At 40.0% G+C, this 288358-nt stretch overlaps 17 protein-coding genes and 1 pseudogene across 18 annotated transcripts; 6 read left to right on the top strand and 12 right to left on the bottom strand.

The window, feature by feature from the left end:
* Nucleotides 1–42370, bottom strand: part of LOC128516161 (histone H2B-like) — a 153807-nt pseudogene extending 111437 nt beyond the window's left edge.
* LOC128516129 (zinc finger protein 239-like) lies at nt 469–11940 on the top strand. Its single transcript, XM_053490438.1, has 4 exons — nt 469–493; nt 608–713; nt 4176–4214; nt 9290–11940. The coding sequence occupies exon 4, from the start codon at nt 9445–9447 to the stop codon at nt 10300–10302; it is 858 nt and encodes a 285-aa protein (XP_053346413.1). The 5' UTR covers nt 469–493; nt 608–713; nt 4176–4214; nt 9290–9444; the 3' UTR covers nt 10303–11940.
* Nucleotides 42371–69758: 27388 nt separating the features above from the next.
* Nucleotides 69759–76794, top strand: LOC128516127 (zinc finger protein 239-like). Its single transcript, XM_053490434.1, has 2 exons — nt 69759–71460; nt 75553–76794. Exon 2 carries the CDS (start codon nt 75656–75658, stop codon nt 76634–76636), a length of 981 nt encoding a protein of 326 aa, XP_053346409.1. The 5' UTR covers nt 69759–71460; nt 75553–75655; the 3' UTR covers nt 76637–76794.
* Nucleotides 76795–84214: 7420 nt separating this feature from the next.
* On the bottom strand, nt 84215–280910 carry LOC128516117 (zinc finger protein 850-like). The gene is made up of 4 exons (XM_053490420.1): nt 280631–280910; nt 278149–279297; nt 106473–107184; nt 84215–86588 (listed from the first exon to the last, which is right to left on the bottom strand). Exons 2-4 carry the CDS (start codon nt 279226–279228, stop codon nt 85660–85662), a joined length of 2721 nt encoding a protein of 906 aa, XP_053346395.1. The 5' UTR covers nt 279229–279297; nt 280631–280910; the 3' UTR covers nt 84215–85659.
* On the top strand, nt 129656–154231 carry LOC128516128 (histone H2A-like). Of its 2 annotated transcripts, XM_053490435.1 has the most exons (4): nt 129656–129948; nt 145945–145970; nt 149693–150037; nt 153874–154231. In XM_053490435.1, exons 1-4 carry the CDS (start codon nt 129656–129658, stop codon nt 154185–154187), a joined length of 978 nt encoding a protein of 325 aa, XP_053346410.1. In that variant the 3' UTR covers nt 154188–154231. The 2 variants fall into 2 exon arrangements, with proteins under 2 accessions (XP_053346410.1, XP_053346412.1); XM_053490437.1 differs by lacking the exons at nt 129656–129948; nt 145945–145970; nt 153874–154231 and adding an exon at nt 148491–148859 and having other exon boundaries at nt 149779–150691.
* On the top strand, nt 133656–134030 carry LOC128516158 (histone H2B-like). The gene has a single exon (XM_053490467.1). It carries the CDS (start codon nt 133656–133658, stop codon nt 134028–134030), a length of 375 nt encoding a protein of 124 aa, XP_053346442.1.
* On the top strand, nt 147350–147961 carry LOC128516141 (histone H1-like). The gene has a single exon (XM_053490449.1). It carries the CDS (start codon nt 147350–147352, stop codon nt 147959–147961), a length of 612 nt encoding a protein of 203 aa, XP_053346424.1.
* Nucleotides 154892–155468, top strand: LOC128516152 (histone H2B-like). The gene has a single exon (XM_053490460.1). The coding sequence runs from the start codon at nt 154903–154905 to the stop codon at nt 155275–155277; it is 375 nt and encodes a 124-aa protein (XP_053346435.1). The 5' UTR covers nt 154892–154902; the 3' UTR covers nt 155278–155468.
* Nucleotides 168500–169065, bottom strand: LOC128516151 (histone H2B-like). Its single transcript, XM_053490459.1, has one exon. It carries the CDS (start codon nt 169052–169054, stop codon nt 168680–168682), a length of 375 nt encoding a protein of 124 aa, XP_053346434.1. The 5' UTR covers nt 169055–169065; the 3' UTR covers nt 168500–168679.
* On the bottom strand, nt 169726–170096 carry LOC128516172 (histone H4). Its single transcript, XM_053490478.1, has one exon. It carries the CDS (start codon nt 170079–170081, stop codon nt 169770–169772), a length of 312 nt encoding a protein of 103 aa, XP_053346453.1. The 5' UTR covers nt 170082–170096; the 3' UTR covers nt 169726–169769.
* LOC128516132 (histone H2A-like) lies at nt 173274–175474 on the bottom strand. The gene is made up of 2 exons (XM_053490440.1): nt 175106–175474; nt 173274–174186 (listed from the first exon to the last, which is right to left on the bottom strand). Exons 1-2 carry the CDS (start codon nt 175472–175474, stop codon nt 173860–173862), a joined length of 696 nt encoding a protein of 231 aa, XP_053346415.1. The 3' UTR covers nt 173274–173859.
* LOC128516140 (histone H1-like) lies at nt 176004–176615 on the bottom strand. The gene has a single exon (XM_053490448.1). It carries the CDS (start codon nt 176613–176615, stop codon nt 176004–176006), a length of 612 nt encoding a protein of 203 aa, XP_053346423.1.
* Nucleotides 189899–190299, bottom strand: LOC128516153 (histone H2B-like). Its single transcript, XM_053490461.1, has one exon. It carries the CDS (start codon nt 190297–190299, stop codon nt 189925–189927), a length of 375 nt encoding a protein of 124 aa, XP_053346436.1. The 3' UTR covers nt 189899–189924.
* Nucleotides 201120–201537, bottom strand: LOC128516143 (histone H3-like). The gene has a single exon (XM_053490451.1). The coding sequence runs from the start codon at nt 201535–201537 to the stop codon at nt 201127–201129; it is 411 nt and encodes a 136-aa protein (XP_053346426.1). The 3' UTR covers nt 201120–201126.
* On the bottom strand, nt 225060–225467 carry LOC128516169 (histone H2B-like). The gene has a single exon (XM_053490475.1). It carries the CDS (start codon nt 225432–225434, stop codon nt 225060–225062), a length of 375 nt encoding a protein of 124 aa, XP_053346450.1. The 5' UTR covers nt 225435–225467.
* Nucleotides 232050–232811, bottom strand: LOC128516147 (histone H2A). Its single transcript, XM_053490454.1, has one exon. The coding sequence runs from the start codon at nt 232809–232811 to the stop codon at nt 232425–232427; it is 387 nt and encodes a 128-aa protein (XP_053346429.1). The 3' UTR covers nt 232050–232424.
* LOC128516133 (histone H1-like) lies at nt 232722–234071 on the bottom strand. Its single transcript, XM_053490441.1, has 2 exons — nt 233464–234071; nt 232722–232825 (listed from the first exon to the last, which is right to left on the bottom strand). The coding sequence occupies exons 1-2, from the start codon at nt 234069–234071 to the stop codon at nt 232771–232773; spliced, it is 663 nt and encodes a 220-aa protein (XP_053346416.1). The 3' UTR covers nt 232722–232770.
* LOC128516149 (histone H2B-like) lies at nt 239931–240305 on the bottom strand. The gene has a single exon (XM_053490456.1). The coding sequence runs from the start codon at nt 240303–240305 to the stop codon at nt 239931–239933; it is 375 nt and encodes a 124-aa protein (XP_053346431.1).
* Nucleotides 280911–288358: the final 7448 nt, after the last annotated feature.

The following is a 288358-nucleotide window of genomic DNA, read 5'->3' as shown; positions in this document are numbered from 1 at the left end:
CTTGATTTATTGATAAAAGTTAATAGATAAATAAATTGTATCATTTATAAATTATAATTGTAGCTCTACAGCAAAAAATACAAACTAAAATTACACTTTGAATAAAACATTTTATAATAAATAAAACAAACAATAATAAACTGAAATAAAACCAACACTGTCATCTGCTGGAGCTTTCCAAAGTTCAAAATTTACCATATGGTCATTATAAATCATAATCATAATTGCCTCTGTGTTTTAATATAATGCATGCATACAATCCATGGCAGGGGGGCATTTCAGCACATAACAACGGCCGCCACTTGAGGTGACGTTAAGGAAACGTTATGAGAACGTTAGGGAAAAGTACAAGTAAATCCCCAAGTACCAAAACCCCTACTGTTATACCCTCCCGGACAGTAGGTGGCGGTATGCACCTGAACACATCGGTTTGCGACCCGCCAGTTAAATCAAAGAAGAAAAAATATGAGGCTGTTTAAAGAAGAAGCGGACGGTTGTATTTTCCTGCTTTATCTGCTGACACGCTGTTCATTCGCTTCAGCATTTTGGCTTTAATGTTTTCTCACAGCATTAATAATTAACGTCAGCTTTATATATTTTTCCTCAGGTTTTGCTGTGTCATGTCGATAATCGCCTGCACACTGAGATCTTACTGACGGATTTTTTACAGAGACTGTTTGATGAATTAAAACCCCAAGCATGTTGTGTCTGAGGTAAGTTCAGCTAAAAACGGGGGGGTACACAATTGTTTTTAGTTAATGGTTCAGTACACAATCATTTTAAATTTCCAAGTATTAGTTTTTCCAGCACAGGGTAAAATGTTAGAAGAAAATGACCGCGGTGAAGTTCGTTGGACGTTGGATATTCGAGCTCCGGCGACCAGATTTGTAGCGGCGATTCGCTAACAGAGTCCGGCAAAATCACGTCGCCTACTGCGCGAGTTAGGGACCGTCTGCAAATTACTGTACGACTGAAATACGGATAATATTAATATTATAAACATTGATATTTAAAACAAATAAACGAATTATTGCTTCAAAATCTAATCTAAAATGTGTGTCCACTTGTCCTGCAGAAGGCACAACCTTTTTTTGTCAATATTATGACTTTTCATTTTGATTAATAATGAATATGTACTAATTCTGCATTTTACTTCAATACCTTCCAGGTCATGTGACATATTGCCTCAAAATCCATTCTAAAATGTGTGTCCACCTGTCCTGCAGAGGGCACAACCCTTATCTTCATTCCTCTGCTTTCCAGAGCATACCTCCACCTCTCCAAATTTTCCTCCACCTGTTCCCTGCTCTCGCTACAGAGCACAATGTCATCTGCAAACATCATAGTCCATGGGGACTCCTGTCTTACCTCATCTGTCATCCTCTCCACCACCAGAGCAAACAAAAAGGGGCTTAGAGCCAATCCTTGATGCAGACCCACCTCCACCTTGAACTCTTCTGTCACACCTACAGCACATCTTACCACTGTCTTACAGCTCTCATACATGTCCTGCACCACTCTAACATACTTCTCTGCCACTCCAGACTTCCTCATACAATATCACAGCTCCTCTCTCCGCACCCTGTCGTACGCTTTCTCTAAATCTACAAAGACACAATGCAACTCTCTATTACCTTCTCTGTACTTCTCCGCCAGCATCCTCAAAGCAAATACTGCATCTGATGTACTCTTTCTAGGCATAAAACCATATTGCTGGTCACAAATGCTCACCTCTGCCCTTAACCTAGCTTCCACTACTCAGTGATAATATTGACAAAAAATGTTTGTGCCCTCTGCAGGACAGGTGGACACACCTTTTAGAATAGATTTTGAGGCAATAGGTCTTATGACCTGAACGGTATTGAAGTAAAATGCAGAATTATTCATTAATCATTTATTTATTTTAAATATGTGTATAATATTAATATTATCCGTATTTTAGTCGGACAGTAATTTGCAGACGGTCCCTAACAAGCGCAGTAGGCGACGTGCTTTGGCCGGACTCTGTTAGCGAATCCCCACTACAAATCAGCGAATCTCTGCTACAATTTGGAAATCTGGATGCCGGAGCTCGAATATCTAACGTCAAACTAACTTCACCATGGTATAAAAATGTGTATGTGAGTAAGGATAGCAGTTTATGTAGGATACACTTTGCAGACAATAGACAAAATGAAAGGGATTTTCATGCAACAAAAAAACTTAGCTGTTGACAAACAGCTGTGGGAAGTTATTTACAAGTGCAAATTAACATCTCCTGTGTCTCTGGCAAAAAATTTTCTAACATGTCTGCGAAACTACAAGCTAATTCTCTAACTTGCACTATTTAGTTTAAGAGTTTTCCCAAAACATTAACCCTTAATTAACATACTCAGGCACAACAATCAGAATAAGAACACAACTTGTATGTAATAATATTAAATTGAAATTATGGTTTTGCAGAGTTGGTGTTAGGTTTTGGTCGTTGAATGCAAACTGTAGGCCAGTGTTTCCCTTCAACAAAGATTGCTGGGATTTTGCTGCTACGGGCAAACTTGTGCAACCCAGTGGTGAACATGTTTACTAAGAGTGGCTGACTTTTCATTATTGCCAGAAGGTTTCTGGAAATGCGTCTACGGTAACAAACACTGGCAAACCTGTGACAATCTTTTAGCAAACAAAACTCTATCAAAAATTATCTGAAAGCTGTTATTTCATTATAAAACTAAAAAAAAACAAACAAAAAAAAATCATGATGGGTAAAAATGGACAGTATACCAAATCCTGACTTTGTTTTATTTATTACTGTATTACTCACCTGAAAGTGAAGCTTAGATGAATGTAAATTAATAACCATTTTAAACAAAGAATATAGTGTAAAAAAGTAGTTTTATTATTGCCATAACTTTATGAACATCTGCTCATGTGCTTAGTATTGCTATTCACGCTAACAACCTTTGAAGAGAGAAACTCATAAGCCCTATTCGGACGGGGATAGTTTTCCAAACGACGTCTGGTTTTAATTTTTTTTTAGTTGACGTCTGTCATTTCATTTCGTTAGTCGGGACTAACATCTCCGTGTTTATTTCGGAGGTAGGAGTGTCTGTGTTTTACATGTGGGCGTTGCACAAGATCACATGTCCACATCTACAACCATTATTGGTGCGCAAACTTGAATATCGGCGCGCTAGAGATAGTACGGTAGTTCACGTTGACCAAAACACACAAGAAAACGTGTTTTGGAAGAAGAAAAAAAAACGGCAATCACAGACATTCGCATTCAGACGGGATTAGATTTCTCAGAGGACCTCCGAGTTTGCTGAAAATCAGTAGGTAATTTGCTCTGGAATTTTTACAGACGTTGTGTGAGAGAAAGACAGACATGGCAGATTCGGAAAGGATTAAAATCACAAAGTACTTCTTTGAAACAGAAATTTCTCTAACGACCCCCTGTAAAACTAGTCCCGTCTGAATCGGGCTAAAGTCTGCAATAAAATACTCAACTCATTTGCTTTAACTCTATTTTGGCAGGGTGTAAAATGATTTTATGTTTCCACCATAACCATATAATGATAAAATCATATAAACCATGATTTTGTGACATTAGATGCAATTTCTCCAGTAGTGGTAAACAGTATTTGACCTGGACCTTCTACATTTTTGTGTTGATTTGGATGTTGTTTTTTTAATAATCTAAATAATGTTTTTATCAAGTGATCAAATGTCTGGAAGTTATCTAATGTACCTGATCTCTTGTTTGTTGTAATGGAGACACAAGTCCATGTAGAACTGATTGTTCATGCAGACATCCAGTTACACTACAGTTCATGGAAAATATGTTCCAAAATGATAAACCTGTTAGCAGACCAGTGGCTAGTTAATGCTTTTTAGCCTTACAGGTCTACAGGTGAGAGGTGAGCTGTTTCAGTGTTCAGTGCCGGATTGTGTGTACACATTGCTTCTCTTCTCATATCTGTGAAAACGGTTATCAGGTGGTTAGTTTTAATGAAATGGTTACATATATTCCCTGTGACTATGTATGGTGAGATCTCGCTGCTTTAAGGTCTCAGCTCCACGGTGGTGAAATTAAGTTCTCCGTAGCTCTTCACTACTTTTTTATTTTTATTCCAAGGCCTAGTCTCTTAGGTTTTGCAATTTACAAATAATTTGTACTTTGTGTCTTTATCTGTTTACAGGTTTTAAAATTACCCTGAACGTGGGCAGCTTCTGAGCAGGTAAACATAAATGTGAATGTGAAAACTTATTCTATTTAAAAAACATTACTAAAACATGTCCTCAATGTGAACAAGGTATTTGTTTTACTGGATGTATCCCCCCTACATAGCTGTGCTGGCATCTGTGCTCTGTCTGTATCAGACTTGCTCATTGGTCTTGGCACCATTGACATTAGTATGTGGGCTCTCAGATTGGTTATTTGGAATCTATCGTGAAGGTTCAATCAAATGATTAAATGTCTATTAAAGACACGGTGACTGCTGATTTAAGACTGACAAACCAAATGTGTGTTCATATGGGTGATTCCATCTCAAATCAACCAGTGGGTTCCACCACATGATCACAGATTTTGCTGATTTTTTTTCACCAATTGTTGATATTGCCATGAAAATAAAAAAAACCCAATTTTTTTGTCCCAACTCCCACTCGTTAAAGAATGGCAGCCATCTTAATTTTTGGCCTCAAAGTGCTTTAAGACATGCCCCTTTTTGAAATCCTTTTTTCCTTGATAACTCACTTGCTATATGTCATATGGAGATGAAACTTGGTATATTTCTGTAAGTTTTTATGTAGAGCAATCGGAATTTGGCTATCTGCTGTGGTTATGGAGATATTTCTGGAAAAATTTTTTTTGGGGGTACCCCTTTTCGACCCCCCAAAACCCAAGGTCTGCATGTATATATGTTACTCAAAAAAATAGGGGTACTTTACATCACCTTATCTTGAAAATAAATAAAAACCAGGGGTGTTATGCCCTGTTTTATAGAAATAATCAAAAATTAATTGTCCAGGTTTTGCAACATAAAATGATTTGACACACAGAAATGTACTGCAATATCTGTAGAATACTTAATGCATACTCATAAAATTTGCTGCTTTCAAAGTAAAAGTTACCTCAAGTTCTTCTGTAATGCATGTCTAGTCAAAGACTGATAATGACGTTATTCATCTCTCTACACTAAAAGGACTAATCACAGTTTTTTTTTTTCATCACCCTGGGTATCTGATTCTGAAAGAACAAAGCCCACAAAAATGAGTTCATGGAATAAGACAAAAAGGTACATGTACGAGACCTGTCAAGTTGCAGTGACACAATAATAATAATATTAACTAGGAAAGGCATGCACTTCGTATCTACCAAAGTCATTTTGATAGGAAATGCCTCCACAAATTTGTAAAAAAAAAAAATATAATTCTTGTACTGGCTGGCTGCACCATCTGAGAAGTAATGCACATGATTTAAATTTGGTAGAAGAACTTTCAGTGGATTCATGAGAACCTTAATAAACTTGTGAACAACAATAGCATTGTGTTCCCTTTCATTACTGACAACACAAAAACTTTTGCAACTTAGTGAACCATCGTTTTCACTACCATCCCTATAGTAAACCACGAAGGGTTCAGAATCACCTGGGATGTATCCCAATGAAAACCTTGAACAGCATCCTGACAAATAAAAAATAACATTCGGCAAAATCCATGAGGATAACAGCCTCCTTTCCAATGGGAAGTTTCTCTTTCAGTTCTTTCAAATAAGCAGCTTGGGCCTTGGCTGTATAGTGATGAGCTGTGCAGGAGTCACATTTTTCACAAAGTCTCATAATGAATTCCACTGCTTGAACTGAACAATGTCATCTGGGTCCAAATCAGCATTTTCAAATATACCATCAAGATTAGGGCTGGGCCAGATTATACCTTCCACGGTAATACCGGTACAATGTTAGGCAATGATAAGAAAATGAAATATTGCGATAGAATATGGGTAAAACACGCATGTGCAGTGCCTTTGTTTTCAAACGCTTATGGCGGAAAAAGCATGGCGGCGGCGGAAAATAAGAAGGGCGAAAGCCTGTGCAACATATAGTCACAAGAATCTAAATAACAGACAAGCTTTGCCATCAAGTCTTTGTAATCAGATTGTGATAAAGATAAAAAACTACATTGGAAAGCTTCAGTTAATAAATTAACATAAATTCTGCACTTAATTAGCACCAAGAAAAAGATGATGCAATCACCAAGTTCCTTGAGTGATTAGTATGAACCTGAATGGTTCAGTTACAGGATACTGTTTGACATGTAAATGACACATTTACTGGTAGATAAGGCCTATTGTGTAGATACATGTACATTCTCTGTATAGAAAATGTGTATCAAATCGTAAAACATTTGCAAAACCTGGACAATTGATTTTTAATGATTTCTATAAAACGGGGCATAACACACCCCTGGTTTTTATTTATTTTCAAGATAAGGTGATGTGAAGTAACCCCTATTTTTTTGAGTAACATATATACATGCAGACCTTGGGTTCTGGGGGGTCGAAAAGGGTTACCCCCCAAAAATGTTTTTTTTTTTAGAAATATCTCCATAACCACAGCAGATAGCCAAATTCCGATTGCAGAATCTGAATCTACATAAAAACTTACATAAATATATCCAGTTTCATCTCCATATGACATTATAGCAAGTGAGTTATCAAGGAAAAAAGGATTTCAAAAAGGGGCGTGGCATGTCTTAAAGCACTTTGAGGCCATACAATTAAGATGGCTGCCATTTTTTTAACGAGTGGGAGTTGGGACAAAAAAATTGGGTTTTTTTTATTTTCATGGCAATATCAACAATTGGTGAAAAAATCAGCAAAATCTGAGAGGTGATGGTGGAACATTTCTCTTTCATTGGTTGATTTGAGATGGAATTACTCATAAGTCAACACCATAAGACATAAACTAAAAATGTTTCACAATGTGTCCCTGAATGTAGGGAGGCTTAAAATCAAAAGTACCGGGCAGTATCTGGTTGGGCCACCAGCTGCTTGAAGTACTGCAGTGCATCTCCTCCTCATGGACTGCCTATTGCGGACAGTCTGGGCACTGATGGAGGGATTGTGTGTTCCTGGTGTGACTCGGGCAGTTGTTGTGGCCATCCTGTACCTGTCACGCAGGTGTGATATTCGAATGTACCCATCCTGTGCGGGTGTTGTTACATGTGGTCTTCCACCGCGAGGATGATCAGCCGTCCTTCCTGTCTCCCTGTAGCGCCGTCTTAGGCGTCTCACGGGGCGGTCATGGCGATTTATCGCCGTAGCCACATCAGCAGTCCTCATGCCTCCCTGCAGTATGCCTAATGCACGTTCACGCAGATAAGCAGGGACCCTGGGCATCTTTCTTTGGGTGTTTTTCACAGTCGGTAGACAAGTCTCTTTAGTGTCCTGCGTTTTTAGAACTGTGACCTTAAATGCCTACTTTCTGTAAGCTGTTAAGGTCTTAACGACCATTCCACAGGTGCATGTTAATTATTTGATTATGGTTAATTAAACATGCATGGAAAACATTGTTTTAAACCCTTTACAATAAAGATCTGTAAAGTTATTTGGATTTTTACAACATTATTATTGAAATAACAATGAATAAGTCCTGAAAAAGGACATTTCTTTTTTTGCTGAAAACTGGTTTTTTTTTTTTAAGCACAAAAATGTTACATTTCAGGGTTTTTAGTTCAGGTTAGGTGCAGGTCTATTATTCTTTGTGGCAATGTGGAGAGCCACTCTCTGTGGCTTCTCTGTGTGTTTCTCGACAGACAGGGAGGGAGGAGACGGACAGGAGAAGGAGAGATAACAGTTTTGTATGGTCACAGTCAAGTAATTTATAAGGTAAACGCATATTTAGTGCAGGATGCAAGCAGGTACTCCGGCAGGATTAACTTTGAAGTAACAGTCAAATAGGACACTTCTGGACACTTTGAATTGTATCACAACAAGAGTAGAGGTTTATTTAAACAGCGCTGGAAATTTGTTACACACACCGCAAAACGTCTGCAAGAGAGGGTTAACGGTTCCCATTCTCACAATGCCTTATATATCCTTATATCCTATATTCATCGTTACAACTCCTAAAACACATAATGTGACAAGCAACGGCTGTGCTGCTGTGTGGTGTGCTGGTTTGTGAGCGAGTTACATCTTCTGGGGCCGAATTTCTGTCAATGTACATAGATCAAGGCCATTACTCTCTGCGCATTATGTTCTTTCTTGAATGTACACACATTCCTAGTTCTGCAATTCTAACTAAATATGCAAAATTTTTGTAAGGCACACATAGTCTAATAAAATTCCCTACCAAGTGCAGCGCTACTGCCTTTCTAGAATCTTAACAGTATGAAATTGGAGCACAGTACTCCAAGGACAGTGAAATGTCTGATAGCACTTTGGGTGGGATCCATCAGCACAAATAAAGCGAGAAGGAAATTTACAGAAATGGGTTGAAAAATTTGAAAATGTTGTGCTGCATGCGAGCCTTCGGTATCATTACCACCACAACCAATGCAGATAGGTCAACGTTGTGTCAGATTTGGGCTGCTAGTGTAGGATTACACATTTATAAAATGTTGAATCTAGTTTCCAATGTAATTAGTATATAAACTGAAAAAGGTATGTACATTGGGTTTTACATTTGGAGTTAAAGATGGTGACATTCTTAGATCAAGTCTGGTAGCCCAGGTGTCTGAGACATTAACCTTTTTTGTCTTTATGGACTTCCTGATCACTGGGTAGGGTCCCAAAGTAAATGTGAATGCTAATCTCAAGGCCAGGCTGTGCCTTTGTCCCTATGATAATGTGAAGGTCTGGGAGATACTGTCAGGCTGATTAGATTAGTACCTACTGTATGCATTTGAAAGCCACTGTTATACTGATAAGATCAGGGCTGGGGAACTGCCATTATCAGGCTGACTCCTGTACTACACTATGGTTTGTTTAGAATGTCTCCAGCTCTTTGTATCCCTCCCCCTTAAAGTATAAACTCTCCAGAGCTGAGTTTTTAGTCAGACTTGGATGATTACAGGGATGCACGGCGAGTTTTCAATAAAGTGTAACTTCTGCTTAAAAGATATCCCAACGTCTCCTGGTCTCTGACAAAGGAAAAAAAAAGTTTCCAACACTAATCTGAACAGAGCCAAATCAATCTGACCAATTTCACATAACATCGTAGACAATCAGCTAAAAAAACTGAGTTGTGACACAGCATTCCTGACCTTGTTAATGAATAATTAATTAAAAATATATTTTTTTTGTCCCCAGATAAAACATCTTCCCAAGTCTTCTCTTGCCCCTGATGTGTACACTGCACTCAGATTTACCACCAAAAGTACTTTAAGATATGGCCTTTTAAAGGAAGGTTAAATATCACAAGTACTAAGAAAACATTATATAGTGAGAAGATATCCCATGAAGAGATGAAGAATCAAAATTACCAGTGCTCATGTTGTAAGAAGAGATTCAGTTACCCAAGTGATCTGAAAAGACATCAGCGCATTCACACTGGAGAGAAGCCGTATCACTGCACACAGTGTGGGACGAGGTTTTCTTATTCTAGTTCTCTCCAAAAACACCAGCGCATTCACACTGGAGAGAAGCCCTATCACTGCGCGCAGTGTGGGAAGAGTTTTGCACAGACAGGGTACCTGCAAGCACACCAGTATATTCACACGGTAGAAAAGCTTCATCAGTGCTTACAGTGTGGGAAGAGTTTTACAAGGCCTCGTCAACTACGAGTACACCAGCGCATTCACACAGGAGAGAACCTGTATTACTGCTCACAGTGTGGGAAGAGTTTTACTGCAGCCTGTTCTCTCCAAGCACACCAGCGCATTCACACAGGAGAGAAGCCATATCATTGTGCACAGTGTGGGAAGAGTTTTACACAGGCAGGGCACCTGCAAGCACACCAGCCTATTCACACGAGAGAAAAGCCTCATCAGTGCTTACAGTGTGGGAGGAGTTTTGCAACGGTTGGGAACCTACGAGCACACCAGCGCATTCACACAGGAGAGAAGCCATATCATTGTGCACAGTGTGGGAAGAGTTTTACACAGGCAGGGCACCTGCAAGCACACCAGTCTATTCACACGGGAGAAAAGCCTCATCAGTGCTTACAGTGTGGGAGGAGTTTTGCAATGGCTGGTAACCTACGAACACACCAGCGTATTCACACAGGAGAAAAGCCGTATCAGTGCTCACAGTGTGCAAAGAGTTTTAGACATTCAGCTCGATTAAAAAGACACCGGTGCTTTCACACAGGGGAGAATCCATAACACAATCACAATATGGGACATGATTTATCCATTGCTGTCACTCCTAAATATACTTTCTGGTCAAAAAACGGTCAACATTTCATCAGAAGGGTCAATTTATTGGGCTGCATCAAGCTAAGAAAACAAGAGATTTGAACTTACTGGAAAAGGATTAAGAAGCTATAAAGCAATACAAATACTTGGAATGATAGTGCTGAACCATCAACTTTTTGGAAGTAATATCAGTAAAAAAATCATGAATTGAGACCACAAACACTTTTATAAAGTTACATGGCAAAAAAAAATCAACAACAACAAAAAAAAGTATGTTTAATAGTGGAAGGAAATAAAGCATTTCCATACACACAGAATGTGATGACAACTCACAGCATTGAGACTAAACAGTTGTGTCCATAAGAAAACCACTTGATGGCGAGAACCATCAGATTTTGCATTTGAATTTGCTGGGGATCGTAAAGATTTGATATTGGAGCAATGAAAAAAGGTCATGTGGCCTAATGATTCCAGAGTGATGGGTGCATCAGGGTAAGAGAGGGATCATGTAAATTCAATTAAATTTTCAATTTTATTTATATAGTGCTTTTAACAATGATCATTGTCTCAAAGCAGTTTCACAAAAATGAAAATATTTGAAAAGCAAATTTATGGAAGTGTGTATGTGTGTCTAGATGATGAGATTGTCCCCTATATAAGCCTCTGGAGACAGTGTTGCACTCTAAAAACTGAACCACTGGGTCATTATTAAACACTATTGAAAACTAAACATTCCTGTGTTTTTTATTGACTTTTTCCCACATAACTTCACAAAGTTTTTGTGATCTCCATTTGTTCTGTTTTGTTTGCCATTGTTTAGGTGAATCTTTTGCCTAACTGCCATCTAGTGGTCTCTTTAAGAAACTGCTGATAATTTATAAAACTAGGAAGTGAGTACCTGAGCACATGGCTGATGTATATGGTTAAGATTGATTTTTGAGTAATCCTCATCAATCCTTGTTTTGAAAGAACGGAGCATGCGCACTTTGCGCATCACACACACACGTGAAGTGTAAGTCCACTGGAAAATGCATGAGTAGTAATGGTGGACTAGTGCTGCCGTTATTTGTTTGGACAAGAGAAGGAGAGATTACTGTGGATCATTTTCTTTCGAAGACTTTTAACCAGATTATCTTTGACTGGACATATTCCCCGGACTTCTTACCTTCAGTCATCAGCCTCTCGGACTTCATTAACCCCGGTGAGACCGAACCATACTCGGTATACTCCTCTAACACACATACAATAAACACGGACTTCGGCCATTTTCCACTCACTTGCACATACACATACCGTTTATTATATATAGTTTGTAAATATTGTTTATAGCTTTGTTAGTTTGTGGTGCACCTTTTTTTCATGTCCTTTATTTAGTTTTGTATAATACACGTTTGCTTTATCTACTTGTTTGTTTGTCCTTTTTTTTTTTTTGGTATGTACACACATACAATAAACACGGACTTTGGACATTTTCCACTCACTCGCGTTCATGCACACATATAGTTTATTATATATAGTTTGTAAATATTTTTTATATCTTTGTTTGGTTATTATGCACCTTTTTCGTTTACTTTATTTAGTTTTGTATAATACACATTTGCCTTGCTTGTTTGTGTTTTCCTTTTTGCTCACCGGCCTTTTACCGCAACACCGACACAGATAAAAGACCTCGATTTTTGTAGCCACAGTTAATATAAAATTAGCTGGTCGTTACGCGGTAAAACCGACGGCATCTTTTCTATGTATTGACGGGTCTCCAGAGCTGTCGTTCAGTTATGGTCATGGGCGTTTCGTTTACCGACACACGCTGTACCGGTAGACCAATCATAAATGACCGCGCCATCTGACCAATCACAGCAGTGAGGGCTAACGGAAAGGAGGGGTTTAGACAGACTGAATCTTCCAACTGCTTCACACGAGTCGTTTACGAATCATTTAGAAATGGGGTAAATTTAACTCTATTTTTGGAGAAAACTTAAGTGTTTTGTGACCTTGCATACATGTAAACCTGTTTTAAGAGACTCATTAAGCAATATTAGCAACTTTTGAAAATGGCATAATTGGGGCACTTTAATTTTACAGAACTTTTCTATTAAACATTTTCACTAAAAGGGCTTAACAGCAGTCTTGTAACCTGAGTTATTATTGATAATGTTTAAATAAACTTAAATTATGATTAAGAGATTATACAGTAAAACCACGGATTTCGAGTAACGTGGTCTGCGAGTGTTCCGCAAGATGTGCAAAGATTTTTAAGACATTTTGACTTGAAAAACGAACAAGTCTTGGTTTCTCCCCTTTTTGGTTTAAGTGCGCATCTCTCACTGGTATAATCATCTGTGCACCTGTGTATTGTTCACCATAACACTGTGACCACATGTGTGTGCGTACAACATCTTTTATTTTGTGTTTTATGCGGGTGTTCAAAGCGTGCATGTACTGTTTATTATAAGACGTTTGTAAAGCAAAAGAAAGTCTCATTAGAGAGGTTAAAGATCCCTTTTCTTTCTCTCCCTGTGTCAGCATGCCGTTGTTTGTGTGTGTAATTTGACGCCGTGCCCCTTCACACACACGCATGGTGCATTCATAAAGACATTTTCAATGGATCGTCGATTTCACGAGTCAAAATGGAAAATCAAAGTAAAAAAAAAAGAGCGCGCCATATTTCAGAGGTTTTAATGCACGCATATGAAGAATTCAATCCAATAATAATGAAAAAAGGCAATACGGCTGCACTGAATACAAAATAATTAAACACCCCTTCCGCACCTTTTTGACAGTTAAATGAAACCATTTACTTTTCCTGCCATTTTTTTCTTTAGGTTAAAATACCAATGTATATTGACCAGGAATTTATGGTTTCCTATTTAATAAGGTGTAATCCGTCTGGAACCAGAAGCCAAGTGAAAATGAAAAACAAAAAAGTTCTGCAAAAAGGTAATATTTGATTACACGAACACTGAACTATTCATTAAACATGATTTAGTATATTCTTTGTGTCATGTAGCTGATGGAAAGAAGGCTGAAGCTCATCTAACTGTCGGAGGCCCATCACCACCTCCCCTCACCCTATCTGAGGAGCTGGCTCTGTCCCTTAATAGAGGGCAACCAGTGACACTAACATGGTGAAATGTAAGTTTACCACTATGATTTGTTTGATTATATAAATTAATGAATTTCTATCTCTGTCACTTAAAGGCTTACTGTATTTAACTGCATATGATTTATAGGCTACTGTGATCTTGGTTGTATTACTTTGACATGTTTTTTCCTGCATTATTGTTTTTTTCTTTGATAATATTGAGAATTTTATGGGTTGTATTTTCTTATAGATACTGATAGAGGGATTGTATTATTGGACCCTACAGAAAGAACACAGTCTGTCACAGTTGTATGTGTTTTGTTGTCAGGAACCTTTAGTTGCTTTTAGTTTTTTTTTTGTTTGTTTGTTTTTTTTGTGGACAATGCTGGTAGATCCATTGTGGTAAGATACATACTATTATAATGCAGGCCCCCTGTCTCCATGCTCTCATCATTTAAGCCCAATCCCAATTTCACCCCTTACCCCTACACTTAGCCCTACCCCTCCGTTTGGCGCGTTCACGTGAAGGGGTAGGGGTGTCTTATTTCTCTTTTGGTTGGAGGGGTAGGGCTAAGGGGAAGGGCCAGATAGCCCTCCAAACGAAGATTTTTTAGGACCTCACTTTGAACGAAGGGCTAAGCGAAATTTTCAAGATGGTCGCTCACTCGAGCAAGCAGACCCATAAATGTAAGTCAATTTTTGCCATTAATAATGATTTTTATGACAAGTTTTCATAATATGTATATTAATTTTAGTCTTGTGTTTGTGTTTATTGTGATGTTTTGTAAAGAAACGTTTGCAAAAAATCTCTAAAGTTTGCTAGCGGATAGCACCGATTGCGCGATATTACAAAAATGTATTTTTATGTCATGTACACTTTACTGCATGCTACAAACAAATATAAAAGTTCAGTAGCACGGCAGTTTACCGAGCATTTGATAACGCATTGTTTTTGTATTATATTCTGTATAGGGACAGCTGAGGAAATCCGAAGGCTCATCCGTTTTCGTGGTGAAAATTAGCAATTTTTTTTAAAGTCAAAATGCGGCGCAAAAAAACTTTGGGAGTGAGTAATCGCTACATGCTACAGTGCTTGTTTTCTGTTCTATCGGATACATGCATTTTATTGCTGTTTATATATAACAGGACATTAATAAAAGACCTGGGGTTGGAGGGAATAGTGACGGGCCAACAGGCATCAAAAAAATTGGAGAATTTAAAGAAGAAATATAAGGTAAGTAATGTGGTGTTATGACAACTATAGCAATTAAATTCTTTGCAGTCATTTTACTGCTTGTTTTACATTATTTGTGTGTACACACACACAAACCACCACACAACCACCCACCCACCTACACACACACACACACACACACACACACACACACACACACCACCACCCACACACCCACACTAATGTAAAACATGCACTGCAATGAGAGGAGACAAATATAAATAATGTGCTTGTGTCTTTTCAGGATTTAAGAACACCTAAAACTGGTTCAGGAACAGATGCTGGAGAGGTAACAGCTGCTACATGTCAATATTTTGATGACATGCATGAGTTGTTGGGTGCCAGACCTTCTGTGGACCCTCCTGTGGTGGTTGCATCACTCACTGATGAGGAACCAACAGCAATCGTCATGGTAATGTTTTAAATACAATGTTTTTATGGTCTGTCATTTGTTGTTTTGAGGGCAGAATGTAGCTGTTTTACAGAAGGTATGTATCGCACATGATATATGACCATATTACCCATTTTTGGACTAAAGTACTTGTTTTGATCTTCTAGGAGATTGTTGAACCAGGTACTGCCACTGCAACAAGCACTGCAGAAACCTCACCTTTGCCCAATACATCTGGAGCCAGCGCAGCAGCCCCCACAGACATAGCAAGCCCCTTAAATTCTTTACCCAGAAAAAAAAAGAAAAACAAATCCCATTGTGGACTTCTTAGTTGCGGAGTCCCGGAAGGAGCAAAAACGCCACAAAGAGAGTGAGGCCAAGACTGAGAGGTTCCTTAATCTTTTTGAAAAAATGATTGATAAAATGTAGTTTTAAAAAAATAGTGTTTCATATATTTTTATTATAAGTTCTTCTAGTTCTGCAAGCTGCACTATTGTTTACAAGTTCAATAATTCTAGGCATTTGTTGTTAGTAATTTAAGTACAATTTTTTGTTATTATGCCATTTTATATTTTATTTTCTTTACGTTTATATACATTGAAGTGCAATATTTATTTAAGTAATCTGAAGGGCATTTACATATTAAAGTTTTATATATTTAAGGCAATAAAAAGCAATATTGACCATAAAAAAAGTGTGTCTGGGCATCATTAATGATACAAAGCGCCATAAAGAAATACACAATTCACCATATAATATTTTTGGTGAATTTTTGGGGTTTGATCCTGATGTGTGTGCTGTCTATTGCACCAACAACATTTTTAAATGCAGGGGTTCTCGACAGTTCAACAAATCCTTGTCCCACTGCCTGCAGCTCCTCTGGTCGTGGAAAGATGACATTCTTTAGTTTGACCCATATGTTTTGTGCCACTTTGTGGATTACACGGTGGACTGTTGCTTTTGGGACACTGGACACTACCCGGTATGATAGTCCATGAGCCAGCCAGTAAACATAGATAAGAGTTTCCAGCTGATTACCCCAGCCATGATCATGTTCTCTGTGCAAGAGTGCCTGTAAAGCATTCATGGCTCTTTTGCTTAGGTGAAAATCCTGCCTCAACTCAAGCTCCTCATCAAACCACAACCGCAGAATTGGCACGTTATGGTTTAGCCTGCAGTATGATACTGGACCATCAGCCTGTAACAAAGAAGTTTCCATCCCCTTATTGGACTGACATGTCATTTATCGCCCTAAAACAAAGTAAAAAAGCTAATCTGCAAAAGGCTACCATGTACGATTGTAAACAATTTACAGAGTAAAGTTAATACATAATAGGGTACAAACATATGAAAACAATATGCTACCACGTAACCATCAAACAACAGTTGTCTATTGTTATATGTATCTAACAAATGTATGTAAACGTGCGCATACAAAACGAAAACATTAGTTTACTTAACTTACATGTCCAGGTAACCGTTAGCAGTTAACGTTAGCGAGCTGTGTAGTTGCCTATGTTAAATTCAACAAAACAGTCTGCATTTTTGCAGTCATCGTACTTACCCCAGCCCGATCCACCAGCAAACTTAAGTGGCGGAGATATCGTCATCTCCTTCGTCTCACAAAATTTGCTGAAGACAAATGCCAAAAAATGGCTGCAATCCACACTGCTATGACTGACGGCGACATTCTGGAATGCGTGATAAACTTTGGTGCAAGTTCTCTGACGTAACATTAGGAACTAGCGACAACGTATGATGACGTATAACCGTGTTGTAGTGGTGTCCCATTTCTTAGGGGAAATATTTTAACCCTTCCCCTTTCCACTTCGTTTTAAGGGACTAGGGGAAGGGGTAGAATTGGGATTGGGCTTTAGTGTTTGTTCTTTCAGTACAGATCTCAGGATCTTTCTGACTGATCTTATCTGCCTTTCCCATATTCCACCGAAATGAGACCCAGAAGGTGGGTTGAATATCCATTGTATCCCCTTTTGCATGAGAACGCCTTAAATTTTTGACTAAATCCACTGTTGGATAGCTTTACGCAATTTGATCTCAGCACCTATAAAGTTTGTTCCATTGTCACTTCTCATGATTGACACCTGGCCTCTCCTGCACACAAAGCGTCGAATGGCATTCAAACAAGAGTCTGTTTCCAGTGACTGCGCAACTTCAATATGCACAGCTTTTGTTGTCAGACAAGTAAACAATACGCCATATCTTTTAACATTACTTCTACCTCGTCTGACATTGAAGGGCCCAAAATAGTCTACTCCTATGTTAGTGAAGGGTGGGTGATCTGGTGTTACTCTGTCACATGGCAGTTCTGACATCTTTTGTTCACCAGTCTTTGCTCTGATCTTTCTACATGTCACAACCGGAAAGAAACTTTCTCACAAGTAAGTTAGCAGTAGTAATACAGTATTTCTGCCCCAATTTTGAGAGCATATAATTCCTTCCACAATGTCCGACCTTTTTATGAATGTCTCTTAAGATTAAAGTTGTGATATGTGAATCTTTAGGTATAATGACTGGGTGTTTTACATACTTGGGCATTGCAGACCTACCAAGACGTCCTCCAACTCTCAGCACTCCATCCTGCAGTACTGGATCTAGTTTGAAGAGGCAACTATTCTTTTTTACAAATGCATCACCCTTTTGCAACATGGAAATTTCTAAATTTTTGGCCTTGAATGAACTTGATGACTTTATTTTCTGCTCTTGTTAAGTCCTGAATTGTCAGAGACTTGTGGTTTTCTGTCATTGTGTCAGCTACACATCTTTTAACCTTTTTTGTTCTCTGTTTGAGCATGTCCTTGATATGAAGAATCCAGGCAACGGATCTTTTCCACTTGTACCAGTCAGAGTGATAATTGATCAGTTTGCTCACGTCCTCTGTGCTCTCTGTAATACTCACGAGATTCACTGAAGCTGAATGTTTGATCTCATTATCGTCCTCCTTTATCGACAGGTCATGAATGTTCTTAGGCCATCTACACTCTGGTTCTTTGGGAAAAGAGGGACCATGGATCCAATTGACATTTTTCACAGGATATTCCACTGGATGCAGAATCACTTGGAGATGATTTTGCACCAAACAGATGAACAACCATCTTGTACTTGACCAAATCTTGATTTACATCTCCATTCGGCCACCATACTGTAGGAAGCGCAGCAAATCTGTGTCTTTTTTCGGAACTCTCACCTGATAGTACATGGGTTCCACATCTGCCATCATGGCAACTTCCTCTTGTCTAAAGCATGTAAGCACTCCAATGAGTGAATTCATCATACCTGGTCCCTGTAGGAGCTCGCTATTCAATTATACTCCCTGGTAGCTGGCAGCACAGTCAAAGACTGTGCCTTTTCTTCTGAGGATAATATACACCATGGTGAGGTATATACCACACTTGACCATCTTGTCGACTCAAGTGAGGTGTAGGCACCTTGACTGCATGACCTTTTTCAAACATGTCGTTCATGAAGTTTAAATACTCCTCGTGAAAAGAGCGGTTATTCTTGAATTTTCTTTTAAGATTCAGTGCGTGGCTGTGGTTGTTGGGCATTTGAATAGCTGCTTTCTTAAATGAAAGACCGATGTAGAAGTGATTATCGGTAAACTGCAGAAAGTTAGACACAGAGTCTAAAAACTGATAATCCTCTTGTGACAACTCGGCCTTATCACAATTCCGTTCAGGAAAATCATGGTTGTACTGTTGTATCAGCATTCGTTTCACGAAGAGGTCCGTTTAGAGTCCATCCAAGAGCAGTATTTACTGCATATGGCCCTTTGCGTCTGCTGTTAATTACTTGCCATGGTTCTAGGAGCTTATACTCTTTGGTGCCTATGAGAATTTCAACTCCAGCATCAATCTGAGACAACTTCACTTTGCTGAGGTATGGCCACTTATTAATGTCGTGCTGTTGTGGAATGTTTTTTACTGAGACTGGGATGCTCTTTTGTTTAGCTAGATCTGCTAAACTGTCATCTGTCCTTATCCTCCTGGACCTGTCAGCTGCATTTGACACGGTGAACCACAAGATTCTATTATCTATTCTTACAAGCCTTGGAATTTGTCGAACAGCGTGGCAATGGTTTGCTTCTTACCTAGAAGATAGGTCATATGAGGTAACATAGAGGGGATGTACATCTGCCCCACATAGACTCTCTACTGGTGTCCCGCAGGGATCAGTATTTGGTCCTCTTCTGTTCTCCCTCTATACCCGGTCTCTTGGTAAGGTCATATCATTGCATGGATATTCATACCATTGTTATGCAGATGACACCCAACTTGTTCTCTCCTTTCCTCCCTCCTACACTCAGGTTTTCACAGGATCTCAGCATGTCTAGCAGACATCTCATTCTGGATGGCTGCTCATCAGCTGAAGCTCAATCTCAGTAAAACCGAACTATCCCTCGTGACTCATCCCCAGGTCAAGACCTTGTGATATCCCTGGACAACAACCAAATCACTCCTTCAGCCACCGTCCGCAATATTGGGGTAACCGTGGACAATCATTTGTCATTTTCCCCACATATCGCTAACCTTACTCGCTCTTGTCGATTTCTTCTTTACAAAATCAGAAGAATTCGCCCATTTCTTTCTTCACAGGCTACTTAGGTGCTTGTTCAGTCCATTGTTATTTCAAGAATGGACTACTGCAACTCACTCCTGGCAGGCCTGCCTCTGTCCACGATTCGTCCTTTGCAACTGATCCAGAATACAGCAGCACGTCTCGTTTTTAACCTTCCCAAGTTCTCCCTCATTACCCCACTCCTTCGCTCCCTGCACTGGCTTCCTGTAGCTGTCCGCATCAAATACAAAACACTGATGCTTGCCTACAAAGCTAAAAATGGCCCAGCACCCACTTACCTCTCTGCGCTAATTACACCACGCACTGCACCACGTTCCCTCCGATCCTCCAGCACTGCTCGCCTCATCCCAATATCTTTTAGGGATCAAGGGCGGCATTCATCCAGGCTCTTTTCTGTTCTGGCACCTAGGTGGTGGAATGAACTTCCTCTAGATGTTCGTACAGCAGAGACTTTGCCTATCTTTAAAACCTAAGTAAAAACCTCTTCCCAGTTGTGTTGGACTAATAGCACTTAGTTATTAACGTAGTTAACCCAGTGTAAGTATGTATCCAATGATGTAAACATTAAAGCACTTTTTGTAAGTCGCTCTGGATAAGAGCATCTGCCAAATGCTTAAATGTAATGTGTAAACACTTTGGAAAGTTCAACAAAGGTGTTTTCTTCCAGGCAACTAACCTCCAAGTCAGTGAGCACATAGCTTTCTACTTGTTTCTTCGAGTTCATGGCGCTTAACATCATGTCAACTTTTCTGCCTTGAACTTATAAACGCCTCGCTAATGACTCCGTGCAGAAAGTAGCAGAACTATCTGGGTCCATAAAGGCATACACTTCTACTGTCTTGTCGCTTTTTTTGGACTTTATTTTAACAGGTATTATGGAGAGAAGGCAATTGTCTCCAGTCCCAGTACAGGCACTTGTGACTTCATGACTCACTGTAGCTGGCAAGGTATTTACTGTTTCAGTTTCATCGACTTTTACCATTACCTGAGCTGTGTCTTGTGCGGCAATGTGTAGCATGCGAGGGTGTTTCTTTGAGCATGACTGACATGTGATTCTTCTTGTGCAGTCTTTGCTTAAATGTCCTTTTACTAAACATCCAAAGCAAAATCCATTCTTTCTCAAAAAGTCCAATTTGTCTTTATATGTCTTAGCGTTGAACTGATAGCATTCATCTAAGGTATGACTTTTCTCACAGAATGCACAAGTTTTAGTGAAGGCACTGATAAATAATGCACTATTACTCTTACGCTGTAATTAAGTCTTTATGAATTTTACCAACCTGTTTTACGCCGGTTGCAAAGCTGCTGCCTCTTTTTGCTTCCTTTTTTAGCTTGGATCCTTGAGGAGATTTATTGCAGTGTTTCTTATCACTAGTCGGAACATCCAGGTCTCCAAAGAGTGGATTTGACAATACTTTTGATTGTCGGTTAACGAATTCCACCAACTGCACAAACTTGGCTCTTTTCCGGGCGCTCCTCGTACTCGTATGCATCCCATGGCTACACTTCCAGGCCTATTGGAAGTGAGTGTCTTAGACGCCACGACTGACACGCTGTCCATTGGTGAGACTTTATCCTTGAATGTTTGAGACATCTTAAAGCGGCTCTTAGTGTCCGCAATCCACAACTCCGCTTTTGCCATGAATTCTGTGCAGCACAACAATTTGGGCCGATACCAGTTGTACTGATCACATTCGTGTTCTTCTACATTTAAGCACAGTCGCACATCTACATTGCTTTCAATAAACTCTTCTAACAGCCCTTTGTACTCACAATACTTAGTTTCAACATCATTCAAATTGCAAGCATTGTCCATAAGCAACTCTATTTCTCCTTCTTGGTCTTCCTCTAGACCTCCTGCCTGGCAGTTCCAACCTCAGCATCCTTTTACCAATATATTCACAATCTCTCCTCTGAACATGTCCAAACCACCTCAATCTGCCCTCTCTGACTTTATCTCCAAAACATCTAACGTGGGTTGTCCCTCTGATGAACTCATTCTTGATCCTATCCATCCTTGTCATTCCCAAAGAGAACCTCAACATCTTCAGCTCTGCTACCTTTAACTCTGCCTCCTGTCTTTTTTTCAACGCCACTGTCTCTAAGCCGTAGAGCATTGCTGGTCTCACCACTGTCCTGTACACCTTTCCTTTCATTCTTGCTGATACTCTTTTATTGCACAACACACCTGACACTTTTCTCCACCCATTCCAACCTGCCTGTACCTGCCTCTTCACCTCCTTTGAACACTCTCCGTTGCTCTGGACCGTTGACCCTAAGTTCTTAAAATCCTGCACCTTCTTTACCTCTGCTCCCTGTAGCCTCACTGATCCTCTTGGGTCCCTCTCATTTACACACATGTATTCCGTCTTGCTGCGGCTAACCCTCATTCCTCTGCTTTCCAAAGCATACCTCCACCTCAACAAATTTTCCTCCACCTGTTCCCTGCTCTCGCTACAAAGCACAATGTCATATGCAAACATCATAGTCCATGGAGACTCCTGTCTTACCTCATCTGTCATCCTGTCCATCACCAGAGCAAACAAAAAGGGGCTTAGAGCCGATTCTTGCTGTATTATTTGCTGTATCTTTTTACATTTTTTTTTATTACGGTCAAAAGCTGGTGTTCTCCACAACTTCTGTATCCTAACAACTTCTACCATGCGTAATAGTCATGCAAGTACGCAGTTATGGAATCCTACCAACATGAGAATTGTGTTTTTACATTAGAGTAACAAACTGTTATTGTTCTTTCACAGTACATACCTGGGGATTTCTCCACAGATGAAGGTCCTTTAACCTCAATGCACAAACTAAGCAATGTCAGAATTTGTGTGCAGTTGTCCATATTTAAATTTCATTGTCTGACAATCTTGTAACACTTGGATTTAATTAAACCACTAGTTACTAGTTACTAGTTACTAGCTACGGGGTCGAGAATCAAAATACGGGTTTTTAAACAACACTTCCGGTATTGCGCAATCAAGACAGGACAAGTAAAGACGCGACACAATAACTATATATAAACCAAAACAAAGTGTATTAAACCAACAAACAAACAAACAAACAAACATGGTGCACCAAAAACCAATATATACAAAATATATACAAATATAAACAATGTGTAAGATGTATGCGGGTGTGTGAGTGCGTGTATGATTGTCCAGAGTAATGATATTGCAGTGTGTGAAATGATGCACGGGAGAGATTGGCTCGGCCTCACCGTTATAGATGACAAATCCGGGAGCTCGAGCAACGGAACGAGAGGTGAATTGTAAGTGTCTATGAGGAATAATCCAACCGGGGAAAAGTACTCCTTTAGAACCATCAAACAAACTCTCTCTCAGAAAAAACAGCGCGCTAGGTAAATCTCTCCGTACCGAGCCACTTGCCGGTTCCGGCTTTATACCGGCACACGTGACCCGACGCCGCTTCCGGGTTCTCTCGCGCTGCGATCGCGCCTGCTCGCGAGAGCTTACCCTGTGACCAACACTGTCAATGGGGACAAATAAAACCAGATCGGGCAATTTTACGAGCACAGGTGAGCAGCATTAGCTCCTTAATCCATTTCCCTGTTAGTTAAAATGCCCTTTTATGTGGCTGCGCTACATAGACCCCCCCCCCAAGCCTCCGGCGTCTGAGGAGACTGTCCGTAAAAGCGCTTTAGATTAACCACGTTCACTATATCAGTTTTTTGTGGATTGCCCCAAGATACAGTGTAGTTAATTGGTCCCTTTTTGTTTTTTATTTCTGCTGGTCCCTCCCACTTGGGCGCTAGCTTGGCAGAAAATCTTTTCGCTGCGGAGGAGAGTGGGTGAGTTTTTATCCAAACTAGATCTCCCGGTTGAAAGTGCGCATCTTTTCTCCGGGCATTGTAGTATCTAGCTTGTTTGGACTGTTGTTGTTTTACTCTTTGTCTCACCTCCTCCATGATAAGTCGTTGTCTGTCCAGTAGTGAGTAGGCGGTGTGATCAGGTGTTGGAGGGTGATTCATGAGCCTTTCGAGTGGCCCTTTTAGTTGCCGACCCAGTGTGAGTTCTGCAGGTGTCTTTCTCGTAGTTTCCTGTTGGGCTGTATTGATGGCGAATCTGAGCTCTGGTAACCATTGGTCCCAGTTTTGGTGATGGTCCCCGACGTATGAAGCGATCATTGTCTTCAGAGTTTGGCAGAGGTGTGCCAGTAGCTGAGACGTAAACTGGGGACCTCGATCGGAAACTAGATATTTGGGGACCCCCCATCTAGTAAAGATCTCCTCTCTTAGCACCTTCACCAGTTTTGGCGTCTTTACATCCCTGAGGGGAAACATCTCCACCCATTTGGTGAAATAATCTACCACAACTAAAAGATATTCATTTTGCCTTTAACTTCGGGGAAAAGGACCCATGATGTCCAATCCCACGGTGTGTCCAGGCTCCGGAACCTCCGTGCTCTGTAGTAGCCCACTAGGTCTAGTGTTTTCCGTTTTATACTGTTGACACACGCTGCAAGTTCTCACATAGTGCCAGACGTCTTTCCGCACCGTGGGCCACCATGCCACATTTAGTAACCTCAGCAGGGTTTTTAGTTGCCCCAGGTGTCCTCCCAAGGGATTGTCATGATAGTAGTGTAAAAAGTTTTTTATTAATGACTGGGGGACAACTAGTTGAAATTTTTCTCCGTGTCTTACCGGTACCCGGCGATATAACGCCCCTTGGTGATGTTCGAAAGAGACCCTCTGCTCTCTTGTGCTTCGTGGCTGGTCTTTCGAGAGCAGCTTCGTGATGGTGGTGTCCTCATGTTGAGCTTGAGTTATCTCGCACAGGTCGTTTGGTAAGTCGGATGAACATTTAGAGGTTGTGATGGCGAGACATGGAGCTGTGCCCACTTTTAACGGCGGGGGCGCCCGGGATAGCGCATCTGGTCCCAGATTTAAGCAGCCTTTTCTATGATGTACTGTAAAAACGAACTGTTGTAGGCGTAACGTCCATCGGGTGAGACGAGAGCTGGTTTTCGGGCAGTTGAAGGCCCATGACAGGGCGGCATGGTCGGTAAAGACCTCAAAAGCACGACCTTCTAGATAGTGCCTCCATTTTTCTACAGCCCAGACCACGGCCAAACACTCCTTTTCTGATGTGGAGTAATTCTGCTCAGCTCCTCTCAACATTCGTGAGGCGTAAGCTACTGCTCGTTCTCCTTCTGCTGAAGTTTGGGTGAGGATGGCTCCCAGGCCCACTTCGCTGGCGTCGGTGTGCAATTGGAATGGCAGATTTAGGTTTGGTTGCATTAGTACTGGTGGGTTTTGAAATGCGTGTTTGATGACATTCATGCTGTTCTGGCATTCGTTGGTCCACTCCCATTTTACTCCCTTCCTTTTTAAATTATTTAATGGAGCTGTTATGTCTGCAAAGTGGGGAATGAACTTGTTATACCAGCCGGCGAGACCCAGAAAACGTTAAAGAGATTTTAAGTCTTGCGGAGGAGGATATTCTGCCACCGCCTTTGTTTTCTCCAGGTCTAACTGCACACCTTCTTCAGAGATGACGTGACCAAGGAACTTCAGCCGCCTTTTGAAGAAATGACACTTCTTCATGTTGAGGGAGAGATTGGCTTGGGTGAGTCTGGAAAATACTGCGTTGAGATGCATCCTATGTTGTTCTAGTGATTGTGAGTAGATAATGATGTCATCTATATAGACAAAGCAATATTTTCCTCTTAGATCCGCCAAAACTTTCTCCATCAGTCGTTGGAACGTTGCAGCTGCGTTTCTGAGTCCGTAGGGCATGGACCGGAATTGAAACAGACCTTTGGTAGTGATGAAGGCGGTCTTCTCACAGCTGTCTCTCTCCATCTCCACCTGCCAGTAACCAGATTGCAGATCCAACGTTGAGAACCAGGAGACGCCATCCAGTGATTCAATGATGTCGTGTATTAAAGGCATTGGATATGCATCAGGTTTGGTCTTGCTGTTAAATTTTCTAAAATCTACACAGAAACGGTAAGTCCCATCGGGTTTAGGTACTAAAACAACAGGTGACGACCATGACGAACATGAAGGTTCGATGATGTTGTCCTTCAGCATCTGGTCGACTTGATCTTCTATAATTTTTTTCTTTAAGGGTGATACTCGGTACGCTCTGGATCTAAATGGGGTGTCGTCAGATAAAGTGATTCTGTGTCTCTCTAATGCTGTTTTGCCCAAGATGTTGGAGGTGGTGCGGGGCCAAGCGGCCATTAGTTTCAGCAGCTCCTCTTCGTTGTCGGTGTCCCATGATGTCACACTTTTTAAGTTTTCCTCCGCACATAGGAGATCATCAGGAGTCACAGGTAAGGCTAGATACAGGGTAGCTGTAGCCGGGAGATGAGTGTGTCTCCTTTGAGCAGACTTAGATGGCGCAGAGTGGGGTTGGGACATTATGAAGGGATGATAAGTGACTCCCTCCTCTGTTTTCAGCCCGTACTCCCCGCGTGCGACGTCCAAGGTGGCTTCTGTGGCTTTTAAAAAGTCCAGCCCCACGATCAGAGGGAACGCCAGGTGAGAGTTGCTCATGACGTATGTGTCCAGGTCACATTCGATAGTGTGCCAGATGTAATGAAGCCTTCTCTGGGTTTGCGCCTGGTGTGTTTTCCCATCAGCCATAACAAACTTCTGAGGAGAAGGAACATCACACCTGACTTCCTGTTCGCAGAGCTGCCTCCATAGATGTTCCCTCATCAACGTGTAGGAGCTTCCTGTATCGAGCACAGCATTCACCTTCCTTCCTTGCACTGTTACTGGAACCAGGAGAAGCGAAGGAGTTGCCAGAGGTTGAGCAATGGAGAGTCCCGCTGCGTGCTTTGCAAGAACTCGCTCACCTGCCTTCTTATGACTCTTTTCCTTGTTGTACTGGGAGTCCACCTTCTGCCAATAGTCTTTGGAGCTCTTACAGTCTTTTTCCACCCTAGAACCTATCTTCACCAGCTGTTCCACGGTGTTCACTGTTCCTCTCAGACATCCTGCCACTCTTGGGTTGATGTTGTTCAGGATTCGACCCACTAGTTCTTCCTCGGAGATATCAGGCTTCCACTTCATACAGAGGGCGCGGTAGTCATAGGCGAAGTCTCTAAGGCGTTGACTAGGCTGCTGTACCAGAGACCTTAAGTTTTCTTCCACTTCTGTGAGGTAGTCATCCGGTAAGAAAGCCGCCATAAATGCCTGTTTAAAAGACTTCCAGTCCTTCACCTTGCCTTTCTCTGCCTTCCACCAGCTCAGAGCAGGTCCTCGTAGTACTGTGCTGAGGGTTCCTAACAGTTCTGGGCTGGGCAGTGGTCTGATCTCCAGATAGTTTTCACACTGTTCGATGAAGTTAAGAACATCCGCCGTCTCTGAAGCGTCGCCAAAGGCTGGAAACTCCAGGCGGATGGGTGGTCGGCCATAAAAGGAAGAAGAAGAGGGTGAAACTGAGGAGGTAAGCTGAGCAGAAGCGTGTGGTTGGACACAAGGAGGAATGTCATATGTTTCATGACTGCTTATGTGCTGTACCTTTGCTGTAGATGCTGTGATTGCAGTGCTGGGAGAATGTAGAACAGGAGATTGGGGAGATGCAGGGGTGTAGGCCTTTAACCTTTGGATGGTGGGCGTACTTGTGAGCCGTATTTTTTTTCATCTGGTTTTCCCAGATTACGTCACGTCTCAGAAAACAGTCAGTGACAGTTCTTTCCAGTTTCTCCAGGGCCTCTTGGCAGTAGCGCTCCAGCCCTTCTAAGCTATCGTCCACTGCGTCCCGAAAACTGGTTTCCCTGTTCAAACTGCTGTTTACGGATTGTCTAAAATCCTGCTCCAACGTGTTCACTTTGTCAGTAAGCGCCCCCATATCCTCCTTGCATTGATTCAGTTCAGTTTGCAACGTATGCACAACATTAATATCAGACACAACATCATCATCATCATCATCATCATGTCTGTCAGATATATATAGTGAACTAATCAATGAGGTTATTTCAGCTGTAGGGTTACGGCGTGTAACAAATGCATCATCTACATCCTCCAGCACATTATTAGCTACAGCAAGGTCGGCCTGCACGGCACCACTAGCATTAGCATTAGCAATGTTAGCATCCATTTTGTTCTGCCAAGACACACAAAACCAGAAAATACCCGAAAATACCGATTCCCCGTACGTACGGGCCACCACTATGTAACACTTGGATTTAATTAAACCACTAGTTACTTTGCCACGAGGTCGAGAATCAAAATACGGGTTTTTAAACAACACTTCAGGTATTGCGCAATCAAGACAGGATAAGTAAAGACGCGACACAATAACTATATATAAACCAAAACAAAGTGTATTAAACCAACAAACAAACAAACAAACAAACAAGGTGCACCAAAAACCAATATATACAAAATATATACAAATATAAACAATGTGTAAGATGTATGCGGGTGTGTGAGTGCGTGTATGATTGTCCAGAGTAATGATATTGCAGTGTGTGAAATGATGCACGGGAGAGATTGGCTCGGCCTCACCGGTATAGATGACAAATCCGGAAGCTCGAGCAACGGAACGAGAGGTGAATTGTAAGTGTCTATGAGGAATAATCCAACCGGGGAAAAGTACTCCTTTAGAACCATCAAACAAACTCTCTCTCAGAAAAAACAGCGCGCTAGGTAAATCTCTCCGTCCCGAGCCACTTGCCGGTTCCGGCTTTATACCGGCACACGTGACCCGACGCCGCTTCCGGGTTCTCTCGCGCTGCGATCGCGCATGCTCGCGAGAGCTTACCCTGTGACCAACACTGTCAATGGGGACAAATAAAACCAGATCAGGCAATTTTACGAGCACAGGTGAGCAGCATTAGCTCCTTAATCCATTTCCCTGTTAGTTAAAATGCCCTTTTATGTGGTTGCGCTACAATCTTATTTTTTAATTATTTTTTAATAGTTATAGTTTCCTTCCTAGTTGCCAGCAAAGGAGCTGTATAAGGTCCATCTTCAAAAACAAATTAAAAAAGTGACATGGAGATGGACCTTATACAGTCTCAAATGGAAGAGAAAAGACTATCCATTAAAAAAGCAGGACTAGAAATTGAATTACTGGAGCATCGCCTTAAGGTGAGAACTTGTGCGGATATTAATCTGTTGCATGTTAAAAGTATTGTGTGTGTGTGTGTGTGTGTGTATATATATGGGGCCAGGGGTAGCTCAGTGGTTAAGGCATTGGACTACGGTTCGAAAGATTCCAGGTTCAAACCCCACAACCACCAAGTTGCCACTGTTGGGCCCTTGAGCAAGGTCCTTAACCCTCAACTGCTCAGATGTGTAATGAGATAAAAATGTAAGTCGCTCTGGATAAGAGCGTCTGCCAAATGCCTAAATGTATATAATATACATATATATAAAGCAATATATAATATATATAAATATAACGAAGATATATATAAAGCAATGTCATTTAAAAAAAAAAATCATTTTACTTTCATTGTTTTTCAGGAAATAAAGAAATGAACTGCACAGCAGACCAGTGCAAACAATTTAATATAAGTAATTTTGACAAATCCTGTCTCTCAAAAGTCTTCCATCTCTGTTGTGTGCAAAAATCTGTAGAGGTTCCTCTGGGCTATCTTCTTCAATATAAGGAGGGTGTCTCTCTCCTCTTATAGTGGCAATGTTGTGAAGCAAAACACAAGCCACTATGTCATCACATGCCCTATCTGGACTGACCCGTAGCCCACGCAGACACTGAAACCTAGACTTGAGGATTCCTGTGGTCATCTCCACCTTTGCCCGTGTTCGGCTGAGAGCCAGGTTAAAGCGTGTCTGTGGTCCAGGATCAGGTTTAGGTTATAGTGTCGTTAAATAGGGCAGAAAAGGGTATCCTCTGTCCCCCAGCAAGTAAATATTGTACTGTCCTGTAATGATATATATATAATGATATATTTTGCATCATTATTAGTAATGATGTGGGTTGCCTTACATATAACCTATAGTTCATGAAAAAAAGTAATGAGTTTAACAAGGCAAAAAATTAAGGACACAAAATTAAGTTGTCACCTGTACATCGATACTATGAATAGATTTCCTATTAACATAGTCTCCCTCATTTAATGAAGAAGCTTTAATAGGAATGTGGGTGCCACCCAATTACATTTGGAAACCCTGAAATATAAAGTCATATATGGAAAGATCAAGTGTGTGTGTGCAGAATGAATACATGTATACAGTAGATATAATAAATAATATGACTACATATTAAATATGCATCATCGATTTTACTACAAAGGACAAACCTGCCACTCTGTGGAATTCCTCTTTAATTACCACATGCTCTGCATCGGCCTTATTGTACAAAAAATGCCCTGACACAAAAAAATTAAGTGCTATGCACAGAATGTGTAAATTAACGATTTCCTTGAAAACCGATAGCGCTTTTTCAAATAATCATTAGGAAATGAAAAGACATCAATACGCGGTCTTATAACTCTCTCTAGTATAATCATATAATTTGTGCCTCCACGTCCACAGGATCATCATCAAAAGGGCGCGCCATGCTCAATAACCTTCTGAAACAAACTTGCCCTGGAACATAACCTGCTACCGAGCAGGTTATTTTCAGAGAGTAAGTTGCTATGGTTCCATACATACCCAGAAAGTTATCTCTGTTTTTGGAACCGAAAGTTGAGGTTATCCACTAACTTGCTCTTAAACTTACCCAGGTGTGCCACATAACCTGCTTTCTGGAATACCCCCCAGAATTATGTGTAAATGCTTTCACTCATAAACCAGACAGGAAATGTTGTCTTGCCTTTGGCATTAAGAAACCAGAGAGAGATGTAGTGGCTTCCTGCCACTCCTTTCCTCTTGAAGAAAGCTACTAGTCTTTGAAGAAGATGAGGGTGGAACTCCTTTCAGATATTAAGACGCTTAATAACCGAGAGACAGTTTGGGGTAAAATAAATTTTTAAAAAGTCATTACTTGTGCTATAGATGCTACAGTGGTTACTCAATGGGAATGTCTATAACTGCCGCGCACTCTGTCGCGGCCAAACGGCAACAGCCAAAATAAATCAGTCGCAATTCAAAGTAATTTGTGAAATGACCGCCAGGTGGCGCAAAGGGACATTTTGCAAAATGGCAGCAATTATTTTGGTTAGACAGACTTTCTGTTTCTATCTGTCTATTGTTATTATTAAAGAAAACAGCACAAACAACAGCTCAAGGGCTGTAAAAACAAGCTTTTATTGAATGTAAAATGTTTGCGTGAACCCGCGGCGCGCGTGTGCGCTCTTTCATTTTGCCAAGTTTTGATCTAAAGTCAGATGAATGTGTGTCGATATGAGAGATTTATACTAGATTTCTCTTTGCCAGAAATACAACAAACACACATTAATACGTGTTAAATAAGCGCTGTCTTTGCGACGCTGTGCGAAACGCACGCCGATGTGAGCGGCTTTATTTCAAATGGTTGTGTATCGAGCGATTAAAAACAATACAAGGCGTGTATGATAAGGAAATTTTTTATTTCTTCCATTCCAGTGATTAAAAAAACGGTAAAAATGATCATTTTGAAATCCACAGATGCTTAGTGGTCCGAGCACAACGTAATAATCTTTGTATAATAAAATGACTCATGGCATGAATCTACACGAGGCGCTTCAGTTTCAAATAATCATTTAAGAACATGATGATAATAATAATCAAAAATAAGATAATATTGTTCTTTTTGCTGTTTATGTACACCATTTAATAATTATTTAATTATCAATAATTAAAGCTGATCACATCGCGCGCACTATCACTTGATAATGCACAAAACACACAAAAAATGCAGTGTTTAATCAAGTATATGTCGCCTCTCTTTATGAAACAAAGTTGCTCGTGTCGACTCATATCGGGAGCATTTTGATCAAAGGGGAGATTAGAAGGGGAAAAGTAACAGTGAAAGCCTTTCTCTGAATCCACTAATCGTCATTTACAGACCTCCAGGGCCGTACTCTTGATTGCTGGAGATTTTAATATTTATTTTGAGAATCCAGAAGACCCTGTGCGTAAAGCATTTATGATCATACTAGACTCAGTAGGAGTAAATCGGTGTGTAGTAGGACCCACTCATAAAGCAGGTCACACTAGATTTAATAATATTCCTCAGATTAAGTATAAGAAATTAATTTACAAGACCATTGTCTGAAGTTATATCAGATCACTATCTTGTCTCAATTCAAGTGTGTCATAGTAATAACGTACACACAGCCTTGCGCTACCGTACTAAATGTACATTCACATTAACTACCACACAGAGTTTTATCAGTAATCTCCCAGAGTTACCAACTTTGATTAGATTGCTGTCTGATCCCACAGAACTCAATCAGGCGACTGAATATTTAGAGTCAACGTTCCGTTATACCTTAGATAATGTAGCTCCAGTTAAAAAAAAAATTATTAGCGATAAGAAACTTGCTCCCTGGTATAAAACTCATACACGCTCTTTAAAACTTAAAGAATGTAATTAGAAATTAAAATGTAAATGGTGTCAAACTAAATTGTTAGTATTTCAAATAGCATGGAAGGAGAGCATCCTGAACTATAGAAAAGCTCTTAGTGTAGCTAGATCAACGTATCTCTCCACTCTTATAGAAAATAACAAAAATAATCCTAGATTTTTATTTAATACCGTAGCCAAATTAACCAGAAATAAGACCACTGCAGAAATCTCCACCACAGGATCATGTAATAGTGAGGACTTTATGAACTTTTTTAATAATAAAATTGTAGATATTAGGCATAAAATTGAGGCTTTGAAACCAAACAATGTAAGGTATGCAGATGTTAAACTAGCCATGTTAGATCGGAACCTAGAATACTTTACTCTCCTTGAAGAGAATGAACTAATTTCACTCATCTCTTCTGCAAATTCATCAACCTGTATATTAGATCCTGTACCGACACATTTTCTTAAACAGATAGTACCAGCAATAACAGAACCCCAGTTAAGAAAAATTAATTCTTCACTCAGCATTGGGTATGTTTCAAAATCTTTTAAATTAGCAGTTATTGAACTGATTATTAAGAAACCTGACATTGATCCCTGTCAGCTGTCCAATTACAGGCCAATATCAAACCTTCCCTTTATCTTTAAGATTCTGGAAAAGATGGTAGCGGAGCAGCTATGCTCATATCTACATAGAAATGGCATACATGAACTGTATCAGTCATGATTTATGCCTCATCACAGCACAGAGACAGCACTCGTTAAAGTAGTAAATGACCTCCTATTGGCCTCTGATCAAGGTTGAGTAACCATGCTTGTATTACTTGACCTTAGCGCAGCATTTGACACCATTGATTATAGTATTCTTCTTCACAGATTAGAAAATGTAGTAGGAATTAGGGGAACAGCCCTCTCCTGGCTCAAATCCTATTTGACCGATCGGTATCAGTATGTAGACGTAAATGGTGATTATTCTGCATGTTCTCTAGTGGAGTTAGGTGTTCCACAGGGTTCAGTTTTGGGCCCACTGCTTTTTTTTCCTTTACATGCTTCCTCTGGGCAACATAATCCGTAAGCATGGTATTAGTTTTCACTGTTATGCTGACGACACAGTTATGTCTCAGCAAAACATGATGAGATAAACCAGCTTACCATAGTTGAGCAATGTGTGCAGGACATAAGGAATTGGATGCTAATTAACTTCCTTTTGCTTAATCCAGATAAGACAGAAGTTCTAGTCATAGGACCCCAGCTAGAAGTAAGATTCTAGATCACTCTGTAACTTTAGATGGCCTTTCTGTTCCATCAAGTGCAACAGTAAAAGACCTCGGTGTGATTATAGACTCCAGCCTTTCATTTGAAGCTCATGTAGATAATATTACCAGGATAGCATTCTTTCACCTCAGAAATATTGCCAAGATAAAAAATATATTATCGCTAAACGATGCAGAAAAAATAGTTCATGCTTTTATCACCTAGGTTGCACTATTGTAATGTCTTACTTTCTGGTTGTTCAACTAGGTGCATAAACAAGCTTCAGCTAGTTCAGAATGCAGCAGCAAGAGTCCTCACTAAAACCAGAAGATACGAGCACATCACACCTATCTTATTTTCACTTCATTGGCTCCCTGTGAAATTTTGCATTGATTTTAAAATACTACTCTTGACATATAAAGCATTAAATGGTCTCGTACCGCAGTATCTGAGTGAACTGCTAGTGTCTTACAAACCGCTACGCCTACTTCGAAGAAAGGATGCAGGCTGTTTATCAGTACCGCATATTATGAAAACTACAACTGGGGGCAGAGCTTTTTCTTACAAAGCCCCAAAATTATGGAATAGTCTTTCAAATAGTGTTCGGGACTCAGATACAGTCTTAGTGTTTAAGTTCAGGCTAAAACCCTATTTATTTAATCAAGCATTTTTATAAATAGATTTGCCCTAGGTAAAGGAGCAGATCTGGGGGACTTATGGTGAACTGGTATGTTTAGATGCTGTCCTCCCCACTCTCATTAATCACTCAGGTTTGTTGACGGTGAGGTGATTTGTTGCTTCACATCTCACGAAGCCCTCATGTCTGTGTTTCCTTCTGGCTCTCCCTTTTAGTTATGCTGTCCTAGTTAGTCCTGCCAGAGTCTCTGCTTGCACTCTACAGTAAATATACATATACATTATGTGACTGATATCTTTTTTCTTCTGCTCTCTGTCTTGCTCTTTCTCTTCCCTCTCTCTGTCAAGCTACACATGTCGTTTCTGAGCTGCCAGTGATCCAGACTCCCTCTGCCCTCCAGACCTGTCTGACCCATCCTGGTGCCCCGCTTCTGGTTGGAGTTCTTGTCACATGGATGCCCCTCGTGTCTGGGGATGGTTCTCTCTACCTATAAGACGGTTCTGGCCTCGATTGGGAATGGTTCTCTCTACCTAGAAGACGGTTCTGGCCTTGACTGGTGTTGGCAGCTGTTTCTCTGAGGACTTAACCGTTTGATAGTTCAGGACTGGAACTTCATACAAATCTACCTGAGTTTTTAATAACTAAATGGACTAATCAATTAACATCAACTATTATAGCTGAACTGCCTGACAACTAACACACAGTATGAATGCAGATCAATTCCTGCTCTCTGTTTCACCCAAATGAGGATGGGTTCCCTGTTGAGTCTGGTTCCTCTCAAGGTTTCTTCCTATTACCATCTCGGGGAGTTTTTCCTTGCCATTGTCGCCCCCGGCTTGCTCACCAGGAACTATCTGACCATTTTGATTCAAACACATTCAAATTCCATGCAAACTTAAATATTTTTTTTGATTGTGTAAAGCTGCTTTGGGACAATGCCGATTGTTAAAAGCGCTATACAAATAAAATTGAATTGAATTAAATACGCCGTTTTAACAGGGGTGGGGATAAGAAACACATCACTGGTAGAGGTAGACTAATGATTATGAATGCGTTGGGGAAAGCAGCAAGGAAACTGAATGGCCATTTTAATGATTCATTGATAAGTTGATGTCTTTTTGTTTCGGCTGTGAGTGGATGCGCTGTAGTAATCCACATTTTATAGGAATTACATAAGCTGATTTTTTTTTCTCCATTAGTTTATATAAAATCAGACATTTTGCTTTTTGTGGACATTTGCAATGCCGTGAACAAGGTATGAAAACAATAGATATTTCAAGAAAACTTAAGCGTGATCATCATACTGTGAAGACATTTGTGGCTGATTCAGTCTACAGACAGGTTCATGCAGATAAAGGCAGAATGAGGAAGGTTTCTGCCAGACAAATTCATCGGATTAAGAGAGCAGCTGCTAAAATGCAATTACAAAGCATCAAACAGGTATTTGAATCTACTGGTGTCTCTGGAGTCCCACGAAACTCAAGGTGTAGGATCCTTCAGAGGCTTGCAGTTGTGCATAAACCTACTATTCAGCCACCCCCAACCAATGCTCACAAGCAGAAACGGTTGCAGTGTGCCCAAGCATACGTGAAGACTAATTTTTAAACAGTCTTGGTTACTCATGAGTGTTGTGCAACCCTGGATGGTCCAAATGGATGGAGTAGTGAATGGTTGGTGGCTGGCCACCATGTCCCAACAAGGCTGTGACATCAGCAAGGAGGTGCTCATAAAGGAGTCATATTTTGGGCCGAAATCATGGGGAGAGAGCTGGTAGGCCCCTGTAGGGTCCCTGAAGGTGTGAAAATGACCTCTGCAAAGTATATTGACTGACCACTTTCTTCTATGTTAATAAAAGAAGAACCGTGCCTTCCGTAACAAAATCATCTTTATGCACGACAATGCTTCATCTAATACTGCAAAGAATACCTCTGTGTCATTGGCTGCTATGGGCATAAAAGATCATGGTGTGGCCACCATCCTCCCCTGACCTCAAACCCAAAACCTTTGGAGCATCTTTAAGCAAAAGATCTATGAGGGTGGGAGGCGGTTTGCATCAAAACAGCAGCTCTGGGAGGCTATTCTGACATCCAAGTCAGCAAAGAAATTCAAGCAGAAACTGTCAGAAACTCACAAATTCAATGGATGCAAGGATTGTGAACGTGATATTAAAAAAGGGGTTCTATGTCAAGATGCAACATGCCCTGTTAGGATGTTTTTGATTAAAATAGCTTTTAATTTCAGTAAATATGACCCCCTAAAGCTGCAAATTCAACAAAAACCCATTTTCAGTTCTTTACAGCCTATAAAATATTTTAACTCTGTTGTGCATAATAATTTGGAACAGTGCATTTTCAGTTTTTTATTTTTGAAATAAATATTGTTAGCAATAGGATGTTTGTTCAATAAAATTATACACTTATGGTTAATAACTAGAAAATTTTACTGACTGTCGTATGCATTGACTAATTATGAAAATCAGAGAAAGATATTATTTGCGTAATAATTTGGAGCGTAGTGTAAATGGAGTTTCGGTTCATTTTCTGATGCTTAAGTTCACAGAAACCGATACAGAATAGCGCAGTATTCCGTGTTTGCTTTCATTATTTTACATCATAACGTTTTCTTGTCCATGTGCGTGCACTTAAATAAAATTAAAGTCTTATAAAGGCTATGTAGCTTATATTGGTTTATTATATAGTTTTTGCTCATTAATCTGACAACATTTCTGGCTACACGAGTGTTACACATGATAAAATATAAAGGCTTACTGTGTTAACATTTACTTTGCTTAAATTCGATGGAACTAAGAAACCCCTATATTTAAGTTCTAAATTTGTACTGTAATTTTAGTACTGTGATACTATCATGTACTTTAATGTTTTACTTGTATTTGGTACAGCGCGATGGGGGTGCTGGGATGTGAAAATGTAATTTGGTAAAATATTTTCATTATTTATTAAAGAACATTATGATGATCATAACAACCTACTGCATTTAATTCTTATAATAACGCAAAAACACATCGAAATCTGCTGACGCAATAGCACGTCCAGACAACGTTTTAATTTTTATGGTCATTTATTTTCGTTTATTTCAGTTAATAAATCTACTACAAATTTAAAGAACACAAAATACAAGATGACAAAAAAACATACATGCAAAGCTTTACTAATTACACATGATAAAATCTAAAGGCTTACTGTGTTAACGTTTACTTTGCTTAAATTCGATCCTAATAAGATTTAATTAAAATTAAAATTTTATTTGTCACATACACAGTCATACACAATACGATATGCAGTGAAATGCTTAGACAACTGCTCTTGACCTAAAAATAAAAGAATAGGAATAGGAATAGGAAATAAATATGAAAATTTAAATAAAGGGTAAATTTAACTAGGAAAGAATAAAATAAAATATACAAATAAAAGTTAAAAATAAAATATCTTTTTAAAAAAGAAAATATATGAATAATATATGAAGAAATGTAGAAATGTAGAACAATAAGAGCAGGGGAATAAATGGTAATAAAAGAATGGTAATGTCCATGGTTGTGCAATCCACATATTTAAAGTGACTTATGCAGTGCAAATATGCTTAAAACTCTCATAATCTCTGCTGACTCGAATGTGGCTTCCCGGTTCGGGTCTGTCGATGGTTTAAATCTGGACTGGTCCCGAGCATGTTGATAGGGGTTCTGCTGCTGGTTGGGCGCTTGTTTTGCTGAAAACCGGCTCCTTCTAGACCGCCTTTTTCCTTCCCATGTGGCGCCACCCTGTGGGTTGGGAGGTGTTTGCGACCTGTTCCAGGGTCTTTCGGAGTGCCCCGTTTGGTGCTTGGGCGGTGCATCACCATGTCTGCGCTGCCCCCTGTTGGCTGGAAAGGGTCCTGCCATTCTGTTGTCATTGGGGCTTTGCTCGGCTCCCTCTAGAGCGAGTTCTACACTCTAATTAGAAACAGGATAGATGGTGGGGGTTTTCCCTGTCTTTTCAGAAGCAGCTCTTTGTTTGGCATAGGCCTTGTGGGCCAACTCTCTCAGCTGTTGGGTGGACATAGTCCGTGGGCATGCCAAGACCCCCAGATGGTGACTCACTGTGGGGTGCAGGTTCCGGAGGAACAGGGACCTAAAATTGAAATCGTCCTCCATTCCCGGCTCGTTTCGTGCTCCGAAGTAGGCCTGTCGGAGTCTGTTGTAATACGCTTGCGTGGTTTCCTGTCTGCCCTGTTCAAGGTCCATGGCCGTGATCAGTCCCTGCTCTGACTCGGGGTCGGAGAACTCCCTGATTAAGGCTTGCTGCAGTTGCTGGTAATCCCTTTTGACTGTCTCTGTCTGCCGGTCTAGAAAACTGCGCATCTCACGGCTAGCAGTGATTCTGAGCAGATAAAGTCTGTCTCGTGTGGTAGCATTAGTCACCGTTTGCAGGTGGAAGTCCACGTCGTTGAGGTATGAGTGGAAGTCATGACCTCCTGCAGGGTTGGGAGTAAAAACGGGAATGTTTCTAGCTAGCTTATCCAATTCCTTGGTTGACACGCCATGATCGGAAGATAATCTTTGGAAGGGTTCCCACCAGATGTCTTGAGCACTGGGCTCTCACCCCCCTTTCCAATCAGTATATTTTGACTAGGAGGTATTAGTCTGCTGGTTAAGGGAAACTCTGTGGTGTGCATCTCTCTTTCAGGATCCCCTTGCAGTCTATATGCGTGTTTAAGCTCTCTGTGAACTGTGTCAAGTTCTTCTTTTAAATAGTCAATTTGTTGAGCCAGAGTACAGACCTCAGTTTGGGTACTTCACAGGTGGCCTTCATAGGCCCTGGCCCTGGCTTCTCTTTCCTTTAGTTCTGTCTCTGCTCTCATCAGGAGTGCCTCAGCCTGCTGGAGTTTTTCGCTCAGCTTCTCTCTGGCGTCCTTTTCCTGCTTTTCTCTGTGTGCTGTATCGGCGCGGAGATCAGTCAAGGCGTTCTGGAGTCTATCTAATTCTTCCTGTAGCTCTGGGTTCTTTTTCGTCCGCTGTCCTGTCCTGAGTCTCTGACTTTAGTTGCTCCAGTTGCCTTTGACAGAGCACCAAGTTTTTCTGAGCTTCCCCAGCTTGGAGCTTTAGCACTGCAGCCTCCTGTTCCTTGTGGTGGATTGTTGCTTCACTCAGCTTTGCTAATTATGAGCCAGCAACCCGATGATCTTGGCCAGCTCTTTGTGGCTGTAGTCCTGTGTCGGATCGCGGGCCATCAAGGCACTCAGGTTGTCATCGGCTCAGGTTCTGCAGGTCCCCGGTGGGTTCAGGGAGAAGGTTACTAGTCAAGGCATTTATCCAGACCTCTAGACGATCCCAGTGGGCCTCAGGGCTGGATGATCGAGACATGTTGGCTTACTGGTGAAGAGAGCGAGGGAGAGAGAAAAGGGGAGGGACAGCACAAAAGTCCAATGCAAGTCCTACCAATGTTAACGACAATAGCATGACAATAGTAATTAGGTTGGACAGTATAATTTGTTTGGTGAATATAACAATTAATGGCGAATAGTCCAGGCGCCTGTTACCTCAGCCGTGAATGGTAGGGAGTGCCTAATTGTTGTGGGGGCACCGGAAAGGATCTAACTCCGGATTGTTGACAGCGTGCAGTTTGGGTCGTCAATCTATTGCTCAGCCTTCCCTGATGATTCTCAAAGGCTTGGTTTCTTAGTCAAAGAAGACAGAAACAAAATGAAAACAGGCAAACAAATACACAAAGCACAGAGGAAAGATATAGGAGCGAGCAGATTTAAGTCTTTTAGTCGCTTTACCGACTAAGCACTAGGGTGAATGCTACCTAGAAGTACCACAAAGGCCTAGAATACAGAGATTGACTCTAAACTTAAGTTCAAACACTGTTTGAACCAAATTTTACTGAGGCTGAACAAAAGAGAAAGAGGCTTAAATAGGACACAATAATCATGTTACTCAAAGTTATGTAGCACAGTAAGTGTCCGAATAAGCTTTCCAAATAAACTGACAGGGTTACCTAGGAAACCCACCTACAGAGAATGACACAAGGTGGAGTGGGTGAGCTACTATATGTTAGAAGAGAGGGGGTAAAGTTGAAACTGGGAAGTGTTAGCCACCTAGCTAGTCTGCCCTCTAGTGTTAGTCAAAGGTACTTTGATTAAATTCGAGCGATTGCTCTAGCGGCCGATCTACTGCGAGGTCACAAGTACACTGTAATTTGACTTTAAAGGTTTGTGCAAATTAGCTGCCCACAGATGTGTGTGGCAGGGTTTCTTCGCTGCCTGTTACACACTAACGATTACAAACAGGGTTTCTTCGCTGTTTGTTACACATTAATTTAACTTTAATGTTTGTGCGAATTAGCTGTACAAAGATGTGTGTGGCAGGGTTTCTTTGCTGCCTGTAACACACTGATAACTACAAACAGGGTTTCTTCGCTGTTTGTTATACACTAATTTGGCTTTAAGGTTTGTGCCTATTAGCTGCACCAAGATGTGTGTGGCAGGGTTTCTTCGCTGCCCACACACTTACAATTAAGAACAGGGTTTCTTCGCTGTTTTTATGATAATAAAAGGCCTTTAAAAGATAAGAGGAGCATCGCTCAAATCAATCTTTATCGCGGTGAAGGAAGATTTCTTCGTTCCAACAGGCGATCTTGATAATATTAAAATGTAAAGAGATTTCTTCGTCTTTACAAGGACAATACTAAAAGTGGTTTTGAACCACCCAGTCAGGAGAGTGAGTTAGCGCGTAATACCACACAAATAGATCGATACTGAGTTTGCTCACAAAACAAGTTTGAAATGCCACGCATTCTCCACCATAATTATGTAGCAAATGAGCTCAAAAGGTAATATTTAGAACTAATTATAACTGGGTATAACTAATAATAAATATTTAGATTAGAATTAACTGTAGCAGAATTAATGTACAATTATCTGATCTGTCCGTCCACCGAGCAGATACTATAATTATTTATCAATTCTAGAAAAGGTTATTTCCTGGCCAAGGAAGGATAGCTTCCCTACTTTGCAGTACTAGCAGTAATTTAGCATGTAACCAACGGATCAACAATTCAGTGACTTTGGATTGTGAGCAGCACAAAGAGACAATCTATTATGAAAACAATGAATTTAATAAAGGGGGCTATAGCTAACATATAACAACGTTAAACAAACACATACAGTACATACAGGGTAAAAGAACAGTGAGGAAGAAAGAAAAGAAAAAAAGAATGGCAGTATTTCACATCAATTAACCACAACCAAATGAGAATCATCAAAGACTTAAGGTTCACCTTAAAAGGGGCTAAAACTTATACACGCATCTAAAGAGTTTTAAAGGATACTTGCATTGGTCTTTGTTTCTGAAAAATAGTCCTGATTCAGTAGAGAGTGTAGATGGTCGACCTCAAGGTGTGCGTTGGAGATTTTCCTCTGGTTCCTCGAGAGGGAGGAATAGTCCACAGCGAGTTGACAAAGTTACTTGAAGGTAAAACTGCTGAAGGTTTAACTCAAGAGATGAGTTTCGCAGAGAGTAGAAGAGTGTTCGTCTCAAAAGAAGAGGTTTTTGAGCACCGAATAGCCTGGGTTAGGGACTTTTGATAGTGCCCTGACACACCCACTGTTTGGGTGGAATGGCCAATCAAAGGCATGAATTTTAAGCGGGAGAAACTTTTTTTGTCTCCTTTTATGGCCCATTGGAAATTTTACTGCTGGTCCAGAGGGTTGTTGCAGTTTATTTAAAAATATTGTAGAAAGTACATAATGTCTTTTGTGATCACATGGAATACATCATTGTTTGAGAAATAAGGATTAGATCATTTTGATACCAGGAAAGGCACCTTTAGGAGATAGGAAAAAGGAGATACATTCATACACTTGAATATAGGCAATTAGAGTCTAAATAAGGCAAATAAAAAGTTGTAACTAGTGTAATCAGATAAGGGAGCATACATACAATGCCTACATATACAGGATACCTTTATAATAGCATAATCATGGTATAAAATAGAGTAAATGTCCTTATGTGTGTGCGTGATGTGTATTGCAAGTGTGGAGCCAGATCCCTGGTCTGGTTAGACCTTTGGTGGCTGGCACAGAGGTGCATTCATAAAGTCCAAATGATCATCTGTGATCCTAAGCAGACGCTACAGCAGTCTGGATCTCCCTAGAAGTGATGGTGGAACGTTTCACCTCCGGCAATGGGCTCAAAAATGTCGTTGACAAACGAATTTATGATTCCCATCACCTTGGAAGAAATGCCGGTGTCAGGGTAAACCTGCTTCAGAACTTTGTACACTTAGATGGTGTAGCTCTCCTTACTGGATTTTCTGCGCTTCTTACCACCTTTGCTGGGAATCTTGGTCACGGCTTTCTTCGAGCCCTTCTTGGGGGCGGTCTTGGCTGGTTCAGGCATGGTGATCCATATATATCTATATATATAAATCATCTTTTCCGTATATGTGTATGTTTTTTCCCATGTAAGTGTTTTTTTCCCCTGTAAATGTATGCTTTTTCTCGTGTAAGTGTATGATTTTTCCCATTTGTGCGCAACTACTCTTTCCCGTGCTAAAAGCTAAAGCTAATTCGCAGGGGACTATGAGACTGAGGTCAAAACACGACTGAACACAGAACATCTTGCCGCATACAGATGGAGCCACGCCAAATAGCTGCGGCCGTGTGAATGGCGTATGAATGGCGTACGGCTGCCCTATGCATGCCCTAGTCCCCCCTCCTTTTCCTTCGAGAAAGGTGTGTCAGGATTTCACAGTAAACACGCCCATTCAAGCCATATTTATACATTTACCTGATTCCACCACTAGATGGCACTTCGTTCTTAAGGACACGTCAACACAAGCCAGCAATTTAGCTGCCCTGAGTTGCAATCACGTGATTTTAACAACCCGCTCCCACCCCCGCCGAACTGACGCTGCCAAACTGCACTAGAGATGAACATGGCGGTAAGTGGTGTTTTAATTTATATAATTTGTTTGGGATTAGTTTACAGTTTATTTCCCAGTTTAGTTTTTTATCAGCCGTTTTGAAAATCACTGGCAGCACCAGCAGCGGTCAGATGTAACTTTAGATAACTTAATGATCTGTTTACCAAGTCTGGAGTTAACATTACAGCTTACTGTCAGTGTCACAAACTCACAATGTCACTCCTCTTTAACTAAAAAAGACACTAAAGCTTAGAAAATACTATTAATGTCCCTATTACAAAAGCTGCACTACCGGATGAAGAGTGTTTGTGCTCTATAAAAAAGGCCTTTAGAGTCTGACCGCGTGTTGTCTGGATAAATTCAGCATTTATTTATTCTTTGGGTTAATCTGCAGGTTATTTCTGTGAATATAATGTGATGCAGTTCATGAAGGACACAAGCTGAGGATAGATGTACAGGAGCTCGCGAGCTAAACGCTCATAACCAGGTTTATATTTTTCTCAATTTGGCCATGACTTTGCGCGGTAGCGCGAGCGCTTAGTTACCGAGCTGGATAAAAACTCTGAAGTGTTTATCTGTTAAGGAGTGGGGGGAGGGGGAGGTGTGTGTGGGGAGGGGGAGGTGTGTGTGGGGAGGGGGAGGTGTGTGTGGAGAGGGGGAGGTGTGTGTAGGGAGGGGGAGGTGTGTGTGGAGAGGGGGAGGTGTGGGGGGAGGTGTGCGTGTGTGAGGGGCTTTAGTACTCGGGAAGTTATAGTTTGGCTTCAGAGATGAACTAATATATACGAGTGTTATATCGCCTAACTTATTTGTATGAAAAGCGCATTAAGTAAATTCTCAGTTAATTTAATGCAGACGATAATACAGACAGACCGGGGTTAACACTAACAAAGTTCAATGATTAAAGTTATCCCAGTTTATTTACATTCCAGAATTCCCCAAAACAGTATTTTAGACCCTCTGTGGTGTAGGTTTACTAATATCTTTTATATTTATAACAACTAGATATTCTGTAAAGTTTATTTATCTTTTAATCTATTCAAAGATAATAGGTCTATGAATCTATCTTTAAATGTCTTTAATCAGAGCTCCGCTGTGGAGGATTGGGGGGTCAGACGGATGACGGTTGGCCTTTTGGAGATACTGGAGGAGCCTGAACAAGCTGTTAAGGGAGCTGTAGGAGGGATGACGTCACAGTGCAACAGCTTTAGAATGACGTTTGGTCAGGTCTACTGTATATTCTGAACATAGAATTGCAAAACGTCTGATACTTTAGGGGGGAAACAAAGAATTAAACAGTTCCATCTTAAATATTTGTAAAAAATGATATTTTAATATAAAAGAACCAGATAAAGACTGATAAGCAGCTGGTGTTATCCGGGTATTTTAATGACCTTTAAGCAAAAATTAAACATGTTTTCACCCGTTTTATACAAATTATTGTTTTACCTTTGACTAGTTTTGGAAGAATAAATTGTATTTTTAAAGTCATGTGTGCGTGTTTTAATTGTTGGGGGATTGTTTGTGTATTTAAAAACACATTTACTTAAACCAACAACTTCAATGTGCAAAAAATGGGACCCGACGTTGTTTTAAATAGTCAAAGAGTTGGGCTAATAATAATGATAATAATAATAATAATAATAATTATTATTATTATTATTATTATTATTATTACTGGACGATTATTACAGCACGATAAACCTGCTACTACACACATAGCTCCACTCTGTCCTGTGCCTACTCCAACGACCGCTTGGAAAAAACTGGCTATTGATGTAGTGGGGCCCTTGAATAATGCTCCTCAAGGATGTCGCTTTGCGACAACACTTATTGATTACCACAGTAAATGGCCGGAGATTGCGTTCGCACCTGATGTTACTTCTGCAACTATTATGAAGCTATTGATGTAGTGGGGCCCTTGAATAATGCTCCTCAAGGATGTCGCTTTGCGACAACACTAGTTGCATTCAGTAACACGGTGGAACCAATAACTGTGCTTTTCCTAATCAGAGTTACACGGGGGGCATTTTGTGGTTGCCCCAGTTACACTCTACTTAGATATTGCACAGAGGGGAGTTCACTTCTGTTCTCTTCATCCTAGCTTAATTTCATCTCATGAAATAATAGTGTAAGGGTTAACCCCTAGAGAGCGCCAAAGCGCCCAAAGACTGGTTTTTGTTATGTTTTGTTTGTAGTTTGTTTTAGTTGGACTTTAAGTCCCAGACTGCACCTCGGTCAGGTGACGTAGGCATTCACCTGAACCGAGGGAAGTAATTAAGTTTATTATAAATAGCCTGACTGAACTTCAGTCAGGCGTCTAGCTTTAGTTATTTTGGTTGAAGTAATTATAATTTATGTCGGGTGTGTTTCTGCAAAAGGTTTAAATTAAAGCGTCAAAACGTGCTCTCACCAGAAGAGCTTTATTTTGTGTTTTGTTCATAAAGCTTCAATAAAAGCCTATAGTGAACCGCCAGCTCGCCTCCTGCTATTATTGCCACGTCCACACACACACCGGCTGAGAAACCGTAACAGAAAGCTAGACAGTAAAAGTGGCATAGCGGAGGTCGCTCCCCCAGATGTTTTTTTTGGGGGGGCGCTATTACCATCTCGTCCGAGCTGGCGGAATGGATACAGGACAGCGAGGAGCAAGGAGAGAGGGAGCTGTTGCAGAGCTAGGAGGGCTGCAAGCTCGCCGAAGCGGCGGACTGGCTGGGAGACAGCGAGGAGCAGCGAGAGACAGAGGCGCGGCAAAGCTGGGAAGGCTGCAGGCTCGCCATCCGGCGGACGCCGTTTAGAGGTGAGGCAGCTGAGGGAAACGGGTTCCCACGCTCCGACGAGGAAGTACGGGCCAGGGAGGTCGGGTACATCGGAGGCGAACGGGAACAAGAGCCCGAGGAGGAGCGAGGTAAAAAGGAGGATGGGACCCGGGAACTGCTCAAGTTCTGGGCAGAGGTGAATGGGGAGCGCATTCGGGGCCTGCAAGAGCAGGTGGAACAGCTCCAACACCTGCTCATCCGACTCCACGAGAGCCAAGCAACAGGCTCTGAGCCTCCTCCTACTCAGCCTCTGCTCGAAACAGAGGTCGACGGGCTTCCGCCACCTCCGCCTCTCTTCCTCGTTGAAGACGCGTTTCCTCCACCTCCGCCACCTCAGCACGACGCGGAGGACTACGCGCCGCTACAGTACGGCGACGAGGACGCGTTTCCTCCACCTTCGCCGCCTCTGCCCGATATGGGGGACGTCGCTCCCGCTCCATAGCCGCCCTGTGTAGCGCACGTCGCTCCAGCTCCTCAGCCCGGCTGCGAGGACGGCACGCTTCTTCCTCCGCCTCCCAGCTTTGAGGACGTCGCCCCCGCTCCACAGCCGCCCTGTGTAGCGCACGTCGCTCCAGCTCCTCAGCCCGGCGGCGAGGACGGCACGCTTCTTCCTCCGCCTCCCGGCTTTGAGGACGTCGCGCTTCTTCCTCCGCCTCCCGGCTTTGAGGACGTCGCGCTTCTTCCTCCGCCTCCCGGCTTTGAGGACGTCGCGCTTCTTCCTCCGCCTCCCGGCTTTGAGGACGTCGCGCTTCTTCCTCCGCCTCCCGGCTTTGAGGACGCCGCTCCAGCTCCGCCGCCGCCGCCCAGCTCAGCGCACGCCGCTCCAGCTCCGCCGCCGCCGCCGCCCAGCGCAGCGCACGCCGCTCCAGCTCCGCCGCTCCAGCTCCGCCGCCGGCGCCCAGCTCAGCGAGCGTCACTTCAGCTCCGCCGCCGGCGCCCAGCTCAGCGCACGCCGCTCCAGCTCCGCCGCCGCCCAGCTCAGCGAGCGTCGGTCCAGCTCCGCCGCCGCCGCCCAGCTCAGCGCAAGCCGCTCCAGCTCCGCCGCCGCCGCCGCCCAGCTCCGCGCAAGCCGCTACAGCTCCGCCGCCGCTCCAGCTCCGCCGTCGCCGCCCAGCTCAGCGCACGTCGCTCCAGCTCCTCAGCCGTCGCCGCCCAGCTCAGCGAGCATCGCTCCAGCTCCTCAGCCATCGCCGAGCGTCGCTCCAGCTCCTCAGCCGCCGCCGAGCGTCACTCCAGCTCCTCAGCCGCCGCCGAGCGTCGCTCTAGCTCCTCAGCCGCCGCCGAGCGTCGCTGCAGCTCCTCGGCCGCCGAGCGCCACTGACATTGCCCCAGCCCTGCTTCCGCCGTCAGGCTTTGGGAAGGGTGGCCCAGAGCCGGCTCAGCTACAGCTGAGCATGGGAGATCATTTTAGGCAGGCAGTGCGGCTCTGCTCGCGGGAGGGGATCGACTGCCTCGGTGTTGGGGGTCCAGACCGTTACCGCTGGGGTGGGAGTCCGGGACCTCCGGTGTCGCTCCGGAGGAGCGTTTTTAAGGGGGGGGTACTGTAAGGGTTAACCCCTAGAGGGCGCCAAAGCGCCCAAAGACTGGTTTTTGTTATGTTTTGTTTGTAGTTTGTTTTAGTTGGACTTCAAGTCCCAGACTGCACCTCGGTCAGGTGACGTAGGCATTCACCTGAACCGAGGGAAGTAATTAAGTTTATTATAAATAGCCTGACTGAACTTCAGTCAGGCGTCTAGCTTTAGTTATTTTGGTTGAAGTAATTATAATTTATGTCGGGTGTGTTTCTGCAAAAGGTTTAAATTAAAGCGTCAAAACGTGCTCTCACCAGAAGAGCTTTATTTTGTGTTTTGTTCATAAAGCTTCAATAAAAGCCTATAGTGAACCGCCAGCTCGCCTCCTGCTATTATGCCACGTCCACACACACACCGGCTGAGAAACCGTAACATAATAGTAAGTTTTGGAAAGTCTGAGTTCATCTCCCCAGCCAGTGTTGTGTATGGACAGGGTAGCATCATGGCAGAATTGGTGTCATTTTTATTATCTTCAAATTCAAATTCAAATCAAATTCAAATTTTATTTGTCACATACACAAACATACACAGTACGAAATGTAGTGAAATGCATTATACGACTGCCATTGACCCTAAAAGAGGATTAAAGTTTACAAATAAGAAATAAATATAAATAAAAGAATACGATAGAAATTAAATAGAAAAATTAAATTAAACTAGGAAAATATAGAACTAAAAATAAAAATAGAAATGTGCTAGGAAAAATAGAACTAAAAATAAAAATAGAAACATGATGTGCATAAAAATAGAAATATACTGTACATAGAAATATGATGTGCATAAAAATAGAAATATACTGTACAAATTGAAATATACTGTACTGGGTGTGCAAATATGCATAGAACAAAGTGTCTTTGTGCAGAGGTTATTAAACTGTCTTTGTGCACTGGTCCAGGATGTAAACGTAAACATGTAGTGTAGTTGTGAAGGTAGGTGTGCAAAGTTATTAAAGTGTCTTTGTGCAATGGTCCAGGATGTGAATGTACAACATGTAGTGTAGATATGAAGGAAGGTGAGCGTGTAATTTTCCATAGTGTTCATGGATGTAAAAAGATTGATAGCTTTGATCAATTATGAAAAGATTGTGTTAGTTCATGGTTGTGGTTGAGAGACCTTATTGCCTGCGGGAAGAAGCTCCTCCTTAGTCTCTCTGTGTTGGCCTTCAAGGAGCGGAATCGCTTCCCAGACCGCAACAGAGTAAACAGTCCGTTATTGGGGAGGCTGAGGTCCTTCACGATCTTCCTGGCCTTGGTCAAGCACCGCTTGCTGTAGATCGAGTGCAGGTCAGGGAGCTCGATGCGGATGATGCGCTCAGCTGATCGCACCACCCTCTGTAGAGCTCGTCTGTCCTGCATGGTGCTGTTCCCGAACCAGGTCGTGATATTTCCCGTCAGGATGCTCTCTATGGTGCAGGAGTAGAAATTCCTGAGCACCTTGGAGGGCAGTCTAAAGTCTCTCAAGCGTCTGAGGTGGTAAAGACGCTGCCGGGCCTTTTTTACCACGGTGTTGATGTGACAGGACCATGCCAGGTCCTGCGTGATGTGAACACCGAGGTATCTGAAGCCGTCCACTCTCTCCACTGGGCTCCTGTTGATGACGGGGGTCTGGTAGTTCCTCACCTGCTTTGTATGGAAGTCCACTATCAGCTCCTTTGTCTTACTGACGTTCAGGGGGAGATTGTTTCTCTGGCACCAGTTCTCCAGATTTCCAACCTCCTCCAGGTAGGCCGTCTCATCGTTGTTCGTGATCAGGCCCACCACAACAGTGTCGTCAGCAAACTTGATGGTGGTGGAGCTGGTAGTGGCCACGCAGTCGTGGGTGTACAGAGAGTACAGCAGGGGGCTCAGAACACAACCCTGGGGGGCTCCAGTGCTGAGAGTGAGGGAGGCTGAGACATGTCCGCCCATCCTTACTGCCTGTGGTCTGCCAGTCAGAAAATTGGAGATCCACTGACACATTGATGAGCTGAGTCCCAGGTGCTCCAGCTTGGTGGTAAGTGTGGAGGGAATTATGGTATTAAATGCAGAACTGTAGTCGATGAAGAGCATTTTCACATAATTCCGCCTCCGAGTGTCCAGGTGAGTGAGAGATGTATGGAGGAGAACTGTTTAGTTCTGTTAGTATTGTGTTCAAGTGTGTATGTTTATGGGGATTTAATCTGCTGCCGCATCTATTCACCGTAGTGATAAGTGATTAATGTCCCATCAGATCTTTGATGGGGGACGTTATGCTGGTTAAATCACTAAAGACAGACTAATCCGTATGAACAGATATTTGTTCCAGATATTATGTGTTATTAATCGATTTGTTATGCCAATTTTTGACCATCAGCGAAAAAAAAAACATCAGCGAAAACATCAAAAATATAACGAAAACAAACCCAAGCAGAAGTTAAATTTTAAGCTTTACTTTGCAGCAAAATATTATCTACCAGTGTATTAAACGGAAATAGATAAAATACACCATAATGTAAAATACTGTACATAGCCCGTATTTGTATTCCGTACCTACAACGACTGGTATAGATAAATTACAGATGTTACCGTGTCTTTAAGTATTATTAAGGATGTCGTGAAAAATATTGCAATAAGTAGTTTAATTAATTAATTAATTTAATCATTAATTAAAAATAGCATAAGCATCATGGATTGTGTATTGAGGGATTTAAATCTGTTTTATGAATCATTTTTTTATCCCTCTTTTTTACCACATCATCTATTTATGAAACTATGTTGACGTAAGTTATTTTATATATTAAATATAGTAACCGTCTGCTTAAACACTGCAGTTAACTGAAGCAGTCAATGCTCCATCTGGCGGAATTATACAGTATTGCAACCATCTTTTTAGAAAGCGCTTGGGGGCGTTTATGGGGCGGGGCATCGTTAACTACGTCATCGCGGGGGATCACATTCCGTGCACGGATCGATCATAGTCCTGTCACGGTCCTATCATGCTCCAAGCGGCTGTTTGACGTGGCTCCCACTGTAGTTTCATAAATAGATGATGTGGTAAAAAAGAGGGATAAAAAACGATTTATAAAACAGATTTGAATCACTCAATACACAACCCATGATGCTTATGCTATTTTTAATTAATGATTAAATTAATTTATTAATCAATTTATAAAACTACCTATTGCCATAATTTTCACGACATCCTTAATAATACTTAAAGACACGGTAACATCTGTAATTTATCTATACTGGTCGTTGTAGGTACAGAATACAAATGCGGGCTATGTACAGTATTTTACAGTACGGTGTATTTTATCTATTTCCGTTTAATACACTGGTAGATAATATTTTGCTGCAAAGTAAAGCTTAAAATTTAACTCCTGCTTGAGTTTGTTTTCATTATATTTTTGATGTTTTCACTGATGTTTTTTTTCCGCTGATAGTCAAAAATTGGCATAACAAATCGATTAATAACTCATAATATCTGGAACAAATATCTGTCCATACGGATCAGTATGTCTTTAGTCATTTAACCAGCATAATGTTCCCCCATCAAAGATCTGATGGGAGATTAATCACTTATCACTACGGTGAATAGATGCGGCAGCAGAGACAGATTAAATCCCCATAACCATTCACACTTGAACACAATACAAACAGAACTAAACAGTTCCAGAGAGTTAGCGCCTGGTATCAGGACAGGACTCACCTACAGGATACTACTGTAATTTTTACTGCTTATATATTTTTGCCATAGTTTCATTTGGTTTTACGCGATTTCATGTTTTATTTGTTTGTGTGTGCACTGTACGTGTGTGTGTGTGTGTGTGTGTGTGAGAGAGAGAGAGAGAGAGAGAGAGAGAGAGAGAGAGCGCGGTAAGGGCTTATATTGTGATTTATCCAAGGTTACTAAAGCCTGGCTTACTACTACTAATATAAATATTTAAATGTAACCCATGGGTCTCAATCAAAAAATCTGCCAATGCTGTAAACAGATGACAAGACAAATTATAAAGGCTAATCTGAAACGTTAATTTGAACATAAAAAAAAATAAAATTATATATATATATACATATACATATATAAAACATAAATATAAAAACAATCGACTATTATTGTCAGGGTCAAGTTTACGGGGCTTCTCAGTCATTTGTTAATTTTACCACTGACTCGAAACCAATGTGGCTTATTAAAGATGCACTGCTTTATTGGACATGGCTGTTTTGTAATGTTCTGCAGAATAAACACTGTCTACAGTTCGAATATACTGTGAACGTCTCAAAGTCACGTCTCTAGATCCTTCTGCAGTAATGTTATCGTGGTGTAAATTATTAACGTATCGATGTATTTCACTTGCAGACAAAATAGTCTAGTTACGAAAGTAATTAATTTGTCACTACTCTTCTCTTACGCAGCACGGCTAAAAAGATCATAGAAATGACACCAATCCTGCCATGATGCTACCCTGTCCATACACAACACTGGCTGGGGAGATGAACTCAGACTTTCCAAAACTTACTATTATTTCATGAGATGAAATTAAGCTAGGATGAAGAGAACAGAAGTGAACTCCCCTCTGTGCAGTATCTAAGTAGAGTGTAACTGGGGCAGCCACAAAATGCCCCCCGTGTAACTCTGATTAGGAAAAGCTCACAGACACCAAACCTGCAGCACTTTGGTGTAATTTTTATTATCTTTTTAGCCGTGCTGCATAAGAGAAGAGTAGTGACAAATTCGTTACTTTTAATAACGTGATGTTTGATTGGATATTATATTATTTCCAAGTGCGAAAAGGAAGTAAATAAACACGTAGCAATGCAAAGAGGATAGAGCTGCGAAATATTTAAGCAATATAAATTCAACAAAGTGTGATCATAATGGTTGTTGTTGCTGCTGTTTAGGTTATTGATTCCATCGTGTTACTGAACGCAACTGTGTTCACAAAACCGAGCGTAGGAAAAGAAAAAACACTCGCTAACGCGTTTGAACGAAAAGGGGCGGCGGCTTTTCTTTGAAGATAGCGATTGCGTAATGGGGGCAATCCGTGGCAGGGGGGCGTTTTAGCCTCACCTAACGTCACCTCTGAACGTCTTTTGTCTTGTAAATGATTATCTTCGTTCACCTTCCAATCCCCCACAGTGCACACACTGTTGCTATGTCTGTTGGGGCACTTGGTTATACAAAGGACTTTAATGTATGAAACACTTACTTCCTGGTTTGTTTTATTTTAAATATTGCTTATTACTTTTTCCCGCAAAATAAACATTAAACATAAACAACATGTTATCATTGTGTAAATTATTAACATATTGGTGTATTTTAATTAAGGACAAAAACAGACCCTGCGCTTGTGATTAGGACTGATGCTGAACAGCTGTGTTCATAGGTTTAATCAACAATCAACGAAGACAACAGTTAAAGCGTTTGTGGATGAGAGGTGTGTGTGTGCGCTCCTGCATTTCTCCGTTGGTTTAACACAATCATTTGCGCACAGACAAGTAAGTCTGAAGTACCCCTCCCCCCGCCAAAAACACACACACACAGAGCAATTAGCACCATGTCATAGTCAGTATTCTCCACTGAGGTTTCTTACCTTCCACTCCTTCTAAGTTTGTCTTTGCTCTTTTGATGGAGTTCTTAAAAACCTAAGTTCTTAAAAAAAAATTTATACTGAGAAAAAAATGATTATGGGTCACATAATCACAAACACAAACTAGCACAGATACATATGATCAAGTGTTTAACTGTTGTTTTCATTTGTTTCTATAACCAGTAATAATAATAATTATTATTATAATAATAATTATTATTATTATTATTATCATTATTTATAGCCCAACTCTTTGACTATTTAAAACAACGTCGGGTCCCATTTTTTGCACATTGAAGTTGTTGGTTTAAGTAAATGTATTTTTAAATACACAAACAATCCCCCAACAATTAAAACACGCACACATGACTTTAAAAATAAAATGTATTTTTCCAAAACTAGGGAAAGGTAAAACAATAGTTTGTATAAAACAGGTGAAAACATGTTTAATTTTGGTTTAAAGGTTATTAAAATACCCGGATAACACCAGCTGCTTATCAGTCTCTATCTGGTTCTTTTATATTAAAATATCATTTTTAAAAAATATTAAAGATGGAACTGTTTAATTCTTTGTTTCCCCCCTAAAGTATCAGACGTTTTGCAATTCTATGTTCAGAATATACAGTAGACCTGACCAAACATCATTCTAAAGCTGTTGCACTGTGACGTCATCCCTGCTACAGCTCCCTCAACAGCTTGTTCAGGCTCCTCCAGGTTCTCCAAAAGGCCAACCGTCATCCGTCAAGACAACAGGAGGGTTTAGTGAAGACAAAGATAAATAAACTTTACAGAATATCTAGTTGTAATAAATATAAAAGATATTAGTAAACCTACACCACAGAGTGTGTAAAATACTGTTTTGGGGAATTCTGGAATGTAAATAAACTGGGATAACTTTAACCATTGAACTTTGTTAGTGTTAACCCCGGTCTGTCTGTATTATCATCTGCATTAAATTAACTGAGAATTTACTTAATGCGCTTTTCATACAAATAAGTTAGGCGATATAGCACTCGTATATATTAGTTCATCTCTGAAGCCAAACTATAACTTTCCGAGTACTGAAGCCCCCCCCACACACCTCCCCCCTCCCTAACTGATACACACCTCAGAGTTTATATTCAGCTCGGTAACTAAGCGCTCGTGCTACTGCGCAAAGTCACGGCCAAATTGAGAAAAATATAAACCTGGTTATGACTGTTTAGCTCGCTAGCTCCTGTACATCTATCCTCAGCTTGTGTCCTTCATGAACTGCATCACATTATATTCACATATATAACCTGCAGATTACCTCTTACCCAAAGAATAAATAAATGCTGAATTTATCCAGACAACACGCCTCAGACTCTAAAGGCATTTTTATAGAGCCAAACACTCTTAATCCGGTAGTGCAGCTTTTGTAATAGGGACATAATCAAATTCAAATTTTATTTGTCACATACACAAACATACACAGTACGAAATGTAGTGAAATGCATTATACGACTGCCATTGACCGTAAAAGAGAATTAAAGTTTACAAATAAGAAATAAATATAAATAAAAGAATACGATAGAAATTAAATAAAAAAATTAAATTAAACTAGGAAAAAATAGAACTAAAAATAAAAATAGAAATGTGCTAGGAAAAATAGAACTAAAAATAAAAATAGAAATATGATGTGCATAAAAATAGAAATATACTGTACAAATTGAAATATACTGTACTGGATGTGCAAATATGCATAGAACAAAGTGTCTTTGTGCAGAGGTTATTAAAGTGACTTTGTGCACTGGTCCAGGATGTAAACGTGAACATGTAGTGTAGTTGTGAAGGTAGGTGGGCAAAGTTATTAAAGTGTCTTTGTGCAATGGTCCAGGACGTAAACGTACAACATGTAGTGTAGATATGAAGGAAGGTGAGCGTGTAATTGTCCATAGTGTTCATGGATGTAAAAAGATTGATAGATTTGATCAATTATGAAAAGATTGTGTTAGTTCTGCATAGTGGTGTGGTTGTGGTTAAGAGACCTTATCGCCTGCGGGAAGAAGCTCCTCCTTAGTCTCTCTGTGTTGGCCTTCAAGGAGCGGAATCGCTTCCCAGACCGCAACAGAGTCTTTGGGACAGGAACAATAATGGACTCTTTGAAGCATGTGGGGATCACCGACTGAGATAAAGAGATGTTGAATATCTCAGTGAACACAGGTGCTATCTGGTCTGCGCAGGCTCTGAGAATACGGCCTGAGATGCCGTCTGGTCCTGCTGCTTTCCTGGTGTTCACTCTCTTGAAGGCTCTCCTCACGTCATGCTCGGTGATGATGAACGCGCTTTCCGATGCTGGCAGTGACTTCCTGTCTGCAGCCGTTAGCGCCGATAGCATTAGCATCGCTAGCGTCTTTAGCTGCAGCCTCGAAGCGAGCATAGAAAGTGTTTAGCTCGTCTGCCAGAGACACGTCTGCGTTCGTCATACCGGATGTTGGTGCTTTATAATCCGTTATTGTCCTTAATCCCTGCCACAGGCTCCTAGAGTCATTCTGTTGGAGTTGTGACTCTAGTTTCCTCCCGTAGCGCTGCTTCGCCTCTTTCACCGCCTTCCGGACGCTGTATGACGCAGCCTTATATGGTTCCATGTCCCCCGACGCGAGTCCCGTGTTGTAGGCAGCGGTGCGAGATCTCAGAGCGTCGCGGATGGTTTTATCCACCCACGGCTTCTGGTTGGGAAACGTTTTAATAGCCTTTTTTTCTACGGTATCGTCCGCTAGTTTCCCGATGAATCCCACAACAGCTTCCGTAAACACGCTGACGTCATCGTCTGAGCTGTTTCTGAACATGTCCCAGTCTGCGTCATCGAGTGCATCCTGTAACGCGGCCACCGATTGGTCCGTCCAGCGCGCGACCTCCCTCTAAACCGGAACTTCCTGTTTCAGCCTTTGTTTGTATTTTGGCATGAGGAAGATGGCGGCGTGGTCGGATTTACCAAACCGTGGACAAGATTGTGCCTTGTAGCCGTCCTTGACCGTTGTGTAGCAGTGGTCCAGTGTCCTTTCGCCCCTGGTGGGGCAGGTGATGTGCTGATAAAAGTTTGGCACTGTTAAAATCCCCCGCCACAATAAGCGCAGCGTCCCGGTGTTGTGTTTGTTGTTGTGTGAGTGCCTCATGCAGCTCGCATAAGGCAGTGTCCGTGTCCGCTTGTGGTGGAATAAAAACGGCGCTGATTATGACCGATGTAAACTCCCGAGGAAGGTAAAAAGGACGACACATGATGGACAGTAGTTCCAGATTTGGTGTGCAGGAGCGTGTGAGAAGAACAACACTCGCGCTGTTGCACCAGCTGCTGTTCACCATTAAACACACGCCGCCTCCCCTTGACTTCCCCGAGTCCCGCGTCCTGTCCAAGCGGTGAACCGAAAAGAACTCGGCCGGCTGGATGGCGTGGTCCGGCACCGCTGGGTTCAGCCATGTCTCGGTGAAGCAGAGGATATTGCAGTCCCGAATGTCTCTCTGGAACTTTATCCTGGCCCTGACTGGACGTTGGCGGGCAGGATGCTAGGCAGAGGTGTGCGGTGTGCCCGGGCTCTCAGCCTGTTCCTGACGCCGGCTCATTTCCCTCGGGGCCGCCGCTTCGCATCGCGTCCTTTTTTGTCCCTCAGGATCTCACTCGGCCAGCTCGGACCCGGTGTTAAAAACGTCGAATTGTGAGTACATTGTATACCAATAGAAACAAGAGTGTCTCTATCATAACTAATGTACCCCATGGTGGTAATTTTGCCGGTTTTAAAACGCTGTAAACTAACTTAAAGAACAAAAACAAAGAAAAGGTGGTCGGAGCAGTCGTGACGGCAGCCGACCTCACCGGCGCCATCTTGAATCCAATAAATAAATAAATAAATAAATAAATAGTATTTTCGAAGCTTTAGTGTCTTTTTTAGTTAAAGAGGAGTGACACTGACAGTAAGCTGTAATGTTAACTCCAGACTTGGTAAACAGATCATTAAATTATCTAAAGTCACATCTGACCGCTGCTGGTGCTGCCAGTGATTTTCAAAACGACCAATAAAAAACTAACCTGGGAAATAAACTGTAAACTAATCCCAAACAAATTTTATAAATTAAAACATCACTTACCGCGAATAGTCCTTTAAGCCGCCATCTTCATCTCTAGTGCAGTTTGGTAGCGTCAGTTCGGCGGGGGTAGGGGTGGGTTGTTAAAATCACGTGAATGCAACTCAGCGCAGCTAAATTGCTTGCTTGTGTTAACGTGTCCTTGAGAACGAAGCGCCATCTAGTGGTGGCACCAGGTAAATGCATAAATAGGGCTTGAATGGGCGTGTTTACTGTGAAATCTTGACACGCCTTTCTCGAAGGAAAAGGAGGGGGGACTACGGCGTGCATAGGGCAGCCATACGCCATTCGTACGCCATTCACACAGCCGCGGCTATTTGGCGTGGCTCCATCTGTACATAACTTTTTGCTGTTCTATCGTGGTACTCTGCATGCAAGTATCAAGCTTATTTGTTGTTCCACTGAGAGCTCAGGACAAGCTTCGAGCTGCTTAGGCCTGCAACCCGCAAAGAAACTTTCCTACAATAACAGAAAACTCAGGTACAGCAAAGGCAAGTACGAGCCAAAGAACGAAACTTTTTGACAGAATCACCAGTGCTGGGTTGGAACTATGGAAGTGGTCCGAAATGGGTTCCAGGTGGATCCTTATATTCAAATTAAAATTTTTTATACAGTCATACACAGTACAATATGCAGTGAAATGCTTTGGCAACTGCCTGTGACCTTAAAATAAAAGACTATGAATAGGAAATAAATATGAAAAAAATATAAGGTAAATTTAACTAAGAAATAATAAAATAAAATATAAACTTAAAATAAAGTGTCTTGTGCTTACAGGTAACAAAACATCCAGGGGGTGTGCAAATATGCTTAAAAGTGACATATTTAAAGTGACTTGTGATAGGGTAATTGGGTAATTTAACTAATGTCCACAAATGTGTAGTTGTGCAGTGGCCACCAGTGTAAGTGTATGTCCAGAATGTACACAGTGAATGCAAAAACCATATGTGTGTACAGTAGTTGATCAATTGGAATGGTTATTACCGTCGCGCTCACCGCCGCGTAAAAACGTCAGCGGCCAAAATAAATCAGTTGCATTTCAAAGTCATTCGTAAAATGGCCGCCAGGTGGCGCAAAGTGACATTTTCGCTCGTTGCCGTAAATACAACAGTGACCGTTATACAGCGTATCTCTGTATCGGTTTATTGTTATTTAAGTTCTGGATTATTTCAGGTACTTTAAACACATTGTTGGGTTGCTCATGTTGGCTCATATGAGATGTAGTTTACAAATGAACACCTGGTTGGGTTATTTTGACCCAACAACTGGTTTATTAATTATTCTTTCCTTTCTCCAAATATCAGCCTGCAGAATGTTTGAAATATTACTGTTTATTGTGTAACAGGTGTAGTTTTAAGAGTTGTTTAGGCAGGAATGCGTGTGTATACAGCTCAAAACCTCCATCAGTTATTAAAGATAGCGGCTATTTAGAAAACATGCCCAGTGATTTCGGAGCTTCAGGAAATCTCCCGGCGCTCTGCGCATAACACCGGGCCATCTCATGTCGGAAAGAATTTATAAACGGTTTCTAAACATGGGCTATTGTTTTTTTTACTTATAATATTTGTTAATTTAATTTAAATGAGGTTTGGGCTCAGGACTTCGACTCGGCATCGTGATTCTCCTCTTTAATTTACTTATATTTAATTTAGTTTTAATCAGCGCTCAGCCGCATGCATGAAGTTTTCCAGAGCGCACCGGCAGAAGTAGACTAATGATTATGAGCACGTCAGGAAAATAGGAAGCAGACTGACTCTGACCATTTAAAAAATCATAACACTTACAAAATCACAACGTTTTTTCGTTATTGTGAGTGCGCTTAAATAAAAGTTGAGTCTTATAAAGGCATGTAGTCTTATATAGTTTTATTATATAGTTTTTTGCACATTAATCTGACACAGTTTTTTCAGCCTGTCACGGCGTGCGCCCAAATCAATATCGCTCCTCGCTCACTAGTTAGGCGGCCTCCCCTTCAGACATGCGAAGCAGCGGGACCGCAGAATTACACATGACTGGTGAGCTATCGTTGCTATCGTTGCCCGGGCTTGCACCCCGCGCTATAAAATACTCGGGGTTTGTTGGGCTACAGTGGATTTTACTACGCGCTGTGTATGCAGCGCGCGTGCAACAACGCGGAAGTGCGGCATGCAAGCAGGGCAAATGGAACGCGCCCCACGGACTTCAAAGGAGCGAGAGGTGGGAGGGGCCGGGCCGGCCATCTGCGGAGAGCAGAGTCAGTGCGAGCAGACGGATGGCCATTGCACTCACACCGCGTAGTAAAATCCACTGTAACCCAACAAACCCCAATCATCACCAGCCGTGCCTTATTCCGTCATGTCATGTGGGCATTATAAGCTTTGTATTGAAAACTTCTAACTAAAAAGTGGCAGCTGGCACGCCTAAAAATAGACGCAGGTTATTTTTTTAATAGTCTAAATAAAAACCCTCCGATTTAATTTCCTATAGTCTAACCAGCGCTCAACCCAGTTTTCCCGAGCGCGAGGAATTTTTTTGTTCTAAATAATGTTTATGCAGTATAAGAATTCCTATTAATCCTGGGTTGTTCTTATAGTGTCACTATAGTGCTTTACAATGCCAGACAACATTCAAATACAAATTATTCACCCTCCCCAGGTGTGAATCGGCTGTTCTCACCTATACATTCAGAGGAACTGAAATGCACTTCTCCCCACTTTAAAAACCTCTTGAATCTGAGGCTCTTCTGGAGACTTTCAGTGATTTCAATTTGTGTAATTTTAATCTCCTGGATTCTAGATTCTAAAGTTGACATTGTTACCTTTTTTAATCATTGGAATGGAAGAACTTGTTATTTTCCTTATGATAGCATAAATTGCATTGTTTTTAATCAGTCTATACACAATAATATTCTTTGGTATTTATTTATTTTTTTTTTTTTAAACGGGTATGGGGGCTATCTTGGTTCAATAATCTCCGTGCCTGGTTTAGGTTTAGTATTCTGTGCGCATCTGTTATATTACAACTATCATAACACTCAAATACCTTTTATTGGGGGTTAAGTGACTGATGTGCCTAACATTTTTTAGCTGAGCCTTTGTTTCACTGAAAACGACCGCGACACCCCTCTCTCTCTCACACACACACCACACACACACACACACACAGAGCCGACCAAATCATTAGCACCTCCCTCCCCCAAACAGCACAGACATTTACTTTCTATCCATTTACTTACACCTGAACTGAGTTGTTTGAGTAACATGGGTCGAACTTGTTACAAATCATAACAGTCTACTGCATTTCATTCTTATAATAACGCAAAAACACAAGCGGGGCTGAAAGACCGACATCTGCTGACGCAGTAGAACGTCCTAACGCTGTTTTAATGTTATGGTCATTTATTTCAGTTAATAAATCTACTATAAATTTAAAGAACACAAGAAATAAGATGACACAAATCCATACACGCTTTTTTTCTAATTACAAGTGATAAAATCAAAAGGCTCACTGTGTTAACATTTATTGTGCTTAAATTTGATCCTAATAAGATTTGATTTAATTTGAATTTTAGAACAGTGGCAGCTGGAACACCTAAAACAGATGCAGGATTATATTTTTATAATCTAAATAAAAATGCTTTTTTAAACGTGGGCTATTGTTATTTACATGCAATATTTGTTAATTTAATTTAAATGGGGTTTGGTCTCCGGAATGTTGAGCATCAGGATCCTCTTCTTTACTTTCCTACGTAGAATCAGCGCTTAATTGCACGCATTAAGTTTTGTAAATTCGTTTAATGTTTAATAGTAAATAATGACCCCCGTTGCGCTGTACCACCGCTCGGAAAACCTTATGAAATACAAGTTTAGGACAATTATGATGATCTGCCACGGCGTGCGCGTGTGATGGGTGTACGCCCAAATCTACTATAACTACTCCCTCACTCCGTAGGCTCCCTGAATAGGCGGGCCGCCTATTTGTGCCGGCTGGCGATAATTAACATTAATATGATCTCGGGCTTGCTCCGCATTATAAAAGCAAGGCGCGGAGGTTTGTCTGAGGTCTGGGAAGTACGTGATGTAATGGAGAATATAAAAAAAAGCATGTCAGTGGGGAGATGTGACGCGCCCCAGGGACTTTAAACAAGGGCACTAGAATTCCGCCCTTTGATCTCCGCGCTGAGGACAGCGCGAGAAAGAGCTGCGCGAGCTCCCGCGGCATCTTCACTCCCGCACCGTGCCCGCCCTCGCAGCCCTGCTGCCGAAAAGGAAAAGTGTGGTTAGGTTTTTGCGTCAGCGAGAACTCGCGCCGGCCATCGACAGCGGGAGAAGCGCCGTCACGAGGGAGCGTGCAGGAGCGTGCCCAGTTCTGCCACTCGCACCAACACTTAGCATCAGCTGTGTGCCCGCATGCCAGTGTGGCACAGCCCCCGGAACTGCACATGCACAACCTTTATCCCATTCTTTCCTTTCTCCCTCCTTCAACACTTTCCTTCCCCATTTTACCTAAATAAATTACCCTTTTCCCGTAAGACCTCGCCCCGTGTCCGTGCTTTATGGTGCCGCCCGTGCAACATGGGTCGAATCCGCTACAGATCATAACAGTCTACTGCATTTCATTCTTATAATAACGCACAAACACAAGCAGGGCTGAATGACCGACATCAGCTGACGCAGTAAAACGTCCTGACAATGTTATAATTTTTATGGTCATTTATTTTAGTTAATAAATCTACTATAAATTTAAAGAACACAAGATATAAGACGACACAAAACCCTACAGGCGTCTTTTCTAATTATACGTGATAAAATTTAAAGGCTCACTGTGTTAACATTTATTTTGTTTAAATTTGATCCTAATAAGATTTAATTAAATTTAAATTCTACAGTTGTATCGTCATTTTAGTTCTGTGATTATAAATTTGTTTAACTACAATGTTTTACTTGATTTTATCCGCTACTACGTGCAGTTCTAAAACTCTGTGTCTCATTAATCCAGCAGAGAATGAACTAAGGCATGAGGCGTCAGCCTGTAGTTATATAGCGCCACTCAACGGTAAAAGCCAGCAAACGCACAAAGCCAAACGGTACCGCCGAGCGCGGCGACGGTAGGACCTACATTCCGATTGATTAACCACTGTATGTGCAAAATGGTACTGTGTGGTGTACTGATTAAGAGACCATATTGCCTGCGGGAAAAATCTTCTTCTCAGTCTCTCTGTGTTGGTCTTCACGGAGTGGAAATGCTTTTTTGACCTCAGCAGAATGAACAGTCCATTGCTGGGGTGGCTGAGGTCCTTCACAATCTTCCTGGCCTTGGACCAGCACCGCTTGCTGTAGATCAAGTGCAGGTCAGGGAGCTCGGTATGAGGATGCGCTCGGCTGATCCCACCACCCTCTGTAGAGCTTGTTTGTCCTGCATGGTGTTGTTCCCGAACCAGGTTGAGATGTTTCCCGTCAGGATGCTCTCTATGGTGCAGGAGTAAAAGTTCCTGAGCACCTTGGAGGGCAGTCTAAAGTCTCTCAAGCGTCTAAGGTGGTAGAGACGCTGTCGGGACTTTTTCACCATGATGTTGATGTAACAGGACCATGACAGGTCCTGCGTGATGTGAACACCGAGGTATTTAAAGCTCTCCACTTTCTCCACTGGGCTCTTATTGATGACGGGAGTCTGGTAGTTCCTCTCCTGCTTAGTGCGGAAGTCCACTATCAACTCCTTTGTCTTATTGACGTTTAGAAGGAGGTTGTTCCCCTGGCACCAGTTCTCCAGATTCCCAATCTCCTTCAGGTAGGCTGACTCGTTGTTGTCAGAGATCAGGCCCACCATGACCATATACGATCCTGTGTCGTATATGGTTAGAACTACTGGAAACCTTCTCTGGAGGAGACATACTGATCAGTTGCTGATTGGAGGCAGTGTATGCACTGACCTCCCTGGAAGGACTGATGTGGCTGATCAAATATGTAACAACTCCTTTGCTTCTGTGACCTCCATCACTGATCCTATCAAGACCCGGGATTCCCCATCTACTAGGAAACTACCATCACCCGTTGTTCCGATAGGAAATGAGAACCAATTAGCCCGCCGATATCCAGTAAGGCAGCAGTGCCCACCTCAGAATTTCTTATAATAAGTAAGGAGCTACCCTTATAGCTTTAAGGCAAAATAATCCCCTAAAGGTAAGACTTAAGGTAAGATGGGGTTTAAAGTAGTCTACCCTCAATCCCAAAAATTATTTATGCTTATATACATAGACGTTTAAGGAGATTGAATGTTCTCAGTATATATATATATATATATATATATATATATATACTCTCCTATGGATTTTGCATGTTCCCCCCATGCTTAGTGGGTTTCCTCCGGGTATTCCGGTTTCCTCCCACAGTCCAAAGACAAGTACATTAGGCTAACTGGCATTCCCAGTTTGAAAACTTTATTAATTTAAACATAGTGTGTGTGTATGCCCTGTGATGGATTGGTGCTCTGTCCAGGGTGTACCTGGTCTCCTAGGCTAGGCTCCAGGCCCCCCGTGACCCTGTATGCAGGATTTAGTGGTATAGACAGTGAGTGAGCGATTTGCTAAACATAAATAAATAAATAAAAATTATCAAAGAAAGATGTCTTTATTTAAGAAAAGTCTTAAAATTATAGTATGTGTATAAATGCATGTTGTATTTTTTTCACATTATCTTTGTGCAATATTAAAATTTGTTTTATGATGAAGTCATTTAAGTGTGAAAAAAAATTGGAGGCAAAACCCTTTTCACAGCACTGTATATAGAATTGTATAGAATTTGAATTTAATCGCATCATGAGCAAGTCAGAGGTGAATGTTATTACGTAAACCTCCCAGAGACTGTAAATAATCTCTTCCATATAATTATAATATTGATCTTTAGAGATTTGAGATCTCATGTTCAAATTTACTTAAAAACAGACTCTAGCGGGACTTGTCTACTTTTATATTTAATGTGTGTGTGTAAAGATATGTGTTAAGCTGACTGAACACACTCTCCCCTGCCTGTACTCCCCATAAATTATAATAGTGCAGCAATAGTAAATGATTCAGGCAGACTCACCTCAAATCCTTCGGTGCGGCTCTCCCACGGAACCTCCAGCTGAGGATGAGACTGACTGTTCCTCGACATTCAGAGTGTAAGGTTTAAAACCTCAAAAGTGTCCTGACCTGTTTGTTCGCTTGCATGTCACGTTTATTTGTGCTGCAAGTCAAACTATCAGGAGCAAAGTTCAGCCCCGGAAAAGACAAAAGTCATGGTGGGAGTTTATTTATGATGTATCTAACTTCTGATCTTAGGTTATAGTGTAGAGTTTTAATCCCTCCAGTCCTTCTGCAGAAGTCTTAGATGAACACTGGATTATTTTATGTTAACTAGTTCTCACTGTCTCACTCTCTTTGATTCCGTAAGGATTTCTCTATAGAGGCTCATAACGCTGCACACGAGGAGTACACAGAGGACTTGGCTTTTAAACCTGATACTTATAGATTATTATTATTATTATTATTATTATTATTATTATTGATGTACACCACTCTGGTCAACCTTCTTTATCTGCTCTGAGTGTGATTTAAATAATTCTGATGACTTTAGCATTTGGAGCAGCAGGACATTTCCTGCTGACACTTTCCTTCTGTTAGGTGTGTGTGCTGTTTTAGATACACAACTAAGGCCAAAAAATTATAGTTATCATTAAATAGATTAAAGACCTTGGTCTGGGGACATTTCTGAAGACATAATCACAAACAAAGATTTTAAAGTTTAATTCTTAATCATGTGAAGATGTCATGATTTATGCCCTGTCTGCCTCGTATTTCTTTTTTTCCTCCACGCTGTTACTTTACCCATGTGCCCATGTTTTCCCCCAGCCTGTCATGCATCCTTTCCCACGCCCCCATTTCCGCCCCGTCTACACACCTGTTTCTCATCTCCTCCGCTGATTATTCCAGTGATTTAAGCACGTGCTGCACGCTGCTCAGATCGCTGGATTATTCTGTGTATTTATACCTCGATTCTCTCACGTTTTCTTTCATTGTCTTTTACGTTACGACCTGGCTTTGTTTTTTCTTGTTATAGATTTTTTTGCCTGCCGATATTGATTGTTCGCCTGCCTTTTGATCTCCCGGTTTCGACTCACGCTTCCCCCTATGATTTACGGCTCCTGTCTCTCGTCCTTTTGGTTTTGCTTTGCCTCGCTGCTTGTCTTCCCGGTTTTGACCTTGCGCTTTTCTTTTGACCACGGCTCTCGCTTCGTGTTTTCGTTTTGACGCTTCGCTGACAGACTTACGGCATTCGACCCTCGCTCACGCCTCCAACCACGCCCCACATCTCGATACAGTCATTATCCGCGCTTGGATTCATATTGTTCTGCCTTTCGCTCGTGACAGAATAATCCAGCCAGCTATGGATCCAGCCGCTTCTGACCGTATGAGAGCGGCATTGGAGAGTCAAGGTGCTCTGCTTGGAACTCATCAACAGGAACTGCTCAGCACAAAGCAGTCTCTCGCTGACGTCACGTCCCAGCTCCAGAGGCTCCAACTCTCCCTACCGCAAGGAGCAAACCCCCACGTGCAGCAGGAACCACGCCTCCCCGCCCCTTCCACCTACGAGGGAGATCCAGGTACCTGCCGCTCCTTCCCATCTCAGTGTTCCCTGATCTTCGAGCTCCAAACCTCCGCCTTTCCAACCGAACGATCCAAGGTGGCCTCACGCTTCTGTCAGGACACGCCCGGGAATAGAGCACCGCGCTTTGGGATGCCCACGACCCCTGCTGTTCCAATTACGAGGACTTCGCCAGAGAAATGAAGAGGGTGTTTGACCGCTCATGCCACGGCAGAGAGACGTAAGCTGGCCCGGTTTTCTTCACCCAGGACTCTGCCGCCTCTGCTCGGACCTCCACCTTTACGAGTTGAACCCCAGGAGGAACCCATGCAACTGGGCAGAACCCGCATCACCCCAGAAGAGCGTCTCCGCCGCCGAGTGGAAGGGGCCTGCTTTTACTGTGGAAAACCAGGACACCTGCTCAAGAACTGTCCAGCAAAAGGGTCGCTTGTTCTAGTTCAGCTGGGAGCACTAGAGGGCGGGACTCCAAGAAGGCTCCCAGAGCAACGTCACCTGCTTCACATTCTTCTCATTTATGAGCAACAGACCCACCTTGTGCAGGCACTGGTTGACTCGGGTTCGGATCTCAACCTGCTGAATGCGGCTTCGCAAAAAACTTTTGGTATTACTGCGCTGTCCTTGGAGAACCACCTTAAGGTCCAGGCCCTCGACGGGAGTCCGCTCCCATCTATCACCCACAGAACCCGTCTCATTGGTCTAAGGGTCTCCGGCAACCCCTTGGAACAGACGTCGCTGTTTATCATGAAGGGATCACATGCCATGGTTGTCCTAGGCCTCCCCTGGTTAACCCAACACAACCCGCACATTAATTGGGTCAGGAACTTGATGGTAGCCTGGAGCCCATCTTGTTCCACGTCATTTTTACGCGCCACCACCATGCCATGCCTTGACCCCGTTCCCACAGAGGAGCCACCGGAACTCACCCCCCCAAGGGCCGTCTTTACTCTCTGTCACCCAAGGAACGCCAAGCCATGGATCAGTACATAACGGAATCCCTCGCTGCAGGAATGATTTGCCCTTCTTCTTCTCTGGCAGGAGCTGGATTCTTCTTCGTAGGCAAGAAAGATGGTTCCCTTTGCCCGTGCATTGCTTATATGGGCCTCAACGACATCACAATAAACAATTTTCTGTAATTTTGGATATTAAATTTGTGACTTTATTCATATATATATATATATATATATATATATATATATATATATATAGAATGTCAATGTGAAACTTTGTTATACTTTCATTTTTTTAAAAATAAGAGGGGAGGAAATGTTGTGTATATCGTTAGTTGTATTTAACTACATCTTTCAGAATGCACCGTGTTATGTTAAATTTTCTGCAGCTGTACAGCCCTAAGCCCGAAGTTACTTTAGTAGGCACTCCACACCGGATAAGAGCGTCTGCCAAATGCCTAAATGTAAATGTAATAAGCTTGTTTGCTTAATGTGAAAGGAGAATTTAGAGTATATTTTGTCTAAAATGGTTTACTAATGCTTAGTTATAATGTCTCTGCTCTTTGCATTTATATTTGTATGTTTTTAGTGAAGGTTCTACACAAGCCACCTTAACCACGCCTCCGGAAAAACTTCAGGGGGAGCTATTCAACAAAAACATCTCGGAATATTCTGTATAACTCAATGAAAATTTAAAAGGTAATTTAATGGTAATTTTTAGGTTTTATTTTAATAATCATTACAGAATTTTTCAGCATTGAACAGTAGAATATAGCAATGCAATTTGAGTTAAGCATGCACTAATGACATACGTTTAAAAATCCTCTTTATTTTTATTGATGCAGTGATTTTTATCTAGAGGCAGCGCGGTTAGTGACAGTAGTTAGCACTATAACCTTGTACCTCTGGGGTTGATTACCAGGTCTGTTTGCATGGTGGGTTTTCTCAAGGTCCTCTGGTTTCCTCCCACAGTCCAAAGACATGCAAATTAGGCTACTTTGTGTTCCCAAATTTGTTTTGAGTGTCAAATATAAACGGCTTGTGTTATAAACAATTAAACAAGTAATCAACAAAACCATGGACTGATTATTTATTTTACAGACTGATTGTTTTGCTTTTGACTAACAATAGTTGAAAGGATGGATATGTAAAATAAATAATAAATTGAAGTTAAAACATCAAAAAAACATTATGGGAACATTAGCTGGCGCTGCAGATTGCACAGATTTAATGTAAGTACTTACAGCTTAATCTACTATGTGGCATTAACTGGTTTGTGAGTGGATCAAGATGAGCCAGGCAAAATACTGTAGCGTTTTACCGTCGGAAAGGATGTTGGAGAGATGAGTGAGCTTAATTGCTGCCCAATGCAATGGCTAAGAGTACTTTATTCACACAGCACTATATTGCATGAGCAACACATTCACACGAGAACCACATCCAATTCAGCCTTGACATTAACTGGAGTACATTCAACAGGTCACACACACTCCTTAACACACACCCCTGGCTGAAGCCACTAACCCAAACACCCTTCCCTAACAGGGTGAACACATTGAAAACCCCCCGCAGTGCATGATGGATGTCAGCCGCCACTCCGCCCACGCCACAATATGATAGGGAAGACATAGACTCGAGCAACTTGACTCAAGTCGCTACAAGAAGAGTACTCAAGAAAAAAGCTCATCTGCTAGCTAAAGTAACAATAGGGGATTGTAGAATAACAGCTTGGTTCAAGTTCAAGTTCAAGTCGGCTTTATTGTCACTTCAACCATATACAGTTAGTACACAGTGAAACGAAACAACGTTCCTCCAGGACCAAGGTGCTACATGCAACATAAACTTACAACATAAATTAACAGAGAAGCTACTGTAAACTAGCTAACTAAGAGGCCTAGTTAGCTGGCTAGCAGAGACAAGACAGATATTCCTAACATAAATTACAAAATAAATTAACAAAAACTAACTTAAGACTAACTAACAAAGACTATATACAGGTTTTTTCCAGACAACAGACAACATAAAGTGCACGTGCATATGTGCAAACGAGCAACAACAAAGTGACAGTGCGACAACAACGACATATTAGAACATAAAATAAAAAAAAACATAGCAGCAAGAATTGAGATTTGTGCAAAAAGTAATGAATATTGTGCAGAAGAGATAAACAGTGAGGCATTTACAGATGTGTGTACGATAGTTTGGTTGTGTAGGTCAGTGTGTCTGCGCTTGTGTTGATTAGTCAGTCCAGTCTCAATGTTTTGATGTATTGATGTAGTTGAGTTAAGCTGAGTGATAATGTTTGTGTATGTGTGTGTGTGTGTGTGTGTGTTTATCAGTTCAGTCCCTTTTTGTTGAGGAGACGGATGGCTTGTGGAAAAAAGCTGTTGCACAGTCTGGATGTGTGTGCCCGAATGCTTCGGTACCTTTTTCCAGATGGCAGGAGTGTGAAGTGTGTGTGAGAGGGATGCAGCGTGTGGTGTAGATGTCAAGGAAGGAGGAAGACAGACAGGTTTTTCGTAAGAAGGTTGAGATGGAAAAGTTTAAAATAAGTGTTAAATTGCAAAAGTTAAATAAACATATCTGTACTGTCTAGAAAACTGAAAAAGAAACTAGGAGAGGTCGAAATAGATAGGATTTTAAAGAATGGAAGCTTGTTGATAATATGCAAAACAGAAGAACATAGAAATTTGCAAGAATGTGAAAGCAAGAATATTGGAAGAAGTGAAATAAGGTGGGGAGTGACAACTGGAATTCCAAGAAACTGATTTAAAACACCTTAAGATCATTTAGGGCGGTGAGGTGAATAACGTAAAGAGGTTACGTAGGACACGCCATCTAGACATGGTTTAGATGACAGTGGATGTGGTGAGAGTTGCTTCTGGAACTTGAGTTTGTTGCAATTGCATTTCACTACTGTTATACCTGTACAACCATGTATGTGACAAATAAAATTCTTCAATATTAAACCTTGATAATTTACAGGGGAAAATGCTGTAACTTTACAGAGGGAAGAAAGCAGTGGAAATCCAGAAAGTAAATTTGGAAAATTAGATGAGCTGACAATTTTTTACATACAAGCCTTTGTCACAATATTTTAATTGATTAATTAATTTTTGATTTGGTTTTAGATTAATGAATGTAAAAACCCTGATTCATACTCCTTACCAGTTGGTGGCGGTAATGCACCATTTCGTTGTTTGCCAACTGTCAAAATACAACAAAGAAGACGAAACTGTTGCAGAAGAAGAAGAAGCAGAGGCTGTGTGTTTTTTACGTGTTACCCTGCTCTCACGCGCTGTTCATTTGCTTCAACGTTTTATTTCCTATGTATCCTAAGCGCTAATATTTTGCTTCTGGCTTTGCTGTGTGATGTCTCTAATCGCCTCTAAAGGAAGATGTTACTGGCGGATTTTTTTTTTACAGAGACTGTTTGATGAGAATTAGAACTGTAAGCTTGTTGTGTCTGAGGTGCGTTAAGTTGAAAGAGAGCTAGGTTTTATTTAAATATTTGTGAGCTTTACATAATTGTTTTTAATCAGTGGTTCCATACGAAATAATTTTCCAAACATTATTTTTTTCAGCATGAAATTAAACGTTAGCTTAAAATGTGTGTATGTAAAGATAGCAGTTTTTATTATGTAAGAAACCACATTGCACACAATCTCCCGTGTCTTTGGCAAACATTTTTAACGTGAAATAACACCATGTCTGCAAAACTACAAGCTAATTTACTAACTTACCCTATTTTATTTGAACAGTCTTTGCAAGACATTGAACCATGATCCACATACTTAGTGAAAATAGTGTTAAAAATGGGGTGGGAAAGAATTGATAAAGTGGGGTAGTTGTGTAAATGCAGAAAAGTAGTTAAATAAATGAATAAGTTAATAGAATAACAAGTGTTAATAAAAAGTCTCTGTTGCAAACTGTGAATACTTCCAATGTTGCCAGACATTTAATTCATGGGAACCCTTAGGCCAGTGTTTGCCTTTACTGGAAAACCTACCAGATGGCTGGGATTTTGCTGCTAATGGTGGTAACCAGTGGTGAACATGTTTATCAGTAGTGGCATTCTTTTCATTATTCATTTGAATGTTTTAGGGAATGTACCGCTAGTGGCAAACACTGGCAAACTTGTGACAACTATTATTGGCAAATGAATTTCGTTGCCAAAAAAAAAAAAAAAAAAAGATCTAGCTGAAATCTGTGGGATTGAAGCGGGAGCCGCTTGAAGCACTTCATGATGACTGATGTTAGTGCCACTGGTCGATAATCTTCGAAATTGATTTGCGAAATGATAGATTTAGGAACAATATCGTCAATGCACTAACTGATATAGCCTATAAAAGTGTTAGTCTATTCGTTGATCTTGCCATCAGCTCCATCCTTTGCCAATCAGTTGTTTCAAAGCAGTCCATTAGCACCTCCTCAGTTAAAGGTAAATGGCAAATATGTTCCATAAACATTAACCTGTTAGCAGACCTGTGACAAAAGAATGTTTGTTAGCTTTACAGGTCTACAGGTGAAAGGTCAGCCGTGTTCATCACAGGATTTCTTTTCACAGATATGAGAAGAGGAGAAATGTGTGTGAACAGTTATCTGGTAATGAGTTTGAATGAAACAGTTACAGATATTCCCTGTGCTGGTGTGATCTCACTGTTTTAAGGTCTCGGCTCCACAGTGGTGGAATGAGATTCTCCCACTACCCCAATGCTACTGTGTCTTCAATACATGAGTAAAAGTCAAAAAAAAAAAAGAGCAAATCTTTAGACTCTAAGGTCTGGTCTCTCAGGTTTCGCAGGTTTACAAATAATTAGCATTTGTATCTCTTTGCAGGTTTTTCCAAGTCACCCTGGATGTGAACAACTTCTGAACAGTTGAACATAAATGTCCAGGGTGTAAAGTGCCTCCATCTGCAAAGACGAAAGAAAATAAGAAGATCCTCGGTTACAGAAAGGTATTTTTTTCCCCCCTCCCTGATTTTTTTCTTTATTGTCAAACAAATATTTAATAATACACAAAGATTACCCAAGTTTTCTTCTTCTTTGTCTTTCGGCTGTTCCCTTTCTGGGGTCGCCACAGCGAATCATCTGCCTCAATCTAACCCTTTCCTCTGCATTCTCTTCTCTCACACCAACTAACTTCATGTCCTCTCTCAATGCATCCATAAATCTCCTCTTTGGTCTTCCTCTAGATCTCCTGTCTTGCAGTTCCAACCTCAGCATCCGTCTACCGATATATTCACAGTCTCTTCTCTGAACATGATCAAACCACCTCAATCTGGCCTCTCTGACTTTATCTCCAAAACATCTAACATGGGTTGTCCCTCTGATGAACTCATTCTTGATCCTGTCCATCCTTGTCACTCCCAAAGAGAACCTCAACATCTTCAGCTCTGCTACCTCTAGCTCTGCCTCCTGTCTTTGTTTCAGTGCCACTGTCTCTAAGCCGTAAAGCATTGCTGGCATTGCTGGTCTCACCACTGTCCTGTACACCTTTCCTTTCATTCTCACCGATACTCTTTTATTGCACAGCACACCTGACACTTTTCTCCACCCATTCTAACCTTCCTGTACCCGCCTCTTCATCTCCTTTGAACACTCTCCGTTGCTCTGGACCGTTGACCCTAAGTACTTAAAATTTTGCACCTTCTTTACCTCTGCTCCCTGTAGCCTCACTGTTCCTCTTGGGTTCCTCTCATTCACACACATGTATTTCGTATTGCTGCGGAATTCCTCTCCTGTCTTACCTCATCTGTCATCCTGTCCATCACCAGAGCAAACAAAAAGGGGCTTAGAGCCGATCCTTGATGCAGACCCACCTACACCTTAAACTCTTCTGTCACACCTATAGCACATCTCACCACTGTCTTAGCGCTTTCATACATGTCCTGCACCACTTTAACATACTGCTCTGGCACTCCAGACTTCCTTTTACAGCACCACCGCTCCTCTCTCCGCACCCTGTCGTACGCTTTCTCTAAATCTACAAAGACACAATGCAACTCTCTATTACCTTCTCTGTACTTCTCCGCCAGCATACTCAAAGCAAATACTGCATCTGATGTACTCTTTCTAGGCATAAAATCATATTGCTGCTCACAAATGCTCACCTCTGCCCCTAAGCTAGCTTCCACTACTCTTTCCCACAGCTTCATTGTATGGCTCATTAGCCTTGCACATCTCCCTTGTTCTTAAAAATCAGCACCAACACACTTCTCCATTCCTCTGGAATCCTCTCACTCTCCAAAATCTTGTTATACAAACTAGACAAAAACTCTACTGCCACCTCTCCTAAGCACTTCCATACCTCCACAGCTATGTCATCATCCTCTTCAATGCCCTTCTCACCTCACTTTTACTAATATTTGCTACTTCCTGTTCCACAACAGTCACCTCTTACACTCTTTGTTCTCTTTGGTTTTCCTCATTCATCAACTCCTCAAAGTACTCCTTCCAGCTTCTCATTACACCCCTGGCATCTGTCAGTACATTTCCATCTCTATCTTTAATCACTCTAACCTGCTGCATATCCTTCCCATCTCTATCTCTCTGCCTTGCCAACCTGTACAGATCCACCTTTCCCTTCTTACTGTCCAGCCTAGCATACCAGTCCTCATATGCTCTTTGTTTGACCTTTGCCACCTCTACCTTCACCTCATGCTGCATCTCCCACAAAGATTACCCAAGTACTTGTTTTTTAAAGATGATTTATTTTATTTAATAAGGGAATGAAGCTTGTCAAATTTACCTGGCCCTGTGATCCCACCAAAAAAAAAAAAAAAAACTAAGGAGGTGCATTTTTTTTATTTTTTTTGCTTTTTCAATTTTCAATTTTTTTGCTTTCATTATTACAATGTTCTCTTTATTTCTCTGTAAAAAGCAACATTAAAGTGCTGATGTAGCTTTTAATTCAGCATGATTAGCATGTTGTTAGCATGATGCTAACTATATTATGACAATGGGAACCAAAGTTAGGAAATGCCACTGTAAGCACTTCCTGTTTCAGCGGGGAGTACGTCGTATTGTCAGTGGAGCAAATTTGGACACCTCAAATTTGACCCTCTTGCAAGGTATCTTCTGACACAGCTTGCAAGCCTCTTTAAATGTAGTCAATTTTATATTTCAGCAAATTTCTTGCTCTGCCCTAGAATCTGTCAGAAGTTTGTCTCAATGTTAAGTCTATGTGGTTTTTGTATTGAAAACCCAAGTACACAGTTTAAAGTTTAAAGCCGCCTCTTTGAGACATACAGTTTCCATAAACACTTTTTTTTTTTTTTTTTATATTATATGTCATTGACATGCTGTGTTGCCGGAATGTATAATTTCCACTTGGGTTTTGAGGGTTGCAGGGTCAGGCATAATCCAGCGCCCCTGAAGCAATTAGGGTTGAGGACCTTGCTCAAGGGCCAAATAGTGGCAACCTGGTGGAGCTGGCGATTGAACCGCCGATCTTCCGATCAGTAACTTAGTGCCCTAACCCTTTGAGCTACCACTGCCCTTATTTAGAAGCGATTTCCTACTCTGCAATGCTTAGTAAATACGGGCCCAGATTTATTATTATTATTTTTAATATTTTTTTAACTTTGGTAATTCAGCTTTAAAGCAGTCCCAAATCGTGATGTTTCCTCCACCATACCATGGTCAGTGGCTTAGTGTAGCTCAGTGGTTAAGGCAATGAACTATGGATCAGAGGGCCCCAGGTACAAACTCCAGCACCACTAAAGTTGCCACTGTTGGGAGCTTGAGCAAGGCCCTTTACCCACAAATGCTCCAATGTTAAAAAAAAAGTCGCTCTGGATAAGTTCAAGTGTGTTCTTTTTTTAGTAAGTAGCAGCTTCCTTTGTGGTGTCATCCCATACACACCCTGCTTTTTCAATGTATTACGTACTGTAGACTCATGAACACCGATGTTAGCCAGTTCCAGTGTTGCCTTCCAATCTTTGTCCGTCACTCTGGGTTGTTGACCTCATTGATTTTACCTAATTTTGACTGGGCGCTCACTTGTTGATAGAGTAGCCACAGTCACAAAGTGTCTCCACTTGGAGACTAGTGACTGTAGACAAGGAACTTAAAATCTCTTTCTTACCATGTATCCAGGACATGGGCTACAACTGTCGCATTTCAAGCCACTCTTGAACCAGAGATAACTGGTCAGAGGCATCTTACCTGGGCTAAGGACAAAAAGTCCTGGACTGTTGCACAGTGAGGCAAAGTCCTCTTTTTAGACAAAACTAAATTTTGCATTTCATTTGGAAATCGAGGTGCCGGAGTCTGAAGGAAGAGAGAAAAGGCAAAAATCCAAATTGCTGAAGGTCTAGTGTAAAGTTTGCACAGTCAGTGGTGGTTTGGGTAGCCATATTATCTACTGGTGTTGGTACACTGTGTTTTATCAGGTCCACGGTCAGCGTAGCCATCTACCAGGAAATGTGGAATTGAACAATAGTCTTCTGTACAGAGGAAAGTGAAATGTCTTATAGCACTTTGGAAGGGAATATACAGAAATGTATGAGGAAATATCATTCTACATGAGAGCCTCCTGTGTCTGTACCACAAAGTCCACTGTAGATAGGTGGATAATGTGTCAGATTTGGGCTGCCAGTCCTAACAGAGACAAATCTGTTCTAACAACTTTAAAATAACACTCTGGACAGTCAGTCCTGATGATTAGATTAGAACAAGGCCTTATTTAGGAAAGAACAACACCCACTGGAAAAAAAACTGTTGCAAGCAGTTGCAGCTAGAGATACCTAGAAACCAGCTTTTGGTATTTCTTTTTGATGTCATGTAATGTGTACTCAGTGTTCCATACATCAGGCCACACCCCCTTTGATTGGCCCTTCAGACCCGCAAATGATACTTTTGTCAATTGATAGTATTTTATATTGCATATTACCAACTTATTGCCCATAAACAAACTGTAATCTTGCATAATGTATCATTAGATAATTATCTAATATGTTTTAAGTAAATTGAAAAGAAGTTTATTTTTATTGGGACAATGCCAAAGAATGTTATCACAGTTTTTTTTTTTTTCCACTTTGCTTTAGAGACAGACAACTCCAAACTTTCCCTGATGCTGGGGTGTCCAGTGCCCCTAAAATTTACCTTCACAATCACATCAAGAGATGGCCTTTTAAAGGTACTTTAAATATGACAAGTCGTAAGAAAGCAATATCTGGTCCGAAGGTAATTCACAAAGGAATGAAGAACCAGTGCTCAAGTTGTGGGAAAAGAAACTCAAGTAATCTGGAAAGACACCAGTGCGTTCACACTGGGGAGAAGTCGTATCCCTGCTTACAGTGTGGGAAGAGTTTTACCACTTTTCGTTCTCTCCAAACGCACCAGCGCATTCACACTAGAGAGAAGCTGTATCACTGCTTACAGTGTGGAAAGAGTTTTACTACTGCTAGCTGTCTCCAAACACACCAGCGCATTCACACAGGAGAGAAGCCGTATCACTGCTCACAGTGTGGGAAGAGTTTTGCTACTGCTAGCTATTTCCAAATACACCAACGCATTCACACGGGAGAGAAGCCGTATCATTGCTCACAGTGTGAGAAGAGTTTTAATACTGCTGGCTGCTTTCAAATACACCAGCGCATTCACACGGGAGAAAAGCCGTATCACTGCTCACAGTGTGGGAAAAGTTTTACTACTGCTAGCTATTTCCAAATACACCAGCGCATTCACACAGGAGAGAAGCCGTATCACTGCTCACAGTGTGGGAAGGGTTTTACCACTGCTAGTTATTTCGAAATACACCAACGTATTCACACAGGAGAGAAGCCATATCACTGCTCACAGTGTGGAAAGAGTTTTACTACTGCTAGTCATCTCCAAACACACCAGCGCATTCACACTGGGGAAAAGCCGTATCACTGCTCACAGTGTGGGAAGAGTTTTAACACTTTTGGTTCTCTCCAAAGACATCAGCGCATTCACACTGGGGAGAAGCCGTATCAGTGCTCACAGTGTGGGAAAAGTTTTACCAGTGCTGGTGACCTACGAAAACACCAGCGCATCCACACAGGAGAGAAGCCGTATCACTGCTCACACTGTGGGAAAAGTTTTACTACTGCTAGTTCTCGTCAAAGACATAAGCGTGTTCATACAGGAGAGAAGCCGTTTTAGTTCTGAAACTGTGGGAAGAGTTTTACTATTGCTAGTAATCTTTGAAACCACAGCACATTCACGAAGAAGAGAAACTGTTTTATGTACTGCAGTCATTCCTAATACAATGCCAGGCATTCAGCAAAGAAAACAACTAAGGAGATTTAGAATTACCGAAACTGAGTTAAGAAACCTTTAACAAATTATCAAAACCTCGAAGGATAGGGCTGAAATGTCAACTATGGACGAAATGTGGTTGGAAAACATCATTAATGGAAATCACTTAAACCTCGCTTGGGGTTGCATAAATTATTATTTTTTTAAACATAGCCTTATTTAATAGCGAAAGTGAGATCATCTCCATGCACACACTATGTGATGAGCCAATGTGAAACAGGATTGGGACTAAACAGGTGTGTGACTAATTAGATAAACAGCTTGAATTTGTTTGGGATTTAAAATATTGAACTTTCAATAAAAAAAAGGTAAAAGTTATGTGAAAAGAAAAGTGCATGAAGCTATGCACCGACCAAATGGTCACTGTACAATCCTGATGCTTCATGCTTAATAATTCCTCTTTTCTGTTTGTCATTGATTGTTCATGAATTTCTTTACTTGATGTATTTATCTGTACATTTATTAATTTAAAGCCAAAATCACAAAAGTTTGCATTTTTGTTTATTACTTGTGATTACCAGTTTGTTGGGAATATTGATTGTGTTCAAATCTTTGATTTTAAAGAGTTTTCTGTTCGTAACCTTGTTATTTCCCATAAATATCCTCACAAATATCTTGTTTAAATGTTGTGTGATCTGGTTGAAAGATCTCTACATCAGTGTTGATTTCGACATCAGGATGTTAACTCCTACCATGTTTCTGGTTGGCATATCCCCTGGGCCTGTCTAATAGAGTTTGGCCCGGTGCCTCACTATATTTTTCGGAATGTGGCTTTGACACAGCATGTTTAAAAGACTCTCGCCGAGTGGGGTCTTCTGCTTTAACCAAGTTTGTTTATATTTTCTTTTCTCTATAGCTTTGTAAGAAAAAGACAAAAATACTTCAATGGTTTGTTATATCAAGAAAAGTGTCTGAGTCGCTTTTTATTAAGTTCAAATAGCAAATGTAGTTATGGGGGTGGGAAAGCCTTCATGGTGCGCTGGCCTTCCTCTGGTAGCATCCACTCTAGGCGCCAATCAAACTTGAATGAGTGTTACAAAATTGTTTACAATCTTACATTTTCAATTATAGAGCCATGTTATTCATTTACACATTTCATAGAATTCATAGTACAGAGATAATCTACAGTACAATTTTACAAACATGTATCTCTATACCCACAAAAGTGTTGCATTAAAATTTCTCTTAAACAATGTCTGTTTTTTTTTTTTTGTTTTTTTTTTGTGATCTGCTTCATAGCAGTTTCAGCAGAGATTTGGCACTCATGAAAAACCTTTACACATCTTTTTTCCAGAGCTTGTACTTCACTAAGAATGTTATTAGCCCATATCAATTTTCCTTTTTTTTTTCAATCGGCAGGTAAATTTTTAAGGCAGCACAGTGGTGTAGTGGTTAGCATAGTCGCCTTGCACCTCCAGGGTCAGGGTTTGATTCCCAGCCAGGTTTGATTTTCAGCTCTATGTGCATGTAGTTTGCATGTTCTCCCTGTGCTTGGTGGGTTTCTCCCGGGTACTCTGGTTTTCATCCACAGTTTCCATTGGCACCCCATCCAGGGTGTACCCCGCTTCGTGTCCCAAGTCTCCTGAGATAGACTCCATGACCTCGTATACAGGATAACGACATATAGACGGTGAGTGTGTGAGACTAATAATTTTTTCATTTAAAGTTATGTCTAATCAAGTTTTTTCTTTTACTCAATGCCAAATCACTGCTGAATGAGAGCAGTGTAGCGGGGGTGTTCAACTGATTTATTGGTAACATTACTCTAAAGGACATTCTTCAATTTTAACCCAGCAGCTCCACCTGACTACACATCTTCCAATCTACCTACACACATCACATATTTTTAGAAATATAATGGCAGACACAATTGCAGGTAAGAGAAATGGCCTACTTAGAAGGTAAACATGGGTAATCATGAATGGAGGTTGGTAAACAGGCAGGGGTCGGTTGATTTACTAACATGTACTAGGGCAAATACAAACTCAGAATCGGAAATCGAAGCACACTTGTACACAGAAAAAAACAGTCAATGCAAAATGCTCAGTAACATCAGGAGAAACTCACAAGAGTGTACAGTTGTGGCCAAAAGTTTTGAGAATGACTCAAATATTAGTTTTCACAAAGTTTGCTGCTAAACTGCTTTTAGATCTTTGTTTTAGTTGTTTCTGTGGTGTACTGAAATATAATTACCACTTCATACGTTTCAAAGGCTTCTATCGACAATTACATGACATTTATGCAAAGAATCAGTATTTGCAGTGTTGGCCCCTCCTTTTTCAGGAACTCTGCAATTCGACTGGACATGCTCAATCAACTTCTGGGCCAAATCGTGACTGATAGCAACCCAGTCTTTCATAATCACTTCTTGGAGTTTGTCAGAATTAGTGGGTTTTTGTTTGTCCACCCGCCTCTTGAGGATTGACCACAGGTTCTCAATGGGATTAAGATCTGGGGAGTTTCCAGGCCAATTTCAAAATTTTGGTCCCCAAGCCACTTAGTTATCACTTTTGCCTTATGGCACCTTGCTCCATCGTGCAGGAAAATGCATTATTCTTCACCAAACTGTTGTTGGATTGTTGGAAGAAGTTGCTGTTGGAGGGTCATGGCTGTGTTTTGGGGCAAAATTGTGAGTGAGCCCACTCCCTTGGATGAGGAGCAAACCCACACATGAATGGTCTCAGGATGCTTTAGGCCTTGTTCACACAGGCGTTAAGTTTTTGGATAAATGAACGTGCTCTGAACGTCCTAGACGTTTATGTTGCATTTTGTGGTGGCGCTTGATTGACTTCTACACCGGCGTTGGTTTTTCTCTGTCTAACGTCAGCCTGCAGCCCAAATTGTAGTTTGTGTGTTAACCTGTGGGGGCAGTGTGTCGGGATCTGGATATGAAAGCCCGCCGCTTCCGGGTTCACACTCTGACTGCACAAAGTCGAATTAAAGGAAGTTTTTTTTTGTGGTATATAAAGAAATGCAAAAATTTCCGCGTAAGTTTTTCAACAGTTAATTTTTTTTATTTTGCCCTTTTCCGAATTTCCCTATGTATAGCATGTAGGATCATGGGATATATCCGGTCCTCCGAAGCGTAAAATGAACGTGAAGAAAACGCACTAGAAGCAGTTTCCTTGCGTTCGTTGGGTATTAAATGCTAAGAAAAAGCTGCATGCAACGTTTTTTTAATGCCGTATAAGCGCGCAGCCGGACAAACGTCTTCGCCTTACTGTGCGTGCAAATGCGCTCACACCTGCCTGCTGTCATTCCTGAGCAAGCTCTGCACTGGTGGCACTCTGATCCCACAGCTGAATCTTCTTTAGGAGGCGATCCTGGCGCTTGCTGGACTTTCTTGGACGCCTTTAAGCATTCTTAACAAGAATTAAACCTCCTTCTTTGAAGTTCTTGATGATCCTATAAATTGTTGATTTAGGTGCAACCTTAGTAGCCACAATATCCTTGCCTGTGAAGCCATTTTTATGCAATGCAATGATGGCTGCACGCATTTCTTTGCAGGTCACCATGGTTAACAATGGAAGAACAATGATTTTAAGCATCACCCTCCTTTTAACGTCAAGTCTGCCATTCTAACCCAATCAGCCTGACATAATGATCTCCACCCTTGTGCTCGTTCTCACCTGAGTTAACAAGTCGATTACTGAAATGATCTTAGCAGGGCTTTTAATGACAGCAATGAAATGCAGTGGAAAGGTTTTTTGGGATTAGGTTAATTTTCGTGGCAAAGAAGGACTATGCAATTCATCTGATCACTCTTCATAACATTCTGGAGTATATGCAAATTGCTATTATAAAAACTTAAGCAGCAACTTTTCCAATTTCCAATATGTATGTACTTCTCAAAACGTTTGGCCATGACTATATTTTGCAATGCTCCTGTTCCATTTGAGTTCTATTTGTATCGGCTGCTTATAGCGAACAGGTGTGGCTGATTAGTACTTAGGTGAGCTGGGGCATTCATGCTGGGAGTTGTAGTTAATTTACCTTATACTCGTTGGCTGTTTCTATTTGTTGCTGCCGGTTGCCTAACACTACACATTGCAATCTAAACTCAGAAGCTCCACAACGTGTCTTTACAAAGGCCTGCAATCAAATGGTGTGTTTCAAATTAAGTCTCATTTTGGTTACTCATTAGCATTTGAAATTATGCTGCATCTATTGTTTTTTTTTGGGCGGGGGGGTGGGGGGGGATTTGACGAGATTTGCTGCGATGCTAAAACAGTTTTGTCTCTTGAAAGAAATCATGCCTGATGGTCAATAATTACATAATTTAGAATGTAAATATGTATGTTTTGAGGCTAGCTCCAGCTAAAAAAAAAAAAAAAGAAAAACTGTCACACATGCGCTTCTTGTATTGCACAATTGCGGGTAATCTTTCCCCTATGCTTGGTCTCAGTGAGCGTGTGCCAAATGTATAGTTCACATCTGTGCGCGCATGTACTGTTTACTATAACGCTGTGACCGTGTTCACATAAAGTATCTTTTATTTTGTATGTACAACCTTTTATGTGCATGTTTACTGTTTGTTATAACACAATTGTGCATGTGTATAAAGCAAGTTTCTGTGTGTCAGAAACCATTGATTCTGTTAACGTAAAGTTTTTAAAGTTGCATAGTAGAAGAGGCAAGTTGCTCGGTCTGTCCGCTGTGCTTCGGTAAGCTTTTCTGGCGCCAGGAGAGACTCAAACACAAACACACGTTGTCTGTCAGACTCCATCCACACGAAGCCAGTGCGTTCCCTATCCGATCATTTTTTTTCGTGAACACGGCGTCGTCTCAAGAAATATCTGCGTACACACGAAATCACTAAAACGGTGTAGTATATATGTCAGACCAGTATGGGGCGCTGTAATTCTGCCATAGAGATACACTATACACGGAGAAGAAGACTTTGAGCATGCGCATAACCTTGCACGCTGTATATGAACCAAGATGGTGCTGTCCATTATCGCTTGTTGCTCATAACAGTTGCATAGAAGCAATAGATTTTGCTGTAATAAAGCTAGTAGGCTTTGTAGCAACACGAACACAATCATGTAGTCCGCCATTATTGTTGTTGCTGTTACGTGTGACGCAGCCGACACGTGATGTGATGACATCATCGTTTCACAAAATATACGGATTGGCCGTACACACGAAGACGCAAGGGTGTCATTTTCAGATTTATCCACTTTGGGACTTGGTTTCAAAAAATAGCGGTTTCAGTCTCCTAAAACGCCGGATCCGTGTGGACGAAACGCCAATACGATAAAAAATGTATACGTATACAGCAAAACGCGTCTCCGTGTGGACAGGCCCTCAGAAAGTCTGTTTATTAACAGCAAAAGATGGGGTTTTTATATGTTTGACCAAACGCCTGTGCCATCGACATATGTTACTACAAAGAACATGAACTTGTAAATGTCCTGGTGAGATCCTGAAGAATCAAAGGAGAGAAAGATAGAGAGGAGGTGTCCGTGCAAAGACGGATCACAAGATGTTGGCTTGAATTAGGGGGAGAGGAGGGAGATAGAGAGAATAGGAAGGTGGGAGCGTTAACACCTTTAGGAACAGATGCAAGAGGAGACAGGAAGATGGCAGCAGGGACGATTTAACACATTAATAGCATGTCTACGAGGAAGAGAGCAATAGAGTAAAAATAACTCCTTTTTAAATAAAAGGGGGTGAGCAGCACACTCAGGGTGAGCTCCTACTCAGTTCTCTCCTTCTCATGCACACACCTCCGCGGCGCACACACTGGGGAGGGGCGGCACCTCTTAAAAGGGCAACATACAGTGGGTACGGAAAGTATTCAGATCCCTTAAATTTATCAGTTATATTGCAGTCATTTGCTAAAATCTTTTGTTACATTTTTTTCCTTATAAATGTACACACAGCACCCCATATTGACTGCAAAAAAATTTCAACAATTCTGTGTTTTTCTGATTTATTAGAAAAAGAAAAACTGAAATATCACATGGTCCTAGCATGTCCTCAGTATTTGTAAAAGCACCATTTTGATCTAATACAGCAATGAGTCTTTTTGGGAAAGATGCTACAAGTTTTTCACACCTGGATTTGGGGATCCTCCGCTCCGATTTCAAATTCCTCCTTGCAGATCCTCTCCAGTTCTGTCAGGTTGGATGGTAAACGTTGATGGACAGCCATTTTTAGGTCTCTCCAGAGATGCTCAATTTGGTTTAAGTCAGGGCTCTGGCTGGGCCATTCAAGAACAGTCACAGAGTTGTTGTGAAGCCACTCCTTCATTATTTTAGCTGTGTGCTTAGGGTCATTTTCTTGTTGGAAGGTTAACTTTCGGCCCAGTTTGAGGTCCTGGGCACTCTGGAGAAGGTTTTCGTCCAGGATATTCCTGTATTTGGCTGCATTCATCTTCCCCTCCATTGCAACCAGTTGTTCTGTCTCTGTAGCTGAAAAACGCCCCCACAGCATGATGCTGCCACCACCATGCTTTACTGTTGGGACTGTATTAGACAGGTGATGAGCAGTGCCTGGTTTTCTCCACACATATCGCTTAGAATTAGGGCCAAAAAGTTCTATCTTGGTCTCTTCAGGCCAGAATCTTATTTCTCAACATCTTAGCAAACTCCATGCGGGCTTTCATGTGTCTTGCACTGAGGAGAGGCTTCCCTCTGGCCACTCTGCCATAAGGTCCCGACTAGTAGAGAGCCGCAGTGATGGTTAATTTTTTATAACTTTCTCCCATCTCCCGACTGCATCTCTAGAACTCAGCCACAGTGATATTTGGGATCTTCTTTACCTCTCTCACCAAGGCTCTTCTCCCCCGATAGCTCAGTTTGGCCGGATCTGTGCCTTGCCACAGTTCTTTCTCTAAGCTCTTCAGGCAGTTCCTTTGACCTCATGATTCGCCCCGACATGCATTGTGACCTGTAAGGTCTTATATAGACAGGTGTGTGGCATTTCTAATCAAGTCAAATTAGTATAATCAAACACAGCTGGACTCAAATGAAGGTGTAGAACCATCTCAAGGATGATCAGAAGAAATGAACAGCACCCCAGTTAAATATATGACTGTCACAGCAAAGGGTCTGAATACTTAGGACCATGTGATATCAGTTTTTCTTTTTTAATAAATCTGCAAAAATGTCAACAATTCTGTGTTTTTCTATCAATATGGGGTGCTGTGTGTACATTAATGAGAAAAAAAATAACTTAAATTATTTTAGCAAACGGCTGCAATATAAAGTGAAAAATTTAAGGGGGTCTGAATACTTTCTGTACCCACTGTACATACATAAAATGGTATACAACATTGTTGTGGCCGGTCATAAGATTTTTTTTTTTGTCCGTCTCCATCGTTGTTGTGAGTTTAGTGCATTTGTTCACCCGGCCCATCAATCAGTGCAGTGGTTTCCGGGGTGCAACTTCCCTGTTGCAATATTTTTATTAGTTTTAATTTTTCACTTATTTTTTACTTAGTAGCGAATATGATTTAAAATTTAGCAACAAAACATACTTAAGTAAAAGTAAAGTTACAGATTTAAAAAAACACTTTAAAAAGTAGAAGTACACAAAAAAACCTACTTACTCAATTACAGTAACGTGAGTAAAAGTAATTCATTTTACCAAAGTGCTGGATGTAGCACATTTTAAAATTAATATATTTTAACAGCAATCAGATTTTGAAAAAAATACAGCATACCAATGATAGTAAAAACGCAGAATGAACATCAGCCCTGATAATTGGCCAGGCCAATCTTAGTCTAAATGTATGCTTCTAACCACTATAGATACTGTACTGTCTGCAGCAGATAACCATTATTATATCTTGGTAAGCCCTAAAACAACTATTGATTAGTCAACTGAGAGACATACAGACATGTTAAACAATAGTACAGAATTAACAATACATAGAGCACAGTCAAGTAGCTCTTTTATTATTGATGAAATACCTTGCTTCTTGAAGCAGTTCACAACAATCGGGGACTGGGTAATGGGTAAAACTCAGTTCATTGTACCCCATCACCAATCCCCATCTTGATTAAACACTGCCTGGCCAAAAAAAAAACTTTGATTAACCACACACTCTGGTGGCCAGTTGTATTCCACTGGAATATTGCCATCGGTAAAAAAGACTTCATAAATGTGATAATTTGGTCATTCCGTACATTTAGGTCGTCAGCTGACATCATTTTATTGTCACATAATCATGCTGAGTCTAGACCTGAGCAACTGAAGCAACCCAAGATCATAACACTGCTTCCAGAGGCTTGTACAGTGGACACTACAGTATGCGTGATGGGTGCATCACTTCATGCACTTCCCATCTTATCCTGACGCCCACATCGCTCTGGGTAGGCTCAATCTGCACTCATCAGACGACATGACCATTTGATTCAAGTCCAATCTTTATTCTTCCTGACAAATTCAAGCCTTTTTTCAAAAAGCCTTTGTTTAAGAACAAGTGCTTTATGTCAATAAAAGCAAAGCAAGTCTTTTTTTTTTGTGTGATGTCCGATTGACTTTGGATGTTTTCATCTGCCTAACTCACAACTGTTTAGTCCTAATCTAATTATCACAATGTGTGTGCATGAAAATGCTTTTACTTTAACTATTCATCATACCTAACTTACTGTTGACCTTTTGCAATAGAACTTTAAGTGTGATCGCTATTATTATTATTTTTTTCTGACCACATTTTCTATAAAGTTGACGGTTCAGCACTATCCTTTCGGATTTTGATAATTTGTTGAAAGTATTTTTTTTTTCAAATCTTTGTTTTCTCTACTTTGCAGCCCAATAAATTAACCATTCTGATGAAATGACAACTTTTTTTTTTGCCAGGCAGTATATTTAGAAATGACTGCAAAGCACAAATCATTTCCCACACTGTAATGGTGTTAGGACTTCTCTCCTGTGTGAATGCGATGGTGTTTTCGAAGATTACCAGCAGCAGTAAAACTCTTCCCACACTGTGAGCAGTGATACGGCTTCTCTCCTGTGTGAATGCGCTGGTGTGTTTGGAGAGAACTAGCCCTAGTAAAACTCCTCCCACATTGTAAGCAGTGATACGGCTTCTCTCCCGTGTGAATACGCCGGTGTGTTTGGAGGTGACTAGCCCTAGCAAAACACTTCCCACACTGTGAGCAGGGATACAACTTCTCTCCTGTGTGAATGCGCTGGTGTGTTTGAAGATGACTAGCAGTAGTTAAACGCTTTCCACACTGTAAGCAGAGATACATATTGTCTCCTGAATGAATGCGCTGGTGTATTTGGAGATGACCAGAAGTAGAAAAATTCTTCCCACACTGTGAGCACCAATACGGCTTCTCTCCTGTGTGAATGCGCTGGTGTGTTTGGAGATAACTAGCCCTAGTAAAAGTCTTCCCACACTGTGAGCAATGATACGGCTTTTCTCCAGTGTGAATGAGCTGATGTGTTTGGAGGTGTCCTGGCTGTGTAAAACATTTCCCACACCATAAGCAGGGATATGGCTTCTCTCCAGTGTGAATGCGCCGGTGTGTTTGGAGATAACTAGCCCTAGTAAAAGTCTTCCCACACTGTGAGCAATGATACGGCTTTTCTCCAGTGTGAATGAGCTGATGTGTTTGGAGGTGTCCTGGCTGTGTAAAACATTTCCCACACCATAAGCAGGGATATGGCTTCTCTCCAGTGTGAATGCGTTGGTGAGTTTGGAGAGAGCTAGACGTAGTAAAACTCGCCCCACACTGTGAGCAGTGATACGGCTTCTCTCCTGTGTGAACACGCTGATGTCTTTTCAGATTACTTGGGTGACTAAATCTTTTCCCACAACCTGAGCACTGGTAATCTTGGTTCTTCGTTTCTTGATTGGATATCTTCTGACCAGATAATGTTTTCTTAGTACTGGTCATAGTCGACCTTCCTTTAAAGGCCATCTCTTGATCTGATTATGGAGGTTATATTGATGGCAGTGGACACACCAAGGTAGAAGAAGGCTTGGGAAACAGTGTTCTTTGTCTATGAAGAGAAAGAAAAAAAAAACAAAATCAAAACTGTGATGCTTAGGTATTGTTCCAATACAAATTACATTTTCCAGTTTAAGTAAAACATTAGAGTATTATTAGGTATATGATTTAAGATTGCACTTTGTACACAAGGCAGTAAGTTTGTGATGTGCTACAGTATATAAAATGCCATCATCTCATCATGCCAAACTGAAAAACGTCAGAGAAAAAAACAAGAAATATCAACAGCTGGCCACTAAATGGCTCTAGCTGCAATTGCTTGCTGTAAAATGTAGCTGGAGTTTTTATTTTATTATTATTAATTAACAAGGTCAGGAACGCTGCAAAATATATATAAAGGCCTTTTGACTGCATGCAAATTTGATTATCTTCATAAATCGGATATTTATCAATGACTGTCAATGAATTTAGCTGCATGAAAACTTCAAGGGTGTAGCTTTTACATATTTTGCAGGAATAACACAAAGTGGGAATAAAAAATTAAAATAAATGAATAAAAAGATCTTCCATGACCTCCTATAAAATTTATTGTTTATATCTCCATTTCTTCCATCATCTCCCTGTCCAACTTGAATTAGTTGTAGTTTTAACTAATCCCAAAGGAAAATTATGGTAAAATGATAAAGACTGCACATGCATGTGCTGTATGATGAACAGTGACTGAGTAAGAACTGAATCTTGTGGAAAAGTATACTGCAGCATAAATCACTAATTCACCCCAGCTTAATGTAAACCCTAGATTTGACCAATGATTATGTTTTACCCCTCTGCCCCAGGACCTTGGACTGTGTAAGTATAGTTCTGCTCTGTACTAAATAACTTTACTTTTAAGATTTTCTCTTGTCTGCTCAAATCCACCTTATTTGTCTTTGACCTGAACCTAACACCCTGAGAAGTAACATTTTAGTGATGATTAAAAAATTTAATTCATGCAAAATCGTGATGTTTTGTGATTTTTGCAAAAAGATGCTTTGTGGCTTTTCCGGGGAAGTCAGGCAGCAGGGTTTGTAAAAGACACAAAAAAGAAACATATAAGACACGACCCGTTTGTCCGTTTTAAATCAGCAGACACTGTGTCTGTCGATAAACATTTAAGACAATTAAATGCCATCTATTTGACTAAACTTTCATGATATTTTCCAACTATTCAATCTTTGAGTCCACATAGCACTGTCAATGGTGCCAAGACTAATGAGCTGAAACAGACAGAACACATATGCTAGCACAACTATGTAGTAAAACAATTACCTCTTTGGCATAGGGGACATCATCTGTGGTTTTCCAGATTGAGTGAGTTTCCACACTGGGATTTATAGACACATTTATTTTTAACTGTTCAAAAGCTACTTATTTCCAGGGTGACTTGCAAAACCTGCAAACAGATAAAGACACAAAACACAAATTACATGTAAACCGCAAAACCTGAGTGACCAATCCATAGAATAAAAAACAAAAAGGCAATTTTCCTTTTTTGTATTGAAGTATTGAAGAGTAGCATTTGGGAAGATTCTCATTCCACCACGGAACTTAAAGCAGTGAGATCTCACCATGCATACATCACAGAGAGTATTAGTAACTGTTCCATTCAAACTGAGCACGAGGTAGCTGTTTACACACATTCCTTCTCTTCTCATATCTGTGAAAACAGTACTGCACTGAATACAGCTCACCTCTCACCTGTAGACCTGTAAAGCTAAAAAAAAACATTACCCCCCCCCCCCCCATTAAAAAGTTTTACACCGGTATTATTATTATTTTTTTTAGAAGACTTTTATGTGCATCAATGCTCAATTTATTTTATTAAAATTAAAAGACTACATTTATTTGACATAGTAAAACAGGAATAATGTGAAATGTTAGAATTCAAAATAACTTTTCTACTGGAATGTACGGTACTTATAGCTGAATTTTCAGCATCATTACTTAAGTCTTTAGTGTCACATGATCTTCAGGATCCCTCTAATATGAGGATCTGATCATGTGAAAATCCCTTGACGGTTTTGTATAGAGAGTTATAACTTTTTGCCAATTTTAATAAAAATGTTAGCCTATAAAACATATTAGAAATAAAAACATTGTATTTTGCCCCTTACAAAAATGAAGATTAAAGCTTTAGCAGCCATAGAGCAAGAAAACAAAGTAACATTAAAGATTTCAGATTAATGCATAAGGAATCTCAAAAAATCTTGGATGAAACAAAACCTGAGCTGAACAGTGAACCTGAAGCTGGGACTTCACCTTGTGCACGTTTAGAATTATGAGAACAGATTTAATGCTGAGACACTTGAGCGCAAACTAGCAAAAAATTTTAATATGCAAACTAGGGCTGCAACTAACGATTATTTTGATAATTGATTAGTTGGGCGATTGTGTTTTCGATTAATCGGATAAAACCTAACCGTTTCTTTAATTTGATATTTTGCTTATAACTATAAAAAAAAAAAAAACATAAATCAGGGTATTATTTATGTATAAAAATAAACTTTTAAAAATGCAATGGCCACATATAGATTTTAATAATCTTTAATTTTGACATTTTAAACCTCGAATGAATGAATGAATGAATGAATGAAATGAAATGTAGTATATAATATATACAGTATATATATATATATATATAGTTTAAAAAATACACGGATATATTCAGTTGATAAGATATAAACAGTTAAAATAATGTAATTTTGTATAATAAAACTATGTATGCATAAGTAAAACCACAGTAAATTACAAGTTAACTTTGTAGTGGACTATAAAAAAAAAACTGTAGAAATGCAAAAAACTAATAGTGACAAATGTACTGTTATTTGCATTCGCCGAAAACCACAACAATCACTAAATGTAATATTCTACTGTTATTCGCACTGTGTAAATTAAGCTAATCTAAAATAGCGCCATTTAACTACTCACTATTGCTCATGAGGTGATTGCGCAATGTGATGCTAGCGAGTAGCGCGTGAACAGATCTAGCGCGACTGTCCCGAAATTAGCAAACAGTTTAAACAAAAGCACTTAAACTATACAACTTTTACGCGATGAAGAGATACAGTTTTTACTGACCCTGCTGACGTTTTGCCTTCCGTAACACCAACATGTTTTCTTTTTAAGTGTTCATGCATGCCATGCCATGAAAGCTCAGTCTTGCATAGCGTGCAGGTTACCGTCTTCTTAGAGGCGTTTAATGTAAATTGCTATCTCGAGGCACGCTTTTTCCTGCAGACGCTTCTGTAACCGCCATTGCGCGAGCGGCTGTGTATCTGTGTGTATTTGTGCATCTTGTGGTTGCGCTCCTCAGTGACGTGACCAGCCCAACTAATCGATAACGCCGTTTGACAACGAATTTCATCATCGATAATTATCAATTAGTTGTTGCAGCCCTAATGCAAAAAGTATTACATATTTTTAAATCTTTCTCTCATTATTAGAGACTTTCTAACATTGTACATTATGAATACCTGCAAGTGTATCAAAAGTGACAATGCATAACATTGGCACCCTTTTTCCCAGACTTCACTGGGAAATTGTGGCTCACATAAAAACTGCCCTGGAAGGTCTCGCTGTGTTTTTTCTTGATGATTCATCTGCACTATTCAGAACATGTCTGGTGAGTATGTTGCATTGATCTGTATGTTGCATCTGCAGGCACTTTGACAAAAATTATTCAAATATCTTAATTCTTACTCATTTGAACTCAGGCTCTTATTTTCTTACTTTAGCTGATCAGAGGCAGCTGGAGATTGTGCCAGCTTCAGTAGACAAAGGCCAACCCTGCAAGGATCCTGTGGCATCCAGAGAAGGACCAGCTGTAGCTGGATTCTGCTTTATTATGATTTGGAGCTAAACATGCTGCTCCTGTGCTCCCAGTGATCCAGACCCCATCTGCCCCCTGCACCTGCTGACTCATTCCTGTGCTGAACTTTACTTCATGTTAATTTAAATAACTTTTGTTATATTGAACTTTCAGTTGCATAATGCATGTGATGTTATATCATCTCTATCTGTTATCACTCAAATGAGGATGGGTTCCCTGTTCCTCTCAAGGTTTCTTCCTATTACCATTTCAGGGAGTTTTTCCTTGCCACTGTTGCCTTCACCCTTGGCTTGCTAATCAGAGACAATCTCATTATTATCTAGACACATTTTTCTTACACATACGCTAGGGCGATAGACACATCGATAAAAAAAATGTGTTCGATTAAACATCCGATGATTTTTATTCATTGTTGAAAGAAAACAGAGGTCGCGAAGCTAGTTTGGTTGCTGTCATGCGCACTCGCTCCGCGCACTAGGACCCTGAAGTAGTACGTTGGTCGCGATTCAGGAAGTATAAAAGGAGACAAGATGGCGCTTCACATTGCTCAGTCATTGAGTCTGCCCATGCCGTTTCCGACGCTTCGCTGGATCTTATGTGATTTTGGGTTCAATTCCTGATTGAGTGCGTGTTGCTAGAACGCGGTGTTAGCTTCCCCGCTTTATTTTATCGTTTCTCACGGCAGTGCAACAGCCCGTTAATTCATGCTCATGCATTGATGAGAAAGACAAACGAGTCGATGCATGTCCATTATTTTATTTTCTGCGTTGTCAGGCGATATTACAAACTTCCGGGTGGATTCTGTACTTAAATCATACCAAAAACTACTAATAGAAAACAGGCTGGACTGCATTTCCCATAAAGCATTGCCCGCACTAGACTACACTTCCATAAACAGCTGCCGTGAAAATCAACTTCTCTCCCGCAACAGCGGGTATAATTGTGTAAACTCTTGCTCTCGGCGTGAGAGAGTACTTACAATGACTCGCGTGCTTATCCTGCCTGTTCGCACTATTTCCGCGTTTGGATTTACCGTCCACGCTACAAGGGCTAACTGCTAATCTTCTTGTCCACTTCCGGTTGCCCATGACAGTTGCATTAACAAAGGCACTCGCTCTCTGGTAACCTAGCAACGTAGGGAGTAATACACTAACGTCAATCATGTAACAGTATCACAATTGGGTGGGTCACGTTGTTTTCTCATGCTGGTCTGCTGGATTCCTCTTCAAAAGCAGAAAATGCACTTTGCACTATTTTATTACACTTTATTAAGCATTTCTTACATTTTCTTTCATTTTGCACCTTAAATGTTAAGAGATAACTGTTAAGTGTTCATTGTGACTTTAGACTTATGTTTACATTTTAATTATTTTGAGTTTTCCATGGTTATTGACATTTATAATAACTGAGAGGACTATGATCAGAGGAAAGTTAAGTTTAAAAAATAAATTTTTAAATGTAACATATTTTTCTCCTGGTCCTTATTTTAAATGGGACATAAAAATATCAATAATTATCGATTTCGACCGATATGAAACACTGATATCGTGATACAGTTTTCAGCCATATCGCCCAGCCCTATTATACGCACTTCCATAAGTTTTCTTTTCAGATTTTCATTTAATTATTCTGAAGCTGCTTTGAGACAATGACCATTCTTAAAAGCGCTATATAAATAAAATTGAATTAAATCATCTTAAACTTGTATAGCTCAGAGACTGATTTTAAGGTTTTTTTTTCTGTACATTTTGTCTACATCACTCTAGTACGATCCAAGACTTTCATGGAACAAAAAGAGATATAACAACATAGAAGATGGATTTTAAAAAGTGATATTCTTTTGTCCTTTTCATTACACAGTACTCCTGATGACAGACAGACCAGAGGAATGAAAGTGGGCATTCCTATTGTGATTGAAGATGATGACTCCCCTACCACTTTGAACAGTGTTATAAACTTTGCTGTTGTGTTAGAGAAAGAGATTGTTTTGCAAGTTGCTCCAGATCTGCAATCTGCTGTTGATTAACAGTTTGGCCTTTGACCTGTTTGCCTTGGATTTTCAGTACCAAACAAATCTGAAGTACGCTTTTGAGGTGATTGAGAAGGTGTTCATGGAACTGGGCACTCACTGCTCTGCAAGGGTATAGACCCTTAAGACTTAACTTCTGCTATGAGCTGTTAGCAAAGTTACTCACAAAAGCAAAGTCATAGCAGGTAATCTTACAATTCACTTTACATGACTTCCTGGTTCTCAGAAGCTGCAGTTGATTTTTTATTTATTATTATTATTATTATTATTATTATTATTATGTACCATTTGCTTGTTTTGTGCAGTTTAGACTGCGGTAGCCATTTTGCCATGTTTCAGCACTTTGAATACAAATGCAACATTACATGATTCCCTGGTTCTGAGAAGCTACTGTTGAGGTTTTTTTTTTAATTATTATTATTATTATTATTATTATTAATAGTTTGTACACTTTTCCTTGTTTTGTGAAATTTAGACTGTAAAAGGCCATGTAAAATTTTGCCATGTTTCTTTTGGTTTAACTTTGACAGTCAAGGAATGTTGCTATTATGTGTTACTTTTGGGTTAAAATAAGTTTGGAAAAAACCTTTAAGCATGCAGTTACAGCTCTTTTCATTACATTGTGCCAAATGTTAATTAAAAACCAAAAAACTTGCTTCAGTAAGTTTAAACACAACTTTTAAACCCAGGATGTAAAAAAATGTGACAAGTTCACATTGATCAAATTAATTAGTCTTTTAAACTATCAAAACACTTTAAACTTAATAAAAGAATATAATTTGGGAGACATGTGACCTTACTTAGCAACTCAAAATTTCAAAGGCAACTTGCTGCACAGCTTTTTTGAGTAAAGTCACTTTTTTTTTTTTTTTTTTTTTACATTGTGCCGATTTCAGCTCCTGTCCTACATTTAACAAACTCATGCACATCACAAAACAGAAAAATGATTTACCTGGGAGGCAGCAGGAGCAGCAGCTTGTCTGTGACACACAAACACACACACAAAAATCCATTTTAAATCTTTGCAAACCTGATGAAAACCATTTAGGTTATTTAAAAAAAAATCCAGAACAACAACAAAGATGTATGAGGCTCAGGTCATTTACTATTTAACGCCAGAGGGGAAATACTGCCTTCTGTCTAAAAGTAATTTATACGGTTGTGGTGGAAGCATAAAATCATTTCCCTCCAATCTCAAAATATTAAAGTAAATGTATTCAGAGTATTTCTTTCTTTCAATATTACAGACCATTCTTTTCAAAGGTAGTTTCAAAGCTTCTTAGTGTTGTTTATCTTCACACAAGCTTCTCTTTCAGGTCTTTAAAACCAATTACAGTACGTAACATTCAAAACAAACACCTCAAGCACTTTTCAGCTGAACTTACCTCAGACACAACAAGCTTAGTTTTAATTCATTCTCATCAGTCTCTGTAAAAATCTGTCAATAATATTTCCGTGTAGAGGCGATTAGAGACATCAGACAGCAAAACCTGAGATAAAATATTAAAGCTGAGGTAAAATTGTAAATAAAATGTTAAAACTAATGAACAGCGCGAGCGAACAGTTAACGCAAGAAATATACAAATTCTGCATTTCTTCTTCAACAGTCTCTTTATCTTCTTTGATTTAACTGGCAGGTCGCAAACCGCCGTGCTCACGTGTTACCGCCATCTACTGTACGGGAGTGTATAAAAGAAGGTTTTCAGGAACTTAGGGGCTGTACTGTACGTTCCCCAAACGTTCCCATAACGTTTCCCCAATATTCTCTTAACCTCACCTCGTTATTTGTTTTACATAACCACACATTAAACGATTATTAATCTAAAGTAAAAAAAAAAAAAAAAAAAAATAGGCTGTAAATAAATAATCAGTCCGTGTTTTTGGTTGATCACTTGTTTAACTGTTTGTAAGTCATGAATCTACATTGAAAGCAGCATAATTTAATACCAAAACGTATATATTGCATCGTTAAAAAACTAAAGTAGATTTTTATAAATGTATCTGTCATTAGTGTATGTTCATCTTAAATCACATTACTATATTTTACAGCTCAATGGTGAAAATTTCCCTAATGGTTATAAAATAATACCTAAAATAACTACTATAGCCTAGAGAACGTTCTATATACAGTGATTTCTTGTCGGCTTATTTCGTGTAGAATGGCGCCCCCTGCTGTTCGTCCAGACCCTTGCTTAAGATGGTTTTGTGGATGAGCGCCTCTGTGGCTGTAGGGATCACTGCCGTTATAAAGTCTAGTGAAATGTCATCCAACCACCACTTTATTACATCTTGCCGCTGTCCTTTAAGCTAATTTATTTTAAAAAGTTGTTAATAAATCTGGCAGAAGCAGAATTTGCTACTAGAATGGAATGTTTTAGAGTCAATGGTCTAGCATAATGTGTTTCTCTAAACATTAAATTAAGGTGCCTTAAGTGCCAAGGTTGGATATACAACTGCCTTGCAACTAGGGTTTATTACAACTACATTAATACATGTAGGGAAGAATGCTGGAGTATGTAGTCTGATCCAAAATAAGAGCTATTGGGAGGGTGAAAAATGAGCAGTGTTTATAGCTGGTTGTAGTCACCCATTGTTCAACGTTTTCCCTTGCTGCCTCCCCATGGAAAAAGCATGGGAAACCCCGTATCAAATAAAAAATGTACCAAAGTCTCATTGCGGTAGAAACTTAATATAATGAATAATTATATTAATTATATTATTGTGACGGGGGGCAGGGTTTCGCTTGGGAACCATCATGCTTTGCGGGAGGGGCTGTTATGTGTTCACCCTGTTGGGAAAAGGTATTTGTTTTAGTGGCTTCAGCCAGGATATGTGTGATGTGGTGTGTGTTGTTATGCAGTTGGTTACCCTGTGTGAGTTAAATAAAATATTCCCAGCCATTTGCATTGGGCAGCAATTTAATTACTCGTCTCTCCACCATCCTTTCGGGCGTAAAAACGCTACATTATTATGACTTACTATCTTATAATTATGAGATCCTGATACTGGATATTAATGTCATTGGGTAATTTGGATGATATTATCATTATTATCATTATCATTATTATCAGTACAGGTATCTGCTTGGGACTATTCAAGAGGAAAGCACATTCTGTCCTTCTCTCTGTCTGTCTGAGATGCCGGCGAGAGAGAGAGAGAAAGAGGGAGCGGCACACATCAGTTCAGCGCGCGCACTCAGGTTAAGTACAGTATGAAAGTACAAAAAAAGCCCCCCCTCCCCGACATGTATATGGGTCAATGACGTGACGCCCCCTTTTTCTGTCCGGGTTAATTTTATTTTGCAGAAAAAACTAAAAAATACATAAAAATTTCTCATCTACTTGTTATACCTTCTTTACCTACCAAACCACTCTAACTTCTCCAAATTTTTAAGTTTTTCATCATTTTTCTGCTATCCGAAGTGCCAAAACACCATATGGGGCGACCGTCCGGCCTTGACTTTAGTCAGGACAACTGGTTTAAAAACACTTTAAATCAACTTAAATATATCCCTTTTCCTAGTTGGCATAATTTTAAACATGTTTTACACCCATTGGCAAAACTATAAAGCATTTGCTCATATATTTCTATCATGATATACAAACGAATGTTGTCCGAATTATGTTGATTCTATCCATTTTATCCGGGGCGACCATCAACAAACCACAATTTTGGGACCTTTATTTTAAAAAACATCTCAAGGATGGGATACTGCATCCGCCAGACACAAGTGAAGACCCCCTGGAAACAACTGTATAGTAAATCAGTCTCTCATATAGTAAGAAAAAGCTGTTTTTTAACTGCTGTGATGTCGTAGTCACTTTTGGTCATCATGTGGGGCAACCACCCCAAAACTGTAAATTATAATTTTTTTCCACAAATCTATATTTTAATGATACATTTGATAGTGCTTTGTCACTAGAAGAAGCTTTTTTGGTTTCTGAGGCTAACCGTTAGCCTGTTATACTTGAGTAAACTTGAAAACATCATATGGGGCGGCCGAGTATCATGTGGGGCGACCACTGCTGAGTGTTTTAAATGATAGATATATGTCCTATATTTGTAGTTTTCATATTCTATACATCAATTATATACATAGAGTTAATTGTTTAAGTATAATTATTTTTCTAAATTCAGCCATTTTCCATTCCTTTTATAGGGATAAACATTTATTTTAACTGGATAATAAAGGAGACTCTGATATTATAGAATAAACTTGTGAAATAATAGTTTTCATAAAATGAAAGGGCACCAAAGTTTATCTTTCTTCATCAGTTTATCTACTTACTGATATGAGTTCAACTAGTCTTAATGATGCATAAAAATGTGAATTCTGAGATATATTACGGTCGCCCCAGATGACTTTTTTAAGGCTATGTTTTATTAACTTAAGTGTAAAAACACTAAAATGACAACTTGTTGTTTACTTTTCTTTATAAAGGCATGTGTACACTACATTCCAAAGGTTTAGAAAATGGCCAAACATATCCATATTTTTGGTATTTTAAAATTGGCCTATTAAAAAGTTATTTTTCTTATCCATCAATGACCCATATACAATACATGTATATACCCATACACACACGATTGTGAGAGTGTGTCTGCTTGTGTATAAGGAATGTATGTCGTGCAAAAGGCAATTATGTGCAGTATGGAGTGCTTAAAGTGGCTTAGTATGCTTTAAACACATTTGCATCATTACTCAATTACAATTACATGCGCATTCCTGCCGACTTACCAAGAAGCCATCCATCACGCACAGCTCCTGTTTGCAGTCTGTTCCCTACACTGCTGTTGGACAAAATGTAGGAATCATGAGTTGACCCAGGCCATCTCGCAACTACATTTGTCAGAGACATATGCGCATCACATACGATCTGCACGTTCAAAGAATGAAAATGTTTTCGGTTAACAAAAGCAAAATTATTCTCAGATGGTGCCTTTATTGCAACATGAGTGCAGTCAATAGCACCGATTACATTGGGAAAACCGGCGATTGCTGCAAATTGCATTTTGATGTTCAGCTTGCGTGTAAGGAAAACGGATGTATCGGGGTGCCATCCCCACTATGACATCCCCTACATATGGCATGACACGGCTCAGGGATGACTGCGACATACCCGATCGGTCTGCCAACTCTCGCTGGAAAGTACCAGTGGCCAAGTGGCCTAATGTGGTCAATACTTGTACAGGAACACACAGCGCGTGGTTTCTCCGCGAGGGTCCTTCCAATACTGGCCGTAATTCAGAGCACAATTCCAAGAGGATGGCTCTTGGGAATCGAAATCGGCTCATGAGCCAATCATCATCATGAGCAAGGAAATCTTCACGGTCTCTGAAAACACGCTCCCTCCGTAAAGCGTCATTAGCAAGGTCTTCTAACAGCGCTAGAGCATCCATTATGATGATATGTTATATATACGCACATACCTTTTTATAGCCCATTCATTAAAAAAAATAGTAAATTCAAAGTATTTGCACCTGGTTAAGAATGCTGACAATGATAATTCAGGTTGATGCAATTTGATTAATTGGGTAATGTAATAGGATAATTTAGAAGTTTTTCATTTTAAATAGTTATTGCTATTTGGGCGAGTTGGTGTCGCCAAAACACATACTCTTCCAAAAGAGTTCGTATGCACGGTCAAGAGCATCCTTACGGGGCGCACATATTTATGCCAAGTTTATTTTTTATAAATCCCAATATGTGCGTGGAAAAATGCGTACGCATATTTCTATGCCCATTTTGGGTGTACGCAACGTTTATACATCAGGCCCCAGGACTTTAAAGAGCAAGTCTATAAAGCTGCTTCAGGCTCTGGTCAGTGTGCTCTGGCTCATTTTCATTCCTTTCCCTATGTTATTAGTAGCACAAATGCACATACTATCGACCATCCCCTTTTTGACACATGGTCCTTACTGTGTAAAACTACACATCACTATTGGACATACTGAGAAAACCAAAGACACAACTACCATCACCAGCTCAGCTGAGAAAATACTATTTGATGCTATTTGATACTATTGATATCTCAATAAGAATTTGGTTTATTTAAGTGAAATGAAATGACATGACGCATCAATTAAACATTCAAAAAAACGGACAGAACATCTGAGACTAAAATGACTAAGAAGCCTGGGAAACAATTTGCTCATTGTTATGATTAGCTTTAGAATTATTTGCTTTCCTTTTTTTATCCTAATACCTTTAAGCGTCTTGTCTATTAATGAAATAGGGATAAAATCAGCAAAAATAGAGACCAGAAATGGTCTGCTATCTTTAAGAATTTTTTTTTTGACATTATTGCTGCCCAAGAATTAAGAATTGCAAACAAAACAGACATTAATAAAGTGAAATAAATATGGACGAATGGAGACACCTTTTTTTCTATCTGTGAAGATTGTGCAGACAGTTGGTATATTTTCCATTTGAATTAAAATAATTTTATTTAAAGAAATAATCCCTAGTATTTGATTTGACGGGGGATGCAGGGGGATGGCATAAGCTCTTACATACCAAGAGAAGAAAACATTCTTGCAAATGTCTATAATACCTGTGATATGAAAGATGCTTTTAGGACAAAATTTTCCAAATGAAAAGAAAGAAGAAATTTAGAAGAAGGAAAGATGATGAAGGAAATATTATAGAAAATGTAAAAGAGAAAAGAGAAATAATTAGAAAAAAATTGTCAAGATGCTAATTTACATCTACAAGAAAAGCCCACCGATAAGATTCTCAAAGACATAACCCAATTTAACGATGGTAGTAGTTCCGGTACTAATGGTCTTTCAGCAAAATTCTACAAAGGTAAAATTATAAAAATAATTGTTTTTGCATGATGTGACTCTATTTATAAATAATGAATTTTAACTAAATGCACCTACTAAACTATTTAAAACATGAAGAAATTTCTGGAGCCAACTTAAAAGCTGACTAAACTGAAGTAGTGTGATAAGCCAGTAACCCTGCCCCACCAATAAATATAAAAGAAAAAATATATCTAAAGATTCCAGAAAATATGCTGCAATTGAACTAGGGAACAATATAACAGCAAATTTTACAAACCCCTTTATGATATTTTATTAAAAAATGTAGTTAATTACATTAAGATCAGCTTAATCTCTCCAACAAAACAATATACAAAAAATTTATGAACATGTCCAATTTTGAACATGGGTCATTGTCAAGTACAATCATTTATCAATAAATGATAGCGAGCAGCATTTCTGAAACATTAATTCAAAAGATATTTTTAAAAATATGTGATATGTGGCTGAATAGTGTAGGTAGATTGGCATTAAAATCTGTAGTTAAGTGGAGTTGCTACGTCAAAACTAAAGAATGTCCTGTAGAGCAATGTCACCAATAAACCAATAAATCTCCTGATACACTGATTAAGTTCAAAAGAGATTTGGCATCAAGTAAAAGAGAAAAAATGGATTAGACATAAAAAAATGAAAAAGTGATTTTGTATGGAATTTCCAATGTGGTGGTACTTCATCAGTGTCAAATCTCTGCTGAAACTGTTGTGAAGCACATCATAAAAAACAAAAGAGCACACAGGAAGTCCCTGTGGAGTATTTTGAAAATTTAATGCAAAACACTTGTAGGTATAGAGATATGATTGTAACATTGTTTTAGAGATTTTGTCTGTAATATGAATTTTCTGAACTTTGTAAATGAATACCGTGGCTATATGATTGTATATGTAAGACTGTAACAATTTTGTGAAACTTAATCAAGTTTGTTGTAAAAATTGCAAGGGCGGGAACGGAGGAATTATGCTACCAGGGAAAGGCCAGCGGTCCCTGAAGGCTATCCTACAACCCCCTCTCTCTCAAACTACTTTAGCTCTTTAAAGCCAATAAGTCAATAAAAATTGACTCAGATATTTTACTTAATATAACAAACAATTTTAGTATTTTGTGTCTTTTTCTTAAAAATCTATATAAAAAATATAAACAGACATTTTTAAAGCAGATGTCCCCACATGCCAAAAGTCTCTTAAACATGGTGTCTTTAAGCAACTTTCTGCCAAATATAGTGAGGCACTGGGCCAAACTTCATTTGTTGGAACAAGGTAGGAGTTAACATCTTTCACAGCCAATGGATCACAGCTCTTAAAGTGGGCTATTATATTGCTTTATCCAACAAAGATATATACACTTGAAATATACTTTACCAATGAACAAGTTGTCTAAAGATTTTAATCAATTTTTAACACAAGTGGAAAGGAGTTTTGGAAAAATTGAAAGGTAAGCGCAACACCGATTGACTATTGATATCAAATATATCAATAGTTTCTAGACTGGCAGAGTAATGGACGCTAATGTAGAACAATGCCTCTCCAGATTCTGTGAAATCATACAACCTGTCTTCAGATGGATCGCTTGCTCAAGTACCAAAGTCGATAGCAAAGGGACCATACAATAGTAAAATCTCATACCCAGGACTAAAGCAATTTCCCTCTGGGATTAATTAAGTCTTTAACCCATGGATGAATCTTGAAGGACAAATACAATGCTGTTTTATCTGCAAGTCACAACCACCAGGCTAATAACTGCACAGAAATCAAGTGCTGGAAACGTGGAATGCTTGGTCACAAAGGAAAAGAGTGTAACAACACAGAACTGTGTAATCCATGTCTAGAAATTTTTTTTTAAAAAGGACATAACTATTTCCAGTGCCCAACTTCCTACAATAACAAATTAAAAAAATAGAAACCAACAAGCCAATGAAACCTGCAGATCACAGGAGGAGCCTGCACAGAGGCCAGCAGATAAAGTAGGAGAGAGAGGAGAGAAAAAACAAAACAAAACATGAAGACATTCATGCAGGAAAACTTGCACAATGTACAAACTGTTAGGAGGAAAATTCCCAAGAGAACGGCAACAATAAATAATCAACATCAGGGAGTACCTCCAGTTCTAGCAGTGACACTAACAGCAGTTCAGACTCAACGACTTTCCAGAAAACAGCAGACTAAGCACCCAAGAGGAACACCACACCTAAATCCAATATCTCAGAACGGGACAGATCAATGCAGATGAAACAAAAACAAGCAGATAAAAGATACCAAAACTGATGATATGATAAATAACAGACAGGAGAGAGACTCCCCACAGGCAAGTGACCATTCAAAAACTACTTTTAGCATACTAACCAGTGTCTATTCATGTCATATTTATAAACATTTGTGGAATTCAAGCTTTAAAAAAAAAAATAGAAATGTCAAACTGTCTATATTATTAAAACACAAAATGTGATATGCACTCAAGAACGAAGAGTAACAGGGAAAATATATGTTTTCAATGTGGTATGATGATCAAGCTGATGGAGAAGGTATCTTTTTTAAAAACCTTGTAGAAATCACATCAGAGAAATTGTACAGAGTAGATTGCTTGTTGTTAATTGTTTTTATAAAAACCAGGAACTATTTTTTTTAAATATCTACACTCTAATTCTAAAAGAACAGGAAGGAAAGGACTCTTTAACAAACTTTACAAGCTCCTATGCATCAGATCCCACACTATCCTGTGCAGTGACTTCAACACAGTAACACATACCACTGATAAATTTCCGGATAGTTAAAAAAATATATAAAGATGGTTAAATATTAGGAAACTTATGCAGAACATGACACTTTTAGAGAAAAGGTTTCAAATGACAGGTTCTACACGTGTCTACTCCAACACGAATAGACTTCATTTGTGTGTCAGACCGGGTAAAAGTACTGTATTACAGAACAAAGTATCTCGCAGAATCTGATTACTTAACTGTTTTTGTTGTTACTAAACTTGCACAAAAACTATCAAAAAAAGTATTGAAAACTGACTTACACTTAAAAAAAAAAAATGGGTACTCCAGCGAAGTAAACAAAAAAATTACACACACTAAAAACTCACCATATTATAAGGACACATGCTAAGTTGTGGGATGTTTATAAAGACAAATAACGTTTCACGTAAAACAAAAGTAGAAGTCATTCAGCCAACAAAAAAAAACATTAAAAAAAAACTTGTATCTAAGTACATTGAAATTCAGAGCAAACAGAATAAACTAATTGACAATAGTGATCACAAATACAGAATTAAAACCGAATTAACAAGGATAAACAATTAGCAACTTTTACACATCCAACTACAAGCTGGTCTTCAAACAATGTTTGTAATAATCTTTTTTTAAGTCATAGGGAAAGAATAACACTAAAGGAAATCATCACCAGTATAATTATACAGTATGAGAATAATATGAGAAACTTTTTTTAGGAAATTATGATTAAATGATTATTTTAATGAAGGTTTACTACATGGAATTGTAAATAATTTTATGTACCAGAGCATGATCACGCTAAATTACAAAAAAGGAGACCGTTTTGAACTAGATAATTGAAGACAAATTAATCTTATAAATATTGATCACGAAATCTTTGTAAGAGCGATTGCAAACCGAATGAATGATGCTATGAATAAACTTAATGAAATAGAACAAACGCCCTATAAAGTGAACATATTGTAGCGTTTTTACGCCGGAAAGAATGCTGGAGAGACGAGTGAGCTTATTTGCTGCCCAATGCAATGGCTGGGAGTACTTTATTAGGCACTCAGCATGTATAGCATGAACAGCACCTTCACTCAGGAGCCTACATCCAATTCAGCGTCAGCCTGAACTGGAGCACATTTCACACGTCACACACCTACACACACAAACAGGGCCGAAGCCACTAACCCAAACACCTTTCCCCATCATGGTGAACACACCGACATTCCCGCAAAGCATGCTGGTCGTCAGCCGCCGCCGCGCCCACGCCACACTGCCCCCACCCGAGCTGTGACCGTCCCTGATCACCATGAAGAACTTTGTTTCGGAAGCGTGGAGGCGGTCGGCGCTGGCGGTGGGAACGCTGGCGTCCTTTGGCAGGTGAGGGATGAACGCAAACGTAGTCCTGAGGCGGTCCGGCCTCCACAGAGTTCAATGTTTCCCCGGCGTGCGGCTGGCAAGGCGCAAGACGGTCCCTGTGGAGCAAAACTCGTGCCCGCCCCGCCAACCGCACCCGGTAGATGACATCGGAGAGCCGAGCTATTACCGTACAGGGGCCCACCCAGTGAGACACACGCCCGGCCGAGAGCCCCCTCCTTCTCCTTCCGGAGGAACACACCCACACCTGCTCGCCAGCAGCAAAATCTCGACCCTGGCTGTGAGTGTCCTCGCCCATTCGCCCCATAGGTGCCCCCACCCGAAAGTCTTGCAGCGGTGCCCGCGAGCGCTGGGTGGGGCCCTCCTGCCTGGCGATGAGCGGTTCACAGTTCAGCTGTGAGACCGGCGAGACCGACGGAGCGACTGCGGGTGACGCTCTGGGTGACGCAGTAAGACGGCTGCATGCTGGCTTGGACGGCTGATCACCACCGGAGGACCTGGAGGACTGCACGGGGGGAACGTCCTGCGTCGAGGGTTCTACATCGACACGGCGCTCCACTTGCTCGCAGTACCGGCCACGCGCTTTGCTGCCCGGCCGGCGAGGTAAAGCGCCGGTGTTAGCGCGCAGATTTCCCGCTCGGTCTGCTACCGGAAGTCCCGCCCCCCGGGTGTGTGCTGCTAACCTGTCCGGCTGTGGTTTGGGTCCGAGCAACCTGGCTACCCCGAAGTTACCACGCAGAGTTCTGCTAGCCAAATTCAGCACCGCACCCCATCTCTCCAGAATGTCCAACCCCAAAATGCAGTCCTCCTCGACATTCCCCACAACGAACCCGTGGGAATAAGTTCGGCCACCCACCTGGACTCGCGCTGTGCGACACGCCCGTACCTTGACGCAGCCCCCAGCAACGGTGCGGATGCTGAAGGCAGGATCAGGCCGTCGGCGAACACGCTTGCTTTGCCCCAGTAATCCAGAGCGCAGCAGCGAAACAGTGGAGCCAGTGTCCACAAGCGCCCGCAGTAAGACGCCATTCAGCACACAGTCGATGTAGAGCCCAGCGCGGCTTACCAAGCGCCCTCCCGGCGGTAGTTTAGCGGCTGCTGGTGTACGCTGTCCTTCAGGCCTGAGAACGTTGCAGCGGTAGTCCGGCGGTCCCTGGCCTCGGCATCGTCGCGGAATCTCGGAAGCGGTGTCGAGGCCTAGCCGCGACGGGTAGCCCTGTCCCCGGCTAGGTTCACCTACCGAGCGCCACTGAGCTGCGGGCGGTCGCTCGGCTCTTTCGCCGTGATGTGCCGCCATTATGGGCCCAGCGCGCTCGGCCTCGCGCAGCGCCTGCTTACGGTCACCCGCGCCGTCGCCTCTCGCTGTAGCTGGCGCCAGCGCAACGTCCGCCTCCGCCCTGAGCTCCAATGCCAGGATTTTCACCTCGCCGCTCCGCGTTGGTTGACGTAGTGTGCTCGCTTTAGCGCCGTCGGGAAAGCGCTTCTTCTGCGCGAGTAGTCGCTCCGCTTCTCGGCGGCCCGCTTGAATTTTCAGAAGGTCCTCCGTTGTGTGCTCGAACCCGTTATCCTCCATCCCACTTCTGACACCAATGTAGCGTTTTTACGCTGGAAAGAATGCTGGAGAGACGAGTGAGCTTATTTGCTGCCCAATGCAATGGCTGGGAGTACTTTATTAGGTACTCAGCATGTATAGCATGAACAGCACCTTCACTCAGGAGCCTACATACAATTCAGCATCAGCCTGAACTGGAGCACATTTCACACGTCACACACCCACACACACAAACAGGGCCGAAGCCACTAACCCAAACACCTTTCCCCATCATGGTGAACACACCGACATTCCCGCAAAGCATGCTGGTCGTCAGCCGCCGCCCCGCCCACGCCACAATATATATCGAACAACTTTGGACATAGAGAACTCTTTGTCTTTGTTTTAGTTCTCTTATATCATCGGACTTAACCAAAAAAAAAAAAGGCCTAAATTTTATCTAAAGAGAATACCTGTAACCAGGATGGTGCACATCAGTTCTCTGAAATGCTTCAACACAATAATAATGATTATATTATCCTGACCGATAAATTTGAGAAAAATAGAGTGTAAAGCAAGACTGCCCACTTTTTTTTTTTTTGCAAGTGCAGCACTTCATTGCCATACGTCATGGTATTTGCCTGTTTTATACAAAATAAAATCTGCCACAAAATTTAAATGTGCACAGTCTACACTTGATAAAAGCATAAAGATATTAGCATATGCTGATGGCAAAAAGAACATGACTCTATAAATGTACATTTTAAAATTATTATTAAAGGACCTCTGGGGGCAGGTTAAACCGAGCTAAAACAAAAGCAATGTAGATTGGCAACAGCAAAGAATTCTAGGTCTAACCATAACCAAAGAAAAATTGCCTTTAACATAACTGCAAGAAATTAAAACTGAAACTGAGACATGGACAATACCCGTTTTTAAAACCAGAACACATAACATAACATACTTTTAAAGTTTGTATTCTTAGCCTAAATCTTTTAACAGGTGAAAATTATACACATTATTTAAACAAGATGTTTGTGAGGATATATATGGGAAACAACAAGGAGGTAACAAATAGGAAATCCATGTACAAAATCAATGATCACAGCGGTTTGAAAGCAATCAACATTGGCAACAAACTGGTAAAAACATCACAAGTAATAAACAGAAATGCAAACTGGATAGGAGACATTAATGGGAATCAATGGCATTAATGCAAAATATAAAATCCAATTTATAAATATATTGTAGCGTTTTTCACCACTAAGCAGGCACTTGGATGGTTATGGCTTCTCTTTTGTGTGAACATGATGTTTTTGGAGAGAATAATTATATAATTATAATTTTTTAATAATAATAATAATAATAATTATTATTATTATTATTATATAATAATAATTATTATTAAAACTCTTCCCACACTGCAAGCATGGATTCGGCTTCTCTCCTGTGTGGATGCGCCGGTGTTTCTGAAGATAGCTAGCAGTAGTAAAACTCTTCCCACACCGTGAGCAGTGATACGGCTTCTCTCCAGTGTGAACGCGCCGGTGTGTTTGGAGACAGCTAGCAGTCGTAAAACTCTTCCCACACTGTAAGCAGTGATATGGCTTCTCTCCAGTGTGAACGCGATGGTGTGTTTGGAGACTACTAGCAGTAGTAAAACTCTTTCCACACTGTGAGCACTGATACGGCTTCTCTCCTGTGTGAATGCGCAGGTGTGTTTGGAGAGAACTGAAAGTGGTAAAACTCTTTCCACACTGTAAGCAGAGATATGGTTTCTGCCCAGTGTGAATGTGCTGGTGTATTTGGAGACAACGAAAAGTGTTAAAACTCTTCTCACACTGTGAGCACTGATACGGCTTCTCTCCTGTGTGAATGCGCTGGTGTGTTCGTAGGTCACTAGCACTGGTAAATCTCTTCCCGCACTGTGAGCAGGTATACGGCTTCTCTCCAGTGTGAATGCGCTGATGTGTTTGGAGAGAACTAGAAGTGGTAAAACTCTTCCCACACTGTACACAGGGATACGGCTTCTCTCCAGAGTGAATTCGCTGGTGTAATTGGAGATGACTAGCCCTAGTAAAACTCTTTCCACACTGTGAGCACTGATAAGGCTTCTCTCCTGTGTGAATGCGCTGGTGTGTTTGTAGGTCATTAGACCCAGTAAAACATTTCCCACACTGTAAGCAAGGATACAGCTTCTCCCCAGTGTGAGTACGCTGGTGTCTTTTCATATTACTTGTGTTAATAAACTTTCCACAACTTGAGCACTGGGTCTTCATTTCTTCAGATAATGCTGTCTTAGTACTTGTGTTATTTGAAGGACCTTTAAAAGGCAGTCTCTTGGTGTGATTGTGAAGGTAGATTGGCCAACCATAGGAGAAGTTTCTCTCTACCATTCCTCTCATGCCCAACTGACAAAAGTATTATTTGTTGATCTGAGGGGCAATCAGAGGGGGTGTGGCCTGATCTATGTAACATTAACTACATGTTACATGACATCAAAAAGAATTAGCAGAACATGGTTGCTAGTTGTCTGGGGGCGGATCAGTGATGGTTTGGGCTGCAATATCATGGATTTCCTAGGCTCAAACTTGTGCTAAATGGGCGCGTCACTGCCAAGGACTACCAAACCATTCTCGAGGACCATGTGCCTCCAATAGTTCAAACATTGTATCCTGAAGGCAGTGCCGTTTATCAGGATGATAATGCACCAGTACACACAGCAAGACTGGTGACAATGGTTTGATATATCTCCCATGGTCTTCACAGTCACCAGATCTAAATATTTAATAATATAAAAATTATTGTGGTCTAAAACCAGGCGTTTCAGTTTCATTGTCCAACCCCTAAACATGTATGGATTTACAATGAAACTGAAAAGCCGGGTTTTATACCCCAATAATTCATTAGTATAGTTTGGGCAATGATGCATATTTATTTCTTTGGGATGCTTTTAGAGATCCTTTAGCTTGCTTCACTTTGTCAGGCAAGTTCTATTTAAGTTGTCAATGTCTTGCAGTCTTTGCAGATAAAGGCACTTTACACCCTGGATATTTAGGTTCAACTGTTTACAAATAAATTGTATTTTATGTCTTTATCTGTTTGCATGTTTTGAACTGGAAAAACCTAAGAGACTAGATCTTACAGTTAAAATAATTAAATAATAATAATAAACAATAAGACAATAACAACAAATCTTTGGACATGTACTGCCCATTTGGACAGAGGGAGAATCTCATTCCACCACTGTGGAGCCAAGACCTTAATTAAAGCAGTGAGATCTCACCATACACACGTCACAGGGAATATATTGTGGCGTGGGCGGGGCGGCGGCTGATGACCGGCATGCCTTGCGGGGATGTCGGTGTGTTCACCATGATGGGGAAGGGTGTTTGGGTTAGTGGCTTCGGCCCTGTTTGTGTGTGTGGGTGTGTGACGTGTGAAATGTGCTCCGGTTCATTGGGAGATAGGTTCTCGAGTGAATGTGCTCACTCGTCTCTCCACCATCCTTTCCGGCGATAAAAACGCTACAATATGTACCCGTTTCATTCAAACTGATCACCAGGTAGCTGTTTACACACATTCCTTCTCTTCTCATATCTATAAAAACAGTTCTGCACTGAACACAGGTCACCTCTCACCTGTAGACCTGTGAAGCTAAAAAACATTAACTACTCATGGGTCTGCTATACATATTTGCTATGAACTGTAGCGTTACTGAGTGTCTATATGAACAGTCAAGTACAACAAACAAGAGATCATGTACATTAGATAAAGAAAACTAAAAAAACAAACAAAAAAAAAACACCATAAATCTTAATTTTCAAATCTTAACCTGATAAAAAAAATTATGGATTATTAAAAAATAATCCAGAACAAGAAGAAGAAATACTGTCTCCTGTTACTCTAATAACTTCTCCAGTTACTCTATATAGCTACTTTGCTGCATTTACACCAGTACTTACCTTTATCAATTATTTCCCAACCCCATTTTTTACATTATTTTTCTAGGTGTCGGTTTTAACCACAAATGTACCACATAATCCAAATTTGTACCACAAATCTCCGCAGCTTTCATTTTGTTTATTGTGAGCAAAGTGATCTCTTACACAACAAAATGCTTTCTTTACTTACATACGCACATTTTAAGCTAACATTTAATTTCATGCTGAAAAACTAATGTTTGGAAAATGGTTTTGTACCGAACCATTAATGAAAAACTTACCCCAGACACAGCAAGCGTACAGTTTTAATTCAGTAACATCTTAATGTAGTGGCGATTAGAGACATCACACAGCACGAACAGCACGAACAGCACGAGGCTGAAGTTAGCTCCTTATTCGCAGCTTCCGATTCGTTTGGCTTCTTATTGCGCAGCGTCTCACTCTGCGGCTGAAGTTAGCTCCTTATTAGCCTCGTTACTAACGGGAGTGTTCACCTTGGCGAAAGCTGCGCAGTTAACAATAAAACGTTATTCTGGTGGCCTAAACCATTCTGGCCAGGCAAATATAAACTATACAATACACAGCAGGTACCCAACTATATAGTAAAAGTGAAATTGTTCTGGCCCAGATTGATTTTACACTTAAAAAATTAAATGGAAATATTAAAAAATTCGTTTTATTTAATTTTTTTCAATGTCAATGGGACCTGGTGCCTATCCCTGGAGGCTTATCCAAGCAGGACAACAAGTAATTAATTCATAATAAAAATATGCTTCAGAGTCAAATATGCTTCAAAATATGCTTCATAATTTCAGAATCAGAGCATCCTGATGGGAAACATCACAACCTGGTTTAGTAACATCTGACACACAAAGCTAATCAGCTGAGAGCATAATCTGCACCGAGCTCCATGACCTGCACTCTATGGAATTTACGCCCACGAATTCTACAAACACACAAAATCTCGTATCTATAAGTGGTCGTGGCCTGTAGATTTTGGAATCCAACTCAGACAAAAGACAGAATCACACACAAATCATTTTTTATGCACAAATATTTTTGACAGTGATCTTTTCCATACACTTAATCTAAAACCTCAAATGGTGCTGGACCAAGGTCAGAAATATGGTGAAAGACCTCAGCCACCCTAACAATGGACTGTTCTCTCTGTTGCGGTCAGGAAAAGCATTTCTACTCCCTGAAGTCCAACACAGAGAACTAAGGAAAACCTTCCTCCCGCAGGCTATTTGGGCCCTCAACCAGAACACTGCATGGGATTAAACAATCTGATCTAAACATTCTCTCTAAATTCCTGCCAACACATGTCAGGATGTACCATACTACTTTTAATGTTGCTAATGTTTTACACCGATGAGGAATAACTGGACTCAGCTGTAATTTACACTGTATAACTTATACACGGAACACCTCCATTTCAATTCTATTGTATTAGCAACCTTGTACATGTTGTGATTTTTCTCAGCTAAATTCCTTCTAAAAAAATGTTCTGCATCTGATAAATTTAAATTTAAATACCAATCCAATGCTTCCTGCATTTTTTTGCCTATAAAGTTCAGATTTTTCCAGATCGCCACATTATCCGCAAACTGAGAACATCCATTCTCTACCTCCACATTCATTTATAATACATGAAAAGGATAATGGACTCACTTTTCATTATCCACCACAAAATTCCTTGAGTAGCTTTTTCTTACTTGAATATTTCTCCATTATTAATAGTCCCTAATTCACCAAAACATTCAATTCAACTTAATTTTATTTGTATATCCCTTTAAACAATTGTCATTGTCGCAAAATAGCTTTACACAATCAAAAGAAAATTCTGGAAATTTGTATGAAATTTGAAAAATGTGTATAAATCAAAATTATTAGCTAGTCCCTGTGTAGCAAGCTGAGGGCGACAGTGGCAAGAAAAAACTCCCTGAGATGGCAACTCCCTTGAGAGGAACCAGACATTTGGACTTTAATAACTAAGTAACATACCTTAATTGTCAGTCCTTTCCACCACATCATATCATCAAAGATGGCGCCAGTGTTTGTGGTCTGTCGTCTGTCTTACTCGTGTTTTTATTATTACTTTTATTTGCTTCACAAAATACAGTATCTTCTCACTACTGGTGTATGATCTCCAATCACTACTGAATCTTCATTGGTCTGCAGTGGATTGGGGGCAATTTGACAATGAAGTACGTGATTCTCTCCCGCCACTGTTATCGGGGATACCGGCTTTCTTCTACTGGGCCCCACGCTTACCTCGCCGAAAAAAGTGTCACAGACGCCAAGGTAAACGCGGCAGGTGATTAGTGAAATTGAAGGCTGGTTTGACTGGGTCCTCAAAGGCTTTTCTGGCTAAACATGGATCAAGTACTCGCCTCTCTGTTTCCTGGCGGTTTTGTGATAATGTCAGCTCCTGGTTGGTGCCTGTTTCTGGCTCGGATCAGTGGAGTAAAACACCGCGACCCCGCCCACTCTACCTGCGCCAGCATGGAGTGAATCTCCAGAATCTGCGGCCTCTGGCGCGCGCATCCCTCACTACTGCTGTATCAGCTCCGGCTCCCATCAGGATGTGTCTGGTAAACAGCAGATCCGTGATAAATAAAAATTTTATCTTAAAGGAGTTTTTACCTCACAGGAATTGGATTTTCTTTGTGTGACTGAAACCTGCCTGTCTCCTGGTGAGTCCAGCGTGATCTCTGAACTCCTGCCGTATGATTGCCGGTATTTAAATTCTCTGCGGTCCTCCGGTTGTAGGGGTGGTCTAGCGACTGTTTTTAAATCAAAGTTTGTCTGTAAACAGTTGTTTCTCCTGGTCTTTTTTCCCAGCTTTGAAATAAGCCTTTTTGAGCTGGCACATTCTCCTGCGCTGCTCTGTGCTGTAGTCTACCGGCCGCCAAAGTACAATAAGGACTTCTTAAATGACTTTGCTGATTTCTTGGCTGAGTTTATGCCTAGATATGATCAAGTGGTAATTGTTGGGGATTTTAATATTCATGTTTGCTGTCCTGATAAGCTTCTGGTAAGGACTTTTTTAGATTTAGTGGATTCTTTTAACTTTATTCAGTCTGTCAATGGTCCCACTGAGAAATGTGGGCACACATTGGATTTTGTACTGTTTTGTGGCTTATCTGTCCTCAATGTGGAAATTAGGGATGCTGTGTTTTCAGACCATATTCCTGTTTTATTTGATTTTGTAACTTTCTCTCAACCTGCTAAATCGTGTGATTCGGTTCGGCATCGCCGTATCTTTAATCCCACCTCCGCCACTTATTTCTCTGCAATTTTCACTTGCGATTGGGATTTATAATCCTCAGCGTCGCTTAGCACTGAGGAGCTAATATTCCAGTTTGATTCTGCCTGTCAAATCACATTGGATTCAGCAGCTCCCTTAAAAATCAGACGATCTAAGGCTGAATCAGAGCCATGGCTAAATGATGATACCCATGCTGTTAGAAGGGAATGCAGGAGAGTTGAACGGAGGTAAAAAAAAGACAGGTTAGAGGTGTCTTTGGAAATGTGAAGAGGAAGCTGGTGTTATTATCAAAAAAGCTGTGAAAGCCGCTAGAACAAAATGAATTGTGTTCTTTTTAACACATTAAACTCTGTTCTTAATGCTCAGGAACCTGTCCCTCTGAAGGCTTCCATGGAAACCTGTGATAATGTCTTCACTATTTTAAGGATAATGTCATACACATCAGGTCCCTTATTTTACCATCTGTTAGCGACCCACCAATTTTAAGACCTTGTATGAATGTGTTCGAGTATTTTGAGTAATACGAATGTATTTTGATGTTACCCCTCCTAATTTTGTTAAGGAAGTTTTCCCCACTTTGGGTTCTTTTATTCTTGCTATTACCAATAGCAGTTTAATTTCTAGTGTGATGGCGAAAAATTTTAAACATGCTGTGGTGCAACCCTTGCTAAAAAAAGTCTGGCCTGGATACTTCTGTTTTGTCAAATTTTAGGCCTATCTCCAAGTTTTGGCCAAACTTGTCTATTTGCAACTGCAGCCCTTCCTTGATGAACAGGCAATTTTGGAAGTGTTAACCAGTCTGGGTTTAAAACTCACCACAGCACTGAGTCTGCTCTTTTAAGAATTTTTAAAAACATTTTTTTAGCAACCGACTCCGGAGACTCTATACTACTTGTGCTTCTAGATTTAACAGCGGCTTTTGACATCATAGTCCATGAGATTCTTTTATCCAGGTTGGAACAGTGGGTGGGCATTACAGGCTCAGCCTTGCAGTGGTTTAGGTCCTACCTCTCTGATAGAACCTTCTGTGTTAATATAGATGGTTTCACTTCCAACTCTGCTGCCCTTCCTTGGGGGGTACCACAGGGATTCATTCTTGGTTCACTTTTATTTTCCTTGTATTTGGAGATGATGACCGTCAGGTTTACCTCCCATTAAAGCAGAGTGGTGCATGTTCTGTCAAGCTTCTTCTGGACTGCCTTGTTGATGTTAAAAGATGGTTTGGCTTTTAATTTCTTGAATGTCAATGAGGAAAAGACAGAAGTTATGTTGTTTAGACCCAATGGCTCCCGCAAATCTCCTCGCTTTGACCTCTCCTCCTTGGTCCCATTTGATAAAGCCTTATTTACAAATTTACAAAAAATGGATAGTCAAGTAAATGTTGTGGTTAAATCCTTTTTCCGCCTTTTTCAAGGCGGGACCTGGAATTGGTTGATCATGCTTTTATAACCTCATGTCTTTACTATTGTAATGCTTTATTCTTTGGAATCAGCCACACCACTATGGCTCGCTTACAGTTGGTGCAAAATGCCACAGCTCGTTTTTTAACTGGTACAGGCAGACGAGAGCATATTACCCCAATCTTGGCTTTCCTTCACTGGCTTCCAGTGTACTTTTGGATCTGTTTTAAAATTCTTTTATTTGTATTTAAGTGTTTAAATGGTCTTGCTACACACACACACACACACACACACACACACACACACACAGTACTGTGCAATAGTCTTAGGCACCATATTATATGCTGTACCAATTTTGTTATATATGTTTATCATGTCTGCATATGATAAACAGATGTGTACAAAATCATTCAGTATTTCCTTATATACCTTAAAAAATAATAAATACATAACATTACAGGAGAGTATACACTCAAAAAAATAACATGTAAAATTTAATACATAATACATAATAAAATTTGCACTAACAATGTTTAAGTAGAATTTATTGCTATAATTTCAACTAAAACCCATTTACCAGAATCGTGTAAAATCTATGTATTACTATGACTTAAAATGTGTTAAAATATTAAGTAAATATTACTTAATTCTATTTAATGTATAAACTATATTTATTCAAAGCATTTAGATAAAGTCTACATATATATTTTTTTTTAATATGAACCCACAGCAGTCTTTAAAATAGTAAATTGTATTTACTGTTATAAGGTAAGTTTTATTCAATATTTCAATTAATTTATTAAATATATGTAATTAAATATTTCTAAAAATATAGTAATTTTGTCTGCATTTAAATAAAACCCACACACGGAATAGACAATTACATAAAACATATAAATAAAAGTGACTACTGAGTGAGGATTGATACTGCATGTGCATATGTATGTAGGGTGTGAGAGACAGACCACATTCCTGAAAAAAGTGAACAAGCAAAATTTAACAAACACACCTGACTCAGTATGTCCATGAACGGCCTCAGCTTGGTGCCCACGACACCTCCCTTGAGCTTCATTAGGGTAATCATTTTTGGTGTGTAGGTGTCAAGCCTGTTCATAAAGCTCTGTTCCAGGGAAATTGTAGGTAATCTCCTGAATTCTTCTTTTATCTGAAATGACACGGGATCAATATTTAAATAACACTTTTAAATTATTGTTTCTGGCCAAACAAGAGGGCTTAATAAAGGGAATACATTTACATACCTCAGCTTCACAAAATAAGGCTGGCCACCTCTCCTTGAAGTCTTCAGCAGCTGGACTACCACTGACAACCTCAAGCCTTCGATAGGAGAATGTTTTTGCCATTTTTTCTTTTATGACTTTATGGTTGTTCTTTTTTTTCACCTCATCGAGAAGCTCCTGCCTCTCCATTTTAAGGCTATAAACATTTTCTCCATTTGGATGTGGGGGTAGGAAGTTTACTTCTGCTCTCTTCGGTCTTTTGCAGTTCTTTGCAGGAGTTTGCTCACCAGGTAATTTCCTTTTTAAGGAGTTGATGTCAAGCTCGAGACAAGGTACTTCAATCTTTCTCAATTTAAAATGATAATTGGCCATGTTATACTTAAGATGCTGCTGCCACCCATACATACCTGAACATGAGGTACTAGGCTCCCTCAGACAAGGATGCTTTTTTAACAGAGCTTCTACAACCAGCTCAATTTGAAGCCCAGTAGGATAGACTGTGTAGCGGAATATTTCTTCTGCAAGCTTCTCAAGCACACCAGAGGTAATGATTGGATTATTAAGAAGTGTTCCATCACTTCTAAAATCCTCATTTGCTTTCTGAAGGAGAATTTCGACATTATATGAAAAGCTGGGTATCACAAAATTAGTTGGCCAAGCTTCTGATCGATACTCTGGAGACTGTTGTAAAATAATGGTGTCCGATGAACTAGCTGAAGAACTGTCATCCTGAAAAGACTGACTGAGTGACACTGAAGGGGATGGATCAGCAGCTTCATTGACAGGAGTCTGTTGATGTAAGTGAACTTGTGAGTGAAGAACTGATTATCAAAATCTTTGTACATATACATAACAGTGAAATCTCCCTGGAGTTGAAAACAATCCTGTGTAGCTGTCAAAAGTTCATCTACAGTTCCAGGGAATCCATGTGGAAGAGTAAATTTATGAACTGTAGTCTCATCAATGATAACACGTAGTTGAGTGCAGTCAGACATTCTCAGAGACTTGGGCAAGAATAACTGCAAGAAAAATAAAGAAAAAGATCTTATTAAAGAAGACAAGATCAAATACGATTTAGGCTCAAAATCACATTAAATTTATGGAAATTAATACACGTTTAAAACAAATTAGAAATGAGGGTGCAAGACACTAAAACAATCAAATTAAATAAGTTTTTCAAAAAGTTAGGTGTTGTATACATTTTAAATGGATAGATAAAAGAGAGACTGGAGAAAAAGAGAGAGTCTTTTCAGAAAGAATGTGAAAAGTATGTTAATTGCTAATTTTACATTTTAAAATATATTTTTCAAATCTGAAGCCAAAAATTCTCAAACTAATTTTATGCATCTTTTTGCATATTGTATTATTTGGCAAGTTATTACATATCACATTTTTTTTAATGCTGTGTGGACTTCGAATACACAAATATGTTTTGACAACTGACAAGGTGTCACACAAGAAAGCACAAGCCCTTCTGAAATTACCTAGTTTGATCAGCAGATGTAGTGTTTCAGAGAAACCATCCGATCACCTTTTACAGCATAAGCAGACAGTGGGTATGCGTCATCAAGTTGCGTCTGCTCAATTACCTTGACTATGCCTGTGGACTCTAACTTGAAACATCGAAAATGCTCACAGTACCATGCACTTTGCAGTTTCACAACAAACATTAAATGGTCCTGAACAACAACAATTTGTAGTATTTCAGCAAAGTCAGGCAACCCACTGGTAGACCCATATACCAACATCATGCCTAGAGCATAGCTGGTGCCTTGAAATTCTGCAGTTTAAGTCAAATTAACAACAGTCTCCTTGGAAAATCTTTGTGCTAGAAGATCTTGCACACTCTCATTTACAACCTCAACTGGAAGTCTTGTCATCTTCGACACAGTGACAGCTGGTTTCTTGACATTTGAACTGTGCAGATGGTATGCGATCATCGACTGGTGTTTCTTTGCCATGGACATTAAAATGTTACGGAAACTGCTGGTTTGTCTCACTATCTTCTTGAAGAAATGGTGTTTGGCCTCAAACCTCATTGTCCATAAAGACACTAGTGGGCCAAATGCTTTGATGAGCTGTGGATAATGTTCCAAAAAATGGTGTTTCGGAATCAATTTCTCATGTTGAAAAACACATTTAAATCTCCGTCTATGCTCTGCAATCAGGCTGTCCAGGTAACCAATGCTTTCCTCATTGAAGGTAGGAGACATTACCAACTCAAAAACATCTTTGAGTGTCATCAGTAACTGCCATGCCTGTTCCTCTTCTGGTACTTTGTCCCCAATCATAAATGGAAGCAGCCTCAGCAAGCACCAATTTTCGTGGGCATTACCACCAATGGTTTTACGGGAAACAAATGTTTGTGGTACTCCTTGGGGACAATTAGTCTTGTCTTTCCACTTGTAAGGGAAGTTTTTGATGATTCTGTTGAGCTCTTCTAGAGAGAAATATTTCTTCTTTATTAAAAGAGCAAAACACAATGCCAATTCTACTGGTACAATACCTTTAAGTAAATCATGGAGTACATCAGGTGGATAACCGGTTGTCACATGAAAATGACTTAAACTTTGAGTAAGTACACAGTGTGTTTTAACTCCATGGCTGTGGGTGTTACTAGCCAATGCCGCTTCAACATCCAACTGATATTGCTGTTTTGTTCTGCTAGGGAACGCTCCTGTTCTTACTTCAAGTTCTTGAAACTGCGATCGTTCTCCAACACAAAATCTGCAAGCATGTGACCCACTGAAACTTTCAACAAAAACACTGAATGAGTGAGCACCAAGATTATCAGCAATCACAGAAAATACTGTGCCTTTTACAATTTTTCCCAAATGAGGCACAAAAATTCCATCTTCTTCAAGGCTTTTCAAATCCTTTAACAATGGCTCCAGCACTGCAGAATAGCCAAATTTTTTAACATCATCAGCCTTGGCCAAAACAGCTAAGTAAATGGATGATAATGCAGATCTCAATACAGAAGGAATATCAGCCAACACCCAGTAGACTCCAGTTATCTTATGTTTTTTGCGCGAGGTTCCTATAGGATTGCAAATTTCAAAATCATCACAGTACAGTAAAAGGTGAAACTCCTCTTCGGATAGAAATTTGTTCTCCTTAAAGTTGAAACCATCACGAAAACTTGCATACTGACGTGGTCTGTGGTGTCTTGCACTCTTGAACAGCTTCAGATGCTGTACAAGTAATAAACCGAAGCTCGTCTACAATTTCATCAATGCATTTACTAGGCACATTAAAAATGCAGCCTAATTTAAGCAATAAGGAAGCAAGATGATCAACGATGGCTTCACACAAATCTTTACCCTCTTTTACAAGAGTTTCTTCAGAAGCAACAATTTCACTTTCTTCTACCAAACTATCTTCAGTTGGCTGATCTGAATACATCTGGAATACAGTATTCTTAAAATCTTTAAGGCAGTGAGGAGTGTGCTTCCTGCTTTTATGTGAAGCAAAAGTTGAATTTATATTGGTACTGTAGACACAGTCTTTAAAAACACAATGAACAGTTTCGTGCTTTTTCAGATGAATTCCAATGTGTTCAAAAAATTGCCTCTCTGTATGACAATTAAATGAATTGCACACAAGGCATGAAAAGGGAACAGTTTGACTTGTGCATGGTCTCTACACAAATGTGCTCTAAGAGCCCCCCATCCTTTAAATAAACAAGGACAATTTAAGTGCAAGCAAGGCACTGACCAGCCCTGACCGGTATATGGATGTTTTAGTCTGTAATGCTTTAAAAGCTCTAAATGTTTTGATGTCTCAAATTTGCAAGACTTGCATGGCCAAGACTTTTTTAATTCTCAGTTTAGTAATATATCTGAGATGAAACGTTTGTGCAATCCACGAAGATTAACGTAAATTGTATAAAGTATAAACATTATTGTGCTTTTCATTCAAGAAAAAAAAATACAGCTCCTTGCAACATTATGCTTTTAGGGCAATTTGGGTTGGACCAATAATTTCAAGGCAAATCGTGCTATAGTCACAAAATGTGTAGTTTATTGATTAGTTTTAACACTATTTTTTACCATGTCACACGATTTATTTTATGTAATGTTTTGAAAGTCGTGGTAAGCGTAACCTGATCGCACTTTTAACCTTAAATTTAACCTTACAGTAAATTGAACCTTTCCTAATGGAAACTTCAAATCAGAGTTTTAAACAAATTCACTAGCACAAATTTCTTCTTTGGTTTTAAACTGACTTTTGTATGAGGGTGCTTCATGGACTGCAATGGAAAATGCAGGCCTAGGTTAACATAACCTAGAGTTAACATTACTACAGTTATACAACAAAGTCAATCGAACTTTTAAAATTCTCATCGACCGATGTATTGTCATAAATAACAAAAAAAAAAGGCAATAACGTCTTGGGTTACTTTGCTGTAACCCTGTTCCCTAAAAAGGCGGGAACGAGATGCTGCGTGAAATACGCTATGGGAACATCTTGTCATGTTGCCGGTTGTGAAGCATGTGTGTACCAAACACGCCAAATTTTTGGCTTTTATAACCTCGGTCAGGTGACGTCATCTGATAGGATGCACCTGCAGGTTATAAATAGGAGTGAACCGGAAACATTCCTCAGATTGATTTGTCTGAACGGACGTCCGGTCACATAGGCAGTGCGGCATTGGGTGGCAGCATCTCGTTCCCGCCTTTTCAGGGAACAGGGTTACAGCAAAGTAACCCGAGACGTTCCCTTTCAAAGGCTACACTCGATGCTGCGTGAAAACGCAGAGTGCCAACGCCGCCGCACTGCAAGTGTCTGGACTCCAAGGTTGTGTAGCGTGTGCGCACAAGGCCGAGAAGGTCTCAGAACTATGTCTGGGTAGCTGACTCGAGGACCCGTGGGCCTGGAGTAGCATGAACATCCAAACTATAAATGTAATAAATGTGTGCTGAGAGGACAACCCTCCGTGTCACACACTTGCTGCAGGGGAATACCTTTTGCTAGTGCAATAGATAAGGCGATCCCCCTGGTTGAATGAGCCCTGATTCCTAGAGGCGAAGTGAGCCCACGCACCTCATAGGAGAGGGCAATAGCCCAGTGTAGTGGGGGGCACCGTTGCGGCCCCAGACCATGTAAAAGCTGCTTTGACTTACGCCACTAGCTGATGCGGTGGACGTAAATCTGAAGAGCACGTACTGGACAAAGTAAGTGAAGTCTTTTCTGCTCCGAAGCTGTAAAGGCGGAGGACAGAAGGCTTCAAAACAATAGGATGCATATTGGCAAATGTGTGCGGAGAGGACCAACCCTCCGCATTACAGACTTGCTGCAAAGGAATACCTCTTGCTAGTGCAATTAATGAGGCGATTCCCCTGGTTGAATGAACCCTGATTCCTAGAGGCGAAGTGAACCCACGCGCCTCATAGGAGAGGGCAATAGCATCTCTCACGCAGCTTGTGGCTTCAAAACATGTAAAAACTGCTCTGACTTACGCCACTGGCTAATGCGGTGGACGTAAATCTGAAGAGCACGTACTGGACACAGTAAGTAAGGTCTCTCCTGCTCCAAAGCTGTAAAGGCGGAGGACAGAAGGCTTCAAAACAATAAGATGCATATTGGCAAAGGAATACCTCTTGCTAGTGCAATTGATGAGGGTATTCCCCTGGTTGAATGAACCCTGATTCCTAGAGGCGAAGTGAACCCACGCGCCTCATAGGAGAGGGCAATAGCATCTCTCACGCAGCTTGTGGCTTCAAAACATGTAAAAGCTGCTCTGACTTACGCCACTGGCTAATGCGGTGGACGGAAATCTGAAGAGAACTTACTGGACACAGTAAGTGATGTCTCTCCTGCTCCGAAGCTGTAAAGGCGGAGGACAGAAGGCTTCAAAACAATAGGATGCATGTTGGCAAATGTGTGCGGAGAGGACCAACCCTCCGCGTCACATACTTGCTGCAAGGGAATACCTCTTGCTAATGCAATTGATGAGGCGATTCCCCTGGTTGAATGAGCCCTGATTGCTAGAGGCGAAGTGAGCCCACGCGCCTCATAGGAGAGGGCAATAGCTGTCCGATCCTCTTAGAGAGGTAACACCATTTAGAAAAACCATCTTAAGGGTCAGAAACCTGAGGCGCTGACTCTAGTGGTTCAACAAGGGGCACAAGCCAGAGGACAAATATTTTCTGCAGAAACTCCAGCACTGAAACAATTCGGCAGTGGACTGGGTCTACCTGCTTCGTCATGCACCAACTTTCAAATACATTCTATTTGAGGGGAGGCAGTCCTAGTACTTAGAATAGTCTTAATTACGCTGGCTGGAAGACCAGCTTGACTAAGAGTAGTAAAGGGGACATTTGCTGATCTTGCGAGGCAAAGAGGTCCACCTACGCTACATGAAATTTTCCCAGAATGTAAATCGCCCTGAGGGACAGGAATCTGGTGCGCTAGCTATTTAGCGGCGCGAGCACAGTCCGCCCTGGCGATTAATATATGAGACTGCCATAGTGTTGTCCACCCGCACTAGGACATGGTAGTCTCAACTGCTGGAGGATGTGCTTTGGGCCTGAAATAGAGCCATGATTTTGAGGCAATTGATGTGCCGCGCAAAAAGATGGCCTCTTCAGCTCCCTTGGGCTGGTCATTTAAGACCGCACCCCAGCCCATGAGGGAAGCGTCTGTCGTTAGCATCTGCGACGACAAGACGAACTTAGAGTGGGACCCAGAGTCAGAAACCGGGGTCTGAACCACATAGGAAGGGTACGAAGCACCTGGCGCGTAGCCCTTATTGGGGATTGGCCCTACAGTAAAATCCCCTGGTTCTTAGCCACAACTGAAATGCTCTCATGTGCAGAAGGTCCAAAGGTGTCACCGTGGATACAGCTGCCATGAGAGCTAAGATCTCTGAAAGTGACGGTCACTTTCTGGTCTAGCTTGATTTCCTTGACGGTGTTGAGAATGGATTCGGGTGTCACATGGAATTTGAGGGTAAGCGGGCTTACCCTCAAATTCCATGTGACACCCAAAAATGTTGTCCTCTAAACAGGAAAGAGCATGCTTTCATGGCATTGGATCTCAATTCTAGGAAACAAAGATTAGCTAGAACGACATGCTGATGTCGAAGCGCTAGCTACTGAGACTGGGCCAGCCAGTCATGTAATTCAATACGGATGCTCTGGAGTCGTAAGAGCCAGAACTACATCCATGTATTTTGTGTATGTGCGGGTGAAAAAGCTAGAGCAAATGGAAGGACCCGATATTGGTAAGCTTCGCCCCCGAAAGCGAACCTCAGGAACCTCCTGTGTTGTGGCAATATTTCCATTGCTTTATTTTTAGATAGCGGTAAAGCCCGCAAAATCTAAAAAATTGGATGCAGCCCCCCGTTCCTCTTGCACTTTCCGGTTTCATGGAAGTGGAGACCACGCCATTGAAACGCGGAGGGTGATGTGAGAACTGAATCCTGTAGTTTCTCTGTACAGTGCTTAGTGCCCAAGGAGATATACTTGGCAGTAGCTTCCACGCTGCCAGTTTCTCAGAAAGGGGCAAAGCTCAGCGGCTTGGTTAAACGGGGGGATGTTAGATGTTCGGCATCCTGAAACACGGCAGGAAGGACCCAAAGAACTAACATTTTATTGGAGACTGGAGTTGCCCGAAACACCAGTGGTGGCGGAGCAAGAACACCAACCTCCTGGGGGTGCCAGGGAGAACACTTCATTCTTTAAAAGGAATTCTGTGTGCCTCTCCCATTGGGGGGCCACCCCCCACGGTCCTGGGCACATGAACCTCAGGGCTTCTTTGTGAAGACAATATGCCAGTCTGACCTCTTTTGAGGCGGATTGCGTGACGCACCCCAATCTTGCGAGGGGGTGTCCATCTCAAAAACACTCTCCTTGTGTGTTTCATGCCTCGCAACAGTCAGACCCGGTCGAGACTGGGTGGCCGACAGTCCCGACTCTTGAGCAAGGCGGGGAAGAAATTTCCCGAAGGCTTGTTATATAACTTCGCCTTATGAACCTAGTGATGACCGAGTTAACGACGTCGCCAAGTAGGCCGGGAGGCGAGATGGGGCATCAAGGAGGAATACACGATCCTTCTCCTTAATGCCCCTGAGATTCAACCACAAGTGCCTCTCCGCGGAGACCATAGCAGCCATAAAACAGCCGATAGCACAAGCCATCTGCTTTATTGCACGAAGAGACAAGTCTGTGGCCAGGCGTAAATCCAATACGCCTTACCTTGAAGAGCCCCGCCAGTACTCAAGTCTCTCAGCTGCTGCCTGAAAAGCTTTTCCCTCCAGGGAAGATAAAAAGTCTACACAGCTTGAAAGGAAATAATAGCTTTTCAGGAAGGATGATGTCCCAGAAGAGAGATAGCCTGTAAGCGTCTCTTCTATCTGGGTGTCATCATATAACTCCGCGTTTCTACCTCAATTATATTTAAATAAATAAATAAGTTGATGGCAGGAAAACACGGGATGAATACAGCTTACTCCATGAAAGGGTTAACTCATATGGAGATTGCTAAGAAAAGGGGAGAGAGCGTCATTGAGGCTCCGGCCACCCGACAGAACCTGCCGTCTATGTTTTTTTTTATTTTTTATTATTAATATTTTTAAGTGCTTAGAGCCTATTACCATCTCCACGTAAGCAAGAGAGGATGTTTATCCTTGCCCATTCACAAGTAGCGCAGCGCGCGCTTGCGAGCGGACAGAGGGATTTCCCGATCCGATGAGAACACGAAAGAAAGGAGTTTTTAATCCGTCTCTCACTGCTCTGCCGGATGCACGAGTTTAAGCCCCAGGAATGCGCGGCGGCTCGGAATGCGAGGCGCGCGCGTAGACAAGAATCTGAGGAATGTTTCCGGTTTACTCCTATTTATAACCTGCAGGTGCGTCCTATCAGATGACGTCACCTGACCGAGGTTATAAAAGCCAAAAATTTGGCGTGTTTGGTACACACATGCTTCACAACCGGCAACATGACAAGATGTTCCCATAGCGTTTTCACGCAGCATCGAGTGTAGCCTTTGAAAGGGAACTTACTTTACACACAAACTCTGCATCCACGTGTGACAGTCCCAACCGCGCATGTGGCAACCGTCTCTCGCTAGTCAAAAACGCGGGCATGTGATTTAGGCGGATTCGCGGATCTTCTTCTTCTTTCCGGTTAGTCACGCGGAGGTGAAGTTGCTAAGATTTTAGAATAAAATTACTCAGTATTTTTAGTTTTATGTGCAATGACTTTAAAACAGTTAAATTATATGAGAAAATATGTAATACAATTTACTATTCCCACACAGTTTATTTTATACATGAATTAATTGTGTATTCATTTAAAATTTTACTTAAAAATTTAAATTCTCAATGAATTGTAATATTGCAATGTAAAAATTATGACAGTAAATCAAGTATATTTTACTATACCTTAAAATTATTTTTTTCAGTGTATGCATGGCTGTAAAGAAAGAAATCCAGTACAAGACAGACCAGTTTTCAGATGGAAACAAAAAACCTAATAAAAAGGAGCGAGTGTGACAAAGTTACCAGAAGAACTCATTCTTTAGCATGCTAAACCTAACAGCTCTTTTCTTATAAAACTGCACAAATATAAGTCTAAAACTCCTGATTTTAAGCAGTGAGGTTTTTACTCAAAATATTGACTGTTTATTTTATTTATTACACTTTATTGTTCTTTATTGCTCTTTATAGAAGTTTATTTTATGCAGAAATGTTTGCAAAAGCATCTTTTGCTTATGCCATATTTTTGTATATGCCCAAGACTTTTGGATACTATAAGTAAAATAGTTGGTTTTACTGAGCTTGCTGGAGAATATTAGTTCTTCTGGTAACTTTGTCACCTTTCTATTTTTATGCAAAAAAAAAAAATAAATAAAAATAGTGGCCCATATATATTAATACTTATACGGATTAACTGTTTTACTGCTAAAGTGTAACTGTCATTAACAGTGGAAGAAAAAAAATCCTTCAAAAAGCAACATGTGGTATCTGATTCCATCCTTGCCCTGATGAACATCTCTCTGTTAAGAGAATATCAGTAGTTTCAGTCAATGTATATATTATATACAGTATGTGAGAATATTTACATAAATATACATTTATTTTTAATGTACGGTCATTTATTTACTGATTGGAATGAGATGTTACACAAGTAAGTATACACAATGTTTGTGGAAGTTCACATTTTGGAAAGATATCTCACAATGTCACAATGACCCTGTCAGGCTAACAGTGGCAGACACAAATACTTATACTGCATACTCAGAGTACTGTACACTGGCTACTCAGTGGTTTAGGCATTTAATTACAGTTCGAAAGGTCCCAGGTTTAAATCCCATGACCACCAAATTTTCCCTGTTGGGCCCTTAACCCTCAACTCCTCAGATGTAAAATAAGATAAAAATGTCGCTCTGGATAAGGGTGTCTGCCTAAATGTAACGTAACAAAAATTCTTTAACTGCCATTGTCTCTTGAGCTTGCATGTATTTTTTTTCAAACACATTTCATATAACAAAAGACATATATATATATTTTTTAAGTGGTAATTAGAGTGCCCTTACCTCCAGCTAGTTATGGTGAATGGTCTGCTCTATTGCCTTTGTCAGTATCATGGCTAACGTTTTTTTATTTTTGAAATTATATTCAGTAGTGATACCAGGCACCAGTTACAAAGATGTCTAAGGTCTGTTTTTTTGGCATTAAGGTCAGGGTGGCGTTCCTGCAGCAAACCGGGAGCTCCCCTCCTTTTACACAGTCTCGTAAAACCTCCAACACATCGTGCCCTATTACTGTCCAAAAAGTATTGTAAAACTCTACTGAGAGACTGTCTATGTCTAGTGCCTGTTGGTTCTTTAACCCTTGGAGAGCCTCATAAAGTTCTCCCAGTGGCAACTCTATGTCTACTGTATGTCCATGGCAGCTTGCTCTCGCTTTGGTACATGTAGATTTTTAAGAAAGGCTTCTTCTTGTGCCCCCTCACTGATAAAGAGGTTTGAGTAGAAGCTGACTGTCTGCTTATGAATTTCAATTAATGTCAATTTAAAAATTTTTAGTCTCAGTCTTAGGCCATGTTCACACATACAGTAGCTGGGTATTTTAAGGAAAGAGATTTTTATCTGCAGTTTTGATCTTTCGCCCACATGCAAACAGTTTTGCTTGTTGAAAATGTAGCTTTTGGAAAACAGAAATTTGGCTTGTTGTAACATACCCTATGTGCAGTGTCTGTGTGTTTGTCTCCTTGATTTGACGTCGGCTTTGTTTATGAGCATATTTGTGCAATAGTGGACTTACATAGAGTAAACTAGTGACTGTGTTAATGTTGCTCACTGGACTTTTTACATGCATGTACATACATGCACAGTTACATACACATAACATTAACGAACAGAGGTGCCTAAATGTACTATGAAGCTCACTGCTGCTACATACAAAACTCAGAAGACACAGACTCCACAGACCGCGCTGGTCGTTTCGGACGAGAGCCATTAGACCTCTACAAAGCACAACTGGTAATAACGTTTTGTTAAGGCTTCTGATTGGCCCCCTGTTAATTAGGAATGCTCCTAACAGCACTTAACAGTGAGTTTTAAGTTTTCGTGTGGACAAAGATTTTTTTTTTTTATTCGGGTCGTGTAGAAAGAATGATTAAAAAAAAAAAAAAAGAAAATCTTCGTTTTTTTAAAAAATTCCTGTCTACGTGTCGACATGGCCTTAGTCCCGGGATTTATGTCTCTGTTAGTTTATAGCATATTTAGTAATCATATCCTATTTTGTTTTATCCTAAGTTTTAGTCAACTAAATGTCTGGGCATTTTACTCTAGTTTTAGCCAATAAAAACATAAAATTTTTGCAATAAATATTATTATCAATTGTCGCTATTGGATAATTTTGCTGCTCAATTGCTAAAAAGTTAAATAAGATTATATCAATTTGATTCTAAACTTGATTATTTATTTTTCCTGATCTAACAACTCAAATGAAACATTAAAAAATACATATACAGGTCCTTCTCAAAAAAATAGCATATTGTGATAAAGTTCATTATTTTCTGTAATGTACTGATAAACATTAGACTTTCATATATTTTAGATTCATTACACACAACTGAAGTAGTTCAGGCCTTTTATTGTTTTAATATTGATGATTTTGACATACAGCTCATGAAAACCCCAAATTCCTCTCTCAAAAAATTAGCATATCATGAAAAGGTTCTCTAAACGAGCTATTAACCTAATCATCTGAATCAAAAGGTCCAAAGTACTTTTTTTCGGATGAAAGCTAATTTTGCATGTCATTTAGAAATCAAGGTGCCAGAGTCTGGAGGAAGACTGGGGAGAGGGAAATGCCAAAATGCCTGAAGTCCAGTGTCAAGTACCCACAGTCAGTGATGGTCTGGGGTGCCATGTCAGCTGCTGGTGTTGATCCACTGTGTTTTATCAAGGGCAGGGTCAATGCAGCTAGCTATCAGGAGATTTTGGAGCACTTCATGCTTCCATCTGCTGAAAAGCTTTATGGAGATGAAGATTTCATTTTTCAGCACGACCTGGCACCTGCTCACAGTGCCAAAACCACTGGTAAATGGTTTACTGACCATGGTATTACTGTGCTCAATTGGCCTGCCAACTCTCCTGACCTGAACCCCATAGAGAATCTGTGGGATATTGTGAAGAGAAAGTTGAGAGACGCAAGACCCAACACTCTGGATGAGCCTAAGGTATCAAAGCATCCTGGGCCTCCATAACACCTCAGCAGTGCCACAGGCTGATTGCCTCCATGCCACGCCGCATTGAAGCAGTCATTTCTGCAAAAGGATTCCCGACCAAGTATTAATTGCATGACTAAACATAATTATTTGAAGGTTGACTTTTTTTTGTATTAAAAACACTTTTTTTATTGGTCGGATGAAATATGCTAATTTTTTGAGATAGGAATTTTGGGTTTTCATGAGCTGTATGCCAAAATCATCAATATTAAAACAATTAAAAGGCTTGAACTACTTCAGTTGTGTGTAATGAATCTGAAATATATGAAAGTCTAATGTTTATCAGTACATTACAGAAAATAATGAACTTTATCACAATATGCTAATTTTTTTAGAAGGACCTGTATATATGAATTTACACAGTTGGACTGTTGTAAGCATAACTCACAATCTATTTGGTAGCCTATTAGCTTAATGGGTTTGCTATAAAATAAAATAATAAAATAAAATCACATGTATCAAAACATTATTATCACAAAGAGGTATGCTGTCATAACGAAGAGTTAAAGATCACTGAGCTTGTAGCATCTTGTCACTGTGCACAATATTCTAACATGCCATGTGCTGTGACTTGGGAAATATTGCTGCTCATGCCATAATGAATGAACACCATATTTCAGTGGATTGTGACAAAAATTTAAATGTTGGGGAAAATTAAAACAGATGTTCTGTTATTTTTAATTTTTAAAAACTACATTTTAGTCTAGTCTTTTTTCATCAAAAATACTGCATGGTGATTTAGTCATTGTCACTGTTTATTGATATCTGTGAGATCTCATCATTGTGTCTTAGTCATAGGAAAAAGGTTGTCAATTAATATTTTTCATCAATATTTTTGTTGATTAAATTAAAAATAATTTATAGGGGCTGATTCTATTTCCACAGCATGCATGACTCTTTTTTGTCCATCTTTTGTTGAAGATAAAAAAAGAACTTGGAAGGAGCATCCATTTTAGTAATGCATTTAAAGTATCAGTAAACAGCAACCCCTGCACTGCGGTGCCCAGTAGATCATTCATTATGGCTTTTTTGTTTTAGAGGGTTTCAAAATGTCCTCTATCTCCTGTGGTGTCCAATTACTAGAGTTCTACTATTTTGGTCTCTAGAGCTGTCATAGATCTAAAAATGCTTTTTTTTTTTTGTAACATTAAGAATGTACAGTACTTTGATTTGTGTTTTAGCCACGGCCCATCACTGCTGCAGAGACCTAAAATCTGTTTTCTGGGATTTAAGACTGGTCCATAAGTAAGAAAAAAGCTCAGTATTAAAATCCCATTAGGCACTCTTAAGTTTAAAGTTTTTCCTACTGACAATACACTGTATCATGCTGTTTTCAGAGATGCCTACTGAAACAATAAAACATTTTGTAAAAAAAAATACTTATCTCTATTAGTAAACTATTAACTATATTAATAATCATAATAAATAAATAATTTGGTCTTAGCTAAAGTGTGGCTTTGTACCTTAAGAGGTGAGGGTTTGAATCCTGCTTCAGGTTTGTGTGCGGGGAGTTTGCATGTTTCTCCTGTTCTTGGTGGGTTTTCTTCTGATGGATTGGCACTCACTCTTCCTGTGGCCCTGTACAAGAAAAGCAGTATAGAAAATGAATGAATTATATTTTCCCAATAATAATAATGTTCCAGATGTTTGTGGTGATCAGCTGAACAGGAGCCCAAGCACAGAGCTGTTGTGCTGCTCTAGATGTCCTATAGTTATTTTACTGTTTTGCATTCTGTGTACAAGGGATGTCATTAAATTAAGCTGTTTGTATAAATGCTTTATTTGGTCTAAAAATAGTCACAGTAAAAATAGTAAAATAGTTATATTTTAATTCATCCTACTAGTATTACAGGGGAATGCCTGCAGAAAAACGTGCTGTTCCAGGACCATTGGTATTAGTCCCACCCCCTCTCCTGGTCTCAAGTAGGTCCTCTGGAGGCAAATAAAAATGAGTGATCTCTTCACTGTGGATTTCATTCAGCAGTCTAACTTCGCTAAAGCAGTACGATGTCAGGAAGAGGCAAGGGTGGAAAAGGACTCGGCAAAGGAGGCGCAAAGCGTCATCGGAAGGTCCTTCGCGATAATATCCAGGGAATTACCAAGCCAGCAATCCGGCGTTTGGCGCGACGTGGCGGGGTGAAACGTATTTCTGGCTTGATTTACGAGGAGACTCGTGGTGTGCTTAAAGTATTTTTGGAGAACGTGATTCGCGACGCCGTCACTTACACCGAGCATGCTAAGAGAAAGACCGTCACTGCCATGGATGTGGTGTATGCTCTGAAACGCCAGGGACGCACGCTGTACGGCTTCGGCGGTTAAACACTCCACCGGCGAACACACAACGGCTCTTTTAAGAGCCACCCACATCTCCAGCAAAAGAGCTTATATATGTTATAGTGTAACGCACATAATGGCCAAGAAAATTATATGGTTTGAACTTAAGCAAAAATTACCCCAAAATACCTTCAACTCCCCGCAATGATAATCTTGTATGAAGCAATGAAGAGAACTGGTCAGGTATCCATAGTGTTGGTGCGATAAAGTTTGAAGCTCTGAAAATTTCCAGTCAATTGGTTTATGAGAGGGTTCACTTTTCGAGGCTTCATTGCACACAAACCCCTCTACTTGACAAAGAATATAAGATATGCAGATGTGTTCGTAGTCTTTTTACCAGTACTGTATTGTGATCCTCTCAATGATGTCTTGCCCTACGTTGGGCATGGGATTAAAACATTAGTGATGGGAAGTTTGAATAAACTTAGTGACTTTAGTGGTTCTTTGAATCTCGTTCATCAAAGTGACCAAATCTTTTTTTGTCATTTAGTTCATTTCTTCTTTCTTCTTTTTCAGTTATATACACACATGTGTCTGCTACTTTGCACTATTTACAAACAAGCACGTTAATATATATATATATATATATATATATATATATATATATATATATATATATATATTATGGCAAGCCGTTTAGGAAAATATTCATGAGAGAATTGAATGAAAACTCCATATATATTGATTGAAAAGTCTGAATATATTGAATGGATTCTGAATATATTGAATGGATTCTGAATATATTGAATGAAACTCGATATATATTGAATGGAACTCGATATATATTGAATGGATTCTGAATATATTGAATGGAACTCGATATATATTGAATGAAACGCGATATATATTGAATGGATTCTGAATATATTGAATGGATTCTGAATATATTGAATGAAACTTGATATATATTGAATGGATTCTGAATATATTGAATGAAACATGACGTCATCGAAACACAGCGCCACCTTTAGGAAGGAGTTCGCGAGAAACTTGGTTCCTGCGATTCTGAGAAATGAAGAGATGGTCAACACGTTAGTGAGTGGGTGTACGGCCCAAAGTGGTGCCGTAAGCCTCACTCAATATCAGATTTCCACATTCGAATACGTTTAAACCCGCCACGAGTTGTTATTACTTTTTCCTCCCTAATGTGTCACAGCTGCGTTTGGTTTTCCCAGTTAATTTGCGTTGTATTTAAGCCCAGAGTTTCGTCGTGAAGTGGGCTATTGCGGTCAGTTTCTTTGTGGCTTGCTCTAATTAATTTTGCCCTCTGTGAATGTTCTTTGCTACGAGCTCGCCTTATGCCTAATTCTGTTGTTTGCACATCAACTGGACTCTTAACTGCTTCGGCTTGATTGCCTTTGTTTTGGGCTTGAATACGAATCAGTGAGTGTAACCGTCTTCACTTTCGCTACCAAACATCACTTTATACAACACTAGTGTAAGTACTCGGACGTGGAAAAGAGGAGGAAATGGACTTTGGGCCGTACACGCACTCACTAACGTGTTGACCATCTCTTCACTTCTCAGAATCGCAGCAACCAAGTTTCTCGCGGACTCACTCATCCTTCCTAAAGGTGGCGCTGTGTTTCGATGACGTCATGTTTCATTCAATATATTCAGAATCCATTCAATATATATCGAGTTCCATTCAATATATTCAGAATCCATTCAATATATATAGAGTTCCATTCAATATATTCAGAATCCATTCAATATATATCGAGTTTCATTCAATATATATCGAGTTCCATTCAATATATTCAGAATCCATTCAATATATATCGCGTTCCATTCAATATATATCGAGTTCCATTCAATATATTCAGAATCCATTCAATATATATCAAGTTTCATTCAATATATTCAGAATCCATTCAATATATATCGAGTTTCATTCAATATATATCGAGTTCCATTCAATATATTCAGAATCCATTCAATATATATCGCGTTTCATTCAATATATATCAAGTTTCATTCAATATATTCAGAATCCATTCAATATATTCAGAATCCATTCAATATATATCAAGTTTCATTCAATATATTCAGAATCCATTCAATATATATCGAGTTCCATTCAATATATATCGAGTTTCATTCAATATATTCAGAATCCATTCAATATATTCAGACTTTCATTCAATATATATCGAGTTTCATTCAATATATTCAGAATCCATTCAATATATTCAGACTTTCATTCAATATATATCGAGTTTCATTCAATATATTCAGAATCCATTCAATATATTCAGAATCCATTCAATATATATCGAGTTTCATTCAATATATTCAGAATCCATTCAATATATTCAAACTTTCATTCAATATATATCGAGTTTCATTCAATATATTCAGAATCCATTCAATATATTCAGACTTTCATTCAATATATATCGAGTTTCATTCAATATATTCAGAATCCATTCAATATATTCAGACTTTCATTCAATATATATCGAGTTTCATTCAATATATTCAGAATCCATTCAATATATTCAGAATCCATTCAATATATATCGAGTTTCATTCAATATATTCAGAATCCATTCAATATATATCGAGTTTCATTCAATATATTCAGACTTTTCATTTAATATATATAGAGTTTTCATTCAATTCTCTCATGAATATTTTCCTAAACGGCTTGCCATAATATATATATATATATATATATATAATGTGTGTGTGGTGTGTGCTACTTTGGAACATTGATCAAAATATAACACAATTTAGAGCTTGGGCTTTATATTTGTCAATACATGGGGGCAAGATTTGAACCACTTCCTTCGAACCGCCAATCGCAGCGACTCTAAAAACATAATTCATGACATCAGTTGCCGTAAACAATACAAACCTCGAAACGCACTTCACTAATTAGTTCCTGGATTTCTCGATAAGCGCCTGGAAATTGGAATAATTGTTAGTCGGAAGACGTTATGTTGCATTGTTCAGCTAATCACAATCTAGAAATGCCACCTTTCTTTTTCTTATTGAAAAAAAAAGCAAGGGTATTTACCATATGCACAATAACTTTCAAGAAATGTGTAAGGGCACATGTTCAACCCTCAGATAATGTAATATAAATACATTTTTGAAAATTATCATTAACATTTGACATCTTTTAAAATGTTTGCATCTATAAGAAAAGTGTATCCTTAAATGTAAGTCTTTAAATGCTTTATTTATTGTCTTTATGTCTTTAAATTCTTAAAAAAAACCTTTTCACTGGACAAAAACTTTAGTCAATGGGAATTCTAGAGCGTATTTTCTAAAGTTTTCAAGTAGTTCAGCATATAATGTACCAAATAAGATCATATTCCGTTTTATTTATTTATTTATTTTTTTAAATAAAAATACAAGTGATCTATAAGTGATTGCTAGAAACATATAGTTTGAACTTAAGCAAACGCCGTCCACAAGTACACACAACGTCCCAAATGTCACGACTCTAAAACGGCGGGTAGAGACACAAAGCGAATTAAAGGGGGAGGGGTAACAAAAAGAGAGTAGGGTGATGGGGCGGTACAGAGTATGAGGAGTTTTAGAATGTCGACCAATCAAAATCCTTTCTTGCCTTGCGCTTATTTACAATGTAGCCTGTACATAGAAGGCCCGCGAGGCGAAATAGGTTATACGTCTTTTAGTATCGTTGATAATCTGTACTAGCATGCCTGAGCCTGCGAAAACCGCGCCCAAAAAGGGCTCGAAGAAAGCCGTCACTAAAACGGCCGGCAAAGGAGGTAAGAAGCGCAGAAAGTCCAGGAAGGAGAGCTACGCTATCTACGTGTACAAAGTCCTGAAGCAGGTTCACCCCGACACCGGCATTTCGTCCAAGGCGATGGGAATCATGAATTCGTTCGTTAACGACATTTTCGAGCGCATTGCCGGTGAGTCCTCTCGTTTGGCTCACTACAACAAACGCTCCACCATCACTTCCAGGGAGATCCAGACCGCCGTGCGCCTGTTGCTGCCCGGTGAGTTGGCCAAGCACGCCGTGTCCGAGGGCACCAAGGCTGTGACTAAGTACACCAGCTCCAAGTAAAGCGCGTCACCGCCGCCTTCATCAACACAACGGCTCTTTTAAGAGCCACCCATGTTGTCCCTTAAAGAGCAACTACTGAACGTGTGTGTGGTAGAAATTTTTAAAAGTCATTTAAAATATTTTTTAAATATAATTTTTATTATAACGCGTTCAAAGTGGTTTCATAGCAGCACCTAGTAAAAAAAAATTGTAGTTTATTTGATTATTCAAAACTGGTTTATTCATATAACGAATGATTCTCATAATAAAATGGCAGACATTCACATTTCTCATAATAACATGAAAAAGGAGTATCCTGATGTCCATTTTACAATGGTGTGCACATAAAGGGGGATAATGAGCCCTAATGGGCCATGTACTTTATGGTATTTGTAGTTTCTTTTTATATATATATAAAAAAAAGAAGTTATATTTGTTTTTAGTTTAAAATGTCAGACACCTTTTTAAAATTAGATTTGATTTTTTTTTCTCGTTTATACTTTGAATAAAGAAAGTTCTACAGCTTGGAAATAAAAAAAAAAAAAAAAAAACAGCTGCATTTTCATTCTCTATAACCGGAAGTATCTCTTCTTTTATTTGTGGCAATGTGTTGTCTTCTTTGCGCTGCTACATTCACCTGGATGACACAAAACATGGACCACTAGATAGTTTTCAGAAATAATAAAAGAGTGTCATTTAGGGACGAGGACATGACAGCTGAATATTATGTCTTTTAGGTGAGTAAAATGATTCAATGTTTTTTTATTCCCCTTCTCAACCAGGTTTCAGCCAATACTGTTTACCTCACTGATGATTCAAATGTGTTCTCTGGTGTTTTCTGTACATTAAACCTTACATCTAAGAGTCACTATGAGGTCCATGGCGAAGACAGTAGGCCCTAACAGCCAGCGCTTTGCACTCATGCGTACACCAGCAGCGGCTTCTGCTGGTTCTGCTTCACAGTGGGTTACTGGATCCTCTACTGCCACCAAAACATTTCAGAGGTAGGAGAATTGTTCTTTTCAATGTTTTTGTAATTTAGTTAATAAAAAAAGCGAAAAGAGGCCATAAATAATCTCTAGGACAACACATGGATAGCTTATGTGCATAATTAGAAAGAATAAAACTACTATTGCAATAATTGTGGAATCATGTTTTGTCTTTCAGATCAGTTTACCTTGCTGAGGTGGCTGGTGGGAGTGGTGGGAGATTGATTCCAAGTAGAATGGTGGTGGTACGCTAAGTGGAGTGTGAAGCTTCCCTTCAGGGAATAATAGTAAAAGTGCAAGATGCCATTGGCAATTACAATCCTATAATTTTGACAGATGCCCAGGGCAATGCCATTCTGGAGTCAGAATGTACAACAGGCGAGTCACAGAAGCCTTTATTTAAATAAATTAATGTTACAGTACATATGTTGTTACAAAAATATGGTGTAACACCTGTGACATAAAGTGTATGTAAAATTAAGCCTTGTTTTAGGCATTTTCTTGTGAACAGTTCACCTTTTTTTTTTTTTTTTTTTTCAGTACATTACGGAAGTTCCTTGTTTGTTTGTATCAGGGTTTAAATTACAGTACCATTACTTGTTTATTCTAAATAACAACATTACTTTACAGAGCTTTTTCTTACAAAGCCCCAAAGTTATGGAATAGTCTTCCAAATAGTGTTCGGGACTCAGACACAGTCTCAGTGTTTAAGTCCAGGCTAAAAACCTATTTATTTAGCCAAGCGTTTTTATAAATAGATTTGCCTTAGGTAAAGGAGCAGATCTGGGGGACTCATGGACGTAGAGTATTAGTTGAACTGGTATGTTTAGATGCTGTCTTCCCCACTCTCATTGATCACTCAGGTTTGTTGACGGTGAGGTGATTGGTTGCTTAACATCTCAGGGAGCCCTCATGTCTGTGTTTTCTTCTGGCTCTCCCTTTTTAGTTATGATGTCATAGTTAGTCCTGCCGGAGTCTCTGCTTGCACTCTGCACTAAATATAAATTCACCTTATACATTGTTCGACTGTGACCATACCTACCTGGTATTTCTCCATTTCTCCGTCTCTCCTTGTTCCTCTACCTATCTCTCAGTCGAGCTATACATGTCGCTCCTGAGCTTCCAGTGATCCAGACCACCTCTGCCCGCTGGACCTCTCTAACTCATCCTGGAGTCCTGCTTCTGGTTGGAGATCTCATCACATGGATGCCCCGTGTGGTCTGCCTGAAATGCGTGTGGTGACTGAGTTGGTTCCACTCTTCCATGAAGGTGGTCCTGTCCTCGACTGATGCAGACAGCTGTTCTCTGAGGACCTGTGACTTCAGTCGCTCAATAGTTCAGGACTGGAATTTCTCACAGTCCACCTGAGCCTCCAGGAACAAAATGGACTTTAATCTTACACATCTCCTCTTATACTGAACTTTCAGTCTCGCATACACATTCACATTTCATACAAACTTAATTATTTTGATTGTGTAAAGCTGCTTTGTGATGATGTAAATCGTTAAAAGCGCTATACAAATCAATTTGAATTTAATTGAATACATACATTTTCTTGTCATCCTTAGGGTCACAATACTAAAAAACAAAATGCTTGAAAAGTTCTTGCTGTACCAGAACAAGACTTAAATAGCCTTCGGGGAACAAAGAGGAAGAGATTGAGGTATCCATTCAAATTATCACTTTGCAGTGCAACAAACTGCAAAAACATACATGCTTTAAAATTACAGTTTCAAGAAGAAATGTAATGTAGAATGTGTCTTGGAATTGTAATATGCAGTAATTTTTTTGTTAGTCACTACCCATAAACAGTTTTTACCTGATAACTCATTTTTTGTTGTGGCAGATGTAAAGATGACGATACAGCTGGCTTGGGAGAAGTCAGTGACAAAATAGAAGAGTTGGTGATGGAATCTCAAAATCTGCCAGCTGTTACAGCAGCAATCAAAGAGCTCACTGATCTTTTCATTACCCAGAGAGTCTTTCTCACTGCCCCTAAGTTACAGACCATCAAGGAAGCATTTAGCTGTGTGGTTTGTAGAAGTGTGTACAAACATGGGATACTATAGCCCTCTTTCCATCAAATAGTACCAGCTCTACTTGACTCAACACTTCTCGAAGTGTTACTGGTTCTGCTGCAGATAATCGATGGTATCCACTTACTAGATTGATAGTCATAGTGATGCTGCATGTGATGGCAGGATTCCAGTTGGTTTTGCTATGAGAAAAAACATAATTGTGAGTAGAGTTGAGCCAGTAATATGCAGTGGCCACATCCAGGCCTGATTAATGCCAGACCTTTTGAATAAGAAATGGGGCAAATACTTTTTACAGCGCTGTATATATTATCCACAGACCACTGACCAGCAAAGACGAATAACAAAAAAAAAAAAAACCTGAAGCCTCAATTAGGATATTGAATGCAGAGAGGGCTTGATTTATTCACCTTTCACTTACAATAAAACTGAGTTAATAGATAAATGTTTTTAAATCAATATAAATATGTGGGATAACTGCATGACCAAACATGTATCGGCATATAAGTAGACATGGAGAAAAGAAAATATTCTCTAAACGTAACAGCCTTCTGTCATGTTACTTTTGCAGATATTATGAAAGAGCCAATGCCGTTGCAGAAGCGTTAATGGCTGCAAGACATGTATGGAGCAGTGGAAGGAGACTTCTCCACACTGTGCAAAATGTAGAGAAGTCAACTACAGTGCAATAGAAGTTGCAGGTCTAGCTGCTGCTTTTTCAGTTTTTAAAACTTTTTTTATGGAAGAGTAATGTTTGGATTACTCACAGACATGGCTGGACTGGCCATAGGGCATACCGGGCATTTGCCCGGTGGGCCGATGGTGATTTTCGTCTTTTGTGGGCCGGCCGCCGATGTTTTTTTTTTTTTTTTTTTTTTTGTAACGTTATAAACCATTAAAGGTGGCGGATTGGCCAATTAGTCATGATCGACTCTGGGCTGGACCAATTACAGCCGAGGAGGTCAGATGCACCCTCCCCCTTGCAACGGCTCAGCAATCACATATCATTGCTGAACAAAAATGGAGAACAAAAAATGCAAAGGAGCAGGAGGAGCCGAAAAAATTAGGGCCAAAAAGAAACTAGCCCTTTAGGCAGATGCTGCCAAATGTGCTAAAATATCACAGTTGTTTGGTGGCTATAGTGGAGCTTCCAATTCAGTAAAACTAGCAAGTGATGGAGGCAAGCAGCCGCAGGTTGAAGAGGGAAAGGGGAGGCAGGAGGAGGAGAGACCCGAGGCGGCAGGAGGAGGAGAGACCCGAGGCGGCCGCCGGTCCAAGTGGCAGAACTAAACTTGAGGTAGCCTAAGTAAAACCAAGTAAAACCATAAAAAAACTTATAAACCAAGTAGGTGTAGCTTATTTTCGTTGTGCTTGCTAACTTTTCACAGTCAGTTACAATAACTCCTACTGTGTACTAGTTAGCATAATGACAAAGTTTCTATGCTGGTGCTATGATGTTACTGAAAGTGAATTATTGATAAGGTCAGTTAGTATGGGTTGCCAAACGTAAAAAACGTAATCGTCGGGGGTAGTCACGTGACCCGGAGTTAGATGGCTGCGTAAGTTTTTTGCTCCGCTTGACTTTTGTTAATAATTCACGCTTTTTCCTCCGAATTTTTACCTAACTTCGTTGAACAGACTATAAACATGTCAGACACACCTTCTGATAAGGATTTTCCCATTTTTGCATCGACGTGTTCGCAGAAGGCTAAAGAAAAGGAGGCGAAAAGGCCTACTGTTCATGTGCCCTCGCCAGATGCTAACGTTAGCACCGCTGAACCGCACATGGACATGTCACTGATCCTCTCAGAAATAAGGGCTAATGGATCACGTCTGGATGGAATCACAAGTCATCTGGAGGGTATTGCCAACTCTGTTTCTTGCCTTCAAAATTCGTTTACCGCTCTCTCTGAAAGAGTCACTGGCGTTGAATCACGTCTGGATGAAGCCGAACGGAGGATTTCATCTGCCGAGGATTCGGCGACAACTACGGAAAGGCAGGTGACTAACTTGAAGATGATGGTGGACCAACTGCAGGCCAAAGCTGCCATGAAGAAGAAAATAACGCATAATGGATCGGAGCTTCGATTCTATTCAGATTTGTCAGCTGGTGTGCTGCAGAAACGCCGTGAGTTCGGGTCTGTGGGGAAAGCTTTTGCTGCCCGTGGTTTGTATCGAGGGTTTGCCTACCCGGCCCGGCTCAGATGTCTGCATAATGGAAAGATCCGCCTGTTCAACGATCCGGACTCAGCCAAGGCATTTTTGGACTCTCTGGATAGCTAGATTTGACTCTTGGCTGAAATATACACTTTAACTTTCGGTGGAATATTTTCATTATGCCATTGGACAAGTATGTTGGGCATTTTCTAAGGTAATATTCAGAATGCTGCTGTCTACCACAGAAGGTAACCTTCTGGTTATTTTATACATTTTACGTTTGTGGTGGATGGGTAAGTTATTGGTTATGTTTCTTTAATGTTACCTTCTTATTCGTCCTACTATTATTTATGTATATTTTAGTGGTATTTAGTTATTTTTATTTTATTTGTATTTATTTTTACTTACATTATTATTATTATTATTATATATTTTTTCCCAATGGTGTTATTCATTGCTAATATTTGCCTACATTAGAGATATCAGCGGAGCGGGTTATGACGGAGCTTTAACTTGGTGGTTTCATTGTGCTGTTGTTACTTGTTGCTAGGTCTCTTATGTTGTTCTGTGACTTTTTGATACTATCTGTGCCTCATCATTTGGGGATGGGGTCTTTGGGGGAGGGTTTTATAGGTTTGTTTTGCGTTTTATTTGTGGTACATATTTGTTGTTGTTCATATTTGGTATCTTGCACTGGCACAAGTGTCGTTCTTTTCCTTGTATATTATAATTTTTGTGACTTTATTTTGTCTAGATTTTCAATATGGTTAATTCATTTAAATTAGTAACATGGAACGTGAAAGGCATAGGTCATGTAATTAAGAGGAAAATTTTTTTAACATTTCTTAAAAAAGAAAACGTATCTATAGCGCTATTACAGGAAACGCATTTATCAGATAAGGAACACATTAAGCTGAAAAGAGATTGGGTTGGCCAAATATACTTTTCTTCATTCACATCAAATAGCAGGGGCACTGCAATTCTCATTCATAAAAACATCCCGTTTATCCTTGAACATGCTGAATATGATCCAGAAGGGAGATTTGTGTTGATCTCTGGTTCAATTCATGGAAAACATATCACTATAGGTAATGTATATGCCCCAAATGTGGATTGCCCTCGTTTTATGTCTCATGCAGTTTTAAAGTTTAATCAGCTCTGCAAAAACATTGTTTTTTTAGGAGGTGATTTCAACTGTGTACTTGACGGAAATCTGGATAAATCTTCACCCCAGATTTCAATAAGTTGCAAATCTTCACATATTCTACGTAACACCTGTAAAGACTTAGGACTAGTGGATATTTGGAGGGAGCTGCATCCTAAAGATAGAGATTATACTTTCTATTCTCACCCCCATAAATCATATTCAAGACTAGATTATTTTTTCATACCCTCCGATTGTATACACTATATGAGTTCTTGTAACATTGGCCCTATTGTGTTATCTGATCATGGCCCGGTTTATTTAGTCATTGACATTAGTGTACCTGTTCAGAGGTCTAATTATTGGAAATTCGATACTTCGTTCTTAAGTGATGATAGTTTTTGTTCTTTTTTTAGGCGGGAAATAATTCAGTATTGGCAGGATAATCAGAACTCACCAGTCTCTCCTGCGATAAAGTGGGACGCAGCCAAGGCTACGTTGCGGGGTCACCTCATTGCTTATGCAGCTTTAAGGAAAAAACTTAAAATACAGAAAAGGAGAGAACTAGAAGTTGAAGTACAACAACAACATAAACGGTTGCCAAATCAAGATAATTGGATTTTACTGAATAGTGCTAGAGCCAAACTTAACCTAGACTATACAGAACATACCAATAAATTATTACTTTACACTAAACAGCGTTACTATGAGTTTGGTAATAAGCCCAGTCGCCTCTTGGCCTATCAGTTAAAAAAGGAGCAGAATGAAAGAACTATAAAAACAATTAGGACATCTGCTGGCAATATTACTTTTGATCCCCATGACATCAACACTTCTTTTTCTGATTTCTATAGGAATCTTTATACAGGTGAATATCATGGATCAAATGAAGATTTACATAATTATTTAAATGAGATTTCTCTTCCCAGTATTTCTGATGATGCTAGGTGCTCATTAAATGCCCCTTTCACCAGGGACGAAATTTGGGATGCCATTCAATCAATGCCATCCGGTAAAGCTCCTGGCCCAGATGGGTTTCCCATAGAGTTTTATAAGCAGTTCTGGCCTGAACTTTGCCCTATTTTGATGCAGGTGATAAATAATCTCTTTGAGACGGATCCTCTACCTGAATCTTGGTCACTAGCAATTATTAGTCTGCTTCTGAAAAAGGATAAAGATCCAACAAATTGTTCATCTTATCGCCCGATATAAAATTATAACCAAGTCGCTGGCTCGACGGCTTGAAATTGTTTTACCCATCATTGTCAACCCAGACCAATCTGGTTTTGTGAAATCCAGGTATGGCTCAGACAATATTCAAAGAGTTCTAAATATTATAGATCACTTAAATTTTACCAAGGAATCTGCCTTCATTGTATCCTTAGACGCTGAAAAGGCGTTTGATAGGGTGGAATGGCCTTTTCTTTTTGCAGTTTTAGAGAAAATAAAGTTAGGAAATAATTTTATTGCGTTGGTCAAACGCCTATATTCTAATCCTATAGCTCAGGTTAACACTAATAGAATACTGTCTAATAGATTCTCAGTAAGCAGAGGTTGTCGTCAAGGCTGTCCTCTTTCTCCTTTGTCATCCTCTTTGGTTATCGAACCACTGGCGGTTGCTGTGAGAACTAATGGTAATATACATGGTATTAAAATAGGTCTGGAGGAACATCGTATATCTCTATATGCAGATGATGTTTTATTATATCTTAAATACCCTGACACCTCTGCCGACGTGATTCTCACAGTAATTAAAAAATACAGTAATTATTCAGGATACAAGATCAATCTGGATAAGTCTCAAGCTCTGTATATGTATGCTCCCTCTGGGGCCATCTCTAAATCACCCTTTCATTTAGCACTTTCTGGATTTCAATATTTAGGAATTAATATCACTCCTAATCTGGAAGACCTCTTTAAAGCCAATTATTCTCCTTTGATTACAAAAATCAATCAGAATTTATCAGACTGGTCGATTCTTCCAAACTCTTTTTTCGGCAGGATAAATATCATAAAAATGAACATCCTTCCAAGATTAAATTTCTTATTCCAAAATCTACCATGTTACTTAGATACAAATTTTTTTAAGAGGATTAATTCTTTAATTTCAAGGTATATTTGGAATTATAAGAAACCCAGACTTAAATTTTCGGTTTTGATGAAACCACTTTTACTGTAACAAACACCCTTCTGGTATGGAGGGATATTAAGAAATATTTATCCATTTTAGACAAGTTGTCTCTTAAATCTCCAATTGCGCTTAATCTTGATTTTCCCACTTCTATACAGAGCATTGGCCTTTTGACTTGGAGGTCAAGAGGAGTGTCTGAATTAAGTCACTTATTTGATAATGGCCAAATGAGATCATTTCAGGAGTTAAGACAGGAATTCAGTCTGCCCAGTAAAGATTTTTATAAATTCCTTCAAATACGACACTTTTTAGAGTTGCAGTTAAAAGATGGTAATATACGATTTGATCTTACTGAAATAGAAAAAAAGCTTTTCTCTTCATGTACTCTTAAAAAAAAGATCTCTGAATTATATGCATTGCTGTCCAATGTTGGTCCTTCGACCCTTGACTCCTTAAGGATGACATGGGAAAAGGACTTGGGGTCTATTTTCAGTGATGAGGAGTGGCTATCTGTCTGCTCAAATATCTTTCCCAAAAGTGCTTCAATTTTGGTTCAGGAACAAAACTTTAAATGTATTCACAGAACTTATTTAACTCCAGTTCGCCTCCATAGAATGTTTCCCAATTGTTCTCAGCTATGCTTTAAATGTAACATGGAGATTGGCACGGTGATGCATGTGTTTTGGGATTGTGACAAAATCAAAATGTACTGGAAAGAGATTCACAAAATTGTTCAAAAAATAATTGGAAAGTCATTTGCTTTGTCCCCAAAAGTATATCTCTTGAATTGTACAGTGGAACTGTGTCTTGACTGTGATAGAGAATGTGTATTGAATTTTTGTATATATTTGGCCAAAAAATGTATATTATTACTATGGTCAACTGCTCAGATACCTTCGATCAATATGTGGTTGAGTCAGGTGACCACACTTTTACCACTGGAAAAATTAACTTACGACTTGCATCAAAAATCTGAGGTGTTCTGGCGAATTTGGTCCTCTCTCTGGAACTTTCTTGAAGGTCCCCATTGACTATGCCTTCCCAAACTTGTATTTTTAATTGTGTTTATTTTTGTCTTTGCATTCATAGCCATTAGAGTGTGTTAAAAAATGTTTGCCTGTTGTTGAGATACCGGTACCACTGCTTTTGTTTTGTTGAAAAATTCAATAAAAAAAAAAAAAAAACTTAATCGTCCCGTATTCAGAGAAAATATTACGCATTACGTATTAAGGTGAAAAGGAACGCGATTTGTCCTGTATTTTAGCTAGAATGAAAAAACAAACAAACAAACAAAAAAAAAAACACAAAGCTGGAGTTATCCTGTGTCTTTACGCTGCGCAGCTGCCTCGGCTTCTCTCATTCTCTCCCCCTCCTTCTCCTGTTGATCAGCTGATCGGTTTATCAGCTGTTTGCTGGAGCCACAGCCATAAAAGCTGCTAGTCATGATCGGTTTGGATATGTGAGAGAGAAACATAAAGGTGAAACCAGGAGATGTCCTTATTGAATCATCAGAGTTGAGCAGGTGATGGAGAAACAGGTTTATCTTTTAGGTGACATGAATGAGTTAAAGGGAAGTTATGAACTGTTTCTGAGAGACAAATAACACCAGGATCCTTTTCTACATAGCTGACAGCTGGTAACTGTGCAGGGGCGGGTCTAGCAAAGTTTTGCCAGGGGGCCAGGTAGGGCATTAACAAGGAAAGGGGGGCACATAGAAATACTTTTCTTTCTTATTCTCATTTTAAATGTCTAGCTTTTAAATAATTATCTGAATCTTACAACCAAAGTGGTCATTTGATGTTAAATGTATAGAAATCCATTATCGTTTATAGTAAATATTAAGTCTAAAAATATTAAGTCTCTGTAAGCCCAGTAATCTTACCATCTGTGCAGTCTGAAATTATGTCGAAGAAAGATGTTGAATCTATTTAATTATTGTAGAAAAATAATTGATTTCTGTGCATTTGTGTTACGTTTTAGCTGGTTGTGGCAGCCCAGGTCTCTGGATGACACTCCAGCGATCGTGATCTCTGTGTTTTGTTGTGTTGTCAGTTCTTGTGCCATGTACTGTGTGTAAAATGGCATTAAAAATTCAATTAAGTGTTATTCTTTCTCAACTTTCTTTCTCTGTCTCCTTTCACTTTTTAAAAGTTGCCATGTTTAAAAAAATATTTTGTGCTGCCATGCTGTTTGTTGATGTGGTAAATAAATTTTGAAAATGTTTATGAAAATATCACTAAATCTGGAATTTAATGATCATGTCTCACCTCTAGTCTTCTCTGTCTTAATTTCAGGTTTCCACCATGTGTTGTAGATAGTTCAGGAGGTTAACTCGACCAAGCAGTCTTTTGTTTTCCGCTAAGTACTGTTTAGAATACCAGAATAGGGAGGATGGTGTGGGTTTAAGTTTATTAGATTGATACATATATACCAACAGGACAGTGTACATCTCTGTCAGAACAGCGTTTGTTTTCATTCAAAGGCTTTATGGCTTTGCCAATAATACCTAGTGGGCCGGTCTCTGGTCAAAATGCCCGGGCCGATTTTTTGTCCCAGTCCAGCCCTGCTCACAGAAAGGTAAACCCTTACATCTATGTATTATTTTTGCTCAGTATGTTCTGTAAATTGCTAATGCACCAGTTTATGCATTGCTCTGAGTTATGTTTTTCCGATAAAGCAAGGCTTCTTTGTATGGAGCAAAGTCGTTGTTTACTGCTCTATAAAACTAATGTGAAATGTCTGGATATTTCTCAGGGAAATGATTCTCCGTTCTTAGTTTGTCCTGTTCTGTTGTAAAGGGATCAACTCCAAATGTGGAGTATGTTGTCAGTGTAGATCTCACATGCTCTCTGTAAAGGTCTGCAGCTCCAAGTGAATGTGGTAAGAGTTCTGATGGAATTCTTTGTTTACACCAGGTTCTGCAAAGTGATTTGGCATGCCTTTTCCTGTTAGCATAAGAAAAAAACAAACAAACAAGTATATCAAAAATTTTTACGTGAGGATCAGTGTGCTCAAGGTATATTTCCTCCTATATACACTCACCTAAAGGATTATTATGAACACCATACTAATACGGTGTTTGATCCCCTTTCGCCTTCAGAACTGCCTTAATTCTACGTTGCATTACAATATAACACTAAACCCAATTGCTCCATAGTGACAGTGGAAACCAAAAGTTCAGATGAAGAAGGAAATCATATTTACATAAATATTTAAACTGCAAATTCAAAGATGGGAGCCATGAGCAGAGCTTAAAGCAAAGAAATAAATAAAACACAACAAAACAAACACGAAAAACGAAATCAAAACGAAAACAAAATCTGAGAGTAGGATGCTCACTAAATACACTAACTAACCAAACATAAATACAAATACTAGCTCCCGCTGCTAACTAGTGTTTCTAAACAAATTCCCACTCTGCTTGTGTAGACCCTCGGGCATACTTATCCTCAACTCGACACCGTTAATTGGAGAGAAGTCCAACAGCTCGTACTGGGCGCAGAAGTAGTAACCAACACGTAGCACAGTCAAATAAAAACAACACACAAAGAGAACAGAGCGTAGGTACAAACTATCACCAGCTAACCGCCACAACAATCGAAAATTGGAAGTATAATAAGTCGTTGTAACAATGTGAATGAAAGAAAGAAGAATATTGTATGAATTTATTTTTTATTTAAAAAGGTATACTCTGATTTTTTAATTTTCATAAACGTCAAAGGGAAAAAGAAAATATTTCACTTCAGTTGTAATGAATCTACAATAAATCAAATATTTCATCTCAAATACAGTGTGTGTCTCTCTGTCTCTCTCTGTCTAGTTCAGTATACTCGACCATAATCATGGGGAAGACTGCTCACTTTTCAGTTGTCCAGGAGATAACTTTATGTTCTTATCTTTCTCAGCAAATCCTTAAATAGGAATTTTTATACTGCTTTTTTTTATAAAAAAAAATTAAACATTTTGTACATGTCCCTAAAACTGATGTCCATCCTGTCATTTGGGGAAACTGTGAGAAATTGGTTGATATAATCAGTGACATCACCACCATCATCCTCATTGGAAAGAATAACACTGTAAGTACATTACGTGTTCACACGTTTATTTTTTATTTTTTTATTGTGATTGTAGTTTGATGTCAAGCTTAATATGACAACAAGAAATTAAAAAATATGTGATAAACAGTACACGTTCACGTGCAACAGTGAATCACACAATAACTGAAGGTCCACCATGTGATCATAGAATGGAATAGTAAGGGACATTTCTTAGATGGGTGCTAGCAAACAAACAAATAAACAAAACCTGCTCCCACACCTGACACACACTCACATACACTCGCTCTCTCAACCTGTCTTCCTGAGCTGTGCTTTACACAGGCCAAAACAAGCTCCGTTTCATATCCTACACACAGCGCTCGGCCAGTGCTCACACATCGAGCTCACTGACAGGACTCGCCTTCAGTTCGGACCAGAGTTCTTACAGCGGTGCGACCTGTTTTTGTCCGGTTTTTACACACGACATGCGCGAAATGCGCAGTCCGCCGGGTCAAGCAGCAGGCGCGCCGGGCACTTTTATGGCTACTGCGCGAGAGTGCGGCTGTCTAGCTGACCGTGTCGGGCCTCGGAACAAAGAGGAAAGGCCTTTCTTACTAATTGTGTGCTTGAACGCTTGAGATCTGCTGTCAGGACTCGGATATTTGCAAAGAAATGTCCGGAGAAAACACACTCGCTATCGTGTGACGGAAGCGCAGTCATTCAGCGGCTGCCTGGTTGAGTCTACACCGCTCTCATGTGTGCTTTAAGATCATAGGGGAGGGAGGTTCCAGTGTTTTGCAGCGCGCTCAGCGTTACACTTGTTTATTCTACCTAGATCCCTGAGAGATGGCAGAAGTGGCTCCCGCGCCCGCCGCCGCGCCGGCCAAAGCGCCCAAGAAGAAAGCAGCTTCGCGGCCAAAGAAAGCCGGGCCTAGCGTCGGCGAGCTGATCGTCAAAGCGGTTTCTGCGTCCAAGGAGAGGAATGGCATCTCTCTCGCTGCCCTGAAGAAAGCTCTGACTGCCGGTGGATACGATGTGGAGAAGAACAATTCCCGCGTCAAGCTTGCCGTCAACAATCTGGTGAAAAAAGCGGTCTTGGTTCAGACCAAAGGCACCGGCGCGTCTGGCTCTTTCAAGCTGAACAAGAAGCAGACCGAGGCCAAGAAAACCGTACCCAAAGCGAAGAAACCGGCCGCCAAAAAGCCCGCTGCGGCGAAGAAGCCCAAGAAGGTAGCGGCCAAGAAACCTGCCGCCGCTAAGAAGTCTCCTAAGAAAGCGAAGAAACCCGTCGCCACCAAGAGCCCCAAGAAGGCGAAAAAGCCGGCGACACCTAAAAAGGCAGCGAAGAGCCCCAAGAAGGCGAAGGCAGTGAAACCCAAGACTGCCAAGCCCAAAGCATCCAAGGCTGCCAAGCCTAAAGCGCCCAAGGCGAAAAAGGCAGCTCCTAAAAAGAAGTAAACATGTTAAGTTTATTTCTTTCATATTTTCCTCCTAAACGGCTCTTTTAAGAGCCATCCACTTTGTCGTTTAATGGGCAATAATCCACTTTTTTTTGTCAAACAGTCTAGTCATGTAAGAGTACGTTGAAATGCATGCATGTAAACCGGGAGTATGCGAGGTTTTTAATAATGCGTGTAAAATAAAAGCATCAAAACTAACAATGTAATTAAGCGTCGAAGGAATCCTATGATTTTAGGATTTTTAGGTATACACTTCAGGCTAGTCATGTAAAAAGTATATTGAAATGCATGCATATGTAAACCAGAAGTATAAATGTTTTTTGAATGATGCGTACAAAATAAGAGCATCAAAACTCATAAACCGAAACTCAGGGGGCGGGATTAGGGAGAAGTCGGAATTCAATGGCGTGTTAGTGATTGGCTGGGTTGTCACAACGATTGTAGCCAATGAGGATGCAGCAGTTTACACTATATTGGAGCGCGCTAGAGAATGACCGCTGACATTTTCTGTTTGAACACAGTGAATCATGTCTGGAAGAGGCAAAACCGGCGGAAAGGCCCGCGCTAAGGCCAAGACTCGCTCATCCCGAGCTGGACTGCAGTTCCCCGTGGGCCGTGTTCACAGGCTCCTCCGTAAAGGGAACTACGCTGAGCGTGTTGGTGCCGGCGCTCCGGTCTATTTGGCCGCTGTGCTGGAGTATCTGACTGCTGAGATTCTGGAGTTGGCTGGTAACGCTGCTCGCGACAACAAGAAGACCCGTATCATTCCCCGGCACCTGCAGCTCGCCGTGCGTAACGATGAGGAGCTGAACAAACTGCTCGGCGGAGTGACCATCGCTCAGGGTGGTGTGCTGCCTAATATCCAGGCTGTGCTTCTGCCCAAGAAGACCGAGAAGGCGGCCAAGACTAAATAATTTCACGTACTGCTGCGTTTGTCAGTATCCAAAGGCTCTTTTAAGAGCCACCCATTTTTCCTTAAAAAGTGCTTTTTTTTTTTTCTCTCTGATCAGTTCACAATGTTGTAACACGTGAATGAATAGGAATTATAATTATTTTGCAATAAGAGGTTACCTGAAAAATGAGAAATGTTTGTTGGGAGATTCTCTTGTGTGTGTAATCACTAGCAACAGTATTTCCGCAGTATTAATTCAGTTAATTAAATTGTTTTAGTTAAATACGTGAATGTTCTATCTGATTAAGCAAGATTAAGAATATAAGATCGGAATTTTATTTAAGAGTGGAACCTATATTCTCCAGTCAGGAGGACACTATATACTTGCCCATGTGAGAGTTGAGATTGGCAGACAGTAATATTTTGAGCAGACATGTTTATTTTGAAGACTAGTATGAAATGAATACATGTCAAGATTAAATACTGTAAATCATTTGGGAACTATAACGACTAAACCCCCTTGGGGCTTTTAGAATAAGAATAAAAAGTAAAACTACGGTAAAAAAGGAAATGTGCATGACATTTAATAATTTTTGTTTTAAAACGCAAGCAGCTCGCTAGGGATTTGCATAAATATAATAGAGTTTCAAACCAAGTCGGTGAGAGAAGAGGAGCCAATAAAAGTGAAGCCTCATCACGTTACGCGTTGGAACCAATGACAGGCGGCGCTTTCAAGGCACCCAATCAGCGCAGCCGAGCGCTAGGCTGTAAATAGGCCGCGTTCTCTCGCGTCACTCATTGTGTTTTTCTTTTGAAGAAGTACAGACAACTCATAAGCGATGGCAAGAACCAAGCAGACTGCGCGTAAATCCACCGGTGGTAAGGCGCCTAGGAAGCAGCTCGCCACTAAGGCTGCCCGTAAGAGCGCGCCGGCTACCGGCGGTGTTAAGAAGCCTCATCGTTATAGGCCCGGCACTGTGGCTCTGAGGGAGATTCGCCGTTATCAGAAGTCTACCGAGCTGCTCATCCGTAAGCTGCCGTTCCAGCGCCTGGTGAGAGAAATCGCTCAGGATTTTAAGACCGACCTGCGCTTTCAGAGCTCGGCTGTCATGGCCCTGCAGGAGGCGAGCGAGGCCTATCTCGTCGGTCTGTTCGAAGACACCAACCTTTGCGCTATTCACGCCAAGAGAGTGACAATCATGCCCAAGGACATTCAGCTGGCCCGCCGTATTCGCGGAGAGCGCGCTTAAGCCACAACTCCGTCTAATCTTCACAAAGGCTCTTTTCAGAGCCACTTCATTGTTTCAGAAAAGTCGGCATGTTTCTCTATTCTTAAATTATGGGGTTGGGTTTGAACAAATCTTCATATGCATAATGATTACACTCAAAAACTAATCACACATTTTATCATAACACTTAATATACGACAATACATTTATTATAAATGAGTTATTCAGGAATTCTCAAGTTAGTTGTGAACTTAGGGTTAAGTGTGGCTGTGGTAAAAGTTTTGTATGTGGTCTTCAGAATACCAGAGTACTGCAGATGACTTTTTGATTTAATGTAAAATAATCATGTGCAAGAGAGGAAAAATTTTATAATTCATTTAGCAAAATATAAGAGCAAACTTAATACAAAGCTATTCATGCAAGTTTCACTTGTCCTTAAGTGTGTCTACATCTTTTTGGCCAAAACATGTACATTAGATCATTATTGCAACTTTTGGTAGAATGCTTGTGTACATGTAAATTATCTGTGCACAATCCAGGTTTTTGTTTTACTTTTTTAATGCAAATATAAACGTTTAGCTTCACATTAACTGGTTTTGATACTGTATTGTCTGATATATATATATAAAATTACATTTCTTTTCTGATCTCAAGCCTTAAGTATGCTAAAGTAATTAAACCACATTATTAATTTGTCTGTGCCCTTCTGAATGCCATGTTGTTTGACAGTATGTGTGTCTAAGCATGTTAATAAACTATTTAAGTATGACAATGGCGTTTGTCGTCATAAATACTAAATAAATCTCATCAACTTGATTGACATTCTTGATTAACTTTTTGATATCATTAAAAAATAATTTTATCTAAACGCACGGGGCACTGCTTTCAAGTTGTATTATATGTAGGTTATCAAAGACTTATGCTTCCTTAAACAGCATGAAATCACAGAACTCAATATATACAAATCAATATAAACCAATGAAGGATCGTCAAAACCCTTCAACTTCTACTATTACACCTACTGTGCGGTGACGCACTTGGAGCTGGTGACCAGGCCATGTGTTCTCTACCTGGTTGGGTTATTTTGACCCAACAACTGTTTTTTTTCTTTATTTTCTGATATCTCCAAACGGCAGCCTGCAAAATGTTTGAAATATTATTGTTATGTGTAATGTTATTGTGTAAAAGTGTAGTTTTTGGAGATTTGAGCTTCAGGAAATCTCCCGGCGCTCTGCACATAACGCAACCTCGGAAAGAATTTCTAAATTGGGCTATTGTTGTTTACTTACAATATTTGTTAATTTAATTTAAATGGGGTTTGGGCTTGGGATTTGGTGTCTGTAACGGGTTTGAGCCTATATATATATATATATATATATATATATACACATATACACATATACACACATACACATCCACACACATACATAGACATATACAGTACGAGCAATGTGAACAGTGGAGAAGCAATGAATAGGAGAAGTTAGTCTAAATAAAAGCTACACGCGTCTTTAAAGTGAGCTGAGATCCGAGATTAAAAAACAGACTTAGGAATGAGATTGTCCAGTTTTAATGTTTTTTGCAGGTCATTCCAATCTCTAGCAGCAGCGTTCTGAAAAGACGACAGGCCAAATACAGAAGAAGCCTTAGGAACTGTCAGCAGAATCAGGTTAGCAGATCGAGTGTTATACCCAGAAGAAAAAGAGTGTAACAATTCTTGTAAGTAAGGAGGGGTAAAACCGAGGAGAGTTTTGTAAATGACCATATACGAATGGATTTTGCGGCGGGTATACAATGAAGACCAGTTGAGAGAAGAATACAGGGTACAGTGATGAGTTTTGTACGGAGTGTTTGTTATAAACCAGATGGAAGAGTGGTAGAGAACATCAGGCTTTTGAAGCAGGCCTTTGAATGCTGATCTATTAATAACATCACCATAATCAAACATGGGAAGAATGGTCATTTGCACCAGAGTTTTCCTAGCAGATAATGTAAATGCAGAACGTGTTACTCAGAAAGCAAAGCACAGGTTTAACTCATTTAAGTACTTATCATTAATGTTGCACACAGAGAAATACATTCCGTTCTTTCATCTCATCAGCAAGAAAACAGACAATCGATAAAGACCATTGCAGTTAGTTGTATTTCCGTATACTATTACTTTATTGTATGTGATAAGATTATAGTATTTTTTAGACTTATGTAGCAACAAATTTATATGATGGGTTAAGGCTAATTCATTAATTCATCTTTGTTAGTGTCAAAATAGAATAGTGACTTGGCAACTCTGCTTTTGCTCATTCATCTCCTTCCAGCTCAACCGGGAGGCAAGAGAGCTGCCAAAATCAGTGCTGCTGATCGTCTTTGTAAAGCACCTGAAAATGCCACCTTGTTTTAAATGCAAAGCATTATATGCATCTAGTTAGTCACTAATTTCACATTAAGCATGCCTTTTATCCGACTGAGACACCATGTACTTATGTATGAACACCATGTACTGTATGAAGTTGATGAGTCTGTATTAGATACTGAGAATCTGGAGAACAGTGGGTCTAGTTTTTCACCAGGTCATGTAAAAAACATGTGTGCAGATATTGTTGCAAAACTACAAGGAAGTGGTGCTTCCACCAATGTAGTATCATCACTTGTTTGTGATTTAGAGGAATTGGTAACCGAGATACACCCTGAGATTCAGCACAGAGTTCTCTCTGCTTTTCCTGTGAACGATACTTTAAAGTCAGAAATAGAACACTGTTTAAATGATTTTAAAAACCCATTTGCTTCTTTCAATACAGAGACTAAAAGAAATAGATACACTTTATTGAAAAATGGGGAATTGTTGAACCCGTTGAAATAGTTTTAGGTGTTAGGTATGATAGTAGATGGGACAAAGGAATGGCTACTTATGGTGCCTGTAAATGATACATTTATTTACATTCCTGTTTTAGAGAGTTTAAAATTTATGTTTAGAAACCCAGAGATTTGTAATATGACCAAAGCAGGCATTGCATCGATTCCAAATTTATGCAAAGACTTCAGAGATGGATTGTAAAACTCACCCACTGTTCTCTCGATGCTCAGATTCTTTACAAATTCAGCTTTATTATGACGAATTTGAAACAGCCAATCCCCTTGGCTCAAAACATGGAATTCACAAAGTAGGATGTATATATTGTGTTTCACGAAATTTATCCCCACAATTTAATTCGTCAGTACTTAAGATTCATTTAGTGTCTTTGTTTCATTCTTTAGATATTAAGAGATACGGCTTTGATTTGATTCTCGAGTCCTTGCTTTTGGACCTAAATACAACTTAAATAACTTACTGATAACTTTACTCTCAAGAGTTCTATCTTGAGAGTAAAGTTATCAGTAAGTTATTTAAGTTGTATTTAGTCAAATGCTAAATTTTGTGTTATGTGTACAGTTGCATAATAATTCTGCTGTGATGAGGCTTGTTTTTAATGTTATTATTATTATTACTGTTTTGTTTCTTTGGTCTATGGCAGTGTTTACCCTTACATTAATGATGTATGATTTATTTGGTATAAAATATAATCGCTCATTTTATATATTTTTTATGGGGGGGGGGGGGGGGGGGGGGGGGGGGATTTACTTCTGCTTGCACCATCATTACCGGAGAAAACGTATTAAAAATAATGTATTACTCGACGGGTAGTATTAGTCCCGCCCCCTTGCCTGGTCTCAAGTAGGTCCTCTGGAGGCGAATAAATCCGTGATAGCTGCACTCTGGATTTCATTCAATCGTTGAATCTCACTCAACCAATACGATGTCTGGAAGAGGCAAAGGCGGGAAAGGACTCGGGAAGGGAGGCGCAAAGCGTCACCGTAAAGTTCTCCGCGATAACATCCAGGGAATCACCAAGCCCGCTATTCGCCGTCTGGCGCGCCGTGGCGGAGTAAAGCGTATTTCTGGCCTGATCTACGAGGAGACTCGCGGTGTACTTAAGGTGTTTCTGGAGAACGTCATCCGCGATGCTGTCACCTACACCGAGCATGCTAAGAGAAAGACCGTCACCGCCATGGATGTGGTGTACGCTCTAAAACGCCAGGGACGCACCCTGTACGGCTTCGGCGGTTAAACGCTCCAACAGCTAACAACGCAACGGCTCTTTTAAGAGCCACCCACATCTCCAGCAAAAGAGTTTTTGTTTCTTGGTGTGTGTAAAAGTGAAGTACTGACAGTGTAGTAAACACTGTTTAAAAGCTGCATGATATTTATATAAAACGTCTGTATGAGGCGGTCTGGATCAGAAAAGAGGTTTATCAGTTAGGCATTTAAAGTAAATCGGTCTACGTTGTTAGTCGGCAGACGATGTGTTGGAGTCTTCAGCCTGTAGGAATGATTAGAAAACCGTTTTTAAAAGCCTTCGAATGCATTTAAAACACCAAAAGAAAAATGAGCAAAGTATTTTAAGTTTATGTGGTACACACTCTACTTATAAATGTAGACTCTTTTAAAAGATAACGTTTATATACAAATCATGTTTATCTGATCTTTTCTGGTGGTTGAACGCGCGATCTACTTAATTTTTGGATGAAATTATTATGGTAAAAATAATAAATTAACCTGCGACTCTAAAACGGCGGGAAGGCTCACAAAGCGAAGCTGAGGGGGGAGGAGTAGCAGGAAAAGAGTGGTGTGGTAGGCGGTCCCTCACGTGTAGCGTTTTTGAATATAGACCAATCTAAATCCGTTTCTGGCTTGTGCTTAATTACAATGTAGTCTGTACATAGAGGGCCCTCGAGGCGGAGCTGTTTATTCTACTTTCAGTCTCATCGAGAGGTAGCAGCACCATGCCCGAGCCAGCCAAGACCGCGCCCAAGAAGGGCTCGAAGAAAGCCGTGACTAAGACCGCCGGTAAAGGAGGTAAGAAGCGCAGAAAGTCCAGGAAGGAGAGCTACGCTATCTACGTGTACAAAGTCTTGAAGCAGGTTCATCCCGACACCGGCATTTCGTCCAAGGCGATGGGAATCATGAATTCGTTCGTCAACGACATTTTCGAGCGCATTGCCGGCGAGTCCTCGCGTCTGGCTCACTACAACAAACGCTCCACCATCACTTCCAGGGAGATCCAGACCGCCGTGCGCCTGTTGCTGCCCGGTGAGTTGGCCAAGCACGCCGTGTCCGAGGGCACCAAGGCCGTGACTAAGTACACCAGCTCCAAGTAAAGCGCGTCATCGCCGCCTTCATCAACACAACGGCTCTTTTAAGAGCCACCCATGTTGTCCCTCAAAGAGCGATTTTCTTATGGGTTAATGTTACAGATGGATGATTTGTTGTATGCAGTTTATTAGAGTTCCCGGGTGCCATATAATGTATCCTGCTGTATAATGTAGTGGTTTTTATCATAGCTGGAGAGCTTCTGGGTAGTTAGCTGTGTGCTTACACAATGTATGTAGCAGTCAAGAAAAGGGGCTTTAGTTTGAGTTCTATCTATTCTGTGATCATCATTAAATATGTGTTTATACTCCTTATAATGTGTGCTTGTCTGTTTTTTTTTTTTTTTTTTCCCCCACAGTGTAATAGTTTCCACAGACACACGCGTCTGTCTCTTCATGGACATGTGTGTTAACAAATGTGGTAGATAGGGCCAAATTCTGCAGCATTCCTTAAAAGCAAATAATTGTACACTAAAAGTAAATCATTACTAAAAGCTTGCATTCTTTAAAATCTTGTGTGCGTGCCTGCCTGCCTGCCTGTGTGTGTGAGAAACTGCATAGTAACATCATGAAGTCTTTTTACTAGACACTTATTTTAACATGTCTTTATTTCTCCCCTGTTGTAGATTATCATGGAGGGAACCCTTGATGATCTCCTGCTTTCTTGCACCACCAACACATGTATTTTATTAATTTGTAAATAAAGTGTTTAATGTCATTTATAGTTGAGTATTAATTTCCAATGTGCTTATTCTTTAGCAGAACAGTTAAAGTGCATGTAAAGCATTGCTGCAAATGACATTAAATAGAATCAGATGTTACTCCACTCTGTGTGAGGGTACAGACTTATATACAGTGTATATTACTGCACCTTGTGTGAGGGTACAGGTCAAGGTCAAGTTTATTTATATAGCACATTTACAACAGTTTGTGCTGCCCACAAGGTCTGTACAAGCAGACAACAACCAAAAAAAAAAACCCATCAAACTAGTTAAGAGAAAATAAAACAGTTTTAGAGAAATTAAACATCCAAGTCAACCTGTGCTAAAAGCCAGTCCATAAAAGTGTGTTTTTAATAATGATTTAAAATGCTCCAAAGTTTGTGCAGATCTGACAAGATCAGAGGCAAACTGTTTCAAAGTCTGGGGCCCGCCACAGCAAATGCTCTGTCCCCTCTGGTTTTTAGCTTTGTTCTTGGAGTGGTTAAAAGCTGAGTGCTGGATCTCATGGTTCAGGCTGGAGTATACTTAGACAACAGCTCAGAAAGATAAGAAGGAGCTGCAGGCTTATATACAGTACACATTACTGCACGTTGTGTAAAGATACAGGCTTTATATACAGATGTACAGATTTTAGCATCATTAATGTTTTTTTTGCTAATTAAAGCATGCTGTCTTGGAGATGATATTAGTGACTTCTCTGTTTCAGCTTGAACAACATATTCCATAATATTTATGAATACATTAATACCATATGTTCAGCAATTAAAACAGAGGTTCTTAAACATTTTACAGCAAAGGACTCCTTTAACTGTAAAACAAACACCTCTGCATTTACTTATAGTGCATTTCCAAAAATTAATTAAGTTATTCAAAAAGTAAAACTCATATTTTAGATTCAATACCCATGAATCTCATGGCCTTTTTGGTTTCAAAAATCAGAAAAGATTTCACTGCGATCATGGGGAAGACTTCTGAACTAACAAATTGTCCAGAATATGATCATCTACACCTTCCAGGAGTTTAAGCCCCCTAAGGTCAAACACTACCACCAACTATTTCGCTGACCATGATGTTGCTTGATTGGCAAGCCATCTCACCTGACCTGATGTTTCATGAGAAAGATGAGCTGAAATCTGGGATAAATTCACAAGCTAAATGCTTCAAGTGTGATCTGGTAACATAACCAGGGTGTCTAACAGCTTAATGCAATGGGTTACATAAAAACACCAACTATTTAAAAACATGCAGGCTTATGTGAAAAGTAGCAACTTATATCTATGTACTGTGAATGTAATGTTCAAGAATAGGAGTATCATAAATTTCCCAAAAATTAAAATACACGTGTAAACAATGAGTGTGTCATTTGAAATGCTGTTTATTTAAAAAAACTTGAATACCATGCAAAAGTGTTTACGTTTTAAAATTAGGGGGGAAAAAACACATTCACAAGGGAAACGTCATACACATAGAAAGAAAAAAAACCATAGAGCACAAGGAAAAAATTATACATTCACAAGGGAAAAATAATACACTTACAAGGGAAAAATCGTACACTTACAAGGGAAAAGAAATACACTTACAAGGAAAAAGTAATACACTTACAAGGAAAAAATATTATATTTACAAGGAAAAAAATAATACATTTTCAAATAATAAAATCACATAGGAAAAATAATACACCACAAGGGGGGAAAAAACATGCCCCAGAAGGCCAAAGCATCTCTACCGTGTGCAAGAACTAACTTTCTCGTTTTGGTTGCAAACTAAACTCTAAAGCTAATGTGCAAGGCACTATGGGATTCTTAGGCCAACACGGACAAAATGAACACTCAGAATTAAGCCAGGGTTATGCGCTAAAATGCCCCCAACCCCCTGCCACTGATTTTTATATTGCTTATTTTATAATTAAATTCGTTAGGTGTAATTTGTGATTTGTAAATCATAAACCTATGAATTTATGTTCTAATATAATATTCGATAGAGATTATGTAGGGGGACAATCTGGGGGCGGGGGGCATTTTAGCGCATAACACCGGTACGGTCCCGTCTTCAGTTGAACTCCCATAGTCCTTTGCGCATCAACATTTAGCTTGCAAAATATGTGAGAAAGAAAGCTCTCACACGGGAAAAAGCAGTTGCGCACAAACGGAAAAAAGCACACACAAGGGAAAAAGCACACATTTACAAGAGAAAAAAAAACACATTTTCAAGGGAAAAAACATTTACAAGGAAAAAAGGCATATATTTTCAAGGGGGAAAAACATACACATATACGGGAAGATGATTTGGCCTTCTGGGCCAGCGTACATATATGACTTTCTATTTCAGCGTTTCCAAATGTAATTGGGTGCATTGATGGCACCCACATTCCTATTAAAGCTCCTTCAATAAATGAGGGAGACGATGTTAATAGGAAATCTATTCATATTATCAATGTACAGGTAACAACTTTATTTTGTCTCCTTAATGTTTTGCGTTTTTCCTTAATCGTTAAACTCATTACTTTTTCCCACTAACTATAGTTAATATGTAGGGCAACTCACATTACTAATGTTGAGTCATTATTATGCCAGACATTTCAGCAGGGTATGTTTTGCTTTATACAATTTTTTTTTCTTTTTACTATATTTGTATTGTACACTTGTATCATTAAAGGACAGTACAATAGTTACTTGCTGGGGGACAGAGGACGCCCTCGTCTGCCCTATTTAATGACATCCTACCCTGAACCTGATCCTTAACCACAGACACGCTTTAACCTGGCTTACAGCCGAACACGGGCCAAGGTGGAGATGACCATAGGGATCCTCACGTCTAGGTTTCAGTGTCTGCGTGGGTCAGTCCAGAGAGGGCATGCGACATCATAGTGGCTTGTGTTGTGCTTCACAACATTGCCACTATAAGAGCATTGAAGAAGAGGCCCAGAGGAACCTCTACAGATTTTTGCACACAACAGAGATGGCAAAGACTTTTGAGAGACAGGATTTTTCAAAACTACTTTTATTAAATTGTTTTCTGCTGTTTAGTTCATTTCATTTACATTTACATTTAGGCATTTGGCAGACGCTCTTATCCAGAGCGACTTACAAAAAGTGCTTTAATGGTTACATCATTGGATACATACTTACACTGGGTTAACTAGGTTAATAACTGTTGTTGTTGGTCTTTCGGCTGCTCCCGCCAAGGGGTCACCACAGCGGAATATCCAGCCTGCGCTACAACTTGGCACAGGTTTTACACCGGATGCCCTTCCTGACGCAACCCTCCCATTTTTATCCGGGCTTGGGACCGGCACTGCATCCAGTGGCTGGGGTTTGGGCACTGGCTGGGAATCGAACCCGGTCTTCCGCATGGCAGGCGAAACACCTACCACTGAGCCACAAGTGCCCTTAACTAGGTTAATAACTAAGTGCCATTAGTCCAACACAACTGGGAAGAGGTTTTTTTTTTTTTTTTTGGGGGGGGGGGGGGGGGTTGGTCCAAGTACTGGAGAAACAGATGCGTCTTGAGTCGTCGTTTAAAGATAGTCAAAGTCTCTTTATAATTTAATTTAAAAAAAAAATGATTTCCTGAAAAATAATTAAAGTAAATTGAAATAAAATGTTTTTTTAAGGACATTGCTTTATATACACATCACTTTTAACATGTAACAGATTAATATACACACAAGTTCTCACTAGAACTCAAAGTTCTAGTGTTGCTTTTTTTTTTTTTTTTTTAATAGATAGCCTTTTCTTTTCCATTTGAAGCTGTATAATGTCCATCTCCATGTCACTTCTTCTAATTTGTTTTTGAAGATAGACCTTATAGAGCTCATTTGCTGGGAACTAGGGAGGAAACTGGCAATTATTAAAAAAAAGAATTAAATAAATAAGATTCTGTCAGACAATAAAATTTTAATATGCACACATATTCTTACATTGATTAGATTGTGCATTGAAGGACCTTTATCCATGGAGAAATACCCAGGTATGTACTGTGAAAGAACTATGACAGTTTGTTACTCTAATGTAAATAGGGGACGTGCATTATCACGTGCATCAGTATCTGTATGAAAATACAACCCATAAAATTCTTAATATTATCAAAGAAAAAAACAATAATGCAGGTAAAAACATGTCAAAGTAATACAACTAAGATCACAGTAGCCTATACATCATATGCAGTTAAATAAAATAAGCCTGCATAAAAACTTTAAAAATGTTCAAAAAGCCTTTAAGTGACAGAGATACTAATTTATTAAGTCATATGAAAATCGTGAAAATAAATCATAGTGGTGACATAGTGGTGAAACTCACATTTCACCATGTTAGTGTCACTGGTCGCCCTTTATTAAGCGATAGAGCCAGCTCCTTAGATGGGGTGAGGGGGGGTGGTGCTGGGCCCCCTGTCAGTTAGATGAGCTTGAGCCTTCTTTCTATTATCTACATGACAAAAAGAATATACTAAACAGTGTTTAATAAATTGTTCAGTGATCGTGTAATCAAATATTACCTTTTTGCAGAACGTTCTTATGGCTCCAGATGGATTACACCTTATTAAATAAGAAACCATAAATTCCTAGTCAATATACATTGGTATTTTAACCTTGTTATGAACCGTACACTGTTTTTCTTGTGCATGTTCTTTTGTTCTATTTTCTGTTTAGTGCTTCTAGGTACTGCCTAATTTCAGAACACTATTGGTGGATGTGCCTTGCAATCATCGTTGGTCACCTGGGACGTCGTGTGGTCTCCGTCAATTGCGATCTGCTCCGATGCACTTAAAACGGAAGCGGCAATTGGAAGTTGTCAGCTGTTTGACTTGGCATGTCACTGGTTGTGTTGTTTTGTTCGTTTTCTGCTACTACTTTAAACACTTACAAGACTTCCGTGAGAGTTGTTAGAATGATCTGTATAAAGTTTGTCTCTGGTGACATCTGTGTTCTTGTTAAATGAGTGCCTTAGACACTTTTAGCCTGCTTAAGCTCCACTTAAACTAACTGCTGTCTTTCAGACAACGGAGGCGTGGACAACGGAACAGCCTAGTAAGTCACATGACATACACACCTTGCACGTAGAGTAAGTTCAGGGTGCATTTGCGTTGAAGACTTTTCTTTTCATATTTTTGTTTGCTTATTTAGAGGACCAGGAGGAGACAGTGGGGGTTCTTTTTGTTATATTTATTTCTTTGATTTTCTAGCGCCACTTCCAGTTTCCTCTCCCGTTTGTCTTGGTTACACAATTTTTTTTAAAATTACTTTTGTTTTCTTAAATGCTTGTAAATATTCATGGTTTTGGGAGCAACAAATCTTTTGCGGTGCTAATTTGATTGCGCCGTGTTTCTCTTGCTACATACTTAAGCTTCTTCTCTTGGTCATCTCAATGTTACTCTTTCTTTAGCCGGTGCAGTATTATTGCTTTTTTTTCATTATAATTGGCTTGAATTCTTTATATGCGTGCATTAAAACCTCAGTAAAGTATGCCGCTCTCTTTTTTTCACTCTTTTTTTTCACTCCCCCCCCCCCCCCCCCCCCCCCCCATAGAAAGGGCTCCAGAAGTCTCCATGCACAAAAGTGAAACTGAGGTGGCCAGTGTTATACTTGTCATTGAATTTGTTGTGAGAGGCAACGTATTGAGGTTTCTCCCTTTTGTTTTTATTATTATAATTTTTTTGTACATTTTCTTTTTCTCCTCCACAACTGGCACAGAGTGACATCTGTTCTTTGTACCAAAGAAACCTTCGGCTTAAAATTGACTTCTTCTTATCCTCTGCGTCCTCTTCTCTCACACCAACTAACTTCATGTCCTCTCTTAAAGTCCTCTCGGCCTAAAATTGACTACTTGGTATTGATGAAACGGAGAGTGGAAGCACAAATTGAGTTGGATAATTAATTTTTCAGATTCAGTTGCTTTAAAAGGAACTTGACAATAAGTAATGTGACTTTCACACATAGTACCCTACTATTGTTGACCTTGTATAACACTCTCTCTCTTATTGCAGGCAAAAGATGAAAGATGTGCTTAATTTAAGATAAAACACAAGAACATGACCACATTTATGTAGTATTGTTCTGTTAATAATTATGTGAAATGGTATTCCACAATTCTGTCACATGCAGCTTAGCCACTAGGTTGATCCAAGTGCACTGGCTGGAGGTCATCATCAGGATGCACCTCCACCACAGGTGTCCTCTCTTTTCTGATGTGGCAATGTTGTGTAAGACAGAAAATGCAACAGTAATGTCACAGGCCCTGTCAGGTGCAATACTCAGACTTTTCAGACACTGAAATCTTTCTTTCAGTTGCCCAAAGGCCATTTCAATGCGTGCCCTTGTCCTAGTTAGCTGCAATGTATCGGGCTTGTGGACCTGGTTTTGGGTCTGGGAATGGAGTCATCAAATACTTCCTGCAGAAATACCCCTGTCTCCAATAAAAACCCCATCGTAATCACCTGTTTTATGGAAAAAGTCAATGGTCAAACAGCGTGTCAATAGTTGTTAAGCTCAGCTTACTGTAAGTGTAAGTAAAACATTGAGCTTTACATTTTCTATTTCCCTTACCACGTTCAACTCTTTGGAACAAATGCGACTTTCTGAAAATTCTGGAGTCATGCACTGAACCAGGGCATTTGGTTTCCACACAAAGAATCACACACCATCTTAGAAATCTGTCAAATGCATACTTTTTTACTCCATTACGTTAAAATAGTTCTTACATGCACATTAACACTGTACATACCCTTTTGATTCACAAAATCCCCTTCACTGGGGCCTATGGCACTAATCACATTAGGGAATCCTGGGGACACTTCATACTGTACTTATTGGAATGATCATAATTGCATTATTTTCATCAACAATATCTATACCGTACCTGGAATGGCAAAAAACTTCTATTTTACAGCCTGGGGTTGTAAGTGGCTTGAAAATAACACAAATACAACTGAGTGCAAAGTAAACTTACGAATGGCACGGCAGACAGCACTTTTCGCCACGTTCTCCGCGTCTTCAACAGTGTAAAGGAAAGTGCCACTTGCAAAGAACCTTAGGGCAATACACAAAGTTTGTCTGGTTGTTAATGTTTGACTCAGGTGAGGTAAACATTTTACAAGGGGGTTTAAGAAAGAAATAATATAAATGATACCCTCACAAGAAAAGCGGTATCTCTCAAGAAGTATATTGTCATGCTACACCAAAGGATCCTGTCTATCACGCAATACACAAGGAATTTGAACAACTCTGTGAATAATCCTCACACCTTTAGTAATCAGTTGCTCTCTCATAAACGGACAAGACATGGCTGAGACAGATTTGACAAAATACTTATATAGACGCAATTGGGGGATAGAATGTTACATATTATTTAGACACACACGCCGATTACCACACACAAATGATGACCACAGCCACACACACATGTATACATATACTGTATGTATATTTAAATACATCCATCCGTATATATATATGCAAGGTACTTTTCTTTTCCTACATGAGTCAGTCCGTGTCAGTCGTACTCTTTAACCAATCAGATGTGACCTCGCCATTTCAACCAATCATAACCCGCCAGGAGCACAGCCTATATCCTGTTTACATGAAATAAACCTGCTTCTGAGCAGGTTTAAGCTTACAGACCTGTTGCTATGACAGCAAGTGCGACATGCGCATGGAAGAACAAAACAATCCAAGATCAGGACAAATCCAGAACAATTAAATCCAGCTAACTGAGTTAGCGACGTACAAAGAATGGACCCCTGTTCTATGTGTCTCCGAACCTGTGTGTTTCCAGGCCTGTGTGTCTTCAAGCCTGTGTGTCTCCTGGTTTTTGTATCTTTAAGTCTGTTTAGTCTCTAGTCTGAAAACGAGTCTGTTTTCTATTTTGCATATAGTATGTTTAGCCTCTAGTCTGTTTAGCCTCTAGTATGTTTAGCCTCTGGTATGTTTAGCCTCTAGTATGTTTAGCTACTAACCCAGTTTAGATACTAACTCATTCAGATACTAACCCGCTTAGCTACTAACCTGTTTAGCCACTAGTCTATTCAGTTTAAGCTCCGAGCCTGTGTTTAAGCTCTGTGCTGGTGTTTAAGCTCCAAACCGGTGTAAAAGCTCTGAGCCTATTTAAGTTCCTAGCCTGTGTTTAAGTTCTTTATAGTCTGTTAAACTCCTGTTTAGGGAAAGTTTTTATTTGTTGAGTGTTTTGTTTATAACATGCTTAGGCGTACAGGCTACTTCCTTTGTTCGTGTTTTGTTTACTGTTGCTTATTAAAAGACTTGTACGTACTCTCCTCTGCATTTATGCCTAAACAATAAACCCACAGCCAACACGTTCATGACATGAAGGAGTGTTTTGATGTACAAGCACAATTCTGGAACGAATTGAGCTTGCAACCAAGGTTCCACTGTATTCATTTTACTGATAGCAGTAATAGAACAGAGGTTTAGAGGATTCTACTACACTCACTCACTCATCGTCTATACTGCTTTATTCTGTATTACCTTGCTCCGTTCCTCTTCACTGTCTGCACTGCAGACTTCATGTTCAGCTCAGCAACCTGTCACTTGCATAAGTTCTCTGACGAACCTGCCATCATCAGCCTGATTTTTAGAGTATTTAGGATTTAGAACTTCCTGGACTGGTGCCAACGGAAGTACCTCGAGATAAATGCGTGTAAGACCAAAGAACTTCGACAGGATACTTCGCTATCACCAGTAAACATTATATTCACAGAGTGGACTTATAAATACCTGGGTGTTCATCTAAACAATAAACTGGACTGGTCAGACAACACAGATGCAATCTATAGAAAAGGACAGAGCAGAGCTGAGGTCTTTTGGAGTGCAGGGAGCACTACTGAAAAACTTTTTTGACTTTGTGGTGGCGTCAGCCATCTTCTATGGAGTTGTTTGCTGGTGCAGCAGCATCTCTACTGCAGACAGGAAGAGAATAGACAAGCTGATGAAGAAGGCCAGCTCAGTACCTGGGATTTCCCTGGACATTGTACAGGAGGTGGGAGAAAGCAGGATTTTTAAGATTTAAGTTATTATCACTACTAGAGAATTACTTTCACCCCCTGCATAAAACAGTTTGATAGCTGAGCAGCTCCTTTAGCGATAGCCTGTTACATCCTAAGTGTCTGAATGAGACGCTGAAGGAATCAAAGGTCTTTTCTCCCTGCTGCTTTTAGACTGTACAATTAGAGCTGCCAGTCAACCACTCACCGCATACTGTCATTATTACTGTGATATACTGTTGGTGCAATAATACTGTTGTTACAATACCTTTTTTAAAATATAATATCCTAAATAATAGCTATATTATCTCATGATATCTGTGCAATAACATATTTTTTTTCCCTAACTGTGCAATATTATATAGTTTATTATTATAGTGCAGTTTGATTTGATTGAAAGTGTAAATACTGTGTTGTATTGTGTTTTTCCCCCTTCCTTTGTTTTTATACACTGTACTTTGTACAAATAATTCATTTATTTTTGATTATGTCTATTTTTCTCTTTGTTTCTTTATACACGGAACTGTCCCTACTTTATGTTTGCAAATTGTGCTTTGCTGCTGTAACATTGAAATCTCCCCACTGTGGGCAGAATAAAGGTATAGCTCATTTTATTCAGGGTCGCAGAGGGGCCTGAGCTAGAGCTAGCTAACTGCAGAAACGCTTTTATCGAAGAATATGGCTAAAAGAAAAAAAATGAGGACTATCGTACTTTTCAGCAGAAATAGACAGAGGAATTCGCCTTTGTGGAGAGAGCAGGTTCTGCAGTGTGTCTAATTTGCAATGATAAAATAAATTGCATCGATGAAACGGTCAAATATAAAGCGGCACTTCAACACGCGCCATACTACATTTGCATCAAAATATCCTGCAGAGGAGAGCAAGAAGTAAGCATGTCAAGAGCTACTGTGTGCAAGCAGCAACTCCGTGTGTGGACCCAACAAGGTGACAGGAATTCGGCTAGCTTTGCTGGTGCTTTAGCAATTGTGAGAAGCGGAAAGCCATTCACAGATGGGGAGTATGCCAAAACATTCATGCTTGATGTTGCCAATGAACTTTTTGACTACTTTTCGGATAAAGACAAGATAATCAAACGAATAAAAGACATGCCTCTGTCGGCAAAAACTGTTCACGATCGTACCATCATGATGGCAAATGACATTGAGGCAACACAAGTGAAGGACATAAATGCAGCACCATTCTTTTCTCTCGCTTTGGATGAGTCAACAAAGGTAAGCCATTTATCCCAGTTCAGCATGGTTGCAAGGTATGCTGTCGGTGACACACTACGTGAGGAAAGTCTTGCTGTTTTGCCTATCAAAGGGACAACAAGAGGGGAGGATTTATTCAAGTCTTTCACTGAGTTCGCTAAAGATAAAAATCTACCGATGGATAAACTTATTTTGGTGTGTACTGATGGTGCTCCGTGCATGGTGGGGGAAAACTCGTAGCGCTTCTTCGTGAACATGAAAAGAGACCCATCCTAAGTTTTCACTGCATCCTACATCAGGTGCTTTGTGCTCAGATGTCTTTGTGGTTGTCAAGAGGGAAGGTGCTCAGCCGTTTCGTGGCTTGTCTGAGCGAAATCCGGACTTTTCTTGAAATGAAAAACATTGAGCATCCTGAGTTAGCTAACACTGAGTGGCTCCTGAAGTTCTACTATCTCGTGGACATGACTGAACATCTGAACCAGATTAATGTTAAAATGCAAAGTGTTGGTAATACAGTCTTATCCCTTCAACAAGCAGTGTTTGCATTTGAAAACAAGCTAGAACTCTTCATCGCAGACATTGAAACAGGTCGTTTACTACACTTTGCAAAATTGGGGGAGTTTAAAGATGCATGCACAGCAAGTGACCCTGCTTAACATCTTCAACAGCTAGCGGGCTTCACATCTAATCTCCTGCAGTCATTCAAAGCTCGCTTTGGAGAATTTTGTGAGCGCACTCGTCTTTGTAAGTTCATCACCCATCCACACGAGTGTACTATGGACAGCGCCGACCTGAGTTTTTCCGTCAGAGATTTTGAGCTGAAGGCCTCAGACATGTGGGTGAATAAGTTTAAGACACTGAATGAAGACTTGGAAAGACTTGCACGATAGCAAGCAGAGTTGGCGAGCAAACACAAGTGGGGAGAAATGAAAAAACCTCAACCCATGGACCAGCTGATTGATGGGCTTAAATTTAACTAAGGTAAAGGTAGCATGTCTTGAAACATAGTGCAATAATGCAGATCAAACATAATACACCTGTCCATTAATAAAAAGGAAAATTTAGGCCTTTATGCAAACTATATTTCTTTTAAATACACAGATTAAACCGAAAGAATACGAGGAAAGAATGGTGATGTGGACAAATGGAAGGAGGAAGGAAATCAGGAGACATCGGTTTTCGTTATTTTACAAAAATCTGAAGATATTCAGTAAATGTATGAATTATACTCAAAGTGTTAAATCCAACTATGAAGTCTAATTTAATTGGTACCATCTAACATTTTATTTTTTATTTATTTTATGTTTTGCTGGCGGAATACATTTTAGGCAGAGACGTCAGCTCGGTCTTATTTTGTTTGAAAACCCCCAATACAGCCAATTCCCCCATCAGCGAAACCGGTTTGATGACTTCACACCTATCGTGAATGAAAGCATTACAGTAATGAGGGGCTGCGGGTGCTCGGCTCAGAGCGCGCTGTCGCGTTTTATTCAGCGGGTAGAATGTCTGCAGTTTCATCGATAAATCTGCTCATATCTGCGCTCACGTTTATTAGCCTTTTGATCAACGGCACTCATTATCACTTTGCAAAAGGCAGTGTTTATTGTTTACTTTATATTTAAAGTGCATACACACTCATCATGAAAGATTTTTTTTACCTGAAACTCTATGAGGCGCCGTATAGGGCTTAAATCAAACTCATGCACACACACATGAAACACTTGCATACACATACATATGAAACAATCACACATACATGTATACTACTTACTGCTCAAACTACTATGTATGAAAATATAGGAGAAGTTCAGAAGCTTCAAATAGAATGAACGAACCAATTTTTTAAAAAAAAAACGTTATAAAATCAAGTAGAGACTTAGTTATCCCTTAAAGAATCGGTAGTAGGTTTTCTCAGTTAAATGTGAAATAAATAAATACCGCTGATCAACGCGGGAACGAATGGCGCATTACCCAAGTGCAAGTTGATCTTCGAGCTAAACTATTTGCTTTGAGTGAAAGCGCCTTCCAGCGATCATTGTGTGTCAACAACACCTTCCCATTAAAACAATGACAAACAACAGTGACCGCGTTATAAGTAGGTCACACTGACATCTCTCATCACTCACACATCTCTAATTTACATAGAGTTCACTGTGAAAAAAAAAAGACAAGCACACATATTATAAGGAGTATAAACATATTTAATGATGATCACAGAATAGATAGAACTCAAACTAAAGCCCCTTTTCTTGACTGCTACATACATTGTGTAAGCACACAGCTAACTACCCAGAAGCTCTCCAGCTATGATAAAAACCACTACATTATACAGCAGGATACATTATATGGCACCCGGGAACTCTAATAAACTGCATACAACAAATCATCCATCTGTAACATTAACCCATAAGAAAATCGCTCTTTGAGGGACAACATGGGTGGCTCTTAAAAGAGCCGTTGTGTTGATGAAGGCGGCGATGACGCGCTTTACTTGGAGCTGGTGTACTTAGTCACGGCCTTGGTGCCCTCGGACACGGCGTGCTTGGCCAACTCACCGGGCAGCAACAGGCGCACGGCGGTCTGGATCTCCCTGGAAGTGATGGTGGAGCGTTTGTTGTAGTGAGCCAGACGCGAGGACTCGCCGGCAATGCGCTCGAAAATGTCGTTGACGAACGAATTCATGATTCCCATCGCCTTGGACGAAATGCCGGTGTCGGGATGAACCTGCTTCAAGACTTTGTACACGTAGATAGCGTAGCTCTCCTTCCTGGACTTTCTGCGCTTCTTACCTCCTTTACCGGCGGTCTTAGTCACGGCTTTCTTCGAGCCCTTCTTGGGCGCGGTCTTGGCTGGCTCGGGCATGGTGCTGCTACCTCTCGATGAGACTGAAAGTAGAATAAACAGCTCCGCCTCGAGGGCCCTCTATGTACAGACTACATTGTAATTAAGCACAAGCCAGAAACGGATTTAGATTGGTCTATATTCAAAAACGCTACACGTGAGGGACCGCCTACCACACCACTCTTTTCCTGCTACTCCTCCCCCCTCAGCTTCGCTTTGTGAGCCTTCCCGCCGTTTTAGAGTCGCAGGTTAATTTATTATTTTTACCATAATAATTTCATCCAAAAATTAAGTAGATCGCGCGTTCAACCACCAGAAAAGATCAGATAAACATGATTTGTATATAAACGTTATCTTTTAAAAGAGTCTACATTTATAAGTAGAGTGTGTACCACATAAACTTAAAATACTTTGCTCATTTTTCTTTTGGTGTTTTAAATGCATTCGAAGGCTTTTAAAAACGGTTTTCTAATCATTCCTACAGGCTGAAGACTCCAACACATCGTCTGCCGACTAACAACGTAGACCGATTTACTTTAAATGCCTAACTGATAAACCTCTTTTCTGATCCAGACCGCCTCATACAGACGTTTTATATAAATATCATGCAGCTTTTAAACAGTGTTTACTACACTGTCAGTACTTCACTTTTACACACACCAAGAAACAAAAACTCTTTTGCTGGAGATGTGGGTGGCTCTTAAAAGAGCCGTTGCGTTGTTAGCTGTTGGAGCGTTTAACCGCCGAAGCCGTACAGGGTGCGTCCCTGGCGTTTTAGAGCGTACACCACATCCATGGCGGTGACGGTCTTTCTCTTAGCATGCTCGGTGTAGGTGACAGCATCGCGGATGACGTTCTCCAGAAACACCTTAAGTACACCGCGAGTCTCCTCGTAGATCAGGCCAGAAATACGCTTTACTCCGCCACGGCGCGCCAGACGGCGAATAGCGGGCTTGGTGATTCCCTGGATGTTATCGCGGAGAACTTTACGGTGACGCTTTGCGCCTCCCTTCCCGAGTCCTTTCCCGCCTTTGCCTCTTCCAGACATCGTATTGGTTGAGTGAGATTCAACGATTGAATGAAATCCAGAGTGCAGCTATCACGGATTTATTCGCCTCCAGAGGACCTACTTGAGACCAGGCAAGGGGGCGGGACTAATACTACCCGTCGAGTAATACATTATTTTTAATACGTTTTCTCCGGTAATGATGGTGCAAGCAGAAGTAAATCCCCCCCCCCCCCCCCCCCCCCCCCCCCCCCCCCCCATAAAAAATATATAAAATGAGCGATTATATTTTATACCAAATAAATCATACATCATTAATGTAAGGGTAAACACTGCCATAGACCAAAGAAACAAAACAGTAATAATAATAATAACATTAAAAACAAGCCTCATCACAGCAGAATTATTATGCAACTGTACACATAACACAAAATTTAGCATTTGACTAAATACAACTTAAATAACTTACTGATAACTTTACTCTCAAGATAGAACTCTTGAGAGTAAAGTTATCAGTAAGTTATTTAAGTTGTATTTAGGTCCAAAAGCAAGGACTCGAGAATCAAATCAAAGCCGTATCTCTTAATATCTAAAGAATGAAACAAAGACACTAAATGAATCTTAAGTACTGACGAATTAAATTGTGGGGATAAATTTCGTGAAACACAATATATACATCCTACTTTGTGAATTCCATGTTTTGAGCCAAGGGGATTGGCTGTTTCAAATTCGTCATAATAAAGCTGAATTTGTAAAGAATCTGAGCATCGAGAGAACAGTGGGTGAGTTTTACAATCCATCTCTGAAGTCTTTGTATAAATTTGGAATCGATGCAATGCCTGCTTTGGTCATATTACAAATCTCTGGGTTTCTAAACATAAATTTTAAACTCTCTAAAACAGGAATGTAAATAAATGTATCATTTACAGGCACCATAAGTAGCCATTCCTTTGTCCCATCTACTATCATACCTAACACCTAAAACTATTTCAACGGGTTCAACAATTCCCCATTTTTCAATAAAGTGTATCTATTTCTTTTAGTCTCTGTATTGAAAGAAGCAAATGGGTTTTTAAAATCATTTAAACAGTGTTCTATTTCTGACTTTAAAGTATCGTTCACAGGAAAAGCAGAGAGAACTCTGTGCTGAATCTCAGGGTGTATCTCGGTTACCAATTCCTCTAAATCACAAACAAGTGATGATACTACATTGGTGGAAGCACCACTTCCTTGTAGTTTTGCAACAATATCTGCACACATGTTTTTTACATGACCTGGTGAAAAACTAGACCCACTGTTCTCCAGATTCTCAGTATCTAATACAGACTCATCAACTTCATACAGTACATGGTGTTCATACATAAGTACATGGTGTCTCAGTCGGATAAAAGGCATGCTTAATGTGAAATTAGTGACTAACTAGATGCATATAATGCTTTGCATTTAAAACAAGGTGGCATTTTCAGGTGCTTTACAAAGACGATCAGCAGCACTGATTTTGGCAGCTCTCTTGCCTCCCGGTTGAGCTGGAAGGAGATGAATGAGCAAAAGCAGAGTTGCCAAGTCACTATTCTATTTTGACACTAACAAAGATGAATTAATGAATTAGCCTTAACCCATCATATAAATTTGTTGCTACATAAGTCTAAAAAATACTATAATCTTATCACATACAATAAAGTAATAGTATACGGAAATACAACTAACTGCAATGGTCTTTATCGATTGTCTGTTTTCTTGCTGATGAGATGAAAGAACGGAATGTATTTCTCTGTGTGCAACATTAATGATAAGTACTTAAATGAGTTAAACCTGTGCTTTGCTTTCTGAGTAACACGTTCTGCATTTACATTATCTGCTAGGAAAACTCTGGTGCAAATGACCATTCTTCCCATGTTTGATTATGGTGATGTTATTAATAGATCAGCATTCAAAGGCCTGCTTCAAAAGCCTGATGTTCTCTACCACTCTTCCATCTGGTTTATAACAAACACTCCGTACAAAACTCATCACTGTACCCTGTATTCTTCTCTCAACTGGTCTTCATTGTATACCCGCCGCAAAATCCATTCGTATATGGTCATTTACAAAACTCTCCTCGGTTTTACCCCTCCTTACTTACAAGAATTGTTACACTCTTTTTCTTCTGGGTATAACACTCGATCTGCTAACCTGATTCTGCTGACAGTTCCTAAGGCTTCTTCTGTATTTGGCCTGTCGTCTTTTCAGAACGCTGCTGCTAGAGATTGGAATGACCTGCAAAAAACATTAAAACTGGACAATCTCATTCCTAAGTCTGTTTTTTAATCTCGGATCTCAGCTCACTTTAAAGACGCGTGTAGCTTTTATTTAGACTAACTTCTCCTATTCATTGCTTCTCCACTGTTCACATTGCTCGTACTGTATATGTCTATGTATGTGTGTGGATGTGTATGTGTGTATATGTGTATATGTGTATATATATATATATATATATATATATATAGGCTCAAACCCGTTACAGACACCAAATCCCAAGCCCAAACCCCATTTAAATTAAATTAACAAATATTGTAAGTAAACAACAATAGCCCAATTTAGAAATTCTTTCCGAGGTTGCGTTATGTGCAGAGCGCCGGGAGATTTCCTGAAGCTCAAATCTCCAAAAACTACACTTTTACACAATAACATTACACATAACAATAATATTTCAAACATTTTGCAGGCTGCCGTTTGGAGATATCAGAAAATAAAGAAAAAAAACAGTTGTTGGGTCAAAATAACCCAACCAGGTAGAGAACACATGGCCTGGTCACCAGCTCCAAGTGCGTCACCGCACAGTAGGTGTAATAGTAGAAGTTGAAGGGTTTTGACGATCCTTCATTGGTTTATATTGATTTGTATATATTGAGTTCTGTGATTTCATGCTGTTTAAGGAAGCATAAGTCTTTGATAACCTACATATAATACAACTTGAAAGCAGTGCCCCGTGCGTTTAGATAAAATTATTTTTTAATGATATCAAAAAGTTAATCAAGAATGTCAATCAAGTTGATGAGATTTATTTAGTATTTATGACGACAAACGCCATTGTCATACTTAAATAGTTTATTAACATGCTTAGACACACATACTGTCAAACAACATGGCATTCAGAAGGGCACAGACAAATTAATAATGTGGTTTAATTACTTTAGCATACTTAAGGCTTGAGATCAGAAAAGAAATGTAATTTTATATATATATATCAGACAATACAGTATCAAAACCAGTTAATGTGAAGCTAAACGTTTATATTTGCATTAAAAAAGTAAAACAAAAACCTGGATTGTGCACAGATAATTTACATGTACACAAGCATTCTACCAAAAGTTGCAATAATGATCTAATGTACATGTTTTGGCCAAAAAGATGTAGACACACTTAAGGACAAGTGAAACTTGCATGAATAGCTTTGTATTAAGTTTGCTCTTATATTTTGCTAAATGAATTATAAAATTTTTCCTCTCTTGCACATGATTATTTTACATTAAATCAAAAAGTCATCTGCAGTACTCTGGTATTCTGAAGACCACATACAAAACTTTTACCACAGCCACACTTAACCCTAAGTTCACAACTAACTTGAGAATTCCTGAATAACTCATTTATAATAAATGTATTGTCGTATATTAAGTGTTATGATAAAATGTGTGATTAGTTTTTGAGTGTAATCATTATGCATATGAAGATTTGTTCAAACCCAACCCCATAATTTAAGAATAGAGAAACATGCCGACTTTTCTGAAACAATGAAGTGGCTCTGAAAAGAGCCTTTGTGAAGATTAGACGGAGTTGTGGCTTAAGCGCGCTCTCCGCGAATACGGCGGGCCAGCTGAATGTCCTTGGGCATGATTGTCACTCTCTTGGCGTGAATAGCGCAAAGGTTGGTGTCTTCGAACAGACCGACGAGATAGGCCTCGCTCGCCTCCTGCAGGGCCATGACAGCCGAGCTCTGAAAGCGCAGGTCGGTCTTAAAATCCTGAGCGATTTCTCTCACCAGGCGCTGGAACGGCAGCTTACGGATGAGCAGCTCGGTAGACTTCTGATAACGGCGAATCTCCCTCAGAGCCACAGTGCCGGGCCTATAACGATGAGGCTTCTTAACACCGCCGGTAGCCGGCGCGCTCTTACGGGCAGCCTTAGTGGCGAGCTGCTTCCTAGGCGCCTTACCACCGGTGGATTTACGCGCAGTCTGCTTGGTTCTTGCCATCGCTTATGAGTTGTCTGTACTTCTTCAAAAGAAAAACACAATGAGTGACGCGAGAGAACGCGGCCTATTTACAGCCTAGCGCTCGGCTGCGCTGATTGGGTGCCTTGAAAGCGCCGCCTGTCATTGGTTCCAACGCGTAACGTGATGAGGCTTCACTTTTATTGGCTCCTCTTCTCTCACCGACTTGGTTTGAAACTCTATTATATTTATGCAAATCCCTAGCGAGCTGCTTGCGTTTTAAAACAAAAATTATTAAATGTCATGCACATTTCCTTTTTTACCGTAGTTTTACTTTTTATTCTTATTCTAAAAGCCCCAAGGGGGTTTAGTCGTTATAGTTCCCAAATGATTTACAGTATTTAATCTTGACATGTATTCATTTCATACTAGTCTTCAAAATAAACATGTCTGCTCAAAATATTACTGTCTGCCAATCTCAACTCTCACATGGGCAAGTATATAGTGTCCTCCTGACTGGAGAATATAGGTTCCACTCTTAAATAAAATTCCGATCTTATATTCTTAATCTTGCTTAATCAGATAGAACATTCACGTATTTAACTAAAACAATTTAATTAACTGAATTAATACTGCGGAAATACTGTTGCTAGTGATTACACACACAAGAGAATCTCCCAACAAACATTTCTCATTTTTCAGGTAACCTCTTATTGCAAAATAATTATAATTCCTATTCATTCACGTGTTACAACATTGTGAACTGATCAGAGAGAAAAAAAAAAAAGCACTTTTTAAGGAAAAATGGGTGGCTCTTAAAAGAGCCTTTGGATACTGACAAACGCAGCAGTACGTGAAATTATTTAGTCTTGGCCGCCTTCTCGGTCTTCTTGGGCAGAAGCACAGCCTGGATATTAGGCAGCACACCACCCTGAGCGATGGTCACTCCGCCGAGCAGTTTGTTCAGCTCCTCATCGTTACGCACGGCGAGCTGCAGGTGCCGGGGAATGATACGGGTCTTCTTGTTGTCGCGAGCAGCGTTACCAGCCAACTCCAGAATCTCAGCAGTCAGATACTCCAGCACAGCGGCCAAATAGACCGGAGCGCCGGCACCAACACGCTCAGCGTAGTTCCCTTTACGGAGGAGCCTGTGAACACGGCCCACGGGGAACTGCAGTCCAGCTCGGGATGAGCGAGTCTTGGCCTTAGCGCGGGCCTTTCCGCCGGTTTTGCCTCTTCCAGACATGATTCACTGTGTTCAAACAGAAAATGTCAGCGGTCATTCTCTAGCGCGCTCCAATATAGTGTAAACTGCTGCATCCTCATTGGCTACAATCGTTGTGACAACCCAGCCAATCACTAACACGCCATTGAATTCCGACTTCTCCCTAATCCCGCCCCCTGAGTTTCGGTTTATGAGTTTTGATGCTCTTATTTTGTACGCATCATTCAAAAAACATTTATACTTCTGGTTTACATATGCATGCATTTCAATATACTTTTTACATGACTAGCCTGAAGTGTATACCTAAAAATCCTAAAATCATAGGATTCCTTCGACGCTTAATTACATTGTTAGTTTTGATGCTTTTATTTTACACGCATTATTAAAAACCTCGCATACTCCCGGTTTACATGCATGCATTTCAACGTACTCTTACATGACTAGACTGTTTGACAAAAAAAAGTGGATTATTGCCCATTAAACGACAAAGTGGATGGCTCTTAAAAGAGCCGTTTAGGAGGAAAATATGAAAGAAATAAACTTAACATGTTTACTTCTTTTTAGGAGCTGCCTTTTTCGCCTTGGGCGCTTTAGGCTTGGCAGCCTTGGATGCTTTGGGCTTGGCAGTCTTGGGTTTCACTGCCTTCGCCTTCTTGGGGCTCTTCGCTGCCTTTTTAGGTGTCGCCGGCTTTTTCGCCTTCTTGGGGCTCTTGGTGGCGACGGGTTTCTTCGCTTTCTTAGGAGACTTCTTAGCGGCGGCAGGTTTCTTGGCCGCTACCTTCTTGGGCTTCTTCGCCGCAGCGGGCTTTTTGGCGGCCGGTTTCTTCGCTTTGGGTACGGTTTTCTTGGCCTCGGTCTGCTTCTTGTTCAGCTTGAAAGAGCCAGACGCGCCGGTGCCTTTGGTCTGAACCAAGACCGCTTTTTTCACCAGATTGTTGACGGCAAGCTTGACGCGGGAATTGTTCTTCTCCACATCGTATCCACCGGCAGTCAGAGCTTTCTTCAGGGCAGCGAGAGAGATGCCATTCCTCTCCTTGGACGCAGAAACCGCTTTGACGATCAGCTCGCCGACGCTAGGCCCGGCTTTCTTTGGCCGCGAAGCTGCTTTCTTCTTGGGCGCTTTGGCCGGCGCGGCGGCGGGCGCGGGAGCCACTTCTGCCATCTCTCAGGGATCTAGGTAGAATAAACAAGTGTAACGCTGAGCGCGCTGCAAAACACTGGAACCTCCCTCCCCTATGATCTTAAAGCACACATGAGAGCGGTGTAGACTCAACCAGGCAGCCGCTGAATGACTGCGCTTCCGTCACACGATAGCGAGTGTGTTTTCTCCGGACATTTCTTTGCAAATATCCGAGTCCTGACAGCAGATCTCAAGCGTTCAAGCACACAATTAGTAAGAAAGGCCTTTCCTCTTTGTTCCGAGGCCCGACACGGTCAGCTAGACAGCCGCACTCTCGCGCAGTAGCCATAAAAGTGCCCGGCGCGCCTGCTGCTTGACCCGGCGGACTGCGCATTTCGCGCATGTCGTGTGTAAAAACCGGACAAAAACAGGTCGCACCGCTGTAAGAACTCTGGTCCGAACTGAAGGCGAGTCCTGTCAGTGAGCTCGATGTGTGAGCACTGGCCGAGCGCTGTGTGTAGGATATGAAACGGAGCTTGTTTTGGCCTGTGTAAAGCACAGCTCAGGAAGACAGGTTGAGAGAGCGAGTGTATGTGAGTGTGTGTCAGGTGTGGGAGCAGGTTTTGTTTATTTGTTTGTTTGCTAGCACCCATCTAAGAAATGTCCCTTACTATTCCATTCTATGATCACATGGTGGACCTTCAGTTATTGTGTGATTCACTGTTGCACGTGAACGTGTACTGTTTATCACATATTTTTTAATTTCTTGTTGTCATATTAAGCTTGACATCAAACTACAATCACAATAAAAAAATAAAAAATAAACGTGTGAACACGTAATGTACTTACAGTGTTATTCTTTCCAATGAGGATGATGGTGGTGATGTCACTGATTATATCAACCAATTTCTCACAGTTTCCCCAAATGACAGGATGGACATCAGTTTTAGGGACATGTACAAAATGTTTAATTTTTTTTTATAAAAAAAAGCAGTATAAAAATTCCTATTTAAGGATTTGCTGAGAAAGATAAGAACATAAAGTTATCTCCTGGACAACTGAAAAGTGAGCAGTCTTCCCCATGATTATGGTCGAGTATACTGAACTAGACAGAGAGAGACAGAGAGACACACACTGTATTTGAGATGAAATATTTGATTTATTGTAGATTCATTACAACTGAAGTGAAATATTTTCTTTTTCCCTTTGACGTTTATGAAAATTAAAAAATCAGAGTATACCTTTTTAAATAAAAAATAAATTCATACAATATTCTTCTTTCTTTCATTCACATTGTTACAACGACTTATTATACTTCCAATTTTCGATTGTTGTGGCGGTTAGCTGGTGATAGTTTGTACCTACGCTCTGTTCTCTTTGTGTGTTGTTTTTATTTGACTGTGCTACGTGTTGGTTACTACTTCTGCGCCCAGTACGAGCTGTTGGACTTCTCTCCAATTAACGGTGTCGAGTTGAGGATAAGTATGCCCGAGGGTCTACACAAGCAGAGTGGGAATTTGTTTAGAAACACTAGTTAGCAGCGGGAGCTAGTATTTGTATTTATGTTTGGTTAGTTAGTGTATTTAGTGAGCATCCTACTCTCAGATTTTGTTTTCGTTTTGATTTCGTTTTTCGTGTTTGTTTTGTTGTGTTTTATTTATTTCTTTGCTTTAAGCTCTGCTCATGGCTCCCATCTTTGAATTTGCAGTTTAAATATTTATGTAAATATGATTTCCTTCTTCATCTGAACTTTTGGTTTCCACTGTCACTATGGAGCAATTGGGTTTAGTGTTATATTGTAATGCAACGTAGAATTAAGGCAGTTCTGAAGGCGAAAGGGGATCAAACACCGTATTAGTATGGTGTTCATAATAATCCTTTAGGTGAGTGTATATAGGAGGAAATATACCTTGAGCACACTGATCCTCACGTAAAAATTTTTGATATACTTGTTTGTTTGTTTTTTTCTTATGCTAACAGGAAAAGGCATGCCAAATCACTTTGCAGAACCTGGTGTAAACAAAGAATTCCATCAGAACTCTTACCACATTCACTTGGAGCTGCAGACCTTTACAGAGAGCATGTGAGATCTACACTGACAACATACTCCACATTTGGAGTTGATCCCTTTACAACAGAACAGGACAAACTAAGAACGGAGAATCATTTCCCTGAGAAATATCCAGACATTTCACATTAGTTTTATAGAGCAGTAAACAACGACTTTGCTCCATACAAAGAAGCCTTGCTTTATCGGAAAAACATAACTCAGAGCAATGCATAAACTGGTGCATTAGCAATTTACAGAACATACTGAGCAAAAATAATACATAGATGTAAGGGTTTACCTTTCTGTGAGCAGGGCTGGACTGGGACAAAAAATCGGCCCGGGCATTTTGACCAGAGACCGGCCCACTAGGTATTATTGGCAAAGCCATAAAGCCTTTGAATGAAAACAAACGCTGTTCTGACAGAGATGTACACTGTCCTGTTGGTATATATGTATCAATCTAATAAACTTAAACCCACACCATCCTCCCTATTCTGGTATTCTAAACAGTACTTAGCGGAAAACAAAAGACTGCTTGGTCGAGTTAACCTCCTGAACTATCTACAACACATGGTGGAAACCTGAAATTAAGACAGAGAAGACTAGAGGTGAGACATGATCATTAAATTCCAGATTTAGTGATATTTTCATAAACATTTTCAAAATTTATTTACCACATCAACAAACAGCATGGCAGCACAAAATATTTTTTTAAACATGGCAACTTTTAAAAAGTGAAAGGAGACAGAGAAAGAAAGTTGAGAAAGAATAACACTTAATTGAATTTTTAATGCCATTTTACACACAGTACATGGCACAAGAACTGACAACACAACAAAACACAGAGATCACGATCGCTGGAGTGTCATCCAGAGACCTGGGCTGCCACAACCAGCTAAAACGTAACACAAATGCACAGAAATCAATTATTTTTCTACAATAATTAAATAGATTCAACATCTTTCTTCGACATAATTTCAGACTGCACAGATGGTAAGATTACTGGGCTTACAGAGACTTAATATTTTTAGACTTAATATTTACTATAAACGATAATGGATTTCTATACATTTAACATCAAATGACCACTTTGGTTGTAAGATTCAGATAATTATTTAAAAGCTAGACATTTAAAATGAGAATAAGAAAGAAAAGTATTTCTATGTGCCCCCCTTTCCTTGTTAATGCCCTACCTGGCCCCCTGGCAAAACTTTGCTAGACCCGCCCCTGCACAGTTACCAGCTGTCAGCTATGTAGAAAAGGATCCTGGTGTTATTTGTCTCTCAGAAACAGTTCATAACTTCCCTTTAACTCATTCATGTCACCTAAAAGATAAACCTGTTTCTCCATCACCTGCTCAACTCTGATGATTCAATAAGGACATCTCCTGGTTTCACCTTTATGTTTCTCTCTCACATATCCAAACCGATCATGACTAGCAGCTTTTATGGCTGTGGCTCCAGCAAACAGCTGATAAACCGATCAGCTGATCAACAGGAGAAGGAGGGGGAGAGAATGAGAGAAGCCGAGGCAGCTGCGCAGCGTAAAGACACAGGATAACTCCAGCTTTGTGTTTTTTTTTTTGTTTGTTTGTTTGTTTTTTCATTCTAGCTAAAATACAGGACAAATCGCGTTCCTTTTCACCTTAATACGTAATGCGTAATATTTTCTCTGAATACGGGACGATTAAGTTTTTTTTTTTTTTTTATTGAATTTTTCAACAAAACAAAAGCAGTGGTACCGGTATCTCAACAACAGGCAAACATTTTTTAACACACTCTAATGGCTATGAATGCAAAGACAAAAATAAACACAATTAAAAATACAAGTTTGGGAAGGCATAGTCAATGGGGACCTTCAAGAAAGTTCCAGAGAGAGGACCAAATTCGCCAGAACACCTCAGATTTTTGATGCAAGTCGTAAGTTAATTTTTCCAGTGGTAAAAGTGTGGTCACCTGACTCAACCACATATTGATCGAAGGTATCTGAGCAGTTGACCATAGTAATAATATACATTTTTTGGCCAAATATATACAAAAATTCAATACACATTCTCTATCACAGTCAAGACACAGTTCCACTGTACAATTCAAGAGATATACTTTTGGGGACAAAGCAAATGACTTTCCAATTATTTTTTGAACAATTTTGTGAATCTCTTTCCAGTACATTTTGATTTTGTCACAATCCCAAAACACATGCATCACCGTGCCAATCTCCATGTTACATTTAAAGCATAGCTGAGAACAATTGGGAAACATTCTATGGAGGCGAACTGGAGTTAAATAAGTTCTGTGAATACATTTAAAGTTTTGTTCCTGAACCAAAATTGAAGCACTTTTGGGAAAGATATTTGAGCAGACAGATAGCCACTCCTCATCACTGAAAATAGACCCCAAGTCCTTTTCCCATGTCATCCTTAAGGAGTCAAGGGTCGAAGGACCAACATTGGACAGCAATGCATATAATTCAGAGATCTTTTTTTTAAGAGTACATGAAGAGAAAAGCTTTTTTTCTATTTCAGTAAGATCAAATCGTATATTACCATCTTTTAACTGCAACTCTAAAAAGTGTCGTATTTGAAGGAATTTATAAAAATCTTTACTGGGCAGACTGAATTCCTGTCTTAACTCCTGAAATGATCTCATTTGGCCATTATCAAATAAGTGACTTAATTCAGACACTCCTCTTGACCTCCAAGTCAAAAGGCCAATGCTCTGTATAGAAGTGGGAAAATCAAGATTAAGCGCAATTGGAGATTTAAGAGACAACTTGTCTAAAATGGATAAATATTTCTTAATATCCCTCCATACCAGAAGGGTGTTTGTTACAGTAAAAGTGGTTTCATCAAAACCGAAAATTTAAGTCTGGGTTTCTTATAATTCCAAATATACCTTGAAATTAAAGAATTAATCCTCTTAAAAAAATTTGTATCTAAGTAACATGGTAGATTTTGGAATAAGAAATTTAATCTTGGAAGGATGTTCATTTTTATGATATTTATCCTGCCGAAAAAAGAGTTTGGAAGAATCGACCAGTCTGATAAATTCTGATTGATTTTTGTAATCAAAGGAGAATAATTGGCTTTAAAGAGGTCTTCCAGATTAGGAGTGATATTAATTCCTAAATATTGAAATCCAGAAAGTGCTAAATGAAAGGGTGATTTAGAGATGGCCCCAGAGGGAGCATACATATACAGAGCTTGAGACTTATCCAGATTGATCTTGTATCCTGAATAATTACTGTATTTTTTAATTACTGTGAGAATCACGTCGGCAGAGGTGTCAGGGTATTTAAGATATAATAAAACATCATCTGCATATAGAGATATACGATGTTCCTCCAGACCTATTTTAATACCATGTATATTACCATTGGTTCTCACAGCAACCGCCAGTGGTTCGATAACCAAAGAGGATGACAAAGGAGAAAGAGGACAGCCTTGACGACAACCTCTGCTTACTGAGAATCTATTAGACAGTATTCTATTAGTGTTAACCTGAGCTATAGGATTAGAATATAGGCGTTTGACCAACGCAATAAAATTATTTCCTAACTTTATTTTCTCTAAAACTGCAAAAAGAAAAGGCCATTCCACCCTATCAAACGCCTTTTCAGCGTCTAAGGATACAATGAAGGCAGATTCCTTGGTAAAATTTAAGTGATCTATAATATTTAGAACTCTTTGAATATTGTCTGAGCCATACCTGGATTTCACAAAACCAGATTGGTCTGGGTTGACAATGATGGGTAAAACAATTTCAAGCCGTCGAGCCAGCGACTTGGTTATAATTTTATATCGGGCGATAAGATGAACAATTTGTTGGATCTTTATCCTTTTTCAGAAGCAGACTAATAATTGCTAGTGACCAAGATTCAGGTAGAGGATCCGTCTCAAAGAGATTATTTATCACCTGCATCAAAATAGGGCAAAGTTCAGGCCAGAACTGCTTATAAAACTCTATGGGAAACCCATCTGGGCCAGGAGCTTTACCGGATGGCATTGATTGAATGGCATCCCAAATTTCGTCCCTGGTGAAAGGGGCATTTAATGAGCACCTAGCATCATCAGAAATACTGGGAAGAGAAATCTCATTTAAATAATTATGTAAATCTTCATTTGATCCATGATATTCACCTGTATAAAGATTCCTATAGAAATCAGAAAAAGAAGTGTTGATGTCATGGGGATCAAAAGTAATATTGCCAGCAGATGTCCTAATTGTTTTTATAGTTCTTTCATTCTGCTCCTTTTTTAACTGATAGGCCAAGAGGCGACTGGGCTTATTACCAAACTCATAGTAACGCTGTTTAGTGTAAAGTAATAATTTATTGGTATGTTCTGTATAGTCTAGGTTAAGTTTGGCTCTAGCACTATTCAGTAAAATCCAATTATCTTGATTTGGCAACCGTTTATGTTGTTGTTGTACTTCAACTTCTAGTTCTCTCCTTTTCTGTATTTTAAGTTTTTTCCTTAAAGCTGCATAAGCAATGAGGTGACCCCGCAACGTAGCCTTGGCTGCGTCCCACTTTATCGCAGGAGAGACTGGTGAGTTCTGATTATCCTGCCAATACTGAATTATTTCCCGCCTAAAAAAAGAACAAAAACTATCATCACTTAAGAACGAAGTATCGAATTTCCAATAATTAGACCTCTGAACAGGTACACTAATGTCAATGACTAAATAAACCGGGCCATGATCAGATAACACAATAGGGCCAATGTTACAAGAACTCATATAGTGTATACAATCGGAGGGTATGAAAAAATAATCTAGTCTTGAATATGATTTATGGGGGTGAGAATAGAAAGTATAATCTCTATCTTTAGGATGCAGCTCCCTCCAAATATCCACTAGTCCTAAGTCTTTACAGGTGTTACGTAGAATATGTGAAGATTTGCAACTTATTGAAATCTGGGGTGAAGATTTATCCAGATTTCCGTCAAGTACACAGTTGAAATCACCTCCTAAAAAAACAATGTTTTTGCAGAGCTGATTAAACTTTAAAACTGCATGAGACATAAAACGAGGGCAATCCACATTTGGGGCATATACATTACGTATAGTGATATGTTTTCCATGAATTGAACCAGAGATCAACACAAATCTCCCTTCTGGATCATATTCAGCATGTTCAAGGATAAACGGGATGTTTTTATGAATGAGAATTGCAGTGCCCCTGCTATTTGATGTGAATGAAGAAAAGTATATTTGGCCAACCCAATCTCTTTTCAGCTTAATGTGTTCCTTATCTGATAAATGCGTTTCCTGTAATAGCGCTATAGATACGTTTTCTTTTTTAAGAAATGTTAAAAAAATTTTCCTCTTAATTACATGACCTATGCCTTTCACGTTCCATGTTACTAATTTAAATGAATTAACCATATTGAAAATCTAGACAAAATAAAGTCACAAAAATTATAATATACAAGGAAAAGAACGACACTTGTGCCAGTGCAAGATACCAAATATGAACAACAACAAATATGTACCACAAATAAAACGCAAAACAAACCTATAAAACCCTCCCCCAAAGACCCCATCCCCAAATGATGAGGCACAGATAGTATCAAAAAGTCACAGAACAACATAAGAGACCTAGCAACAAGTAACAACAGCACAATGAAACCACCAAGTTAAAGCTCCGTCATAACCCGCTCCGCTGATATCTCTAATGTAGGCAAATATTAGCAATGAATAACACCATTGGGAAAAAATATATAATAATAATAATAATAATGTAAGTAAAAATAAATACAAATAAAATAAAAATAACTAAATACCACTAAAATATACATAAATAATAGTAGGACGAATAAGAAGGTAACATTAAAGAAACATAACCAATAACTTACCCATCCACCACAAACGTAAAATGTATAAAATAACCAGAAGGTTACCTTCTGTGGTAGACAGCAGCATTCTGAATATTACCTTAGAAAATGCCCAACATACTTGTCCAATGGCATAATGAAAATATTCCACCGAAAGTTAAAGTGTATATTTCAGCCAAGAGTCAAATCTAGCTATCCAGAGAGTCCAAAAATGCCTTGGCTGAGTCCGGATCGTTGAACAGGCGGATCTTTCCATTATGCAGACATCTGAGCCGGGCCGGGTAGGCAAACCCTCGATACAAACCACGGGCAGCAAAAGCTTTCCCCACAGACCCGAACTCACGGCGTTTCTGCAGCACACCAGCTGACAAATCTGAATAGAATCGAAGCTCCGATCCATTATGCGTTATTTTCTTCTTCATGGCAGCTTTGGCCTGCAGTTGGTCCACCATCATCTTCAAGTTAGTCACCTGCCTTTCCGTAGTTGTCGCCGAATCCTCGGCAGATGAAATCCTCCGTTCGGCTTCATCCAGACGTGATTCAACGCCAGTGACTCTTTCAGAGAGAGCGGTAAACGAATTTTGAAGGCAAGAAACAGAGTTGGCAATACCCTCCAGATGACTTGTGATTCCATCCAGACGTGATCCATTAGCCCTTATTTCTGAGAGGATCAGTGACATGTCCATGTGCGGTTCAGCGGTGCTAACGTTAGCATCTGGCGAGGGCACATGAACAGTAGGCCTTTTCGCCTCCTTTTCTTTAGCCTTCTGCGAACACGTCGATGCAAAAATGGGAAAATCCTTATCAGAAGGTGTGTCTGACATGTTTATAGTCTGTTCAACGAAGTTAGGTAAAAATTCGGAGGAAAAAGCGTGAATTATTAACAAAAGTCAAGCGGAGCAAAAAACTTACGCAGCCATCTAACTCCGGGTCACGTGACTACCCCCGACGATTACGTTTTTTACGTTTGGCAACCCATACTAACTGACCTTATCAATAATTCACTTTCAGTAACATCATAGCACCAGCATAGAAACTTTGTCATTATGCTAACTAGTACACAGTAGGAGTTATTGTAACTGACTGTGAAAAGTTAGCAAGCACAACGAAAATAAGCTACACCTACTTGGTTTATAAGTTTTTTTATGGTTTTACTTGGTTTTACTTAGGCTACCTCAAGTTTAGTTCTGCCACTTGGACCGGCGGCCGCCTCGGGTCTCTCCTCCTCCTGCCGCCTCGGGTCTCTCCTCCTCCTGCCTCCCCTTTCCCTCTTCAACCTGCGGCTGCTGGCCTCCATCACTTGCTAGTTTTACTGAATTGGAAGCTCCACTATAGCCACCAAACAACTGTGATATTTTAGCACATTTGGCAGCATCTGCCTAAAGGGCTAGTTTCTTTTTGGCCCTAATTTTTTCGGCTCCTCCTGCTCCTTTGCATTTTTTGTTCTCCATTTTTGTTCAGCAATGATATGTGATTGCTGAGCCGTTGCAAGGGGGAGGGTGCATCTGACCTCCTCGGCTGTAATTGGTCCAGCCCAGAGTCGATCATGACTAATTGGCCAATCCGCCACCTTTAATGGTTTATAACGTTACAAAAAAAAAAAAAAAAAAAAAAACATCGGCGGCCGGCCCACAAAAGACGAAAATCACCATCGGCCCACCGGGCAAATGCCCGGTATGCCCTATGGCCAGTCCAGCCATGTCTGTGAGTAATCCAAACATTACTCTTCCATAAAAAAAGTTTTAAAAACTGAAAAAGCAGCAGCTAGACCTGCAACTTCTATTGCACTGTAGTTGACTTCTCTACATTTTGCACAGTGTGGAGAAGTCTCCTTCCACTGCTCCATACATGTCTTGCAGCCATTAACGCTTCTGCAACGGCATTGGCTCTTTCATAATATCTGCAAAAGTAACATGACAGAAGGCTGTTACGTTTAGAGAATATTTTCTTTTCTCCATGTCTACTTATATGCCGATACATGTTTGGTCATGCAGTTATCCCACATATTTATATTGATTTAAAAACATTTATCTATTAACTCAGTTTTATTGTAAGTGAAAGGTGAATAAATCAAGCCCTCTCTGCATTCAATATCCTAATTGAGGCTTCAGGTTTTTTTTTTTTTTTGTTATTCGTCTTTGCTGGTCAGTGGTCTGTGGATAATATATACAGCGCTGTAAAAAGTATTTGCCCCATTTCTTATTCAAAAGGTCTGGCATTAATCAGGCCTGGATGTGGCCACTGCATATTACTGGCTCAACTCTACTCACAATTATGTTTTTTCTCATAGCAAAACCAACTGGAATCCTGCCATCACATGCAGCATCACTATGACTATCAATCTAGTAAGTGGATACCATCGATTATCTGCAGCAGAACCAGTAACACTTCGAGAAGTGTTGAGTCAAGTAGAGCTGGTACTATTTGATGGAAAGAGGGCTATAGTATCCCATGTTTGTACACACTTCTACAAACCACACAGCTAAATGCTTCCTTGATGGTCTGTAACTTAGGGGCAGTGAGAAAGACTCTCTGGGTAATGAAAAGATCAGTGAGCTCTTTGATTGCTGCTGTAACAGCTGGCAGATTTTGAGATTCCATCACCAACTCTTCTATTTTGTCACTGACTTCTCCCAAGCCAGCTGTATCGTCATCTTTACATCTGCCACAACAAAAAATGAGTTATCAGGTAAAAACTGTTTATGGGTAGTGACTAACAAAAAAATTACTGCATATTACAATTCCAAGACACATTCTACATTACATTTCTTCTTGAAACTGTAATTTTAAAGCATGTATGTTTTTGCAGTTTGTTGCACTGCAAAGTGATAATTTGAATGGATACCTCAATCTCTTCCTCTTTGTTCCCCGAAGGCTATTTAAGTCTTGTTCTGGTACAGCAAGAACTTTTCAAGCATTTTGTTTTTTAGTATTGTGACCCTAAGGATGACAAGAAAATGTATGTATTCAATTAAATTCAAATTGATTTGTATAGCGCTTTTAACGATTTACATCATCACAAAGCAGCTTTACACAATCAAAATAATTAAGTTTGTATGAAATGTGAATGTGTATGCGAGACTGAAAGTTCAGTATAAGAGGAGATGTGTAAGATTAAAGTCCATTTTGTTCCTGGAGGCTCAGGTGGACTGTGAGAAATTCCAGTCCTGAACTATTGAGCGACTGAAGTCACAGGTCCTCAGAGAACAGCTGTCTGCATCAGTCGAGGACAGGACCACCTTCATGGAAGAGTGGAACCAACTCAGTCACCACACGCATTTCAGGCAGACCACACGGGGCATCCATGTGATGAGATCTCCAACCAGAAGCAGGACTCCAGGATGAGTTAGAGAGGTCCAGCGGGCAGAGGTGGTCTGGATCACTGGAAGCTCAGGAGCGACATGTATAGCTCGACTGAGAGATAGGTAGAGGAACAAGGAGAGACGGAGAAATGGAGAAATACCAGGTAGGTATGGTCACAGTCGAACAATGTATAAGGTGAATTTATATTTAGTGCAGAGTGCAAGCAGAGACTCCGGCAGGACTAACTATGACATCATAACTAAAAAGGGAGAGCCAGAAGAAAACACAGACATGAGGGCTCCCTGAGATGTTAAGCAACCAATCACCTCACCGTCAACAAACCTGAGTGATCAATGAGAGTGGGGAAGACAGCATCTAAACATACCAGTTCAACTAATACTCTACGTCCATGAGTCCCCCAGATCTGCTCCTTTACCTAAGGCAAATCTATTTATAAAAACGCTTGGCTAAATAAATAGGTTTTTAGCCTGGACTTAAACACTGAGACTGTGTCTGAGTCCCGAACACTATTTGGAAGACTATTCCATAACTTTGGGGCTTTGTAAGAAAAAGCTCTGTAAAGTAATGTTGTTATTTAGAATAAACAAGTAATGGTACTGTAATTTAAACCCTGATACAAACAAACAAGGAACTTCCGTAATGTACTGAAAAAAAAAAAAAAAAAAAGGTGAACTGTTCACAAGAAAATGCCTAAAACAATGCTTAATTTTACATACACTTTATGTCACAGGTGTTACACCATATTTTTGTAACAACATATGTACTGTAACATTAATTTATTTAAATAAAGGCTTCTGTGACTCGCCTGTTGTACATTCTGACTCCAGAATGGCATTGCCCTGGGCATCTGTCAAAATTATAGGATTGTAATTGCCAATGGCATCTTGCACTTTTACTATTATTCCCTGAAGGGAAGCTTCACACTCCACTTAGCGTACCACCACCATTCTACTTGGAATCAATCTCCCACCACTCCCACCAGCCACCTCAGCAAGGTAAACTGATCTGAAAGACAAAACATGATTCCACAATTATTGCAATAGTAGTTTTATTCTTTCTAATTATGCACATAAGCTATCCATGTGTTGTCCTAGAGATTATTTATGGCCTCTTTTTGCTTTTTTTATTAACTAAATTACAAAAACATTGAAAAGAACAATTCTCCTACCTCTGAAATGTTTTGGTGGCAGTAGAGGATCCAGTAACCCACTGTGAAGCAGAACCAGCAGAAGCCGCTGCTGGTGTACGCATGAGTGCAAAGCGCTGGCTGTTAGGGCCTACTGTCTTCGCCATGGACCTCATAGTGACTCTTAGATGTAAGGTTTAATGTACAGAAAACACCAGAGAACACATTTGAATCATCAGTGAGGTAAACAGTATTGGCTGAAACCTGGTTGAGAAGGGGAATAAAAAAACATTGAATCATTTTACTCACCTAAAAGACATAATATTCAGCTGTCATGTCCTCGTCCCTAAATGACACTCTTTTATTATTTCTGAAAACTATCTAGTGGTCCATGTTTTGTGTCATCCAGGTGAATGTAGCAGCGCAAAGAAGACAACACATTGCCACAAATAAAAGAAGAGATACTTCCGGTTATAGAGAATGAAAATGCAGCTGTTTTTTTTTTTTTTTTTTTATTTCCAAGCTGTAGAACTTTCTTTATTCAAAGTATAAACGAGAAAAAAAAATCAAATCTAATTTTAAAAAGGTGTCTGACATTTTAAACTAAAAACAAATATAACTTCTTTTTTTTACATAAAAAAAGAAACTACAAATACCATAAAGTACATGGCCCATTAGGGCTCATTATTTATGTGCACACCATTGTAAAATGGACATCAGGATACTCCTTTTTCATGTTATTATGAGAAATGTGAATGTCTGCCATTTTATTATGAGAATCATTCGTTATATGAATAAACCAGTTTTGAATAATCAAATAAACTACAATTTTTTTTTACTAGGTGCTGCTATGAAACCACTTTGAACGCGTTATAATAAAAATTATATTTAAAAAATATTTTAAATGACTTTTAAAAATTTCTACCACACACACGTTCAGTAGTTGCTCTTTAAGGGACAACATGGGTGGCTCTTAAAAGAGCCGTTGTGTTGATGAAGGCGGCGGTGACGCGCTTTACTTGGAGCTGGTGTACTTAGTCACGGCCTTGGTGCCCTCGGACACGGCGTGCTTGGCCAACTCACCGGGCAGCAACAGGCGCACGGCGGTCTGGATCTCCCTGGAAGTGATGGTGGAGCGTTTGTTGTAGTGAGCCAGGCGCGAGGACTCACCGGCAATGCGCTCGAAAATGTCGTTGACGAACGAATTCATGATTCCCATCGCCTTGGACGAAATGCCGGTGTCGGGATGAACCTGCTTCAGGACTTTGTACACGTAGATAGCGTAGCTCTCCTTCCTGGACTTTCTACGCTTCTTGCCGCCTTTGCCGGCAGTCTTGGTCACGGCTTTCTTCGAGCCTTTCTTGGGCGCGGTCTTGGCTGGCTCAGGCATGATGTTCCTACTTTTCAGCGACACTGAAAGTGGTATAACTGACTCAGCCCCGCGAGCTCTCTCATGTACATGCTACATTGTAATTAAGCGGAAGCCAAGAAAGGATTTTGATTGGTCCACATTCCAAATAACCTCATACCATGCCCCTCCCCACATCACCGCACTCGTAACTCGTATCTTCCTGCCGTTTTAGAGTCGTGACATTGGGTTACAGTTTTTAAAAAGTGTGTACTTGTGGACGGCGTTTGCTTAAGTTCAAATAATATGTTTACTATATTTTCTTGAAAGTTAATGTGCATGTAGTAAATATCCTTTGTTTATTTTTTTTAAAAAAAAGCGTGGGATTTACTATTTTCGATTAGCTGAACAATGTAACAACACCTTCCAACTAACAACAATTATTCTAATTTACTTTAAAACGCATATGACGTTAAAAAAAAGTATATTGTATATGTGGTCGATTAAGTTTTTATCACTATACACCCAACCTCTGATAATATGACAATCGTGTATTTGGGGGTGGTGTTGGATAAAATTTAAATAAGACTCCGACATTGTGTCACACCATAAAGGGTAAAAGCTCTTTTGCTGGTGATGTGGGTGGCTCTTAAAAGAGCCGTTGTGTGTTTGCGTTGTTAGCCGGTGGAGTGTTTAACCGCCGAAGCCGTACAGAGTACGACCCTGGCGTTTCAGAGCGTACACCACATCTATGGCGGTGACGGTCATTCTCTTAGCATCCCACATAACAGAATCCCCCAATGTTTTGTTTATAGTCCTTTGTTTTTTCAGATGTATTTGAATACTTTTAACAACTTTTTTAATAGACACAAATTGTTGATCAATGGTCATCCTAGAGCGTGTTTTCCAAAGTTTTGATTTTGTTACACATATACCAGAAAACATCATGTTCTTTTTGATTAAATTTTCCATTAAAAATGCCATAAAACACTGATTTCATATTCATTTCAATTTTTACACCAATGTCACTTATTTTGTCCCACACTTCCTTAGAGCGATAACATTCGAGGAGAAAATGTTCGAGCGTTTCAATCTCTTCACATCCTGGCATGGGACCTGTACAAAGCAGCTCCATTTGACTACTGCTCTTACTGGGAGTCTTCTTACAGCCACCAGCCAGGATGTGTCTCGAATGTTCTCAGAGAGGTTTTTATTTTGTAAGTTTTTTATGCATTCAGCATTTTGGTCGATTTCAAGGTTTTTAAATGCTATTGTTTGTCCATGGATTTGGTCATTAATTAAAGTAAAATTTTTTTAAATTAAAGTCATTTATCCAATCAATGTTTAAATCTCGATATTTATGTGTAAAATCTGTAAAATATAAGTTTATAGTAGGGTACTGCAGTTCTGAGGCGGTCTTTTTTTTGTTTCCAATTGTGATGTTTCCGATCCATTTCGCGTTTCTGTTGATCCCGCTTGAGATTATTTTAATAGCAGAGATTTTGGTTTTGATGCCGAAATCGATGGCAACTAATCCGCCTAGATCTCTGTTCTTAAATAACAATGCTCGTTTAGTGACTTCTCTGGTCATGTCCAAGATGAAGTTACAGCATATTTTGTTAAGTTTTTTTTATCCATTTATCTGGTGGTGGAAAGATACATGTTAAAAACATTATTTTAGATAATATGAAGGTTTTGATAATATTAATTCGCACTTTGTAACTTAAGTTCCGCATTTTCCATTTGGCTAATTCTTCCTTAATTACATTTCCTTTTTTAGCCCAATTATGTTCAACACATCCTTCGTTTTCAATGTAAACACCCAAAACTTTTAATTGTTGAGTCTCTGGAATTTGGACATTAAATTTCTTTGTAGGATTTCCGATCCATAAACATTCAGTTTTATTCATACTTAGTGACGCTCCCGAGACTTTTTCGTACGATTTAAAATGCTCGAGTACATTTACATTTACATTTAGGCATTTGGCAAACGCTCTTATCCAGAGCGATTTACAAAAAGTGCTTTAATGTTTACATTATTGAGTATTACGTGTTTTCAATAAGGCTCATGCTCACAGGCTACAGGCAAATACCCAAACTATGAAACACCCTCTAGTGGTTCGGAGAAAACTTAAGTAAAAACATGGCTCCAAACCCTCCTTCTTCTCAATTGGGGAAAATAAGGCAGACGGTATAGCAATATTATTTTATAACAACAAGATTAAAACTATTAAAAGCTGAGAAATAATTCCAGGTAGACTCATGTTCATGGATGTCTTTTATTGTGGTCGGAAAATTAGAATAATTAATCTGTATACAGCGCAAGACAGCGGTTAGAAAAATCCAATTATTTAAAAAACTTAAAATGTTATGTGTCGGTTTCCCGATAGTAATCTGTGGTGACTTTAACATTATTAATGACGAAAATGATAGGATTTCAGATACATTGTGTAAATGAGTATTATTTCTAGGTATTATTTCTAGGTCATGTTTTGATTTAATAAAAACTGTAATGTCGTCTGCATAAGCAGATATTACAATTCTGTTCTCCCCTAATTTTACTCCTTCAAGTCGCTTGTCACTTTGAATTTTATGAATTAAGGGACTTATTGCCAGAAAGGGCCGCACTCAGGCGGCCGCACTCACTATCCTTGTTTAACGCCCCTCCTTATTGTAAAAGACTCTGTCAGATGACCATTGACGTTGACTTGCATATTAGATGCTAGATATTAGATATTAGATCTCATACACAAGTTCTCTTAAGGTGTTTAAACCCGAAAATAAAAATAATCATGAATCGTATGACTGAAATATTAGATTTAATTATTTCCAAAGAGCAAACGTGTGCAATTAAAGGTAGACTCATGTGGGACAATTTAAACACCTTAAGAGAACTTGTGTATGAGAAACACGAAGCCGGTTTTTACGTGGTGGCTTTGGAACAAAGAAAAGCCTTTGATCTTATATCTAGAAAATATTTATGGGAAGTTTTAAGAATGTACAATTTCTCTGAACACTTTATAAAAATGGTTCAATGTTTGTATGCACAATCTAATATGCAAGTGAAGATCAATGGTCACCTGACAGAGTCTTTTACAATAAGGAGAGGCGTTAAACAAGAATGTCCCCTGAGTGCGGCCCTATATATATATATATATATATATATATATATATATATATATATATATTTTTTTTTTTTTTTTTTTTTTTTTGTCTTTCGGCTGCTCAGGGCAAGGGGTTGCCACAGCGGAATACCCAGTCCGCACAACCACTTGGCACAAGTATGTGTGTGTACCGTACTTTCCGGACCGCGACTTTTGTTACACAATTTCAACCCTGCGGCTTATGCAGAGATGCGGCTAATGTATGCATTTTTTCTAACGGCCGCCAGGGGCGCTCGAGCAGAAAAGGTAAGAGTGAGACATGTGTTGTCGAGGAAGACGCAAGTCACAACCGCTAATAAACACCATAGAAGAAGAAATTTAACGTACGGTAACTTCGCGCACTTTGTACATGAATAAAATTAGCATAAGCCTACCCTCATCATGGAAAATGCAAAAAGAAAAGCATATGACGCAGCTTTCAAGTTAAAGGTAATCGAGTTGGCCGATAAAGAAGGAAACAGAGCTGCAGCACGTAAATTTCGCATAGATGAGTCGATGGTGAGACGCTGGAAACGGCAGCGGGAAGAACTGGAGCAATGTAAAAAGTCGAAAAAAAAAAAGAAAAGCTAAGTTATGTTATTAAAACATTGAAAACTCTTTTTGTGTACCGTCTTTCTTTGGAAATATCCCATGTTTCAATGTGGGCACATGCGGCTTATAGTCAGGTGCGGTTTATGTATGTACAAAATGGTTTTTCCTTTAAAATATGTACTAGATGCGGCTTATAGCCAGGTGCGGGTTATAGTCCGGAAATTACGGTAATCAAGGAGTTTAGGCTGTTTCTGCTTAATTTTTTTATTTATTTATTTTTTACTACTAACTATTCAATTATATTTGTTTTAAATTCTGCCTTGCTAACTGCAATTGTATTGGTTTTGTTTATGCAGCAGCTTTAGGAGTGATGTTTGGTCAGATCTGTGCGCTAAACATTGATCTCCAAAAGGACTGGACAGACACCTGTATGAAGCCATCAGAACGAATATTATTGGACTTGATATTTATATGAAACATACTCTTGTTGCCATATATATATATATATTTTTTTTTGTGACTGACACATTAGGAAATATAGTCTTCAAAAGTCAACTATTTGCCTCCGAGTGGCGCAGTGATAAGGCGCTCGCCCTATCATCCGGAGATCGCTGGTTCGGACCCCGGGTGATGCTGATTGGCCGAGCTCTCTCGGGGGGAAAGGATGAGAGGAACTTTGTGCTCCCACATTAATCACAGCTCTACAGCCAATCAGGGGCGTCTGTGACCTCACGCACACGAAAGGAGTGGCTAGCGCTTTTCTCCGAGTGTGTTACTCCGCCCCTAATGGTGCGTGAGCAAGCAGTTCGAAAAGATGCGGTCGGCTGACGTCACGCAGTTCGGAGCAAACACATGATAGTCTTCGGCCCTCCCGGCTGAATGGTAGTAGTAGCCTTATTTTGAAAAAAAAAAAAAAAAAAAGTCAAATATTTTATATGTTGTAAAAGAATCAGTAAGATACTGATAGGCATCTGGTGGTCTCCAGGTATTTTATTGATCATTAGGCTGTATTAACTTTGACTAGTTTTGGAAGAATAAAGTTTTTTTTTTTTATTAATGTCTATATGATTTATTTGTCTGAGTATTGTTAAGCCAACTTGTTTGAATAGAAAAACAATCACTTTAACAAACCACATCAATAGGAGACTTTTTTGAGTTGATGGAAAGTTGTCAACCCCAGAAAAATATAATTAATTAAGCCTATAGTAATTAATTAAGCCTTTGGTAGTAATTAATCTGTTACATTTACTTGAGTAACTTTGTGAAAAAAAAATTACCTCTATGAGTAGTTTTACTGTACCACACATTTTGCTTTTACTTGAGTAGATTTGTGAAGAAGAAATGCTACATTTTTTTTTCTCCCGGCCTGTCAGTAACACAGATAACACATGACAATGCGTATGTGTAGCTATGCTATCATCGATGATAGCATAGAAATGCTACTCTTACTCCGCTACATTCTGCTTCACTCACCTCGTTACTTTTCTAGCCATTTATTCTACACATGGTAGATCTACTGAATGACTGTTTCGACAGCTGCAGCAACAATAATCACATGTAGTCAGGCGGTATAGTGGGAGAAAATTTTCAGCCGGCATCCCTGGCATCATATACAAAGCATGTTTCGCTTACAAAAGAATAGCTTTATACTGCAGTGTCTTCTTTATTTGACAAAACAGACACACACTTAAGCATATAAAAACACGACTAACTGGAAGAAACATGTCGCTGTAAATTTAGCTGTTTTATTGAATGTTGCAATATTGCCATATATATATAATTATAATTTCTAAAAAAAAATAATAATAAGAAGAATCTTACATTATGATGAAACAGTAACTCAGTACTTGAGTAGTCTTTTCACCAAATACTTTTTTACTCTTAATTGTGTAAGATTTTGGATGACCACTTATTACTTCTACTTAAATTATATTATTTTGAACTGCAGCTACTCTTACTTAAGTAGATTTTATGGCTACACTAGCCAACACTGTCCACAACCAATACTACTTGCATATTTTAATTACAAGTTGAGTCAACTTAAGATTTGGACCAGCAAATTTCTCTAAAAGTTGAGTAAACTTTAAAAAGCTGTGCAAATTGTTACTTGTAATTGTAACTTTTTTACATTTGGGTGGCCTATTGTTGTTTTTTACAATGTAGTGGAGCCTTTGGGCCCTGGAGCCCTGTGGGGCCGTGGCCACCCCCCTCCGAACCCCGGCCACCCTATTGGCCCCCCCTGGTCTGACCACAGCCATCCATGCAACCACCCACGCGACGCGGAACCTTTTTTGTACTGCCACAGCAATGGCGGACACTTTTGTGTGCGCACATCCTGGTACCGCCAGTGGAGTGGAGTTCTTTTAGGCCTTGTTCACACGGGCGTTAAAATCGAGCGTTTTTTTTCGTTCGTAGCGTCCGGTGAGCACGGATCAAGCGCAGAGTGTTTTCTACACATAGGAGTCAATGAGAGTGTTCATACGGGCTTTGGTAACGTGCGTTTGTCCGGCTGCGCGTTTATACGGCATTAAAAAAACGTTGCATGCAGCCTTTTCTTGCCGTTCAAATCCCAACAAACGCAAGGAAACTGCTTCTAGTTCGTTTTCTGCGCGTTCATTTTACGCTTTGGAGGACCGGGTATATCCCATGATCCTACATGCTATACATAGGGAAATGCGGAAAAGGGCAAAATAAAATAAAATAATTGTTAAAAAACTTACGCGGAAATTTTCGCATGTTTTTTAAACCACAAAAGAACCTTCCTTTAATACGACGTTGTGCAGTCAGAAAGTGAACCCAGTAGCGGCGGGCTTTCATATCCAGTTCCCGACACACTGCCCCCACAGGTTAACACACAAACTACAGTTGGGGCTGCAGGCTGACGTTAGACAGAGACAAACGAACGCCGGTGTAGAAGTCAATTTAGCGCCACTACAAAACGCAACGTAAACGTCTAGGACGTTCAGAGCAAGTTTGTTTATCCAAAAACTTAACGCCCGTGTGAACAAGGCCTTACTGTCATTGAGTGGAGCCCGGTGGAGCGGATATATTTCTATGAGTGGAGTGGAGTGGAGCGGAGAGGAGTCCAATACCACTGGCGGGAATTTGAAAATGCGACGGAACAACAAATAATTACAGGTAATCTTGTTTAAACATTATTAATCTAATACAAAAGAAAAGATAGTAAAAGTATAAGCATTTTCTAACTTCTTTATGCCTCAGTGAATTCGTAATTAAACTGTTTAGTAAGCTACATGAGGCAAAAAAAAAGAGAAAAAAATAAAATGTCACATTTGTCATTCCAACTAAAGTCTGACTACTTTTTGAATAATTTGTTGATAGTTTTGGTAACATGATAATTGACTAGCATATCTATTGGTGATAGATAACTCCTGCAAATAAGTTAAATCAAACAAAATGTGTTAGTTTGTTAAAAGAATGTTATAGTTTGTTAACTTGGGCTGTCAATTTTATTGTTTGCTTTTGTTAATTTTGCAAGTACTAGCTGTAATGATGGTGATGTGCATCAGAAGAGAAAGGCATCAGACATAGCTTCCTTCTTCAGCATCGCAGCAGTTAGCAAGAAACCAGCTGAAGTGCAGAAAGACAGTCAGTTAGATTTTGTAAAGTAGTTTGTAATTGTAACTGACTTGATTTGACTCTCACCTGACTTGGAGACTTTTTTATAACTAAAATAAAACAACTAATGGATATAATAAAACAACTGTTTCCTGTATGTTCTTTCTTAAGAAGGTGTGTGGTTTACAGTAGGTGACCTAAATATAGTTCTAATTTATGCCACCCCCAAAATGATCACATAATCATCCTGGCCACCCCACAGAAAATTTCCTGGCTCCGCCACTGAATGGATAATCAAATTAACTCTGTTGTCAAAGCTAGCTTTTTTTCAGCTTAGGCTCTTGTCCAAGGGCAACCTATTTTTAACAAAGTGAGATCTTAAAAAGTTTATACACACTTCACACTTCCATATTTTATACAATGACTATAAAATAATGGACTTCGTCAAGCAAAGAAAACAATTAAGAAAAATTTTTAATTCCTGAACCTGGGTTAAAAACCCTCAACCCCTTATTAAAACCTGTAAGAGAAATGAACCTCAAAATAACCATCCAGCATTTTCCCTGATGGCATCGGCATATTCCAGGACTCTGAGTATGAAAGACTGGTTCTGGGAGTATAAGGAATCATTGTGTGTGTGTGTGTGTGTGTGTGTGTGTGTGTGTGTGTGTGTGTGTGTGTGTGTGAAAGAGAGAGACACACACACACACACCATGTTATGCACAATGTGAAGGTGGACAAAATGAGCCATTCTGCTGAAATAGCCTTAACATTCCAATGCATTTACCAGCACGAAGTGTCTCAATACTAACATACAACAGCACTGCATGCTGTAAGGTCATTCTGTTTGGTGATGGAAAAAGTCTCATTTTATATATGCTACAACAATAGTACTATTAAAATAGTAATCATGTACAGAGAAACATAACTATCATGCAAGTTTTGAAGAAGGGCAGGAGTCTTAAATATTCTCTATTACTTTCTTTAAATAATCTCAAGCCTTATCTACTGTGTTTGTAAACTAAAATGTCAGCTCAAGACAGTGTCAAAATCACTTAATGTGATGCTACACTTATATTTATACACTGAGAAACTTACAAAACAAAGTAACAGAACAAGTCTTAATATCAAATGCATGTTTGTTTTTCATATTTATTTTTAAGACACTTTTTATTATATTTCATTTATAAAAATACATGTAATATTAAACCACCAAATGAATCTATACATAAGTGGCAAATCATTATAAACTTGACTTATGGAACCCTCTCTTCACTTTTTGTTAATTATTATATTGTGGCGTTTTTATCGCCTGAAAGGATGGTGGAGAGACGAGTGAGCTTATTTGCTGCCCAATGCAATGGCTGGGAGTACTTTATTCAGCACACAGCAGGTATGGCATGAGCAGCACCTTCACTCAGGAGCCTACATCCAATACAGCACTAGCATGAACTGGAGCACATTTCACACGTCACACACCCCTCACACAAACAGGGCCTAAGCCACCAACCCAAACACCTTTCCCCAACATGGTGAACACACACCGACATCCCTGCAAGGCATGCTGGTCGTCAGCCGCCGCCCCGCCCACGCCACACTGCCCCCACCCGAGCTGTGACCGTCCCTGGTCACCATGAAGAACTTTGTTTCGGAAGCGTGGAGGCGGTCGGCGCTGACGGTGGGAACGCCGGCGTCCTTTGGCAGGTGAGAGATGAACGCAAACGTAGTCCTGAGGCGGTCCGGCCTCCACAGAGTTCAATGTTTCCCCGGCGTGCGGCTGGCAAGGCGCAAGACGGTCCCGGTGGAGCAAAACTCGTGCCCGCCCCACCAACCGCACCCGGTAGATGACATCGGAGAGCCGAGCTATTACCGTACAGGGGCCCACCCAGTGAGACACACGCCCGGTCGAGAGCCCCCTCCTTCTCCTTCCGGAGGAACACACCCACACCTGCTCGCCAGCAGCAAAATCTCGCCCCTGGCTGTGAGTGTCCACGCCCATTCGCCCCATAGGTGCCCCTACCCGAAAGTCTTGCAGCGGTGCCCGCGAGCGCTGGGTGGGGCCCTTCTGCCTGGCGAGGAGCGGTTCACAGTTCAGCTGTGAGACCGGCGGAGCGACTGCGGGTGACGCTGTAAGACGGCTGCATGCTGGTTTGGACGGCTGATCACCACGGGAGGGCCTAGAGGACTGCACGGGGGAAATGTTCGGCGTCGAGGGTTCTACGTCGTCACGGCGCTCCACTCGCTCGCAGCACCGAGGGTTTCCCGCTCGGTCTGCTACCGGAAGTTCCGCCCCCCGGGTGTGTGCTGCTAACCTGTCCGACTGTGGCTTGGGTCCGAGCAACCTGGCTACCCCGAAGTTACCACGCAGAGTCCCGCCAGACAAGTTCAGCACCGCACCCCATCTCTCTAAAATGTCCAACCCTAAAACGCAGTCCTCCTCGACATTCCCCACTAAGAACTGGTGTGTAAAAGTTCGACCACCCACCTGGACTCGCGCTGTGCGACACGCCCGTACCTTGACGCAGCCCCCAGCAACGGTGCGGATGGTGAAGGCAGGATCAGGCCGTCGGCGAACACGCTTGCTTTGCCCCAGTACTCCAGAGCGCAGCAGCGAAACAGTGGAGCCGGTGTCCACGAGCGCCCGCAGTAAGACGCCATCCAGCACACAGTCAATGTAGAGCCCAGCGCGGCTTACCACGCGTCCTCCCGGCACTAGTCTAGCGGCTGCTGGTGTACGCTGTCCCGTGCCTCGGCCTCGCCGTGAAACGTCGGAGCGCTGCTTGTTGCCTAGCCGCGACGGGTAGCCCTGTCCCCGGCTAGGTTCACGAACCGAGCGCCACTGAGCTGTGGGCGGTCGCTCGGCTCTTCCGCCGTGATGTACCGCCGATATGGGCTCAGCGCGCTCGGCCTCGCGCAGCAGCAGGACGCTTTGCCAGCTAACAGCGCACGGAGCTGTAGCTTGCTCCGGCGCAGTGCCAGCCTCCGCCCCGAGATCCAGCGCCGGGATTTTATTCTTCCCGCTCCGCGTTGGCTGACGTGGTGTGCTCGCGCTAGCTCCGTCAGGAAAGCGCTTCTTCCGTGCGAGTAGTCGCTCTGCTACTCGGCGGCCCGCTTGGATTTTCAGTAGATCTTCCGTTGTGCGCTCGAACCCGTTACTCTCCATCCCACTTCTGACACCAATGTGGCGTTTTTATCGCCTGAAAGGATGGTGGAGAGACGAGTGAGCTTATTTGCTGCCCAATGCAATGGCTGGGAGTACTTTATTCAGCACACAGCAGGTATGGCATGAGCAGCACCTTCACTCAGGAGCCTACATCCAATACAGCACTAGCATGAACTGGAGCACATTTCACACGTCACACACCCCTCACACAAACAGGGCCTAAGCCACCAACCCAAACACCTTTCCCCAACATGGTGAACACACACCGACATCCCTGCAAGGCATGCTGGTCGTCAGCCGCCGCCCCGCCCACGCCACAATATAGATACATGATCTATTGCGTAAGCTTTTCACTAAAACATGCCGACTTTTTCGAAACAATGAGATGGCTCTGAAAAGAGCCTTTGTGAGGACTAAACGGGAATTCAATGTTTAAGCGCGCTCTCCGCGAATACGGCGGGCCAGCTGAATGTCCTTGGGCATGATGGTCACTCTCTTGGCGTGAATAGCGCACAGATTGGTGTCTTCGAACAGACCGACCAGATAGGCCTCGCTCGCCTCCTGCAGGGCCATGACAGCCGAGCTCTGAAAACGCAAATCGGTTTTGAAGTCCTGGGCGATTTCTCTCACCAGGCGCTGGAACGGCAGCTTACGGATGAGCAGCTCGGTAGACTTCTGGTAACGGCGAATCTCCCTCAGAGCCACAGTGCCGGGCCTGTAGCGGTGAGGCTTCTTCACACCGCCGGTAGCCGGCGCGCTCTTATGGGCGGCTTTAGTGGCGAGCTGCTTCCTAGGCGCCTTACCGCCGGTGGATTTACGCGCGGTCTGCTTGGTTCTGGCCATAACTTATGAGTTGTCTGTGCTGCTTCAAAAAAAAAAAATACGTTGAGTGAGACGAGGGAACGCAGCCTATTTACAGCCTAACGCTCGGCTGCGCTGATTGGGCGTCGTGAAAGCGCCGCCTGTTATTGGTTCCAACGCGTTATGTCACCCGACGCGTTACGTACCGAGGCTCCTCTTTTATTGGCTCCTCTTCTACCACCGACCTGGTTTAAAACTCTAATATTACCTTTATGCAAAACCGAGCGGGCTGTGTGCGTTTCAAAACAAATTTTATTTAATATTATTTACAAGGATATGAATTGTTTTGTACATATACATTTCAAAATGATCACATTTATAATGAAACGTTTAAACATGGTAGCAAATTTAATCTCATGCACATTTCCTTTATCATCGTTTTACTTTTTATTCTCATTCTAAAAGCCCCAAGGGGTTTTAGTTTCCAAATGATTAACAGTATCAAATCTTTATATGTATTCATTCCATACAAATCTTCATAAAACATTTCTGCACAACAATGTAGCTCAAAATAGTACTGTCTGCCGAACACAACTCTCACATGGACAAGCATATAGTGTTCCCCTTACTGGAAAACATTGGTTCCACCCTAAATATACTATTCTGATCTCATGTTCTTAATGATACTCCTGCTCAACTAAAACAGATAAAATTCACATTTAACTGAAACGATTCAATTGACTGAACTGATAGAATTACTGATGCTAATAGTTACACATATTACATTACACAAGAATTACATTTAACATATTTGCTATATTAATATTTTGTTCTTATTTGTAAAGTATATTTTACTTTGGACAGCATATTTTACTAGTTAATTTTATTTTCTAACGTATTTCTTTAATTCATATTTATAAGCTTTTATTTTTTAAGGTCACTGGCAGTCATATAAGCATTTCACTGCATATCATAATGTGTATGTGACAAATAAAATTTGAATTTATAGAAGAGATCTCTAATGATCAATTCTCATTCTTCCAGATAACATATTACAAAATATTTATAATTCCTATTCATACGTGTTACAACAGTGTTGGTGAACTGATACGGAAAAACGCATCTTTAGGAGAAAAATGGGTGGCTCTTAAAAGAGCCTTTGGATACTGACAAACGCAGAAGTGGGTAAAATTACTTGGTTTTGGCCGCCTTCTCGGTCTTCTTGGGCAGAAGCACAGCCTGGATGTTAGGCAGCACACCACCCTGAGCGATGGTCACTCCGCCGAGCAGTTTGTTCAGCTCCTCATCGTTACGCACGGCGAGCTGCAGGTGCCGGGGAATGATACGGGTCTTCTTGTTGTCGCGAACGGCGTTACCAGCCAACTCCAGAATCTCAGCAGTCAGATACTCCAGCACAGCGGCCAAGTAGACCGGAGCGCCGGCACCAACGCGCTCAGCGTAGTTACCTTTACGGAGGAGCCTGTGGACACGGCCCACAGGCAAGGGCGTAGATTTGCTCTGGACATTGATGGGGACCTATGACACCAGCCCATGTTGGGAACACCGTGTTAAAGTGCCTGAGAGGCTGCGCTTTTAGAGAACTGAACTGGAGAACTGAACAGAGAACTGGAGATGGAAGGTTCTTTAAGTCACATGGGAGTAGGTCTCCCAATGAGCAGCAGCTAAGAATAGAACATCTTTTTTTTTTCATGTGACTTGAAAGCCTTAATACAGTTAAATATAAATATTAAAACTTTTATCATGTTATCTAGTTTAATTGAGTGTTTTAGCTACATAAATAAGACAGTAGGTTCTCTATTCAACCCCTTAAAATGTCATAGCTACTAGGCTATTTATTTAAATTCATTTATATAGACAAACATTGTTTTAATGTAATAAACAAAGCATCTTTTAAATATAATTCTTTTTTTGTTTCTATTCATTAAAAAAAGTAACTTTTTCTAAATCAAGGTGACAAAAACCCTACTCTAAGGCTAATAAATGTATTTTACAATTTGGGACATTATTTAATACAATACATTTATTACAAAAAAAAAGGATTTTTCTATCTCTGTAAATCACACTGCTATGCAGTTAAAGCGAGTGCACTGAATGCTGTCTGTCACTATTTTTAATCATTTATGTGCAGATCTCTATGGTAGTTAATGCCATATGCACTGTGTAATGTTTTATATAGACAGTTAGGTTTTCCAATTAAAAACAGCAACGGCATGATTGTTTTATAAAGTAGACTATAGGTTTATAGAGTATGTATTAAGGGCTTCATTTTCACTGGAGAAAACAGCTGGTGTGATGAGGGCGAACACTGCACTGAACATGACTGCACCGATGCAGATACACACACCTTGCCTTAATCCTCCCCCTGTGATGGCGAATTGAAGACCGCGCTGAAAGATGGGTAGGAGCCGAAGTCTGCCGCCGCTTTCATATGAAATTTAAAGGGGACGATGGGCGATCTGCAATTTGTGAGGAGTTCATGGAGAATTTTTAGGAGGGCTGAGTACAAATGTTAGGGGGGATAAAGCCCCCCTAAAAATGGCCTAGCGACGCCCATGGTTTGACATCAATATTGTCCAGACTGTTCTGGTGGACATGGCATACAGCAGAATTGTTCAATCTCATTTGTGTCATTGTTGATGTGAGTACTTTCAGCTTCAGCTGATGACACCGGGATAACTAAAAGTAGCCCGACAAGGGTTTCAATTTGATCAGATAGACCCCTCACCTTCACTGGCATTTCTTTTATGATTGTAGCCACTTCTGTACTAGATTTGAAATTGTATTTGATCTTGAACATGGCTAGCTGAACTTTTAGAGCATATCAATTTCTTTCACAAGACTGATTTCTGACAAATAGTCATCATTAGATTAGGAGAACTGACAGGGACCATATTTATACTTTTACATTAACTGTTTAATCTGCTGTTAGTTTTAAATCCGTATTCACAGACTATAGCCTGCCCTGCTATAAAGAAACCCACTAGCATTAATGTTAACTGTTGATGGACTTTAATGAATTCACTAGCAAACTTAAAGTGGCTTACACTTTTCTTTAAAAAAAAAAGCTCCTTATGTCCAGCTACTTTTTTTTTGCTGCCGCCATCCTCACATTTATGTCCCCCAACACACCTTCTTGCACGGGAAAAAATAATCCACTGCTTTTGGCACTGCTTGTATCTGAACGCAGCCATAGCCCTCACATGATAGCAGGGAAAGGAACAGCCAATAAAAATGTTTATATGTGTTTTGGGGGCGGGAGGACTCAAGAAGAGAACATGATTTATCCCTTTCTGCGTGTCTAGGTTAATGTTGACAGCACGATTATTTATTTATTTATATATTATACTATAAGTGGATTAAATTATTGGTGGGGACATTTCAATAGTCAGAGGATATTGGTGGGGACACATCTCCTCCGTCCACCCTAAATCTACGCCCCTGCCCACAGGGAACTGCAGTCCAGCTCGGGATGAGCGAGTCTTAGCCTTGGCACGGGCTTTTCCGCCGGTTTTGCCTCTTTCAGACATGATTCACTACGACAACGTGTTCAAAAAGAACCGAAAATGTAAGCATTCATTTTCTAGCGCTCTTTAATATATCCTAAACTGCTGCATCCTCTTTGGCTACAACCGTTGTGACAAACTAACCAATCACACGCCATCGAATTCCGATTTATCTTCAACCCCGCCCCCTTTCTCGTCAAAAGATAACAGAAATAGATGAGTTTTGATGCTCTCATTTTACACGCATTATTTAAAAAAAAAACTTTTATACTTTTGGTTTACACGCATGCATTTCAATATACTCTCTACATGACCAGACTAAACTGTATACCTTAACAAAATCTTTAAATCATGGGATTCCATAGAATCTAATGGTATTAATTACATGGTTATTCTATTCATGTAGTTTGACAAAAAAAAATTGATTATTGCCCATTAAACGACAAAGTGGGTGGCTCTTAAAAGAGCCGTTTAGAAGGAAAATATGAAAGAAATAAACTTAACATGTTTACTTCTTTTTAGGGTGTGCCTTTTTCGCCTTGGGCACTTTAGGCTTGGCAGCCTTGGATGCTTTGGGCTTGGCAGTCTTGGGCTTAACTGCCTTCACCTTCTTGAGGCTCTTTGTTTCTTTTTTAGGGGTCGCTGGCTTTTTTGCCTTCTTGGGGCTCTTGGTGGCAAAGGGTTTCTTCGCTTTCTTAGGAGACTTCTTCGCGGCGGCGGGTTTTTTCGCTTTCTTAGAAGACTTCTTGGCGGCGGCGTGTTTCTTGGCCGCTACCTTTTTGGGCTTCTTCGCCGCTGCAGGCTTTTTGGCGGCCGGCTTCTTCACTTTCGGTGCAGTTTTCTTAGCTTCGGTCTGCTTCTTGTTCAGCTTGTAAGAGCCAGACGCGCTGGTGCCTTTTGTCTGAACCAAGACTGTTTTTTTCACCAGATTGTTGATGGTGAGCTTGACGAGGAACTTCGTATCCACCGGCAGCCAGAGCTTTCTTTAGGGCAAAAAGAATAAAAAAAAAAAATTTCTTTTTGCCCTAAAGAAAGCTCTGGCTGCCGGTGGATACGAGCTCGGGATAAACTAACCAAAAATTCTTGGGCGCAGTCTTGGCTGGTTCAAATGGAACTCCAAAGTGTTCAAAATTAAATAAATAAATAGGACATGATGAAATGAATTACTTTATGAATAAATAAGACACATACATGTAATATGAGAATGATATTGTGAAATAATGGAACATATTTTTTTTTTTTTTAAAAAAAGCTTATTATTGTGAAATATATTGCACTCTGCAAATTACTTTTCCCAATAACAGAGATTATTGCAGAGGCATTTTATTGAATTTATGCTGTTTTTATTTAAAAATGTCATTTTTTCAAAGTCAGTTTTTATTTTTAAATCCCGTTTTTCACAGTGGCCTATTTATTTCATAATGCGACTTTTCAGCAGAATGAGTAGTTCTGTCAATCAGCGCCAGTGGGTTGGACCTGCGCATCTATTGGCTTATCTTTTAACATCGATTAGTTTCCCTGGATACCTTCTGTACGGACCGCAGCTACAGCTAGCAATAACGTGCTAGGCAGTGGCGGACTGGCTGTCTGGAGCACCGGGCGTTTTCCCGGTGGGCCGCTGTTCAATGTGGCCCGGCCCAGTCAGTACGTAAATTTATTTTTAAAATGACGGAAACTATAATATTGCATCTCTTTTTTACGCAGATAGATGAGTGCATTAATCGTTCGGGCAACGCCGACAAAGTGCGTGTGTTTTGTAACGGCCACCACTATGTTGTATATAACATCATGTACGTACAGCATGTTGCCCTTTATGAGTTGCTGCGCATGTCTGCTGAGGAGGATGAAAATTTTAAAAAAGAAAATGTGGAGCTGAAAATGTATTCTATGCATATTTGCACACACAGTACAGTATATTTCAATTTGTACAGTATATTTCTATTTTTGTACATCATATTTCTATTTTTATTTTTAGTTCTATTTTTCCTAGCACATTTCTATTTTTATTTTTAGTTCTATTTTTCCTAGTTTAATTTAATTTTTTTTATTTAATTTCTATCGTATTTCTTTTATTCATATTTATTTCTTATTTGTAAACTTTAATTCTTTTTTAGGGTCAATGGCAGTCGTATAATGCATTTCACTACATTTCGTACTGTGTATGTTTGTGTATGTGACAAATAAAATTTGAATTTGATTTGAATTTGATGTATGCGACAAGAAGAAAAAGCTTTAAAAGCAGATGCTGTGAAATTTTCAGAAATAGCAGATTATGCCTTTGGCGTGAGGGGAAATTACAGTTCCACAGACTCTGACAGCTGTAACATTACGGTCAGGGACAGAGAGTCTGGATCCAGCAGCCTCAGGGTCAGTGATGATGATGACCAGCACCTCTCCTCTTCTGTACCTGAGCCAAGTGAAAAAAAACTGAACAGATAAACTGGAATAAAATCAGAGGCAGTATTACCTCGGGCTAGTAAACTTACTAATTTTAATTCAAATTCAAATTCAAATTTTATTTGTCACATACACAGTCATACACAGTACGAAATGTAGTGAAATGCTTACACGACCGCCAGTGACCTTAAAAAGAGAATCGAAGCTTATACAGTAATAGTAATAAATATGAATAAAAGAAATATGATAGAAAATTTAAATAAAAAAATAAAATAAATAAAATAAAATTTAACTAGGAAAAATAGAACTAAAAATCGAAACTGGAAATAGAAATGTGCTGTACAAATAGAAATATAATGGTGTGCAAATATGCATAGAAAAAGTGACTTTGTGCCAAGGTTATTAAAGTGTCTTTGTGCAATGGTCCAGAATGTAAACGTAAACATGTAGTGTAGATGTGCGTGGAGTTGTCCATAGTGTCCATGTATGTATAAAAATTGATTGATTGATTGATTGTAAAAATTGTGAAAATATTGTGGTAATTCTGCATAGTGGTGTGGTTGAGAGACCTTATCGCCTGCGGGAAGAAGCTCCTCCTCAGTCTCTCTGTATTGGCCCTCAGAGAGCGGAATCGCTTCCCAGACCGCAACAGAGTGAACAGTCCATTGTTGGGGTGGCTGAGGTCCTTCATGACCTTCCTGGCCTTGGTCCAGCACCGCTTGGTGTAGATTGAGTGCAGGTCAGGGAGCTCGGTGCGGATGATGCGCTCAGCTGATCGCACCACCCTCTGTAGAGCTCGTCTGTCCTGCATGGTGCTGTTCTCGAACCAGGTCGTGATGTTTTCCGTCAGGATGCTCTCTATGGTGCAGGAGTAGAAATTCCTGAGCACCTTGGAGGGCAGTCTAAAGTCTCTCAAGTGCCTGAGGTGGTACAGATGCTGCCGGGCCTTTTTTTACCACGGTGTTGATGTGACAGGACCATGCCAGGTCCTGCGTGATGTAAACACCGAGGTATCGGAAGCTGTCCACTCTCTCCACTGGGCTCCTGTTGATGATGGGGGTCTGGTAGTTCCTCACCTGCTTTGTACTGAAGTCCACTATCAGCTCCTTTGTCTTGCTGACGTTCAGGAGGAGATTTGTTTCTCTGGCACCAGTTCTCCAGATTTCCAACCTCCTCCAGGTAGGCCGTCTCATCGTTGTTGGTGATCAGGCCCACCACGACAGTGTCGTCAGCAAACTTGATGACAGTGGTGGAGTTGGTAGTGGCCACGCAGTCATAGGTGTACAGAGAGTACAGCAGGGGGCTCAGAACACAACCCTGGGGGGCTCCAGTACTGAGAGTGATGGAGGCTGAGACATGTCTGCCCATCCTTACTGCCTGTGGTCTACCAGTCAAAAAATTGGAGATCCACTGACACATGGATGAGCTGAGTCCAAGGTGCTCCAGCTTGGTGGTAAGTGTGGAGGAAATTATGGTATTAAATGCAGAGCTGTAGTCGATGAAGAGCATTTTCACATAATTCCCCCTCCGAGTGTCCAGGTGAGTGAGAGATGTATGGAGGAGATGTGAGATTGCATCGTCCGTGGAACGGTTTGGACGGTATGCAAACTGTAGTGGGTCCAGTGTGTCTGGTAGTGAAGAAATGATGAAGTCTCTGACCAGGCGTTCAAAGCACTCCATCACTACTGAAGTGAGGGCTACAGGGCGATAGTCATTAAGAGAAGCAGGATGTGGTTTCTTTGGGACAGGAACAATAATGGACTCTTTGAAGCATGTGGGGATCACCAACTTAGATAAACAGATGTTGAATATCTCAGTGAACACAGGTGCTAGCTAGTCTGCGCAGGCTCTGAGGATACGGCCCGAGATGCCGTCTGGTCCTGCTGCTTTCCTGGTGTTCACTCTTCTGTAGGCTCTCCTCACGTCATGCTCGGTGATGATGAACGCGCTTCCGGTGCTGGCAGTGACTTCCTGTCTGCAGCCGTTAGCATTAGCATCGCTAGCGTCCTTAGCTGCAGCCTCGAAGCGAGCATCGAAAGTGTTCAGCTCGTCTGCCAGAGTCACGTCCGCGTTCGTCATACTGGTTGTTGGTGTTTTATAGTCCGTTATTGTCCTTAATCCCTGCCACAGGCTCCTAGAGTCACTCTGTTGGAGCTGTGACTCTAGTTTCCTCCCGTAGCGCTGCTTCGCCTCTTTCACCGCCTTCCGGACGCTGTATGACGCAGCCTTGACAGTTGTATAGCAGTGGTCCAGTGTCCTTTCGCCCCTGGTGGGGCAGGTGATGTGCTGATAAAAGTTCGGCGCTGCGCTTTTGAGGTTGGCACTATTAAAGTCCCCCGCCACAATATGCGCAGCGTCTCGGTGTTGTGTTTGTTGTTGTATGAGTGCCTCATGCAGCTCGCATAAGGCAGTGTCCGTGTCCGCTTGTGGTGGAATATAAACGGCGCTGATTATGACCGATGTAAACTCCCGAGGAAGGTAAAAAGGACGACACATGATGGACAGTAGTTCCAGGTTTGGTGTGCAGGAGCGTGTGAGAGGAACAACGCTCGCGCTGTTGCACCAGCTGCTGTTCACCATTAAACACACGCCACCTCCCCTTGACTTCCCCGAGTCTCGCGTCCTGTCCATGCAGTGAACCGAGAAGAACTCGGCCGGCTGGATGGCGTGGTCCGGCACCGCTGGGTTCAGCCATGTCTCGGTGAAGCAGAGGAGATTGCAGTCCCGAATGTCTCTGGAACTTTATCCTGGCCCTGAGGTCATCAAGCTTGTTTTCCAGTGACTGGACGTTGGCGAGCAGGATGCTAGGCAGAGGTGTGCGGTGGTCACGGGCTCTCAGCCTGTTCCTGACGCCGGCTCGTTTCCCTCGGGGCCGCTTCGCGTCGCGTCCTTTGTTGTCCCTCAGGATCTCACTCGGCCAGCTCGGATCCGGAGTTAAAAACGTCGAATTGTGAGTACATTGTATACCAATAGAAACAAGAGTGTCTCTATCATAACTAATGTACCCCATGGTGGTAATTTGGGCGGTTTTAAAACGCTGTAAACTAACTTAAAGAACAAAAACAAAGAAAAGGTGGTCGGAGCAGTCGTGACGGCAGCCGACCTCACCGGCGCCATCTTGAATCCATCTGGAGCCATAAGAACGTTCTGCAAAAAGGTAATATTTGATTACACGATCACTGAACTATTTACTAAACACTGTTTAGTATATTCTTTTTGTCATGTAGATAATAGAAAGAAGGCTGAAGCCCATCTAACTGGCAGGGAGCCCAGCACCACCACCCCTCACCCCATCTAAGGAGCTGGCTCTATCGCTTAATAAAGGGCGACCAGTGACACTAACATGGTGAAATGTGAGTTTCACCACTATGTCACCACTATGATTTATTTTCACTATTTTCATATAACTTAATAAATTACTATCTCTGTCACTTAAAGGCTTTTTGAACATTTTTAAAGTTTTTATGCAGGCTTATTTTATTTAACTGCATATGATGTATAGGCTACTGTGATCTTAGTTGTATTACTTTGGCATTTTTTTACCTGCATTATTGTTTTTTCTTTGATAATATTAAGAATTTTATGGGTTGTATTTTCATACAGATACTGATGCACGTGATAATGCACGTCCCCTTTTTACATTAGAGTAACAAACTGTCATAGTTCTTTCACAGTACATACCTGGGGATTTCTCCACAGATGAAGGTCCTTCAACCTCAATGCACGATCTAATCAATGTAATTCAATTCAATTCAATTTTATTTGTATAGCGCTTTTAGCAATTTTCATTGCCACAAAGCAGCTTTACACAATCAAAAGAATTATTTATTCATACAAATTCACATTTCATACAAACTTAAATAATTATTTTGACTGTGTAAAGCTGCTTTGCGGCAATGAAAATTGCTAAAAGCGCTATACAAATAAAATTGAATTTAATTTAATTTAAGTTTGTATGAAATGTGAATTTGTATGAATCAAAATGGTCAGTTTATCCCTGGTGAGCAAGCCGAGGGCAACAGTGGCAAGGAAAAACTCCCTGAGATGGTAATGGGAAAACACCTTGAGAGGAACCAGACTCAACAGGGAACCCATCCTCATTTGGGTGAAACAGAAAGCAGTAAATGATCCGCATTTATACAGTGTGTAGGGTGGCAGGCAGTTCAGCTATAATAGCTAATGTTAATTGATGTTAATATGGAGTCCAGGTAGTTATTGAAGACCCAGGTAGACTTGTAAGAAGTTCCAGTCCTGAACTATCGAACTGTCAAGTCCCCAGAGAAACAGTTGCCAACACCAGTCAAGGCCAGAACCATTTTCTAGGTAGAGAGAATCATCCCCAGACACCAGACGCATCCCAGAGAGACACACGAGGCATCCATGTGACGAGATCTTCAACCAGAAGCGGGGCACCAGGATGGGTCAGACAGGTCCGGAGGGCAGAGGGAGTCTGGATCACTGGCAGCTCGGGAACGACATGTGTAGCTCGACAGAGAGAGAGAAAGAGTGAAAGAGGGAGACAGGAGAGAGGAAAGAGAAAGAGGGGGGGGGAGAGAAGAGAGATGGCAGGAGAGGAGAGATGGCAGTTAGGTATGGTCACAGTCACACAATGTATAATGTGAATGTATATTAACTGTAGAGTGCAAGCAGAGACTCCGGCAGGACTAACTATGACAGCATAACTAAAAGGGAGAGCCAGAAGGAAACACAAACATGAGGGCTTCCTGAGATGTAAAGCAAACAATCACCTCACCGTCAGCAAACCTGAGTGATCAATGAGAGTGAGGAAGACAGCATCCAAACATACCAGTTCACCTAATACTCTACGTCCATGAGTCCCCCAGATCTGCTCCTTTACCTATGGCAAATCTATTTATAAAAATGCTTGGCTAAATAAATAGGTTTTTAGCCTGGACTTAAACACTGAGACTGTGTCTGAGTCCCGAACACTATTTGGAAGACTATTCCATAATTTGGGGCTTTGTAAGAAAAAGCTCTGCCCCCAGCTGTATTTTTCATAATACGCGGTACTGACAAGCAGCCTGCATCCTTTGATCGAAGTAGGTGTGGCGGATCGTAAGACACTAGCAGTTGGCTCAGGTACTGCGGCGCGAGACCATTTAATGCTTTATATGTCAAGAGTAGTATTTTAAAATCAATGCGAAGCCAATGCAGAGCCAATGCAGTGAAGATAAGATAAGGGGCGATGTGCTCATATCTTCTGGTTCTAGTGAGGACTCTCGCTTATTAATTCATCTAGCTGAACAACCAGACAGTAAGGCATTACAATAGTCCAACCTAGAGGTGATAAAAGCATGAACTAGTTTTTCTGCATTGTTTAGCGACAATAAATTTTTTATCCTGGCAATATTTCTGAGGTGAAAGAATGCTATCCTGGTAATATTATCTACATGAGCTTCAAATGAAAGGCTGGAATCAATAATCACACCAAGGTCTTTCACTGTTGCATTTGATGGAACAGAAAGGCCATCTAAAGTTACGGTGTAATCTAAAATTTTACTTTTAGCTGTATGCGGTCCTATGACTAGAACTTCTGTCTTATCTGGATTAAGCAGAAGGAAGTTAATTAGCATCCAATTTCTTATGTCCTGCACACATTGCTCAATTTTAGTAAGCTGTTTTTTCTCATCAGGTTTTGCTGAGACATATAACTGTGTATCGTCAGTATAACAATGAAAACTAATACCATGCTTACGGATTATGTTACCCAGAGGAAGCATGTAAAGGGAAAAAAGCAGTAGACCTAAAACTGAACCCTGCGGAACGCCAAACCCCACTAGAGAACATGCAGAATAATGACCATTTAAGTCTACATACTGATAACGATGGGTCAGATAGGATCTGAGCCAGGAGAGGGCTGTACCCTTAATTCCTACTACATTTTCTAATCTGTGAAGAAGAATAGCATGATCAACGGTGTCAAAAGCTGCACTGAGGTCGAGTAATACAAGCATAGTTACACAACCCTGATCAGAGGCCAATAGGATGTCATTTACTACTTTAACGAGTGCTGTCTCTGTACTGTGATAAGGCCTAAATCCTGACTGATACAGTTCATGTATGCCATTTCTATGTAGATATGAGCATAGCTGCTCCGCTACTATCTTTTCCAGAATCTTAGAGATAAAGGGGAGGTTTGATATTGGCCTGTAACTGGACAGCTGACAGGGGTCGAGGTCAGGTTTCTTAATTATTTGTTTTATAACTGCTAATTTAAAAGATTTTGGAACATAACCAATGCTGAGTAAAGAATTAATTATTCTCAACAGGGGTTCTGTTATTGCTGGTACTATCTGTTTAAGAAAATGTGTCGGTACAGGATCTAATATACAGGTTGATGAATTTGCACAAGAGATGAGTGAAATTAGTTCATTCTCTTCAAGGGCAGTAAAGTATTCTAGGTTCTGATCTGACATGGCTAGATTACCATCTGCATCAATTATATTGTTCGGTTTCAAAACCTCAATTTTATGCCTAATATTTACTATTTTATTATTAAAAAAACATGCACCATTAAAATTTAGGGATTTAGCTCTACTTAATTTTATATCGTTTTGAGAAAGTTCATTAGTTCGTTTATTCTGTTTGAAGCTTCTGAACCTCTCGGATGGAGCAGGAGCAGTGATTTAGTTCTGAACTCGCTTCTGTAAAATTATCGCTAAATATCCCTTTTTTCAGCTACAACAAGCACAGTGATGAGTCCACGTCCGCTAAATTCGACAGACTGAAGACAAATTACTGTTGTCTGACAGACCCCTACGTAAAGCCTACAGTAAACGCCTAAGTAAATGAATATAGTCAAAGTTACCTCGTGTTTTCTACTATAAGATTATCATAAACCAAATCTAAGATAAGCGTTACATTTTTAAGTTCTTGTCCTGTTGACAGGAATCCACTATAGTACAAGCCTATCTGAAACAGTGATTCTGTTAGTTTGCGCTCACACGAGTGTCATTAGCGATGTTTATTGCTTTTTTTAGATAAAACAGAGAGACGTTGATTTATGACCGCTGTTTACGGAAGTGTAGTCCAGTGCGGGAGATGCATTGTGGGTAATGCAGTCCAGTGTGTGTGAACGCGAATGTCAGATTTAAGTTAAAATATTGAGCCTGAGTTTTGTTCTTCAGTAGTTTTTTAGTTGGATTTAAGTGCAGGATCCACCCGAAAGTTTGTAATATAACCTGACAATGCAAAAAAATAAAAGAACAGGCATCGACGAGTTTGTCCATCTCATCATTACACAAGCATGGATTAACGAGCTGTTACGCTGTCGCGAGCAACATAAAAAAAAGCGGAGAAGCTTTACTAATTTAGTACAGAACAACAGTCTTTCCGTTAATGTGTGTATGAGTGTGTTTAAATGAAAGAAGAAAGTTTAATGTGTAAGATGGGGAAAGGGAGACACGAGGGGCTGAAAGCAAGAGTCTCCACTTACTCTAGCCTCACACACACACACACGTACACAGTGCCTGCATGCACAAAGGGAAACGCTTATCTGCCTGGATTTATTTTGAACTTTTTTGAAAGGTAACGTGCAGGTTAATTTGTTTTACTTTTACTTAATATTTTGTATTAATTATTTTTATGTATTAATTTTTTTGGGCTGTAGAATGAATAATTTAAGTTTCCATTATTTCTTATTGGAAAATTAAATTTGGTTTACGAGTGTTTTGGAATACGAGCCCACTTCCGGAACAAATTATGCTCGTATTTCTGTCAACAGGACAGGACAAGAATGTAAAAATGTAATTCTTAGCTTAGATTTTATATTCAGTTTGTTAGTATATTATCATGTGCAGACATTTATTCGAGGGGGCGCTGCATATTTATACATTTGGAATCTGCATCTATATTTTCTGTTACATGTATGGACTTAGTTTCAGCTGAAACTCATGATCAATGGTGTTAGGGTACTTATGTAGTGATAATTAGTTTCAGTCAAATCACTAATACTAACAATACATTGAATACAGACATAACATCAACGCCAACTTTATTGCTGTTGTAATAGGAAATTGTTTCAGGCAGTTTCTTTTTCGCCATTATTTGTTGAAACTGCCTGATGCATTGTGCTCAGAACGCATACATTTTTCTTTCGTTTTGCCTGGTAAATCGTAAGACTCCACAATACGAATTTCAATGGTGTCTGATAACCGCTGACTAACCACCCTACTGTCGTCTTTCCATAGATAGGGCTTTAGAAGGGAACCCCCACTCCCACGCTTAGCACTCTGTTCACATGCAAGATTTCGTTCATCAACTTACACTTCTAGCAGACCTCATTGTCCTGTTGTAGAGATTGAAGCTTATTGAACATGGTAATTTTTAAACGCCTTTACTGTATGTAAATAAATAAACAAATGAATAAATAAAAAGTTTAAATGGAGAAACAAAATTCCTTAACGACCATAATTGTAACATATATGTACATATCAGAAATAAAAATACTTATGTTTTAATTTAATCCAATGAACACAAAAATATGACAAAATGGTCATCTCTAAGCTTTTATTTTTTATTGATCTTATGATTTGTTTTCTATTTGTGGGATTAGATTTCAGTCTGTTCACGCTGTAAGGCAGGGGTCGGGAACCTATGGCTCACGAGCCAGATGTGGCTCTTTTGATGGCTGCATCTGGCTCACAGACAAATCTTTAATAAAAAAAATAAAATAACGTTAAAAATATAAAACATTCTCATGTATTTCAATCCATTCATTTCCTGCTCATGTTCATGGTCGCGGGTGGATGCAGCCAATCACAGCCCTCCTCCGGGACAACACCAAATTTTTATTGGATAATCGTAATGTACACGGGTCATTCTGAGGTCAATTAAGAAGTCAGCTAGCTAACTGCAGAAACCCTTTTATCAAAGAATATGGCTAAAAGATAAAAAGATGAGGACTATCGTACTCTTCAGCAGGAATGGACAGAGGAATTCGCCTTTGTGGAGAGAGCAGGTTCTGCAGTGTGTCTAATTTGCAATGATAAAATTGCATCGATGAAACGGTCAAATATAAAGCGGCACTTTGACACGCGCCGTACTACATTTGCATCAAAATATCCTGCGGGGGACAGCAGGAAGAAAGCATGTCAAGAGCTACTGTGCAGAGTGCAAGCAGCAACTCCATGTGTGGACCCAACAAGGTGACTGGAATTCGGCTAGCTTTGCTGGTGCTTTAGCAATTGTGAGAAACGGAAAGCCATTCACAGATGGGGAGTATGCCAAAACATTCATGCTTTATGTTGCCAATGAACTTTTTGACTACTTTTCGGATAAAGACAAGATAATCAAACGAATAAAAGACATGCCTCTGTCGGCAAGAACTGTTCATGATCGTACCATCATGATGGCAAATCAAATTGAGGCAACACAAGTGAAGGACATTAATGCAGCACCATTCTTTTCTCTCGCTTTGGATGAGTCAACAGATGTAAGCCATTTATCCCAGTTTAGCATGGTTGCAAGGTATGCTGTCGGTGACACACTACGTGAGGAAAGTCTTGCTGTTTTGCCTATGAAAGGGACAACAAGAGGGGAGGATTTATTCAAGTCTTTCACTGAGTTTGCTAAAGATAAAAATCTACCAATGGATAAACTTATTTCGGTGTGTACTGATGGTGCTCAGTGCATGGTGGGGAAAAACTGAGGATTCGTAGCGCTTCTTCGTGAAAATGAAAAGAGACCCATCCTAAGTTTTCACTGCATCCTACATCAGGCGCTTTGTGCTCAGATGTCTTTGTGGTTGTCAAGAGGGAAGGTGCTCAGCCGTTTCGCGGCTTGTCTGAGTGAAATCCGGACTTTTCTTGAAATGAAAAATGTTGAGCATCCTGAGTTAGCTAACACTGAGTGGCTCCTGAAGTTCTACTATCTCGTGGACATGACTGAACATCTGAACCAGCTTAATGTTAAAATGCAAGGTGTTGGAAATACAGTCTTATCCCTTCAACAAGCAGTGTTTGCATTTGAAAACAAGCTAGAACTCTTCATCGCTGACATTGAAACAGGTTGTTTACTACACTTTGCAAAATTGGGGGAGTTTAAAGATGCATGCACAGCAAGTGACCCTGCTTAACATCTTCAGCAGCTAGCGGGCTTCACATCTAATCTCCTGCAGTCATTCAAAGCTCGCTTTGGAGAATTTTGCAAGCGCACTCGTCTTTTTAAGTTCATCACCCATCCACACGAGTGTGCCGTGGACAGCGCCGACCTGAGTTACATCCCCGGTTTTTCCGTCAGAGATTTTGAGCCGAAGGCCTCAGACATGTGGGTGAATAAGTTTAAGTCACTGAATGAAGACTTGGAAAGACTTGGACGACAGCAAGCAGAGTTGGCAAGCAAACACAAGTGGGGAGTATCACCACGTATCAACCAGACTACAAAGCCATCCGCAAAACCATGCAGCACCAGAAATCGCATTAATGGTAAGAAGTACTTTATTCATCATTGGTTAGCAACAGCATAACAGTGTTATTGTAAACGCACACATTCACTTGTATTTAGTTATAAACATATTGTATGGCTCTCACGAAATTAAATTTTCAAATATGTGGCATTCATGGCTCTCTAAGCCAAAAAGGTTCCCGACAAAGGTGTACATATGTAAATTTAACTAAGGTAAAGGAAGCATGTCTTGAAACATAATGCAATAATGCAGATCAAACATAATACACCTGTCCATAAATAAAAAGGAAAATTTAGGCCTTTATGCAAACTATATTTCTTTTAAATACACAGATTAAAACGAAAGAATATACAAAGAAAGAATGGTGATGTGGACAAATAGGAATAAGGAGGAAGGAAATTAGGAGACACCAGTGTTCATTATTTTACAAAAATCTGAAGATATTCAGTAAATGTATGAATTATACTCAAAGTGTCAAATCCAACTATGAAGCCTGATTTAATTGGAACCTAACATTTTAACAAATCTAACATTTTATTTTTTATTTATTTTATGTTTTGCTGGCGGAATACATTTTAGGCAGAGACGTCAGCTCAGTCTTGTTATTTTGTTTGAAAACCCCCAATACAGCCAATTCCCCCATCAGCGAAACCGGTTTGATGACTTCCCACCTATCGTGAATGAAAGCATTACAGTAATGGGGGACTGCGGGTGCTCGGCTCAGAGCGCGCTGTCGCGTTTTATTCAGCGAGTAGAATGTCTGCAGTTTTATTGATAAATCTGCTCATATCTGCGCGCACGTTTATCAGCCTTTTGATCAACGGCACTCAACTGCACAGAGTAGCGAACTGTAGCGCTGTAGGGAACTAGTGAACAACGGATGTTCACTTTAGCGAAAAAGGAAATGAAAATTTGTCATTACATATCGCTGGAGCGTGAAAAAAATTTAACTTGAAAATTATTTATATTGTAGCATTTTTCACCGCTAAGAATGAACTTGGAGAGACGAGTGAGCTTCCTTGCTGCCCAATGCAAATGGCTGGGAGTAATTTAATCAGCAATGGCACGAAACAGCATAAACGACACATTCAACATTAATAAAGATACACTTCTAACTCACACACACACACCCTGGCCGAAGCCACTAACCCAAACACCTTTCCTCGACAGGGTGAACACCTAACAACCCCTCCCGCAAAGCATGATGGTTACTAGTGCAAAACCCCGCCCACGCCACAATATATTTATTATAATCATTATCGACGACATCATAAATAGGACACAATAATTTACATTTCAACATAATTTAGAAACCCTCAGCATTACTGTTCTTGGTCACTGGCTGGGAATCGAACCCGGGTCTTCCACATGGCAGGCGAAACACATAGTTCCTAGTGGCCACACATCACTTCCACATTTCCAAATAGGCGCGTGGTCCGGTGCCTAGCAGCAACACCGAACGAAACGAGGCATAATCATAGTGTTTGCTTCGGTTATGACATACCATAGTTTATTATCTGCTGTGGTAGATCTGATTTATTCAAACACAACAATAAAGCTTTATATATTTAGATCACACTGTGATTTTAAATGGCCTTTCTGTTCCATCAAGTGCAACAGTAAAAGACCTCGGTGTGATTATAGATTCAAGCCTTTCATTTGAAGCACATGTAGATAATATAACCAGGATAGCATTCTTTCACCTCAGAAATATTGCCAAGATAAGAAACATATTGTCACCAAATGATGCAGAAAAACTAGTTTATGCTTTTATCACGTCTAGGTTGGATTATTGTAACGCCTTACTGTCTGGTTGTTCAACTACAGTAGGTGCTTAAACAAGCTTCAATTAGTCCAGAATGCAGCAGTGAGAGTCCTCACTAGAACCAGAAGATATGAGCTCATCACCCCTATCTTATCTTCACTGCATTGGCTCCCTGTGAAATTTCGCATTGTTTTTAAAATGCTACTCTTGACGCATAAAGCATTAAATGGTCTCGCGCCGCAGTATCTGAATGAACTGCTAGTGTTTTACAACCCGCCACGCCTACTTCGATCAAAGGATGCAGGCTGCTTGTCAGTACCGCGTATTATTAAAACTACAGCAGGGGGCAGAGCTTTTTCTTACAAAGCCCCAAAGTTATGGAATAGTCTTCCAAATAGTGTTCGGGACTCAGACACAGTTTCAGTGTTTAAGTCCAGGCTAAAAACCTATTTATTTAGCCAAGCATTTTTATAAATAGATTTGCCTTAGGTAAAGGAGCAGATCTGGGGGACTCATGGACGTAGAGTATTAGGTGAACTGGTATGCTGTCTTCCCCACTCTCATTGATCACTCAGGTTTGTTGACAGTAAGGTGATTGGTTGCCTTACATCTCTGGAAGCCCTCAAGTACTGTTCCTTCTGGCTCTCCCTTTTTAGTTATGCTGTCATAGTTAGTCCTGCCGGAGTCTCTGCTTGCACTCTGCACTAAATATACATTCACTTTTTACATTGTTCGACTGTGACCATACCTACCTGGTATTTCTCCATCTCTTTTGCTCTCTCCTTTTCTGCTCTCTACGTTCATAGCAGTTAATGCAAGAGCTATTAAACGTTCTGGAAATGGTGCGTTCCTAAATAATTGTTCTTCCATCATTCGCTACGTGCCTCGTGATATTCTGAGTAAGTGCTGGTTGGACATAGGTGCTTGTGAGGGAACCATCTGGTAATTATATGGAATAAAAAAATTGGCATGTGTGTGTACAGGGTTGGTGCTTGGTGACTGTGTTCCTCGTCTCCTTCTTCTCAGATTATTGTGTGCTCTATTATCCCCCATTACTCTATTTGTCTCTGGATTATCTCTCCAGAGCTCATATAATATACTAATGTGTTTTGCTATGTCTCCGGATTATCTCTCCAGAGCTCATGCAGCCTCTGCCCTCGTGCGCAAATACTTCTATCCAACTCTGCCAGATCCCACTTAAGAGATGTTCCAGGAGTGGTATAGCTGTATTTGTCACCACAGACAGAAAATTATTCTACTTATGTTACTTATGTTACTTATTTTACTAACATTACTCTTATTTCTATTCATGTATGTGCTAATACACTATATGTATATTGTATATTTGTATGTATGGAAGTATATGCAACTAATAAGACATTAAATTTATTACATATATTTTTATAGCACTATATGAGTGTACCAATTTAACCAATAACCATCTTCTGCTACCACATATTCAGAAATTCTATTTTTATCCGGTTCTTTCTTCACTTGCCACACGTTTCACAATTCAAGACATTATACCAATCGCAACATCATAAAATCACAGAATTACAACCACAAATCAAACCTATCTATTCTAATTTTCTAATCATGCATTCCCACCAGCCACCTGATCAGGACTTTTCCACCTGTCACCTTAGCCCTGCTAAAGGAATTTTCCAGTCCCTAGAGCAGCGGTTATACAGGAATTTTCCGCTGGAATTTTTCCACTCGCCCGTTCAGCCCTATCTATCATGCCAATCTTTATACCTGGACATACTATGGTATCATGATGATAGCGGTATCCACGAGATTTCCTTTCACACCGTAGTTGTATACTACATATTACCACGGTACCTAGGTATATTGCAGTACACGGTTACTTGTTCCATGCCAACGCATGCACGCACCTACACAATCACACACCCTACCTACCAGTATTTCTATCCACTTTTCCAATCAACACTATTTGTTAATTGAAGGCAACCCTACTTGTAAAATTACACATTTACACAATACAAATAACAACAAGCTCAGCTCAGCAAGCACAAAAGCACAAAGCACATCAATCAACATCAATTTATAAGCGCATACTTTTTTGCTATTTCTTCAAATTGCATTAAGCATTACATTATTACACATTACATTACTCAATTTCCACATAATTTGGTTCCCGGGGCCAGCCAGCCGTCCCCCAAGAATCACCCAACCCCCACAGACAGCAGAAAACTATAGCAGAATTTGAATAACAGGTTTCTGCTTACCTTGTTCCTATTGCCGCGGCAGTTCCGCTGACTGCGTAGGGTCGCCGACCCCCAAGGGGCTGCAACGACCAGCCGGGGTATCCTATGCCGACAACGCCAATATGTCGTGGCAAATTTGTTGTGTACTATGCCAAATTTCCAAAACAAAATCAATAACTACTCAAGCACTGAAATAGCAAAAGAGTTTATTGCAGCCAAAAGTAAATGGACAGCACTGGGCCAGCCAAAAGACAAACAGACAAACTGCGAAGCTGTCTATCTCTCACCTCCTCTAACTTCCCTATTTTACATGGTTTATATACCTTCATTTAACACTTACATCATTGTTTGCTCCTCCTTAAGTCAAGAAATCACTTAATATTTATTAGATGTAAGCCAATTTTGCCTAGGTTAGGTTGATGTAGCGTCTCCCAATTGCGTAATCTCCCTTTTTTTCCTTTTTTTTTTTTTCATCTCATATTTATTTAAGTCTGGGCCTACGAAGTCTTATGCTTTCCCTTTTTTGGAGAAAATTTGGTTTGTTCCTTTTTCTTGACCAGACCATTGACCACCGCTGGTGACTTGAGGTTTTGTTGAAGCCGCAATTAATTTTTCTGAAATTTCCTCATCAAGATGTGTAAGTATTCTATTTTCATAATTATATTTATTTTTTTATTATTCTCATCACAGTATATTTTGTCTTATTTGTTTTTAACTGTCCATTATATATTTTAGAGACTTTAGCTATTCTAGAGACATTTATAGAAATTATTTGTCTATTAGTACTTTAACATATGTTCTGGTTATTCATTTAGATTATGCTTATAACTAATTAATTTAACAGATTATTTTAATGATTTTTTCCCTTATATTTTAACTAAGATAAGCATTGAGGTATATTTAATCAGCTTAAATCTGATTAAAGTATTGAAATGACTTTAATCAGATTAATTCAATCAATTGATCATGTTTGTTAGTTAGTATTTAATTTTTGTTTACTTACTATTCCCATATTACATGGGAATATAAGGTTAGTTTAAACATTCACATTATTCTGATCATTGCATGATTATTTGCCAGTTTTGAACTTACACTACTCAAAATCAAGATTACGTGATTACATGTATACATATATATAAATTATTATATTACAATATTAGTTCAATTTGGTTACTGGTTGGTAAAGTAATAATAAATTTTTTAGTTGTGCATGTTGCAGTATGCTTTGTTTTGTTATATTGTTTTTTAATATGTGCAAAGTGCATTTGTTCAAATTTTCATTTAATATATATTTTTCATATATATATATTTTTTTATTATTTATTTTTCTAGTTCGCAGGCAGCGCTCTTCTCGTACATCTTCTCGTCTAAGATTCCTTCTGGAATCTTACCCAAATCGTCACAATTTGCGTCTGATTCGAGCTCTGATGGGCGAGGATGATGATACAGCTGCCTGCACTTTCTGAATTTTCCATTCCAATAAAGTTGCACAACTTCTTGCACTCTGTGTGTACGGGTTGTTCTTGGGTCACACTTTGCACATTTTCTTTAATTTACATTACCCAACCATCGTTAATCATCTTAAGCGTAAACGTAGTAAATATTATTAGTATTATTATTAAAGATTACAGGTTATTATTTTTTCTGATGTTAGTTTTCTTATCTTATTGCTCCTGCCTTCTGCCTGCATGTTTTTCTCACTTCCTCAATTTGTCGTGCAGGCTGCGAGGATTAAGGCCTCTTGAACTAAGGCCTTCTGGGTATTTGGTACCTTCCATTCAACTTCAATTATAGTTCAATAATTTTTTTCCACACCTCTCTCTCTCTCTCCTTTTTCCTCTACCTATCTCTCTGTCGAGCTATACATGTCGCTCCTGAGCTGCCAGTGATCCAGACCCCCTCTGCCCGTTGGACCTCTCTAACTCATCCTGGAGTCCTGCTTCTGGTTGGAGATCTCATCACATGGATGCCCCCGTGTGGTCTGCCTGGAATGCGTGTGGTGACTGGGGTTGGTTCCACTTTTCCATGAAGGTGGTCCTGTCCTCGACTGATGCAGACAGCTGTTCTCTGAGGACCTGTGACTTCAGTCGCTCAATAGTTCAGGACTGAAATTTCTTACAGTCTACCTGAGCCTCCAGGAACAAACTGGACTTTAATCTTACACATCTCCTCTTATACTGAACTTCCAGTCTCGCATATAATTATGCACATCAATCCCTGCTATCTGTTTTCACCCAGATGAGGATGGGTTCTCTGTTAAGTCTGGTTCCTCTCAAGGTTTCTTCCTATTACCATCTCAGGGAGTTTTTCCTTGCCACTGTCGTCGTCGTCCTAGGCATGCTCATCAGGGACAATCATATAATTTTGATTCATACACATTCACATTTCATACAAACTTAATTATTTTGATTGTGTAAAGCTGCTTTGTGATGATGTAAATCGTTAAAAGCGCTATACAAATAAAATTGAATATCCTCAGGAAGGATCATTACATTGTTTTAGCGATAATTTCACGGAAGCGAGTTCAGAACTAATCTAAAGCACTGTCACACTAAGAAAATATCCAAGAAGTTCAGAAGCTTCAAATAGAATGAACGAACCCATTTTTTTTACGTTATAAAATCAAGTAGAGACTTAGTGACGCCCCTTAAAGACTCTGTAGTAGGTTTTCTCAGTTAAATATGGAAGAAAAGAAATACCGCTGATCAACGCGGGAGCTAAACTATTTGCTTTGAGTGAAAGCGCCATCTAGCGATCCTTGTGTGTCAGCAACAGCTTCCCATTCAAAACAATGACAAACAAATGACTGCGTTATAAGTAAGTCACAGTGGCGCGGCGCTTCTAGTGTTAAAGTCCAGTTTGTGGACAGGTCAGGTAATTTACATACAGTGCACTGTGAAGAAAAAAAAAAAAAACGCACACATATTCTAAGGAGTATAAACACATATTTAATGATGATCATAGAATAGATAGAACTCAAACTAAAGCCCCTTTTCTTGACTGTTACATACATTGTGTAAGCACATAGCTAACTACTCAGAAGCTCTCAGCTATGATAACCACTACATTATACAGCAGGATACATTATATGGCACCCAGGAACTCCAATAAACTGCATTACAACAAATCTGTAACATTAACCCATAAGAAAATCGCTCTTTGAGGGACAACGTGGGTGGCTCTTAAAAGAGCCGTTGTGTTGATGAAAGCGGCGGTGACGCGCTTTACTTGGAGCTGGTGTACTTAGTCACGGCCTTGGTGCCCTCGGACACGGCGTGCTTGGCCAACTCTCCGGGCAGCAACAGGCGCACGGCGGTCTGGATCTCCCGGGAAGTGATGGTGGAGCGTTTGTTGTAGTGAGCCAGACGAGAGGACTCACCGGCAATGCGCTCGAAAATATCGTTGACGAACGAATTCATGATTCCCATCGCCTTGGACGAAATACCGGTGTCGGGATGAACCTGTTTTAGGACTTTGTACACGTAGATAGCGTAGCTTTCCTTCCTGGACTTTCTGCGCTTCTTACCTCCTTTACCGGCGGTCTTAGTCACGGCTTTCTTCGAGCCCTTCTTGGGGGCGGTCTTGGCTGGCTCAGGCATGGTGCTGCTACTTCTCGATGAGACTGAGAGTAAAACAACCAGCTCCGCCTCGAGGGCACTCTATGTACAGACTACATTGTAATTAAGCACAAGCCAGAAACGGATTTTGATTGGTCTATATTAAAAAACTCTGCACGTGAGGGACCGCCTACCACACCACTCTTTTCCTGCTACTCCTCCCCCCTCAGCTTTGCTTTGTGAGCCTTCCCGCCGTTTTTTAGAGTCGCAGGTTAATTTATTTTTACTATAATAATTTCATCCAAAAATTAAGTAGATCGCGCGTTCAACCACCAGAAAAGATCAGATAAACATAATTTGTATATAAACGTTATCTTTTAAAAGAGTCTACATTTATAAGTAGAGTGTGTACCACAAACTTAAAATACTTTGCTCATTTGTCTTTTGGTGTTTTAAATGCATTCGAAGGCTTTTAAAAACGGTTTTCTAATCATTCCTACAAGCTGAAGACTCCAACACATCGTCTGCTGACTAACAACAATCGTAGACCGATTTACCTTAAATGTTTAACTGCTAAAACATCTAATTCTGATCCAGACCGCCTCGTACAGACGTTTTATTTAAATATCATGCAGCTTTTATACAGTGTTTACTACACTGTCAGTAGTTCACTTTTACAAACACAAAGAAATAAAAACTCTTCTGCTGGAGATGTGGGTGGCTCTTAAAAGAGCCGTTGCGTTATTAGCTGTTGGAGCGTTTAACCGCCGAAGCCGTACAGGGTGCGTCCCTGGCGTTTTAGAGCGTACACCACATCCATGGCGGTGACGGTCTTTCTCTTAGCATGCTCGGTGTAGGTGACAGCATCGCGGATGACGTTCTCTAGAAATACCTTAAGTACACCGCGAGTCTCCTCGTAGATCAGACCAGAAATACGCTTTACTCCACCACGGCGCGCCAGACGGCGAATAGCGGGCTTGGTGATTCCCTGGATGTTGTCGCGGAGAACTTTACGGTGACGCTTTGCGCCACCCTTCCCGAGTCCTTTCCCGCCTTTGCCTCTTCCAGACATCGTATTGGTTAGGTGCGATTCAACGACTGAATGAAATCCAGAGTGCAGCTATCACGGATTTATTCGCCTCCAGAGGACCTACTTGAGACCAGGCAAGGGGGCGGGACTAATACTACCCGTCGAGTAATACATTATTTTTAATACGTTTTCTCCGGTAATGATGGTGCAAGCAGAAGTAAATCCCCCCCCCCCCTAAAAATATATAAAATGAGCGATTATATTTTATACCAAATAAATCATACATCATTAATGTAAGGGTAAACACTGCCATAGACCAAAGAAACAAAACAGTAATAATAATAATAATAATAATAATAATAACATTAAAAACAAGCCTCATCACAGCAGAATTATTATCCAACTGTCCACATAACACAAAATTTAGCATTTGACTAAATACAACTTAAATAACTTACTGATAACTTTACTCTCAAGAGTTTTAAGGTCCAAAAGCAAGGACTCGAGAATCAAATCAAAGCTGTATCTCTTAATATCTAAAGAATGAAACAAAGACACTAAATGAATCTTAAGTACTGACAAATTAAATTGTGGGGATAAATTTCGTGAAACACAATATATACATCCTACTTTGTGAATTCCATGTTTTGAGCCAAGGGGATTGGCTGTTTCAAATTCGTCATAATAAAGCTGAATTTGTAAAGAATCTGAGCATCGAGAGAACAGTGGGTGAGTTTTACAATCCATCTCTGAAGTCTTTGTATAAATTTGGAATCGATGCAATGCCTGCTTTGGTCATATTACAAATCTCTGGGTTTCTAAACATAAATTTTAAACTCTCTAAAACAGGAATGTATATAAATGTATCATTTACAGGCACCATAAGTAGCCATTCCTTTGTCCCATCTACTATCATACCTAACACCTAAAACTATTTCAACGGGTTCAACAATTCCCCATTTTTCAATAAAGTATCTATTTCTTTTAGTCCCTGTATTGAAAGAAGTAAATGGGTTTTTAAAATCATTTAAACAGTGTTCTATTTCTGACTTTAAAGTATCGTTCACAGGAAAAGCAGAGAGAACTCTGTGCTGAATCTCAGAGTGTATCTCGGTTACCAATTCCTCTAAATCACAAACAAGTGATGATACTACATTAGTGGAAGCACCACTTCCTTGTAGTTTTGCAACAATATCTGCACACATGTTTTTTACATGACCTGGTGAAAAACTAGACCTACTGTTCTCCAGATTTTCAGTATCTAATACAGACTCATCAACTTCATACAGTACATGGTGTTCATACATAAGTACATGGTGTCTCAGTCGGATAAAAGGCATGCTTAATGTGAAATTAGTGACTAACTAGATGCATATAATGCTTTGCATTTAAAACAAGGTGGCATTTTTAGCTGCTTTACAAAGACGATCAGCAGCATCAGCAGCACTGATTTTGGCAGCTCTCTTGCCTCCCGGTTGAGCTGGAAGGAGATGAATGAGCAAAAGCAGAGTTGCCAAGTCACTATTCCATTCTGACACTAACAAAGATGAATTAATGAATTAGCCTTAACCCATCATATAAATTTGTTGCTACATAAGTGTTACGTTTTTCTAAAGTTACGTAGTAGGAGAGGCGAGTTGCTCGGTCTGTCCGCTGTGCTTCGGTAAGCTTCCCTGATGCCAGGAGAGACAGTCAAACACACACACACACGTTGTCTGTCAGAAAGGTCCCTGTTTATTAACAGCAAAAGATGGGGTTTATATATGTTTGAACAAAAGCCTGTGCCATAGACATATGTTACTACAAAGAACATGAACCATTGTGAATGTCCTGGTGAGATCCTGAAGAATCAAAGAAGAGGAAGATAGAGAGGTGTCCGTCCAGAGACAGATCACAAGATGTTGGCTCGAGTTAGGGGGAGAGGGGGAAGGAGAGAGAGGGGGAGAGAGAGAGAGGGGGAGAGAGACATGAAGAGAGAATGGGAAGGTGAGCGTAGGAGCGTTCACACCTTAAAGGGCAGATGCAAGAGGAGACAGGAGGATAGCAACAGGAAAGATTTAACGCGTTAATATCAGATCTATGAGGAAGAGAGCAAGAGAGTTGAAATAACTGCTTTAGATATAAAATAATTCTAACAATAAGTCTAAAAAATACTATAATCTTATCACATATAATAAGGTAATAGTATAAGGAAATACATCTTACTGCAATGGTCTTTATCGATTGTCTGTTTTTTTGCTGATGAGATAAGGGGAACGCACAGCAGGAGTTAAAGTCAAGCCCATGGCTTCTTCAATGATTCCTGGTTTAAATACAGTTTCCCACTTTTCCAGCAATTTATTAGCCGTTTCAGGATTGAAGAGAAGTGTGAAGTCTTGGTTAACCTTTAAAATACCAAAAACATGCATATCAGGATCTTTGGTTCATTTCGCATTATTATTTTTGCATTATGCCAATCACTGAATAAACCTACCAGTCCTTTGTTGTCTAAAAAACAGGGAAATGTTTTCAGAATATCCATGGTTTTATCTGGGTCATGAACAAGTCTGTTATATCTGAGTCATGTTAAAGATTCGTTCAAAAAGAACGAAACGTTCATGAACGACCCATCACTAATGTGTTTCAATACCCCTCAGTAATAGTCAGGTAACATAACAACCTTTTATTTATTTAAATAATTCTCTTGAGGTTCATTTAATCATTATTGAAAACGAGAAGTATGCTGTTAAAGTAAAAGCTTATGAGGTCACAGAAAAAAATATTTGAAAACATTCCTTTAATGGACAAGGAAGCGAAACAAAGTAACCAAGAGGTAAGGGGGAAAATGGATGAGAAATAATTGTTTTGAGGGTAATATGGCTGATTAAAGACACAGCTCAAAACCGACTTGTTAACATAAGAGATAGTAACAGAAAGCAAACATGAGAGGAAGGTTAAGAAAATCAACATATGGCTCCGGGGGTATGTACAGTACACGGTGACCGTGGTAAAATATAGCAAGGGTTTATTATGAATTTCTCTGTGTGCAACATTAATGATAAGTACTTCAAATGAGTTAAATCTTTGCTTTGTTTTCTGAGTAACGCGTTCTGCAGTTACATTATCTGCTAGGAAAACTCTGGTGCAAATGACCATTCTTCCCATGTTTGATTATGGTGATGTTACTTATAGATCAGCATCCAAAGGCCTGCTTCAAAAGCCTGATGTTCTCTACCACTCTTCCATCCGGTTAATAACAAACACTCCTTACAAAACTCATCACTGTACCCTGTATTCTTCTCTCAACTGGTCTTCATTGTATACCCGCCGCAAAATCCATTGGTATATGGTCATTTACAAAACTCTCCTCGGTTTGTCCCCTCCCTACTTACAAGAATTGTTACACTCTTTTTCTTCTGGGTATAACACTCGATCTGCTAACCTGATTCTGCTGACAGTTCCTAAGGCTTTTTCTGTATTTGGCCTGTCGTCTTTTCAAAACGCTGCTGCTAGAGATTCGAATGACCTGCAAAAAACATTAAAACTGAACAATCTCACTCCTAAGTCTGTTTCCAATCTCGGATTTCAGCTCACTTTAAAGACGTGTGTAGCTGTTATATAGACTAGCTTCTCTTATTCATTGCGTCTCCACTGTTCACATTGCTCGTATATGTCTATGTATGTGTATATGCCTATGTATGTATGTGCATATATATATATATATATATATATACACAGATTTATAGGGGTGCTTGAGCCCCTTTCCTCCAGGATGCCTCAAGTGCACTTTTCTTAGGTTTTTTTTTTGTGTGTGTTTTTTATAAATAGGCTCGAACCCGTTACAGACACCAAATCCCAAGCCCAAACCCCATTTAAATTAAATTAACAAATATTGTAAGTAAACAACAATAGCCCAATTTAGAAATTCTTTTCAAAGTTGCGTTGGGCCGTTGTTATATGCAGAGCGCCGGGAGATTTCCTGAAGCTCAAATCTTAAAAACTACACTTGTACACAATAACAGTAATATTTCAAACATTTTGCAGGCTGCCGTTGACTTTTGTAATAGAGCGTGATTTCCTGCCGTGTACAGTAGATAGTAGAAGTTGATTCCGATTCTAAACTAGTGTTCAACATTCAGAAGAGTTTTGACGATCCTTCATTGGTTTATATTGATTTTTTTTACGAGTTCTGTGATTTCATGCTGTTTGAGGAAGCACAAGTCTTTGAGAAACTACATATAATACAACTTGAAAGCAGTGCCCCGTGCTTTTAGATAAAATTATTTTTTAATGATATCAAAAAGGTTTAGACTTTCAATTAAGTTGATGAGATTTATTCAGTATTTATGATAACAAACGCCATTGTCATACTTAAATAGTTAATTAGCATGCTTAGACACACATACTGTCAAACAACATGGCATTCAGAAGGGCACAGACAAATTAATAATGTGGTTTAATTACTTTAGTATACTTTAGCATACTTTTAGCATACATACTTGTTTTAAAAAATCAAAAAGTCACCTGCAGTACTCTGAAGATCACATACAAAACTTTACCACAGCCACACTTAGCCAACCCTAAGTTCACAACTAACTCGAGAATTCCTGAATAACTTGCAAATATTTATAATAAATGTATTGTATAATAAATGTTATGATAAAATTTGTTTTTAACTGTTATCATTATGCATATAAAGATTTGTACAAACCCAACTCCATAATTTAGGAATAAAGAAACATGCAAACTTTTCTGAAACAATGAAGTGGCTCTGAAAAGAGCCTTTGTGAAGATTAGACGGAGTTGTGGTTTAAGCGCGCTCTCCACGAATACGGCGGGCCAGCTGAATGTCCTTGGGCATAATTGTCACTCTCTTGGCGTGAATAGCGCAAAGGTTGGTGTCCTCGAACAAACCGACCAGATAAGCCTCGCTCGCCTCCTGCAGGGCCATAACAGCCGAGCTCTGAAAACGCAAATCGGTTTTGAAGTCCTGGGCGATTTCTCTCACCAGGCGCTGGAACGGCAGCTTACGGATGAGCAGCTCGGTAGACTTCTGGTAACGGCGAATCTCCCTCAGAGCCACAGTGCCGGGCCTATAACGATGAGGCTTCTTAACACCGCCGGTAGCCGGCGCGCTCTTACGGGCAGCTTTAGTGGCGAGCTGCTTCCTAGGCGCCTTACCGCCGGTGGATTTACGCGCGGTCTGCTTGGTTCTTGCCATCGCTTATAAGTTGTCCGTATTTCTTCAAAAGTAAAACACAATGAGTGGCGCGCAGGAACGCGCCTATTTACAGCCTAAGGCTCTGCTGCGCTGATTGGGCGCCTTAGGAGCGCAGCCTGTCATTGGTTCCAAAGCGTTACGTCACCCCGTAACGTAATGAGGCTTCACTTTTATTGGCTCCTCTTCTCCCACCAACTTGGTTTGAAACTCTATGCAAAACCTAGCGAGATGCTTGCTTTTTAAAACAAAATATATCAAATTTTATTTACAAGGGTATATATTGCTTCGTACATATACATCTAAAAATTATGACATTTATGATGCAACGGTAAAACATGGTAGCAAATGTCATGCACATTTTTTTTTTTTACCAGTTTAACTTTTTATTCTTATTCTAAAAGCCCCAAGGGGGTTTAGTCGTTTTAGTTCCCAAATGATTTACAGTATTTAATCTTTACATGTTTTCATTTCCGATCTTATATTCTTAATCATAATCTTGCTTAATTATATAGAACATTCACGTATTTAACTAAAACAATTTAATTAACTGAATTGATACTGTGGAAATACTGATGCTAGTGGTTACACACATTACACAGAAAAGATCTCCAACAAACAATTCTAATTTTTCAGGTAACCTCTTATTGCAAAATAATTATAATTCCTATTCATTCACGTGTTACAACATTGTTTATGAACTGATCAGAGAAAAAAAAAAAAAAAAAAAAAAGCACTTTTAAAGGAAAAATGGGTGGCTCTTAAAAGAGCCTTTGGATACTGACAAACGCAGCAGTAGGTAAAATTACTTAGTCTTGGCCGCCTTCTCGGTCTTCTTGGGCAGAAGCACAGCCTGGATATTAGGCAGCACACCACCCTGAGCGATGGTCACTCCGCCGAGCAGTTTGTTCAGCTCCTCATCGTTACGCACGGCGAGCTGCAGGTGCCGAGGAATGATACGGGTCTTCTTGTTGTCGCGAGCAGCGTTACCAGCCAGCTCCAAAATCTCAGCAGTCAGATACTCCAGCACAGCGGCCAAATAGACCGGAGCGCCGGCACCAACACGCTCAGCGTAGTTCCCTTTACGGAGGAGCCTGTGGACACGGCCCACGGGGAACTGAAGTCCAGCTCGGGATGAGCGAGTCTTGGCCTTAGCACGGGCCTTTCCGCCGGTTTTGCCTCTTCCAGACATGATTCACTGCGTCACTGTGTTCAAACAGAAAATGTCAGCAATCATTCTCTAGCGCGCTCTAATATAGTTCAAACTGCTGCATCCTCATTGGCTACAATCGTTGTGACAACCGAGCCAATCACTAACACGCCATTGAATTCCGACTTCTCTCCAATCCCGCCCCCTGTCTCATCAAAAGATAACAGAAATGAGTTTCGGTTTATGAGTTTTGATGCTCTTATTTTACACGCATTATTTAAAAAAAAAACTTTCATACTTCTGGTTTACATATGCATGCATTTCAATATACTTTTTACATGACTAGCCTGAAGTGTATACCTAAAAATTTAAATCATAGGATTTCTTAGACTCTTAATTACATTGTTAGTTTTGATGCTTTCATTTTACACGCATTATTAAAAACCTCGTATACTTCCGGTTTACATGCAAGCATTTCAATATACTCTTACATGACTAGACTGAAGTGTATACTTTAGCAAAATTTTAAAATCATAGGATTCCTTAGAATCTTATAATATTAAATAAAATGGTTATTCTATTCATGTAGTTTGACAAAAAAAATAGATTATTGCCCATTAAACGACAAAGTGGGTGGCTCTTAAAAGAGCCGTTTAGAAGAAAAATATGAAAGAAATAAACTTAACATGTTTACTTCTTTTTAGGAGCTGCCTTTTTCGCCTTGGGCGCTTTAGGCTTGGCAGCCTTGGATGCTTTGGGCTTGGCAGTCTTGGGTTTCACTGCCTTCGCCTTCTTGGGGCTCTTCGCTGCCTTTTTAGGTGTCGCCGGCTTTTTCGCCTTCTTGGGGCTCTTGGTGGCGACGGGTTTCTTCGCTTTCTTAGGCGACTTCTTGGCGGCGGCAGGTTTCTTGGCCGCTACCTTCTTGGGCTTCTTCGCCGCTGCGGGCTTTTTGGCGGCCGGCTTCTTCGCTTTGGGTGCGGTTTTCTTGGCTTCGGTCTGCTTCTTGTTCAGCTTGAAAGAGCCAGACGCGCCTGTGCCTTTGGTCTGAAACAAGACCTCCTTTTCCACCAGTTTCTTAAGGGCAAGCTTAATGCGGGAGTTGCTCTTCTCCACATCGTATCCACCGGCAGCCAGAGCTTTCTTCAGGGCGGCGAGAGACATGCCATTCCTCTCCTTGTTCGAGGAAACCGCTTTGACGATCAACTCGCCGACGCTAGGGCCGGCCTTCTTTGGCCGCGAAGCTGTTTTCTTCTTGGGCGCTTTGGCCGGCGCGGCGGCGGGCGCGGGAGCCACTTCTGCCATCTCTCCGGAAGCTAATTAGAATACGTGAATATGAGGCTAAGCGCGCTGTAAAACACTGCTATCTCCCTCCCCTCGGTCAGGGGCTGGTCTTAAAACACACATGAGAACGGTGTAGACTCAACCCAGCAGACGCTGAATGACTGCGCATCAGTCACACGGTAGCAAGTGTGTTTTCTCCGGACATTTCTCGGCGAATATCCGAGTCCTGATAGCAAATTTCCAGCGTTAAATCACATGATTAGTGAGAAACGCCTTTTCCCTTTCTTTTAAGGCCCGGCACGGCAAGCTAGACACACGCATTCTCGCGCAGAATCAATAAAAGTGCGCAGCGCGCCGGGAGCTCGAGCCGGCGGACTGCGCATTTCGTATGTATCAGGTGAAAAACCGGACAAAAACAGGTCGCACCGTTGTAAGTACTCTGGTTCGAACTGAAAGCGAACCCTGTCAGTGAGCTTGATATATAAGCATTGTCCGAGCGTTATGTGTAGGATTTAAAACGGAGTTGTTTTTGGCCTGTGTAAAGCACAAACGCACATGTGTTTGCGTTGTTTGTTTGCACCCATCTAAGAAATGTCCCTCCCTATTCCATCCTATGATCACATAGTGGACCTTTAGTTAGCACAGTGATTTAGTATTGCAGTTGACTGTATGCTGTTTATCGCATATTTTGAATTTCCTGTGGACATGGTAAGCTTGACAACAATCACAATATGATGAGATGTTTAGACCCTCACTGATGAGTAAATCTTAAGTTTGTCCATGATTATAAGTGGGCCTGTGCATATGCTAAATCAGTGTTTAAAACACTTATCATTTCTCTTGTAATATTCATTTCTGCGTTATCAATATAACTATTAAAGTCCCCTGTTATAGTAAAAAGTCAAACCCTAGGAAATAATAGATAGCAGCTCTATAAACTCTTCAATAAAGTCTGGGGAGTATTTTGGAGGTCTGTAAATAATGATGAACAGAAAACGTGGAGCACCTTTCAGCAAAATTCCTAGATATTCAAAAGACAAATAGTGACCAAATGACACTTACTTGCATTGATAACCGTCTTTAAATAGAGCAGCTACACCTCTCCTAACAGTTCTGCAGACTCTCATAAAAGTAAAGGTAGGAGGGGCTGTTTCATTAAGGACTGTTGCACTGCAGCTATCTTCATTTAAAACCATAAAATCCAATTTGTTTGTGGTGATCAAATTATTGATTAAAAATTATTTATTTAAGTTTGTCTGGTAAGATAGTTTCTGGTGTTTCAGGTGGCTATAGTAAATTGTCCTGAATTCCCTGGCTGTTTTCCAGAAAATAATCTTGGAGCTGTTATAGTACAGTATGACACAGTCTGTCTGTAATAATCTCTGAGGGCAGGACTGAGCCAGGATGTCCATGAGCCGTAGTTGTTTTGGCTGCGTGGTGTTATCAATGTCCTTGTGGGATTCTTTAAACACATGATGACTCGAAAGCTGTCTGTGGTCACCCAAACTTTGTCCAGGTGTGTATGTGCCATTCAGGTTGAGAAGATTGGCACATTCTGCTGATATTTTCCTTTAGCACCCATGCATCAAGTTTGTTTGGGTGGAGACCATCCAGTTTGAACAGTTACCTATGGTTCAGGTGCCAGTACACTCAGTACACAGAGTGTCGAACACTTCTCCCATACCATCTTAAAGTTAAAAAGATGTACAAAAAATGCCAGGAACCTGCAGGGGGTGGGGAGGTGATAAATAGTATAATAAGTTTTATCTTTGTATTTTTGATAGTCAAGATTTCATATATATATATATATATATATATATATATATATATACTTAGCAAAAAAAGAAACGTCCCTTTTCAGGACTGTGTATTTCAACAATAATGTTGTAAAAATCCAAATAACTTTACAGATCTTCATTGTAAAGGGTTTAAACCATGTTTTCCATGCATTTTCAATTAACCATAATCAATTAATTAACTTGCACCTGTGGAATGGTCGTTAAGACCTTAACAGCTTACAGAAAGTAGGCATTTACGGTCACAGTTCTAAAAACGCAGGACACTAAAGAGACTTGTCTACCGAATGTGAAAAACACCCAAAGAAAGATGCCCAGGGTCCCTGCTCATCTGCATAAACGTGCATTAGGCATGCTGCAGGGAGGCATGAGGACTGCAGATGTGGCTAGGGCAATAAATTGCCATGTCCCCACGTTGAGACGCCTAAGACAGCGCTACAGGGAGACAGGAAGGACAGCTGATCATCCTCGTAGTGGAAGACCACGTGTAACAACACCTGCACAGGATCGGTACATCAGAATATCACACCTGCGTGACAGGTACAGGATGGCCACAACAACTGCCCGAGTCACACCAGGAACACACAATCCCTTTATCAAATTCAAATTCAATTTGTCACATACACAGTCATACACAGTACGATATGCAGTGAAATGCTTAGGCAACTGCTCATGACCTAAAATAGAAGACTAATATGAGAATTAAAATATAGGGTAAATAAAACTAGAAAAGAATAAAATAAAATAAAATATAAAACTAAAGTTAAAAAAAATAAATAAATAACAATAAAAATACACAATATAGAAAATATTTAAAGAATGTATAACAAAATATAAAACAAATATAAAACAATATAAAACAATAAGAGCAGCTGAATGGGTAGGTATATTTATGTAATTTTTGTATGGAATGGTAGTTGTAATGGTAATGTAATGTCCACTGTTTGTGCAATTCACATATTTAAAGTGTCTAGTGCCGTGCAAAAAATGCTTAAAAAGTGATTTATTTAAAGTGACTTGTGACCACCAGGTGTAGTTGTGCAGTGGCCACTAGTGTGAACGAATGTCCAGAATGTCCAGTGTATGTGTGTAAAGACCATATGTGTGTCAGTACTGTGTGGTGGTGTGATTGAGAGACCGTATCGCCTGTGGGAAGAAGCTCCTCCTCAGTCTCTCTGTGTTGGCCTTCAGGGAGCGGAATCGCTTTCCTGACCTCAACAGAGAGAACAGTCCATTGTTGGGATGGCTGAGGTCCTTCACAATCTTCCTGGCCTTGGTCCAGCACCGCCTGCTGTAGATTGAGTGCAGGTCAGGGAGCTCGGTGCGGATGATGCGCTCAGCTGATCGCACCACCCTCTGTAGAGCTCGTCTGTCCTGCATGGTGCTGTTCCCGAACCAGGTTGAGATGTTTCCCGTCAGGATGCTCTCTATGGTGCAGGAGTAAAAGTTCCTGAGCACCTTGGAGGGCAGTCGGAAGTCTCTCAAGCGTCTGAGGTGGTAGAAACGCTGCCGGGCCTTTTTCACCACAGTGTTGATGTGACAGGACCATGACAGGTCCTGCGTGATGTGAACACCGAGGTATTTGAAGCTGTCCACTCTCTCCACTGGGCTCTCGTTGATGACAGGGGTCTGGTAGTTCCTCTCCTGCTTAGTGCTGAAGTCCACTATCAGCTCCTTTGTCGTATTGACGTTTAGAAGGAGGTTGTTCCTCTGGCACCAGTTCTCCAGATTCCTAATCTCCTTCAGGTAGGCCGTCTCGTTGTTTTCATAGATCAGGCCCACCACGACGGTGTCGTCAGCAAACTTAATGATGGTGGTGGAGCTGGTAGTGGCTACACAGTCATATGTGTGCTCAGTGCTCAGACTGTCCGCAATAGGCAGTTTTAATTTTAAAATAAGAGTAATTTTTACACATTAAGTTTACTGAAAGTATATATGTTTGAGCTCAGATAAATAATGGCCAAGACATACAAAGCAAATACAAGTTAAAAACTAACAGCATTCTATGAAAAGAAATGTGTGTGATAGAGCAAGGAAAACACCAAAATGCATTGGGCAGGGGGATCTACAAGACTAGGCTTGCTAACCATAGTACAGTAGTGAAGAAAAATGAAGTCATTTTTCCACTGCATATTAATGGCTCAACTCTACTCACAATTATGTTTTTTCTTCATAGCAAAACCAACTGGAATCCTGCCATTACATGCAGCATCACTATGACTATCAATCTAGTAAGTGGATACCATGAGAAAGACTCTCTGGGTAATGAAAGGATCAGTGAGCTCTTTGATTGCTGCTGTAACAGCTGGCAGATTTTGAGATTCCATCACCAACTCTTCTATTTTGTCACTGACTTCTCCCAAGCCAGCTGTATCGTCATCTTTACATCTACCACAACAAAAAATGAGTTATAAGGTAAAAATCAACTGTTTATGGGTAGTGACTAACAAAAAAATTACTGCATATTACAATTCCAAGACACATCCTACATTACATTTCTTCTTGAAACTGTAATTTTAAAGCATGTACATTTTTGCAGTTTGTTGCACTGCAAAGTGATAATTTGAATGGATACCTCAATCTCTTCCTCTTTGTTCTCCGAAGGCTATTAAAGTCTTGTTCTGGTACAGCAAGAATTTTTCAAGCATTTTGTTTCTAGTATTGTGACCCTAAAGATGAAATAAAAATGTATGTACTGACATTAAAAAAAAAAAAGGTGAACTGTTCACAAGAAAATGCCTAAAACAAGGCTTAATTTTACAAACACTTTATGCCACAGGTGTTACACCATTTTTTTGTAACAACATATGTACTGTAACATTAATTTATTTAAATAAAGGCTTCTGTGACTTACCTGTTACCTGGCATTGCCCTGGGCATTTGTCAAAATTATAGGATTGTAATTGCCAATGGCATCTTGCACTTTTACTATTATTCCCTGAAGGGAAGCTTCACACTCCAGTTAGCGTACCACCACCATTCTACTTGGAATCAACCTCCCACCAGCCACCTCAGCAAGGTAAACTGATCTAAAAGACAAAACATGATTTCACAATTATTTTGTTATTCTTTCTAATTATTCACATTAGCTATCCATGCTAATGTGTTAGGGCCTACTGGGGTCGAATCCATGTCTTCGCCATGGACCTCATGGAAAACACCAGAGAACACATTTGAATCATCAGTGAGGTAAACAGTATTGGCTGAAACCTGGTTGAGAAGTGGAAAAAAAAACAATCATTTTACTCACCTAAAAGACATAATATTGTGCAGATGTAGCATTAATTGGGAAAGTAAATAATTTATCACCTTATGAGAACTCAAATATACATGTTACATTCTGATAACCTGACATTAATTAAAATGACATGGTAAATATTAGTTACGTTTAAAAAAAAAAAAAAAAGTTTTTACCTGAAATATGCGACTTAACTTTTCAGCCGTCATGTCCTCGTCCCTAAATGACACTCTTTTATTATTCCTGAAAACTATATAGTGGTCCATGTTTTGTGTCACCCAGGTGAATGTACCAGCGCCAAGAAGACGATACTAAAAAGATACTTCCGGTTATAGAGAATGAAAATGCAGCTGTTTTTTTTCTTTCTTTCTTTCATTTCCAAGCTGTAGAACTTTCTTCATTCAAAGTATAAACAAGAAAAGAAAATCTAATTTAATTAAAAAAAACTTAAAAAGGTGTGACATTTTAAAATGAAAACAAATATAACTTTTCTTTTTTGTTTATAAAAAAAGAAAAGTACACATACCAAAAAGTACATGGCCCATTATCCTCCTTTATGTGCACACCATTGTAAAATGGACATTAGGTTACTCCTTTTTCATGTAATTATGAGAATAATTCGTTACATGAATAAACCCATTTTGAATAATCAAATAAACTACAATTTTCTTTCCTGGGTGCTGCTATGAAACCACTTTAACCGTGTTATAATAAAACATATATACACACATTTTTAAAATGAGTGATAACTTTCTACCACACAAAAACGTTCAGTAGTCGCTCTTTAAGGGACAACATGGGTGGCTCTTAAAAGAGCCGTTGTGTTGATGGCGGCGGTAAGGCGCTTTACTTGGAGCTGGTGTACTTAGTCACGGCCTTGGTGCCCTCGGACACGGCGTGCTTGGCCAACTCACCGGGCAGCAACAGGCGCACGGCGGTCTGGATCTCCCTGGAAGTGATGGTGGAGCGTTTGTTGTAGTGAGCCAGACGCGAGGACTCACCGGCAATGCGCTCGAAAATGTCGTTGACGAACGAATTCATGATTCCCATCGCCTTGGACGAAATACCGGTGTCGGGATGAACCTGCTTCAAGACTTTGTACACGTAGATGGCGTAGCTCTCCTTCCTGGACTTTCTGCGCTTCTTGCCTCCTTTGCCGGCTGTCTTGGTCACGGCTTTCTTTGAGCCCTTCTTGGGCGCGGTCTTGGCTGGCTCAGGCATGATGTTCCTACTTTGCAGCGATACTGAAAGTAATATAACTGACTCAGCCCCGCGAGCTCTTTTATGTACAGGCTACATTGTAATTAAGCGGAAGCCAAGAAAGGATTTTGATTGGTCCAAATTCCAAAGGGCCTCATACCATGCCCCTCCCCCATTACCGCACTCTTTTCCTACAACCCCTCTCCCTTCGTATCTTCCCGCCGTTTTTAGAGTCGTGACATTGGGTTACAGTTTTTGTACAGGTGTGTACTTGTGGACGGCGTTTCAAACAATATGTTTACTATATTTTCTTGAAAGTTAATGTGCATGTAGTAAATATCCTATTTTCGATTAGCTGAACAATGTAACAACACCTTCCAACTAACAACAATTATTCGAATTTACTTTAAAACGCATATGACGTTAATAAAAAGTATATTGTATATGTGGTCGATCAAGTTCTTATCACTATACACCAAACCCCTCATAATATGACAATCGTGTATTTGGGGGTGGTGTTTGCTAAGATTTAAACTCCGATATTGTGTCTCACTATAAAGGGTAAAAGCTCTTTTGCTGGAGATGTGAGTGACTCTTAAAAGAGCCGTTGTGTGTTCACGTTGTTAGCCGGTGGAGTGTTTAGCCGCCGAAGCCGTACAGAGTGCGTCCCTGGCGTTTCAGAGCGTACACCACATCCATGGCGGTGACGGTCTTTCTCTTAGCATGCTCGGTGTAGGTGACTGCGTCGCGGATGACGTTCTCCAGAAAAACCTTGAGCACACCGCGAGTCTCCTCATAAATCAGGCCGGAAATACGTTTCACTCCGCCACGGCGCGCCAGGCGGCGAATAGCGGGCTTGGTGATTCCCTGGATATTATCGCGTAGAACCTTACGGTGACGCTTAGCGCCTCCCTTGCCAAGTCCTTTCCCGCCTTTGCCTCTTCCTGACATCGTGAAGATCTCGTAAAGTTAAATCTCTGTATAAAAAGGACAGCCCAACGACCACAGGTTTATTCGCCTCCAGAGGACCTACTTGAGACCAGGCGAGGGGTGGGACTAATACCAACGGTCCTGGAACAGAACGTGTTTCTTCAGGCGTTCCCCCTGTGAGTGCCAATTTGTCAGAAGAAAACCCACCAAGCACAGGGGAAACATGCAAACTCTGCAAAGCAGGGTTCAAACCTTTACCCCTTGATGTACAAAGCCACACCTTACCGTGCTGAAGAGAAATTCTTTATTCATTATGATTATTATTGTTGTTAATATTCGTAGCATGAACTTACTTTCTAAACTATTACTGCTATTAGTAACATAAATATTCGATACTTGGACAAAAGTTATTATAAAAATAATAATTATAAAATCATTTAAAAAAAGAATGAATATAAGAAGAATATCTTCATAACCTACAGTCCTTGACAGGTAAATGTACTAAAAACTAATACAACATAAAAGTACATAATAAATATTTAATGTGAAACCATTCTTCTCTGCTCACACACATTTAGATATGATAGCAAATGTTGTGATTACATGGTACCTATAAATTTGTTACTCAATAATATTCACTCCATGGCCAAAAAAAAAAAAAAAAAAAAAAGTTGCATACCCCAAAGATTTCACTCACCGTCATTAGCTTTGACTGCACACAAACTTCATGTGTGGGAATAATGGGGGGAAGGATGGCTTCCAGAACCACTTTTTCACACTCTGAATACTGGAATATGGCCATGGCATCGGGAAAGAAAAACTCCATAGATGTGATAACCTGGTCATTTAGTACATTCAGGTTGTGAGCTGACTTCATGTAGTTTCCACATAAAGCTGCCGCTCTTCTTTCATATAGTTTTTAAAACAAAATGTATTGAATAACTTAATTCACATGCTATTTGTTGTTTTGTGGACGTTTGCAATTTCGAAAACATTTATATTACAACGGTGAAAGAAAACGTATATTTTTTGTGCAGTAGTCACCTACTTTATATACTTTTTTAAAAGAGAGAGAGAGAGAGGGATGACTTAAACAGTTCTTTTTTTTTTTACATGCAAGAAAATGTGCTGACTTTTCCGTAACAATGAAGTGGCTCTGAAAAGAGCCTTTGTGTAGATTAGACAGGAGTTTGATGTTTAAGCGCGCTCTCCGCGAATACGGCGGGCCAGCTGAATGTCCTTGGGCATGATGGTCACTCTCTTGGCGTGAATAGCGCACAGATTGGTGTCTTCGAACAGACCGACCAGATAGGCCTCGCTCGCCTCCTGCAGGGCCATGACAGCCGAGCTCTGAAAACGCAAATCGGTTTTGAAGTCCTGGGCGATTTCTCTCACCAGGCGCTGGAACGGCAACTTACGGATGAGCAGTTCGGTAGACTTCTGGTAACGGCGAATCTCCCTCAGAGCCACAGTGCAGGGCCTGTAGCGGTGAGGCTTCTTCACACCGCCGGTAGCCGGCGCGCTCTTACGGGCAGCTTTAGTGGCGAGCTGCTTCCTAGGCGCCTTACCGCCGGTGGATTTACGCGCGGTCTGCTTGGTTCTTGCCATCGCTTACGAGCTGTCTATACTCCTTCAAAGAAAAACAGTATGAGTGACGCGAGTAAACGCGGCCTATTTATAGCCTAACGCTCGGCTGCGCTGATTGGGCGTCTTGAAAGCGCCGCCTGTCGTTGGTTCCAATGTTTTACGTCACCGCCTGTTTATTGGCTCCAGTTCTACCACCAAAGAAATAGCTCTTAAATAAATTTCATGTACGTTTTATTTTACCTACTTCTATTTTAACTCTAAGATATCCCATAGGTAATTTTAGTTCCCAGATGATTTGTTTAAAGACCTCGTCAGTGTGGATGTAGCAGAGAATCAAGAATTGTATTTTACAGATCTTATTAGTGAGACAGATCAAACACCATATATGTCTCCAACGCACCCACTTCTCATTCTATAGGTTTTACATATTTGTAATCTAAATTAATAAACATATTATACCTGTGATTGTAAACTAATACATTGATAAAACACACCTTTAAAGCATAGATGGGTGGCTTTTAAAAGAGCCTTTGGGTACTGAAACACAGCAGTGGGTGCAATTACTTCTGGTCTACACCACCGCCTAGTAACCAACCAAGTTTTACAACTCTGTAAAACTACAGCAGAGTGATGGAAGCTAACATTATCCCAAACCACTACATACATTGTCCGATTGTCACCAGGATCATCCCTTTCATTTTGTGGGATTAGGTCCCTATAAAGAGCGTCCAGAAAAGCCAACAGGTGTCATGTATTGTATGCACCAATACGAGGAATATGGGTGTGAACGCCATTTTCTGAGATTGCTGCACACATTGTAATATTTCCTCCTCGTTGGCCTGAGACATCAATGGTGGCTCTTTCTCCAATGTGATTTCGTCCACGCCGTCTGCCTTTTGCGAGTTTGAATCCCGCTTCGTTATACAAACGTGTGCAGGGGTTCCCTGGCCTTCAATTCCAGGATACGCTATACAAAGGATGAGAATAAAAAAGTCTGTAATGGTGCATTTGGCACAACAGATTGTACAGTTTGAATTGTAAATAGGATTACAGTAACATGCATAAATGTAAGTGCAGTACATGGCCTAAACTTTTACAGTAAACAGAGGTACATATGCAAACATGTTTTACCTGTACATACTGGTGACGGAGCTCCTTCACTCGATCACTGTTCCGTTCAAATGGTACTTTGTACAATTGCTTCATGGACATTTCATTCCGTCTGAGGACTCTGGTGGAAATTGATAATGACTGAATATTTCCGAAGATGGTGTCATCTTCTACGACAGTTCTTTGTATTTCTCTCAGTCTCAAAGCGTTGTTTGCAACCACCATTGCACAAATTCTTTCCTCTTGCTGCGGAGTCAAAAGTGGACCTCTTCCACCTCTTCTAGGTTGTCTGGCAGTCCTTTTTGAGATGCAGATGAAAAAACACAAACATAAATAAACGCAACCATGCTTACAGTAATTGTTACAGGACTATCATTCAAAACTCCTTTCTTTACAGCATTACTGTATTGTACCACAGCACACTATGCCACACCTGGGCCAAGTCTGCGCTTCAGTTACAGTACGTCTATATGTAAAGATCTATAAGGTCATGTCCTAATGCAAGTCTCCTGTATCACTATGAAAGTGCAGAGCAAATTAGTTTGTGCTGAATAACTAAATTACAGTATGCTCACCTGTTTTCCCAAAGAAATGTCTGAATAATAGAACTTACAGTAGTTCTCCCAACATTTGGCTGCACCCTTCAACCAGCCTCGGCCATTGTGAGGCCATGGTTTATCACATGATCCACAAGTGTTGCCCGGATTTCGTCAGGAACATTTCTATGTCGTTGGCCTCTTTTTACCCGGTTTTGTCCTCGTCCTCCACCGATCCTCACCCCTCTTCCACAAGGCTGACGTTCCATGTTCTGCAGTTTTGTAGATTCAGTATGCACCTCATGCCAATCCTGTCTGTTGGTTTACATTATATATATACTTGTAGAGTAGGGGATACTGTAACACGATTCACCTGTGACTGGGTGGAAGAGGCTTTTCATTGGTTGCAAGTAAGAGTAACACACACCAATTTTCATTAGTGTGAGATAAGGTTCACCTGAGAAAAGTAATTTATGGAGATTTTCATGGAAACTTCTTAAAAATAGGGTTTTCAAAATAGGTGTACAAATTGTTTGACAAGATGTTCAACAATTTTGAGTGCAATGACACAAGCAATGAAATGAAGACTATTCAGCCGGTACAAGTATAGATAATTGTGACATTCATGATGAAAGCAAGGAGATAGTGATGAATAGCAAGTCAAAAGTGACCATTCTTTAGATATTTGTACTTACTCAACTGCTTCATGTCCAAAGGCATTTGAACGTGAACATGAAACCGCCACAAGGTTGTGCCAAAACGACTACATGTTGTGGAGGTTGAACTAACTATTGTACAAAGTTTAATTCTGTTGTGAGAAATGCACCAAAGCAACTGAGAAAAACTGTAAATGGGTCATAAAAATATCAATAATTATCGATATCGACCGATATGAAACACTGAAATCGTGATACAGTTTTCAGCCATATCGCCCAGCCCTAACGTGCATGCATCTCAACTCTTGACGGTATCAATGTATTGAATTTTGTTCTTGAGTAACATCACTGTGTGATTGAAAATGTAAAATGTAGATGGTAAACATGATGGCAAGTTAGTTTTGATGATATTTGATTAGTGATTTGATATGATACAGTTCCCTCAAACAGCTTGTTCATGCTCTTCCAGTAGCTCCAAAAGGCCAATTGTTATGACTAAGACCCATTCCTCCAGATCTCTGGTTAAAAACAAGAAATCTTGTTAAGACAAAGCTATATTTAATAATTTATATTTAATAATTTAACAGAAAATATTATTATAAAATTTTATATATATATATATATATATATATATATATATATATATATATATGTATATATATATATATATATTGTGACGGGGGGCGGGGTTTCGCTTGGGAACCATCATGCTTTGCGGGAGGGGCTGTTATGTGTTCACCCTGTTGGGAAAAGGTATTTGGTTTAGTGGCTTCAGCCAGGATATGTGTGATGTGGTGTGTGTTGTTATGCTGCTGGTTACCCTGTGTGAGTTAAATAAAATACTCCCAGCCATTTGCATTGGGCAGCAATTTAATTACTCGTCTCTCCACCATCCTTTCGGGCGTAAAAATGCTATAATATATATACTGTATCTTTAATAAAAAGATATTATATTTCATTTTAAAGGCTATATACCACCAGAGCGTTTAAAAGATTGATTGTTTCTGGAGTGTGTAAAAGAGTGTTTCTAGAATTCTAATAATGGGGTAAGGCTTCATATTCTAAAAGGGGTTTCAAGGGTTTTACCTTGCCATTTCCAGAAGTAACTATGATGTTCTAAATTAACCTGGTATTTACTCAATTCTGTTTTTCATACAAAAAAGTTAACCCAATATAACACTTGTAAATGAGCATTAGCGACTTTTTTTATATACTGTAATCATATCTCAACGTACCGAATACTGAAGCGCCACTATTCCTTACCTAGTAAACACTTCTGTTTTTTCTTAAATTTTCGTTCGCTGAGCGTTTGCACACCTGTGTGTGCTAGGGTGGAGCAGGACATTGCTGCTTGGCAAAAGTCAGGGCAAAAGTAGGGGAAAAGATAAATATTGTTAACAGTTAGCCCAATAACTCCTGGACATGGCGGTAACATAAAACATAACATTAGCTAAGCTCACCTTAGTAATTATCATAATAATGATAAATGGAAACACCAGCCTCACATATATAACATTAACTGACTAATATAATCTGTAAGCTCACCAGAATATATTTTATTTAAAATAAGAAAAAAGAAAGAAAAAGTATGTGGTGTAATGTTGTGACAAGATCTGGCTGGACATACAGACAGACAGACATCAGACTAAAAAAAAATTTAAGTTTATATTTAGGCATCAACATGAAGAAAAAGAATGAGGTGAAACTAATGATGGGAAGTTTGGATCATTTCAGTGACTCAGTTTTTAGAATCTTGTTGATCAAAATGAACAAATCTTTTTTTTTGGGTCATTTAGTTCATTTCGTTCTTTTGATCAGAAATAAAATAAAATGTTACGTGAAACTCTGTACAGCTGCTTCATTCTGACATGGTTTCGTTTAAGGACTCGATCTATAGTTGCCAAACTCACACTGTTTATCTTTCTAAATACTTTCTGATCTGCAATTACTGCTGCCTGGGTTCCACGCAGTCTGATTGCATTGATTGCCACTACCATATCTACAATGGCAGACTCCTGTTCAATACCAAATATCTTTCCTCTGCCACCAGTGTGTGGTAATGTGTGGATTCTATAAAGTAAAAGCAAAAAGAATGTCAAAATTGACATTACTGTATGACAGTCACATAAATAGGATTGATAAAACATCTGCATTACTGTAGACACAGTTTGTTCTGCTAACAGGGCAATGCAGTAAAGTTGAAATACACAGTGGTATACATTGCAGTAACACTGTGAATTACCTGTTCTCATTCCATGGCCTCTTACTCTCCTTTCGTGCTCATGGCCTCTTTGATCCATGCTTGCAAATAGCAATACAGAGGTGACATCTTTCGTAGAGGGATGAGGATTGATTGCTGATTGAAAAGTTGTGCAAACAAGTTTCACACAGGTCCATTGGATATTCATAATTATGCAAGTACTTTCTATCAGCTGTTAATAGTTGTTTTCCTTTTGTTCAACACAGTGAATCCAATAGAGTTTGGGATCTTTCAATGAGATCTGTGGTGACTGTTTTGAGAAAGGGTGTGAAAAATGTGTGAAACTAATGAAAAAGTGTTAAGGCATTTGAAAGAGAAAACTTCTCCTGTGATGATGAAGATCAAGTGAATCCCAGTTCCACTGAGCGTGTCTTAGCAAATGAGAAAAACTGTAGTATTTTGAATATCTCCCTCTCTACTCTCCATTCCTTAATCCTCTGCCTGGAGTTGGACGGTTTATGACCGGCATTCACATGCGCAAATGGCCCTGCTAGCAGCCATGGAGGCAGCCTGTGATGACATCACAGCAGAGTCATGCAGAGGGTGGATTCGCCACTCCAGGAGATACTTTCCTCGCTGCATTGCAAGGGATGATATCCGTTGTGATGTAGATGAAAATATGTGGCCAGACAGACAGGAACGTCTGGATGTACCAGAATGATTTATGTATGTTTAGTTACAATATGTACTGTTATATCGTTCACATTTGTGCACAGCTCAAATGTGAACAAAAATTCACCTGAAATTTGTTTTTAGCTCGGGGAACAAACACAGTCTCAATACAGTGAACCCTGAGTGACGACTCTATGCACCTAGCAGACGGTTGGTTTAGCCTGTCTGTCTGCTCCCTGGCCTGGGCTCTGGATTGTCACCGATTAACTAGGCCTCTTCTGAGACTATGAGCTATACTACAGGAAATGAGAGCAGCACCTTCCCGAGTGGGATGGACACCATCCCGTCCTAACAGGCCAGCTTTGCCCTCAAAGGTCTTCCAATTATCTATGAAGCCCACGTTGTTTTCGGAGCACCACCTTGACATCCAGAGGTTCAGCAACCATAGCCTGCTGTAAGTTATGTCACCACGTCTCATTGGGATGGGACCAGAGCATACTACTCCATCGGACATCGCCTTCGCTAATTTAAACACCTCTATAAAGTTATTCTTACTAACCTCTGACTGATAAGGCGTATATCGTTAGCTCCAGCATGTACTACTATCTTAGAGAACCTGTGCTGTCCTAGAGCCCTAAGATTACCTGCTATATCTGGTGCTCTGGCTCCCGGGATACACCAAACCACAGCCGCTGGCGCCCCTAAAGGTCTAGCTAATTTCACGTGCCTCTGTATAGAGTCTCCTATAACCAGAGCTTTTTCAGGTTTCTCAGCGGGTGCATCACTGAGGAGAGCAAACCTGTTGGACACGTGAAGCGCAGAAGAGGTGTGCTCCGGTGGGCTAGCCTTAGCGTTAGCTTTGGCTGAACGAGTATGCCGCTGAGTCGTCACCCACTCGCCCCGCTGTGAGGGCTCTAATGCCAGAGTCGGGGGCTGGTTATCTCCGCCTGTGGCACCCAGACTGCCCGCTAAGGGAATAATGCTGGTTAAAGTCTGGATGCGCTCCTCTAACGCTGATATCTTCTCCGTCAGAGTGCTCACTAACACACACCTATCACAAATAAAATTACCACTTACGACGGAGGAAGAATGTCTAAACATCCTGCACTGTTCACTCCACACACTGAACAAGCTGAATATTAGACATGATATCGTACCTGAGTCGGAGTTTTAGTTGTTTGGAGCTGAATTCTGTTTGTTGTTCTTAGAAGAAGAAACTTGCGTTTTCTCCAAAAAGCGCAGAAAAAGGCGAAGCCAAATAGTATGAGATGTAAAAACTAGTTGCTATTAATATTATTATTGTATAAATGAAAAGGATATGTAATTTAAACGCTAATACAAACGCAAAACTTTCGCGGCAACGATACAAAAACAGGAAGATACGTCACAGGAAGTTCAATTAACATCAGCTATTATAGCTGAACTGCCTCCAACTCTACACACTGTATAAATGCAGATCATTTACTGCTTTCTGTTATCACCCAGATGAGGATGGGTTCCCTGTTGAGTCTGGTTCCTCTCAAGGTTTCTTCCTATTACCATCTCAGGGAGTTTTTCCTTGCCACTGTCGCCCTCGGCTTGCTCACCAGGGACAAACTGACCATCTTGATTCATACAAATTCACATTTCATACAAACTTAAATAATTCTTTTGACTGTGTAAAGCTGCTTTGCGGCAATGAAAATTGCTAAAAGCGCTATACAAATAAAATTGAATTGAGTTGAATTGAATTGAACTGTAAACTGTCATAATGAAAACATGACAAAGCCATTTGACTATCTTGTTTATAAAGATGGTGTCAAGACTTCTCATTTTGATGACACTGGCAGTTTCATTGACATGAATACTTGCTTTTGAAGAATGGATTATCGATTTTGAGCAAGTGACCTGCTTTTGCAGGTTATCCACTAAGTTTTGCAGTTTTGCACTAATTGTTTTGAGAAATACACTAACTGCTGTGCAAATGTTAATAGTGATGTGAGAAAAGCACCAATGTGACTGAGAAAAACTGTAACAAATTACAATGCAGCTAAGGACATATTATGATAAACAGAATGAGCAGCTCATCTCTCATATCTTCTGGTCCGAGTCTGGTACTCTGTTACTGTCTATGAGTGTCATGTGACAAAAGAACGAACGATTCGGACCAGAAGACTCATAAGAACCGCTCAATTCTCTTTCCTGTGTAATGCACTGCATAGCATCTTTGGGAGTCATGTGATAAAAGAACAAACGATTCGGACCAAGACTCAAAGGTAACTACTTCTTTCTGTTACCTGTATGTAACCTACAGAGGTTTTGCAATGCTTTGCGCATGCATGCCCTGTAGAAAACGAGCGAATCACTCTTCAGAGTCTTGTTCAAAAAGAACGAATTGTTCATGAACGAACGGAGAAAGTAGAGAAAGTTTGCATTTTTTGCATCCTTACACATTCTGCAGCCGCTGTTCACTTGCTTCAGGGTTCAGGTTTATTGTTTTACCTTATTGTTTTCTTCAGATAATTTTTTTTTACATCTCAATTTTAGTAATTTTCTTAAGAGACTGCTTGATACGAATGAATTAAAACTATAAACATGTTGTGTGTGTGGTAAGTGTTTGAGGTGTATGAGAGATGTTTAATTTAGATATCTACAGTAGTTTTAAATGCACTGAAAACCCTAATAAGTTAATTGGACTAAATTGATTGAGTAAACCCGTTGCCTCAATTTAATTGAGTAATGGAATCTTCCAAAACTTGCATATTTAAGTTTATTTAACTTGGCGGTTTTGTAGACTGTACTTAAATCATTCAGTTCAACAAACTTAGCACTTATTTAATGTACTTAAAAAATTGCGTTCACTTGGTATTTATTTTTTTTAAAGTGTACTTATCTATTTAAGTTAACTAATGCAACCACGGGGGGGCGCAATCCAGTGTCTTCTTGTGCCAGTCCCAAGTCTGGATAAATGCAGAGGGTTGTGTCAGGAAGGGCATCCGACGTAAAACATTTGCCAAATTAATGATGCGAATCAAGAATATAATTCCCATACCGGATCGGTCGTGGCCCGGGTTAACAACGACCGCCACTGGTGCTGTTGACCTACAGGGTGCTGGTGGAAATTGGGCTACTGTTGGTCAAAGAAGGAGAGGAGGAAGGCGTGTTCGTAAGCAGAGAGAGAAGAGGAAAGGCAAGAGTGTAGGAGTGATAGTAGGGACTTTGAATGTTGGGACCATGACAGGGAAGGGAAGAGAGTTAGTTGATATGATGCAGAGAAGAAAGGTGGATATACTGTGTGTACAGGAGACCAGGTGGAAAGGTAGCAAGGCTAGAAGCTTAGGATCAGGGTTCAAAGTGTTTTACCATGGTGTGGATAGAAAAAGAAATGGAGTAGGAGTTATTCTGAAAGAGGAGTTTGTAAGGAATGTTCTAGAGGTGAAGAGAGCATCAGATAGGGTGATGAGTCTGAAGCTGGAAATTGAAGGGATAATGTTCAATGTTGTTAGTGGTTATGCCCCACAGGTAGGATGTGAGTTAAAAGAAAAGGAGAAATTCTGGAGTGAGTTAGATGAAGTGATGCAGAGCATCCCCAGAGGTGAAAGAGTGGTGATTGGTGCAGACTTCAATGGACATGTTGGGGAAGGGAACAGAGGTTATGAAAATGTGATGGGCAGGTTTGGTCTTCAGGACAGGAATGTAGAAGGACAGATGGTGGTGGACTTCGCAAAGAGGATGGAAATGGCAGTGGTAAATACTTTCTTCCAGAAGAGGCAGGAACATTAGGTGACATATAAGAGTGGAGGCAGAAGCACTCAGGTCGACTACATCTTGTGTCGACGTTGTAACCTGAAAGAGATCAGTGACTGCAAAGTGTTGGTAGGGGAGAGTGTAGCCAGACAACACAGAATGGTCGTGTGTAAAATAACCCTGGTGGTGAGGAAGGCGAAAAGGACAAAGGCAGAGCAGAGGACAAAGTGGTGGAAGCTGAGAAAGGAAGAATGTTGTGAAGTCTTTAGGGAGGAGTTGAGACAGGCTATGGGTGGTCAGGAGGTGCTTTTAGTTGACTGGACAACTACAGCCAATGTGATCAGGGAGACAGGTAGGAGGGTACTTGGTGTATCATCAGGTAAGGGGAAAGTGGACAAGGAGACTTGGTGGTGGAATGAGGAAGTCCAGGAGTGTATACAGGGAAAGAGGCTAGCTAAGAAGAAGTGGGACACTGAGAGGACTGAAGAGAGTAGACGGGAGTACAGGGAGATGCAGAGTAAGGTAAAGGTAGAGGTGGCAAAGGCCAAACAAAGAGCATATGAGGACTTGTATGCTAGGCTAGACAGTAAGGAGGGAGAGGGGGATCTGTACAGGTTGGCAAGGCAGAGAGATAGAGATGGGAAGGATGTGCAGCAGGTTAGAGTGATTAAAGATAGAGATGGAAATGTACTGACAGATGCCAGGAGGGTGATGGGAAGATGGAAGGAGTACTTTAAGGAGTTGATGAATGAGGAAACAAAAGAGAACAAAGAGTAGAAGAGGTGACTGTTGTGGAACAGGAAGTAGCAAATATTGGTAGAAGTGAGGTGAGAAGGGCGTTGAAGAGGATGAAGAGTGGAAAGGCTGTTGGTCCTGATGACATACCTGTGGAGGTATGGAAGTGCTTGGGAGAGGTGGCAGTAGAGTTTTTGACAAGTTTGTTTAACAAGATCTTGGAAAGTGAGAGGATTCCAGAGGAATGGAGGAGAAGTGTATTGGTGCCAATTTTTAAGAACAAGGGAGATGTGCAAAGCTGTGGCAATTATAGAGGTATAAAGCTAATGAGCCAGACAATAAAGCTGTGGGAAAGAGTAGTGGAAGCTAGGTTAAGGGCAGAGGTGAGCATCTGTGAGCAGCAATATGGTTTTATGCCTAGAAAGAGTACATCAGATGCAGTATTTGCTTTGAGGATGCTGGCGGAGAAGTACAGAGAAGGTAACAGGGAGTTGCATTGTGTCTTTTTAGATTTAGAGAAAGCGTATGACAGGGTGCCAGGAGAGGAGCTGTGGTATTGTATGAGGAAGTCTGGAGCGGCAGAGAAGTATGTTAGAGTGGTGCAGGACATGTATGAGAGCTGTAAGACAGTGGTAAGATGTGCTGTAGGTGTGACAGAAGAGTTTAAGGTGGAGGTGGGTCTGCATCAAGGATCGGCTCTAAGCCCCTTTTTGTTTGCTCTGGTGATGGACAGGATGACAGATGAGGTAAGACAGGAATCCCCATGGACTATGATGTTTGCAGATGACATTGTGCTCTGTAGGGAGAGCAGGGAACAGGTGGAGGAAAATTTGGAGAGGTGGAGGTATGCTCTGGAAAGCAGAGGAATGAAGGTTAGCCATGTGTGTAAATGAGAGGGACCCAGGAGGATCGGTGAGGCTACAGGGAACAGAGGTAAAGAAGGTGCAGGATTTTAAGTACTTGGGGTCAACGGTCCAGAGCAACGGAGAGTGTGGAAAGGAGGTGAAGAGGCGGGTACAGGCAGGTTGGAATGGGTGGAGAAAAGTGTCAGGTGTGTTGTGCGATAAAAGAGTATCAGCGAGAATGAAAGGAAAGGTGTACAGGACAGTGGTGAGACCAGCGATGCTCTACGGCTTAGAGACAGTGGCGCTGAAGAAAAGACAGGAGGCAGAGTTGGAGGTAGCAGAGCTGAAGATGTTGAGGTTCTCTTTGGGAGTAACAAGGATGGATAGGATTAAGAATGAGTTTATCAGAGGGACAACCCACGTTAGATGTTTTGGAGATAAAGTCAGAGAGGCCAGATTGAGGTGGTTTGGGCATGTTCAGAGGATAGATTGTGAATATATCGGTAGAAGGATGCTGAGGTTGGAACTGCCAGGCAGGAGGTCTAGAGGAAGACCAAAGAGGAGATTTATGGATGCAGTGAGAGAGGACATGAAGTTAGTTGGTGTGAGAGAAGAGGATGCAGAGGATAGGGTTAGATGGAGGCAGATGATTCGCTGTGGCAACCCCTAAAAGGGGACAGCCAAAAGACAAAGAAGAAGATCTATTTAAGTTAACTCAACATGAAAATGTAACTTAAACCTGTTAAACAATGTTCTTATATTTGACTGCAAGCTTTGTGCACACCAAACTGAAATAAAACAATGAACAGCATTTTTAAGCTTAGAATTTTTTTATTGACAAAATGCCAAAATTTCCACCAGAAAGAATGTTGGGGAGTACTTTATTAGGCACGCAGCATGTGCAGCATGTGCAGCACATTCACACAGAAACCACCATCCAATTCAACCTCAGCATGAACTAGAGCACATTTCACACATCACCCCTTACCCATACACACAAACAGGGCCGAAGCCACTAACCCAAACACCCTTTCCCAACATGGTGAACACACCGATATCCCCGCAAAGCATGCTGGTCGTCAGCCGCCGCCCCGCCCACGCCACATTCACATTTGTGAAAATTGACCTTTTGAAAATGTTTTTTCCCCCAAAGGATTAATCATGATTTTGAGCTCACAACACTTGAAATCTTAAGTTTATGCATTTTGATGGTAAATAAGTTAAATGAACTTATATTTTTAAGTAATGGGTCCAAAATGCAAAATTTTAAGTAATGTTTAGTCAACATTACTTGATTGTATAAGTAAAGAAAACATTAGGGTTTACAGTGTGCATTAAATATATTATAAATATATCAAAATATGTCTTAGTGTCTATGTTGGGTGGTTTCACACACATGCACTTATAAATCTTGACTAAATTACAGTAACATTTTGGATGGATGGATGGATGGATGGATGGATGGATGGATGGATAGATAGATAGATAGATAGATAGATAGATAGATAGATAGATAGATAGATAGATAGATAGATAGATAGATAGATAGATAGATACCTAAAAATAATGAAGATCGTTAAACTAAAACATAAAAAACACATTTAGTTTTGAAGTAAAAATACAGAAGTGATTTAATCGTTGCCCTAACGCCATGGACATGTTTGCATAAAAAGTGATACTTCACACAAGCACAAGATTACTGCCTATGTACTCATATTTTTTTACATAACAACCTAAACTTAAAAAAGGTTATTTGCATTTTTTCTTTCTTTTATTGTTTTAGACCATGGTAAAAACATTAACATTCTTCTGTCCCTGGTGTGTCCACTATCCTCAATATGACCTCTAGAAACACATCAAGAGATGGCCCTATAAGTACTAGGAAAACATTATCTGATACTAGGATGTCTTGCAAAAAAGGACCAAAATTGTGGGAAGAGATTTGGTCAACAAAGTCATCTGGAAACACACCCGTGCTCACAGTGTGAGAAGAGGTTTTTTTTTTTTTTTTTTTTTTGCACAAAAAAAAAAAATACAAACACCAAGGACATACTAATACATATTCAGTGCTGGAGAAGGCAAAAAGCCAGTAAGGCTTATCTAAAGCCTCCACCAAAAAAATAAAATAAAGCATAACCAAAAAAATACGAAAACACAATAATACAACATACAAAAATATATCACAACAATACTAGTGATAAAACAACAAGCATTTCACAATAAAATAAAACTAAACTAAGAAATATAGAATTAACTAATTGCACAAGCTAATTCATCAGCAAACCTTTTAAAGCTCTTTTAAAGCTCTCTATGGAGATGCATTGTCTTGCCACATGAGAAAATCTATTCCATATCTGTGTACCTTTAAATCTTATTGAAAATTGACCTCTACATGTGGTGAGATTTGGTGGATGAAGATCCATTACCTGCCTAGTATTATGAGCATGAACAACTGAGTTCGTAACGTAAACTGGCCAGGAATCTTTCCTTCCAATGAAAATAATTTGTACATAAAAATACCAATTTGAAAGATATTAATGTCAAAAATTGATAAAATCTGCAATTTCTTAAACAACAAAGCTGAAGATATGTGTGAACCTGAACGAGCCGCTATCCTGACAAACCGTTTCTGGAGGATTAGAATTCTATGTAGCTTCGTTGGAAATGTGCTCCCCCACACCATGTTAGAATATGATAAATACGGATAAATTAAGCTATAATATAGAGTACGAAGACATTTTGTAGTAACAAGATGGCTAATCCTCCTTATTATACCAATTGACTTATTAATTTTACCACAAACATAGTCTATATGTTCTCTCCAACTCAAACCTTCATCAATAATAACTCCTAAAAATGTTGTTGTAGTAAACTGAAGCATCTCAGTAGGCCCAATTTTAATTAGCGCTAGTTCTTTATTATATGTTTTTTTGCCACTGAAAATAACAAAATTACATTTTTTAATATTTAAAGATAGTTTATTTAACTTAAACCAAGCAGTGTAGGCAGCTAGGCCAATATTTGCATTACTCATTAACATACTAAAATGTGAGTGTGAAAGAACAAGAGTTGTATCATCCACACACTCTAAAAAATAAAACTGTGCTGTACTCAATTTTTTTGGTGAAACATTTTTACACTTAAAAATAGAGTAAATATAAAAAAATATAAAAATCATGTAAAATATACTTCATGAGTTGAGTACAAGTCAGTAAAAAAATTAAGTAGACCTGAATAACTATATTTAGTACAATGATGTACAAAATTAAGTAAATGTAATGAAAATCAGAAGTTAATGCAAAGTGAAAATGAGTAAAATAATTGAGTAGAAATAATTGAAATGGAAGGTAGAAGATACTGAAAATTTTACTATTATTTAACAAACATTTACTCAATATTTTAACTGAATGAAAAAAAACAATACACACATTACCATTTTATTTAAACATTTATTTGCCAAATTTGACAATACATGAAGTCTAAACTCAACCTGGTTTACATGCAAATGACATGTAACAATCATAAACAGACAGCTGGATTTATCTTATTAGTAAACAGTCTCAGAAACAATACTTCTGCCACAAGTATTATACAGTTAACATGTGGAAAGTAGACTTTTGTATTAGAATCTAATGAGTCACATTTTACATCTGAAAGATTGCACACCTTCACTTTTAGCTTCCCGCAAACTGTGGGATCCATACAAATGTGTGTGCAGACCTTCTCAAATCTTAAAGAAGCAATGACAGTCTAAATGAAGACAGGACACTAAATATCCATGACCAACAGTACCCTGCTTCACTCGATAATGATCGAAATTCCTTTTGATGTTGCGACAAATGCACAGTTTACACCGCCATCCCATAATGCTGCCACCTAAAAAAGGAACAATAGTATACAAGTAAGTACAAGTGTGACTGTTAATATAAAGTCTACCAGACTGGTAAAATAGTACTTCTGTTCAAATACATACTTTTTGGACTAATATACATCATCACACTGATCTACGAGTGGTGGTTAAGTCAAAGGGGGACTTGTGATGAAAATTCTCTAAAACGCAGACATAACACTGCTTTGATTTTACGTAGCCCATTGCTGGTAAAATTCTGGTGAACATTCCAGTGGAATGCTTTTACAGAAAACGGACTGCTTTGATCAGAAGGCATTTTGCTCTTACAGAACAATGCACAACCTAATACATAGAAAAAAATATAGAGAGAGAGAAATAAAGGAGGTGTTCTGTTATTCTGCACAATCAATGGTCCCGCTTTGACTTGAACATCCCTTGTACATGTTTTTGTCCCTTGTATAAAAATGATACCCAACTTTATTTATGCATGACTATCAACAAGATTGTAGCATTTTTACGCCGGGAAGAATGCTGGAGAGACAAGTGAGCTTATTTGCTGCCCAATGCAATGGCTGGGAGTACTTTATTAGCACACAGCAGGTAAGGCATGAGCAGCACCTTCACTCAGGAGCCTACATCCAATTCAGCACTAGCTTGAACTGGAGCACATTTCACACGTCACACACTACACACACAAACAGGGCCGAAGCCACCAACCCAAACACCTTTCCCCATCATGGTGAACACACCGACATTCCCGCAAGGCATGCTGGTCGTCAGCCGCCGCCCCGCCCACGCCACACTGCCCCCACCCGAGCTGTGACCGTCCCTGGTCACCATGACGAACGCCGTTTCTGAGGCGTGGAGGCGGTCGGCGCTGGCGGTGGGAACGCCGGGTAGCCCTGTCCCCAGCTAGGTTCACGAGCCGAGCGCCACTGAGCTGCAGCCGGTCGCTCGGCTCTTCCGCCGCTATGTGCCGCCGATATGGGCTCAGCGTGCTCAGCGGCGGGTCGCTTGGCCGGCTAACGGCGCACGGAGCTGTATCTTGCTCCGGCGCTTGCGCAGCGCCAGCCTCCTCCCCGAGATCCAGCGCCGGGATTTTCTGCTTCCCGCTCCGCGCTAGCTCCGCCAGGAAAGCGCTTCTTCTGCGCGAGTAGTCGCTCCGCTACTCGGCGGCCCGCTTGGATTTTTAGAAGGTCCTCCTTTGTGCGCTCGAACCCGTTATTCTCCATCCCACTTCTGACACCAATGTAGCGTTGTTACGCCGGGAAGAATGCTGGAGAGATGAGTGAGCTTATTTGCTACCCAATGCAATGGCTGGGAGTACTTTATTAAGCACACAGCAGGTAAGGCATGAGCAGCACCTTCACTCAGGAGCCTACATCCAATTCAGCACTAGCTTGAACTGGAGCACATTTCACACATCACACCCTACACACACAAACAGGGCCGAAGCCACCAACCCAAACACCTTTCCCCATCATGGTGAACACACCGACATTCCCGCAAGGCATGCTGGTCGTCAGCCGCCGCCCCGCCCACGCCACAATATAAATTTTTACTTTGTTTAATAGAAAATCTAGTATACTTGAGTGGAAAACTTGTATAGTCTAGACTTATTATAGGTAAAGTGAAATATTTCAGGCCTTGTTTTAATTTCTATCTTTAATTCAATGGTTACACATTTAATACTTCTGTAACATTTAAAAAGTTGACATTTACCTTCTGTTTTATCTCTATTCAACTTTTCTTCATTAGTGGTGTTGGTGCTGTGAAAGAGATATAGAAAATACACACAAAATCAATCAGTTTTAGTTTTTTTTACTTACATATCACAACGTACATTACTTTCTCTCAATTATAAGTCTGAGAGAAATGTTGTATTTTCACTAAATCTTTATATTTCATAGCTTTAGTTACTAGTACAGTACTTAGCACATTAATTTTATAACATCTGCCGCTGCGTGCTCAGTGTTTAATCATGTTAAAAATACTCATATACAGTAACGGATAAAACACTGCCAGAACCCGGACACTGCACCTCATTTCTGCTGTTTAAACCGGATTTGGTCCACGTTTCCTGCTTAAAGTGTCGGAGTGACCGAGCAGACTCGCGGTTTAGTGTGTGAGGTGGACCAGTACACACACGGTAATTATTTGAACATGTTAGTTTTATATCCTCGCCACAGTGGCGGTAGGCTGCGCAAAATCACCGCATTTGGCGGGAGAAATTCAAATATTGCGGCACAACCGCCGCCGGTTACACCGAGAAACCCAGAAGAAACCCGGACATGCACGCGCTGCTGCTCGGTGTTAAATCTCTCCTTTTACACCAGAGTTTAAGTGTCTGTATTAACGCCGCTTTAGCTGAGCAGTTTGGTGGTTGGAACAAACAAGCTAAATCACACTGAACCCCAGGACTGGCCTGTTGCTAGCTATCGTTAGCTCTGGAGCTCGGCTGTGACAGGATTCAGAACAGTAACTCACACACTATAAAGTTGTGTGTGCAGGCAGACAGAGTCATTATTACAGTAACGTGTGTTAGCTGTTTACTCACCAGGATTTGTAAGGAATGTTCCAGAATGTTCCAGGTGCTTCATGTCCATTCTCACATCCTCACAGCCTTCTTGTCTCTGATGTTACACCAGACTTCCCATGAGCACTTGCACAGGGCAATTTACTCAATTATTTAAGTTTTTGTTGTTAAACTTAAAGAATATTGAGTTGGAATGAGTAATAATTGTAGTTCTTGAAACTAATCAGTACAATTACTCCATTACCAGATATTTTGATTGAAATGTATCAAAAAATATTAAGTGCATGTTAAAAATATAATCAAGTTAGTCAAATGCTGATTTTTACTAGTGAAGTAAACTTAAATTATAGTGTAAATTTAAGACAAAATTAATAGTTGTTTTTTTAGGCATTTATTTTGATTTGTCTAACTCAAACAATCATGTATGTGACTTTTAGAGATTTTATTAAGGTAACATAACCTTTTTATAACTGTGAAATTTACAAGGCCACAGAAGGGAAAGCACATCCAAAACACTAAACATATCATTTATATAAATGAGGAACAACAGTGGTCCAAGAATAGACCCCTGTGGGACCCCACATTGTAGTTTAGCTTTATTGGAAAAATAACCCTTAAAAGAAACAAACTGTGATCTATTTAAAATATAACTTGATAACCATTTATAAGTAATATCTTGGAAACCATATTTATATAATTTAGCAAGGAGAATATTATGATTTATTGTATCAAATGCTTTTGAAAAATAAATAAAAAATACAGCAGGTAAACTCATTATTTTCAAGTGCAGAAATTACCTTATTTATGAGATGAAGTAAAGCCATATAAGTTGAATGATTTTTACAAAAGCCATACTGATGGTTATAAAGAATCATGTTAGAATCTAAATGAGAAACTATCCTTGTATGTATAATTTTTTCTAATATTTTAGAGAAACATGGCAAAATAGAAATAGGTCTATAATTTGTAAAACAACAAGGATCATCAGCTTTAAACAAGGGAATAACTTTAGCTACTCTAAAATCATCTGGGACAACTCCTGTTTCCAGAGATAAAGACATAATATGAGAAAGTGGTTGGAGAATGGATTGCTTCACCTGTTTGACAAGATATGCTGAAATATTATCATGACCCACTGCGGTAAGTTTTAATTGATCAATGATGTCACTTACTTCATGGCCATCAATAGGTTTAAATAAAGACATACTTGTAACAGGAAATGGCCGATGAATAAAGTCCAAAGGATTTCCAACACTATCTGGAATTAAATTGGCTAATTTCGGACCAATGCTGACAAAAAAATTATTAAAAATGTTCAGCTATTTCCTTTGGATTACTTAAATAGTCATCACCATTCTGAAAAACAGAGGGTAAATCATTGGTAGCCTTTTCTTTTTGAAGCAACTGATTCACTACTTTCCATGTAGATTTAACATTATTTGAACACTTAAGAAATACACTGCTGAAATACCTTTTTTTTCGTAGACCTAATTAAACTTGTATATTTATTTCTTGCTAATTTATAAACAGCATAAGTAAGTGGAGTATGATTTAAAACATACCTTTTATACAGTTTATTCTTTTTCTTTAACAGTTTCCTTAGTTCAACAGTAAACCAAGGTCTATTTAAAACTGTATTCTGTTTTTTGACAATTTACCCATGGGGAAACATTCATTGAAATTAGTAGAAATTATACTCATAAACTTTTGATATGCTAAATTTGCGTTTCTCTCCTCATATAAATCACCCCAAAAAGTATTGTCAAGCCTATCCTTGAACTTACCAATATTTACAGCGCTCATATTTCTTATAAACAATACTTGGTTTGTATTCTTGTATCCATTTGCTTTAGTCACAGATAACTGAAATATAGGGAGATGATCAGACAAATCAGAATACAGAATACCAGATTTATTTACTTTACCTAAGGAATTACATAAAATGTTATCTATCAAAGTTGCAGATTTTTCTTTAATTCGAGTAGCTTTATTAATGAGTGGAAAAAAATAACTAGAATAAAGAACATTTAGAAAATCTTCAGTCAAAGTGTCTGTATCATAATTAAAAAGATTCATATTGAAATCCCCCAAAATATAACAAGGCTTTTTCTTATTGTTAACACAATCAAGTGAATAAAGCAGGCTTTCATTGAAAACTTTGATAATAGAATGAGGTGGCCTATAGACAACTCCAACAATTATATTCTTTCCATGAAAAGCACTAAAAAGCTCCAAAAAAAGTGACTCTACATCATCCTGATCCGTTTTTAAAGTGAGGTCATCCCTAATTTTAAAATCATAATTTTCCTCAAGAAACAAAGATACCCCTCCCCCAGATCTGTTTGCTCTAACACGATTAACTGATTTATACTTTGGTATTTTAAACATTTCTTTAGAGTCCTCCGTAAGCCATGTTTCAGATAAAGCTATAACAGAAAAACTATGCCCAAGTGAAGATAAATAATGAATAAAATTATCATAATTTCTCTGAAGACTTCTAATATTCAAATGAAAAGTAGAAAAAATGTTACCAGATATAGAAGCACATAAATCATTAAACTGGGTTTCATTATAACGAAGACAAAGACTGGAGACATCAAATGAAGAAAAAAAATTCTGATCAGGATCAATATCACCATTGTAAGGGTCAAAAACAGGATAATCAAAGGGCTCAAAGATCTGGCTGTCCAAATTGGAACTATCAACTGGACAAGAATTTAAACATTTTTCTAAGGCTGATGCTCTTTGAAGACACCAGTTCATTTACACAGGAGAGAAGACGTATCAGCGCTTATATTGTTGAAAAAGTTTTTATTTATTGAGTAATTGTTGTTCGGATATACACATTCACACAGGAAAGAAGCCGTATTGGTGCTCACAGTGTGGGAAACATTTAACTCAGCAAGGTGCCCTCCAGCAACTTACAGCATCTAATCCACAAATAATAACACTGTGTGGGAAACTTTAATGTATTAAAATTAAAGATGTCCAGACACCACTTTTCGTCAAACTTCCATTAAGTACTTGTACCTGATGATGTACCAAAATAAATATGAACAGAACCTTTTCGAAATCTCCCATGTCTGGAGGCTGTCATAAAAGAAATCTGCAATTGCTATACAAGTGGGCGACCCCCAAAACAGCTTGGTGTGAAGAGTGACTCTACACTATAAAAAAAAAAAGAAAGAAAGAAAAAAGCGTTTTTGTGATCACAACTGAGCTAACGTTTTTTTCTCTCTAATGGACAGAATTGTGGGTAATCGTCTCCCCTGCTGGGTCTTAGTGCGCGTCTCTTACTGGTATAATCCATGCACGCATGTACTGTTTACTATAACACTGTGACCACTTGTGTGCGTAAAACTTTTTATTTTGTGTCTGTATGCGTGTGTGTACAGCACGCGTGTATAGCAAAAGCAAGTCTCATTAGAGAGGTTAAAAATCTGTTTTCTCTCTATGCTTAAGGCTCAACCTGCTCTGTGTCTGGACACCGTGCCACACATGCACACACACACACACACACACACACAGTCCACCCCTACTTTCACCTTCACGGACACACACACACTCTTTCTCTCTGCTCTACACAGCTCTGTCGCGATTCTTTTCAAAGGGAAAGTGCAGGTTAATTTGGTTTATTTTTACTTAAATATGCTTGGATTTAATATACTTGGCATACTTTTTTTTTTACTTGGGAATAGGTGTATGTCCAGTCCTTTTGGAATTCAATGTTCAGAGCACACATATGACCAATCACCTTGTCTAGCTGTTGCATAGTCAGCCAAGCCCTCAAAGACTACAGTACAGTCCCCTTTTACACCACTGCAACTTCTTGTAGCAGTTTGTAGTAGGAGCTTGTTTACACTCCTCCAGTCGCTCCAAAATGCCAAGCATCACTCAATATCTAGTTATGATAAACATAAAATATATTTTAAAAGCTACCCAAGTGAAAAAAGGTATGCTAAGTATATTAAATCCAAGCAATGCTAGCAGAAGACTAATGATTAGTAGGTTTGCTATTTTGGAACAACTAATTTTGAACTAAGTGTATTTAAGTTGTAATTAGATTGTACAAAAGCACAATTTTAAGTGTATTAGGTAAACTTTTGTGTGCCAAAGTGGAACAACTTTAAGTATACGGCTGTGTGTGTCCTAACGTACATACCTGACAGGGATTAATCAAATGTAAGTATACTTTATATTTAATAAAATTATAAGCACATTACAGCTATTTTTACTGTGTTACAAACACATGATTAATATACTGTACATTTTTAGAGTACATTTTTATTGCAGCAGTAGCATGCTGTTATACTTCTGGTTATAACGCTGCTGCAGTTTGTGCAAGTGTCACTTTATGACAGTGATCTCATAGAAGAGTGTGAGGGTAACTCAGATAAAAATAATTTATCTTGAACGGGCAAAGTGATTTCAGCGCACAAAAACAAGTTTGAGAGCGTGCATGGGAAAGAGTCAGCGTGCAAAAACGAGTCTAAAAGCGCGTGCGCACGAGAGAGTAGTGCACTAAATATAAGTACATATGAAAAAGTACATTTATATTTAACTGATAATATACTGAGACTACTGAATATTAAAAATTGTATTCTAATGTATACTTTCTGTACATTTGTACAATGATTATTCTGAGCATTTTTTTTTAAATACCAAAAATACATTGAAAAACAAGTTTAAATAAGTATACTTTGGAAATTAGACCAACCTTTCACTTAAAGTATATTTTCCAATAATATATTTTTGGAAAGTGTACTATAATACAAGGCCTTCGAGTGGCGCAGTGGTAAACTGCTCGCCCTATCATCCAGAGATCGCTGGTTCGGTTCCTGGGTGAGGCTGTAACTTCTCAGCCGGAGGTCTAGACCTCCACCGTTGCCAGTTCCCAAGTGCCAAATGAGAAGGGTTGGGCGCAGGGCAAACCGCCCTGAAAACTGTAATAATTACATTACCATAATACAGTTATTTTGAAGTATATATAAAGTTTAATTCCAAAATTTGGCAAAAGCATGATGTTAGTATACATTTTATATATTATTATTTTATATATAACTGATGGTACAACTTTTCGTTTTGTAATGCACGATCGAGGATTTCAATATATTTGTAATACACTAAAGTGTATTTTTTTTTTCAGTGGGGTATATACCACCAGAGAGTGTAAAATATTTCTAATGATGGGTAAAAGCTCTGTATTATTATTATTATTATTATTATTATTAAGGGTTTTTTTTTTGGGAGTGATGTGTTAAAATGACCTGGTATCTAATCAATTCGCTTTTCATACAGATAAGTTAACCGATATAACAATCATGGCTGATCATTAGCGACTCTGAAGCCAAACTAACATGGACATTTTTATATCCCTTAACTTATCGAGTACTGAAACTGGGGTTTTTCTTGAAGTTTTGTTGTGTGTGCTAAAGTGGAGCAGAGCGATGTTGCTGGGCCAAAGTCAGGGCAAAGTGGGGAAAATGTATGTACGTATTTCATTTTTTATTTATTTATTTTTTATTTTATTTTACTGGATTAACCAGTCGCTACATTTAGCTTTGATGACAGCTTGGCACACACAGGGTATTCTATAAACAGATTCACAAGGTGGTCACCTGGAATTATTTTTGCTTCACAGGTATGCCTTATCAGTTGATTTGTGATATTTCTTGCCTTCTTAATGTGCTGCAGACCATCAGTTGACTTGTGCAGAGGAACAGTGAGTATTAAGTCAATAGCCCTTGAGGTGCTATTCTTTAAGTAAAATATTTTTTTTTAAATGCTATAATTAAATGGGCTTATACAAGAAAAGTAGTGTTATTTTTAATAAATACATTTTTATAAATGTCCCTGTTAGTTTTATAAAAACCAAATATCTTAAATATCATATTTAGTCAATCTTATCCTATTATTGTTTAGTCAAGTTTTAGTCAACTAAAAGTCTGGACATTTTCTGGACAAACTATAGTCTAGTTTTTGTCTGAAAAATTCTTAATTATTTTAGTCTAGTAGAAGTCAATGAAAACATAACATTTTAACAATAAGATTATTAGTAATTACCAGTCAATCTAGTCTAGCCAAAACCATTTTAAAGGTTTTTCACTAAATAATTATTTTAACATTTAAAATGTACTTTTTTATCTAATTTATGTATATATAAATTATATTTCTTTTTAACCATCACAACAACTGCTGCATGATTTTTTTGTTAACTACAAAACAACAGAAGCAGTATGGACAATACAGGCTTTTGCAACATATATATATATACACAGTAGTAGCATTTTACCGCCAGAAAGGACAAGTGAGCTTAATTGCTGCCCAATGCAATGGCTGGGAGTACTTTATTATGCACACAGCATGTATAGCATGAACAGCACATTCACACAAGACTCTACCTCCAGGTCAGCTTAAGCATAGACCAAAGCACGTTCCACACATCACACACACACAAACAGGGCCGAAGCCACTAACCCAAACACCCTTCCCTAACATGGTGAACACACAGACATCCCCGCAAGGCATGCTGGTCGTCAGCCGCCGCCCCGCCCATGCCACAATATGAATTTACACACTTGGGCTGTTGTAGGGATATCTCCTATGGGTCGCAATCATTTGCCTCACCTGTTAGTTTAATGTGTTTGGCAATGGTTTATGTATAAAATAAAGTACATCACAACATAATCATGTTAATGTGGTGACATAATTATCTCAAAGAGGCTGTAAAACTGGGAGATTTTTATGGTATATTTTAAGATTTGTGGTATTTTTCCCAGCAATTGTGTGCCTTCATGAGTCAGGCCTTTAAGGTCAAATTGCAGCAAAGAAACATTAATTTGGAAGAACAAAAAGAAGATAGTTGCTCTGGCCGAGAAATAGACATAAAATGGTTGTAAAACTGTCCTTTGATATAATTAGTCCAAATTTGAGATTTTTGGTTCTAACTTCATGTCTTTATTAGTTTATTAGATGTAGTGCGGGTGAACAGATGTTTTTTTTTTTTTTTTTTGTAATTTATTTCCTACATTCTAAAACAATACTGGAGATTTCAAAATTATGTAAATAAAGTAACAACAACAGTCACTTGTTGTTTTAAGACACGAAGGTTAGCTGTTCTGGGACAGTTCTTGCAAGGACAGTATTGTCAAGTGTATTTGCAAAACCCATTAAGTAACATGATGAAACTGGCTCTTATGAAGACCAGCCCAGGAAAGCAAGACCAAAACTTACCTCTTACTGTGGCATTTGTTGGGACAACAGGTACCATTATTTTATATAAAAAAATATATTAAACACTTATGAATATGAGACAATATGTAGCTTTAACCCATCATTATTTTACACACTCTGGTGATATAGCCTCATTAATAACTTAATAATCTTATTTTTATCATAACGAGATATTCTGTAAAATGTATTTATATTTGTTTTCAAAAGACTTTTCCTGTTCTCTTTAATCAGAGCTTTGCTGTGGAGAATTGGGTCAGAGGGATGGCCTTTTAAATCTACTGGAGAAGCATGAAGATACTGATAAGCATCTGGTGTTATCCAGGTATTTAACTGACTTTTAAGCAAAATAGACCCTGTATTTTCTTGTTACATGCAGATCACTGTTCGATCTAAAAGTTGAGTTTACAAAAAAAAAACTCTGCGACCTAATAAACATTTTTACGTTGTTGCCTGTTGTTTTTTGTTTTGTTTTTAAACAGTGTGCTATTTATTGATGACTAAGCTAAGGGCAGACTATTATGTATAGTGGTAACAGGCATAAACTATAAACAAATGATTGTACAAAAATGCAGTAAATTACAATTAGTAAATGAGTGAAGACTATCGAAGTTAGCCATACTCGTAACTACTTCACTTTAAATACCCCAATATACAGTACCAGTCAAAGGTTTGGACACACCTTTTTATTCAATGTTTGGTGATTTATTTCACGATTCTAGAGCAATACTGGATATTTTAAAACTATAAGATAACACATGAAATTATAATTAATTAATAAGTAACAAGAGTCAACTGATAGTTTAATACAGGAAGGCCACCTGTTCTGCAAAAGTTCTTGCAAGAACAGTATTGTCAAGTGCATTTCCAAAACCCATAAAGCACCATTGGCTCTCATGACTTACCTTTGCTGCTTTGAGTTACCAGTCTCAAAAATCACCAATTAACAGCACTTCAGATTAGAGCCATGAATTTACAGAGCAAAAATAGTGGACATCATCTGTTCAAAAGTGATTATTGTACATTTTAAATGCCTTCTGCATCGTTTTACAGTGTAAAAAACAATAATAATAAAAAAAAAAAAAAACGGAAATACTATGAAATGGAAGTTGTATGTCCAAAAATGTTGTATGGTTGTGTACATAACCACAACCATGTGTAAAAGTTGGTTCAACCGCTTTTAATGTTGAGGCTTTCTTCTGGCAACCCTTCAATACAAACTGTAATTGTTTAGTCTTCTTCCACTTGTCCTGTCATTGACATTAAAAAAACATTTAACATGCCCGGTGAGGCCTGTAGGTTTTAGATGTAGAAAAATCTTTCTCAGTGTAGAACAGTGAACTTAATAGTAAACAAATAGTTTCATAACCCTTTCCAGTATGATAAGCAGAAACAACTGCTTCTCTAAGACGACTGCTTATGTCTTTCCCTCTTGGCATTATGTTAACACACCTGAATGCGCCCCGTCAACCGCACCCGGTAGACCACATCAGAGAGCTGTGCGACGACCGTGCAGGGGCCCACCCAGTGCGACATAAGCTTAGGTGAGAGTCCCCTTTTCCTTCCGGGGGAATACACCCAAACCTGCTCCCCAGTAGCAAAGTCGCGCCCCCGGCTGTGAGTATCGTACACGCGGCGCTGCTTAACCCCGGCGTCCGCCAAGTGTCTACGCGCCAATTCGTGGACACGAAACAGTTTGTCTCTTAATGAACAAAAATAATCCAAACCTGGTTTCGTGGGTAAATCCACTTGAGGCGGGGGCCCGAACACCAGATCCACAGGCGTGCGCAACTCGCGACCGAACATTAACGCAGCAGTCGTCGTGGCAAATGCTCGTCCCAATCTTTTTGCCGGTTGCTGGTAAGCACGGCGAGTTGGGTGGTGAGTGTTCGGTTGAACCGTTCCACGAGGCCGTCACTTTGTGGATGCAGGGGCGTGGTGCGGGTCTTTTTCACCCCGAGGCGCTCGCACACCGCCGCAAACACCTCCGCCTCGAAGTTACGCCCCTGATCACTGTGCAACTGCTCCGGGGCGCCGAATCGACTGAACACCTCATCCACCAGCACTCGAGCCGTGGTGGAAGCGCTCTGATCCGGAACAGCGAACGCCTCCGGCCACTTGGTGAAGTAATCCATGGCCACCAGCACATAACGATTCCCGCGATCAGAGATGGGAAACGGCCCCAGAATGTCCACGCCCATACGTTCCATGGGCGCGCCCACCCAAAAGTCTTGCAAGGGTGCTCGCGAGCGCTGGGTAGGGCCCTTCTTTGCCGTGCAGACATCGCATCTGTGAACAAAAAGTTCACTGTCGGTATGACAACCCAGCCAGTAGAACCGAGCATGCAACCGCCGCAGTGTCTTAGTCAGCGAAGTGCCGCTAACCGGAGGTGCTCGCGAAGCCGGTACGGCCGGATTCCCCGAAGAAACGCGCGACGAGCCAGCTCTTCCTGCTGGCCGTGTCCGAAATCCGGGTAGCCCTGGCGCGCGAGAGATCGCAGGTCCATGGCGAACGCCCCTAGTGGCTCAGAGGCGCTCCGCACGCGGGTTGCGACGCCCGCAGCGCGTCACCCTCCAACGAGAGGGCCACCCGGACGGCTGTTTCTGCCGGGGACCAGCCCGCGAATTTGGCGGCTAGCTCTACCTGGGCGATGAACGCGTGGGGATCGCCGGCGCCGTTGTAGGCCGGCAGGCGCAGCTGTAGGTCGCTTCGCTGGCGGACGGGGCACGGAGCTTCAAACTAATAGATTCTTAACAGTTACATTTTAAAAAACATGATCTGAGAGCAGCACAATGTTATGATCCCATGAGTGTATGCCATGTAGAATAAGCTGAGGTTTCAGCACAAAAAAAAAATATTTTTCCTGCTTTACTTTTACGGTCAATGATATACCCGACCTGCGCATCACTAATGTACATGTTGTAAATGTAAATTCTCATACATCATTACACTGCCATTTTTTATATTATATTTTAACTTTAATTTTGACACAGAAAATCTTCATACATGTCTTGAACTTGTGTTGGTTTTCAAGTCAATTTATATATAAAATATGCAAGCAACAATGACCTTGGCACCTTGGCCATCGCCCCCAGACACACCAGAAAGAAAGTGGGCACAGTGCACACATGCGTTTAAAGTAATACCAATATGGCATAATTTAAAGAAGAAATTTTATGATTAGACCTCCAAAAAGACCCAAATGCTGGAAAAAAACATCACACTATGATGTCACTCAATCTGGTGTCACTTAATTTGATGTCATCCAATATAATGTCAAACAAAGTTATTAACCACTTTTCAGCAAAGGTTTAAGATTTCAAAAATCCCTTCGCAATTTTGCATCCTCAGTGTATTGAGGTCACATAGACCCAGTTTGGTGGCGATCGTATAAATCCCCTAGGAGGAGTACATCAAAATCACAATGACATTTTGTTGAGAGAACCTATGATATGCAATGCGAAAGTTGTTTAGCTCACTAAGGTCTAAATGTGTACCGGGTTCCATGTGCATACATGCAAGTGTGCATGAGCTACGTATCAAAATCTCATGTGAGGGCCCCCATGCCATGCCCGGGTCGCAAACTCTCAGGAATCCTAATGACAACAGATTCTAACCTGTCTGACGATTTCCATGACATTTTAAGCATGTTAAGACCCCCTAAAAGCCACGGATGATGGAAAAAAAAATCCTTAGAAGAACAAGAGGGCCCTCACATGCTATGATGACATAGGGCTGATGTTATAGTGCTTTGGCACTAGTAGCTTGCTCCGGTGTCGGCGCCGCGTCCAATACCGGAACCTGGAACGCAATGCAAATGACTGGGAGTATTTTATTTAAGCACACAATCTCACAACACGAACACATGAGACAGCTTAAAAGAAGAACACCCTATCACACATACCCTGGCTGAAGCCACTAAACCAAACACCTTTCCCCAACACGGTGAACACATAAACAGTCCCTCCCGCAAAGCATGATGGTTATTACCCGAAACCCCGCCCACGCCACAATATGAACTAAACATGGGAAAACTATTTGACCTTTATAACCAGCAGATACGATATTCCACACTTAGTATTGTTGTGGTTTGTCTGAGGTTTCATTTGTCTAATACTGAAACTCGCTATGGTCAGATTATTTTTATCATGATTTTACTCAAAACATAAATATATATATTGTAGCATTTTTACGCCAGAAAGAATGCTGGAGAGACGAGTGAGCTTATTTGCTGCCCAATGCAATGGGTGGGAGTACTTTATTAGGCACACAGCAGGTATGGCATGAGCAGCACCTTCACTCAGGAGCCTACATCCAATTCAGCATCAGCCTGAACTGGAGCACATTTCATACATCACCCCCCACCCACACAAACAGGGCCGAAGCCACCAACCCAAACACCCTTCCCCATCAGGGTGAACACACCGACATCCCCGCAAGGCATGCTGGTCGTCAGTCACCGCCCCGCCCACACCACAATACATATATAGCTCCATAGGCCAGGTGTAGCTCAGTGGTTAAGGCATTGGACTACGGTTCGGAAGATCCCAGGTTCTAACCCCACAACCACCAAGTTGCCACTGTTGTGCCCTTAAGCGCGGCCCTTAACCCTCAACTGCTCAGATGTGTAATGAGATAAAAATGTAAGTTGCTCTGAATAAGAGTGTCTTCTAAATGTAAATATGTAGTAGTCAATCAACATGTCAGTTTATTTTTGGTGTATTAATTTGACAGCAAATTCCTATTGCCCTTTTCATTTGTCCTTCATGTTGTTCTCTAAGGAATTAGCCGGGCGCGACACAGCCTAATGCTAATCCAGATTCCTTGCTGCATCCACATGGACATACACATTTACAGTATTTGCCTTATTTAGAATTTACAAAGGTTTTTTTTACATCAAAGACTAAGAATACTATGACACTCTTGGGGAGTTGGGGTGGGTAAAATATTTTTAACAAGCACACAAAAAAAAATTTTTTTTATTAAATTGCTGATTTAGATAAGAGGTAGGACTTTAATTTCATAAGAAGACAGTGAATCAGCTGTTTAGATATCTAAAAGAAGTCCAATCTTTCCACCTTGCTGCCAAAACAGAGAAGAGCTTTGATGCTTGGCACTATTAATAAGACTGTTATGTACTTCATCATACGGAAGTAAAACAAGCTAATGCAGCTAACAGGAGTTTAATTTAAAAGGCAGACAGGTACCTGTACAGTATATTGATGGATGTGGGAACTCCATTTTCAAAGTAATAAAGAGCTACAAAGGAGACTATATAACAGGACTGTTATATCATTAATTATTTGCGGTGATATTCTTTGAGTAAAAAAATCATCAAATGCCATAATGAAATGGGCTTATACAAGGAAAGTAGTGTTATTTTAGTCCTAGTCCTGGGATAAAGGTACCTGTTAGTTTTTATCAAATTTAGTCAATCTTACCTTGTTTTTGTTTAGTCAAGTTTGCATGATTTTTTTGTTAACTACAAAACAATAGGAGCAGTAGATATTTTATATCTATAAAATAAAATACATCACAACGTGGTGACAATTATCTCATGAAAACTTTGACTGTTTAAATGATACATTTGTTTAGATGATCGTATTAACTAAAATCTAAACTTGTTAAATGGAAGTCTAACATTCCTGTTGCAGAGTCTGTAGCTTTTAATGAAAATGAGCTACCGCCCTCCTTTATGTCTTAGCAGAAGTGCAAAAAAAAAAAAACTTTAAAATACAGTAGTGACAATACTGACCATGAAAGTAAAGCAGGAATAGCACACAATGTTACTGACAATTTAGCCTATTTTTACATACACAAGAGCCCTTAGAGCAGGGATTGCACTATATAAATGTTAACTAGCTTTTGGTATGTAGACCTTTTCAAACTAATAGATTCTTAACAGTTACATTTTAAAAAACATGATCTGAGAGCAGCACAATGTTATGATCCCATGAGTGTATGCCATGTAGAATAAGCTGAGGTTTCAGCACAAAAAAAATATATTTTTCCTGCTTTACTTTTACGGTCAATGATATACCCGACCTGCGCATCACTAATGTACATGTTGTAAATGTAAATTCTCATACATCATTACACTGCCATTTTTTATATTATATTTTAACTTTAATTTTGACACAGAAAATCTTCATACATGTCTTGAACTTGTGTTGGTTTTCAAGTCAATTTATATATAAAATATGCAAGCAACAATGACCTTGGCACCTTGGCCATCGCCCCCAGACACACCAGAAAGAAAGTGGGCACAGTGCACACATGCGTTTAAAGTAATACCAATATGGCATAATTTAAAGAAGAAATTTTATGATTAGACCTCCAAAAAGACCCAAATGCTGGAAAAAAACATCACACTATGATGTCACTCAATCTGGTGTCACTTAATTTGATGTCATCCAATATAATGTCAAACAAAGTTATTAACCACTTTTCAGCAAAGGTTTAAGATTTCAAAAATCCCTTCGCAATTTTGCATCCTCAGTGTATTGAGGTCACATAGACCCAGTTTGGTGGCGATCGTATAAATCCCCTAGGAGGAGTACATCAAAATCACAATGACATTTTGTTGAGAGAACCTATGATATGCAATGCGAAAGTTGTTTAGCTCACTAAGGTCTAAATGTGTACCGGGTTCCATGTGCATACATGCAAGTGTGCATGAGCTACGTATCAAAATCTCATGTGAGGGCCCCCATGCCATGCCCGGGTCGCAAACTCTCAGGAATCCTAATGACAACAGATTCTAACCTGTCTGACGATTTCCATGACATTTTAAGCATGTTAAGACCCCCTAAAAGCCACGGATGATGGAAAAAAAAATCCTTAGAAGAACAAGAGGGCCCTCACATGCTATGATGACATAGGGCTGATGTTATAGTGCTTTGGCACTAGTAGCTTGCTCCGGTGTCGGCGCCGCGTCCAATACCGGAACCTGGAACGCAATGCAAATGACTGGGAGTATTTTATTTAAGCACACAATCTCACAACACGAACACATGAGACAGCTTAAAAGAAGAACACCCTATCACACATACCCTGGCTGAAGCCACTAAACCAAACACCTTTCCCCAACACGGTGAACACATAAACAGTCCCTCCCGCAAAGCATGATGGTTATTACCCGAAACCCCGCCCACGCCACAATATGAACTAAACATGGGAAAACTATTTGACCTTTATAACCAGCAGATACGATATTCCACACTTAGTATTGTTGTGGTTTGTCTGAGGTTTCATTTGTCTAATACTGAAACTCGCTATGGTCAGATTATTTTTATCATGATTTTACTCAAAACATAAATATATATATTGTAGCATTTTTACGCCAGAAAGAATGCTGGAGAGACGAGTGAGCTTATTTGCTGCCCAATGCAATGGGTGGGAGTACTTTATTAGGCACACAGCAGGTATGGCATGAGCAGCACCTTCACTCAGGAGCCTACATCCAATTCAGCATCAGCCTGAACTGGAGCACATTTCATACATCACCCCCCACCCACACAAACAGGGCCGAAGCCACCAACCCAAACACCCTTCCCCATCAGGGTGAACACACCGACATCCCCGCAAGGCATGCTGGTCGTCAGTCACCGCCCCGCCCACACCACAATACATATATAGCTCCATAGGCCAGGTGTAGCTCAGTGGTTAAGGCATTGGACTACGGTTCGGAAGATCCCAGGTTCTAACCCCACAACCACCAAGTTGCCACTGTTGTGCCCTTAAGCGCGGCCCTTAACCCTCAACTGCTCAGATGTGTAATGAGATAAAAATGTAAGTTGCTCTGAATAAGAGTGTCTTCTAAATGTAAATATGTAGTAGTCAATCAACATGTCAGTTTATTTTTGGTGTATTAATTTGACAGCAAATTCCTATTGCCCTTTTCATTTGTCCTTCATGTTGTTCTCTAAGGAATTAGCCGGGCGCGACACAGCCTAATGCTAATCCAGATTCCTTGCTGCATCCACATGGACATACACATTTACAGTATTTGCCTTATTTAGAATTTACAAAGGTTTTTTTTACATCAAAGACTAAGAATACTATGACACTCTTGGGGAGTTGGGGTGGGTAAAATATTTTTAACAAGCACACAAAAAAAAATTTTTTTTATTAAATTGCTGATTTAGATAAGAGGTAGGACTTTAATTTCATAAGAAGACAGTGAATCAGCTGTTTAGATATCTAAAAGAAGTCCAATCTTTCCACCTTGCTGCCAAAACAGAGAAGAGCTTTGATGCTTGGCACTATTAATAAGACTGTTATGTACTTCATCATACGGAAGTAAAACAAGCTAATGCAGCTAACAGGAGTTTAATTTAAAAGGCAGACAGGTACCTGTACAGTATATTGATGGATGTGGGAACTCCATTTTCAAAGTAATAAAGAGCTACAAAGGAGACTATATAACAGGACTGTTATATCATTAATTATTTGCGGTGATATTCTTTGAGTAAAAAAATCATCAAATGCCATAATGAAATGGGCTTATACAAGGAAAGTAGTGTTATTTTAGTCCTAGTCCTGGGATAAAGGTACCTGTTAGTTTTTATCAAATTTAGTCAATCTTACCTTGTTTTTGTTTAGTCAAGTTTGCATGATTTTTTTGTTAACTACAAAACAATAGGAGCAGTAGATATTTTATATCTATAAAATAAAATACATCACAACGTGGTGACAATTATCTCATGAAAACTTTGACTGTTTAAATGATACATTTGTTTAGATGATCGTATTAACTAAAATCTAAACTTGTTAAATGGAAGTCTAACATTCCTGTTGCAGAGTCTGTAGCTTTTAATGAAAATGAGCTACCGCCCTCCTTTATGTCTTAGCAGAAGTGCAAAAAAAAAAAAACTTTAAAATACAGTAGTGACAATACTGACCATGAAAGTAAAGCAGGAATAGCACACAATGTTACTGACAATTTAGCCTATTTTTACATACACAAGAGCCCTTAGAGCAGGGATTGCACTATATAAATGTTAACTAGCTTTTGGTATGTAGACCTTTTCAAACTAATAGATTCTTAACAGTTACATTTTAAAAAACATGATCTGAGAGCAGCACAATGTTATGATCCCATGAGTGTATGCCATGTAGAATAAGCTGAGGTTTCAGCACAAAAAAAATATATTTTTCCTGCTTTACTTTTACGGTCAATGATATACCCGACCTGCGCATCACTAATGTACATGTTGTAAATGTAAATTCTCATACATCATTACACTGCCATTTTTTATATTATATTTTAACTTTAATTTTGACACAGAAAATCTTCATACATGTCTTGAACTTGTGTTGGTTTTCAAGTCAATTTATATATAAAATATGCAAGCAACAATGACCTTGGCACCTTGGCCATCGCCCCCAGACACACCAGAAAGAAAGTGGGCACAGTGCACACATGCGTTTAAAGTAATACCAATATGGCATAATTTAAAGAAGAAATTTTATGATTAGACCTCCAAAAAGACCCAAATGCTGGAAAAAAACATCACACTATGATGTCACTCAATCTGGTGTCACTTAATTTGATGTCATCCAATATAATGTCAAACAAAGTTATTAACCACTTTTCAGCAAAGGTTTAAGATTTCAAAAATCCCTTCGCAATTTTGCATCCTCAGTGTATTGAGGTCACATAGACCCAGTTTGGTGGCGATCGTATAAATCCCCTAGGAGGAGTACATCAAAATCACAATGACATTTTGTTGAGAGAACCTATGATATGCAATGCGAAAGTTGTTTAGCTCACTAAGGTCAAAATGTGTACCGGGTTCCATGTGCATACATGCAAGTGTGCATGAGCTACGTATCAAAATCTCATGTGAGGGCCCCCATGCCATGCCCGGGTCGCAAACTCTCAGGAATCCTAATGACAACAGATTCTAACCTGTCTGACGATTTCCATGACATTTTAAGCATGTTAAGACCCCCTAAAAGCCATGGATGATGGAAAAAAAAATCCTTAGAAGAACAAGAGGGCCCTCACATGCTATGATGACATAGGGCTGATGTTATAGTGCTTTGGCCCTTCAAAAAAACAAAAAAAAAACTTACATACATGCATGCACATTGATTCAGAAGAATTAAAATTTGTCATGTCACTCATTAAATTACTAAAATATTACATAACATTAACACCACATGACAATAAAACCTTCAAATTGATTATCAATTATATAATAGTAAATTGGTAACAGGATTATGGGCAACCAAAGCTCACCCATGCCTGTGGGAACCAAAAGCCAGTCCATCCATTCCAATCCCAAAGAAAAGATACAGGACAAATCAACAAAGTCAATGCTGCCCATGATAAAAAGGCACAGAAACATGCAATGAAATCCAGGCCGCCATACACAAGGCCCAGCAGGCAAAGCTGCCCCATAAACATGTCCTATCCACAGAGGCCCCAACCCGCCCTCCACAGCACCCAAAGGATCCGCTGCCACCGTCTTGATGCCAGACACCACAGCACACCTCCAGAGGTTCTGTGGATTTATGCCGTGAGGAGACATGGAGAACCTGCACAATATGGATCAGTGTACATGATATACTGTGTAAGGATGTGTATATAATTACACGTATATGACTTTTCAGTAAGCACAGCTGCATGCAATACATGGTAATTTAAAAAGAATAAACCGATTTCACTACGCAGTATTTTATTAAGGAAAAGTAATACAAAACTCCAGTCAAGTCACAAAGTGTTCTACTTGCAATCAACTTTTATTTCCTGTCTTACAAGTGTTCACTGTGACCACCACCTACAGCACGGGCAACATCAATGCAATAAGGGAATTCCTCCCAGATGTGTATCAGCAAATCACAACCCACTGATTGGATCACTGTTGCTATTCAATATTTAAGGTTTAAGGTGGCAGCCATTCAAAAAACTAGATAACTCACTGACTTATTCGATAATTATGCTTTAAAACTGAAGCAGTTAGTCATAAAATCGGTTCATTCTTTTTTGAATTACCCTATATAACAATTTTTCCTCACTCTAAAAACAAAAGAAAAAAGATTAAGTGCGTAAGAAAGTACATCAGAAGTACCGATTAGCATATTACCCCATAGAGTCACTCTCCATGCCAAGCAGTTTGGGGATTCAAGCACATTTGATACTCAATGGAAGAACTTGTACTCAGTCTGACAAAAAGTGCTTGGGACATCCCTAATCGTATTACAGAAATGTTTCGCACACTGTGTTTGTGTGTTACGGTTTCACCCCTTTGTGGATCAGATGGTGTTGTTGAAGCGCACCTAGCTGAGTAAAACGTTTCCCACACTGTGAGCACTGATACGGCTTCTCTCCTGTGTGAATGCGCTGGTGAGTTCGGAGATCACTAGAAGTAGTAAAACTCTTCCCACACTGTGAGCACTGATACGGCTTCTCTCCAGTGTGAATGCGCTCATGTTTTCGGAGATTACTGGCAGTAGTAAAACTCTTATTACAATGTGAACAGGGGTACGGCTTTTCTCCTGTGTGAATGCGTATATGCGAACGACAAGTACTCAATAAAGAAAAACTCTTCCAACAATATGAGCACTGATACGGCTTCTCTCCTGTGTGAATGCGCTGGTGTATTTGAAGAGCATTAGAAGTAGTAAAACTCTTCCCACACTGTGAACACTGATGCGGCTTCTCTCCTGTGTGAACGCGCTGGTGCGCTCGGAGATTACTAGACGTAATAAAACTCTTCCCACACTGTGAGCAGGAGTGCGGCTTCTTTCCTGTGTGAATGCACATATGTGAACGACAAGTACCCAATGAAGAGAAACCCTTCCCACAATGTGAGCACTGATACGTCTTCTCTCCTGTGTGAATGAACTGGTGTGTTCGAAGAGCACCAGCCTTAGAAAAACTCTTCCCACACTGTAAGCAGGGGTACGGCTTCTCTCCTGTGTGAGAACGCTGATGCGTTTTAAGATTATGCTGCTGGCTATAACATTTCCCACACTGTGAGCACTGGTACGGCTTCTCTCCTGTGTGAACACGCTGGTGTCTCAGGAGTTGCCCAGCAGCAGTGAAACTCTTTCCGCACTGTGAGCATTGATGCGGCTTCTCTCCAGTGTGAATGCGCTGGTGTGTTTGAAGACTACCAGCAGCAGTAAAACTCTTCCCACACTGTGAGCACTGATACGGCTTCTCTCCTGTGTGACTGCGCTGGTGTGTTTCCAGATGACTTTGTTGACTTAATTTCGTCCCACTATTTTGGTCCTTTATTTTTTTGCAAGAGGTCTTAGTACCAGATAATGTTTTCTTACTACTAAAAGGGCCATCGCTTGATGTGTTTGTAGAGCTCATATTTAGGACAGTGGACACACCAGGAGAGGCAGGAGAAGACTTGCAAGAGGGTGATGGTTTTATTGTGGTCTTAAAAAAAAAGAAAGAAAGAAAAATACTGTAAATGCAAATAACCTTTTGTTTAAGTATAGGTTTTAAATCTAAAAAATCTCAGCATTATGAGTACATGGCCAATAAGCTTGTTCACATGAAAATTAATAATGCAAATGAGCAGATGTCTATAGTGGTATAGCAATGATTTTTAAAAAAGGGAACTTTTTTTTTAAATTGTATATGTATTTTATATGGTTTTTAAGGCTCATTAAGCAGCTTTAGTTAAATTAACACATTCAATTTTGCTCCACTTCAAACATCTACAATATATAATCACACATTATGTCATCATGATTAGCCTTTTTTTATTGATAAGAATTCAGCTTTATTGTTGATTCTCCTGTTTTTCTCTGTTATTTTTAGCTGTCTAAACCTCATCAGTTTATCTACACTCAGTGTTCCACCTTCAGGAAAAAATCCCTTCCGAAAACCGTGACCAAACCTCCAAATATTAAAATTGTTTCATTATTGTTGAGGTCTTTATTTAATCAGGCTTTTATCAAATGCTAGCAGAAGTAACCGTCATTGATGGTCAAAGAGTTTGTAGAAAGACTTGAAAAGTTTAAAGTTAAAAATAATCTGCTGATCTTTAATGTAAACAGTGATATTATTGTTTCAGGTTGAAGCTCACGTAAATGTCTGTGTGTCTTTCTGTACGGCAGAACTGTCTGTCTAACATATTAATACAAAGAAATTAAATTAAAGTGGAATGTCTTTTGCCATCAGCCGAAAAAACTCATAACTAATATCTATTGGTGCAGGTGTTTGTTTACACTGAGCTTATTTTAAAGTTTATTATTGAATCTGGCTCATAACAACGCTTTTACTTAACAAGTTGATTTAATTTATGGTGCTGGTTAAACTTCAGGCAGATATCGCAAAAGTAGTAGCTCCATTAAATTCTGTCCAGCAGTCGGTTTAAGACGTGCCCACAGTTTGACGCGGTTTATAATCTGCCATTCACAGGTTTAACTTCAGGCAGAGACCTAAGTACAACCAAAGTTTCATCAAATTCTGTCCAGACAGTTTTGCGTTTATGCTGTGACAAAATCTGCCTGGACAGACAGTAGGACAGAGACTGAGACACTGTGGAACGTAAAGACGGCACTGAAAGATCGAGTTCATTTAATGTAGATTATAAACACATGATATAATATATAATGTTACTACAATTCAGTCAAGATTTGGAAGTGTGTTATATGTGACATATTTTGATATGTTTATAATATATTTGGTGCATTTAAAACTCCCAGATATCCCAATTAAAGATTGCTCTTAAACACCTCGAGCACTTTCCAGCTGAACTTACCTCAGACACAACAAGCTTAGAGTTTTAATTCATTCTCATCAAACAAACTGTAAACATCTGCCATTAAACATCTGCCATCCGTGTAGACCCGATTAGCGACATCACTCAGCAAACCTGAGGAAAAATACGAAAAACTGAGAGGATTGTTTACATTTTAATCTGAAGAAAATAATCAACGTGAGGTAAAACAATAACGCTGAACCCTGAAGCGGGTGGACGGCGGACGCAGGAGGCGTAAAGACGCAAAAACATGCCAACTTTCCCTGCTTTCTCCTTTCACCTCGTTCTTCTTCTTTGTGTTAGCGGTAAATTAGACTTACAGTGCAATACCGCCATCTACTGGACACACTTCTAATTTGTCTGAGTCACCCAACGTGCTTAATGAATATCGAATGGGTTTTAATCCTCCTGTAGTAATGTTCTATAATAATAGCCTAAACATAAAGAGTTCTAGTCTGATGTTATCACATAAATAAAGAGCTGGATTAAGAGAGTGATGAGTGAAGGGGTGGATATCACTGCTCGATGTGTATGTCCGGCTCCATGTGCTTACTCCATCTACTTTTTCTCAGCAAAAGACAGTATTTACTTTTTTCAGTCACAGGCCTTGTGTCATCCACACCTGTTACCAAGCTACAAAGGTAAATGGAATCCATATAAACTTTAAAGATTTTCCCATCATCCTAAACTGTCAGTCACACTGATATCACCCAAATGAGGATGGGCTCCCTCAACGTTTCCTATTGTCATCTCAGGGAGTTTTTTCTTGACACAAGGCACAAACTGATCAATATAATTTATACATATTTCCTCACATCTTTCAAAACTTATTTCCATTTTTAGATATATTTTATGGTTCCGGGTTTAAAAGAAAAGAAAAGAGCGAATTAGTCATATAATTAGACCCGGAGACAGACAGATGATGTAGAGCACGTTAGCATACTGTATCCCGATTAGATAAAAAGATTCCAGCCATAGGAAGTATTACCATGTGAGGAATGAAGAAGTGCAGCGAGAAGGTGGTTTGAGGACATATAACAAAGAGAAATGTGATTAAGACATGAGAAGGTTCACACAATATGAGAAAATACGAATATTATTCGTTATGGGAACAAGGGTTTAAAAAAAAAAAAAGTTATCAGTTCTACAGTATAAAAAAATAGTTATTAAGGTAATAAAGAATATATAGACTATTTTAAAGCCTTACCACCAATAATGGTGTTCCATGGGGGCAAATCAACAGAAACTTGGAGACAAAATATCATTTTGCTGTAATATTGGGTGCAAGAATTGAATAAGCATTGGCTTCAACTTTAAATTGTATTGCATATTGGTGTTTAGTGACAATTTAAATAATTTAAGAACAACTTTAGTTACAGTGGTGTGAAAAAGTGTTTGCCCTTTACTAATTCTTTTTTTTTTTTTGCGTTGTTTGTCACACATTAATGTTTTAGATCATCAAACAAATTTAAATATTAGTCAAAGATAACACAAGTAAACATATTATGCAGTTTTTAAATGAAGGTTTTTATTAAGGGAAAACATACAAATGTAGTTTTGGATTAAAAGAAAAAGTGTTTGCCCCCTTGTCAAAACAAAACTTCGCAATCAAGAAATCATTCAAATAGGACCTGCCTACCAAAAGATCCTCAAAAGCTAGACATCATGCAGAGATCCAAAGAAATTAAAAAACAAATGAAAAAAAGAAAATAACTGAGATCTATCAGTGTCGAAAAGGTTTTAAAGCCATTTCTTAAATCTTTGGGACTGCAGGGAACCATAATGGGAGCTATTATTTACAAATAGCACAACCATGGAACAGTGGAGAACCCTCCCAGAAGTGGCCGGCCATCCAAAATTACCCCAAGACCACAGCGACAACTCATCCAAGAGGTCACAAAAGACCCCACAACAACATCCAAAGAACTGCAGGCATCACTTGCTTCAGTTAAGCAGAGTGTTCATGACTCCACCATAAGAAAGAGACTGGGAAAAAATTGTTTGCATGGAAGAGTTCCAAGGCGAAAGCCTGAGCAAAAAGAATATAAAAACTCGTCTCAATTTTGCCACAAAACTTTTTGATGACCCCAAAACTTTTGGGAAAATACTCTGTGGACTGACAAGACAAAAGTTGAACATTTTGGAAGGTGTGTGCCCCATTATGTATGGCGTAAAAGTAACACTGCATTTCAGAAAAACAACATTATACCAACAGTAAAATATGGTGGTGGTAGTGTGATCGTCTGGGGCTATTTTGCTGCTCTAGGACCTGGAAGACTTGCTGTGATAAATGGATCCATGAATTTTGATGTGTACCAAAATATCCTGAAGGATAATGTTCGGCCATCTGTTTGTGACCTCAAGCTAAAGCTAACTTGTGTTCTGCAGCAGGACAATGATTCAAAGTCCACTTCTGAATGGCTGAAGAAAAACAAAATGAAGACTTTGGAGTGCCCTAGTCAAAGTCCTGATCTGAATCCAATTGAGATGCTGTGGCATGACCTTAAAAAGGCAATTCTTGCTCGAAAACCCTCTAATGTGGCTGAATTACAACAATTCTGCAAAGATGAAAAAATTCCTCCACAGCGCTGTAACAGACTCACTGCAAGTTATCGAAAATGCTTGATTGCAGTTGTTGCTGCTAAGTGTGGCTCAACCAATGACAGTGCATCTGGAAAATATTCACAGCGCATCACATTTCCAAATTTTGTTATGTTACAGCCTTATTCCAATATGGATAAAATTTTTTTTTTTTTTTTACTCAGAATTATTACACACAACACCCCATAATGACAACGTGAAAAAAAGTTTACTTGAGGTTTTTGCAAATTTATTTAAAAAATTTAAAAAATGAGAAATCACATGTACATAAGTATTCACAGCCTTTGCTCAATACTTTGTCGATGCACCTTTGGCAGCAATTACAGCCTTAAGTCTTTTTGAATATGATGCCACAAGCTTGGCACACCTATCCTTGGCCAGTTTCACCCATTTCTCTTTGCAGAACCTCTCAAGCTCCATCAGGTTTGAAGGGAAGCGTCAGTGTACAGCCGTTTTAAGATCTCTACAGAGATGTTCAATCAGATTCAAGTCTGGGCTCTGGCTGGGGCACTCAAGGACATTCACAGAGTTGTCGTGAAGCCACTACTTTGATACATATCTTGGCTGTATCTTGGCTGTGTGCTTAGGGTTGTTGTCCTGCTGAAAGATTAACCTTCGCCCCAGTCTGAGATCAAGAGCACGCTGGAGCAGGTTTTCATCCAGGATGTCTCTGTACATTGCTGCAGTCATCTTTCCCTTTATCCTGACTAGTCTCCCTGCCACTAAAAAACATCCCCACAGCATGATGCTGCCACCACCATGCTTTACTGTAGGGATGGTGTTGCCCTGGTGATGAGCAGTGCCTGGTTTCCTCCAAACATGACGTCTGGCATTCACACCAAAGAGCTCACCAGACCAGAGAATTTTGTTTCTAATGGTCTGAGAGTCCTTCAGGTGCCTTTTGGCAAACTCCAGGTGGGCTGCCATGTCCCTTTTACTAAGGAGTGGCTTCCGTCTGGCCACTCTACCATATAGGCCTGATTGGTGGATTGCTGCAGAGATGGTTGTCCTTCTGGAAGGTTCTCCTCTCTCCACAGAGGACCTCTGGAGCTCAGATAGAGTGACCATCTGGTTCTTGGTCACCTCCCTGACTAAGGCCCTTCTCCCCAGATGGCTCGGTTTAGATGGCCGGCCAGCTCTAGGAAGAGTCCTGGTGGTTTTAAACTTCTTCCACTTACGGATGATGGAGGCCACTGTGCTCATTGGGATCTTCAAAGCAGCAGAAATTTTTCTGTAACCTTGCCCAGATTTGTGCCTCGAGATAATCCTGTCTCGGCGGTCTACAGACAATTCCTCTGACTTCATGCTTGGTTTGTGCTCTGACATGAACCGTCAACTGTGGGACCTTATACAGACAGGTGTGTGTCTTTCCAAATCATGTCCAATCAACTGAATTTACCACAGGTGGACTCTAATTAAGCTGCAGAAACATCTCAAGGATGATCAGGGGGAACAGGATGATCAGGGGAAACAGGATGCGTCTGAGCTCAATTTTGCAAAGACTGTGAATACTTATGTACATGTGCCTTCTCAATTGTTTTATTTTTAATACAGTAAATTAGCAAAAATCTCATATTGTCATTATGGGGTGTTGTGTGTAGAATTTTGAGGGAAAAAAAATAATTTAATCCATTTTGGAATAAGGCTGTGACATAACAAAACGTGGAAAAGGTGATGTGCTGTGAAAACTTTCTGGATGCACTGTATTATGTTTAGGGGCAAACACTTTTTCACACAGGGCTATGTAGTTTTGGATTTAGTTTTTTCCTTAATGAAAAACCTTAATTTAAAAGCTGCATGATGTGTTTACTTGTGTTATCTTTGACTAATATTTAAATTTGTTTGATGATCTGAAACATTAAAGTGTAACAAACATGTAACAAAAAAAGAAATCAATAAGGGGCAAACACTTTTTTACACCACTGCACAGTATATGCAAAAAGATGAATGAATAGAACTGAGCTGATTATGAGAAATGATCATGTTCGTAGTACACAATAAGAGGGTATGGTTAAATAAAGTATTGTCTGATGTAGGATATGTGTCTTAAGGTTTATAATTCCCTAAAAAAAATTCTCCTAAATCCCAGCCTTTTTAAAATGTGATTCATTTCACTCTGCCTGAGCTGCTACACTATAAAACATTGCCTACTGTACATGCAGCAGCCCTGGACAAGGAAGAACTTTCAAGCCAGGATACATGGAACTGGAATTGGGCACACCCCCAGAGGCTCTGCAGAGCAGTTTTGCATTTGGCCGTTTTGCATGCATCATTTTGAAATTTCCTCTTAGGAGTGATTTCCTACTCTGAAATGCTTAGTAAATCCAGGCCCAGCCTTTACCCACTGAGAATCTTATGCATGTGCTGGAGAAGGCTTTACATAGCGGCCCAACTCTCCCATGATCAATACAAGATCCTGGAGAGAAATCAATGAGACTTTGGATTTAAATAAATGTGGTGACATTGCACAAGCAATGGGGAATGCATGTAATCAAAGCAAAAGGCAATCCAACGAAATATTAGAGCATGTGACCGTTTTTTGGGCCAGGCAGTGCATAAACCTGTGGATGGGTAATGGAACGATAAAACACTGCTCTTCCTAAATCTTTTATGCCAATAAAGTAACCTAAATAACCCCTTTAAAACCCTCTGGGGTCTGAGGCCTTTTTGAAGACCTGCAATTAGTCAGGACTCTTTTTAAAGAATTTCTTCCTGGCAGAACTGCTTTAGCTCTGTCATATTTTTTGGACGTCTCATGTGTATGGCTTCCTTCAAGTCATCTGATAGCATCTCTGTTGGGTTTAGGTATGGGCCAGTATTAACTATGCGTCTCAGCATTTCTTTTTTTTTTTTTTTTCAATTTTATTTATATAGCGCTTTTAACAATGGTCATTGTCTCAAAGCAGCCTCACAAAAATGAAAGAATTTTTTAGAAGAAAAAATATTTGGAAGTGTGTATGTGTGAGAAAAATGTGTCTAGATATTAATGAGATGAATGACTCATAAATGAAATGTCTCTGATGAGCAAGCCAAGGGTGACGGCGACGGTGGCAAGGAAAAACTCCCTGAGATGGCAATAGGAAGAAACCTTGAGAGGAACCAGACTCAACAGGGAACCCATCCTCATCTGGGTGATAACAGATAGAAATAACATCATGTGTGTTGTGCAGGCATCACTCAAAGGATATGAAGTTCATTTAGGAATGAAAATATTTCTAGTTTATTGTTGGACAAAAAAGTTCTATATGAAGTGTCCTACTCTTTTTTCAGCAAGATGTGGGACTGCACCAAGGAAGGCCTCTGGCGTCACCTTTAATGACACTGAGAGCCTAAAAATAGGCTGCACAACGGTGGAAAAGCAAAATGGTGAAATCAGCGCCAGTTGTGTGAAAGCTTTATGCACACAGACAAACCTTATATATGACTCGACTGAACTTATCTCAATCAGACTGCTCTAATCAAACTGCTTCAAGCCCCTATAATAGAGCTGTGTAGGACTGCCATAACCTGATCAAACTGACTTTGGAAGGAAAGTGTATCTAGAGAGAGTATGAGAGAAGGATGTATATTCCTAGTTAAAAATTCTGCCCTATTCTTACCTCTAAAGATAAAGATTCCACCTGTCAGTTTGCTGCATGTACTGTACACCTAAGGAGTATAAAAAATCAGGTGTTAATGATGAAGTGCTGCTTATAACAGGGAAAAAAAATCAAGTGTTTTCACTTAAATAATTTAATATAAATATATAAAATGTATATATAAATACCATTATGTTATTGTGTGCCATGAATGATGCCCACAACTCCATGAATGCAGCTTGTTTTTCACTGATATAACATACATAATGTTTATGACAAATGAATGCAGAAAAAACATGAAATTCCAAAAGGTTTACATACGTTTATTGTAAATTTCACTTATCTACGTACAGTAGAGCAAACTGGAATTTCATAATGTGGATGTTAATATGTTAGATTCATGTGCTGACTTTTAAACTTTTATCAAAGTACAAGAAAATACATTTAGATTTCAAACTCTAGCAGAACAACAATGAAAATGGAGAACAGACAAATACATGCAAGCAGTTTTTTTGGTGTTTTTGCAGACTGCCTAGCTGAGTAAAACTCTTTCCACACTGTGAGCACTGATACTGTTTCTCTCCTGTGTGGATGCGCTGGTGTGTTTGCAGATGACCTAGCTGTGTAAAACTCTTCCCACAGAGCACAGGTACGGTTTCCCACGCTGTGGACACTGATGATTCTTCTCTCCTGTGTGAATGCGCTGGTGTGACAGGAGGTCACTTGGCTGGATAAAACTCTTCTCATACTGGAGCAGAAATACGGCTTCTCTCCTCTGTGAACATGTTGATGTGATTAAATGTGACTCCCCTGTGTGAAACTCTTTCCACACTGTGAGCATAAATACGGCTTCTCTCCTACGTGAATGTGCTGATGTGTACAAAGCAATCAAATGTGTACAAATCAAATGTGAAAAGCAATACCCAAGCTGATGTATAGAGCTGTATGGCAATGACAAACAATTGAACCTCACTTAGGGATTACCATTAAAAGTGTACATCCATTTGTTTAATTGGCTTACGTTAAAGACCTTCACCCATGCTTTTTTCTGAGCTCAACAAATAGCTTTATTTGGGCTACTGAAGCCTGGGTAATGGTTGGGTTTAACAAACATTCAGTTTGTGAGTTACAGTCTCTCTTGTTAATTCATAAAGGCACTTCTTTCTTCTAAACCCTAAGAGTTACTGTTTCTGCTTTGTTGTTGATTCTTCAGTTTTTCTCTGTTATTTTATTTTCCATTGGCTCTCTTTACCTCATCAGTTCATCTACACATAGTGTTCCATCTTCAAAAACTCCCTCTCTAAACACCATGACCAAAGTACAGTAATAGTACAGGACAGTACCAGTCAAATGTTTGGGCACACCTTCTAATTCTTCTAATCCTATAAATTAGATCACTCAAGAACAACAGTATTTTATAAAACAATGCAATAATCTCATTTGAACAGTTGATATTGAGATGTATTTGCTACTTCTGCTCGGTAGATCCTTCATAACGGCTCTAATCTGAGGTGCTGGTTGTTAATTCGTGATTTCTGAGGCTGGTGAC

The sequence above is a fragment of the Clarias gariepinus genome, chromosome 28 (assembly GCF_024256425.1).
Source record: "Clarias gariepinus isolate MV-2021 ecotype Netherlands chromosome 28, CGAR_prim_01v2, whole genome shotgun sequence".
Classification (NCBI taxonomy): Eukaryota; Metazoa; Chordata; class Actinopteri; order Siluriformes; family Clariidae; genus Clarias; species Clarias gariepinus.
Note: the sequence above shows the minus strand (reverse complement) of the source record. Positions and strands in the feature narration are given on the sequence as shown.

What these genes read in the sequence shown, in the direction of transcription:
- LOC128516152 (XM_053490460.1), top strand. Translation starts at nt 154,903, where the DNA reads ATGCCCGAGCCAGCCAAGACCGCGCCCAAGAAGGGCTCGAAGAAAGCC.
- LOC128516147 (XM_053490454.1), bottom strand. Translation starts at nt 232,811, where the DNA reads ATGTCTGGAAGAGGCAAAACCGGCGGAAAGGCCCGTGCTAAGGCCAAG.
- LOC128516129 (XM_053490438.1), top strand. Translation starts at nt 9,445, where the DNA reads ATGAAGAATCAAAATTACCAGTGCTCATGTTGTAAGAAGAGATTCAGT.
- LOC128516133 (XM_053490441.1), bottom strand. Translation starts at nt 234,071, where the DNA reads ATGGCAGAAGTGGCTCCCGCGCCCGCCGCCGCGCCGGCCAAAGCGCCC. An exon ending in AAGGCAGCTCCTAAAAAGAA is followed by an intron (nt 232,826 to 233,463) that starts GTAAACATGTTA and finishes GTTTGAACACAG; the next exon opens with TGACGCAGTGAATCATGTCT.
- LOC128516128 (XM_053490435.1), top strand. Translation starts at nt 129,656, where the DNA reads ATGTCAGGAAGAGGCAAGGGTGGAAAAGGACTCGGCAAAGGAGGCGCA. An exon ending in AAACGCCAGGGACGCACGCT is followed by an intron (nt 129,949 to 145,944) that starts GTACGGCTTCGG and finishes ATTGGAGAGAAG; the next exon opens with TCCAACAGCTCGTACTGGGC. An exon ending in CAACCTTTGCGCTATTCACG is followed by an intron (nt 150,038 to 153,873) that starts CCAAGAGAGTGA and finishes ACTCAACCAATA; the next exon opens with CGATGTCTGGAAGAGGCAAA.
- LOC128516140 (XM_053490448.1), bottom strand. Translation starts at nt 176,615, where the DNA reads ATGGCAGAAGTGGCTCCCGCGCCCGCCGCCGCGCCGGCCAAAGCGCCC.
- LOC128516151 (XM_053490459.1), bottom strand. Translation starts at nt 169,054, where the DNA reads ATGCCCGAGCCAGCCAAGACCGCGCCCAAGAAGGGCTCGAAGAAAGCC.
- LOC128516153 (XM_053490461.1), bottom strand. Translation starts at nt 190,299, where the DNA reads ATGCCTGAGCCAGCCAAGACCGCGCCCAAGAAAGGCTCGAAGAAAGCC.
- LOC128516141 (XM_053490449.1), top strand. Translation starts at nt 147,350, where the DNA reads ATGGCAGAAGTGGCTCCCGCGCCCGCCGCCGCGCCGGCCAAAGCGCCC.
- LOC128516149 (XM_053490456.1), bottom strand. Translation starts at nt 240,305, where the DNA reads ATGCCTGAGCCAGCCAAGACCGCGCCCAAGAAGGGCTCAAAGAAAGCC.
- LOC128516169 (XM_053490475.1), bottom strand. Translation starts at nt 225,434, where the DNA reads ATGCCTGAGCCAGCCAAGACCGCCCCCAAGAAGGGCTCGAAGAAAGCC.
- LOC128516132 (XM_053490440.1), bottom strand. Translation starts at nt 175,474, where the DNA reads ATGTCTGGAAGAGGCAAAACCGGCGGAAAGGCCCGCGCTAAGGCCAAG. An exon ending in TGCCCAAGAAGACCGAGAAG is followed by an intron (nt 174,187 to 175,105) that starts GCGGCCAAGACT and finishes GCTGCCCGTAAG; the next exon opens with AGCGCGCCGGCTACCGGCGG.
- LOC128516127 (XM_053490434.1), top strand. Translation starts at nt 75,656, where the DNA reads ATGACAAGTCGTAAGAAAGCAATATCTGGTCCGAAGGTAATTCACAAA.
- LOC128516158 (XM_053490467.1), top strand. Translation starts at nt 133,656, where the DNA reads ATGCCTGAGCCTGCGAAAACCGCGCCCAAAAAGGGCTCGAAGAAAGCC.
- LOC128516143 (XM_053490451.1), bottom strand. Translation starts at nt 201,537, where the DNA reads ATGGCCAGAACCAAGCAGACCGCGCGTAAATCCACCGGCGGTAAGGCG.
- LOC128516172 (XM_053490478.1), bottom strand. Translation starts at nt 170,081, where the DNA reads ATGTCTGGAAGAGGCAAAGGCGGGAAAGGACTCGGGAAGGGAGGCGCA.
- LOC128516117 (XM_053490420.1), bottom strand. Translation starts at nt 279,228, where the DNA reads ATGAGCTCTACAAACACATCAAGCGATGGCCCTTTTAGTAGTAAGAAA. An exon ending in ACCATCTGATCCACAAAGGG is followed by an intron (nt 107,185 to 278,148) that starts GTGAAACCGTAA and finishes CAAACACACCAG; the next exon opens with CGCATTCACACAGGAGAGAA. An exon ending in GCCGAATCCATGCTTGCAGT is followed by an intron (nt 86,589 to 106,472) that starts GTGGGAAGAGTT and finishes CGAAGAACCAAG; the next exon opens with ATTACCAGTGCTCAGGTTGT.